This window comes from Musa acuminata, chromosome BXJ2-7 (assembly GCF_036884655.1).
Source record: "Musa acuminata AAA Group cultivar baxijiao chromosome BXJ2-7, Cavendish_Baxijiao_AAA, whole genome shotgun sequence".
Lineage (NCBI taxonomy): Eukaryota > Viridiplantae > Streptophyta > Magnoliopsida > Zingiberales > Musaceae > Musa > Musa acuminata.
Window position 1 is genome coordinate 2,722,951 of NC_088344.1, and position 242,680 is coordinate 2,965,630.

Genomic DNA, 242,680 nt, shown 5'->3' on the forward strand with positions numbered 1-242,680 from the left:
TCAATTTTTTTCTCACTGTCATAAATTTATCTTCCATTATCTGTCTGATATTAGGCACTTATTGATACATATGTTTTGTTATTGGGTTACTAATGTGTTCAGAATGCTTTAGAGAGACAAATGCAACAATCCAAAAAGCCAAAGGCTACAAATACAACTCAAAGGTAGAAGAACTCTTGAGTCTTGGAACTACAAAAACATGGGCACTGAAGTACTTCTTTGGTGCTGCGAACTCTTTTATCTGTTTCTATCATCAGATCTCTCTGTGGTCACATGAAAAGAAACAACCTTGTCCCTTACTGAGACAGTGACTGTCATTTGAAGGTTCTGCTGGCATCTGCTGTCACACCAGTGTTTCTTTGTGGGAACTTTCTCTTTTGGTGTGTTCAGCTGGACTGGCTGGTGTGCACAACAATCTGTCAATCTGGAAACTATTTGCAGTGAAAGCAACCAAATGGATTTCACATGGCAAGTTCATTTTGTGTGAAAGATTAAATTATTGTCTTCTTCTGACACATGATCATGCACCTGAAACAGGAATGCTGTACTGGTCAAAGCTATTCTTGTGCATGGCAGTGAAGAAATCATCAAAGCACCACAAAGTATGCTTCTTCTTTTGCCCTTTGTCTCTTTGGCACCACCACAAGACATCATCAAATCACCACAAGGTAGGCCTCTTCTCCCCTGCTTTTCTCTTTGGTACCACCACAAGACATTGTTTGGTGGAATCATTATGTAGTACATGTGATGTTTGACTGCAAAGTAAGAATAGTGGGCATGCATGCATCTCAATAACTTTTGGACTATTATTTATTATTATTATTATTATTATTATTATTATTATTATTATTATTATTATTATCAAAATTATAACTTTTTTTTTATTTTTTGATGATACTGACATGTGTATGGGCTGAAGCTTATTTTTATTTTTGTTGAAATAGTATGCTATATCATGAATGTCATAACTCATAAAAATCACATGAGTATCCAATTACTCAAGGATGAGATTTTTCTCTTTTTTTTTATTAATGGAGAGAATATTTAAGCAATAATGTTATTTTTTATTGGGTGGATGAGATATTTTCATATGTATATGTTTTGCCAAACATAAATACTTTCTATGTCAATTACGAATATCTCTGCCATTAATTCTTTTCATTGTGCATAAATAAAACTAAGCATTTTGAGTTGCTAAATATCATCATGGGAATATGAATAATTAAGAACTGATAGAAAAAAGCCACTATTACAAGATCAATATGCTTTGAATTTAGCACTAATGGTCCAAAATTTTGACAAGCTAGCTGAGATCTTTGCTATAATTGTAAGAAGAAGTCACATTTGACACATCAATTTTCTTATAATATTATGAAATTGTCATATATTGAACACAATATCGACTATAAATTACAAAAATACACCCCTTGAATTAAAATTTTTTGATGGCATATGCTTTCAATCAAATTATAATTTTCAATGAAACATCCCATTATCAAAAAGAGAGTTGCTGAGTATGATCATTTCCCCCCTAACTTTTTATGGCAGTAATGGATGAACCAGAAGAGTATAATCCATGGAAAATGAGCAAACTACCCTTTGCCAAAATTTTGTATAAATAATTATCTGTAATTGATTATATTTTCATTATGGAACAAGCATTAGCATCTCCAATGGAAGGTTTAATATAATGCAACTGTTTATTGGGTCGTATTCTTTAAATCTTTTTTGGCCAACTCTGTGAATCTTATTGAACATTTCAAACAAATCATAGTTCAAATGTTGACATAATATTGATGTGACTATGGCCTGTTTATATTTATATGTATCTGATAGAGAAATGACAGTGCCACCAAGCAGAAGTCATCTAATCGAAGAGAAGAGTAACTCCCACCAACCCTTTGTAGGTGCCGAACAGTTCGCTATCTCGTCTCCCAAAAAAAAAAGCCAACAAAACTCACTCCTCCTCTTTCGCCCATTAGCATCCCCAACCATGATTGAGGGAAGGCCGGCTTACATGCATTAAAGCATGATGGCACAGCTCGACTTCCCCAGCTCCTCCTTCAACGGCATAGAAGACCATCCGCTGCTTATTGACCGGGACAGGCTAAAAGCCCAGGAAAAATACGTGTTTATTAGCCACCATTAATGATTCTCATATATATGATAAAAAGTAGCATAACCCATCATCAGCTTCACGTCATGAACCACTCAAACATAAAAGTGATTGCGTCAGGACATCTCTATCTGTATTATTATAAGCTCTACTAAATCCTCTTTATTTTTTTCGTGTTATTATTTTAAACATAGAAGTGATTGGGTCAGGACATCTCACGATGTTTACCCTTGTATTGGACCTCGATACTACTAAAATATTTCTCGGGAGGACATAGAGTATCCTCTGATAGGGTCAAGGCACGTCTTTAGACAACATCATATCCTCTTCAATAGGCCAACAACACTTTGGGGATTTGCCTATCACTTCGGCTTCCCACTCGGGTCATCCTCCTGAGACCCGCATGGACTCTTTTGATGAACTTACACCTTTGAAATCAAACCAGATCGTGTTGATTCTCTGGTCAACACAATGCCAAGGTAATAACATTATCATACAAACATATCAAAGAAATATAATGCTCCAAATCAAGCTCCATTAATTCCCATGCTTGCTTGATGTATCTTTTACCTGCTTTATACCTTATTTACCTTTATACTGTTAGGATCGAGAGCACTAAGAGGGGGGGGTGAATTAGTGCAGCGGAAATCTTACAGCGATTAAAAACCAAAAGCTGCGTTCGTTCAATAAAAAACTATTATGATGCAAAAGCTAATTCTCAGTTTGTATCTAAGTGCAGTTTGCGTCTAAGCGCAGATTGCGTCTAAGCGCAGTTTGCGTCTAAACACAGTTTGCGTCTAAGCGCAATTTGCGTCTAAACACAGTTTGCGTCTAAGCGCAGTTTTACGTCTAAGCGCAGTTTACGTCTAAACTCAGATTTACGTCTAAACGCAGTTTTACGTCTAAACGCAGATTTACGTCTAAACGCAGTTTTACGTCTAAACGCAGATTTACGTCTAAACTCTGAAACTCGTTTGTATACTCGCAGAAGGCAGTATGCAGTTGAAATCAAGACGTAAACGTGAACTGAGAACTGATGATTGTGAGAGGAAAGCCGATTTACGTCTAAATGCAGTTTTACGTCTAAATGTTGAAACTCGTTCGTAAAATTGTAGAGGACAGTTTGCAGTTATCAATAGGATCAAAATGTAAGTGTAAACTGCAAGGAAACTCTTTCGTAAAAGCACGGAAGACAGTTCTGCAGAATCAAACGTAAACGTAAACTGTAATGTACGAAAATACGAATTTACGTCTGAATGCAGATTCGGAAGAACAGCACTTAGAACTTGTTCGTGAAAGCGCAGAGAGCAGTAGTAATGGAGGAGGTTTGCAGTAATGATAAAGTGCTAAAAAATAAATGCAAACCAGAGATTTAGAGTGGTTCGGTCAGCCTTGACCTACTCCACTTTTGGCTTCCTCCACCGACGAGGTTGCCGACGTCAACTAGGGGCCTTCCTTCAATGGGCGAAGGCCAAACTGCCCTTTTACAGTTTCTCTCCTTTTAACAGGCTCAGGAGACAACCTTTACAGACCTTTCTCTCCTCACTTTACAACTGAAAACTTGAAGAACAGAAGGAGGAGACTTAAAGGCTTTACAACACTTTTGAGCTCTTAGAATCACAGAAAAGATCAAGATTTCGGTGTGGGTCTGTATCTTTTCAGTGCTGAATGGGTGGGGTATTTATAGGCCCCAACCCAATTCAAATTTCGAGCTCAAAACGATCAAATCCCGGAATTCCGGGATCAGGCGGTTGCACCTCTTGACTGGAGAGGTGGCACCGCCTGGCAGAGCTCGAAGTCTGAGCTCAGGCGGTTGCACCTCTCGACTGGAGAGGTGGCACCGCCTGGCAGAGCTCGAAGACTGAGCTCGGACGGTTCCACCTTCTCTGTCAGGGGTGGTTGCACCTTCCTGCCAGAGCTCGAAGACCGAGCTCAGGCGGTGCATCTCCTGACCAGAGAAGTTTCTCTTCTCTGCCAGAGGTGATCGCCCCTTTCTGCCAGAGGTGGTTGCACCTCTCTGCCAGAGGTGGTTGCACCTCTCTGCCAGAGCTCGAAGACTGAGCTTAGGCTGTGCATCTCCTGGCCAGAGAGGTCGTACTTCTCTTCCAGAGCTCGAAGACTGAGCTCGGTGATTGCATCACCAGGCAGAGCTCGAAACTTGAGCTCAGGCGGTGCTACCGCTTGACAGAGGAGGTTGCACCGCCCAGTCTCGCTTGGAGACTGAGCCCTGGGCGGTTGCACCGCCTGGCTGGAGCGGTTGCACCTCCCAGTCTCGCTGGGAGACTTAGCCTGGGCGGTGGCACCTCCTTGCTTGGGCGGTTGCACCTCCCACAGCTTCTTGGGTTCGAATGGGTTGAACCATTCGACCCAACTTGAGTTCTTCAGGGGCCCAATTGCCCCAGGATTAAGCTAATGGGATCACCTCCCATTTCTAACTTAATCACCATGCTAACTACGATTAAATCTAAGACAATTTCTGCAGCTTTGCTTCGGTGCGTCAATCGCTTCTTCCGGCGAGTTTCCGGCGAACTTCCGTCGATCATCCGATGAACCCTCGGTGATGCTTCTGCGGACTTCCGGCAAACTCCTGGACTTTGCGACGATCCACTTGGCGAGTTCCAACGAGCTTCGCTTGGCAAGCTTCTGGACTTCTCGGATCTGTTCTCGCAGAACCTCCGACGACCGTCCGTACTTCCGTCGAACTCTCGAACTCCCAACGTGATCATGAACTTGACTCCGGCGCAACTCCTGCTGCTTGTCTATCTTTCATCGTAGTTAATCCTGCACACTTATCTCAACACATAGATTAGACAACAAATGACAATTGACTTCATCATCAAAATCCGAGATTCAACATATACCTTATTTACCAATTATCTTCGAGGTTATTTGTCCATGATCAGGAAGATGAGGTGTAATTGTGAATATGCTTTATTACAAGGTAAAAACATATTTGTTAAAGTTTGTGAACAACATATTTGTCATTGCAAGCTTTATGTAGCATATTTATTCCCTTAAGTGTTAAAAAATCTGACACATATGCCATTGTCGTTAACATTCATTTAGAAAATTCATGTTGAAATTTTCTAACTACGGTGCAATATATATATATATATATATATATGTCTCATTGTTCATCTTTGGCTTCAACATTACACCCTCTTCTAGTGTGTCATAAAATATTCATAATTGTTGAAATCTAGTTAATCATGCAGCAAAATGCAATTTTCATGACTCATCAACATGAAATCAAAGCTCACACAATAAAATTGTAATGTCAACAAAAGAAAAGGTCAATTTGAACTCTTGATCCTATTGTTCTCTTGTGCTATTCATCGACAAAGTTTAAGTTCGAAGGCTTTATTTTAATCATTTTATTTAGAAAGATATTTTTGTCACGATACATTGACACAGCATTTAACATCCAAATACTTGGATGTAATCCCCAGCTTCAGACAATAAATTAGGTCAAAATCTTGGATGCATCTGAGCATGGATTTGATGAAGAAGATGTGACCAAACAAGAAGAGCCATCAACTCATTCTAATTGATATGTTAGGCATTTCTATGTGACTTGGTTGACATCAAAATGTAGGAATATCTTGAAGTCTTGATTTTGTTCAAATCTATACATCATATGTACCAAACAACAAGACATTCCCAAGAAACTTGTTACAGTGGTCATTGCATAAATGAAACTTATATCAACAGATAGATAACATTACAAAGTTATTTCCATATCTTTCAGCAACTTATTTCCTTGACAAATAATGTGGTTTGGGAACACACACAGAGAGAGAGAGAGAGAGAGAGATCCATTGATTGTGCATCTTCACCTATCTGGCCTCATAAGTGGTAGTTTATTGTCCAACAATTCTCTACTAAATAATATTTTTTTGGTTGGAAGAGAGAGAGAGAGAGAGAGAGAGAGAAGAAGATCCATTGATTGTGCATCTTCACCTATCTGGTCTCATAGGTGGTAGTTCATTGCCCAACAATTCTCTACTAAATAATATTTTTTTGGTTGGAAGAGAGAGAGAGAGAGAGATCTCCATTGATTGTGCATCTTCACCTATCTGGTCTCATAAGTGGTAGTTCATTGTCCAACAATTCTCTACTAAATAATATTTTTTTGGTTGGAAGAGAGAGAGAGAGAGAGAGAGAGAGAGAGAGAGAGAGAGATAAAAAGATTCATTGATTGTGCATCTTCACCTATCTGGTCTCATAGGTGGTAGTTCATTGTCCAACAATTCTCTACTAAATAATATTTTTTTGATTGGAAGATATATATGTGTAGCAGCAAGAGTGATGTTCTCATTAAGAGAAAATTTAAGGCAGCTTTGAAATGGATTATAAGGAACTAAACTTATAATCTAATGCACAATATATCCAAACTATTCCAACTAATTGCATAAGTGTAAGTCTTTTTCTCTCTTGATGATGTAAACTCACATACACTTCCATTACTTGATGGTATTTTTCCTTGGTGAGATTTGGCAACTCATAACTTGCTCATCCATCATATTTCAGCTACTTGATTCTTGGCATTCAGGTAGACATAAATTCTTCATGATCTAAAAGGCTCTCAATGAACATAAAAGTAAAAGAAAATAAAAGAAGAGGCTTGTGCTGATGCAAGGCTTTATCCTTTTGCTACCTATATGTGTCACGCATGACACCACGGAGCACCAAAAAGAAGGAAAGAGAGGATTAAAGCATGTCATTCATGGAGACAGTCAGTCATCCATCGTTAAGCTTTAGCTTTTCATGAGTGCCTTAAGAATGATTGACCATTGTTGCAGTAAGCTTTAGTTTTTCTTGGATCTTATGCCTAAATCTTGAGAGTTTGAACCTTTATAGTTAATGATAATGAGGAATGAGTAGAGTCAAATTATCACCTATTTATTGTAATTTTTAGTTGATGATAGGTTGGATTTTCTAAAACTTAAGATTACTCAGACTCGTTTAAGTCATATTAGGATGTTTGTAAATTGGATTTGGTATTTATATGACCCAAAAAAACTATAAATTCCAATAGGATCATTCTTCATTTATAGTTAGAAAGATATATTAAATCAAAATGTTACTTTCCCTCTCCACCATTTAAACATGCAAAAAGTGTATGAGACACACCATGTTGGGATGCCTCTTTTGTAGTGCCGACATAAGGTACAAGAACCTTCCATCCCCATCAACAATTAATCATGATAAATAATTATTATTCTAATGATTTCAATATGTTAATTAGAGGAAACTTCTTTCAAGAATATGTTAAATGTTATAATAATTATTATTAAGCATGATGGATCTTGTCAAATCAAATCCATTGTCTTGAATTTTTATGATAGTATAGTCTGATGAGATCTATCATTAATATAAACACTTTCATCTATTCAGAATTATTTGGATGGTTTACATATTAGTTTATCTTTATCGAGTTTTATTATTTAACAATAGAACTAAAAAAATACTTTTCAATGATCATTGAACCAATTTTATGATTTAATTATGAAGAAGATCTCAAACACCTCTCTTAATTTTGGATTTCATTTATTTATTATAAGATAATAGAGTCTTTTATTTCTCTCTTTTAATTTCTTTAATTATGATGAGGAGATCATGCATGTGGGTGACTTAAGAATAATGTATTTTATTATTTGATGATTTGACTAATAAATAATTTGTTATTATCTTTTCTTATCATGATGAATACTTCATTGATAAGATACAATAATTACCCATCATTACATAATTGAACACTTTATAAGGATTTTCTAATCACAATGCTACTTTCTCACATGAAGCCACCAACCAAACAAAAGAATGCATACCTATCTATCCATCTAGCCCTACATGGGGTATCCCAAATCAAGGCATAATAAAATTGATAAATATGTAATAAATTAATAAAAAAAATTTCTTACTTGGATTCCTTATTTTTTTCGATCTAAAATAAATAATCATGAATCATGATCTATCTAGAGGAAATTACTATGTTAATTTTACGATATCAAAACTTTTAAACTCAAGTTAATAATAATATGCATGCCTACTTTCATATATTATCATAACCATCCTTTCACTTTCAAAATCATATGTGTACAAAATTGAAATAGATCTATGACTAGATAATAGTATCAATCCCATCATATCATTGTACAAAAGGCTTCATATAAGAAAAATACATGGACTTTCTCTATTGAGCAGCTAAATGAAATGGATTGACAATTTGTTTGTTAGGGGAACTCCCCATCCAATGGCTTGGGATGTCCACATCTAATGTATCTAATCAATTAAACCTAATTTTTTGGCCAACCAAGTGGTTGGCTAGTCAATTTTGATGAAGGATCTTAAAAATTGTAGTACTATTTTCTACATTTTTAGTTGGTTCTTTTATTTTCCCCTCCACTTGTTTTGTAGGACCAATCTAAATAAAATTTTCTTCTCTATAATGAAGATGCATGACAAGCCTTGTATGATTCTATTAGGAGGCTAATAATTAGGTCTAACCTAAGCACACATTAGATGATTTCTTCAAGGAGAATATTAACTTAGAGAAAACGAAAAAATAGGGGGAAATTATATATTAGTTCATGAAATGCAAAAATTTTCATGATTAATAATAACACAAGCTTTGACATTTCTCCTATCTCAAAATAAATTCAGTTTATATACTAATCTACTCAGATCTTATATAATAAATTTTTTCGTTGAATCAAGATTCGGCATATGAAACTTAGTCAATCGAAAGATTCTAATATACTAATTGTATACATTAGGTTAGTAGGCAACAAACGATGATCATAGAACCAACATTATGTAACGTAATCTCTAAATATATTTTCATTCTTAACTCAATTAAATCTTAATATTGGAACTTCTAATGAATCTTTTTTGACCGTAACATAATAATAAAAAGGGTCTTTGTTAGTTTACATAATTTTTTATAAGAATCGACTAGAACAAATTACGTGATGCGTGATATTATAAAGACTTTTTATTTTCCAGAGACGTTCTCCCTTAACTAGTTATAATTTTATGTTACATCCTTTCAAGAAAATAAATATCAAAATTATTTATGATTTCAATAGAATATGTATAAATATTTGAAAAGGTGATCTACCATTATATATTAATAGTAATAATAAGAATTAATATATTTCATCTTAAACCCATAACAAATTCAATTTAAGGATTTATTTTCTTACCATGCATCTATATCTCAATCAACAAGCATTCGGATCCAATGTAAGCTAGTTTGTTGCCATACCCAAAGATGCTTTAGTTGTTGATGAAAACCCACTTATTTAATATATAAAAGTTAAAAGAAAGTTGTCGTGAGCTTTAATTCCTAAAATTATAATGCCTTATGTCATGACAAATAATTCAAAATATTTGTTTCACATCATTGCAATATTATATATAATGTGATGATGTACTGATTGAGGTTTGATAACGACAATTATTTTTCTTTATGTCATCAGAATAATTAAAATGATAGATTCTGATGCTTGAAATCCATTTAATTCTCTTCCTATCAAAATTAGTCTGTCATTTGATCCTCCCATCATCATTACCAGTGAAACAAATTGTACTATAAAAAAGATTTTTAGTCTCAATCCTTTTGTAAAAGACTACAGATATTTTATTTATTTCTTTCTTTTTTTACTTCCACACTATCCAACATGATCACCAAAGCATGCAACATTTATTATTATTTTAAATAACACCTGTTATTTAAAATAATAATTAAGAAGAATACTAGTTGATACATCTTTTATTTAAAATGATAATAAAAAAAATATAAGCTCATTAATTAGTCTATAATTCCGTTTGGTCCAAACTATTGACGTAAATACTTAAGATAAAATTATTATAATACACTCATCAAAGTAATTTTAATTTTTGTCCACTTTTGATGTGAGATTAATTGGGTGTTACAATCTCCCACACTCAAATGGCTTTACGTCTTTTTCAAGACTCTGCATATAAGGTGTAACCCACCGATGGCTTTACATCGTGATAAGTTTTTTGACTCTATCCACGAGTAGTCCTTTCATACTCAAGCCTTTTAACAATGCTCAAATACTAGATCGATTTGATTTTTAAGATATAATATATTTAAATATTAAGATTTTTCACTAGTATCTCTTGTATTAATCATCATATAATAAGTTAAAAAATATTTATATTATTTAGGATTTCAATTACTAGTTAAATAAAGAGAGAGGTATATATATATATATATATATATATATATATATATATATATATATATATATATATATATATATATATATATATATATATATATATATATATATATATATATATATATATATATATATAGTGAAAAGCCTAAAATGAGAAAAAAAATTCAAAAATTCATCCAATAATTTTACCTTTAAAATAAATAATCGTTGAGATAAACTGCCAACCAAAACAAGAAAAAAAAAATAATAACAATAAATATGAAATATTCAATCAACAACGGTTAACAGCTACTACTACTATTACTCCCTTTGTCAGTTTGCTTCCCTTTCAATTCAATTACCTAAGCCTTCCACAGAACTACTCACTCCTCCTGACTTCAAGTCACTCGGAGACGACACCAAATAAGAAGGGGAAAAGAACGGGAGGCGACTGCCGCAAACCCCTCTCTCTCTCTCTCGCTCTCGCTCTCGCTCTCCCGAACCCCAACCCGCATTGCCCTCTTCGATCCTCGATCGCTGCCTGGCTTCCCTTTCGGAGGCCGTCCGATCCTCTCCCTGGAGTCCGAGATCGCCGTTGGTAACCGGAGCTTCGGATGGTGCGGGGTGCAGTAGGCGGTGCGTTGATGGGATGTCGAGACGTCGAATCGCGCCCCTAGCTCCTGCTGGTTTCGTTTCGGGAAGCGTAGGAGGATCGTCTCGTCATGTCACTGGGACAGCGGAATGACGCAGATGAGGATTGATCGATCTGAATCTGCTCGTCTTTAGCTTCTTCAAAGGTGAATCTGAGGCCGAGCGCTTCGGGTTTTGTTTTGGTCGTAGTTGCTGGATCTAGACGTAGTGAAATGTAGATTGCGGGCATGGAGCAAGCACCTCTGTCAGAGGACCGAGAGAGGGAGTTGAATATTTTTTAGGTGGTTCGATTGATTCAAGAAAGTGGAGTGTTCTAGATCGAGTTTATGGAGTCTCGAATGGATCAGTACGAGATCCTGGAGCAGATTGGGCGAGGAGCCTTTGGTGCCGCAATTCTGGTAAACCACAAGGTGGAGAAGAAAAAGTAGGTTCAAGCCAACTCCTCACTGCTTAGTTGCTAATCACCGTTATATTATCTATCATCTTTTAGTTGCTTATGGGTTTTGGACGTCAGGTATGTTATGAAGAAAATCCGTCTTGCTAGGCAAACAGAGCGGTGCCGGAGGTCTGCTCATCAAGAGGTCTGTGAATCAGATGAGTTAATTATCTAGCTTGTGTATGTCGTGAACAATTTTCTCAACACCGTGGAAATTTGAGTGTAGATGGCTCTGATTGCACGACTTCAACACCCTTTTACTGTTGAGTTCAAGGAAGCTTGGGTGGAGAAGGTAAGGAAACAAGTTGCTTGAAGTCATATGTACTTCGACTTCGGTAATTCATGTATACTTAATCCATCCTAATGCAGGGCTGTTATGTTTGCATCGTCACGGGTTATTGTGAAGGTGGAGACATGTAAGTCACTAGCTGTTACGTCTTTATGTTCCATTTTCCATCTTGGATGGCATCATGGTATTTGTGTTTATCTTGGAGCTGTGGTGTGTCTTATAGGGCTGAGTTGATGAAGAGATCAAACGGAGCATACTTTCCAGAGGAGGTAATGCCATGTTTCTTCATAAGTCTGTAATTATGTTTGGAAACCATGTGGCTGTTGACATAGTAATTCTTTTTCACCAGAAATTGCTGAAATGGTTTACTCAACTGCTAGTAGCTGTTGAGTATTTGCATTCCAACTTCGTTTTGCATCGAGACATCAAGGTTTGTGAGAAGAAGATGCTTTCTTTTCTCTCTACAAATTGGTATATTGTTTGACTGATTTTATGCTGGTATGTTCTTGCACTTTCTTGGCAGTGCTCAAATATATTTTTGACCAAGGATCAGGATGTTCGCCTTGGTTAGTTTCTCTTGATGTAACTACATAATTAGGATTGTCTTTCTTCTGTATTATGCCTTAATATTTATCCTGTGTGTTTCATGCTCAGGGGACTTTGGACTTGCTAAAACTTTAAAAGCAGATGATTTGGCTTCTTCTGTATGTACTACTTCACTTTAATTTTGAGTACCTCAAAAGAGTTTTTTTCACAGCAAAGCATAAGCCCATCATGTGATGTACAGAAATTCAGAAACAATACCTTAGTTCATTAATGACTGGGAGAAAATATAAAGAAGAGACCTACTATTATTAAAACCCCTTCTAAAAATACAATTAATTGAGGTAGGTGAATGAATCTCTAGTCCTCCACATACCTAAACCAGTTGGTGGGAGTTACAGGTTGCCAGGTTGTTTTAATTATATGTTACAATAACATGAGTCAATCTTCTTTGTCTTCAATAAAGTTTTATGATTGGGTTTATTTTCTTCTGTAGGTTGTTGGAACCCCCAATTATATGTGCCCGGAGCTTCTTGCAGATATTCCTTATGGGTTTAAGTCAGACATTTGGTCTTTAGGTATGATGTATTTGTTGTATATTTGTCATACAAAATGCATCGAATAAGCTAGATCATTGATTTAAGAAAATTGGTTGGACAGGGTGCTGTATGTATGAGATGGCTGCTCATCGACCTGCTTTTAAAGCTTTTGTAAGTTTCTAGCATATTCAACCATCTACACTATTTTGTGGACTGTTGTAAAAGTAATATTGATGTGATATTTAAATTTTGGGGAATTTGTTTCTGTACCCTGTAAAATAGTCAAATTTCATGTTTACCACGTCAAAGTTGCAATTATCCCTTTATGATCCCTTCAACTGTTCTAAATTATCATAGGTACCCTCATGGTTATACTCCCAGTGAATTGTTAGAATGTTAAAGCCTGCAAAGATTATTTGCCCTTTATTTAAAATTCTCCTGCCAGCATTTAAATTGTCTAAAGCTTTAGTTTTAGGTATTTTTGTGGCACCATTTATTAATTCATTGGTAATGATGTGGTTCAATTCACTGATGTATTAATTCTATGACCTCATGATGAATCCTCGGCTGTGCTGAACTGTGAATGCTCGAAACTGCAGATGCTGAATTTTATCCTCTCCCTAGTTTCTTCATGGCTGGAACTACTTCAATTAATGGTTGTCAATTTGCCTCTTCTCTACAATGAGAAATCACATCTTCCACAATCTTCTTTAAAGATTTATCGGGTTCAGATAAACCATCATATTTACCATTACCATTGTATATGTACTTCCTAAAGTTTAGGCATCCAGATTCGGCAAGACATGCCCAAAAATTTAGGGTGCTGTTTAAGAAATTAAAATTGTACTTTACTATTAAGAATCTCAGAGCCTAGTCACTATTCTTATTCCGTCCTTATCATTTTTTATGGCAGGATCCATTTATGTTATACAGATAGTGTCGTGATCCATCTTTAGATCTGGTTTATCCACCTAAACATATGCTGTTTCACTTTTGGCATCTTAAGGATTTTCAAACAAAGTTAATTAAAAGTGTGACCAAGGCTTTCAACAAGAGCAAACAATCTGAAGGCTTCTTTTAGTTCTTCTTAACATGATTGAAGGAACTATTCATTTCCTACTGTCAACCAAAGACATACAGTTGTAGGTGATAGAACCTGTTTTCTCTTTGACCCACACAAATAGTAAGTCCATCTGGTATCAGATTAAACAAATTTCTTTTTCAGGCTCCTTGGTTTCATTTAATATTATTGGCTCTCAGAGGTTTTAACTCAACCTGATTTATATCTCGCATATTTGTGAAAATTATAAGTATTAAAGTAATAGTTCTTGAAAGTATTATTGCAGGATATGGCTGGACTGATTACTAAGATTAACCGGTCATCTATTGGTCCTTTACCTGCATGTTATTCTTCTTCCTTGTAAGTATTCCTTTTCACTAACATCATCACAGCAACTGTTCATCATAAATTAACTTTACCAAAGGATTTACTATATCATTCCATTAGTGTGGTTCTCCCTCCATGCATGTAATAATTCTGGTTCTTTGAATCCACTTTCTAAAGTATCTGATGCAGTTTTGGAATGTTAAAAACTGAATCAATTGAACCCTTTAACACTAGTTTGCTAGTTCCTACTGTTTAACTATGTCATTATCTAGGATTAAGTATTTAATTGTTATGCATTAGTTCTTTATCAATTATTAACTTAGTGCTTATTATGTTTTTGGGTGACCTAACCTTGAGTAAATTATTTAGAGCAAACTTCAATCTCAACATCATTAGCAGTTTGCATTTAAGTAATAATACTTTTAGTTAAATGTATCTACTTAGTTCGTTTTTTGAATTTTGCTAATATTTATTGTCCTAGATTATGAATTGTACTTGGTGGGCTTGCATGGGTTGTTTAGGTATGGGCTTGGCTGGTTACATGGACTGTTCAATTATGAAATCCTTGTCTGTGTGTATATGGACTGCAGGTGCTTTTGATGGCTGCTTAATAAGTTCACCCCTCTCCCAGATTCACCAATGATAATGGTAGAAAATTTTGTACTAGAGATAGATGATGCTATTTTAGATGATGTGGTAGATACTTTATGTGCAATAATTCTGATAAAAACAGGTTCTGCTATATTATATTCTACTGCTGTTGATGCAAAATTGTCCACAATTTTATGGCGGATATTCGGAGCTTTAGGTTCTTCATAAATATAAGTAGAATGTTTGAGACAAACTGACTAGGAAAACTGATGTTTCCGTTGTTATTGCAGGAAAACTCTTATCAAAACCATGTTGAGAAAGAACCCAGAGAATCGGCCAAGTGTAAGCCATTTAAGTTACTTTTACAGATAATAAGCAAGCTATCATTTCTTTTGCGTTTGCCTAACAAAGTGTATCTAGTGTTGTTCCACAACATCATCTAATTATTTTATGATTGAATCCAATCAGGCATCTGAAATTTTGCGTCATCCATGTTTGCAACCATATGTCAGTCAACAACGTCCATGCCCTGATCCTTCAAATGTGTCACAATCACTAGAAAAGCCCATCTCAATTTTGCAAGGTCAGAGTAATATGTCCGAAAGCCAAAGTAGCAGTATTTCAGGCAGTGATAAGGAGAGTTCGCAGTCGAGCAACAAATATACATCAGAACTGTCAATGAAGGGGGACCAAAAGCCAATTGAACCAGACACTGCTTCAACTGATGATGGGGTAGCTTCTGATTATAACAGTAATTCCCCTTTTTATGCTAGGGGTGGTACTGAAATCTCTGAAATTGTTAAAGAGAGACAAGATTCATCAAAAGTTTTACAAGTTGATGAGCAACAAAATATTGAGTCCAGGCAACCAAGAATTTCCAAAAATATGCTGACCGCTTTTAAAGAGGGTGTTAAAGCTAGAGAAAGCAGTTCTCCTGTGAGAGCAAGTCGAATAAAAGTAGTTGCTGCATCCAACCATAGGAGTAGTACAGAGCAATCACCTAAGGTGTCCAAGCCCACTGGTGCCAGTTTTTCGAAGCCAAAGCCTAATGCAGAAGCGCCACCTGATGAACCAATCAAGAACATTTGTGATTCTGAAAAACAAGTGCAAGGGTTGCAGAGCTTTAAGCACCTGGTAAGATAATCTTCCCAGTAGTCATTTGACAAATTTCTTTGTTTCTCTCCATTTATCATTCAAATTTTCATGTTGCAGTCACCTGTATCTGAATCCTCTCCCAAAACTAAAGCCAGATATGATGAGGCTTCACGGACTGATCCTGTTAAGCATATTCTGGAAGACAATGTTCCTCCTAAGAGGAGGCAAAGGATATTACCACCCAGCCTCACCAGAAGGCCAACACTCCCTGCTCCAAACGCTGCTGGAGTTGACAATCCAAGTCCTGTGGATAACGGGAACAAGAGTCCTTCGAACAAATTAACTCAGGAGCCAGGTGTTAGTCCAAACAAAAAAATCTACAGCCCCAGGCAAGTCATCAGCCTGATGGAAGATTCAGAGATGATTCCTATTAGTCCTTCTAAAGGAATGCAGATTAATAAAGATAATTTAGAGGTGCCACCTGTTCATACTGAAGATTATCTGATGGCAAGGGTTAAGGAGCAGAGCAAATTGTACTCAAACTGCACGGATGATTGTGCTGATGAATCTTCACCTGCTAAAATTTCAGAATCCAGTCCGACAAAATGTTCCTCTTGCACACATTCAAGGCTTGATTATTCATTTGCAGATAGTCAAGAGCATGACAGTGGACCTTTTCCAAACTTAGAGATCAATACATTGGACTTACAGCAGAGCACTATAAATGTTAAAATTACCTCCAGTTCAGTTTTAGATCTGTCCTTATCCGGAACGGAACAAGAGTTTGTTTTCAAAGATGATATTTCTATGAGCAAGTCTAACCAAAATCCAATTGTGAAACAAGTTGGTGATGACAAGTTTATAGTCAGAGAGCTTCTTTCATCCATAAAAGACATTGCACCTTTTGTTCCAGCATCATCAAAGAACATACCTGCGGAGAAGGCGCCAATCACAAATCAGATCTTGGAAAGGCCAGAAGCACCTCATATAACCCCAGCTTTTGAAGATGTCATTCATGTTATAAGGCATAGCAGCTTCCGCGTTGGCAGTGACCAGCCTGTGCCAGAGAGCATGGATAAAGGCATCCAAAACATGGATCCTGGGAGACTCTTAAATGTGGTGGAAGAGGTGGATATGAGAAACATCTCACAGAACCTAGAACCACCAAGATTTGTTGATTCTGTGCGTATTAAATCGAATGTTTCAGAAAGCAGCATCATCAAGGAGAAACCAAACAGCTCAGAATCTGTTAGATCAACGTCTACAAACGTTGGATCTGTTTCGTCGGAGTCATTGCTTAGGTCAAAGGAAGAAGGAGGTTTCGCTAAAGAAACATTAGATGTAAAATCTTTTAGGCAGAGAGCAGAGGCACTCGAAGGTTTGTTAGAGCTCTCGGCAGATCTTCTGCAGCACAATAGGTTGGAGGAACTTGCTGTAGTTCTAAGGCCATTCGGGAAGTATAAGGTGTCTCCTAGAGAAACTGCAATCTGGTTAGCAAAGAGCTTCAAGGAGATGATGAGTGAGGACACCAACTGCAAATAATGAGGATTCACATCATTCTTTTTTGGATTACTTTTTTCTTCTCTCTCGTTGCTTGGTAGCTCGCCGACTTGGTCATTCTGTTATTTTTGTTCAATTTGCACAGTTTTTTTTCTTCTGGTATTTATTGGTGAAGAAATAATGTATACTAAGATCTATGAACTAAAATATACTTTGTTGAATAGCACGTAAGATTATTCTAACAATACTCTGTTTTATGCTATCGTAAACAACTAGCTTTTACACACTAAGATATTTCAGTCAATTTCTGGAGCCAGAAGGAAATATTGGTGCATGTTACAAGGTGTGAAGAATTGCGTGCTTGTTAATGTTGTGCATGCTATGTTTTCCCACCAGAGATGTAATCCAAGCAGTAGACCAATAGAACTACAATTCAAAGGCAGCATTCTTTTTTTGTTACTTGTACACTGTACTAAGTTGAGCTTGTATGGTCTATTTATGGAACTCTCTTTTTCTTGGTTATTATTTGTAACTCATATGGATTAATCTATGCCAAACAGATGAATGATAGTATTTATTTGTTTAGATGCTTGAATACATGATAATCACTGGTAGATTCTGGTGGTGATATTGTGACTAGAAAGTAATTAATACCTGCTCAACTACAAATATTCTTTCATAGATAATTTCTCATTTACTTGTAGCCACTTGAAAGAATAATGTGTAAGAAGTAGGACTACTCTGTCGGCAATTTGGCTGCTCATTGATGAATAGATTGATTGCATAGCTTGCTGTGGAGAAATTTTGCAACCATTACCTTGACCTACCATTCTGACTTGTTTATGTTACTCTTCCATGTGATTAAGGTGGATTGGACCATGTCAAGCCACCGATGGAGTACCAATCATCTCAACTTCATGTGGTGGGGAGTCCAGCTGCTACCAATCCCCAATCATCTCAACTTCATGTGGTGAGGAGTCCCAGCTGCCACCAGCAAAAGTTTTTTGACCTTCTGAAGTCAAGCTAAAGGTATCGACAGGATTGCTCACCTGAATGATACACACTGAATTATCTTGGGCAGCAATGCATGGAAGAAACATTTGCAAGAATTTGGCCCTTCCAAGATTTTCCTGCAGGTAAGAGATTTCTTGAGTTTTTCTTGAATTTGAAAAGATGCTGTTCCACGATAAATCACTTCTACACTTTTTTTTTTGGATATACAGGTATATCGATCCATACTACTGCTCAGTATCATTGAAACAAATAATAATGTAAATATAAATACACTATATCTGTCCTAGTATCAAGTTATAGATTTTGATATTGGTGCTTGGTTGGACTGACAAATATCTAATTGCTTGTGATTGATGTATCTTCAGGTAATCAGAGTTCCCAAAGTGAAAGTAATTGAAAGTTGAATTGCTAGGTGCTTTCCTTTCCTCGATTCATATTTCAAGCTACAGTTGGGATGGTTATACTGTGGTTTTATCTAATTAGATAAGATATGTTATAGATTTAATTAGATTTTGATGATAATTATCAATCAATAAAAATTTTTTAATTATGATAAGATTTCTTAGGAAATAAGAGAGATTCTTCTAATTATTTATTCTAGATCTTCTGCTCTCATCTATAAATAGATATGAAATTTTTTTCTAATTTAGTTCTCTTTGCATATCGATATTATTACGATATTTGAATTCATAGATGGATGCCCTTATAGATCAAATATAGATTTTTTAAGATGATATTAAAAAATAAGTATTATAAATTTGATCTATTGTTATTTGATTTCAATCATGACATCGGTGTCTGCCATACCGAATCGTATCGTCCGGTACGAGCGGTACGTACCGGTCCAACAGGCCAACGGTACGCGGACCACTCGGTATTGGTCCGCACTTGTAGCAGTGCTACAGTGCTCGGTACACCTGGGTGTACTGCTCGGTACACCTGGGTGTATCGCTCGGTACATCGAAATATCAGTACGGTACGATATTGCGAATCATGACATTAAAATTTCTTCATGTAACAGTAACATATTATGATTTTTTATGTTTACATGATTGATGTACTGCATGCTACTCAAAACGTGGTCTATTATTTGAGACAAATAGACTAATAGAGTAATCCTCGGGGTTTAATATCACGTAAACAATAGTTGTGTTGAACCGGCCGGCATGCGACTGCATCACTGTCATGAACCTATCAATCGATCCAAATCACGCCATCAAGCCAACTTAGTTCTGCATCCCCCCTTCAACCTTCACCGAACCTTCTTTGGCTGGCCATAGACGAACTTTGACTTCGTCAAAGGAAACTCTGATACATCACACTCCGTTGAATCTTCTACGTGAAAGACTGGAATAGACAATTAAACACCAACTATGATAGATAGTGGATGTGTGTGTGGGTGGGTGTCAGCTAACTGCTTCCATGGATTAGTCTTTTATCTTAATGTCTCCGATTAGGGATTCACAGTTGGTGGTGGAGGAATTGACTCAACTCGAGGGCGATTGAATGGATTTATATTCCCATAGTCGAAGGAAGTCTTAATCATTACGTCAAACACATCCGACCAAATGAATCTTCCATCACTTTGTTTTGTTCACCAACCACCATGTGGCCATGACTTTGACTTGTTTTTTGGCTGGTCTTGAAGAACAAATTGCTTCCGGTACATGTCTCTGAGCTCCTTTGGAATGCCATGCACGCAATTGACCTATGGAGTCAAGGCTTCTTCTTTTTTGTTTTTAATTTTCTGTAGTTCTATTTTTCTTTAAAAAAAAAAATAACAGAATGAGATTTTTATCTGTACAAATTATGAAAATAACGTTTTTGTTCTTACAAATTTTAATATACATTTTCCTCTAAATATTATATTTCACACACTTCCTTGAAAAAAAAAACTCAAAAAGTTTTTTCTTTAAATTATAGTCATGATAGATGTTTTGAATTTAAAATACATAAAAATTAACATTTCTGAAATATTTCTTACCATCATAATAAACAATAAAAATTAATGGGTCTTAGTCATGCTAATTATGTATATGATTAATATTAGTGGTATGAGAGTATATCAAAGAAAAGATCTAAAATAATTTAATAAAACTACAAATAAATATTTAAATATTTTAAATTTAATTAAATATATATATTTTTTATGAATCTCAATGGTTAAAAAAATTCCATATAATCTAATCCAAAATAATTGAGATTAAGTATATATATATATATATATATATATATATATATCATCCCATGATGGATGCTGAAGCTATAAAGAAGAACCATTAGCGGACAGCATCCGCAACCCTTCACCACCACCACCACCACCACTCCTCTGTTCCTCTCCTCTTCGCCAATTTGATCTCCTTCTCTTCCTCTTTGACTACATATCATGTCGGCGAAGGGCTGCAGCCACCACCACGGGCACTCGTACTGGCACTGGAAAAAGCGGTACCGCTACATCTTCTTCGGCGCGCTCTCCTTCATCATCCTCGTCCTCTTGGCCATCTTCATCATCTGGCTCGTCCTCCGCCCCTCTAAACCCAGCTTCTACCTCCAGGACGCCTCCATCGCCCAGTTCAACTTCACCGCCGGCACCAACCTCCTCACCGCCATCATGCAGGTCACCGTCTCCACGCGCAACCCCAACGACCGCATCGGCATCTACTACGACAAGCTCGACGCCTTCGCCGTGTACCAGGAACAACGGGTCACCACCTCCACGGAGCTCCCCACCGGATACCAGGGCCACAACGACGTCGTGGTGTGGTCGCCCTACCTGTACGGCGCCGCCGTCCCGGTGACGCCCTACCTCTCCGTCGCCCTGGACCAGGCCAACGCCGCCGGCCTCCTCCTGGTCAACATCAACGTGGAGGGGCGGCTCCGGTGGAAGGTCGGCACGTGGACCTCCGGCCACTACCACATCCATGTCTCCTGCCCCGCCTTCATGGGGATCGATCACGGTAGCGGCAGCAACGGCGATGCACCGTCGTTCCACTTCCAGCACGCCACTTGGTGTAGCGTCGAGGTCTGAGCCTCGTCCTGTAAGCCACTGACGCCGCTCATCACGAGTTTGGGTACTATACGATTGGGAGGAATGCCACTAGGAGTGATCAACTTGTGGGTTACATGAATTAGCTATAGGTTTTCGAGATTGCAAGAAGAAATGGATTGGATTCATTCCAGAAAAGTTGGGAATATTATCGAATCTATCACATACATACCGATCCTAAAGTTTCACCAGCTAAATTAAAAATATATTGGATGAGATAATAATATTTCTGACTATTTATTATAAAAATATGAAGTAGATTATTGTGTGATTTTATTCACAAGATATATTTTCTTTTAATGAAAACAGGGTCAGATCTTGAGAAGGGAGAGGCTCTAAGAAAAGTAATGTTGCTGATTTAGAGTTTATCCTCAGACCCCCTATAAATAGACAGGTTTATGAGATACACTTACAGAGGACTCTTTAGTAACAACATCTACTGTGACTCAACAGAGACGCTATTTAGTAACACTAGGAAACACTTCCATCAGTTGCAAGAAATTGATAAATTGTTTTATAGACATTCTATTGTTTCAGAAGATATTCTATTGTCAGGCAATAAGAACAATAGGACTAAGATTATTATATCAGCATGGTTTTGTTGCTCTACAGACGACGTAATAAAAAGATCAAACACATACATGAAAGATATGATAACAGGAGATTTAAAGAGAGCTTACTTCTAGCTTAAGCTCCGTAAATGGCTCTTGTCGAAAGCTTGATTATGCTCCATAAATTTGTCCGGCCGCATGTTTATGCGGATCAAAAGCATCTGGGCTACTCCTACTCCAGGAGCTGCAAATGTTCCGCGACTGGACTATCAACATGGGCATTTTCACCGATGCCGACGCCTGAACAAGCATGGTGCAGAAGTTGCTCACTTAATCACAAGTCTCGGGGGTCTCATGTGAAGTCCAACTGGGAGGGAAAGTTCTCTGCAATGCTTCTGTAAGTTCACCTCCGGTTCTCTCGATCTTGCGCAAACACTTGGACCAGTGAATAGCAGTGTCTAGATCGACTGTGAGATCATTTTCTACCATTTCTTTACAAACACGCAAAATTCCCGAGAATAAGTAGTCTTCAGCAACAGTTGCCCTTGACAGCAGAGAAGTTACAAGGCAATGGTATGCTGCCCTGTCAGGCTTTACACCTGCCAATTTCATCTCTTCAAAGCATTCTATGGCTTTTTCAGGAAGTGAAGCCCGTGCCCAACCCCTGATCAGTGTGGTGTATGTTTTAATATTAGGCCTCACTCCAGCAGCCGCCATCTCTTCAATCACTTTTGATGCTCTCTGCACAGAAAAAATCTAACTGAAAGCAAAGCCAGATTTAAATATGCCATCTAGAGAGAAGCTCTGGTGCTGATGTAAAGAAATCGAGTCACTACCATGACACAGTGAAAGCAAAGATTGAGACAAATCAACACCATCACACATGTAAATAGGGTTAGCTTAGCAGACAGCTTTTGCCAGTTGGTATGGAGCCCATGTCATCTGACACATATGCCAACACATTAAAAGGCAAACGCCAAGTTGCTACAAAAATGAAAAACTTTTGCAGTGTAGAATGGTTACAAAAGTGGTTAAAAGTACAAAGTCCAAGAGATCATCCAATGACAGCATATAGAATGATCAAATACTCAATCCGTTGATAGGCATTACATATCTTGTCCTCAAAGAGTAAACTATAAGCATTTTAGGCTTCTAGCTAATGGCTTTCTCCGAGAAAAATAACACCACTAATGTCGGTCCCAAACCCGGATGAAAAAGGTGGAGGGTTACGTTAGGTCACTAACAGCTAACATAAAAATATATATGTTAGATTTCATGAACATGGATTTTAATCGATTTCAATATAGAGTTGGGTCGTCGCCCGAAAGTGACACGAGGAACCTTCACCACCTAGGTATCCCGAATTGGAAACAATGGATTAGTAGGTTGCTCGGAAGTGACCCAACTCGAAACTTAATTAAACATATAGCTTTTAAAATATCTCAACGACGGCAAAGGATCAGACACATCTTTGTTGTTGTTGTTGTTGCTCCTTTGAGAACAATGGAACGCTTATATAGTTCTTCCATGGAAGACTATTACCATGATATCTTCATTATCATGGAAAGGTTTCCAAAGCATTTGTCCAAGACCTTGTAGTTCACTTCTAGCAGAGAGACTACATATTTCTTATTTAAGTGTCAAATGAAATTTCCTTTTTTTTTTTCTAAATTTATGAATCACAACACCAATTTTCTTTTACAAAAATGTCAACCTAAACTAATTAGACAGTTGTCTTACACAAGATGAGCCATACATGACTCACCTAGAGCCTCAATGGCCTGCCTAATGATCAATAATTAAGCAAATTCCTAAGCAGGTGGGCAATAACAAAGCAATACGTTCCCCGACTAATCATAAACTTAACTGATTTTACCTAAGTCGTGAGACACCCTTGCGTGTTCGTCGACAAAGGGTCAGCCTCCTCGAAATCTCTTATAGTATCTTAAGAACTTATAAAACAGAAGACGGATTAGAGAAAGCGTTTAACTCGAGATCCATAAACAACTATTTTAGTAAATACTTGATATGTAATGCAAATTACAAACATAGACTTTGCAAGTTCTGAACAGTCACACGACAAAAGGTCCAAGGTGATCCGTCATGGCCAAAAGTCCCCACATAGTACTGCTACAGAACAAGACAGTAAATCAGCCTTAGATACTACTCCAAAGGCCCATCCAGCCACGTGCCACTCTGGTAGCTCCTTGGTGTTGTGTTAGCTAACACTATACTACTTTGCGAAGCTAGAAAACCCCTCAAAATGGTTACCTGGATGACTTGTTTCTGGGCAATTTTGCCTCTACACGACGACTGCACACAACTTGCATTTACAAACTTGAAACGATCACAAAAGCCAACTAAAATGGGGCTACCAAATCTACTGCAAGCCCTCTACATGTTGTGCAAAGCATGAACAAAATTGAAAGACACGGACATACACAAGTATTACATCGAACACTCTGCTTACAGCTATGTCCATGGCATTCTCCCCCACTTATTCCTTCGATGCTCTCGTTGAAGCCTTTGCGGATGTTGCATCTCCTCGCCTTTGCTAAATCTTCAATCTTTTGCTCCAATTGCAATGTGCCTCTTGGCTCCCAGCTACACTCTGTCGCTGTTGTGAAGTAGTCGAACTTTGATCCGTCATATTGCTTCAACTCACAAATGACTCTAACTATGGTGTGAGGTCGGTCGAGTTGTGCTGATCCTAGTTGGTTGTCGATCCTTTAAATGAAGGAAAAGACATTCCTTGTTATGTGCCAGTCTCTCAAATGTGTCATGCTGCTTAAACTTGCTGGATGTTTGTTGGAGCTTTAACGAGGATCATCTTGCAAACTTTAAAGTTTTTGGGATCTTTCCTCTGCAAAAGTTATCCATCGATTCCTCTTCTACTTAGTTATCGCATCCAAGTAAGTTCGCATCACTTCCGCTTTCGATTGACATTCTGTTGGGAAATGAAGCGGACAATCTACTCTTAATAGCACTGATTACCACTGGTAAGGATTTGATAACTGTTGTCTTTCACTAAGTTTCTTCGAAGGATCTTTGAACTTATGCAAAGCTCCTCTGTTGGATAAATAAGAGAACTGGGGTACTCGATTTTACCGATTCTTTTAAGAGTTGAGAACACAAAGGTTACTCGACTTCGCTCACCTTTGCTAGTTACTAGTCTTCGTCTACTCTTTGCTCACACTTCTAAAACACTCGAAGTGTTTGTACTGTTTGCATTGACTTAGTTACTACGATTTGCCTTCTCATTGCCATTGTACTTCTGAAATGCAATAAGTTTTATCCGAAAAGAGCAAAATTTTGCCCCGACTTGGAGCAAGTCTTCATTAGTTTTGGTCGCCTCTGGGATTGTACCGTCTTCTTAATAATCTTTACCGCCTACTTCTCTAAGTAGAAAAGGTATAGCACCACATACTATCTACTTCGTTCTTTAGTCGAGCACTCCTAAATCGACCCGAATTCCTCCACTTTCAGCTATTTTGATGAGAAGCCCGTTGACACCGATCTTACGAAGTTCTCTAGCCTCTGCCCTTCAGCCTTGTCTCAGTACTTGGAGTTTGCCTCTGCATTCTCCACCTCCTCGGTCCCTTTCATGACCAAGCGCTCTCCCTCAATGAGAGCAAGGAATCGATGACTCCATGGAAGTCCCGCTTCTTCGGTACCATGACATTGTCATGCTCCTTTCGACCTCTGTGTTCTCCGAGCAATTCCCTTCAATATCTCTGTGTTCTCCGACCACCTGCTTTAATACCTCTGTGTTCTCCGAGCAATTCCCTTCAATACCGCTGTGTTCTTCGACCACCTGCTTCAATACATCTGTGTTCTCCGAGCAATTCCCTTTGGTCAATGAAAAGACAGACTGCAACGCTTATGCATGGCCTCCGCCATCATGTTGTAGGGCTCACGCCAATTGTGTTCTCCTTTGCTTCCTTAGTAGTAACATTCGCTTACTTGGCTTTATCCTTTGACTTGTCGGGCTCCCTTAAGTGAATATGAGCTCTAGAGCAGTCCACTCTCTAACCGCTTCGATCATACCTCTGCATGATCGAGCCTCCCCATGGGGACTCATTGATACTAGCACTCAGAATTCTCCCTCGGTGGTACACAGCCCCCATATACTGATGACCAAGGCTTTCATCCAATGCAAAATTCGATGCACGCACGGAAGACCCACCTCTACGATACCATGGCATTCACTTCTTGAGTCCATAACCCTTCTTACCGTCATGTTGTTCACCGAAGTGGAGCTCTTAGTAACTCCCAATCATACCTCTGTATGATCTAGTACCTTGTAGGACCTCTCCCACGTGTGTCGCATTGCCTCAAGCTGTTCCACCACGATCCACTACCCTATGTCATATCCTGGTAACATCTCCAGTGCATTCTGATATTTGTGGGATGAACTCAAAGTGCGATCTCTCTATGAATAGCCTTTGCTAGCACATCGTAGGGCCTTCGCCACCTCCGATTGTGTTCGCTCTTTTGGTAATATAGCTTCATCCACCTGCTCTCGGGTCACACCTGGATGAAGCACGACTCTAGGATAGTCCGTCGCCTAGCAACCGGTGGACTTCGCTAAAAGTTGGTGCGCCATTGTCTGACTCTTGGGCCTCTGCCCCCCAGTACAATATCCGCAGTGCATCACTTCCTTTGCGACAACCCGAATGACAGCATTACGATACATTCTTCAAAAGTACCCGTCTTTGCGTCCTCTTGTCCCGTGCTAAGGCCTTTTGACCCCAACTTCACCTCTGCAAGTTGAGTTGTCTTAGTTCCTCTATCAAATATTTCGCCGAGATAAGGTGCATATGCCTCGAAGCACCCTTTAACTTTGACACCATGCAGGTTGAGTCCACTCCAGAATGAGAGACCCATGGAACGACATGATCTCGCTCTTGCCTTTGTAAGAGTTCATATCCTTGACCTCTAAGGAAATATTCGTGTCTCCACTCCATGTTCCGTCTTCTATGTCGACTCCCTTTATGCGGCTTGGGCACCTCACTAAGTTCCACATAAGTTACTCCGCTCCTCGATTTGCATTTAGTTGATGGTGGCCCACGTGCCCACCATTCCACGGGTTAGCCCTCTATTGAGTCTAATTTTCACATCGACTCTAAGTGTGCCTTCTTTTGGTGTTGCTTTGAGTTGACTTGATCTCATAATGCATCCACCAAAGCATTACTTCATGCAAGATCATGCGATGACTCCTCGTCGCTCGCTCGGTTCGTTGAGTTTTATGGAATTGTTGTCTTAAGGTACCCTCTCCTCAACATGTACGGTTCATTGCACATGATTCTCTCTTTGGAGAACCGGGACCTATCCCTCCTAGATATCTGTCCCATTAGAACAACTTCTCTCTTTACATCCTTCCCTCAACAAGACTACTTCGTCTTGCTCCATGACATCGAGTTTCGGTTATCTTGGGATGGTCATGGACAGTCCATTGTCCGCATACAAGCTCTTGCATGAGTATTGAATTCTTTAAGTTAGCAATTACCCTTACCTCTGTGAGCTTTGCACAACTCTTTTGGTTGCTAAGTAACCAATCCCACCTTATACGGTCTCATCCTTTACTAAGTTCCCTGCTTGCCTTGAGCACCATCAAGTTTGGTTACCAACATCGAGCCTTAGCTCGAACTCAGTCATCCCAACCTTTATGCACTACATGTTCTTCCCAGCTCACTTATCCTCGTGGTGCCTCTCACGCGAAGGGTTGGCTATTTCTCCAAATATTAATCTCGGATGCCCGCTCCTCTGAGCGAATCCTTTCCTATATCTCAACGCTCGTTTCCCCCAAACAATCACGTGTGCTGGCTGCCCTCAATGCAGCCCTGTTAGGTCCCCCACGTTTACATGCCAAGTGATTCTAAACGTACTAGTCCCACTCTGATACTATTTATCACGAACTTAGCTGGTCTTGCCTAAGTCGTGCAACACCCTTACATGTTTTTCCGCAAAGAATCAGTTTTCTTAAAATCTCTTATGGTCCCTTAAGGACCTACAAAAGAGAAAACGGGTTAGAGAAAACGTTTAACTCGAGATCCACAAGCAGTCATTTCAACAAACACTTGATAGGTGATGCAAATTACAAACATAAACTTCGCAAGTTCTAAATAGTCATGCGACAATGGTCCAAGGTGGTCTGTCGCGACCAAAAGTCCTCATAAGTGCCCATATGATATTACTGCGGAACAAGACAACGAACCAACCCTAAACATTGCCCCAAAGGCTCATTCAACCATGTGTCACCTGAGTAGCTCTTGAGTGTTGTGTTGGTTAACACTCTACACCACTTTGCGGAACTAAAAAAATCCCAAAATAGCTATCTGAATAGCCTGTTTCCGAGTTGTTTTGTCTCTATGCGACGACTGCATACAACCTACGTTTACAAGCCTGAAATGACCATAAAAGTCAATCAAAATGGGATTGTCAAACCTACTGTAAACCCTCTATATGTTATGCAAAGCATGAACAAAACTGAAAGATACGAGCATACACAAGTATTACATCGAACACCCTGTTTACAACTATATCCGTGATAAACTATTAAATCATATAGTGGAACACGTTCTCCAATAGCCCCTTAATGATACTCTCTACATAAATAACTCATCTATATTATCTCTCACTTCTCATGATTTTCTATTTCAACAAAGTGTTAAGAGACAGAAAAGTATTAAGATGCATTAATTGGAGAGCAAAGAATAGACATCCGTGGAAAACAACTAAAAAATAAAAGGGTATGGCTTTCCTTTCTCCACCCTTTTCTCATATCTTTTATTGATCAATTGGAAGCATCTTGGCTATCTGTTTACCTACTTAAGTCTCCTAAAAAATGGACTGGACTAATAGTTGCATGACATAACTTTTATTTTTCCATCGTACTCTCTAACTTCACTCTCATTCAGCTTGCAAATGAAGTCTTTTATCCTTCTACACCAACGAAATCAATAAGTTCTTCACGCAGCATGTGATATAACACTAAAATTTTATAACAATGGCAATGCTTGAAGGGAATATGTCCTAGTGTAATGAGTAAAGCACTTCTGGTTACCGGCATATGACCAGCCTTGCAGCATGCATTTATTAAGGAAGTGTATGTATGAATGTCAGGAGGAACTCCGTCTTGTTTCATCTGTTGCAACAGATCATCAGCCTCCCAAACATCCCCTCTTCGGGCCCATCTGCATAATGTGATAACTGGTTAGTCACTTTAATAAAAAGAATAACTGAAATAAGGACTACGGACCAAGAGATATACAATCTTCAGCAGAAAAAATAAATATATCTGAAATATAATGGCTGCTACAGTAAAATTCTAACAGATTTATCCTTCAGATATTATATAATTCATTGTTTGGTTCATGTCTGCTAGTTTGTGAATATCTGTCTTTCCTAGATGATCTATTGAGTAGATTGGGTGATATCAATTCTATTTGTGCATTGACACTCACGATACGCTATAGCAGATGCCAACCACACACCACGCTGTCCAAAACACTTCACATTTTAAAAAGCAAACAGAGAACCCCATTCGAAATCTACTGACTAGATTTGGTGATATCAATTCTATGTGTGCATTGACACTCACGATATGCTATAGCAGATGCCAACCACACACCACCCTGTCCAAAACACTTTCACATTTTAAAAAGCAAACAGAGAACCCCATTTGAAGTAGTATTCATAAGAAGTTTTTTTTTTTTTAATTCCACACTACATATGCCACCATCTCCAAATGAAAGAATGTGTATTATAAGTTATGAATTGTCTTCATGTACAATCAATTGCCATGTTAAAAAGAAAAAGATGTGAATACAGCAATGAAAATTAAGACATTTCAAAAAACAGTGTAGAGCAAGAAATTAGTATTTGGGTTGACAATATTACCCATCAATTAATATATTGTAGACAAATGTGTTCCTCGCTATCTTTTGAGCACTCATTTCTCTTGTGACTGCAAGAGCACTCTGCATTCTTCCGGATTTGCAGCATGCCTTGAGAAGTGCTTCATAAATGAAAACATCTAGCTCTAAACCTGCTTCTTTGATTTTGGTAAAATACTCGAAAGCTTTACCAATATCACCATCGGTAGCATAACCTTGCATGATTGTCGTGTAGGTATGCTTACTTGGCTTTATGCCAGCTAAAGACATCTTATCGATAACTTCAACAGCTTTCTCCATCTACAACAAAATATAGAGAAGCATCCATATGTAAATGATCAATGTGAAAAACGCATAAACTACTAACCATGTCAACTACCTTATGCTTCTGAACAAGGCCATGAATAAGAACATTGTAAACTTCTACAGTTGGCACACAACCACTTCGCCTCATTAACTCAAAAATTTCCAAAGCTCTTTTCATTTCACCAGCTGCTGCAAAGGCATCTATGATAGGCAAAAATGTGCGAGTGGAAGGCCGATGCTTTCCTTTCTGCATTTCATGAACAATCTGAATGGCTCGGTCAGTATTACCCATCTTACTGAATGCACATACAATGTTATTATAGAGAACGACATCAGGTTTCAGCCCCAATTTTAGCATTTCCTCAAAAATGCCGAAAGCATTAGCAAAGTCATTCAATCGGATGAAGCCATTGATCAACATTGAGTAGGTCTTGTGGTTATGCTTTATTCCACTTAGCTCCATTGTTCTGCTAACTTCAAGGGCCTTGGAAACTTTTCCAATCTGAAATTGAGCCCTTAATTAGCGGTTGTTTAAAGCAGATAGTCACAGGGAACGATGATACAACTCTTAACATTTTCAATGTCAGGAAAAAATACATTTCAAAATATGAACTAAATGATAGCAAACTTTCTTTACCTTAATGTACAGGTTAACAAGGCATCCATAACTGATGACCGAAGGTGCAAATCCACATTCCTGCAGAACACACAAACAGAAGCAAAGTTCAACTAATAAGACAGTTCAGACTACAAAATATCAGCACTAAATTTTAATTACTCTACTCCCCATTAGTTTGATTATAACTGTTTCATGCTTCTCTGACCAGTTTACATTTCAACTTAATCAAGCTACAGATACTGATATAAGATATGCATCAATGATGTATATCTAATTCAAATTCCATATAAATATCTGAAAGATTAGGTATCATAAGCGTAAAATGCTATACACTTTGGAACCACATAAGAGCCACGAAATGCTGTGGACGAACCATGTTCTAAGTTACAAGACATACCCAATTATATCAGGATGCTGATAAGCCTTTACTGTTACAAAAATACTACTTGTGAAATGTTGTCTAATAGTTTTCCAAATGATTATAATACTTTTTTCAACATTATAGTACATATTTGACAACTTCCTTTGGAGATATCTAAAACAGGAGAGAATAGCCCACAATAGAGATGTATCATTTAACAGAAGAGATCTGTTACTACTGCTGGATATGCAATCACAATTATATACTACCATATATTTTGCATTCTTTTTCTAAAGTAAATATTTTTTGGCAACTTTTATTTCATTTGTGATAGGTAGCATTCAGAGAGGCTATAAATATATGCATGATAATCAGGTTTTTTTCATCATAACTCTCTGGCAGCTAGCTCTACTCTCCTAAAGGAACTCAGATAACAAAACAGAGATAAGGGAGAAAAAAGGAAGCAATTCTTTCAAGAAATACATGAAGATACAAGATATGAAGACAAGTACAGTTTACCATAAAATAACAAGGAGAATAAATGCCAAATGCAAAATATCTCCATGAGCAAGTAGAAGACACCAAAATGATCAGAATTATAAGATAAACTAAATGACAATCTTAGTCTACCTTAAGCCTTTCAAATACAATCAAACATTTTTTCTCATCCCGAATAGTGGTATAACCATCCATCATAGTGTGGTATATGTTAATAGGTGCATCAATTCCTTGTTCTTCCATTTCTCGAACCAAAACTTCAGCTCGAGCCATATTGCCATTTTGACTGCATGAGGAAATATTCAGCAAAAAACAAGAGTTCTGAAAATTAGTAACCAAACCATATATGTTGATTTAATCTAAAATTTGCCTAAAATATAAGAATGTAAGAAAAGATGCCTCTGTGTGCATTAGAAATTGATGGGTGTTTGCTATTGAAAATATAACTTAATAATATTTCTACTACTTCTGTGACTAAGGGTCCTTGCTATAATACTACCCAACTTCCAAAGATGCATGCCAAAAAATCAAGCAGGTAAATTACAGGATTCACCACAACAAATTTCTGGTTAGTGTTAGTGAAGGTTTATTACATGACTTTATAAAGCGGATATTCCAACATGCATTACAAAGATTCAGTTAATTACCACTCTAATTTTGAGGAATCATGAATGTTGGACAGCAGCATGTGCCCAAATGAAAAATGCATATCTGGCAACATGTAGTAAAACATAACTGGAGTACTATCTTACAAATGTCAGTGCATAATATCAAATAGCACAACAAAATGGTCATTAGTGTTACTATGAAAATACTAACCAATGAGCATAAATAATGTTGCTGTATATGATGGCATTCAGGGACGCAAGTTTCTGCTTTGCCTCTATAAAGAAGTTATCTGCAGATCTTCCAAAGTAAGAAATAGCATTAGCGAGTATCAAAGCTAATATATATCTCATCACTAACTCTTGATTAAGATAGAAAAGTATTTGATATCAGAAAAATAAAATAAAACAATATTTGAATTTTTATATAAAAAACACAATCTGCCTTATCGGATCATGCATCTCTCAGCTGACTAAACCAGGTTCATGATATTTTTTACCAAACTCTACTTATTGTGACTATAAGAATTTTCAACATAAAAGGCATGATCAACATGTATCTATGTAAAGTTTTCCATTTGACAAAATAACATTTATTATGTCTTAACACCAGATCAGTTAATGTGAATAGGGATCAAGATATTCATTGGCATTATAGGCTACACAAATTAAATGAAACAGGATCACAACAAACTATGAAGAACAAATGCTGATACTCACTCAGCAGCGTTGACTTTGGCAAAACCAGCTATAAGGATACTGTATGTTGCCACAGTCAACTCAATGCCCTCAGTCTTCATTTCACCCACGCAAGATAATGCCCCTTGCATATCTCTGGCAACTGCATAAGCGTGAACAAGGCTGCATGAAATGAATTATCTTCAATGAAGGAAAATGGATAACAAAATCAGTTAATCTAAGGTCCCTTTGGATTAAGAAGGAAAAGATTCAGCATGAAAATCCAAAGCCATGAGAAAATATTAGCAAAATATTTGATATTAAAAATTTTGCTTGGGTTGGTTTGGTCTGATATGGGTTATACCCTCTGGTAAGCTCAGCAGTAAGCATACTAGGTTTACTAAGTTGTAAACAGCCTAGTACCTGTATCAGGACAGTACATCATCCTATACGTTGTATGTCAATCCATAATGGAACTATATTGGACAAATCCATAGGGCAGTCACCTGCGGTTTTTGTATATGGTGCTATCATAGATGAAAAAAGAGATATCTACAAGAATGTGAGAAATTCTTACAAGTCATATCTTGATTCTGTTGATCACTACTTGTGGAGGCCACAAGCAGGGTTTATCAAAGGATGATGATAAAGTCTATCTACACAATGTTTTTAACTGTAAAATCTTAAATTTGCAATTAGTTTGTGAATTACAATATCTTATATAATAGCACACTGGTGATCAACCTATTAAGCATGGGACACATTTTCATCAATGGCTATAAATTCTTAGTTTGATATGTAATTCAACAGCGTGTGAGAGTAATAGGAGTGCACATGAAGGGGCAAATTTGTTTGTTAAGTTTAGAAGTTTTAAATTTTATCTTGTGTAAGGTTATTGTTTACAAGTTGATGTTTACATGATGACTTGCAGACTCATACAAACAAAAAAAAAAAAGAATAAGCTTGAGCTTAAAAGGTGAGTAATTTTGTTTATGTGCAATTCAAGGCAAGGCTAAATTAAACAAAATATGCAGTAAAGAGACCCTTTAGTCACATGGGGCCTAGTTGTAGAAGCTTCAAGCATCAATAAGGAAAAAGCAACACAGAAGAAGCCAGAGAATTGATCACGGTGCCACTGCTTCAGCTTCATGCCTTCAATTTTGATGGAATTGAGGGCTAGGATCATTGTCTTATTTTATAGGTGTAAAAAGCAATTTTCTTGGAAGATACTGAAAGTCAAGGTTTTCTTACTCAAGGGGGCAGAAGAGGATGTGCTATGGATAGACAGAAACAAAATTACAGCAGAATTAAAAGGTAATGAAGTGGTATCTACAAACTTGAACAGAACAGGACAGAGGGCTTTTTCTATGAATTACTATCTCTTAGTGAATTGTTGAAACTATTTCAGAATGAAGAAACTTCCTTCTAAACTAATATAATATCATGATAAACATTATAAATATCATACTGTTTGATAATAAGCATTACAGGAACAAGGAATTAAAGCAACTAAAGACTAAAATAAAAGGCACGAACATCAAAATTAGAATTTAAAAATAAACCAAAAAATATGCTTAAAAAGTTCCACTTCAGGCTTCATTAAGTTTATCATCGAACACAAAATTTTACCTATTTCAATAAAAAAGATTCGTTGACTTGAATTTAAGCAGTTTGTGAAAAGATTCAGATTTTAAAATCATTTTCTCCCTCTTATGTTATGTTTTAACACGAGAAAATTCTATGGCATCCATTGTTTAACAGTGAACCTGCAAATATTTGATCAGTTCTAGCTGTTCTGATGTCATATGTGCCTTTTTAAGTTCTGTAATATATTTTTGCAAAAAACATACAAATGCACCTTAAATACATGCATACGATGAGACCATTTAATCAAAATTTCTTCGTTTTCTCTGGTCTAAGTTAAACTACAACACAAATAACAAACTCTATCCATCTCTGTTTACAAACAAAGTGCATTTGTTGCAATAGCCAAGTCTAATAAATAATAACAATGTTCATACCTTGTAAAGATGCGTTCATCTGGTTCAATTCCTCTGGCTCTCATGCTCTCAAAAGTTGCTCGTGCATGATGCTTATCACCCCTTCTTGCATAATACTTCACCATCAAACGGTAATCTCCTAAAGAGGGCTGAATCATAAAGTACATCCTCAACAAACTTATATGAAGTCAAATATAGATTAGTTATGTTGGAAAATATACTGTCAAGTTTCCAGCACATTTAATCAGGTGACAAACAGTAAGCCCCACTTAAAACAGAGCACTGATCTTTATTTCATACTTTTATTTCAGTGTTGGTTATTAGTTTAGTGTTCAATACCTAAGTACATACAGTCATAAATTCTAGAGTACCCCTGCTCCTTATTTTTATTTGCTTTGGTTTCAATAACAATTTAAGTTGAGCACTGGATCATCAATCTATAGGATCACAAATTTCTACCTAGTAATGGGGATATCTCCAAATCTGACATATTCCAATCTAAGATTCTGAATCAACAACAAAGTATTTTTTATTATTTTTACCTTTTTTGAGTCATTAATTGCTGTCTAGATATTTAAAACATGAGAAACTATCTATTGTCATAACGTACTGCAAGCTCCAAATTTGTTTTTTAGCGTGGTTCAAAACCAAAATTGAATCAGATCACTGACTTATGGATTTATATTTGTTTACCACAGCAAGTATTCTTTTAAAATTTCTGTTGAACATAACCAGATCTGACAATAAATTAGGTAAAAATATTTCCTCAGCAAATATTTGAATGCGCCCCAAATTTTGAAGGCCATGTTTCCAGGAAGCACCTTTTTATTCTCCAACCATTCTTCAAAAATATAGTGTTAAATCTCTCTTTGATAAACTTTCCTACATCACTTTTTTCTCCAATAGTATTGTGTTCACTAATGTAGTTTTAAGAAAAATATCATGATATGAAGATTACTACATGCCAAGTTTTCTGAAAAATCTATGAAAAATTCATGCAAAGATGCAAACTTTGTGCTGACATGTCATTATGCAAGTAATTTGTTCCCTCAAAAAAAGAACTACACTTTTTCACTCAAGTGTTTTTTTCTTACTTCTGCGGTTTCACTGAAATAATTATACAAACGATAGAACATCCAAATGAGAGTACTAGAGCAACAGTAGATTACCTTTGGTATTTTATCGAATGCCAACACCACTGCCTGCCAATCCTCTGGCTTAGTGTCCAAAACCTTCATAAACCTAACGCTAGCATTCCCCCTCTCCTCATGCCACTTTGACCTGTACTCCCTTCCGTTGGTCCCTGCCACCCACCTCGCCTTCTCCTCCTTCCTTGCCCTCACTTGACCGCCATCATCCAACCTTACCGTCAAGACTCTTCCATGGAACTCCACTCCGTCGAACTCCACCGCCCTGGCCGCCGAGTCCTCCGCGGTGGGGCCGCCATATAACAGGAAGCAATACCCAACATTGCGCTCGGGGTCATCGTGGTCCCTAATCAGCTCGACTTTCTTCAATGGTCCGAATTGCCGGAAGAACTCAGCGATCTCATTCTTCCTGATCCACTTTGGAATATTTCCAACAAAGATCTTACCTTTCACTCGGAATTCAGAGGCCTCGGCCGTGGAACCAGGATCAGAAGCAACTGAGGGAGGATCTTCGACATTGGATTCGGGTGCATAGGCTTCCACCGGAGAGGGAGGCAGTGGAGGTGGAGGCGGTGGGGGGGAAAGCTTACTGGAGAGCCAGAGTTTGGGGGATAGGGGGTTGACAGCGGAGGGTTTAGAGGGGTTAAGGGGGGCAGGGGGAGGGACTGCGGGGATCGAGGGGGTCGGTGCGGTGGGGGGTGGTTGACGCGAGGGGTCGAGGGGGCGGCGGACGGCGGGGGAGGGCAGCCGGGTGGCGGCGGATTCCGGCGGGAGCTTATGGGATGCGCGAGGGACGAGGAGGCAGGGCTTCGCGGCGAGATTCGTACGAGAGAAGGAAGCAGGAAGGAAGAGCAAATCCATCAGCTGTTTGATCGGTGCACCGGGGTCTGTTCATGGCAAGACGAAAGGCTCGAAGGGCGTGGAGCGAGGCTTGGGGGATAACGAAGCTGATGACGGGGGGGGGCGGGGATCATGTGGCCCGCGGGTTTATAACGCCATCGTTTTGTTTCCTCTATATGGAGATTATAACATCTCGTTTGAGGAAGGTTTATAACGGAGCTGATATATTCGGCCCTCGGATACTTTTCTGGGTTTTGAGGTGCAAATTAAAGACCCTTTGGCATGATCGAAAACCCCCCAAACCCCCTAAACGTCGCCGGTGACGGCGGAGAATTCCGCGAGCAGCACCGCACCCTATCCACCACAGCGCAGAGGATCGCCATGGAAGCTGCATCCTTCTCTCCCTCCTGCGATCGCCCTCCGGTGAGTTTGGGTTCCTTGAATTGAAGATTCGCCCAAGGAGGGAGGCTTCGAAGCCGATGCTCCAAGACAGCTGCATCCCTGATACAGGAAACATCTTTTTTTATCCCAATCAGTTTCTCCCACGTAAATGGGTTCGGTTCCGTGGGTTGTCGACGGAACACGATGCCAACCCGATAATGTATCATGAGGAACATAATCTAAAATAAAACAATTAAAGTACTTTACATGTTTCCGTAAGGGTAATTTCGTAATAATGGCACTATAAACGGAATGGTCGGACCGTTTCGCCCTGTGGAGACGAGTCCGCGAGGGAGCGGTGGGATTTCTGTGAAAACCCTAACTGGGAAGAGAGCTCAGTCTGCCATGTTCTAAGCTCCACAAGGAGAAGCAGCTCTTCGAACAACCCCCGCTCCGCTTTGTTACCCGGTCAACGAGAAGCCGATTGTTTCGGTCTTCCGTTTTCTAAGCCGTGGCCGACGGTCTCTCTCCTCTTCTCCTCCTCCCTCGCCTTAAATTATAGTACTAGTGGCAGAAAGGAGAGGATAGCGACCTCACAGGTAACGCGTACCTGGAGAGAGAGAGAGAGAGAGAGAGAAGCTGTTCGAAGCAATGGCGGGAGACGATCCGACCTTCCCTGCAGCGAACGCCGACGAAGAGTTGAACCTCCGCAAGCCTGACGAGTTCCCGGTGGATTCCGTCTCATCCGACCTTGCCACCACCAAAGAGCTCAAGGTAATATATAGACATGTAGAATCGAATGAGGAGTTCAGATAAAAATCATATGGAATGAGAAAACGTAAAGGCGAGAGAATGCGATGATTGATGTGACTATAGTATGTGTATTTTTATACGCATCTGTATGTAAATTATGTTGCAAGGCGGAGGGCGAGACGAGGACGAGAAGTGGCGGAGCGGACAAGGCGGAGAAGAGCGACCTCGGTGGCAGCCTGATGTCCGTTCTGGTGATCTCCGGCGTGGTCGCCGCGGCTGTTGGTGTGGCATTTGTCGTGACCAAAAAGCTAAAAGAAGCATAGGGGCATCAGGAAGAAATTTACCGATGGGATCTAATCGTTGCTTTGATCACGTTGAACTCTTACACATCTTTAAGATATACGCTGCTGTTTTATTTTTTCTAGTATTTTTACTGGAAGACAAATTATGTCCGAAGATCTTCCCTTTTTAACATTCCTGTTTAAATAATAGAGTTTATAAGTTGATGTTATAAAATGCATAGCTTGTTAGTCAAGGTTCGTCGTACCGTATCGTATTGATGTTTCAATCCGATGTACCGAATTGTACATCAAGACATATCGAGCGATACACCTTGATGTATCGAATAATTTTTTTTTTTTTTTTTCATACTATAATAGTGCTACAGTATAACACTATAGCACTATAACGATATCGTACCGATAACCTGTCAGACTAGTACATACCGTCCGATACGGACGATACACTTCGATATGACAAACCTTGTTATATACTATCCCATATATTAAAATTACAATAGTTAATAATATTTAATCTCGATATATGTATATGTATGAATAATACAAAAATAATAGCAAAAAAATAATTTTAACGATAATGAAAGATTATAAGTGACTGTTATGATGATGATTGATAAAAATAACACAATGATCAAACTTATCGTGTCGATCCAAATATTGATGATGAAAAATAAAAAAAGATAAAGCAAAAGAGCAAAAAACATCTACATAAATGAGACATCATCGCTCCGCCTCATCTTCCTCCTCCCTCCTCGCGAATGTCTCATCTACCTTAGAAAGGAAAGAAGAAGCAAAATGACAAAACTCATCTACCTTAGAAAGGAAAGAAGAAGCAAAATGACAAAACATTTACACAAATATCTCATCGCTCTTCCTCCTCTTTCTTCACATCATCAACGTTTTGATCGATAACGACAACACCATCCACCATGCCATTCTTATTAACCATTATCACAACAACTATTCTCGACACCATCGTATATCACCATTATTAAAATTATTTTTTGCTTATCAATTTTGTATCATTCATGCAAATGCTATAGCTTACTCACAATCACTTCTACTTGTTTTTGGCATACACATTTACAGACTAGGCAGACAATCTCTCTCGCTCTTTGTTCTCTTAAAAATGTATTGACCAACCCAATCAAGGTATTCCTTTGGGAGGCCATAATATAGTAACTCTCAGCAACTCCAGCTGCAGCACAGAAAGTAAATCTTAACCATCCAAATTTAATGACATAAGAGAGTTCAATGTGACACAAAATCTCAACATCCAAAATTAAGAAAAGGATTGATGTGCTTTAACAAAATAACTTGATTTTTTGGAGTTGAGAATGAAAGCAATGGTAAACTAAACAGCCCAAGCAGAAGAAACTAATCAATCATATTTGGGAGTTTGGTCTAAATGAAAACCATCTAGGTGTTGGTGGCTCTGGTGTAGATCTGCTGGCTAGCATGTGCAGACACCATCCTGATGGCACCCCTTGCCATCAGATCTTTGATTGCTCTTCGTGCAAGTGACCCATTGATCTGAATACAAGACATTTACATCATTTACAATGCTGGCATAATGCTTGATATACAAGAGAATCAGATACATCAAAAAACAGAACCGACCAAAAACAATTGTTTAGCATGCAATGAGAGATATTGATGTGCTATAATGGCTCTGGAAATCTACGGACAAATTCTACCGACACCTCACCTTACAACCACAGTATATAAGCAATGGATAGGAGAGGAAAAAAACTAAATTATTTGTGCTACCACGTGTCTAATGCAAGGTTATTTGTCACATACATAACAATTTCTTCTTGACATATGAATTGAAAAGTAAGGTACAATAGAGTTTTTCAAATTCATACATATCATTTGCTGTTAGCCATATCAGAATATCTTAACGTGAACAATCTAAGAGACCTTGCAAGTACATGGGTAGCTATCCAAATATTTACCCTTCTTTAGAGCTAACGGCAAACCAAAAGAGAAATGTTATCATGGGTAGCTGCTATCCAGGCACATAGGTGCTTAAGCTACCTCCACAGCTTAAATGCCAGGTGCCTAGCATGCGCCTGGATGAGCCCAAGCACAAAACTTGCTTTTGCTGTTAGCCTGTGTCCCTTATTTGTCAGCCACCAAAGACACTACAGCTCATTCTTTCCTAAGTAACCACCTTGATGCTACAAGTCATACGCTCAAAAAGGGATTAAAAAAAGCAAGGTTACTTAACATTGATGCATGTGACATGTTGCACAAAAAAAGTGTTCCACATACTTGCATATGTGAACGATCAAAATATAAATATATCGCTTTGTTAATCCATACTTATTGTGCATGTTCCTTCCGTGATGCATGACATTATATCCTAACCTTTAGGATTTGGTACTTGGACTTTTAGATTAGCCTCTTCTTTTATTTATCAGCAACTTAAGGAGGGATTTCCAACACGGAAGGAACTTTGATGTATGACATTATATCCTAACCTTTAGGATTTGGTACTTGGACTTTTCGATTAGCCTCTTCTTTTATTTCCAACAACTTAAGTAGACGGCCTAGGCCTTTTATGGCAATATTCTAGATTCCTATCTATGATCCTAGGCCTTCAAAGTAGGCCATCTAATGGGTTGCTGCCCAAACACTTTGACAATTTTGCAAACAAGTCAGAGGAATATGATGTTATCATACAGAACACATCAACAAAAAATTAAAAATATAACAATGATTAACAGATCCAAACCATTCATGAGTTTGATTTCTACTGACTACCTTATTGCATACAGGTTGAAAACATGTATGCTTGAAAGTAGAGTTAGGCTTGAGTTTAGTTTGGATCATGTCTCATTTTTCTATTTTCTGGATATTTTTAGATTTCGTTAGTAGAGCACAAGGAGGTTAAAAATAGTTAAAAGTTTAATCATGTTGATTATGAGTTGTTAGGTCTACATAATATTTATCGCATGGATTTAGTTGTGTTCTAAGTCTAATTTGTATTCTAGTTCAGTGGGATTATGCTACCGGGTAGTTCAGTTCGGACGAGTTGGATATGAATCAATATATATTAATAGGTCCACAATTAAACCTAGAAAAAAAAAAACAAGGAAAAAGATTAGCTAAAAGATTAGCTACACATCACACCCTTCTACTAGTCAGGAGAGCAGATGTTAGACATATCCTACATTTAACAAATAGAGAACTGTTCTCTTGGGCTGCTGTTGAATGGCAGGGACAAGTTAACTACTGATCTCATACTGCTGTAACTGCTGACAAACCACATGGTTGTGACCAACAGCATAACATATTCATTGCACAAGAATGACTAATTTCTCCAGAAAAGCATAAAATGATTCTCTACCTAAAGTTGACTCAGAATCAACAAGTGGTTTGGTCAAAAGAACAACAAAACCCATGATATAGAACAAGCATCACAAATTGCTTTACAAATACTTGTTGGGTTATCCTATCAAAAGAATGTCTAATTGATTTCCTTGAGATCAGTTAACAAAAGTGATGAAACAAAATACTCAACAAACCACTTCACTTAGGTCCACACTCCATTCCATGATTATTATTATTGAAGGTGCATACTGCTCTCTTAGCTCAAGGATGCATCCCTAACCATTCAACAGTTCCATGTAAAACTATCCTAAGGATCCACCAACACAATGGCTCTTCGTATTCATACCGATCTTGATACAAGCACAGAAAGCAATCAACAATGAAATATGTTTGATTAATCAGTCATCAACCTCATCATAGAACAAGAATTCATCCCTGCAGCTGTCCATATAAATAAACTACCCCAAACTACACAAGTAACCGGTACAAGATGATCCCAACCAAACCACTAGAAGCCAGAGGACATCTGCTTTTGCAGAGTTACTATACCCTAAGCAATATGCATATTTCACCTAATTCATCAGAAATATCAATATATGACAATTCACACAAATTATAGCCACAAGAAACTAAAACAATGAAGCAGAAAAGCTTGAAGAAAATGGTATCCATACCCTCAATCTCTCGGACAGCACCGAGGGAGTAATCTGCTTATATTTGGGGACCTCGGAGAGCATCTTATCATAGTTCGCCTGGTCAAAGAGAATGGCATTATTCACCTTCTCCTTCTGCTTTCCCTTGCTCCATTTCTGCATCCAAAACCCTAATCATATTAATTTCACGCTCAAAAAATCAGCAAAGAACTCTTATTTTCAGGAAAGAAACCCATCAAAAAAGGTGGACATCGAACTGAACCCTAATATAATCCTAATCTCCTAAGGTCACCTTCTTCTTCTGCTTTCCACCGCCGGATTTCGCGGGCTTCGAAGATGGTGGCGGAGCCTTGTCCTTCTTCGGCGCCTGCAGAAGAGAGAAACAGATCGAGCTGAGAGAGATCAAAGAGAAAGAAGACCACCGATCGAAGAATAGAGATCGGATTACCATATCGCTGCAGACGTCTAGGTATTCTTTCGATCGAATAAGGGAGAACAACGCCGCCGCCGCCGCCGCTGCCGAGCCGTGGAGTCGCGTATAAACCCCTTCGAGGGGAATAAATAAGGGCTTGGAAGACGGAGTAGGGCTAGGCTGGGGTTCCGCTATCGTGCGCCGGGACGTCGAATAAGAGATCCGGACCGTTGATTGAATGGACACCTCTCGGCTCGATGGGAAGATCGCAGCGGTTCGTTCCTTCAAGATCCTACGGCCACGAGAAAAGGTAAGGGGGTGGCACCTCAGGCATTTCGAGCCGTAAACGTGGGCTTTTTCGGTACATTGGGCAAAAATAATCAATTAATGAAAGGAGATTATTATTTGTAACCTTTTTATTACTATATCAAAACCTTATTTTAAAATATTTTATTATTTCTAAAGTAAGTGAATATAAATATCCTCTTTTCTTCCTCATTCTCCTCTCAACCTTCTCCTCTTCTTCTTCTTCCTCTTACTATTTTTTCTCCTCATTCTTTTTCTTACTGCTAATTCAACTGAGGAACTTAGGAATTCAAATTACCCCAAACCAGTGTAATCAGACTTAATTTCCCTTGTTAGCATGGTAGTAAGTCTCACAAATTAACTCCTTGAATACTTCCAAAGGAATTAACACAAACCGGGGTGATCTTTCCATGTGCTAATTATTAAGCCTGCCAACCCTCTCTGAGACTAACTTCCCCATGTTTGCACAGCCAAATATATTAGCACATCAGCAACTTGTTCATCACCATGTCATTTAGAGATATGCCAACTGTACCTTACAATACATGAAACTGGGAGCAGAGCAATGTCCCCCACAAAGATCACTGGGTGCAGACATGATATGCCATGGAGAATGTTGTACTCCAGCCAACCAATAGATGCCACCAAGTTTTGGTGTCATGATGATGGCACAAACAGTCTGCTTCAATGGAGAAACATCATAGTGTTTTCTTGCAACTACTCCAAATTTCAACCAATGGATTTAGTGTTCAGTGGATGCACATGATATTACAGCTTTGTAATGAATGCATGATTGTGAGAGCTCATCAGATAGAATTACCTACAGGAAATGCTAGGCTTAGTGTCTGAGTGCAGATATGTAGATCACACAGCCATCATCAACCCTCTTGTTAGCCATGCCAAGATGTCATACAAACAGCATCAATCAAATCATGGTTGTCTTTAAATCTTACCCTGCAAAAAATGAATGATATAACCTAATGCTACAACAGCAATAACCATGGTAATCACCATTTCCGATGTAGCAATAGCTCATTATTCCAGTTATCCACTCCCAAGCATGACATTCACCCAGCAACCAGCTACCAAGTTTGATAGTAGTTTCAAGACAAATATGAATTTACTCAAAACCTTAGCCAGAAACATAGTATGTCAGCTGGCACCATTATGCTATTATAACATATACCTAAGATGACAGGAAAAAAAAGGTGGCCCAGTGCGCAAGGCTCCCACAAAGGTGAGGGTCTGCGAGGACCTATATCCATGAGAAAAGTATAAAAAGAAAAAACTTTACAGACGACAAATATCAAGCTCTTGGGTAATGTGAACGTCCTTTTTTCCGGAGGAACTCAGGAATCTCGATCATGCTACCTTCAGTAAGAGGAGACGAAGTGTGTCGGTTTTTTCCAAGGTTATCTCCACCAATTTGTGCCCCCTAGAATCTTACAGTTGTTAGTAAACGATGCACATTAATAAATAAAGATACCTTTGAGACATTCACAAAACAATCTACCTGCAATGGTCGACTTCCACTCTCATCCTGGCGTCTGAAACCAGTAGCAATCAGTGTTATGCTCACCTGAATAGGAACAAGAGTGTTTGTTATCACATTGATGTTTAAGCTTGTTTTCCCCATGATCATTTAAATCAACACTTATATGTGACACAAAGCAGCCTTGCATTCTGCTCTGGATCCAATTTCTTAGAACACGAAAGGACTTGTACACTAGGCAGATTAGAAAACCAAACAACTTTTACGTTTGTCAAAGAAAAATAAAATTGTTGAAAATGACCAGTCTATGCATACCAGAAATGAAGTCCTACAGTAAATTTTTTACAAATGAAACAGTCCACCGAAATAAATTGCAAAACATATGTGGACTTAAAAAACTTACTTGACCACAAAGTGACTGGTCAATAACTGCTCCAAATATCAAATTTGCACCTGGATCAACAAGGTCATATATGACTTCTGCTGCAGCATTGACCTGAAGAGAAGAGCACAAATCCAAACTACTCAGTAACCATTCTGTCATGAAACCATGTATATTCTAGTGAAAGAGCTTGTCCTCTACACAACATACACATTTTGCCATTAAAACAATGGTGGAAAAGTAACTATTGCAAGAGAACTCCTGGATTAAGTGTTGCATTATATAAGTAAGAAAAACCCAGAGGAAAATGTTACCCACACCATTTATGGTGATGAGAGTCCTTAAATACACAAGTAACGATAGGAATATCTAATAGTCCCCCAGAACAAAAAATGTAGATGGTGCATATGAATTGGTAAAGATGTATACTCTACAGAGAAAAATCAAAATAAAGAAGATGATATCAGCCATTTTGATAATAACCTGTGTGCCATCTGTATCTTGTCCTTACTCTTTGCATGCCAGCTTACAATTTAATTCAATCTTTAGTTTTTTGAAGTGTAGAACCATCTTAATCCATTTGATCGGAACATTCAAAAAAGCACGAAAACTATGTTACACTCTTAAGTATTTTAACAAAGTAATCTCTCCAGAACACTGGAACCAACATCTTATGGAGTTGCATGCATCAATAATACATATCAATATAACTCGATGTGATAGATGTCATGTAACATGTCTTGAAATATTAGTCTTACAGATGATAAAAAAGTGTTTCCACTTGCACTACTTGAATCGAAGCAGCAGAGGAAACACTACCTCGTATAATGTAAGATCATTTCCTCCAGTAATATTCCAAACGATTCCTGTAGCCCTTTCAATACCAATATCAAGTAATGGTGACTGAATTGCATTTAGAGCAGCATCTCTTGCCCTTGTTTTCCCTGCAAAATGAGGTCAGACGACCGAAATGATATCTCAAAACAATGCAAAATTACTCTGTTCCAGACTAATCAGAAAAGATTTGTTAGATTCAGAGAACTTTTCAAATAGTAAAAAGTGTCCCTTAATATAAGAATACAGAATATAGTCGGTAGTAAATAGAATCTAATGCAATTTTATCTCCAAAAGATATCAATAAACAACTAAATGTTCTTTTGAACTCTTATAAGTACAAATGTATAAGGGCCTTGCAATTGGCTGAAGAAAATTGGCTCCATTGATGCATGCTCATGTCAAGCTCAAACATGCAATAAAAAATAAATCATATAATACATATCCAAACACAACTCCTCATTATCTAAACTACATCTATTTGCCTGCCCAAGTTCTTTCGAATTAGCATGTCCTTCAGAATTTTGGTAAAATTGCAAATAAGATTCAACTACTTAATTCTTTTGTTCAATTTTATTTCCTTTCAGTGTTCAGTTGGGAAGATGTATTAAACTATCAATTGTGAAAACAGTAACAACAATTGGAATAAAGATATAAACCTTCGACAAGAAATGCATATTCAACTGATGAAGAGATAACAAATTTAAGTGGTTGTAATCTTTAAAACATTGGAAAACGTATATACAAGAAAACTATCCAAGTATGTATGTATTCTTCATGTGCTTAAACAGAAACAAGGATGACAAATAAATTTGAGACATAAAAGCCCCATTTTCTGTACAACTGTTCCCTATATAATAATTTATGGTTGCTGGCAATTTGAAAGGCAGAAAACAAATCTACTAATGCAGAAGTTGGGTCCTTATAGACTAATGTCTTGAAAGGGAAAAACATATATAAGTCAAGCCGTCAAGGAGATTGCTTGCCAATAAAATAAGATACTAAACACCAAGCCATCAAGGAGATAAACTTCCATTAGAAGTTTAGAACAACATACTAAACCATAAATATTTCACAAAGCCTGCTAGGTAGTTTTTCTCAGGAGCTACCAAGGTGTGAAGTGTTAACAAATCTGATTTAACTCAGTAGTTTAAAGGTCAGTTCCAAAATATGGTTATCAAGATTCTCGATTCCATACAGAAATCAGTTCCTGTTTAATTACCTGTAGCAGTGCCTATACCCATTAGAGATGAACCTGCATTTGCCATAATTGCACGTACATCAGCAAAATCAACATTAACCAAACCTGGAACCTGTAATTGAAAAAAGTGATCATGTCAGAAATTGGCATGTGCAACCCAATATAATGTGTTGTTGGATGAATGCAATCCATGACAAATGCAGTTTCGGTCATGCATCTGATAGTGTGATAAAAGAACCATATATTAGGACCGCAAGTTATTATAACAGAGCATCAGGAAAGACAGTTAAAATTATTTGCATTTCAGGTAGCATAATAAAAGGCAGGAAGACTGAGAATAGAGGTTCAAAAACAAAATAGTGAAACCTACACTCCTAAGGTGAGGAGCAATGATTAAAGATGTCACCCAATTTAGGTTAGAACAAGATGACATGAAGCAAATATTTATTCCACAAATTCAACGGATTGTTTTGGTCCATCAAGTCAACCAAACAATAAGCTAAACTAAATGAAAGCCAAAGTTACTGACCACAGTGCAGTTAACAGATACACATCCAGAGAAACATCAGCCAGAAAATCTTTCAGGGTGCGACCAATAACATTGGTGATAAAAAAATGTGCTTGATGTGCATGAGGCAGATAGAGATAACACAATGTGAAGGCCTAATCGAGGACATTCTATAACATTTTTCATATTCTTTCTCTGAAATTCACATCCGATATAAACCATTGAATTTCTAATACAAACAGGTGTCATTCTATCACATCTGTAGATATTTGTAGTAAACAATTGTAAAGTAGTAATTGAAAGCAATGTATTGTGTTGCTGCAGAATGATATTAGGCTCATATTTCTTTTTAAATTAATTCTTTTATAGTAAATGAGCAAGAGATTTAATAAAATTAACAAGGATCCTGAACTGATAATCTTCTAATCAACAAAATAAGTGATTGGTCTTTGTTAAAACTTAAAACAACATATCTGACATGACATCATTAGAGCTCATTTAACGAAGTCATAGTTGTCTGTCATCATGTTAATCATCACATAGCTAAATTCTAATCCAATTAATCAACAACACACTGTTTCTTTAAACAAAATAAACACATTATACCAATAACAAAAGAGCATATATGTAACAGATTATGTAGAACATATTCCTAGAAAAGAAATAATATATGCAGCACGTAGAGATAATGATGATCACTTTTCATTTCATTTACCGAAAAAAGATCCTACAAACTAGTTGCTGACATCGTACTACCAGGACATGAAACACTCCCTTCATTAGCAGTATTGATGTACTTGTAACAAGGAGAAAATGGTTACAAAAAAAGAATATGGTAATTTAGCATATATCTCATGAATTTCATAATATATTATACTTGATGAAACTAAGTGAATGCTCCAGTAAGAAAAAGGAAGGAAGACGTCCACAAAAACTGGTTCAAGATATCTACGCGGAGTAAACATTATGAATTAGTACTCGTGATGCAAAGAAGTTAAGCAAATTTCATGCCAGTCAAATTAAGGGTAATGTATCTATCATCTAACCATAAGCTTTTCAGGGATTTCTACCGTGATTATATCAGAGATGCCACGAACACCTTGTCGAAGAATATCATCAGCCAAGTTAAATGCTTCTGCCACAGGAGTATTTGGAGAAACTGCAGTCAATAATTTGTCATTCGGTATTACAATAAGGGTGTCAACATTGTTTCTCAGAGCTGCAATTCCTTCCTGTGCCTGAACTGTGCGCTTTCGTCCTTCAAATGAAAATGGGGTTGTAACAATACCGACAGTCAAGATGCCCATTGATTTAGCAATTCCTGCAATTACAGGAGCACCACCAGTTCCAGTTCCACCACCCATTCCAGCCTGCACATGATATTTTACTGATTAATAAATAATTTCTCTACTTAAAAAGTCACTAGAATCATACAACAATATGTAGTGAGCATATATCTTTCTTGCACAGGTGTCTTTTCATATTTGGACATTGCCATTATGCTAGCAGAATCACTGAAACTAAAACATGTTGAAAAACAAAACAGTTCATATATGACAGAGTAAATAAGAGAAAGTGGAGGGGATATGCTAAACTAGATCAGGAGATAGAAGTAGATGAGCATTATTGATGAAAAAAAACTAGAATAACTATCCAGCTAAGGTTCAGCTGACAATTATAATGAAAACTAGATCAGGAGGTAGAAGTAGATCAGCATTAATAAAGTGTCAAACGATTGTATTATAGAACTTTTACCTGTCGGAAAGAGAGAGGAAATATGTTAAATGTCAAATATAAAAAGATGACACTTACTACAACAGCCCTCAGCCCATTCCTGACAAAATAAAACAGATGAACTAAAAATAGATTACTTGCAGATGATCAACAAGTCCGTTTCTTAATCATTAATCCTATCCAAAGAAAATTTAAGAACTTAACACATATATACACACATATTGGATGATGCCCAAGCACAAGTGTATTTTCCAAGATCAAGTAACACGTAAATTATATTAAAGGTGTAGCTATAGTAGTCGGTGGTGTCAGTGCCTTCTTATCCATGGGAAGTAAATTAACATTGTGCAGAAAAAGTAAGTAAAACGATTAGGATGAACTTAAGTTTTAAGATGTTCCAAAGTAGCCTGCTCTGTGTTCTGATTAGGTAGTCATCATGGCAGTACCATTTCTCAAAGAAAATCAAATATAAATTGGCGCACTACTATTTGCTTGCTGTGAACATCACCATTAGATCCTGCTTCTGTAATTATCCCATGAGAACATGACCAATGACAGAAAAAATGTACCAGCAATCCTATCAAATATGAGAATAACCAAAGTCCCTAAGGCACAAAAAATACAATAAGATATAATAATAAATGGCATCAAAGAGAAATATAAGTTTGCACTAGAGTCATGGATCAACAAAGTGAACTAGTAGGTATGCCTGGCACAGACTGGTCCTCTCGTGAACCAGAACATGGACCGTCTAGTTTCGGGCGGTCCACTTGTGAAACAGAGCTTATTGTCCGCTAAGTCTTGTGAATGGAGTTTATTGTCTGATTCTGATTTTAGATAAGCCTAGACGCCACTATATCCAGTTTCTATTGACCTATTTTTCTCTGTTGCCTCTTCCCCTCTTCTTCTCCATCATTGCCTTATCTTGTTCTCTAGTTCGTCCTCCTCCTCCTCCTCCCTCCTCCTTTCCCCCTTCTTTGTACTGTGGTCCACTTCAGTGTATCATATCTCGGTATGCCAGAACGGGTTGGACCTGTACCTGCCATGAACTGGTATGGATCCGATGTCTGCAATTGAAAACCTCGTGTAGTGTTGTACTGCAGGAGAATATAAGAAACCAGAAGACAGGGCAACTTACATGCTAACTAGATAGATTAAATGAAAATATTCATTCTGTCATAACACCGACGAGATAAGTGTGAACCAAAATCAAACAGTAATATTTTACTTCCTACTACGTCACAAAAAACATATCTAGGAACCCAAAAACACTAATAAATGCTAAGCAACAGTAAGGGAGTAGGATGAATTTACTGTGACGAAAACCATGTCAGCACTAGCAAGCGCCATCTCAATGGACTCTTTGCTTTCATTGGCGGCATTCATACCAATATCTGGGTTCCCACCAGCTCCAAGTCCCCTGGTTAACTCCCGACCAATTTGCAAACGGTTCTCGGGAAAGACAGGAGACATCCGCATCGCTTGGACATCCGTGTTGACGATCCAAAACTCCACACCTTTCATTGAACTCTCAATCATTCTATTGATGGCATTGGAGCCTCCACCGCCGACACCAATAACCTTGATCTTGGCCTCATTATAATTGTCCTGAGCAGCGGAGTCCCTCAAGTTCTCGACAATGCTGGCACCTGACTTGTCGTTCCTCGCGTCACTAACTGCGTCTTTTCTCTCTCCTCGGAGCAACGAAACTTCGGGATGGAGATGCAAGAACGGGTCCTTGTCGTGGTACGAGCCGAAGCTGTTTTGATTCGCTGAACATCTAAGACGCGAACTCGACACATCCTTTGGGTCGAAGCGCAGGAAGATGCCGGATATGCTGCTTGGGCGTCCCTCCAAGAGGGGTCTTCCCACGTGAACCGCGGAAACACCAACAGAGCATCGACCATGTAGGGGCGAAATGCACGCCCGGGGCGTCGCCATCAAGACGGAAGCACGAAATCTCAGAAGGGTTCGAGGAAACAACGGTGTCTCCTAAAGCATTTGCAGTGGCATCGATTAATTGGTCTCCGAAACCTACTTCTCGAGGCAAAAAGGATCCAAAATGCAACAAAGAAAAGAAAGAATCGATCAGGCCGCTAGCAATGCCAATGCGCTTAGGAACACTAACAAACGAACGGCGAATCGATCTGAGGACTCGATTCGGAGAACATGGGACGAAAATAAAGCGGAGAAGCAAGCAAGAAGAGGGCAAACCAAAGATTAATCGGAAGCCACCTGCAAGGAGTTGAGCTGTTCTCGGGGGCGTCTCTGAGAGAGGGAGAGAGAGAGAGAGAGGCGAAAGGGGGCGAGGTGACATTTGGCGTAACAGGCGATTAATTGGGTCGTAAAAGTTGAGATGTTTAGACACATCGATCCTTGAAAGAAGCCAAGAAATAACGAATATGCCATACATATTCTTTTGTTAACATCCAAAAACTCAAATTAATTGCTTCTAACTTTAATTTAAACTACGTAATGTTGAATTTTTATTTTCGAAAAGCACCTCTCATTTTTAGAATTTCCAAACAATACCTCAAATATCTCTTTTGCTATCTTTTTCCTTTTTTCCTTATGAATCGGTCTATAAGATGAATTAGTCTAATTATAATATTTTTTAAATTAGGTTATAGTATTTTTAATAATATAAAAAAATACTATAACTTAGTAAACGGTATAATAAAAATATTATTAATAAAAATAAAAATATGATGTTACAATCTTTTTATATTGCATTATAATATTTTTCTGGTATTATTGAAAACATTATAACGTTATAATAATATAAAAATACTATAGACACGATATTTTTATAAAATTTATATAAAAATGTTATGTTATAATATTTTTATACCATGTAATAACATATTTTTATAGTATTGCTAAAAACATTATAACATATCATAAAAACATTATAATTGGACCGATTTAAGCTGATTCAAGAAAAAAAAGAGAGAAAATTATTGTAGATATTCTGCAAGTACACTCTGACAGATTAATAGAAGACGAATTAATCTGACAAATTATGCTCATAATATAATACTTGGATGCAAACTTCTTAATTGAATATTTTCAAAGCTCATGGTGTGTGCAAGTAAAAAGGCAGAATTACTGCGACCAATCTAAAAATCCAAGAAAGTTCTTCGTCTTCATTTTTCCAAACATCAAGATGAAGCTGAAAACCCTAACTGGTTTCCTCCAACAACTCAAATGATTGGCAGAAGGCTCACAAACTGCACTATAAGATGAGAAGATACAGTGGAAGAAGGAAAGGATTTGACTATGGCTTTTATGTAGCACATAAGTTGCCAATTGCTACATGATGGTTAGAACTAGTAGGCGAATTAAGACAAAATCAGTAGTGTCCCTCATCATCCTACACGATCCACAAAAACAGTCGACTGATTCTGTGCTGCCATGGTAAATGATGCTTCCAAATGCAAAAAACTTCATGAGTTGGCATCATTTGTTGGTAGGACAACGTCCATATGATCTGCATTAGTTTCACTAGTTTCATACTCGGAAAGAAGATCCATGAACTCGTTTAGCAACCGTTGGACCTTCCTGTTAGATGCCATGGCTGGAAGTATATCTTCCCTGAGGAGTTTGTGCTTTTTCATTCCCTGCAATAAAATCCGAGTCAAAAGTATCAGCCATTAGGAAAGTATATAGTAAAAGGAACAAAATTAACGAATCAGATTGGCTCAGCAGGCCGAGATACAGTAGAAAATCTTTGCTACTGAAATCACATCAATGTAACTCCTTGTCATTTATAATGCTTTCATCAATTACATTGGCATCGATAGATACATTGTCTCAGAAGCGAAGCTGGCAACCAACGAAACCTAGATGCTTGAGAGGAGTGCAATCTTGACTAGGTTCTTGGCTTCAATAAGCTATACTCTGAAGTGAGTGAGCCAATATTGAACAGTAAAATAGCAATAAAGAATATCTCATCTAATAGTATCCTGCATCAACCAATCTTTTAAGGCCAATCATTTCACATACTGTGTTTTAACATTGCAGGATTTTACCTAGGACTGAGACCTAAAGTTCAAAAATAGAGAAGGATCTCCTTGAATCCCTATAACACACCAAATCCTTTATTGGATCTGTGATTTCAATTTCAAATGATGAGCATAGCATAAAGTGCTTCTGTTAAATGTGTAAGTGATAGTAAACCACCTTAAATAGTGAGGATATTCATGTTCATGAACTCAAGCCCAACACAAGCCTGACATAAGATCAATTAGGCATGAATTGAAACTGATGGGAATTAACTGAACATAAGATTTCAAATGACAAATATTCCAAGCACAATGTGAAATCAAATAAGTAATCATTTTCTGCTGTAAGTTAAACCACAAATAAGAATGAAGATGATCATGAATTAAAAGAAATCTCACAAGCACATTAGGATCCCATTCTGGGTTCTCTGAATCCACAACTGTAACTTCAGCCATTCCGGTAGGAGGCCCAAGAAAACTCTCACAAACTTCACGCAGCCGAGACTCATCAGCTTCTCTGCAAGACAAGACAATGTTCATCTCACTACTCATTCTGTAAACTGTGCCTAGATATTGCCAAGAATGCTACATTAAGCGAACACAGTCTGTGAAAAGCAACCAACACCCTAAATGGAAGATGAAAACCAGTACATATGGTTCGATAGACATGTGGATAAAGAGACCTATCCTAAGATGAACTTGATCAGTGAAAAAAAAACTTATCCAAATTGAGAATGTGATAAGAAAACTTATGACCAGGATAAGATAGATACTGCAGGTTTGCACCACTATATACAAATATTACTATGAGTTTCATCCAAGTTTAAATTATTGTCACATATATGCTATTGTCGATCAAGAATTCATGGGATGACATATGTACACATTTGGCAACCAATTTCTCTAAGTGGGTGAAGATTCGATGCTTAGTATAAGATTATCATGGTCAATGTATTTGGGTACCAAAATAATGGTAATCAGATTTGTAGTGATCATGAGAAAACATAAACGAAATGCACTGACATATCATACAATCAATTCTATATGGCCACATATCTCACATATATGGTTATGCACATATGAAGACACGGCCTTATGCAAAGGTTGTGTAACCCATCCATATACAGTTGCATAGACTGCATTTGGATCACCGCTTCTGTCTGCTCAAACATCCTGCTGTGAACTAGCATCATCATTTTTTATATATAGCCTACTACAAAAGAGCCTAGACATTAACTTTTTCCATGGGCAGAACCTATAAATTTGTAGATGGGGAACCTGGATATAGTAAAAGATGTGATTGGTATTGATATTGGCAGTGTCACTAGACTAGGTGATCATCATCAGGTGTCTCTTGTTAATGAATGTTCCAGAAATTCTCCACATGCCTCTTTCATGATCCCTTACAGGTCCCACTCAAAAGTCTAGCTCCTTTGTACTATTTTTTTCATTTTTTTTTGGTTCTACATCACATGTCCCACTCATAGCTACCAATACTGTTTGGTCATCATCCCAACTAAGCTTTGGTTCGCTAGGTCATCAGTTAGACCAGTTCATCAACAGGATAAATTGCATACTTAATAAAAGATATTAAAATTATATTATTTAATCTTTTTTTCTATTTTCTACTCTGTTGTTCTCTGTTTCTTTTTCAGTTCATTTTTTTGTTCTTTTTTCTTCTCTCTCTTCCTCTTTCCCCTTTTCCTTACCACTGCTCGTCTTTAGCCTCCTCTAAAAAAGTGGTCAGGTTGGCTGGTTTGCTCCCATTTTTTGGCTTCTCTAATCTTTGAACAGAACAATACCAGTAGACATTTCATGAGTTATTAGATCCAACAGGCTGGTTGGGTTCTGATAGCCATGGTCTTGCCGTGCTAGGAGACAATACACATTTTTCCACCAATAAAAAGCTCTGAGGATCATTTAACAAAATCACGTGGTTATCAGTCTCACCAAGATTACCATAATGCCATGATGCAAATAACAGCTTGGCATGCAACAGTAGAGCAAAAGAAAATTCATAAAATGTTTTAAGAAAATAGCGGGTGGAGTTGTCATCTTTTGTTAAGATTGAAAAATAATATATCAGTAGAAGAGAATGTTGCTAAGATAAATGGCCAACGGGGTAACTCAGAGGCACTGATCACTGAAATAGCTGACCCAGAACCTCTAATCTCATCGGTAAATGACAATTATGCATCTAGGATTGTATTTTACATATGAAACTCGATAATGGCATTGAGATAAATTTAATAAAACTTGGGTGTGTTTTTTAACCTTTTTTTTATTCATTGGACCCTAGGTAGTGGAACCTAAGACATGACAATACTCTAAAGAATAATATGGTATCAGAGTCTCAATTTTTCCTTTTTATTTTTTCCAGAGGACTTTTTGGCTGGTCTTATAGACAGATTTAATTAATATTTTATTATATGCTGGCCAATGGAAATTCACTTTGAAGTTTGAATTATTTTACATATTAATACACCAAATCCTCAGGATACCTATAGGGTCTGACACTAGTTCAGCCACCACTAGGTATACGGCAAATCACCACTGTGGTGATTTTTTGTTAACTTGTACAAGTTCAGCAGCCATTAGTTGAGTGATATATTTTACCTATTTGGAAAAAAGAATATATGGGGTCTGACCCTTATATAACATTTTGTGAACATAAATTGTTTGTTTTTTTTTTTTTGTCATGTCCTTTCCTTTGAGTTCTTTTGCTGGCCACTAAACTGAATAAATATTTACTAATATCAATTTGACTGATGGGAATCCACCTTGGGATTCCTTACATATTGATCATAAAAAAATATACATTAAATATTAAATTATTTTATAATTTAAACACTAAATCCTATTAATACATGTTTTGTACTCACAGAAAAACTAGGTAAACATATGGCTGTAGACAATACTAAGTTGAATCCATCTGTTATCAGATATTGCATAACATTCATGCATTAGGAACTAAGTATGACCATAGGTATATTAGGCATTTACAGTTTATCTAAATTCTTTTTATCAAATTGAAAAGTTAGAATATATTTAAATGCTAGTATGCCACTTTCAAGTTTTCACAATGTCCTCATAAAGGACAAAAATCAAGTTATCCATATCACTGGAAACTCAATTACATTGTAAAAAACAGTAAACTATGAAGACAAAAAAAACACATGACCACTTAATAAGAGCATCATCATAGCAGAACTTAAAATTTGATAATACAGTAATAATGAACTAACCTTGCAAGAAACCGTATGTAAGAGAGAAGGCACTGACGATACTCATTAGGTGATTTTAAGGCAAGCGATGATGCCAACTGTGTTTCCAAATGTGCACGTGTCTGTGTCCCATCATCCGTCACCCTGTAAGTGCATCGAAAAAATTCCCTAGCAGGTTGGTAGCTAAATAAAATATGACAAACTTGAAAGACAACACACTTACAAATGCACAAAATTAATGATGCTTTCTTGTTGTTATAAATGCACATGGACATTTCATTAAAAAAAATGCAGATAGATATTGATGCATGTACATGCAGCATACCTTGTCCAACTTGGCTTTCTTGCCATGAACTTGCCAACATCAACCTGCAATTTACCCAGTTCACCACTCTGAATGGAACTTAAGTTAAAGGAACTCGCAAAGTTCGAAGCTGGAAAACAATCATCAGCAATCCTTAACCAGCACATCAGGCTCATGTCGAACAGAAAGGCATGGCGTGTGGCAAGAACAACAAGGGGAGAACCAGCTCTTGAGAATCTTGCGGATATAACTCTTATGGTACCTGACTCATGAGAAAGCACATATCAAGATATCAACTTAAATCAGGCAAAATTGAAGAGCATCATTGACTGCCTGGACTATTTCCATTTTTTCAAATCAAAATTATGTAGTTGAAACTCTATAGACTATACCAGCATCTTTTGTTGAAGAATCCTCCCTCGAAGTAACTAGAGAAGCTAAAGACTCATGCAAAATGCAAGTCCTCTTAAAAAGGTCCCAGACATACAGCAAACCTCTTCTTGTAACAAGGAGTAAATTCCAAGACTCATTACAGTCTACAAAAACTGCAGCAGAGCCCATCATCATGGCCGGCATAGCTCGTCTTCCACATCTAGTATATACCTTGCAAAAGAAAATGTAAAACCATTATTTATAAGTTAAACAAGAGGGAAAAAAAGAAAGGTGTATGCACGAAACTACCACCACTGTGGGGTGGAGTAAATGTACACACCCTTGCCTTTAAATATTTATTAAGTAAATATTTAAAGAGGCTGTTTAAAAAAGACTAAACAGCTATAGGAAATAAATGTTCATCAAGACTTACAACTAGCAATAACCTAATGTAAGATAAAACAAGAACAATAAGCACCACCTTTAGGGAATTTATCTAAGATAAATGGGATATTCTCAATGATTGAAACATGGATGCAAGAAGATGTTGGATTGTTCAATGCAGTTAATTTCCAGAATAGTGAAGATAAATCAGCTCCTTATCAGGGATTTAAATACCAGTCCGGTACCAATTCAGTAACCTATTAGACAGGTACAAATTGGTACACTGTGCGATATACTGATCTAAACCATCTATTACATTGAATAAAATAATAAAAATAAAAAATTATATATACAGGTACTGAACTATATATTTCGCAGGTATATACAAGTTGGTATATACCAATAAATATCAGTTGGTATATACCAGTCTAGCTGGTATTTGAAACATTGCACTTTGTTATGGTGATACTAACTTTGCCAGGTCTACATCTGAATGGAATGATTATTAAGTTCAGCATGGTACCAATAAAGGCAATGCTTGCCATTTCTATATATCTTAAAATTAGACATTCAGTTAGTACAAAGGATAGTCGGCTGCGATCAATACATGACACAGTTGGTAAAGCAGGTCAAATCCGAAAGAAAAAAATTATAAAAGATCTCAACAAAATAGAAGGAAAAAAATTGATCTGCAGTAATCATCTGAAAACAGCCAATCAAGCAATGTAAAGTTTATAAAGTTAGTTACTTCTTTGAAAAAATGACTCATGAAAAGTTCCGTCAAAGGCAATGCCACTTAGGAGTCAACCAGAACAGCTTTATGCAATCCAGATTAATCAATTCTATCCTACAATAAATTCCACCTGACTCTAACCAATTTCCAATGGCAAAGCCAAAATTTTGTCTGAGACTGTTCAACTTTCACCTAATTTATTAGACCTTGCTTCATAAATAAAAAAACGACAAAATTATCTTGTATCAATAGGCAAATGTCACCAAAGTTAACAAAACCTATTTCTAAATGGTTAAACAATTGTAATTCAAAAATAAATAAATAAATGATGATATGAGAAAGACCATAGGGGTTCAGATGACATCGTAATTCTATAATTTTGGCAAAAATTCACAAATAGAAAACAAAATTTAATTCCTTAGCTCTAGAGAGAGAACTAGGAAAGAGGTTTTGTAAATTATAGCTAATTTAGAGAGAGACCAAACAAGGAAAGGATTGGTAAGTAAACAAGTTAGGATATATTTATTTCCATTCCGAGGTACAAACTAATTAGAGTGGAAGCAATAAGTGGGCATTATAACATGTTTGTCAAATAAAGAAAGAAAATCACTGTGTGGATATGGCTCAAAACAATAAGCTTCTTTCTGAAAACAAATTTAAGCTTAAAATATGTTGATTACCTTAACTCTGAAATTAATGTTCAGTAGTTGGTAAGCACTAAATGAAACAGATATCTTACTAAAATGCCTTGCAGTCACTAAACAAGACAGATTTATTGCTAAAATGCCTTCAAGTCACAAAAGAAACAAACTATTAACCCGAGTAAGATCTTATAATAAAAAAAATGCTACCTTTATAAGCATTGTCACTTAAATTTGTTCTACTTTTTAGAAAAGGATTTAGTAGGATGACATGGCTTTCTTTTCTTCCTGTTTTACTTTTATTATTTCTACAATTAGCTTATGGCATAAAACATTGACCATGACAACAGTTGAGTAGGTGACATTATTATTGCAACAGCTTAAAATACTTATAAGATACAGATAAAAGTTTTAATTCGAATTATCAACAATCATAATTTTGAAGGCAAACCTTCCTGCAATGGTAGTGTTGGTCCATTGAAATAAGTAATATATTTGACCCTTCCCAAATCCTGCCGTGACAAGGGCCTTGAGCAGTGTGCTTTCCTTTTTCAAACTTGTAATTTTCCACATCTAGACAATTAGCAAAATCGCCTAACCAAAAGGGTATTATATATTCTAAGCAAATCTAAAACTCCATAAGCATTCACATTTATTTGGCTTTCAAATGTGTCTCCAAAAAAATAGAAAATGCATGTATTATGAATAATAGCCATTTAAGAAAAGCTTGCACATGTAGTTCAAGTATTAAGAATAACATTCCGTATAGACATCTTTATAACATGCTATAATGACCTCATCATGAATTATTCCAACCAAGAATTCAATTTTCAATCCAATACGGGCTTCCGCAAGTGGTACCAGTATACTAAACTGATACCACCCAGTATCACCACAAATTAATTACCAGTTGGTAGCAACTTTATAGTTCAGTAGCAATCCTTGGTCAGGTCAGTTTTTATTGATCTATATGTACTTGTTTGAGCATATCTGAATCCTTGATTCCAGTTGATCCAAGTTTCTAATCCAACAAGAAAAAATCCAACATCTGGAGACCGAAATGATACTGCTTGTCATAATTCATACTTACTCTTGTTCAAACCATATCAAAGCTACAAACTCCTATTCAATTAAAAAGACTACCCAAAAGCCAAAATGAAATAATATGAGATGAGAACCTCATTTTTACCCAAAGGCACCATTTGATTGCAGAAATAAATGTTTTACAATCCAAAGTTCTAAATCATGCTCCTTTATGATTTATGATAGACCAACACCAAAATTTTGAGTCACGGAAACAACCCCCTACTAGCAAAGGCAAGGTTGCATAGATTGACTTTCCTTAGACCCCGCGTTGGCAGAAGCCCCTTGAATTAGGCCATCCTTTTCTATACTAACTATATATTTTGTGTTTTTAACTCAAAATAAAACAAATTCGAAGAGTTGGAAAAACATCAAACTAGTGCTTTATAGGTTCTCACTGAACTATGACTAATAAAATAACAAGTTTCAATATCTCAGCAAGCTTTTAAGTTGTGTAACAATTATTGGAGTACCTGTAGGCAGCCATCTTCACAACCAACAGCCCAAAAGTTGGCATTTCCAGCTAAAACAGTTACTTTTCCAGATATACGATCAGACCAAAGGGTTTCAGATCCTTTTGTGCATCTTATTTCAGTTTCTTTTGTAAAAAATGCATTACCAACACCGATTACATCATGTACAGATTGTTCTATGGGCTTAGCCTCCAGGCAAATTGGTAAACTATCTTCACAGTCTTTCTTGTTGAATACCCGAATAGAAAGAGCATTACATGATGTCAACGAACTTGGCATGCCTATAGAGCCCATATGTTCTACATTTGTCCTCGCATCAATGTTTGACACAGTCGGTGCTTTCTCAATGATGAGGCTTTCATTAATATTAGCCCTTGCAGTGATTCCAGAACGCTCCTTAGATCCACAGTTGTTACACTTGTCAGGATAGCTATATGCATCATAACTTCCACTGAATGGTCTCTTCAGGGAAGTTTCTTTAACTCCATCAGCAACAGCATTACGATCACCCTTTGCTTGATCCAAGGCCAAGGAAGAGAATTCCACTAGTTGAGCCTGGGCTGCAGAGAGATTTTCCTTATGTGCAGGTACTCCAACTGCTTCAGGAATTATTCTTTTTCGCCCATCAGGACGACGATATTCTCTTTGTTTTGGTGGACTTGATAACCGAACAGATGAAATTTTATTTAAATCATCCACACTGCCCTCTCCATTTTTCTTGCTATCTCTAACTTGGGGTTCAGTAGCCTTGTGAATTGACTGACTGTTAATTGCATTCACTGGCTCGATGGAAGCCTTTCCTGATATTTGATTTTGCTCAACATTGGATGTTCCCTTTCTGTTTGCCGATTGCTTGGCACATACTGCTTCAAGCAACAATTGTGCAGGGCTTTCAGCTACATTCGCTTGCCTTCCTCTGACATCCCCATATCTGCTTCTCTTTATCTCATCCAGCTCAGCATCAGTTAATCGGTGCCCTAGCTCCTTCACTTCAAAATGGAAAGTGGCCACTGTCCCATCCAAAGAGCAAGCAAAAAGTGCATAGCCATCTGGACTCCTGTTACAGCAAATGTGTGGCTTACGTTGGAAACCATGAACTACACATCAAGAGAAATTAAAAGCTTAAATCCTTAACAACTAATGTATTACCATGATAAATCAACAACGCTTTGTGTAAAGAAGTGTTTAGCAACAAATAGAGGGCGAGCACTCGCCGTTGTCCATACAGTTATAGTACGATCCTGACTTCCAATTGCAATTACATTATATGGTTGGCATTCTTTTGCTGTAGTCCTGGATGCTCCATTAGCCCATCCAACAGGTGCAGCATTTGCCTCTTGGCTATTAGAAAATTGCTTCCAGAACATAGAGTGGTTAAACTTTACCACAATAATGGGGGCATTATGGCCTAGAAAGTCAAAGGTAGCAGACCATTCACCTCTTTCCAGAACAGGGGCTGAATGTCTAGGTTTTTGAAAGCCATGAGTAGTAGTAATGAAATGGCCACAAGGCGACCACCCAAGTCGCCTGAAAAATGTAGAGCCAAGCTGAAAAAAAGCAAAATTCCTAAGAAACAGACCAATAAAAATTAATGTCTTTTAAAATACATAGAAGTATAGAGAGTAGAAGAATAAAGAGTATATAACATACCGATTTGGACCAGTGGCCTTCAGTCCTATGTGCCAAACTCCAGTCGTTGGTTCTCCATATGATGACAGTCTTGTCATCCGACTGGCTTGCTATAAAAGAACCAATAGGATCCCAAGTAACCCCTTTGACTAAACTGGAATGCCCTCTCAGTACAGCAGTGCAAATGCCATTAGTGATGTTCCAGATGTGAATAGTGTTATCCAAACTACCACTAGCCAATGTTAAGTCATCCGGAGACCAATTAAGATCCACCTACTTCAAGCATAAAAAAAGTTCCTCCTTTAGATATGTATCATTTAGTGTGATAGAGTTAATTATGTATTGAAGCATGCCAAGTCTGAAAGAGAGATATATAAAAAATGGATGACTTAATTACCACATCTGCAGTATGACCCCTTAATGTCATAGTAACTTTCCAGTTTTCTACGTCCGGAGGCTCACCACTGCCAAACTCAGTTGTACCTGACCCAGGTTTTCTCTCATGAATAAGGATAACCTGATCATCTGATCCAGAGGCAACAAATCTACCATGCTTAGCCCACCTAACACAATTTACTGATCCAAAGTGATCACGCAATGTGGCCAGCAATCTTGAGGTTGAAGCATCATTTTCAGAGTCCCTCCCTACTGATTTCATATTCCATATCCGAACCTATGTTGAAACAGAAGAAGTTTAGAATCTATCAAGTGTCCAAAACACACTCGTGGTACTATCACTAGATGCAAATTTCCTGTCACTTCAAGACTTAACTTTTCATTAAAAATATAAACAAATGATCGATCTAGAGAGTAGAGACTATAAATCATTGAACTGCTAGCTATAATTTCATTTAGTATAACAATAACTTTTACCACCAATCAATGAATCACACATTCAAAACAAAGAATACATGCCTCCGATGCACATCTACCAAACACAAACATGGATGCTAGATCAATTTGCTCCTTGCAACCATCAAGCTGTCTCAAATGAGAATCTTGAAGTGGTTTTTTTTCACATGTTAATGGAGTACAAAATTATACACCATAATTATTACAATTCCGAATATTTCAAACATGAAACTACTTAATCATATTACCTTCGTTCGAAATGTACTTATAAATCAACCTCCAAACTTATATTCTTAAAGAAGATCAATTATCAAGAGTGATCATTCAAACAGACAAACAGATATCATTTTGCCCCTGAAACTAGTTAGCGTCAGAAGAACGAGAAGAAGAAAAAGAAAAACGAACAATTATATCTACTCCCAAGCCCTTTAATAAGGTGGCAAAAGAGAGACATCAGCTTCGAAGTGATCACATAAAATTCCAACAGACGAACAGACATCATTTACTGCAAAACGACTCAGAAACATCCACGACGACGAACAGAGAGCAATTAGATCTACTTCAAAGCCCTTAGTAAAGTGGCACAAGCAAAAGCCAGCTTAGAAGCGACGACATGAACTTGACACGAAAAAAAGTGCAATCTGACTAAATTCATGAAAAATAAAGAAGAAAAAAGCGTAAAGCCACCTTGTGATCTCCTCCGCCAGTCGCAAACCTGAGCCCTCCGGCTTGGATGTCAATGGAGAAGATCTGCATCCCCTCATGCCGAACCCAACCGGGCTTCTCCGTAATCATCCTCCCCTCCTGCTTCCACTGCTCCCGTCAATTCCTTACCTCTACGACCCCGCCCTCCCCAGTCCAGGGCTCAAGGCCAAAACCCTAATGCGAGCTCAAAAGACGACCGAGCTACCAGAAATCGGGAGAAGAAACCGAAGGGGAAGAACAGCAATCGACATCCAGATCGACAGATGAAAGGAGTTAAAGCGTTTCCGACAGCGACTACGAATCGAATTCTTCTCTCGCCTGTCCAAAGGAAGAAGAGACAGATTTGGGAGAAAGCAAAGAGAATTAAGGATCATAACAAGGCGTTCCGTTGAGAAGGATTCGATGCTTAAACTTATCTGTGCCGTTGGATCTTACGAGCGAAGCAATTCTGACCGTAAGATCATGAGATTGATATTTAAAATGAGCGCACTATCTGACAAACACCTCAACGACTTGTCTGTGTTTTCTTTTCTTCATGCAAACATATATATATATATATATATATATAAATATATATATATATATATAAAAGATTTTATTTATAAATTTTAATTAAAAAATCTGAAAAATATGACTGAGTATATGAACTATCCACCACTAATTATTATACTATATATGAGTGATAATATTTAGACATAAGGTGGAAATGAAAAATGTGGATGAAAGGTAAGACATAAGGTCTTCACACCTAAATTTGCTTGTTTGATTAATGGAGAATCATCTAGGTTTATTAAGAGAGGAAACAGATATTGATTAATTAACTTGCCCTTTTTAATTTAATATTTAGAACAAGCATAAGCTTACTCATATGATGCATATCGATGGTATTTTTCTTTGCTTTAAAGCTAATAAAAAGTCAGATCATTGATGCTTTTGATACCTATGAATGTTTTGCCAATCAAAAAATAAATCTTAAAAAATCTAAAATTTTCTTTTCAGATCACGGTAATAGATAAATTCCCTTATAAGTAGTACCTAGGAACTATGATTTTTGATATTTTTCAACATAAGTTGGATTTAAAGTTTGGATTGTTTGGGCAATGTGATTTGGCTCGGAGAAGAGATTGTTTATCTGGTGCAGGTTATTGTAACATATGACTGATTTGGAAGTTTACCCTTAATGATAGCATTATTTAATGGCAAGAAAGCAACTCCTAATTCTATAAACCTAATGCAACTGATTAGCATCAAATTTTGATGCCAAAAGATTGATCTTGATCTATGTACTACTGAAATTTCCTGATCAAAGGGTGTGGATTTGCATATAATTGGTAGTGGAAATAACCTAAAACAGTTTATTATTTTTTTAAAAAGGAATATCTAGTAGAACTGTTAACCTAATCACAGATTAATTAAAAAAATGAATATTTAGTAGAACTGTTAACCTAATCACAGATTAATAATAAAAAAATGAATATTTAGTAGAACTGTTAACCTAATCACAGATTAATAATAAAAAAAAAATGACTATTGGTAGGTGCTTGTGATTATGATATGCAGTGACATGATGTCCACATCCATCCTGTTCTCAAACTGTTTTTCTCTTTCTATATATCTGCTGACTACATAACAAGTTCCTTTCTCATAAATGTTCTATTTGTGCACACACACACACACAGGATGGTCTTCCCACAATGCTATCAAACATGTAATTTGCTAACTCAATAAGCCAGTACTGATTCTTTAACCTAAAAGAACTTTTCTTCAAATACCCCAAGCATTTAGAAAAATAAAGAGTTTATCAATGCCATCTTACACATAATGACGTGCTAACAAGGAATAAATGGTAAATCACAATCTGCACTCTTTCAAAACAGCAACAAAATTCTCAAATGTTGCAACTATGATACATAAACAAGTGCATCAATATGGATTGGCAACATTGTTTAAAAAACATCCTCGTTAGTAACTTGCAGGACATGGAAAGTCATGGGTGGAGAACTCTTACAAATATAGATGGATATGAGGCCACAAAGTATCATTCTCATGTCTATATTTACACCCTTTATGACATCCAACATTAGCTAAATCATTGAAGAAAATTAAGCCCTGCATTCAATGGACAATCTTGAACAACATGCAGCTCCACAATAGCATTAAACAAGTACAGAACCTGATGGGGGCTTTCATCTGCACAGAACAGTCAATAAAACCTGATAAACAACCTGCAGCTTCCAAATATAACATCCACGAGGTAGCAATTGACAACAGCATAAGGCCACAGAATAATGATCTGTAAGTAAACAGCCAATTGTCATGGTCACAGAATCCAGATTCTCAAACTACTTGACAAAAGGTCTGCTAATTAATTACTTGAGAAGCAAATGATTTACTTAATCACGCTACAAATTATGTTGTATAACTAGAAGGATAATCTTCAGCTGCACTTGGCTAAACTAGTCGTGTTATGAAGAAAATCTCCCTTTTTCTATGACATTTTCACAGAGAGAAATGAATTGAAAAATCACTGGTTTTAATCACTGCAGATGCTTGCATGTTAAATCTAGGTTCATTGTGGTATAGGAGCACATGGTTCACTTAAAATTTAACCACAAGGAGTTATAATAGCTTTAAGAATGATGGAGCAGGATGCATGATATGTTTCTGCAATTTCATATAAATGTCAACATATTTCAAACATAATGCATAAATGTCATTTCAAACACAATGCACAAGTAGTGTCAATTAAAATAAAGTGGAACATGTATATTTGCAAGCACTGACATCTTCAACTGATGAGGTACAAGTACGTAACTTATCTTTGATCTAGATCACCAAAGAACTGCTCCAAACTTGTCGAAATGAACACATTAGAAGCAGTATTTTGTGGTCTGTCCGGTGTAACATGAAGTAGATACTTAATGAACCTCTGCACCCATAAAGACAAAACATGTCAATTGACCTTCAGAACTGCATTTTGAACAGACTAGACTCATTTTATATTGTTGTAAACAACGAGTCTTACAAAATGTAGTCCATCCATATCGGTAGACAGAAATTTAGAGAGCAGAACAGCAAAAGACTTGCACAGTGCAAGATGCAAATAGAGAGATCTCTTTTAAAAATTGGCATCACTAAAAAGATTGAGAATAATGATGGAGAAATAACTCTAAATTATAATAGAAATTGAATAGTTCCATAACTTGCAGACACTTATCTGGTGAAAATAATAACTGATTTGGCTCAACTAAGAGAGCGACCAAATATGATCTTTGATTCAAAATAAAATCAGACTTGTATATGGCTTCAGCTAACATTCAATTTAATACAATGTAATGCATACATTGTATAAGGCACATACATTATCCTAGAGGGATGTATAATATATTTTATGACTTGCATTATCTAAGAGGGTGTTAAATATATTTTATGAAACTACAAGCTAAAGATGCTCAAAGCAGATAGTCTACTCAAGATACTGTCAGACACAAGTCCATGAAGCTTGAAAGCTTGGATTAAGCACAAGCACATACAAGTCACATGAAAGTCTGCTGACTTGAGAGAATAGACACCTTTTGTGGGAATCAGGAATGGGAGGATCTAGGATTTGGATTGCCACCAGCTGGTCAATAAATTAAAAATATATATATCATCGCAACCCAAAAGCTTAAGTTTATAGGTGGTGATGGTTTAAAAATCTGTCATATACAGAGAATAAATGTGGACTTGAATACTTAGAGAACATCACTATTATATTTGAATTATCCAACGATAATGTGAATAGTTATAATTAAATCATGAGAATTACCATACTACTTTAACTTACAGTTAATTGGTGTATAATTTCAGCATTTGTATCAACATGCCAATCAGGTTCCAATTGCCGAACAAAAGATATGCGCCCATTCTCAGTGCCACAGAAAAGAACCTACAAATTGGACAAAAAATAAGGATCGGAGAAATGTACCATCAAAATACCAGAATATCATATGCAATTTGATCAATATTACCAATGGAGCAAAAAATTCTATTTGATTACAGTAGCTCCTCAACATTATGATAAAGTTGACTCAACAAATGAACCATTAGGTTTATCAACACATACTAAATGTCAATCTGAAAATAAGGTTTGATATCTCCATCAAAAATAAACTCTTTTCTATTTCAACTTCCTTGAGATAATCTACACAGTGAATGTCTTCCCTCTCATAGCATTTTTTAATGTCTAACCTTTTTTCCTTAATATCAATGTGTAAGTTAATAGAAAAAAATGATTTGAAACTCAAGTTATCTCTTGAACTTTAACAGAAATAACTTGCAGTGGCTTCCATCCCTATTCTCCTAGTTTACTTTAATTTCTTCTATAGATAATAAAGTAAATGCAGCAAAAAGCAGCAGCATCTGGACTGCTTAAAGAGCAGCAGTAGAAATATTACAGCAAGATCTCCGACTAGGACCTGTAATATAGCCTCTAACAAATGGCACATAGAATCAAGTCCCTACACTTCATAATCTGCTTACATAATTCTGGGCACACTAGTTTATGTGGTTAAAATGAACCATCAAAATTACAATAAACTTTGACTAGCCTGCTTTATTAGTTTTTATATTAGTTTAGAAGAAGCATGTGTAATAGAGCATCTACTTAATACATGGATCCAGGTCTGGAATTTTAAAATTTTTTTGCTTAAGTTAGTAATTTGTTACCCATGCCAACTAAAAAGATATATATATATATATATATATATATATATATATATATATATAAACTGCCAGGTTAGCAAACACATTAACAACAGAATATTTTAACTTCATGCATAATGTTACTGAAACAATTCTGTTATTGTCTATCATGTTAGGTATTTGAAGGAAACAACTGCACAATGTGTATATAATATTTGCTCGTTAACAGGCATAATAACTGTTAGTCACCAAATGAAATACATTGCAACCTACATATTTCTACCCACTAAAGATACCCAAATTGAACAAATTGAATCCTGGAGGATAATTTAATCAGCATATCTATCTCCCATAGTATGCAGCAAGGTACAATATCACAGCAAGCATCCTACCTTATCTCTTATCAAACCACCAGCTGTGAAGACCCCAGAATCATCTAGTGCTGAAAGAACCCTTTCCTGCATCACATACCATGTCACAAACTATACGATTTTACCATAACAACAGAGATCAAAGTTATTTCCAAGCCCTTAGATATGCCTACATGATTATGAGAGACCATTCTATTTGTCAAACAAAAATCAAGAGATGATGCAACATAATGCTGAAAGTATCCCAGAAGACTCAAATTTGCCAAATGATTACAATATAATTGAATGACATGAAAACTAATATTTTACATAGATAAAAGGGTAATAAAAATGCACATAGTTTAGGATATCTGTATGCCTGTGGCAATGGCAATCTGCTTTTTCCTTCTAAAGGTAAGCCTCGCATGTATGAGATGAGATACCAACATAGCAGATGTGTAACCAAAAAATGGGTTGCCTGATGCACAGGACAAAGGTAATTTTTTTATGAAGATGGAGGACATATAAAGAATTTTTCTTTGGGGTTGGAGGGGTGGGGTAGCTGGTGGGGTTGAGTTATGCATGCTAAAATTACCTAATTCAAGAATAAACTACAAAGAAAATGTGAATCATGCATTCAAATTATAGTAGAGGATATAATGTTAGTTCAAGACATAATTCACTGTTTAAGAAGTTGCAGCCTGCATCATAAATATGAGGCCCCCAACCAAATACACTGAAGATGATGAAGACATGACCAATCAAATAAAGACTAGTAACTTCAGATTCAGGCACACTAACCCCACTTTCATCATCAAGAACTCTTTCCATGAGATAAACATCACAAAATTTTGCGATCTGCAAAAGCACTTCCAGCACGGATGACCTTACTGTTGCTTGTTTCTGCCAGAAAACACTAGGGAATGTTGGTCCATTTAGTTGTTGGACATCTCAAAGACAAGATGAAGCAGCATGTTCGCTAACCTGGAGCTCCTCTGGAGTTGTTTCATCAAGAACTACACCGAGTAACCGGCATGTTACCTAGAACATGACAAGATTATAAGCATGATTTCCAAATTAACCAGACAAAAAAGTAACTGAATTAATCACTAAATTTGTACCATCCATATGGCATATTTTACAGCACAGCTAGCACGATACAGCAACTCAATTGATCATGGAAAGTTTTAATATTCATCATGCATAAAGAATCGCATATGCTACAACAGAAGATGTCAATCATCTAACACAGTTGATAACCTAAAAAGATCCAATGAGATTAATGTAATCATGCAGTTGAATTTCAGTCTGAAATAATTATCACCTAGTGAAACATATAATTAGTTGGATAAGTGTACTTCCTATGAGGAAAGAAAATGACAAATGAAAATTTCAAAGCCTGATTTTGCACTTGAGGCTACTTATAAGATATTTGACATCAGGTTCCTATTAAAATTCTTTAGTATTTTCGAGAACTAAGTACTCCAATATCTGTTACAGTCTTACAGGTGCCGGTTAGCAAACATCAATTGTCCATGGAGGTCCACACAAGCCTTCATCCATTCGATAATGCAACTTTAGTAGCTAAAGTGGCATTGATCAAGAAAGAAATTTCAGCTATCCAATACTTTTAAGTAGCTGAATGACAACATCTTTGTATGATACTCAGTTTTTAGGAGTAAAATTCACACGTATAATCTCTGTTCTACATGAATAAAAGCTTAAATTTTGATCCAGATCCTTTCACATTAGTTTAGATGAGGAAAGTTATATTTCTACAAATTTGTTAGTCAGGCTGCACTAGAACTGAAATGTCCATATTTGTTTAACATATTCTAATTCATTGATTGTTTGTGTAGTATTGGCTGCTGATGTAAAATATACAATGGTCTTGGGGTATACAATTTTCCACAAACTCTTATATTGTTGGCCTCAGCAGACCTTGGTCCTTAAATTTTGATAGCAAATGCCTCTGTTATAACACTTGACATATGACAATCTACCAAAGTGCCAAAAGAAAACCATATAGAATAGATTCAAAGCAAGAATTTGACGCTTGCTAATCACCTTTCGTCCCTCATTCAACTTACGCCTCACAAGCTGCTCCAGAGCTAGCTGCACCAGAGAAAAAATATCATGAAACCATCATTTTTAGACTCAGCCAAGAATTATGAAGCGTATTATGCACCAGAGAAAAAAAAACCAAAAATACCTCTAGTGGCTGGAAGAACTCATTCACTGCACATTGTGCTCTTGAATCTCCAGACGAAGAGCAAACTTCAGAGGATCGCAGGCTTGTATCAGAATGTAAGTTGTTAATAGAAAGATTAGGTGATGAGGAGGGTCGTCTGCGTTGCCTTCGTTGTTGCTCTGGGGGTGTTCTCAAAAGCTTCCATGCAAAAGCTAGTGTAATAGCAAGAGCAGCGAGTGTTGTGATAGAACAAAGTTTCTGAAGCCAATCAAAAGAATAAAGGTCGCATCACTATGAAAGAAAATCCTCCACTAGTACATTATATAAAAGGTTCAATGAAAGAAAAGTGTGAATGCATTCATCAAAAATAGACAAGATGGTGTTCTTAAGAATTTGAGAACAATAAATGCATGTTTTTATTAGCACAGGTATGCAGAAATGTAAAAATATGACATATGACCACGGTAAAGTTAGATGACAACTAACCCCCCATCCTCCAACCCCGACGCACACAATTACCTAACACCTTTTACATACAATCCCGATTTATGTAAAAATGATGATGTTGACATTATTTGGCATAAATCAGTCCCTCATAATGCATGTAATTTGACTTTCTTGGTGCTTTTCAATCATATCAAAAGAATAAGATAATTGTTGGAATTCAAGCTAACAAGGGCATGTACAAAGACCATTTGGTCATTTAATAAGGGCTGGCTCCAATGTTCATTATGACCCATAGCATATACTTAATCTGAACACATGCAATTGTGTACTCCTAGCAGTCATTAGTGACATTTTCAACGTCAGATATAGCTAGGTTGTTCAATAGATACTTTTACAGTGAGATAATGACCTTTGAGTGCCAACTGGGCAGGTACGTAGCTGCCTCTCTCACAAACTGACATGAGGGACTCACACATCAGGTGAAGCTGGGACATTACACATCATTCTATTCTAATATAGTATAAATGCCTATCACATGTACAGAACCTTGTATTAGTAGATGAACAAAACACAACAACTAGCACTCATGCCCAAGAATGACAACTATGTATAGTAGCCTTTGTCACCCTAAGGGATGATCCCACCATTGAGTCATGCAGCATATATCTCCTCAGAAAAATAAGACGTGCTTCTCTTTGAAAATTTGCCACTACATCATGCGTATGGCAGTTGCCACGGTCTAGTGTGTATATATAAGTACATGTGTATATAAATGTATATCTACATATACATATCTATTAGATAACATAATTGTAAATATTATCTACAAGTATGATTCAAGTGTCATAGTTCCAGTAGAAAGTTGCAGATATACAGTTCTTAGAATACACATGGATCTTTTTTTCTTATACTATAATAGCAATGACAAAACTATAAGTCACAACTATTTGAAGTCAGCTACATAGATTTTTTGCTATCATTGAGATCTATCAAAGGTCATATGTTTAGTTAAGTTTAGAATATTTAAATCTTCATTTATAGTTATCAGTTAAGTTTAGAGTATTTAAATTTTCTAACTACTGCATTCATAAGTCTCCTAAGCACATGTCCATATCATCTTAGACGATTCCCTCTTATTTTATCCTCTGTCAACACAATACCTAATTCTCCATAAATAAAAATATTTTTTTCCTATTTTTCCTAGTGACTCCACACATTCATCTCAAGTCTCAACATTCTCATCTTAGCAACACAAACTTTTTCTATATGTTGTTTCTTAACTGCACAACACATAGAACTATAAAACAATATTGGCTTTACAACTGTCTTATAAATTTTTTTTTGTAATCTCAAAGTTATCCGATGATCACACAAGGCTTCTCCTTATGTACATGTGAAATAAGCTCACTATTTTTCTTTTTGGTATTTCGCTTCAATAAGTACACTGAAATTAAAGTGCCGAAATCTCTAGACACGAGTGATATGAGAAATCTAAATTGCATGATTTGATGGTCAGAGCACCCAACAGCTTCTCATGTCTCACACCTAGGACCTTATTTGGTGCAAACCAAGGAGAATGAATACATAACCATTCACCCTTTAGCAACTCATTTGATTTTTCCTCTCATAACGATTACTCTTCCACAAAACCATTTCCTTGAATAGCTCGCACTCATGCTTAGCAACCCACGCAAATCTCATATTCAGGCAACGAATCTGTTAAACTATCTTTTCTTACAACTGGAAGCATAGTAGATTCGCTAGACGAAAACTCCACGTCAAAATCTTCCAAGAGAAGATGTCAGTTTCAAGTCAAATTCAGCAAGTAGAATTTCCAAAAATGGGAAAGCTGCGATTACCGAGACTTTCCATTGTATGTAACACCAACATCTAGTATTCTTCCCTCTTTTATTTTTCCCTTCTTAATTCCCGATTGAGATCCTTGACGAAGCTAGCTTCATCGTACCACCAAAAACAAACGTAAGATCCGACGAAAATACAAGCAAATGAACAGACGAGCCAAATCGAATCAGGCACAGCTCCTAATCATGCAGAACAAGGTGCAAATATGAAGTAAAAAAGGATAGTAAGAGGACGAAAATCCGGAACCTGGAGATCGACATCAAAGGGGAGGCGCCGGGAGAACTCCGCGAGCGACGCCATGAACCGCTGCACCAGATCCCGGAGCTCCTCCCCCTTCGCCGGGTCCGAGGACTGGGAGGTCGATTCCGCCATGGATTGAGGTCTCGCCTCCGACTCCTTGAACTCAGATGAACCCTAGAGTCCTCGAATCGGCCATTACCGGCCCCGATCTGCCTCAAGCAAGTCCTATAGATCGGAAGGTTCCTTGGACGGAGGGGTAGTCTAGTCTTTTTAAGTCAGGCGAGTAAACGGGTAGGGTTGGTCGAAGAAAATTAAGCGGTCGGGTTCGACTCTCGCGAGGATTTGGACCAAACTCTTCACATTTAGCAAGTGATGGCATATATTCCGGTCCAACGACGTGCGACGGAGGCTCCCGATCAACTCGAATTTGAACCCGTGTCTGACTCGAGTTCAGTTAAAATTAGAGATCACACATTAAAATCCATACGAGATTTGATCCGATTCGGTCGTATTCACCTCGATAGATAAGAGTCATCGTCTCCGAATTCATCAGTGCAGAATGAACTCGTAGCGACGAGGATAAGTTTAGATTACTTCCTACCCGTTCCCCGTTTACCCAACTGCCTACCCCTTTCGTAATTGGTGCCATCGCAATTGACATACGTGGACGAGTAGCTGAAAGGGTTGCAAAAAGCATGTCTCGAGGTGTGGGCCCTGGAGAGATCACTTGGCACGGGGTCCCCACGCCCACCCCCGGACGGGCCGTCGGCGGAGGAGGCGAGTCCATGCCGTGCGGGCGATCGAAGCTGCGAAAGGTGGCCACAAGCGCCGGATGTAATCCGGGCGGCGCGATCAGGCTGCTGCAGCTATGGATAATAGACGAACGTCACGGTGCATAACGTGCCACGTCACAATTGACGCGTAACTTATGCGGTCAACAATTCTGACTTTTTGGCACAATATGACAAAACGGCCTGTTCATTCTATTTTTATTACTAAAAATAAAAATACGACAAGTTTCTCAATAACGCGCTAAATGCGTGTTCTTGATGACCGTGGCAGCGGGCCTCAATGAGGTAACCGCAGTGGTTTGCGGTCGGTGTCGGAGGACTGGGACCCACAACTCGCCACCATTAGATGGGGACTTTATTGGACGTAAACACTGTAGCGGGAAATGCTTCTCCAACCGTTTTGCTTCACCGACGTGGGCCCCGCAAGAAGGCGAGGCCCGCGTAGACCGCCGGCCGACAGTGACGTTGTGGTCGCTTTAGACGGGAAACAAATGGGTACGTTATGGTGGGCCCAGAAAGCGGGACCCACGAGCATATCCTTACGGGCGACAGAGCCGGTAGCTGAGCGGGTGGACGGAAACCGGTCATTTTTCGTATCGTTGGAACATCCGGGCGACGCGACTTCACGCGTCGGGTTTGACCCGACGTGCTCCTCGGGGAAGGCCGACGGCCCGTGCGGCGGCCACGGCGACGGCGCGGACGCGGTCGAGGCGTTCGGGGGGGCCGTCGGCGACCCACACCCTCACGAACAACATGGCCACGCCGACGAGGAAGAGCACGAAGGTATCGAACTGGAGGCCCACGGACGGGAAGCCGTCGGCCTCTGCGCCCTCGCCCTCCGCGGGACCCGTCGGTTTGAGCGACAGGAAGACGGCGACGGCGCCGACGGAGACAAGGAAGAAAGCCAGCATGGGTCGGGGGCTCTTCGATCGCCGCCGCGCTCGGATCGGAAAGGGCGCTCTCGGAAAGATGTCGTCGTGTAATTATCAATAAATAATACAGAGGAATGGTGATCGTTTATACACATGACGACACGATATAATGAGCTCGAGGCAATGTTTAATTATCGTGTCCGACCGACCGGAAGGTTCCTGTATCCTTCATTGTGTCGACATGTCCAGGGACCCACCTTCGGATCTCCAGATGACAATGACCGCAAGTTTGATCATCAAGCGCCAATTAGGAAGTGCCACGTTTGTGCTGCGGTGATGCCAACCGTCGGCCACGTATTTGGGAGATAAGTGACGTCGGCTAGAATTATAACCCGCAATTCACCGATTAAGAGATATATATATATAGATATATGAAAGCTAAAGTACAGACATGGTAACCTAATCTAGCCAAGACAGTTGGCTGTTAAGGAATTAGTTAGGTTCCCTAAATACAATTATTTGATATGTTAAGATATTTAGGATGTTCTTGTTTTTCTATAACTATCAAAAAAATATGTAATTTAATTTTAATAGAGACATGACATATAGGTTCTCGTCAACGTGTCACATCTACTCGTTGACACATCAAATGAAATCTCAACCTCAAAAGATCGATAACGTGGTGTCAATAAGAATGTCGACTTGACCCCACTAGATTATTTACATGACTTATAATTTTAATATTATGTAATCATAATTTTAACGATTCGTTCTTGACGTTTATTGAACTCAACGATCACCCATGGTGCTTCGAAAAGGACCAACTATATGTGATTGAGTAAATTCATTAAATTTAATATTCGATCAAATCATCCAAGTTCAATGATCACGGCACATAATTTTTGACTTTCTAACACCTTAATTTAAAACGGACTCAAAAGTGGATCACCATCAGCTGTGGACCCCCGACCCACGTGTTAGATAATCATAGTATATTAGAACATATTTGATTAAAAACTATATTTTTGTCAATCACGTATTTATTTTCAGTTTAAAAAGGAAAGTAAGTTATGCATATGATGTCATGCTTTTGAATAATTTGAATATCATGTTTGAATTTATGTCAACGGTATGCTATTAATTTATGATTTATAAATTGATCAGCATGACAATTTCTTCATTAGCTAAAATATATTTTTTTTTTTCAATCTAACTAAACCATGCGTATGATGTAGCATCATGTTGAATATTTTTATTGATGTTTGATAAGAAAAATAATAGCATCACCAACTCGCTCGGGCCGAGAAAGACATCTAAACAAATATATGATTAAGATCGGGATGTTCCCGTTGTTGACCATTTATGTAGGGCCCAAGTATATCTAAGGTGTCTTATGACAATGCTAAGTGCTTCCAGAAGACTAAGGCACACCTCATCACGATTCCGACTTTCCTCCAACAGATAAGCTACTCCCCGAGATTATCATGGATCAGTTGTCGAGAGCTTGTAACACATCGTGTGTCCACCTACCACGTCTCTCTCGACACGAGCCCTTAGGAATGGTTCTATGTCTTTCGAAATCGAATCGGATCATGTTGACTTTTCGATCAACTACCCGGAAGGCAATATGATGATAGTTTATTCATTTATATAGTAGATTATTTTGAATAAGTGATTCATCATGAATTTTATTAACTAGAGATTCGCGGCTGGATTAGCTGGTCTAGCCTAGTTGACAATTTCCCAAGTGTTTATTGTACTCCAGTCTAACTCAACCCACAGTACTATATTTATTAGTCTTGTTTTGAGTCATGTTTGATATAAATTCTGGGTTGACTCATATTTGACTTCGATTTTTAAAGGTTATTAGTAAATATCACATAGTCACATCGGCCATGATGCATCATTTAATTTGGAACTATCTTTTGAGGATATTTATCATAATACTTGATATTTATGATTTATTTTATGGTAAGTGAATGAAAAATAAATCAATGTAATTAATATATGATCGATAATATTCCAACATGGTTGGATAGACCCGAGCTCGCTAAGATTCGGGCTCGGATAGGCGATGTGCATCCCGAATCCCCCACCTGACCAGCATGCAATATGTCGTTTTGATATGCTTATTAACGGTCCACCAAATCCACATTAGATACGATAGAAATTTGAAGTATTACATCGTTAGATGTTACGGATGCAATAAGAAAGAAGCCACCATTTTTTGTGTGGGAGAAGGAAACGGTGGCGAGAAATAAGTGGGCTGCGAATCGCGATTCGTTAGGATCAAACTTTGGGCGCCTATAAAGACCAAGCGACCGCCTCCTGTCGTGCAGCAGCTCATCCATGGATGTCTTCTTCGAGACCTCCAATGGGAAGCACTTCTCCATCGAGATCGGCTTCTTCGATACCGTCCTCGAGATCAAGGAGAAGATCCACAAGTACGAGGGCTTTCCCGTCTCCACCCAGAAGCTCGTGTTCAACGGGCAAGAGCTGGAGGATGACCGCAACACCGAGCACTACGATATCCTTCAGAACTCCCGCATCCATCTCGCCCTCTCAGACCAGGACTCCGCCCCGCCGCCCGCGAAGCTCGACGCCCACCCCCGCGTCAACGTCGTCGTGAACGTGACCGTGTCCAAGCGACAGTTGACGCTGGACGCCGACGCTACCGACACCGTGGGGCAGCTCAAGGCGAGGATTCACGACCTCGAAGGCATTCCCACCAGCAGGTTCATGCTTTTCCACGGCGGTGCCGAGCTGCAGGACCACCAGACGCTGGCCGACTGCGGGGTCGCCGACGACCCCGAGGTGAGCCTCGTGGTGAGGCCCTTCCCGCCGTCGCCGCCCTCGTCGTCGGCGCCGCTCCAGGGCTCCAAGAAGCTGCGGCTGATGGTGCTGCCCAAGTGCGGCACCAAGAAGGTTCCGGTGGACGTGAACGCGTCGGACAACGTGAGCGAGCTGAGGAAGGAGCTGCAGAGGTTGTACGGCGTCTTCAACTTCCATCTGCCCACCGACGGCTACTTCTTCATCTACAAGCAGAACGTGATGGACGAGGACAAGTCCTTCAGGTGGCACGACGTGAAGCAGGGCGACACCATCGAAATCTTCAACGGAAGCGTCACGGGCGGATCGTAATCCATGCGATTCCATCTCAAAGAAGGTATCGTTTGCCTCTTCCTGTGGCTTTCGGAATTTGTTGCAAGAGCATTTGACCCCCTGAGCGAGTAAGAATCCAAGCCTCTAGCATCACACCATCAATGGTTTTTCCTTGATGAAATGGACGGTAGGTAATGAATGTGCATATAGAGTTGCATGCGGAAATATGTCCGAGTTCGATTAGAAGTCACTTCCTCTGTATTGTAGCAATAGTACCTCGATTTCTTCTTCCAGTTTTGCCGATCAAAAGATCGAAAGTATCGATTTTTCTCACGAGTTCGGAAGCCTAATCTCTAGGTTAGTAGTTACGAGCGGCCTCTTCTTCGAACGAGCTTTTGCTCGTTCCATGGTTTCATGTTTGTTTCTGTTGAGCTTTTCTTGTATTAAATGTTGCTTCTAGAAAGGCGCATGGAGTTTGCCATAAGCGAAAAAGGAGAGTTTTTTTTTTTTTTTTTTTGTGTATGGTTGATATGTTCAATCGTTCATGGATTTTGATTTTGAGACTTGTGATCGATTTGTTTTAGTTGTGTTATGGTCCGTTTTATGCCTTCAAGAAACATAGCGGGAAAATAAAAATAGAAAACTAGGGTTTTATGCTGGTTTTTGTTGAGGCTTTTATTGAATCTGGGGGCTTGGATTAGTTTACGATTTTTTCTTGAAATATGCGAGTGTTTCGTTGGTGGTTCATGCTGTGGGATCATCTGTAGATTAGGTATATTGTGATTATATATTCTGCTTATCTGTGCTTCTTGAAAGACATATAGAGTTTGCCTTGAGCGAAAAAGGAGAGTTCTTTGTTGTTGGTTGATTTTGTCAACCTACTATTGCTGATGTTGCACTTTGTCGTGCCTGAGTCGTCCATGGATTTTGGTTTTGGGAGTTGGGATCGGCTCTTTTTAGTTCCTGTGTTGTTTGGCATAGTTATCCCTTCAAGAAATATAGCGGGGAATTGTACTTATGCCTGTATATCCCTGTATCGTAATACTGATAGCGGAAACCACACATTTATGTGTAAATAGAGAGTAAAATGAAAGAAGAAATTGTTCCTTCATTAAAAATTAGAGAGACAAGGCTTGAGGTAATGAGATGGCCCAGTTTTAATTACTTTTTTTTTTTTTTTTTTTCCAGAAAGCAGATTATATTAATTAAACTTGTAGGTCAGAGCACAAAAGGCATGCCAACTGAGAGGGCCACTCCCCTCTCCAAAAAGATGAAGCCTTAGTTAGCCTAGCCTTAATTACTTCAAATTGTAGTACGAGCTTATTTTTGTACTTCAATGAGGATTCTGAATTGTATTCATAATCAACCAAAATCAGTGTGTGGCCTCTGGATTGGTACATCAAGAAATGGTCTGGATATTTTTTCTTGACTAGGGATAAAATAGGTTTAGCTTTGTAATTTGGCCTTTGTTAATTGTTCTGCATAAGTTTGTGTTTCCTTCTCTTTGTTCCTTTTTTAAGTTAGTTAGTTATCTAATTTTGATTTTTTTTAGAATTAATTGAATTATGTTTAGGATTAGGTCAACAGTCGACCTCGTTATACATGCAAAAAAATAAGGTGTGAGGTTGGAAGAAAGAGGGCGGTAGGAGGCCATACAACAGGCTCAACATACCATGTTATGTATGTCCAATTTAGAAGAAAAGCCTCGAGTAATGATTGAGCTTCAGGCTTGGAATAAGCTGTCAGTTGTGAAATGTTATTTTATGACATGGCCACCAATTCAAGTTTCTTCCAGTGCCTTAATCCTGGATCCTTCTAGCCTCACTGGAGTGATTCTTAACTATAGATTCTTGCTGACCTAGTTCCCATAAATTTGTTTGTGTTAATTCCTTTGAAATCCTTACTGTTCTACGCACATTCATATAACCTTTTAGGTGTGATGTATGAGGCATGCAAACATTTATCAGGAGTGCTAGAAGTGCAAAAGTTCTTATATAATGAATTCTTTGGTGTGCACAATACAATTTATGAATTTCCTTGTTTTCTCTTTTATGTTAGCTCAATTGTTGCAGTCTTTTTTCCCAGTTTGTTATCCACGGACATCCCATACCCCATTTCGTTACAGGGTGTGCATAGAAAACATACAATACACCAAACCAACCTGGATGATAACTGATAGGCAACTCTAAAATCATCAATGTGCTGGGAAGCTCAGAGCACAGATTAATGTGACTATGGATGAGAAAATTCAAAATCATTTGCTGATAAGGAAAAGTCAATATGACCACTATAACCATAAATATGGTTTTATATCTAGACAACTAAAAGGTAATGTTGTAATGACAATAGGCTTGCTCCACCATGTTATATTCGAGTATGTGGTTTCATATAAACCTTGATTTTAGTTCCTTCACAGTTGGGACGTGGTTTGAGTGACAGTTTGTGCTGGTATCCGAGTCTGTCTTACCTCACACTTAGAATAAAGATTAAATTGCAAGAGTTGCAGATTGCAATGGGTGTGTGGTTGGCAAATGTACAGTTAGCATCAGAGATTGAAGAGAAGCGAGTTATGAATTACACTTTTAAATGCCAAACTGGTGAAGCCATTGAATTAGAAGATATAGATCGACAAGTAAGCTTCACATAACCATTTGCAAATGCCAAAAAGCTTGTGGATCATGGTGCCCTATGCTTTTTGGGTGGCACTGTATTGGGGTTTGTTTTACTGAATTTTGTTGCATGAAAGATCTCTGCCATGAAGCCAACTTTTCTTGGGTGGGTCAGGCTTTTCGTCACTGATGCTCAAGAGTTTTTTTTGTTTTAGGTGTGAATGCTGCTAAGATGTTCATTTGAAGCACTTGCTTTCTTTGGGATGGACTAGGCTACATAATGTGATGTTTATTGTGCCCTTTGCTTCAGAGTTAGCTGAAGCTATCCTATTTAAGTCATAAAGTTCATTCTACGAAGCAATCATGAGAACTGAATTTGTTTCTTTTTTTGAGAATATTTAGCTCAATAAAAATGAAGGTTATTAGATACATTCCATCTAGCTATTATGTGGCACTTGATCTTTTGGCACCTCATCAACTAATGACTTGTTACTTGAAAAGGAGGAAAATGAACATCAATTTTGTTGCTTTTCATTTGATTTGCACATTCAATTTCTTGCAAATTGTGATTAACAATGTTTTGGCTTTAACCTTCTTCAGCTTTGAACTGATAAGAAAAGCACATCTCACTTGATGTCTTCAGTTCTCAAGAGTTCATGTCGGATCTAAACATTCAGCTCCCTAGTGCTTTTGGTAAGTTGACTATACGATTTTTTCTGATTGAGAAATGGCTTGCCAATAAGATGTAAGCCTGAGCTCTTAATGTATTGCTTGCAGATCCTTTGCTGAAGCAATTGTTGACGACTCAGGTGTTGGTTCAAAGGAGTATGTGCGTGTTTGAGTGTAGCGAATGGAAATGTCTAACTACTTTGCAGGGTTTATAGAAAGAGTTCAGCTACAACAAGATCTTGAAGGACCTAAAGAAAGAGCTCTATCGTAATGGTTATGTTGTCCAGGATCCAGAGTTAGGCCAGGTACTTGTGTTCTTCTCTATAGTTTCTGCTTTTGATTCAGTTTTTTAATGAACATTTGATTAATTGCAGATTTGACATTTTTGTCAATTTTTTGTTGTGTATCTTATGCATTTGTATCGCATATTGTTTTGTAGGTTATTCAGCTCCAAGCTGATCAGCAGAAGAGTGTTTCTTCTTTCCTAGTATAGTATATTGCATCTTCATTTCCGGACAATGATCATGTTTTTTTCTCAGTTTGGTGATATTTTTTCTCTTTCTGTTTCTCTTGTTTAATCCTTTTCTTCTCTCTTTTCTCTTTTTCTCATGTTAAGCCCAAAGACTGTATGCCATTGGGCAAATTCCTTGTTGCTCGATGGACATTAGTTGCAAACGACAATCATGCCCACGACCACCATGGTTTTCTTAACTGGCTGGTTCGGTATGATTTGATTGGTATTTGCTCGTCCAATTGTCAACCGGTACATGGACCATCCCAAATCAAGCAGTCCAATCTGGTTGAAATATAAATAATATATTTTTTGGATGTTTTATTCTGAAAACATCCAAAATTGAGCAGCCTCCTCCTTCCTCCACTGACCCTGATCTCCTTCTCTACCTTCGCCACACATGTCTCTTCCTCTCCTCCAATGTCTTCTCTACCTTGGTGAAGCAGATGGATGATGAAGAATGGAGGAGGCCATAGGTGGGTCCCGATGGTGATGGTGGTAAAGAAGAGGGAGAAGTGAGTGCAGGATGAATTGGTTCGGTTCATTTATATTGGTAGTTTAGTCAATTGATTTGGGGTTTTTTGGGTATTTGAGCAGATTTGTTTGCCCTTAAGTAAATTATGAAAAGCGGGGTGTTTCTAGGTAAGAACCTATAAAGTGAGGCTTTTCCGGAGAAATCACCATTTGTTTTCTTTTACCCAGGGTTCGACTGAACTGTTGTGAGGAGTCGGGAAGCTGAGGAGTCACAAGGAGGAGGACCAGCTCAAAAACTGAGGAGCTGTTTGCATGATCGTGGCCTGCCAGTGCCCATGTGTCTTTCACCTGCTCCAGTATGCCTTTGCCTCCTCCACTGCCTTCTTTTCCTCCTGTTTTTCCTTCTTTCTTCTTCCCCTTCTTCCTCCTCTTCTTCCTCTTCCTTTTTATTCCTCATTCCTGTTCCTTCTTCCTCTTCCTCCTGCCTGTTGCTCATTTTCTTGACCTTCACTCTATTAATCATACAGAGAAATTCAACTTGAAGCAAGGACTGCTAAAATTTTGAGGTACATATAATTTATGTAACTTTTATGTCACCTAAGTTGCTTGCTTGTTGCTTGGTCATGCAGATTTACCTGGACTATTAATATGGTAGTACAAGCATGGGTTCTGAGTGCCACCACTGGAAAACTGCTGCTTTATGGTTTTCTGATGACTACTATATGTCAGTGTGAAGTCATATGTTGTGAAGTTCGAGTCCATTGAGACATTGTCAAGATACCTATATACCAATAAGAAGTCCACTTCCTATTGATACTGATGTTATTAGTGTCAAATGTAAGGAATGGGTGCTCATGCTTAGCTACAGTTGCTGGCCATGCACTTCACATGGCTGAGAAGTTTAGGAACTCTCTCAGTTTAACTGTCAAGCATATACTATGTGACACTCTTTCAGTCCTAGAGTTAGTGGGAAGATAATTATGTGTATGGCAATTTCAATGAATGGTTTATCAAATTTTTACTCATTAGAATTGCTCATTTTGTCGGAGTTAACTTACAAAATGATAAGACAAAAATCTACCGAGTATTCTGCTCTTGCAATTCTACAGGAACGATGATCAATTTTAGCATGAAATGTTATAAGATAATTCATACTTTCTCTCATCAATCTTAGAATTACTTGTTTGATTTTTGATACCAGTTTTAAACATTATATTAGTTGACTAAGAAAGATTTAAATTCAAACTGTATTATGTTTTAGATTTCAATATTAGCAAATCAATCAACTAAGATTTGGATAGATGTCTTATATACTTTGCTTTTGTTGAGATTTAAATGCACATAGTTGTCTAAAATTCCACATTTTCTAAGAAGTTTTTTTTTCATATTTTGAATATTTTAGAGGGTTTCCTTGAATTTATAGGCTGTGCAATCCATTTAGTAATTAGTATAGTGTGTGTATATATACTGAAAATAATAAGTTTAATAAAAATATTATTACTAGATCATACCGTATATTTATTCATAAATATAGAACAGTAGCATTCCTTCTTTTAGGTTAGGGTCAACTGTTATGCCTCTAAAAATGGAGTGTCAAAGATTGAACTTGTCACTGGCCAAGCAGCAACCTCCAAGACATGGCTCCAACCATCAGACAACTCCCTAGACAAAACAATGCATTGCCTCAAGCTGTGACAACAACAAAGACATTTGTGGAATATAAAAATAAAACAATACAGATGTCTCTTAGTTGTTGCACCAAAACAATATTGTAATTTCTGCAACATGTTGATCTCTTGTTGGAACAACATGGGTGCAGATGATTTGCCAGTATGATATCAGAAGCATGGGGAGCTTCCATTGGCACATGACCCAGTGAATCAGAAAGGCATGTCAAGCACATGTGAGATGAAGCCAAATCAAATCAGAAGAATTGTTTATGTTCCTCTGTTGTTCTGATGCTGATAGGCTTCCTACAAGATCTACAGATCCATATGTCAGTGAATAACAGATGAATTGGCATCCATTTAGTATGGGGGATGTGCAGCCATGCCTGTCCAAAAAATTGCATTAAACTTACCTGCACAATTTTATGTATGTTACTATTGGCAACCTAGATAATTATCTCCCATGACTTGTGGGTGCTCGAGACTTCACCTACTGAAAGTGCTCAATAGAGTGTTTCACCTGTCAAACAATCTTCAAAGTTCATTGAAACATACTTTGGGGTAGGACAGAGGACAGTACTCTTTAATGGGGAAAAGAAAAATATCCAGAAAGTGGTTTGGAACTTTGGTTTTTATTGATTTTTTGCTACCTAGTGATGCAAGTTGATATTGATTAACCTGAAATCACTTCAATAGTCTATATTAAATGTCTCTATGCAGAGCTTTTGTCAGCTGTAAATTTGAAGTCATACTTTATTTCAATACCATGACTATAAAAGCAAACTCAAGTCTGAGTCAGAATTGTACAATAACTCTCCTGTTGTCGTCCTCTGTCAGACCAGCCTCAGCACATTATCCATGAGGCTTGAATTTTCTTTGTGATAAACTTTTGAACTAGTCTAGTGTAATTAAGAAAACATTTCTCCTCTCTCTCTTTTTTAAGTGGTTGAATGCCACTTATATTGATATGAGGGCCAACAGACTGATCCATCAATTTGCCATATATTGATGATGTCCACTAACTGCACTACCGATACTTTCAAATTCCAGAACTATTAGCTGGTTTTTGTGCAGATATGCAATATGTGATTATAAAACCAGAGAAAGAATTAGATAATGTGAGTTAATAATATCTTCTATTCAAAATTATTTTCTTTCTAATGATGACTTGGTTATTGAAAGCTTTCCTTATGAGTATACTAGTCTCTAACCAGTGATATGCATTCTGCTAAAGCATGTTGGAATAAGTAAACTGTTTATTTTTTTTCTCTTCTACTAGTTTGTCTCTGAGAGTTATTAATAATCTTCTGATCCTTGAAATAAAGTATACATTTTATTTACCTACTTCTATTCTTTACTTCAATGCAGTTGTGTGTTAGATGTAAGATCTTTCTTGCCAAGCTTTTTCAGAAGGAAGCCCAAAGATTATGTATCTGATAATATGCTTCTGTAGGTATTTTTTAATCATGGTGGATGTTGCTCACATGAGAATGATGTGGACTTCAAGGAGAGGTTTGAATCCCCAGAAATGGTGGAGGCAGAAATATATCAGACAAATTTAATAGACAAGAGATATCCTCCACAGATATGGTTCAGATGCAACTGGATATTAAACAGAGCACCTTTCTTGCACATAAACATTCCTACACCAGCTATAGATAGATACAAAGCTACAGCTATTTGTACAATTTAAATGAGGAAAATTATAATGATCTTCAACAGATACCATAAGAAAAATCTCCTTAATCTAAGATTAGTCCTATGCATGGACAAGAATATATAAAAATTCTCCATCTAATATGATAAAAGGTCTGTAGCATTTCGTGTTCTTGAAATAATGTCATCAATCTCCAATGCATTTCTCATTTTTTGTATATAGCCATTTAGATATTTAAAATTTGCTGCACCAGTATAACCCATTTACAGGGACAAATTGAAGCAAATCAAGGTAACCTGCTTTGCATCTTGTATTACTCAACCTGAAATAGTTAGAAATATCATTTTTGCTAATAAGACAATTCTTCCTTGGGTGAGATCCTTTTCTTGAATATTAGATCAGAAAAATCTTGATGAAGGAAAATATCATTTTAATCAGCTCAAAAGAAAATCATTTTTTGTTTGTTTGTATGCTTTTGGTGTGGGGCAGTATAGGAGCAGACCGCCTTATTTTTCAGTGGGATTTTTTGTTGCAGGTTACCCGAAGCAGGATGACATCTCCACCATTTAGATATTCCAACAAAGATTAATTCAATGGCAAGTTAAAGGCTTCCTCCTTTTGGAAGGACCACCAACCTGCCATAACTATATAGGCATTGGGACATCAAGAGCTCTCCTTTTGATCCCCTACTCCAACTGTAAATTATCATCATTGTTGCTGTCCTCCCCCCCTTCCTCTCTCTCTCTCTCTCTCTCTCTCTCTCTCTCTAAAAGCCAAAACCAATTCTTTTTTGTTCCTTCGTTTTTCTTGGGTACTTTGAAGTTTGAAACCCCATCATCTTTGGAAACTTTAGCGAGAAAGATGGATGGGAATATAGCTTTTGGCTTTGTAGCCATAAATTAAAGGTATGCTTCCTTGGCTTTCCCTGCCAGTCTACATTGGCAATGAACTGCATGATTAATCTTGTTTGCTTTCAGATTCTTATTGTCAAGTGCATGTTCTGTAAAGCCTCAGTGCAATGGCAATCAAGATGAAGGGGCTTCTCAAGGGAATCAAATACATCTCTCATATATTTGGTACTGCTTTTATTGACTCCTTTAATTTTCTTTGTTCTATTTCTATCTCCATAACAGATGATCACAGTTAAGACCAGGTGTTTTCTTATTGGAGTACTTTCTGTGATGATTCTCTTGCAGTGCACAAGGAGCAGGATATGGAAATAGGGTATCCAACAGATGTAAAGCATGTTGCACATGTTGGCTTCGACAACCTGTATGGGAGTTCTCCCTCTTGGGTAATGGTCTAATGCTAAAAAGCTTATGCTTATGTCTCTGTGTGATCTCTTTAAAACCTTTGAGGAGATCTTGTAAACCAAAACAAGGAGGTTGATTTGTGCTGATAGTTCTGCATGACTTTGTGGTGCAGATGAATGATTACAAGACATCACCTGATTTCTCATCAGGTTCCCTTAGCAACTTCGGATCGAGAGAACCCTCGTGGGCTTCACAAGGTTTGTTCTTTGCATCTCTTACCATTTGTGATCACTTCTTTGAAACATTTGTCTCATTTGGTGATCTACGTAGTATTAGATCACTATTTTGATATTTTTTGTTATTAGAAGATGGATAATGTAATTTGGTACTTTATAATTACTAAGGATGCAAATATTGACTAGGATTTAAACGGAATGCAAAGATGATATTTCCAGAAAGCAGTAGTAAGATTTAGGAACCCAACAATGATGTCACTCAAGGTATGCAACACCGTACCGTATCGATGTTTCGAGGTTGGTTCGGTATGGTACGGTACCGGTGTACCGAGCGATACACCTTGGTATACCGAACAATTTTATATATTTTCTTCATTATTGTAGCACTGTAGAACTGTTATAGTATAGTACTGTAACATTGCTACAATGTAATACTGTAGCACTGTAGCGGTACCGGACGGTTCGTGTACCGGTATGTCGTCGGACCGGTACGTACTGCCCGTACCAGGTGGTACCATTCGGTACTGCATACCATGATGCCACTAAAGGAGTTAGGTTTCTTGTTGAGATTTCTGCAACTCTACTTTGCAGTATACTAAGATATTTGAAGTAATGTACTTCTGTAGTTCTTTTTCTTTTTATTGAAATATAGCCCTACATAGTTCTCAAGTTCACAAGATGATCTTTTTTGAAAGCTCAATAACTTGAAGTTTTAAGGTTAACTAACTAAATCATAATTGTTTGTTAACATGTTGGCTTTTCACAAAATCATAACGTTACACATATGATGACCTACAGTACAAGATAATAAACCAACACTAACCTAAATGAGGACCATAAAAGAAAACACAACTCATGACTGTGGTAGACGACATCATCAGCGACTTAATTTTATTGGCATCTGCTGATGACTACAGATTAGTCTTGTGCAATAAAACAAGTATCCATCTCTCTACCAACATTAAGCTATCATTATGTTAAACAATACAATTTCAGAGGAAGTTCTCTTCTATGTATCAAATTCTGCTACAGTCATGACTCATTTAATAAATATATTTTGCAACAAGTTGAAAGAATTTACTTTAGCCAAATGGCAAGCTAGCATAACCTATGTTCAAAACAGCAGTAAGCTGTTACTGATATGAAGATCCGAAAAGGAGAGATATTTGAGCTTAGTCATTATCATTTGATTGTGATCACTTTGTATTCTTCATTGAGTACATTCCACTAAGGCTTCTATACTCCAACTTATTGTGATAAAAATTACCTTTTTTCCTTTATCCCCACCTTCCACAAGATTATTCAGGTATGCCATTAAATGTTTCTTCAAAACTTTCTGTGTTTTTAAGATTGAGAATATAACTTTTGTTGCAGTTAACTACTGTCAATTACCAGAACATTATGTTGAATCGATGGTCACATTGTCCTGGAAATATTGTATTCCAACCTAAGATAGAAATGTCAACTCTCATTCTTTTGGCATGGAACTGCATATTTAGGTTGGTAGGCACACCATGATAATTTATTGTGGTGAAGGATTCCTAGGAACATTATTATTCATGAAACTAAGAATTCTATACTGTTCATTAGCCAGAAACAACTCTTTTTTAATTACAACTTGGATTGCACTTGACATGTCTCAACAAGTTAGCTTTCATGGTCTGCACATATAATATGTTCTACCAGTATGGATGAGTTGGAGCTTACATTATTTAGCCCGACATGAACCACGATTACATGCATGTGAGGAGCATAGTAATGTGGAACAAGCTTTTAACGTACCTTCCTAGCACTAGCAAAAATAAACTGAGTAGCATGTTTTGCAAGCATGAAAGAAGAATTCCAAGGAATGCATTGTTACTGCATAGCACTAAGTATGGATGAGTCATTGCATGCTACATGTGATTGCTATTCACATGTGCAATCTCATTATTAGCTTGATTTGTTTCCTGTAAAAGCAATTAACTGCAAAGCAGTCATTTGATTTGTCATTGTTCTTGTTCTCTGAATTATTCTACTTTTATCTTACTAACTATTGCCGCAACAGATTTTGATCAGCAAAGAGAGCTACAACCACCACCTGAGATTTTCACAGACCATCCTTGCCCAGACTTACCAAAAGCCCCTAAGAAGAGAAAACCAAAGAAGGCTAAGGCCAAATCCCCATCACCAGCGAGATCGTCGAGATCATCAGCATCGAGAGATTCATACTCCACTGCATTTGAAGATTTCGGTGAGACGCGAAGGGAATTCCGATTGGTCTAGGGTTATCTTTTACATGTAAAGGATTGGATATTCTCATCTGCCTTTCTTTCAAAAAAATATTTGTTCAATCTTTTCCAGTTTTAAAGTTGTTCAGTAGACCAGAATGTCACACTTTCTTTCCCACTGAACACCTAGAATCCATGTCTGCAATTTGAATGATACCCTATCCAAATTTGATGATATGGAGGCTGGGTGTGCTCTTTCACTAATCACTTGTCAAGCTCAGCTGACTCTGTCTTCTTTTATTGCAAGTTTAGAAGAACAGTCTGAGACACATGATGGAGATACTGAATTAAGTTACACAGGGATATGTAGTCACACACCCTTTTGGTACTCTATATTAGATAGCCATGAACCCTAACATCAACTATATATGTTACAGAGGTAAAATATTGTCATCTATCACTCCCTTTTGTGGATTTCCATTCCCTTCACTCTCAATTGCCAATATTTACTCAAAGTTTATGTATGCAACTGAAGGTGCCTTTTTATCATGCTCTCAAGAAATAATTTTTTCTTTGAAGACGATAATGCTCCGAAAACGAATCGGATCATCATTAAATTTATTTTTCTAAGAAATCTCGATTCATTTAAACCGGATTCAGATACCATAAAATTGGTGATTAATAATCAGATCATCAAATTGGTGATTAATAATCAGATCATCAAATTATTTGCTCTCTGAATAAGTTAAATCGGATTCTATCGTAATTAAATTGTCATTTCGCCTAAAAATAACGCAGAAGAACAAAAGGATGAGACATCTTAGATTTGGGTTCCATCTTTTAGTATCATAGATCATTCAGTCATGGGTGACCTCCCACGGTGGCAAAGGGTCATGGTCCACGTCGCCCATGAAAAGCCACCCTGGAATTTCATGGGAATATTCCTCGCCGCAAACCTAAAACCTACCTCGCTCGACCGCCCATTCTGCCACAACTTACGTCGCGGCTTCGCTCAACGCCGTTGCGGTTTGCGTGGAGATGGAGATGGCAGTTACGACATGGACACCTCCTCGCGAATGGCTCCCTTGAACCTCGTCTCTCCCGGCTCTTTCTCCGGCACACCTAGTTTTCCACTTTTCCGGGGTCTTTATATGAGGGCGGACCTCCATCTTCGATCCCACGTCGCTTGCCCTTGAGATCTCTCCTTCTATAGATCGGAAATTGGAGAGAGGAGGGAACATTCTTGGGTTTCTCGAGTGTCTCGGGATCGAGAGGGAGGAAAGGTGCAAGCTTTATTAGATTGATTGAATCGCTACCCCGGCCTCTCTAAGCCCTAGAAATCGGCTTTTTTCGATACTTCAATATGATCTACGCTGTGAAGCAATCCGCTTTAGCGTTGGGCGCCGCGGATCTTGTCCGGCCCAAATCTCTGCTCGCTGCACCTCGAATCAGCATCCTTCCGTCCATATGTGCTGCCAAAAACTCTAATTTCCAGCTTTCTACTCGGAAGCCCCTGTCTCTCCCCTCCCTGGAGGGACTTGGTTTCCCGTCGGTCGTGAAGCCTCGGGGTCTCGGGTTCAAGCGCGAGGCCTTCGAAGCCGATAGGTCGGAGAACATCGAGATCTCGCACCAGGAAGCTCGGTCGGCCGCGGGTCAGAAGCTAAGGATCGGGATCTACTTCGCCACCTGGTGGGCTCTCAACGTGGTGTTCAACATCTACAACAAGAAGGTCCTCAACGCATTTCCGTATCCCTGGCTCACCTCCACTCTCTCCCTCGCCACGGGTTCGCTGATGATGCTCGTCTCCTGGGCCACCGGGATAGCCGAGGCCCCCGAGACCGACTTTGAGTTCTGGAAGGCGCTTGCACCGGTGAGAAAAATGAGATCTTTTGGTCAAACGCAAGGGATTTTCGTGATTGGTTCGGTTTCTCAGGTGGATTTTCTTTGATCAGGTTGCGGTCGCTCATACCATCGGCCATGTGGCGGCGACGGTGAGCATGTCGAAGGTGGCGGTGTCATTTACCCACATAATAAAGAGTGGAGAGCCTGCATTCAGTGTATTGGTGTCGAGGTTGCTGTTGGGTGAAACTTTCCCTCTGCCGGTGTATTTGTCACTGGTCCCCATCATCGGCGGTTGTGCCCTGGCGGCGGTGACCGAGCTCAACTTCAACATGACCGGTAAGAAGAGATACAATAATGCTTGACTCATGAAGTTGACCTCTGTGGATCTTTGTTCATATGTAATAGCAATTTTGAGCTATTTTAACTAAACCAGAAATTAGTGAATTTTCTGATCAAACTTCTTGGTCAATGACAAGCAAATTACTGCAGTATGAAGTTATTGCTCGCAAGCATTCCAGTATTTTATTCAGGTTATATCCCTTGCTTTCTATGCTATCTCAACATTTCCTAATTTAGATGCCGCTGTTGCTGAATTAGTTTGTTGATGCTTGCTTCCTAGTTACATGAGCATGCTGCAACTGCTAAGAATTTTTTATTAATCAGTATTACTGTTACATATGTGAGCCGTGTCTATGAAAATGACTCGGAAAGTAATCTCACTGAATTATGTTGGTCAAGGGAACCAAAGCATTCTAATACTGGAAGGCTGTCTTGGAATTATAATTTTTATGATTTTAGATGTAATCCTCTATGAACTTATTGGTGAGAGTATTAGCTGTGATTTTTTTTCCTATTTCAGGTTTTGTGGGCGCAATGATATCGAATCTTGCATTTGTGTTTCGGAACATATTTTCTAAGAAGGGGATGAAAGGGAAGTCAGTTGGTGGGATGAACTATTATGCTTGCCTGTCGATTCTATCCCTGTTGATACTCACACCTTTTGCTATTGCAATTGAGGGCCCGCAGATGTGGACTGCTGGCTGGCAGAAGGCACTTTCACAGATTGGTCCACATTTCGTCTGGTATGCCATAACCTTTTCATTGGTGTGTCTCATTTATGAATTTTGTTTTTATTCATGCAGTAGCTTAAACACCCATTGTTCCTATTTGCCTGTCAAAAATTAACTCTTGCTAGTTGCAGGACCTTAGCATTGTGTACTCCCAGTGGCTTGTGTTGGAAAGTTGTTATTAAAATGGCCCGATCTGCATTCAGCAAACCAAGCATCCATTGTGTTCAAATTTTTGCTAGGAAACTATTTAGTCTGTTTGTAATATTGAGCTTTTCATGGTATGGTTATATTAAAATTTAAAATGTGATCCTCGCCTTATGTTCGCATGTTTCTTTTCCGTCACTCGATTGGCGTTCAAAAGTTAGAACTAGTGTATTTAAAAGATCAGAAATCGAGCTTTAGTTGTTTCAGAACCTTGACTTTTTCTGATTTTACTCCAAGTTTATACTCATCTTCACGCTAAACATGTCTAATGCTACCACTATTTTAGATAATTATATTCTTTTAGAGGTTAACTTTTGACTTCTGTGCTAGATACCATGTCGTTTGTGTAACCTCATAATTTTTAGCTACTCTATTAAATTTATGTGGCTATGAAACTGCAAACTGTTAGGTGGGTGGCTGCCCAGAGTGTCTTCTACCATTTGTACAACCAGGTTTCATACATGTCCTTGGATGAAATCTCTCCTTTGACGTTTAGTATTGGGAACACCATGAAGCGTATTTCTGTCATTGTCTCATCCATCATAATCTTCCACACGCCTGTTCAACCTGTCAATGCGCTTGGAGCTGCCATTGCTATCCTTGGAACTTTCCTCTATTCCCAGGTAAATTTTTATCATTACTTTTTGTGGAGACTAGGATTTTAGATGGTCCATTTAAGATGCCTGAAAAGCCACAAGCAGATTGCATGAAATATCACTTGTATATTTGCTTAAAAGGAAATGTGAAGTTCTTATATACATTGTCCAGATAATAAAGATTTTATATTGTTTTTAGTTGCATATTGTCGATGTGTAACCCGGAAATCCACAATGGGTTTGCTGTTTTTTGTTTTTAATGGAAAGGAGACATGGAGAGAAAAGATGATGGAGGGAAGTGTTTCATTGACTCAGTCACATTTTATTAGTAGTATATTTGTCTGATATCTTTTTCCTTATCTCTTTCCACTTAGGACTCAGCCAATATAGTTCTCTATAAGCTTAACAATTTTTATTTCTTTAAATTAGAATAAAAAGATGCACTTAATCTATGCCGGTGTCAATGATGGATGCTGCCCATTGCCTGTGAGAATCACTGATCGGCCTATTAAAAATGGTTTATTGTTGCTCTTGTCATGACCATCCACTTGATCTGAATGGCACAAGAGAAAGATAGATAGATGTACACAAAAATGAACAGGCAATATGACCTTTGAGTTAGTTGGCCATGCATATTATGATAAGCTGGATGTCAATGTTTTGGTGTCTGAATTTTTAATATTTATGATCATTATTATTGTCAAGACAATGTTTTACAAAGAGATTCTGATTCATGTGTTACAATTTGACATCACAATGTATATATTACTTGTCTTGAGAATCAAGTCTGTATTTTCGATAGCTGTAATGCTCTTAAAAATCAATGGTGAAAGAAGCTGACATTCTTGGTGACTATTATGCAGGCAAAACAGTGAACCTAAACAAGATTCGGAAGGTCCTGTAACGAGAGCAGAGCAGGTTTACGCACTCGCACGAGGCGCTTGAAGCAACAGTGTAATCAGGCTGATATTTACAGGGTCGAGAGCCAATTTTTTTTGCGTAGATAGAGATGCATCTAAATATGTAGATCACTAAAATAAAAGAGAGAGAGAGAGAGAGAGAGAGAGAGAGAACTTTTGTTTACTTTTTTGAGTGGGCTCACAAACCTCCTCCTCCTGTGCTTGTGAGCTGCAGTAGATATAGTCTGAAATAAAGGTCTTAAGGTCATTCTTCTTCCTTGTCGAGTTTATGTTGGATTCTTTTTCTTTGGGCAGAGAACCCTTCTTCTCTTGGAGCTTTGTCTATACTTTTGTCGAAGTGACGATGGCAAATTGTCTTGTCTTGGTGAAGTCTGCATGGGTAGGGGTCCGTTCAACTTGGGACGGTTGGCGATGCAGAGTTCAGCAAGGGAAGGAAACGAGTCGCGGCCTGACTGGATCGCCGACCAATCCCTCCACTCGAACATTTCGTCGAAGCTGAGCTCCTCCGGCGACGCCGTAGAACTCCACCCCGAGATGTTCTATGGTAGCAACGCGACAGCTGGATGCGCTCCAGACTTGACGCCCATGATGTCTCCGGCCAACTCGGAGACTCGAAACCCATATATCGTGGAATCTGCAGCTCTATCGGATTCTGCTGATGCGGTCCGAGTGCTTCCAAGATCTCTTCGGGATTCCGGGCTTCTATATCCCTTCCGCTCGTGCACCCCCAGCTTGAAGTCCACTCGATTCATCATCGATCGCGAACCCCTCGGCCGCCTTTTTCACATGAAACTCCCCCAGGAAAGTTCCTGAAGAGAAGATAGTTGCGCCCCCATCCTTGGTACTGCAGCAACTGATGCTGGATGTGCTTTCAGATGCCGCAGGTTGATCAGATTACTTACTTGCACCTTCCGGAAGTGGCATAGGATCAGAAAGCAGCACGTCGGTCGTCTCAAGGCTTCCGGAAGCGGCATCCTCACTCTCTTCCTGCGTTGGATTTCCATGTATCGCAGGTGCACCAAATCACCAGTAGCTTCCGGGACACTCTCCTAATGGAAATCGTCCGTGGTTTTGGTCATGGATCATTTTTTTTAATTTAAATAAAAAAATTTAATTTTTATCATGGACCAAAGTTATTATGATTTTTTATATCTAAAATAATTTTTATATTTTTAAAAATATAGTATATAAGTTTGAGTTGACAGATATTCGAATCTGCTTACGTGACATATTAACTCACAATAAATCATTAATATAATAATATATATAATTTAAGTTAAAAAAAAATTTATCTTGTCGAGGAAGAGGAAACGATAGAGGCTATAGCGGTGGACGAAGGAGAGAGGCAAAAGTATAAGAGGTCGGAGGTAAAGGTGAGAGAGAGCTATGTTGAATCTCGTATTTTGATGGTGAAACCACTTGTTATGTGTTTATGTTTTAATCTGCGTTTTTTGTGACGCAGGATGCTTCGATCAGGATGAGACAATTAAAGCAGGAAAAATCATATTGTGTCGGAGGAACATGTCAGAAGATTGGACATCGGGCCGGTGGATCGGTCGACGTATCGACAGAAGGCTTCGGGCCGTGGACTCGGGCATCAGGCTAAGAAAAGCGGGTATTGTGCCAAGGATATCGGAGTTGCGGAGTCAACTGGTCGATTGAGCAATAGGCCGCAGGAGAGGACGATGCGCCGAATAATCGGACGAAGCGTCTAGGGACCAATGACATACCGGACAACTTGGTTAATTGCTTCGGATTAATTTTCTCGATCGAAGTTTTGTTTTACATGTGCAGGATTAACTACGATGGAAGTAAGACATACAGTAGGAGTTACGCCGGAGTCAAGACTATGATCACGTTGAGGGTTCGAGAGTTCGACGGAAGTCCGGACGGTCGTCGGAGGTTCTGCGAGAACAAATCCAAGAAGTCCAGGAGCTTGCCAAAGAAGCTCATCGGAACTCGCCAAGTGGATCGTCGCAAGTCCAAGAGTTTGCCGGAAGTCCGCCGGAGCATCGCCGAAGGTTCGTCAGATGTTCGTCGGAAGTTCGCCGGAAGAAGCGATTGACGCACCGGAGCAAGTTACAGTAAATGTCTTAAGAAATATCGTAGTTAGCATATAGATTAAGTTAGGAATGGGAGGTGACCCCATTAACTTAATCTAGGGGCAATTGGGCCCTTGACAGACCCAAATTGGGCCGAATGAATCAACCCATTCGGACCAGAAATCCTGCCAGGCGGTGGCATCGCTAGGGTCGGCAATGGCATCGCCAGGGTCGGCGGTGGCACCGCCCAGGAGATGGTCCCCCAGTCAGGTGGTGGCACCGCCTGGGCTCAGTCTCCGAGCTGCCAAGCGATTGTACCGCCCTAGTCAGGAGGTAGTATTGCCAAGACCCCGGAAATCCAGGAAAAGATATTTTTGAGCTCCAAATTCAAACCAGTTTGGGGCCTATATATACCCCACCCTTTCCTGCATGAAAGGGGACCAAAAATCCAATCTTACTCTGTGATTTTTAGCGTTCAAAAGTGTTGTAAAGGCTAGAAGTTCTCCTCCCTCTTTTCTTCCAAGTTTTGATCTTTCAAGAGAGGAGAGAAATTTCTGTAAGGGTTGTCTCCTAAGCCCGTCAAAAGGAGTGAAACTGTAAAAGGGTGATTGGCCTTCGCCTATTGAATGAAGGCCCATAGTAGATGCCGGTGACCTCGTCGGAGGAGGAAGCCGAAAGTGGATGTAGGTCACGTTTGACCGAACCACTCTAAAATCTGGTTTGCATTTCTTTTGTGCTATTTATCTTAACTGCAAACTACCTTCCTTACTTTACTTCAAATACGTTTCCGTAAGCTTTCAAAGTTATTATCTGCACGAAACGACTTTTACGTCGAAATCGGATTTCAACGTACGAACGCAGCTTTAATCGTCGAAAGTTTTCCGCTGCACTAATTCAACCCCCCCCCTCTTAGTGCTCTTGATCCTAATAAGCTAGACCACCATATCATAGACGCGATAGGTGGGGGCGTAAGAGAGGATGAAATGGGAGGTGGTGGGGATGAGGAAACCCAAGAGAAGGAAGAGGGATCAGGAGATTATTGTATGCCTAGCGTTGAACTAGTCGACGCACATCCACCTGAGGTAAGATCATAAGCTCCTAAGCTTATCGTCAGCACGAGAGAGGATGCATGCGTACGATGCCTTACTGGTAGCAATGACTGGTGTTGCTACTAGTGGTCGCTTTCACGATAATGTCTCCTCCCGCCATTGATGACGGTCTTAATTTTTTTAATTTAAATTATAAATATTATTATATTAATATTTTATTATGAGTCAATATACTACGTAAACAAATTCTAATATCTTTTAACTCAAACTAGACAGGAGAAGTTTATACGCTATGTTTTTTAAAATGTAGGGGTTATTTTAGACACGAGCAAAACCATAAAGGCTTATATGATCCATGACCAAAATTATAATATTAAAATAAAATTTTTAAAATTTAAATTATATATGTCATTATATTAATAGTTTATTATGAATCAGCATAGCACGTGACTTAACGAGAGAGGCTTACATGCTATATTTTTAAAAATATAAAGATTATTTTAGACACGAGTAAATCATAAGAATTTAAGTGATCCATAATCAAAATTATATTTTAAGTTTATTCGATTGATTTAATATTTTTACAAATAACAATATTAGGTTATAAATTGGAAAGATGATATTCTAGGCTTTTGTATAGTAGTGACGGATTATGAGATATAAAAATATGATTAGTAATTGAGGAATTATTCTTAGTAAAATTATATTTTATTATTTTTTAATGATTGTATGGAGTAAAAGGATTGCAAATAACCCTTAACAAAGAAAGGGCAATAGAAATCTCCAAAAATAAATACAAATACAATTAAAACTTGTAAGACAAGTAGGTAGTAACACTGAGACGACTTCTACCTACGGTTTGCACCTTCCGCAGTGGCAGCGGCGGCGGCGGCGGCGGCGGCGGCAGCGGCAGCGGCAGCGGCAGCGTTGGCGGTGTCATATGATGCATGCAGCCCCAAAAAGAAATAGTAGACGAGCAGCAGCGCCGTCCATATGCTAAACCTCATATACGACAGCCCGTCGATCGAGCCTAGCAGGAAGATATTGATGGCGATGGACGCCGACGGTAACCACGGCACCATCGGCACCCCCCACAGCTTCGGCTTCTTCGCCTGTGGCACCCCCAGCCACAGGAACCCCGTCGAGAGAAACCATACGGGTATCGCCACCACGTACCCCACCCACCCGTCGACACCCGCCGCCCAGTACCCGGCAGCCCCCACCGAGGAGCCCAGGATGAGCACGATGCAAACTATCAGCTTGTTCCGCTCGGCCGCGGAGGTTTCGCCGCTGACGTAGTATCGCCGGACGAGGAGAGCCACCGCCACCAGCATGAAGATGAAGAGCGTCGAGATGGAGAGGAGATTGGAGAGGATGCTGAGCTCGGTAAAGAGGGCGATGGTCGCTGTGGCTACGAGCATGGCGACGGTGGCGTTGATGGGAGTGCCGGTGGTGGCGTGGACTTGAGCGAACCATGGCGGCACCATGTGCGTGCGAGCGATGTGGGTGAGGTACCGAGCTTGGCCGACGGCCGACACCAGCAGGACGGTCGTCATGCCTTTGAGTGCGCCGAAGGCGACGATGTACTTGGCCCAGTCCATACCGACGGCCTCGAACGCGACCGAGAAGGGCGCGTTGGGGTCGATCTGCGAGTACGGCTGCATGAGGCAAAGGGTGAACGCCAGGAGGCAGTAGCAGAGGGTGGTGATGCACATCGCACCGACGAGGCCGAGCGGGATGTCCTTGGCGGGGTTCTTGGTCTCTTCCGCCATGGTGGACACCGCGTCGAAGCCGACGTAGGCGAAGAAGAGCACGGCGGAGGCCGAGAAGAGCCCACGAGCGCCGAAGGGCATGAAGTCGGAGAGGTTCTTGGGGTCGGCCCTGGAGAGGCCGGCGGCGATGATGAAGACGATGATGGCCAGGTGGATGATGGAGGACACGTAGTTGAACCGAGAGGTGGCCTTGGTAGAGAAGACCGCGGCGAGGCAGATGGCGACGATAACGGCGACGGCGATGGGGTCGAGGCGGCTGTAGTCGGGGGAGAGCGAGGCGATGTGGATGCGGAAGTCGTCGGGTTGGTGGTTGAGGAGGGTGGCGAAGTAGGACGTCCAGGAGCGGGCGACCGCGGCGCAGCTGACCACGTACTCGAGGAGGATGTTGCCGGCAGCGATGAAGGCCACGAAGTCGCCCAGCTCGACGCGTAGGTAGGCGAAGGAGCCACCTGAGACAGCCATGCATGGACGCAACCGTCAGCTCAAGCAACAAGCGACCAAGACACACAAACACAGCCCGGACCTGCGACAGGGATCTCCACCGCGAACTCGGTGTAGCAGAAGACAGACAGCATGGAGGAGACGCCGGAGACGACGAAGGAGAGGATCACCGCAGGGCCCGCGGCGTTGCGGGCCTCCTGGCCGGTGAGGACGAAGATACCGGCGCCGATGACAGCACCGATGCCGAACCAGATGAGATCCCACCAGGAGAGGTTCCGCTTCATCTCGTATCCGCTCCTAGCTCGAACCTCGTTGATCTCTGTGTCGTCCATGGACCGGGCGGCGATCCGATTCTTGAGCCGCATTCCGGTCTCTCTCAGAGCCTTCATGTAGTTGGCCCAGCTCTGGAATGATTCATCGGGGAGGAACTCATCTTTGGTGCAGCAGCAGCCCGCCCTCCTCTGTTTCGCTCCTCCTCCTCCTCCTCCTCTGCTTTCAGTGGCAATAGTCCCCATTCCAATGTGGTCTTCGCTTCAAGCACTGTCAAACACTACAATGCGGGTCTCAGTTTGGGTGCAGTCATAGCGGAACACATCACGAGACATGTTGTGAGGCATTCGAAGATCCATTAATGATCTTGTTCTTGAATTCCAATTACCAGATCATGGGAGTTCGTCATCGGTAGGATTCGAAGAAGAAGGAACTTCTCAATCTATTTTATTTTTCTTTCTCATGCTTTAAGATTGTTCCAATTAAGCAATAATCAAAGGCCACAAAGAACAACGGTAGAAATTAATCATGAAGAAAGAATTCCATGTCGCATTGTGACAGTTTTAGATCAAACATTCAATCCAAGAACGCATCAAATTATGCATAGTAAACAGAAGAAGAAGAACAGAGAGAAAAAGACAGGACGCGATCACAGTTGTATGAGGAGGAGATAGATGGATGTCGCCATTGTTACCTGTGGAATATGCAGAGCCGGAACGAAGGAGATGACCGGAGGAGGGAGGGAGAGTGCCGGAGATTCTAACACTCACATGTAAATATCTTTAGAGAGAGAGAGAGAGAGAGTCCAAAGGCACAGGTAATTGGAGAGATAGAAGCTGCCGACGTGGAACCCATCCGTTCAAAAGGCAGGTATCGATGGGTAGGCAACAGCTCGATATTTATGGGCGGCTTTGACCGAAACAGCCGGTGACTGCCCAGATTGCGACGCCACGTACCGACACGCGTCGCTCAGATTACCTTTCAGATTCCCCGATTCCATGGATCGCATCGGTGGACGGGCACCGTCCGATCCCGCTAATCTGCGAGATGATTTCCCAATTAGAAATGGCAAATTAAGTGTTCAGGTTCCTTTTCTGCAAATAAATCACAGCATAATCCGGTGTGGGTAAGGAATAGAAGAAGAAGAAGAAGAAGAAGAAGAAGAAGAAGGATTTTATTTTTCTTTTTGATAATTATGAAGCAGACTAACTCGAACAGGTCCCACGTCTCTATCCGTCATATCAAAACAAAATAAAATATGGCTATGGTTATTGTCAGGAGGATTTGGATTGAGAGAGAGAGAGAGAGAGAGAGAGAGAGAGGATGCATATCAAAACAAAATAAAATATCAAAACATTTAGGAAGGAGGAGAATCTGTGCCTCAATGATTTTTCCCTTTTACATAAAATAAAATAAAATAAATTTTGGTTGACCTCACCCACCCACCAGCAACAAAGGATGCATTTGTTATTTTTGAGGTTTTAAGAGGGATGTGCATATAGTCAAAACAATTTGAGGAATACAAAACCTCTGTCTGACATACATATGCATGAAAGATTTGCCAACAAGGATGCTGCAATCTATCCTGTCAAATTTTTTATACTTCGGAAGCACACACAAACAGATTTGCAGGAGGCTAACTGCATTGGCCTTTTATAGTTGTTAATGTAAATGCATATTGTTGTCTGATTTATAACTCATCCCCTTGTCAAAAGAAGCACACTAACTAACATCTTTGTTCTTGAAGACTACTTGACACCTCATACAAAAGCAGATCAGTGTTTTGAACAATCAAATCACCTGCTTACCGAGGGAGCAATTCTTGGTTATGCATCTGCACTAAATGCACCATTGAATCCTCCCAAACTCCGGCGATCATCAAGGGAAGATGACTGCATTTGCTACATCACCACTTGGTCCCAATCGATTGAATTGTCTTCAAATTCGGAACCAGGCTGGAGACGGTTCCGTGCCAGTTTACTCATAATTGCAAGACCTGAAAGTGATAAATAATATATATAAGCCGCCGATCTTCTAATACATGGTTTTCTTGTCACATTCTACCATCAAAAGAAAGAGTACCGATGATGTTTTGCTTGAATAGACATGCACTTTTTAAATCATATAACCCCTAAATTTAATTTTTGGTTCCCAATTTTTTTGAACTGTTGCCAGGTGGCTCCTGTAGTTGTCTTGTCGAGTCCTACACATACCTGACAAAACTCCTAACTAGCCGAGTGCAGTGCTGAAACTCATGCAATTAACAAATGTGTTTTCATCATGCAATGAACTTTAGCACTTTAAAAGTAAAATCAACACTACAGACCATAGCAATCTCTGTTCAAGCAGACATTTTACGAGTAAAGCATGTGCCAAAAATTTACCTTCAACCACTTTATAGAGTGATGACCACCATCTACTGCTAGGGACATTGTGCTGTTCAAGCTTTTCTTCGATTTCAGTGTCATGCTTCCCTTCCAAAATGCTCTGCAATGTGATCACGGCATCCTTTGTTCTATTAAGGATGTTGTTTTCATCATCAATCTCCAGCTGATGGAGGTCATTCTGTGAGGATGTCAGGCTGACAGCAAGTGCAAATTGGGCAGCAGCTACCCAGCGTGAAGACGCCAGCCATCTCCGTTCACCTTCTTGTCTCTTGATCTCCTCCCTTCTGGACCTGTTCTCCCCCGCTCCAAAGACCAGACCCTGTGGTTTTCTCCCCCAAAGACCAAAAGTGCAGAATTAAAATTCTAAAAAAGAGGCAGATAAGCAACATAAATGTAGCCCCAGAAGACCTAAATACTCAATAATGCCAAAGGTTCACAAGATAACAACAATTACTAGTAACAATTTTCAAATGCTGGTGCAATTAGGAACAAAGCGTTGACTTCATCTCACCTTAGTTTTTATTCAGTTGAATTGATTGTTGAAACTTATTTAACTCCGTCCCCCGAAGAATAGGAAAACAGAGTGTCACTTAGGACCTGCATGATAAGATATTACAGGCCTTCACGGGATCCATTCCCATAAGATACAATGAGTTACCCTCTCAACATTGAGGAGTTACACTGATTAGACCTATTTCTGCTAACATGGTCTTTGTATAGTTTACTTGACTATTTTCATTAAATCTCCATTCGTGCTGACATTATGAGTTTGGATCTGTACCATCAAAACACCATCTGATAGCACTGAGCAGGAAGAGCCCTCAAAGTGGTTAACTGATTTCACACTGCATTTACCAGGATACCCATTTTGACTAGTGGTCTAAAAAAAAAAGAGAATATTTGATAATCGTGCATACTCAAGTCTATAACTGTTTACAACAGGATGATGAATATCACATTTTGATTTTAACTGATTGAACTGGTGAATTAGCAATTTGCTTAATATCCTATCAACAAGTAAAAATAATAGCAAACCTGGAAGAGATGAGGATGTTGACAAAGAAGTCTCGAAAAGCAAGATTGTCATATCATTTCTTACTAAATCTTTATTAATTATGTTGTTCAAAGAGGAAAGATAAACCAAGACAAACTTAATCCAGATCAGGAAGTCAATACATATATAGCCTTTTCAGATTAATTAGAGAAGATGTTTTTGCATATTATAGTCCTGCAAATGAATCCAGAAATATCATTACAATCTCAGAATGTCTGTGGTAAGTATAATCTCGACAAACAGCCAACATTCATATTCAGAACTCAGAATCAGGAGCTAATCCTGACTGTTCCATGAATGGAATTATTTCCGCTTTGTCTATAAATTTTGGGTTGGTCATAAACTTTAAAGTTCTATGCAACAATTTTAGCCCAACTCTAATTCTTGCACAGCAGTTTTTTTTGTGTGTGATTTAGATCATAAATGCAAAAGCTGATCATGAACAAACTTTGAAGTTCTTCAATATGACACTGGCATATGTTTCAGATGTTTAGTTAGGTAAGTAGTCCAAGTCAAAAATTTTAAATTCGTGGTAATCAGATTCATGTCACCTTTGTTGTTCAACGTAGATGCTTCAACCGAAAATTGGAACAAACAATTTCCTCGACAAGCCATGATTCTAATGTAATTGGAGTTGCAGAACAAATTTAGATCTTAATAGAGGGTGTTCCTAAGTGAGTATTTATTGTTTTGGTAATAAAGCTAAATTTACAATATACAACCTGAGATTTCAATACTATGTCAAGTTTAATTATAAAGCATTAAAATTTATCCTTCCTCCAAAGATCTGTGGTTAAAATGGATTAATTAAGATACTAAAGAGTGACAAAATCATAATAGAAAACAAATTTATATAAACAAGTAATCAAGTACTAGTACCTAAGGTTCACCATTTCACAGTATACTGCTCGATACGGGCAATACATACCAGTCCGATAGGGGACCGATACAAGCCGTACATTGGCATGCCCCCATGTACTGTGTCGATATACTTAGTATAGCTCGGAACATACCGTATTGACAACTGGACGGTATATTGGTACAGATCGATAAGATGAACCATGCTAGTACCTGATATCTATGCCATAATCCTCGTGGAATAATACAGTACACAGCTGAAAGAATATTTAAAAAATTATTTGCAATGATTTTTATCAGTAATGTTGGTGCACGAACATAATGATATCCTGTAGGGCCGGTATGCATCAATTGCCAAGATCAATATGGACCAGTACCAAACCTTGTCATACAAGCCTAATAAAGTTCTTTGGAGGTTTAGGGTTAAAAAATGCAGTCAGTACTCAGTAGTCTACTAAGATACTTCTAAAATTTGCATCTCATGAAACATGAACACAAAAAAGGAAAGACCAAATGTCTGGATTAAAGTGATAACATATGAGAATATATTATTTACAAACACTATTAGACAAGAAAATAAAGGAGAGAAAAAGAACAGGGCATGTGCTTATACCCGTAAATACTGGGCATTGGCAGCACCAGTACTCTGAACCATTTTGTAGAAAGCACTTTCTTCATTTGATAGAAGGGTCTCTGGAGTGTCAAACTCCAAAACCTGCCAATAAAGTCAGGTGCAGCTGATATGCATCAGTGAAATCTAATGAATATAGTCCTCATAGATATTAGTAAAGCACTAAACAGGATTTAACTGGAAGGTGAGCACCATACATGTTCAGATGCAAGTATCTAGAAGCAGACAGATAAAGAAGCCTGGAAGTATCAATTTATACATGTTTTCACTAATATACGAATGTACTCATCAAACATAAGACCAGAAAGGTAAGCAATCAATTTACTTTAACTAACTTTTTTCTTTAACTTACTTGCAATTAAAAACATACATAGACTGAAGAAAGGTTTTGTACTCTATTTATGTATTTTTTTTTTGAAAAAGTGGCTCCTAACTTCTTAATACCCTTGTACATTTCAGTTTGATGGATTTACAATTCCAAATATTACATGTTATAGTTCCAAATATTAGGAATCATTATTACTGCAAAGTTTTGAAATCTGAACAAAGATACTTGAGTGTGGGTAACTTAGGACATAAGCCAGATTCCTGCTACTAAGGTTCAGATTATTGAGAGTACAGTTCTGCATGCACACTTAACCAATTAAGTTAAATAATAATAATCTTAAATAAAAAATTTCATTAATAATAATAATCTGAATTAGGAGGTCTCTGTTGAGACATCCGAATTGGTTTGTGCATGATTGTACAAGTAATAAGTCTCAGGATCGAGTCCATGTGTGAGAGTCATGTATGCCTTTGATGTAACAAAAAAAATTTAATTAAAAAAAACCTAGTGGAAGGACCACAACAACGATGAGTGCCTTTTAGCAAGGTTTACATAAAATTCTCAGCTACTCTAAAAGAAACCTGGTCAAGTCTAATAATAATCATTATTGTCTTATGATAGAGATCAACATGCTTTGGTAGTTTTCACAACTCAGTATAAGAATTAAGAATGTTGTTAATAATAAAGATTAAAGACAAAGCTTTATAGTGCAAGATGGCTGCATTGAACTTGATGTTGATCATGCTTGTATATTTTCTGTCAATATTATCATGATAATGAAAATGCTTGAACACAAATTAATGTTTCGGCAGATATTTCACAAGAAATGAGAATGAAAATTTTAGGATGTAGTAGATTACTACTAAAACAAGAAAAATAACTTCAAATTGTGATCCAAGTCTCATCTCAGTATTGGTCCTGTGATGGACCAATAAGAACCCAACACGCTGAACAACTTGTTTTTCCTTTCTTCTCTTCTCATTGTTCTGACTCTCTTCTTCCTCTTCAGCATCATTGTCTACTTTCTCTTCCTTTTACTAGTTTGTTGTGGTCTGGTATGAACAGCCAATACCAATAGGTATATTGTGAAGAGTTTAATCCTTTTGGCAGTCACCAGGTAAATAAACTGCCATTCTTACCTGACACTTATACGCAACAAAGATACGAGGCACCAACACGGAAAGTGCACTTACACTGTTGAGGGAAAAATGGCAGATTCTTACTGATCTATTACAAAACCATAAACCTGAAATCATGTCTGTCTTGTTGACTTTGGCTAGAAATTACCCTTTAATTTGAACAAATACGAAAGACCTTATATGGCAAAAGAAATAATAGATATTATCGTCAAAGAATTGGGGTATATTTGTCCTATACTCATCCCACATCCAGATCCTCTCTCTCTCCTCTCACCTGTGCCCCACAACCTCTTTTTTACTTTAACCTGATGGGCATCCACAGATTTATCCTTGCAGACACAAACACAACATAAACATTGACACAACTTGGCTGGACCAAGCAAGGTTTGAATTTAACTATTTACACGATGGTTTTCACGTCAGTATGTCAATCTGTTATGATTACTTAAAAAAGAAAAGAAAAATCCTCAACATGCTAATGGCTGACCACAGCATCCAAAGATCATAAATAAATAAAAAACCAAAAAGAAATCCTTTTTTACATTAAAGAATATTTATAATAGAACATTAGGAATTGGAGTGGACAATTGGTTTTAAATTGCATTAAGTTACCTAGCTAAAATCAAAACAAGATAATCATACTATCCTGATCAGGGAAAGAAAGTTCTGGATGTCATATTATTTATCCTGGTAGGCTTGTGATGTAAAAACTAAAGTCTCACGGGATACCTGTCCGGCACTGAGGAGAAGAATTCGATCACAGTCGATGATGGTATTCAGACGATGAGCTATAATGAGCATTGTGCATGATTTGAACTCTTCTCTTATTGTTTTCTGAATAAGAGAATCAGTCCTAACATCCACCGCTGCTGTTGCTTCATCCAGAACAAGAATCTTTGATCTCCTTAACAATGCTCGAGCAAGACTCAGAAGTTGTCTTTGTCCAACACTGAAATTCTCACCTGCTTCTGAAACCTAATGAATAATGACATTGAGAGGTAATATTTTCAGCCAAAAATGTGCAAAATCATCACAAAGAACAAAGGAAAATTTGCAGTCAACATGCTTATTACCCTGATTTACATTACTTAAAATTTGAACTTCTAGAAACGTACTTGCATCTGCTTATTATTGACATCACTGACGCTATATCAGTATTAACAAAAGCCCAGGAAAAGACAAAACCAAAGAGAGATGCTCTCACAAGTTTAGACATATAAGAAACATCATATACTGTTCTATGTGACAATTTTTATCATAATAAGATAATTTTTTATTTAATGGCAATCAAAGATATAAAACAATAGCTTTGAATTTTCAATTCCAGGCATAATTATAACATATGGAAGAAACAAACATAAGTCATGTTAAGAAATTATTTGAGATTGCTAGAGCAGTCATGCTTTATATTCCAACTAATAAACATTCAAGTAGAATTAACTATTATTAGGAAGAAACAGAGAATCATCTAGCATCAGTTCTTTCAATGTTAAGCATCCCTTGCCATAAGTCACAAGAAGACAACAATAGAATCATTATAATGCATACAATAAAATAGATGCATAATACATAGAACAAAATGTAGAATACCTCTGCATCAAGTCCCAATGAATTCCTCCGAATGACATCTTTTAAATGTGCCCTCTCTAAAGCCTCCCAAAGATCTGCATCATTGTGCTCACTGAAGGGATCCAGATTAAATCGGACAGTTCCTGCAATATTTTTTGTTCCAGACAGTCACAAACACACACATAGATAGGAAAAGAAACATTGGTCTACAGATGAAGTCATATATTTCCTAAACAGGCTAAAGCGAAACAATGGCAGAACTTGAACTGCTAGATTTTTGAGATAATACAGGAGCCAACAACCCAAAACTGCAACAATTTCAAATTATTAGAATTTTTACAATAAACAACTTGATGTAGTGCATAACTAGAAGTATTGAAGAATGAGATTGCAGCAACATGAATTAATAATCTCAAGTTTCAAGCTATTAAGTCTCAAAATATATAGTTTCAACTTTCAAGGCAAAGTCATCAAGCTGCAAATCAAATTATCAAGTTTCTAGACAACAAAGTCCCGAGGCACCAAATGTTGTTCTGTAATTTGTGGTCCATTAATGCGCTTTTGTTACTTGTGATAATTAATAGGGGTTGGTGAGAGTAAAAGTAATTGATTAGGGTAGGTGATAATTAAGATATATAATGCGCAAGTCATTTACAAAAGGAGAGGGGAAAGGAGTTTGAGGAACAACTTTGAATTAATCTATGAATCCTTGTATTGGAGCTCTTAACTCTTAGCTATCATAAGAAAAAGAAGAGTCTCTTTTTCCCCTGTATCATATTCTCTCTTAGGTCATAGTTATCACAAGCAAAGAAAGAGTTCACTTTTCCCTTGTATAATATTCTCTCTTCTGCTTAGGCAATATATAACAAAACTAATAAACCACAAAAGCATTTCATCAATCTCCAAAATGTAAAATCATAGCAACATTCTTGTGAGTTGTGAAAATCATCTCTATTTTAACATTATGATAAATAAATTTGATATATCTTGTAATATATCCAGCCAATTTTATGAAAATAAGGTCCATGAAAAACTTGCCAACCCCATTGTTAATTTTTGCCACTACCAAAATATTTTGTAGTAATAGTTCTATTCAACTCACACGTAACTGATTATAGAAACCTAGAGCATAATTGATTCATTAAAAAAAAGTGATGTAACTGGTAAACAACAAAACCTTAAATCTTTGAGAATATCCTGACTGTGGTCAACAAAGCATATGGACACAGCATTGCTACTGAAATTGTCAAATGCCTATTTAAAAGACTCGAGTAGAGCGATTAATGGAAGACTATCATGCAGGAGTTCTCATTATACAAAAAAAAGTATAAATTTAGCTTTAAACAAAACTTGCATAAATAGTATCATTTCTAATTCAAGTAGCCCATAGTGATGGAAGTAAACATGGTACCTGAAAATAGAACTGGTGATTGTGGAATAATTCCAAGCACTTTTCGCAAATCCCAAAGGCCAAACTTAGAAACATCACAATCATCAATAAATATTCTTCCTCTTTCCATCTCCACTATGCGGAACAAAGCATTGAGCATGCTAGATTTACCAGCCCCAGTCCTACCAACTATTCCAACCTTTTCACTTGCTTCAATTGTAAATGATATGCCATGAAGAACAGGGGGAAGTTCTGGCCTGTAACGAAGAACAACATCTTGAAATTTGATAGTCCCAGATGATGGCCAAGCTGGAGGTGGTCTATTGTTTTCAATAACAGCAGGAGCTTCAGAAGGCAACTCTATGTATGTTCCAACTCGCTCAACAGCATTTAAACTATTTTCAGCAAGACTTGCAAGTCTTAGAACAGCTGTAAGTAGGTTGGTAATGTTCAAAGCATAAGTAAGAAGTAGACCCATAGTTGATGCAAATGCTTTCTGATTTTCTGCACGTTGGTTTTGCATGACAGCAAAAGTAGCTGTGAACCATATCATGATGCCTCCCAATGTTTCCAACCGAATGCCAAGCCACCGATTAGCACCCATATTAACAAGTGTAAATCTTATATTATTATCCATTGATTTACCATTGATACTAGCCATTCTATCATATGCTTTGTATGCTCGGATTGTTGATAAACCATTCAATGCTTCTGCAAATTGTGCATAAACGGGTGATCTAGTAATGGAATCCAAACGCTTCACTTCACGTGCTGTACTCTGGAGAATATAATTTTAAGATAAGAAAGAAACTGATGTAACCAACATTAACTAGATGAAATAAGTAAATTGCAACCAGTAACAGTTAAGTAAACTCATTATTGTTAAACAACTCACGTCATTTAATGGTATGCTACTGAACCATCTTCTGGTTTACAGCAAGACAAACAGGTCTGTTTATTTGTTATCCCAAAACATACACCAGAGTCAATAAAACAATCATCGACTAAGAGACCACAGGTCACGTGTGGATATTGAATGGTCATGCAACAATGGTGTGGCACATGTTGTCCAACTAAACAAATCCAGAGATGCACAGGTCCCAAGAGGCCAGGAGACAAAATGACATGTATTTGGCACACTAGATACAAATATGCGGGATTCATATGGCATATAAGACCTCAATCACTAAAATATATGATATGACAGCATATATGACATGACTAACTGGGTAACAATCAAGGACTCCAGGTTGGTGATATCTCTGAACAATACTCAACCACACTGTTGCATATAAGTTTATTGCAGAATTTCAATGGTTCAAAGCTAAAAATTTGTCTTAAAATGTATAAAGCTGACTTGAAAAGAAAGACCCTCAAGTTGACCAAGAAATTTGAACCACTAGAATTAAGTTTCATTCATTGAGTTAACTAACAAAAACATTTTGGAGAATGAAGGCAAATAGTATGTAAACGATGTTTCATTAAGAAAGCCAAGTTGAACAGGAAAAGCATAGTTACATGTAGGTTTATTAAAAAAAGGGTGACAGTGCTAGGTGAAGGTATGGCCAACAAGTGACTGAAATAGAGAGGGCAAAACTTTGCAAAGTTAGTACAAGTCTGAAAATATATAATCATAAAAAGATCTGATGCATTATAGTGAAACTTTTGCCACAGATGTAAGGCTGCCTATTATTCCTATTATGAAGAAATTAACAAGGATTAGTGAAGGTGAAAACCACACCTTTCTTTACAAATATTTGTTGCACCTTCTATATTAAACAAACCTGTGTTTCTAGATCAACATAATGCACAAGAAAGTCAAAGAAGCATTACCTTAATTTTACTCTCCTATTATGTTTTTCTTTACTGGATAGAACAAGCTATTGCACTATAACTCATGATATCTTAGGCAGTCAAAAACAATGCTTTTGCATGATATATAATCACCGACATAACTTGCTAACTCGTATGAATGTAGAAGAGAACCAGTTCTACATGAAGAAAACAAAATATCACACTACACTAAACCAAAGTGAAAAATATGTTTAAACTTGATTAAAAATCTTGTACCTGATAATATAAATAGGCTGCATAGAACAAAATCAGAAGTGGCATTATTGCCCACAGAGAAGTAGTGCTCACGATGCCAATTAAAACAAAAGTTGAGAGAAGTTGCGAGATTTGTCCAAGGAACATATTAACAAAGACTGCAACACTGCGATCAATATCACCAAGATCTTTCGCAAACCTATTAATTATGCGTCCAAGTGGATTGGTATGAAAGAACACCATTGGGGCTCTTAATATAGAGTGAAGCATGGCATCGTGCAACCTCTTGGCTGCATAAAGGCTTGAAGTAATGAGCCAATAAGAGTTTGTCAGAGTCACAAGTACCTAGATAAACATTAAAACATTAAAGATCAGACTCCAGAGAAGCATTTGTTAAGCAGATATTCTACCAATCTTGAGGCTGCTGGCAAATGTAAAGCCTGAGCAACTAAGTATGAAGTTAATTATGAACATTATGATTTTGAAAATTTTCATGGTAGAGGTAGTACCTGACCAAAAGAAAGAGATGCATAAATCAAATTGTAAAATCCAGGCCCATGGCTCTTTAGAGAGCTCTGATCTGTCCAAACACTTAACCATGTGCTACTTGAAACCCGTAGAATTTCAGTCAAGGTATAACAAGAGAAAAGTATAAGAACAACCCACATTCCACCCAACGCATTCTTATACCTGCAAAAACATGAAATTATTGAAATCTTGTAAAAGTTAGAATCTTAACCTCATACAAGAAGTTGGGCCAATAAAGATGAACATGACATAAACCATGGGCTATCATATGCATCTATTCTAATTCTAGTACATAGGAACTTCCAGATTATAATTGATCCACAGAATAAAGTATTTACTTCTGCGAGAAACTAAGGGGCAAGATTTCCAAAAGAAAATATTAGAACTAGAAAAGCATTTACCATCACCATATAACTTGGTATTGAAGAAAAATGTCTTCGTGTGCAATCAAACAAAAACAAGAGAATTTGAGAACTCATAGGGGGTGAGATTCCATAATCATACAAAATAAGCTAAAAGCATTGAAAAGAATAGAACATGCAGAACTTCAATCTGATATACCAAAGCTAGAACACCAACATATCATAACAGACAAGAGGCATGAATAGGCCGAGGCCAAAGGTATTAGAAAAACTTTGTACAATCAGTGGATCAATCAAGAAAAGGTTGAAACAAGGGTAATGCACCTAAGACAAATTGTAGCAATCTTAAATACGGAAGTAGTTCAGTAGAAAGTTAACAACACTCTGAATTGAAGTTAGAACATAAAGATGAAAAGCTTTCTTCAGTGTTCAGTCTTAAGATGAAAAAACTAACTAAAAGTCAAATATTGCAATTCAAAGATATGAAATCTGATTAAATTAGTGGGTCAAAATCTACCTCGCCAGAACCTTCAAACTAACAACACCTGTTTCACGTTCCTCTTGTTTGATAAGCACAGTTTTTCCTTCTTTCCCTTTATTCGGTTTCTCTTCCTTCTTTGATAAAACATTCACCATCTTTGTGACCTCTCCATTTTCAGAAGATTTTGCATTCTCTTCAGCACTTTCACCTTGTATTTCTTCTTCATGCTCTTCCATTTTCCCAGCATTTTCCATTAATTTTTGAAATAGTATTCCACTAGAACAAAGTTCTTCAAATGTACCTTCTTCTTTCACCATTCCTTCATGAACCAGGATAATTTTGTCCACATTTGGTAGAAAATGTAACTGATTTGTTACCAAGACTCGAGTTTTATTTCTCAGTTGATCCTTGATGCATTTATCGAAAACCTGGATGCAATAGAGAGCCAAATCAGAATGTTATAAAGAAAACGCTAATCATTCACACTCAATTAGAGAATTTAAAAGCGAAGAAAAGCTGAATGTTTCTGTCAACTATTTCTCTTAAATTTCCAGCACAAAAAGGGATGAACTAGATCCTCAAGTTGAGTGCTTAAGGGAAGGCTACTATACTTGAAACAGACAGATAAAATTAGAAACTATACAGTCAGCATTTCATTTGAGTAGGCATCATTTTTTTTCCCTTTTTCCCCTTATTGTCTGGCCCCCCACCACCGCCACGCACCCACCCACACAACCCCAACAAAAAAAGAAGAAAAAAAACCAAAAGAAAACAAACATCCTTTTTTTCCTTCTTCTTCCACATGGTTCTTTCAATACATAGTTGCATCTGATGCAATCAAAAGAGCGAATTTAAATAAACAGTGAATAAATTAGTCATATTATTAAAAGACCAGAAGTTCATGCTAAAAAAGGCAAGGCTGAATTATCCAACTTTGTGTTACTTTTGACAATGTAAATGTTAGGCAAGGTGTTTACTAAACATGATGGGTCACCAAATACAGCAATAACAGTGTTTATGATAAGATAATTTTCCTAATGTTTAATGACCAGTATTACCTGTCGACCAACATGAGCATCCAGTGCACTCAAAGGATCATCGAATATATATACATCTGAATCTGAATATACTGCCCTTGCCATGGAAACTCTTTGCTTTTGCCCACCACTGATATTGACTCCTCTTTCACCAATCTCCGTATGATCACCACCCTGGAGCAAAGGAAATTATAAAGACATGTTTCACACATATAGCAGAACTGGAATGATGGAAGATTCTAGATAATTTCACTAAGCACACGGGTTATATATGTGTAAATGAGGATTCCTACTTATTTGATGGCTGAGGCATACATGTTCTGATATTTTTGAAATCTCTGGACCAGGAATATATGTCAACATCGTACCATGTGCATGAAAGTGTTTTTCATATAATTAGCTGCAAGCATGCCAAAGTGAATGTTTCTGTGTGCGTCGTGAGTGAGAGTGAGAGGGCAGGGAGTTGCACGAGTCAGAAACACAAACACGCGTCTCTTATCTGCACTTACCGGGAGCAAATCAAGGTCGTGTTGTAATGCAGTAACTTCAACTGCCTTCTCATAGCGTGATAGTTGAAAAGGAGATCCAAACAATATGTTGTCACGTACCTGTATTGGACAAGAAAAAGTTACAGTAACTATCTATTTGATAGTTCAATAAAAGTAAAGACACATGAATTATGACTGACAGTAGCATTGAATATCCATGAAACTTGTGGAACATAAGCAACAGTTCCTCGTATGACCGCTGATGTCTCAGTTCCAGCCACCGGTGGTAGTTCTCCTAGCATTGCTGATATTAAAGATGTTTTTCCTTCTCCGGTACTTCCAACTATTGCAACCAAGCTACCAACAGGTATGTCCACATTCACATTGAATAGTGTAGGCCTCTCTGCCTGAAACAGTTTGACAGATTAAATTATTGACACTAAGAAGAGATTCAGAATGTACATTAGGGCTTTTTCTCACCAGGAACTACATCACACTATGGAAGCAACAAGTTGGAAATCATAACAATGTGGAGCTATCAGCCAGTAAAAGGTTTTCATCTAGCTAGTACTCATTAGTTATAACATGTGGACAACTCAATCACATTAGCTTGAGATTGGCACCTAGCAAAAGTCAACAACGTTTTTAAAGCTACATGGAGCACAAACTTACACAGAACACGGATTATAACTGTCATCATCAGAAACAGGCTGATGATTTTACTATGAGTCAGATGTGGGCCTGGACAAGAAACAAGCTCCTCAAAGAGTTTGGCAGTTGTTGTGTTAGTAATGGTGCGAATTGCAGCACTGTAGGAGACTAGTTGTGCATTTAAGTAAAACCAAGCAAAAATATATGTTATATATGATGAAAAACATTATAATGATGATGATAAGAAGTGGCCATTGCTTTATACAAAAGATTCTAGTGACAGATAAATCTTATAAGCCACAAGGCAGTGATGACTATCATAAGTATATAATTATTAAATTGTTTTGCATGTCCTTGTTAGATTATTAAAAAATGTGGTAAGTATCCCTAAAAATGACATTTCATTCCTAAATCAGGCCCTATGGATTTATAATACACCAAGCAATGTTTTAAATACCAGAACAAAAATACAATATAGTAGGCCTAAGTAGACTTATAAAGGTACTAAAAATTGTTTGATGTGTCAGTGCACTAGTATAGTCAATATAACACAGTAATTAAAATCATGCTACCAAGTGAAATGTTTAGCTATTGAAGAAAGTTGGGCCTGTCATGCAGGGTCCATAGAGGAAGAATGTGCAGTTAACTCTAGGCCTAGCACCTATTTGGAAGGAAGAGTCTCTCTATAAGAGTAAAAAAATAAGACCACACATGTTTTGATCCTTCCCAAACCCCACATTAGCAGGAGCCTTGTGCATTGAATGCCTTCTTTTCACATGATTGGATGGAAGACTACAGAAAATGACCTCAATTTTAAGATACAACAGCAAAAAGTTATCACCAATTCGCACATAATATCTGTTTCTTTCCTATTTGCTTATTTCATTAGTCTCAAGCAGTTCCAACGCAAGAGGAGATATGCCTGACCAAGGTTCAAAAACAGTGTTCTTTTACATCTCAGTTGCACTAAAGAATATGTTGTACAGAAACTTAGGATAATGAATAACATAGAAATCCAAGCATTTCAATCATGGAAAAAAAAACAAGCTGGCCAAAATTTACAACGAGTGCAATTCTTGTGCTCTTTGGTTTACATTATATTTCTATACATCATGTTTATGGATTATTTGAGTCTTTGGTTTTTGTAATTTGGGTAATTCAAAACAAATAACCAAACTAGTGTAATTTATTACCAATGTAAAAATCAAGATTTACATTTTTCTATTCAAATTAAGTTAATGGATTATTTGACTTTTTTAACGTATATGTGTTTCCTCTATGAGGATTTATATATAATATCCTTGCATTTCTTTAGACCCAAAGATTATGATGCTTCCAAAACTTCTTGAAGATTTAAATTTCAAGTCCCTATTCTTAATTCGAAAGAAGAAAAGAAAAGTGATATATATGAATAGTAGATAGTTATAAACAAAAAGAAAACACAGAAGAAATTTGAGGCTCCAGCCTCCAGGCTTAAAATCAAAAGTCATGTGATACTGTAGTACTGAAAAAGAATTAGAAAGAATAATTTAGAATTGACTTTTCTTAATTGCAAATGCTCCATGAATCAGCTACAAGGACACTTGATATTGGAAAGCATGACTAGCTTCAGTCAGGTAGGGAATGGTTGTCATGCACAACAGTTATATATTTAAGTGTCTCGACAAAAGAAAAAAATAAAACAAGTCAAATCAATGTAAATGGGTGTATTATTTTAGTATATACCATGAAGACTATGGCCAAGAGAAAAGCATCACTAAACGTGGTAATAAATAATGAGAAAGTGGTCCTCTCCCTCCAGTTTACTAGAACTCTGACATAATACCAAATCAACTAAGGAAGATTAAATAATTTTAAGAGACCTTTGAATCCCAAGAGAAGTATCCATTCTTGATTGAGATTGCTGGAAGCTGTGGTTCAAGAGGTGGATTCGGCAAAAGAATTCTCTCTTCAGCTAGGAGAAGCTCCTCTAGACGTTTAAGTGAGACATTGCAATTGACAACCTGCCAAAAACAAATAACTATCAAGCATTATAAGAGCATTGTGTGCCTGTTCGGTATTAAGTTCTTCGTGTGATTCTATTTTCAGATATTCTTAAAAGATTTTGCCACACAATGGGAAGAATGAATGGTCACAAAAATTTGAGATTATAATCAACTATCCAAGTTCAGGAACTTAATTAAATTAAATGTCATCCTAAAAGAACTTAGAAGTTAGAACCACATTTCTTCAGAGAAACTAGCCAAAAAGAATACAATTCCCATTTTTCTGGCTCTCCACATTGAGAATATGCTGATTCTTCTGGACAAGAAGCTTGCAGAGCTTTGCATCAAAAAAAATGACTGGCAAGTTACCAACATGACGATCAAAAGCTATGCTATACATATCATTCCACAAGAAGAAGGTAGATATTTTTTAAATCAGAACATCTTCAATGAAAAAGGATATTATCAATTAAACGGAAGAGAAGGTAGGGACATTTTACCAAGAAGTTGGCATGCATAATCCAGTCTTGGTTTAGAAAAGTGGGATCCTCATCAATTATATATTCAAAGATAAAAGTAGGAAGCATTATATATATTATATATTCTTTGCTCAATGTTTTCGTCTCACACTTCATCTTTCCCCTGCTTTATGCTGACAGTACAACACATCACTGCATCAAAGCTGTATAAATCTAAAATCAGCTGCAGAGATAACTACTTCTCACTAACTGGGTTACAATGATATCAGAAGTTTGCAACAAGCATTGTATTTTCCATATTAGCTCATCAAACAGGAATCAGCTGAGTGGTACCCCTTGTTCTCTTGAAGAAACTGTTTGGAACCTAAGATTTTGGCAAGATGATTTATCTCGATGGTCTCTTCTACAGTGAAATTCAGAAAAGATTCTAGAAAAAATTCAGGAAAACAAAGAAAGAAGAAAAAATAATAACAAAATTAACTTTCTGTAGCAGAATAACAAAGCTGTATAAATCTAAAAATCAAATTCATAGATAGGACAAATAACTACTCGCTAATTTGGTCAAAATGAGATTATCACTGATATCAGCAGTGTGCAACAATCTAGTTACAAACCCAACCTGCAGCAAGGTAAATTTAATATCTTTATATATATACAAGGATTGGTACTTCAATTTATCTACAATTCAAGGTATGCAGAACAGTTTGCAGTACCTTATCATCACATGGAAAAGCAAGACTTTTGTAAGAAAGTTATAAAATTCTGGGGAAGTATCACACCTGAGTTATTAGATTCGGAAGCATGAACAAAGGAAATCTTAACACTGAAAACAATGAAAGTGATGTAAATGCCTTTGCAGGCGTTAAATCCCCTCCAAGAAGAGAATACACCCCAAAAGAGGCCACTGTAACCAAAACTGGAATGCTGTTCAGAATGAAACTATTGAACTGCACAACACAGTAGTAACTAGTAAGTCAGAAGAATGTATAACTTTCTAAGAGAAAAATGAAAAAAAGGAATAAAATTGACATTTTCACCAGTGAAAATATGTTATTTGATTAGGAAATTTAAGAAATGTTTTCTTTGGACCTTACCGCTGCTAGCAGCTGAGCCTTGCGGAACCATGAAAGCTCATCGTTACGAATGCTCTGAACTTTTGACTGGAAGCTTTTCTCCCACGCATAACATCTGCCACACCAGATGAGTAGATATGATCAACCAAAATTATATTTATTAAAAGGATTCCATTTGATGAAAAACATACTTCACTGTGTCCATAGCAGCCAATATTTCATTCATAAGACTAATTCTCTTGTCAGTATGTTGCAAACCTGCCTTTGAAAGTTTCTGCATTTTGCTTATCACAAATGTCTGATTCCACATGAAACCAGAAAAAAGTAAGAATGGTGGGAAAAATATAAGGCTAGCTGTTACTGAGCTCAAAAGAACTAGTAGTACTAGCCTTCCCATGAAAATTATTCTTTAGCTTGATAAATATGCCAATAAAAAAGAATATGGGAAATCGTAATCATGTTGGTCAAGTGGAAAAAGATGGCACCATGTATAAATTCAAATGACAAACTCCAAGCACTACTTTGAATGTAAACAACCCATAAACATGGATTCTGGTTAGCTGCTCTAGCAAGCTAACACGGAACATGTTTTGCCCAGGGATGTGTTTTTCTAATTAAGTAAATCACTCACACACAAGATTAGCATAAGAAAGGAAGACATGTATAATACTGAGAAGAACCGTGGAATTTCTCAGAAAAGTATAGTATAAAGAGAACTGCAAGGTCCAAAACAATGCTCTCATTTATATTAAAAAAATAAAGATGTTTTAATAGCATCTCCTTTGATAAAAGAGAACCTGAAGAATTCTTTGCCAACAAAAATCTGATTTTGGAGCTGAAAATGTGTTTCAGACATGAAATTCCAGTCTCAACTGGACATGAATTTTAGAAGAAAAAATAAAAAAACAAAAATGCACAAAAAATAGGATCTGGAAGGACTAGCTTCTGAATAACAAGTTCCAGGAGATACAAAAAGTTACTACTTATAAGAATCACTGTAAAAATCTCTAATCTTCTATTCTCTGTCAAATTTCAAGGTAGAGGCAGGTCAGACATATTCTGAAGTTATACAACCTAAAAAGATTTGCTTCTGTGAACTACAAAAGGTAGCACTACTTTGTATATGCATTAAGTTTGGACTTAAACACTAGTGACTCACCTAATATCTTCAATGATGACCATGCTTTACCACTGTAATTGCATATTCCATCTAATTTAATTCAATAAGCAAAGCGAAGATCTACAAACACAAACTTAGGAAAGGGAAGTTCCCACAAAACACAATGTCACAAGAGATTACCTGTATAGGAATTAGAAGAACCAACACAAATGCACCAACAAGAGATGCAATTCCCAGCTGCTGGTAAAGAAGAATAACTGAAATGGTAATCCGAAAAGGAGCTGACCATATACTATGGAGCTGTTGGCACACTTGCTGTACAAAAAAAATGGCAAGATGCAACAATTTATATTTAGTTATGCCAAATAACCTTAATGAACCTAATAGAATAAAATTTGACAACTCAGTCATCCAGTTGATTTAACTTGTTAGTCATAAGACACTATGTTTATCCTTTAAATAGCTATCAAGCATGAGGAAATATATTATAGTTAACCCCTATTAACATATAGAACCAGGGTACATGAGGTATTCCCTGATTCAGGTAAGAGAACACAAGTATTATTTCAATAATATCTTCAACCAAGCTATGCAATACGATACCGTACCGATGTTTCGAGGTTGGCTCGGTACGGTACGGTATCGGTGTACCGAGCGGTATACCTTGGTGTACCGAACAATTTTATATATTTTTTTATACTGTAGCACTGTAGCACTGCTACACTATAGCACTGTAGCGGTACTGGGCGGTCCGCGTATCGGTATGCCGTCGGACCAGTACCATTCGGTATTGTTTACCAAGGTCTGCTATACTGAAGCGTACCGCCTGTACCGGTCCGACGGGTTATCGGTACGCGGACCGCCCGGTACCGCTACAATGCTACAGTATTATACTGTAGCACTGTTACAGTGCTACAGTACTATACCGTAGCACTGCTATAATATAAAAAATATATAAAATTATTTGGTACACCAGGGTGTACCGCTCGGTACGCCCTGATGTACCGCCCGATACACCGGTACCGTACCATACCGAGCCCGGGTCAAAACGCCGGTACGGTACGGTACGACGAACCTTGCTGCATACCATATCTTCAATAACAAACATTTTGAGGAAACTTTCTTGATAAAGTTCAGTAAATTGAAGTAACTTTTTCTTTGACATCATCTTTTTATGCACACACATCTCAAAGTATAGCAAAAGAATATGCCTGAAGTGACTCTGCATCAGTTGTCATCAAGTTGGTAATCTTTCCCGATAAAAATTTAGTGCGACTCTCATGGGTTAATCGTAATGATTTCCTAAACACAGCTGCAACCTGTAATGAGAAAAAAAAAGCAAGTCAGTTCCCTTAGAAGAATGCAGGCATGGAATGAAACTAATCATAGAAATCAAAGCAACAAACGTAGTCCCAATACGATAGCAGTCTCAAAATTTTGAAGGCAAATAAATCAAATTGTCATACTAGAACAATAATATTCCAAAATGAAACAGAGTAAATATGTGAAGTGAATACAAAATGAAACTCATTAAGCATACCATAATGACATATATATTCTCAGCCAAAGCACTTACTTTAGAAGCAAATGGTGCAATAATTCAGAAAACTATTTAGTATAAGAATTAAGAAAAGGTGTTTTCCTTTTTTGTTTCACCAATTGACTCTGGAAAACAACATGATACATATGGAAAAAACTTTCAAGGAAAATCCAATAACTAAATTAATAATCCAAATTTGGACTTCAATAATGTCTAATGTTTGAAATTTAAACAAAGACAATATTAATACAACATCAATTTTGATGACTGATTAATTTAGGAATGTGGCAAAAGAGCCTCTTGAAGAATCTAAAGGTAAAGATGCAACGTCACGCGAGAGTTGGCGATAATGTGAGAAAGTTAAAAAAAACACTACAAAAACACAATGATTTCAATATTGACAAATCTATAAAAATGAGAAGAATTTTAAAAGATATATAGTAGCTAAAAATGAGACAAAAGAAGTTGTAAGCTTTGCATTTGGCAAAATACAAGGCATATCCTAGTTTATAAAATAAGGATTTTTATTGGATACCTAAATTTTAATATCGTTAGATTATAGGATGAAAATCAAAAGGCACTTGTTAACTATATGAAGGGTAGATGAAGAAATTATTTCTATAAACTATTCAACATTCTATTAATAACTTAGCCTTAGAAATAGACAATAGATGGAAGTGACATTTCAAATTCCATGTCTACCACCCAGTACACCCGGTACATATCGACAAAAGACTAGCACATGGACCAGCCAATCTCAGCTGGTCTGATTTGAAACGGGGGTACCAAGCGGTACACTTACTTTCCCATGTTGACTGATCGAAATACGACCAGTACACATACAAACCGGATGGTAAGCCGACCACCCAGTTTTCAGATCAATTTGGTTTTAAAAAGGGAACATATACATACAAACCTTAGTTTTGGATGGACACAAACCTTAGAAACTAAAGATTATAAATTAGTTAGATTTAAGTCCTGTGTATACAAAAGAAATGAGGGCATAGTTAAGATGGATGGACACAAGGCTCCTCTAAGTTCAAGCTTTAGAATGTCTTGGTCCTCTTGGATCTATTATTCATCATGAAGAAGACATTGTAAATACACTATTCATATTGTAAAATTTGGGTGTTTAAAATGGAGAAGGGTCCAAGGGATTTTGATGCATCTATTATGTTTCCCTAAGAGGCTAAGACAACTGAAAAGCCAACCATGCATTATGAATCAAAGTGTTATGCAACTAAAAAACAATATGCACAAAGAGCTCATGCAGCTGAAATAAAAAGAGAGAATAAGAATTGTTTTCATTTTAGAGCAAGAAATGTCGTATAAAACTGTGGTACCACCTGATATGGTATAAAATGGGCGGAATGTACAGGTCTGAGAGCTAGCTGAGATGTGGACCAACCTGTTTTGATCGTACCCAGGAAGCATACCAAAACCATGACATAATTCCAAGTAACTTATGGTAAGAAAGAAATACGTAGGTCATAGTTACGAAGAGCATGTAGATGGCATCAAGGAACTAAATCTCGTATTCCATATACTCAAAAATAAATTCAAAAAAAATAGTAGAAGATTCAGGATACTTGACATGGTACACTACAGTCAGTATATTACATAAAAGTAAGGGGTCAGAACAGAAAAATACAGCTGGTGTACTGCAATACTTCAATGCATGGATCCATATCATCTATGCAAGAAAATCTATTACCATTGTATTGAACTCAAAAAATGCTAGCACAATGATGATAAGTGATAACATCAAAATATGTACAATATTTTGATCATAGAGTTTAATAACAGCAAAAGATGTGCAATATGAATAACATACCAAGGTAGCTCTCAATCTAAAGCCAACACGCATGACATTCTGAAAGTATTGTGCTTCACATAAGACTCCCAATGACTGAAAGCAAAAAATACTCGTCAGCAAGCAAATAACTAGTGCTTTAATCTTTCTCATATTTGTATGCACTATGTTGAAGCTTCAAAAGAGAAAAGAGAGGTATAACATACTATTCACTGAAGAGAGAAACTGCTATCAACAATAGTTTAAAAGACAATTCTCATAGTTTGGCCATTTGCATTTGATGAACATGGCTATATTTGAAAATAGTGGCATATGGTCTACAATTATATTCAATTGTTGCACCTTAGAGGGTCAATTATACTCTCTATTAGTATGTGGTCTTCACTCTATTTTTGTGACAGTTTTTTTTTGCTGTTATATATTCTTTATCACATGTGTTCATTAATGTATGAAGAAGAGCAAATAAGGCCAACATTCAAGTCACTCCTAACCACATGAATCTCCTTGCTTCAGTGTAGCCTTTCCTTTTCAGAAGCATACTTCTATTAGTCCATGCATATGTCCATACAGGACAACTTTTATGGTGCAGATGATCCTAGATATTGCTCCTAGCTTTGGTCTTCATAAATAAATCTAGATGTATGCATACCGGCATAATGAACCTGTTTTTTACTGTTGTTGCCATGCAGGAAACAAAGCCATGGACCTGGGATTATTGCCAGCTTATAGTTGGGTCATATGCTTTCCAACTTATGCCAACAGTTCTTTGTGATGAATGTGGGGTTTCATTGAAGCAGACACTAGTAGCAACCACTGCTATAACCAGCAGAGATTGCCATAAGATGCACTATAATACCACAATACATCTCCCGAAAAATATTTTTCCCATCCAAATAAGAGAAACTTTCAACCTCCTAATGAACCACCAAATATATGCTAAGTGCTTTTACTTATAGGTTATCAGGGAGTACATAGGTTTAAACACAAATAATGTTTAATCTTCAACAAAGAGGAAAGAATTTCTATATCAACAAATGCATGAACATGCACAAAAACGTGCATCCTTTTCTACACAGCATGTGGACTAACACAGCACAGACCATTATTCAATCACATTTATCAACATTATGCAGTAAAAGTACTTGGGCTAAGAACAATAGACCTGCACAAGATAGAACACATACCACTCCAGCAAAAATTGAGAAAGCATAAATGTATCCATGCCATGCCGGTTCCCCTTGTTGCATGGACTGCAAATCATGCCAGTGTTCTCTTAGATTTATCTTAAGAATAATTAAAATCAGATACAAAGTAAAAGAATTTATCAATTGTGAATAGTTGCATAACAACACCAAAACCAAAGAGTAAGTAAACACAATCGATATTAGAAGAAAACCAAAAAAATCGAAAGCATGATTTGGAGCTGAAATGAACAGAAGGATGGACAATGCATGGGACTTCCATCAGTGCAGTCAATGTGATCAATGCACACAATCTTACCCCTTTACCCCTACAAGCTAAGTGGTTGTTTCTATAATTTGAAACTTGATCGGTTAGATAACAAAGGACCAACCTTACCATGGAACCAAAGCTTACAGTTTTAAACAGGGAAAAGCAAACCAGACAATAGGGGTAATCAAACCATCCATGTTGTTTTGCTACAAAGTTTTCACCGAATTCCATCTAACACTTACTTATAGTCTTAAAGATATGTGTATGTGTTAATATACCTAGGTATATATACAAATGAATATAGAGGATAGGCCTTAGTATCATGACCAAGGTTCAAAATTTCATATCGTACCAGTGTACCAAGCTTTCTTGGTACGGTATGATACGGCGTACCGAGCGGTACACTTATATATATAGATCTAAAAATATAAAAATCAATATATAAAAATATAAAAACAATATACAAAAATATAAAAATATTAAAAAAAGGCGTACGCAGCCTTGGCGACGTCGCCTCCTCCTCTTCTCGTTGCCTTGTCTACGTCATTCAGCGAAGAAGGTGACGAAGACATCGAAGACTGCAGACGTCTCTGGCCTTCGGCGAAGAACGCGATGAAGGCTGCAAACGTCTCCGACCTTCGGCGAAGAACACAGCGAAGAAGAAGGCCGCAGAGTCATAGACGAGGCAATGAAAGAGACCACCTCTTCCGCTGCTCTAGTCACTGCCTCTCCTGATCCCCGCGCCTCTAGATCCTCCTCTTTATGAATCTCCTCGTCGTTACCTCCTAGATCGAGATTGTTGAGGGAGGGCGACACCGAATCGAGATCGAGAAAGGGCATGGAAACAAGTTAACGTCGAGGTTCTCCCAATTCTCCCTCTTCTTCGAACGCCCTTTCCTTCTTCCTTCTTCAATGCTTCTCCCTTAGCCTCGCCGCAGCCAGGCTGATACCGCCCGAAATAACCCCGTATCGGACTCGAGCAGACCCCCATGGTGGGCGGTTCGCATACCGATTCATGGGCGGACCGGTACGTACCGCCCGATACGGGCAGTACGATTTGAAATCGCAAACCTTGATCATAATAAGCTTGCTCCTTTGAGATCTAACTAACCAAGGTTTAAGTCAACCTTTTTACTTGTAGGAATAAGACTGCATATATTGATCCTTTCAAGACCTGCATTATTAGTAGTCATGCATTAGACAACCCATTTATGTTTATACTTCTATATATATCAGATATGTATATATATTCTTACACATATGATATATTTGTAAGAATATATATACATATATGACATATATAAAGCTTTTTCAATGCATTAGACAACCTTACCACAGAGTGACTGAAGCTTTTTCAACTCATTCCTCCTAGTCAAGAAAGGGGAGGGTTGATCAAGCCCACCTCGCCAATGCCAAGTAGTAATAAATTTTTATTTTTCTATTATTGTCGTTCTGTCATTATTTTTAGTTGATGATTTAGGAAGTTTTTATAGTCTTTTCTAAGCCCACTTGGTGTTCTAAAGCCCCATTATACTCTAGTATAAAACAAAAAATTTTAATTTTGAGATTCACATTTCGGAAGAGTAAAGATTACTTTTGGTAAGATTTTGCAGGATAACAAGACTAACTTCCCTCCCACAAAGTCGTAGTAAACATAAGTGCTTGTCAAGCCTAAAGCTCATGCTTGGATGTTCTTTTCTATAAAAAATTGTTATCTTGATAGCTATATTTTCTAATTGACAACTTGGAAGGCATATTCGCCTGAAATTGGAAAAATGCTTGACAGCAGAATCACGTCTAAGATATGTGTATGTGTGCCTACATACATAATGGGAGAATTAAGGATGTGATGTCATGGTGCAACCTAGATAATGTCTAATGTTCATCTCAACTGTCCATGCTTGGGGAGAGGTCAAAAAGCATTCAAGATTCACTCATACAGATATCCTTTTCCTAATAGTGTACAGTTAGGACAATTTAAGTTCCAATGGAACATAAGTTTTTAACTCAAATGCACATACAAGAAACAAGTATATGAATGTTATAATCATAGTTACAAAATCACTGTTACATGAGACTTATTTACTTCTTTCTACAATCCCAAAGTCTTGTTAGAGATGTGCTCTTCTGCAACAGTAGCCCCAAGGTCCATAATCACCATGATTCCCTATAAACACCACTCGATATCTTAGGTGCCTCCTCCATTTCAAATTCTCAATCACCCTCATTCTGTTGTTGGTGCCTATGCTGTGGTCTTCTCACCTCTCCGGTCTCCAAGGTCACTGCACATGTACAAGCAAGCTCTACTATGACGACAGAACAGGAATCATCTCACACCACCACCACTGGCTATGTTATGCTTCACCATTATGGTGCCCTTTTTCTAACAAGTATAACTCAACTTGAATAACTGGGAAACCAAGGAACCAAATTGGTCCACAAATTCACTGAGACAGTAATAGTTCTTAGTTTCGCTCAAGGGAAAACTCAACCTGGTTCAGACTCCAGTAAAACTTGGTAGCAACCAGTTGACTAGACCTTGAACACCCTTAGTTAATACAAAAAGAGGGGTTTATAGAACATGACAGTGTTCTGAAAAATTTTCAGCCATAACAAAAAACGATCAATAAATTCAATCATGAAAGACTAGCAACTTCAAGAATTTGCTAGTTTAGACTTTAGACAACAAATAAATATTTGACCAGTATACAGGCACAAAAAAGAGGGAATGTCAAAAGCTTCATAAATTAAGAGACAGCACAGCACTTGCATGCTTATTGTAAAAAATGAACTTACCAGCAAAAGACGGTTCAAAATTAATGGACCAACAAATTGAGATGCATCATTACCAATCTGAGCCAAGTAGAAGAAAAATAGTTATCCAAGAAGAATCATGAAATATATAAAGACTGCCATACAAAGAGTCGGAAATTTGCAAAATGTGGTTTCCATTTTATTCTCCATCAACTTGGTTCACTGCTACTTTATGAATCGATCACTAGATGAACGTAATTGGACTACCGCCATAAATCAACAATTATCATATATCAAAAATGTTTCTTGTCCCTGAATAAATTCATACCTAATCAAAATTAAGTTCATTTATTAGACACAATCCAGCTAAATAGATTTCTAATTATTGACCCTAGGTAAGGGGAAAGATGCATCTGGGCTACTTTTAACAATGAATGCTCACTGCTGAATACTGATCACATGGCCAACTCATGCATCAAGTCAAACTCACATTAGCATAAGTATTGTTTGCAATAGGGAAAATGTATACTAGAATCGAGTTTCTACATATTGAAGCAGTAACCTTAAAGGAGCTTCATCTTATAATTTTTAACTGAATTCTAACTCAAACAAGCATCAATCTTATTATTGTAGCCCTACTGATAGTATGCAAGTATATGTCTGGCAACAAATTGGCAATTTCTTTCTAATTTACAAGATATCTTCAGGTAATACAGTTAGTAGCACTGCAGGAGAGAAGCTGATGTAGCGAAAAAAAAATTTACTCTTGGAAAACTAATATATAGCTTTCATCAGAAAACTCCACAGGAAAGAGGAAGCACGGCAATTAAATTACCAAGATACTCTGACCACAAGTCAAGACTTATCTAAATAGAATCCTTTTCTTTCTGTCATTTTCTGTATTGCTGAGAGGAAATTAATTATGATCAAATAGAGATATGAACCATCTCATCTGGATAAAACTTTAAACAGACCTAAAATTCATATAATGTTCAAGGCTACAAGCATTATCGAATAATCCGTCATGTCACCTAAGCTTATTATTTGACATCTCTAAATGCAGGGATCCTTTTCTTTCCCATTATTAAAAAAAAGCGAATAATCTGTGCTTGAAAATTTAAAGCAAAGGTTTTGCAGCATAAGTGCCATGAATTGTTGGAATTGCCGGAAACATTAAACAAAATATTTATTATTATCTGATAACAGGAACTTTCACATAAAAGATAACAAAAAGCTTTGTTGTTACCAAGTAAATTGCAATGTTCTTATTTCTATTTTAAATTCAAATGAAAGAGAAGAACTCAATCAAAAGAGACACCACAGAACGATAACAAAAACTTTCATTTATTACCTTGAAAAAGCCACCAAGCCAAAATCTGTAGAGAAAGTAAAAAAGTGACTGAAGTGTTTGAAAAATAGAACAAAAAGGTCATCTACAGGGTATAAAATCAAAAAACGGATGTCTCCAAGAAATATGAAAATTCAACCAGTTAGTAGTTTATACCTTCCCCCAAGGCTGCGATGCAATGCTCTCAACAGCCAAGGTTTGGGTTTCCTAGATTCCTCAGCCCAACATTGCTGAAACCTGAAACAAGAGAGCATTACAAGGATACGAAAAGAGAGACATTATGAGAAACTAGCCACAGAGACTGGGGATGCAAACCTGCTATTCAGTGTTTCTGTCTGGTCCCATGAATCTAATTTCCAAATATCTTTCTCAGTGATGGGCCTCTTAAAGCCTTGTTGCATGAGAGGAGTCATCCATGAAAACAATATTCCTAGGGTAAAAGCAGTAAGTGAGCATCCAAGAGCGTCCAAGATACCACTATCAAGATTCAAGACATTACATAAAGAATCAGCTTTCTATAGATACTCACTGGAAAGTATGTTGGCCTTCCTCTCAGGACAAATCTGCTCCCCTCCAGGAAGTGGTTCATAGTCCATGTCATCAATCAATGCCTCAGTTCTAATTGGAGTATATCCAGGATAAGGATCCAAACTAGGAACATAGACCAGCAAAAGGATACCAAACAAAAACTGCATCGCAAAAAAAAGAATGTCCTAAGTAAAATTCATGTCCTTGAACACAAAAATAGATCTATTTAAAGCTCAGTTCCACCATGCCAATAGATGCACTGAAGAGCTGACATTGTGAACAAAGGATTATCAAGTGTTATTATCATGTGCCCTAAACACTTAAAAGATGAGATGTCATCCTTCAAAGACCATTATCGAGTGTAAGCATCGCATGCATTAAAACACTTCTAAGATGATATTTCATCCTTCAAAGATAATTTTAACTAATTTAAAACAGAATTTATATGACATATTAGTAAGATAAATGAAGAAAAATATAAATACCTGGGACACGATCTCACTGGTGTACAGGTAAAAGATCGATCTGCAGATAATAAAAATAACATAAATGATTCTCTAGTTCTAAAATGTAAAGTATTATAGTCAGATAATGCAAGTCATGCATAGAAATTGTAAACCAATGAGGATCAACTTCCACATGTACTAGACATTGTAAAACCATTTGAAAGGACCAAAGCTATAATTGGTTTTGAGTAGGATCAATATACTCTCAGGATTTAAAAGCTTTAGATGTCTATAACAATTGGTTCCCTTTACATGCTTGCATACAGCAACAAAGAAAATAATCAATCAGTTAAAAAGTAACAAAAATGAATATTCAAGCAACTTACTTGTCATAGTATCGTCTCACAGAGAGAACAAGTTTGTACATAGAAATTTCACCAACCAGTACATAGACAACTATGAAACGGATATACCAACGAAACTCGTGAATATAAATCTTCGTCTCCAGTACTATCATCACAAACATGCAGCACCAAGCAACAGCCTCGATGAGCAGTGACAGTACCTGCAAGAAGTTCATAAATTATAATTAACTTGTAAATTCAGATACCTCATGCTGCAAAATCAAAATCAGTAAAAAATGGATCATAAGAGGAAACGTCCAGAACCAACTGGTGAAGAAGCTCCTCTAGATAGTGACACTTCAAATGACATGAATGCAGAGGCTTCTGAAAGATTAAAAGAGGATGCTCATGAAGTAAGATGCATGCTAACACTTATGGAGGAAATTATTTGTCTATATATATATATATATATATATATATATATATATATATATATATATATATATATATATATATATATATATATATATATATATATATATATATATATATATATATATATATATATATATATATATATATATATATATATATATAATCTTAAAGAGTATCTTCTAGCATCCCAATTTAAAGCTGTTCAGCGACATGCTGCAAGCAAAATTACAACCACTGAAACCATATAGATTAAGTGCATATGATGAAGTTTGTCACACTGATCAGGGAGAAAATCACTCCAACAAAATCCGTAAGCCCATTTTAGCATCCAAGGCACAGTATTATAGGTAATGAGTTGTTATAAAACAAGACTAATTACGAGACTGCGTAAGCACTCACCTCAAAGGGAGCCTGACCTGTGTGTCCATCCAAGTTTGTGATCGAAAAGCCCATTACCATCCTAAACAACGGCTCCGCTGTGCAGTACGCAGCAACCAGGCCTAACAAATAATTATAATATGGAGACCTCAGACAGTATCGCCGGACGGTGAGATCCCTCTTGGTCCTCCATATTCGATAGAAACAGACACCAAAAAGGGCCAAATGAGAGATGCAAACGACCAAGCTCTCCATGCCACAGGGTGTGTACGCACCAAATGCGTTTTCAACCACCTTCGCCCAAGCTCCATTCTTCTCCGGCTGGCAGTACCAGACCAGCGGCTTGAAACCCATGGCTTCCAAGAACCTCAAACCGCAACTCCTTCACTGAGTAGACCTCAAATAGCAACTCCAAGAATCAATCAACTGAATGCACAAAATAGGCCCATAAGAGTCGCGTCAACGAACCAAACTCTCTGAAAAAGCGGGCTTAAGGAAAGGAAAATCTCTCTCTCTCTCTCTCAGATATACAAGAAAAACTCAGATTCTTGAAAAGAAAACCGTTATTGCACTAAAAAGCGGACACAAGAACTGGGAAAAAAGAAATCATCTTGCCTGCAAAGATATACAAGAAGAATATCAACTTCTTGAGATGGCCCCAACTTTTTTCACACTAAAAAGCGGACACACCAAAAGGATAAAAGAATCCATCTTGGCCTCAAAGACATACACGAAAAAGTCAAATTGGTGAAAAGCTTATCCAGGAGAACCTGACCGGAGCCACACAAACTCCGGAAACAGAATCTGCCAAACGCAAAAAAGGATTGTTTCCTCGTCTCTTTCAAGAAACAAAAACGAAAAAAAAGAAGAACAGCGTAGAAACAAGAGCAATAAGTGGAACTGAAGCGACCAGATCTCGCACAACTTTCGAGACGGAGATTGTGCACCAACTCAAAAAAGAAGAATCGGCAGGACAAAATCCAGAGTCCGGGGTGGAAGACGACTCAATACCTACTGGGGAAGGTAGGCAGGATGGACGGCCGGCCGGTGGTGGGCATCAATCCCGTGTTGCTTTGGTGGGGATCCTCCTCACCTTCTTTATCATTACACCGGGTGCGGTGAAACAGAGGTTCCCTGCTTCCGAAATCCTTTTAATGGTTCTCTTTCCCTGGAGGCGGCAGCGATCGACGATGGCGGGCACCCGGCGGAGGTAAGCGCTTACGAGTTTCGAGAGAGGAGACGGCGACGTCGTCGACCGCTTGTCGCTTCCCTTACGCTCTCATGAGGCAACGATGAATGATGAACGATAACTGATCATGATCATGGTGATGATGATGATGATGACATGGCCAGATCAAACAGCAGCATCGAACGAATTATTGGTTACAACGTTGACTCGATTATCGATCCACCCGTATTCGTACCCGGTGGGGCCAGCGTTATCTACAATAACAAGCCGAGTGGCGGCAAGTTAGTAGTATTATACGGACTACATTTGTGTACTATCTTTCAATGTCTACATTTTTGTTCATATGTATTATTTCATATGCTAGCATTGTCATTACTTGCATGACAGCAAACCTTCCAAATGTGCCTCAGAAACATGTCCCCCAGTGACCTAAGCTAAGCCTAGAAAGAGATTTCAACGAGTCATAAGGGTTAGATAGCCAAAAAAGAAAAAAAAAATCAACCAAATGTGGAAAATCCAATAATTGACGATTTTGATTCATTTATTATATTTGTTATGCTATTAAATTAGAGAAAATACTATAATGATATTTTTAAAACAGTTTTAATAATTTTTTTATAATTTATATAAATTATATATTATTGTATTTATTGACATGATATGAAGTGGAATGAATGAGTGAATGAATGACAAGAATTATAATTGGCCACCAATTTGGCTTTCAAGTACAAGTTGCATCGCTTCAGTACTCACCTGTGCTTGGTGGCCTTGCACAGTGAGCCCAGCATCGGACCACAGGAGGTTTGATTCCTGCAACCGCCTCTTCTCCAATAAGAAGGCTTCCTTGTGCTTCCGCCATTATCCTTTCTTTCACTACTGTGGTTGGCATTTCATCGAACACCGAGTGGGCTGAACATGACAACAAAACGCAGCAGGAATCCCCACATTTGACGGCCTCCGAGACGTGGGGACTTCCGATGCTTTTGCCCTCTGCCGATCTATCTCTGTGGCTGGTCACCAGAGAAAATATAGCCAAAGCTGTAGGATATTATGTATCCGTCTAAGTTAGTGATTTTTGAGTCTAATGTAGATGCTGTTGTGGTTATTCTCAATTAGTGGATCATTAGCATAATGATGTTGAAATTATAAATGATATTGATATTTTCAAAAAATAGTTATATAAATTAGTAATATGTAATATTTATTTAATCCTTTTAAATTTAAGACTAGTGAAAGTATTAAAGCGTATTTTAGATATTTTAAAATTAATATGATTAATAGAAGGAGATTACTATTATTTACAATCCTTTTATTGTTGTTTAAAATCCCATGTTAAGAACTTTTGAATAATTCTAAGTTATCCCTTCATAAATAAACACATATATATCCTCAATTTATAACTTAATTTTAATACAATATTTTTACCTTTTACCTACCATCATTTTCTTTATATTTTTCCCCTTCTCTTCCTCCACATTTTTTTTAACCATCGATAAATGATGAAATGAGACGAACTAAAGATCAAAGAAGTAAAAAATAATTTTTGATATTTATTATAATAATTTATTATTTTTAGTATTATATATATTTTATAATAATCCAGAAGACATAATCTTCTAGGTCAGTTATATTAACCCAAAAAATGTTAAATTCTAGACCTTTGTAAATTATGTTAGATGCATCGACTCCAATGATACAAAACTTGGTGATAATAAAAAGATGTAAATAGTAAAAATAGGACTGTAAATAGTTATATATATAAATATATATACATACATATATATCAAATTTTGGATGAACAAAATATGTTATGAATAAGTCTTTTCCTAAATAGACAAACAAATATTCAATAGATATTTTACTTTACTATTTATTATCACCAAGTTTTGTATCATTGGAGATAGCACATTGAATTGGCAGAAGGTTGAGCCGATCTAAGCAACATGAGGTAACATTAATTTTGAGCTAACTTGCATTGCAATATTTTATGTTTTGAGGGTCTTAAATAATGTGACCATCAGAGATACCTGCTTTCTAGTCTGATCACCCATTTGATTGATTTGATCCGTCTACCAATGATTATTATTAAAGATTTTAATATGCTGATGCTAGACAACATTGAGTCATACAAATGAGTCCAAAGTAAAGTTATAGCTGGCAAAATAAGACAGACTAGACAAAAAAAAGGTGTCTTCTCACAATGTGTGTTTTCATGTTTGGCCTAAGGAAGATATATTTCACATTTAACCTAAGAGAGAACATCTTCGAAAATGTTTTCATACTTAAGCACGTTTCAAACATATTTTCATATTTGGCCTAAGGAAGATATTTTAGACACATTTTTATACTTAACTGAGAGAGACATCTCGGATGCATTTTTAAAAACCTAACCTGAGAAAAATATCTTGGGCTAAGCATAAAAAATGAGTATATTTTTACGCTTGGCCTGAGGAAGAAGAGTTTACTTAATAAAAAAGTTTGCCATCTCAATGGATCAGACACATCAGGCGGAAACCTTCTGATGTGGCTGCTGTAGGCATTTTCTCTCTCCGAAAGAAAAACAGCCAGGAAATGGCAAACAAAGAGGCAATTGTTATTGAGCTGATCAATGTATGAAAACACTTCAATTTGTTTACTGCATACCTGGTGAACACTTGAACAATACACCAAAAGAATGAGAGGAGGAGGAGAAAGAGTATAATCACTCGAAATACTCCCATTGTGTTGTTGTTGGTGGATCAAATGTCTCCCACTTTGTTGTCACAACCACTGGCTTCAATTTGGTGTTGGAAACTTTCAGCACATCCAGTGTTTCAACACATTTTTGTACTCTTTTAACCTGGAGAATAACACACAACATTAGTGTGGTTCAATATAGAATTGAAAACTATATTCAAAAGAATTAATCTGGAAAGACAAATATCAAACTTGTATAATAACATGAGAAAGTCCATTAAGTTATCAAGAACCGGCAAACCGCCTTTTCTTTTAGCTCAAAGTGATTAAAGAAGAACAGCACCAAACTTCAGTTTTCATGAACCACAGCCCTACTGATGTCTTTCATATCTCATCAAAGAAAAAATGACAAACTGACAGCACCAGAGATTGCATCGACTGTTTTGTTTTTTAGAAGAATAAGTTTTGACAGATCAAAACTGGTTCTGACTATTTCTAACAACGGATGTTGTGAACAATAAACTACAATATATAGATAGTATAGCACAGAATTTACTATGTCATAAAGTTTATTCTATTTTAAAAATAACTCTACTTCCAGTTGGAAGCTCCATTAATCTGCGTAGATTCATATCTCATCTAACACTAACTCTTTCTTCCATTCAAATGCATATTCACTGACTAAATAATGCAGAAAATTTCTAATCAGAATTTGAATAGTCCATAATGAACACAAGGATAATATGATATCTGAAAATTCTTATTCCACAAGCATGCTGGCTTTCGACCTGCTATCAGCGTATGACATGGGTTTACTCAGATAACATGATTCCTGGGTTTATACTATATTTTTTTGTGGAAAGGGTTTATAATATATACCAAGCACAGGCAAGCAACATGAGATCAGAGAACTGATTGAACTATTTATATATATATATATATATATATATATAACAACATGAAATCAAAGAAGATACAGATTGGACAAATTCTATATATACAAGACATTACACCTCTTACTATATTGATATTTGAAATTTTGAACTACACAGAAATAAAATAAGAAATAATTCCGTATACCCAAACCTGCAGATTTCTTTGGGAAGAAGCATCTCCCTCAGCGGAAATGCTATCCAGTCTAATAGCTTGTCTCATGAGCAACTCTATTAATGTTGTGATCTGTACTTCAGCAACTTTATTTCCATTTCTAATATATTTCTCCATGGTAGTAACCTAGCACAAAAGTTTTAAGAAAAATAGAAGCATGTAAGTCAAAGACAATACTGTTGAAAAAAACGATCAAACTATTTGAAATTTGTAGCAGCAGTAATAAATAACTAAAACAAATCTATTCTTTTACATACACATTAATGTTCTGTGGAGGCAATTAAAAGGTCACTTCTACAGTTGCATAGTCAAGCAATCAATGGATAATGACCATTTTGAAATTATCATTTTACACACAAAAAAAAAAAAGGTGGGCGCGAGTTATGTTCTATACATACATTTTCTATTATTATCAGCTCATGGAAAATCATTTAGGTTGCTGTAGGACACTGCAAAAGATGCATCTTTAGCAGATGAGTTCTATACATAATACACTTCAGAATTTCACCTAACTTCAATTATAAGATTTCTGCAGCAACATTATAATAATATCAAGTAGAAGATTACTCTTGCATGTCCTAGTACATAACACAAAGTTCCAAGGGATGAGATTGTTGCACCTGATCTGCCAATTTGTCAACATCTAGTGAAATGGTGGAGACGGCTCGGTGGGCCCTTTGCATCCTTGCATTCTTGCGCATCTCAGTATATCTTCTCTCCAAGCTTGTCGAGTCCTCAACCAACACAATCTTAGACCGGTTCTTCACACCACATGCATCAAGGTACTCGCTGTCGCCTCTCTGCTTCCCTTTGTAAAGCAGCCTCTGCTCGGCAGGCTGCAACCCTGAATTGGCCGTCAGAAGCTTCTTCAATTCTCCTACAGTAGAAGAGATCAGATAGTTAGAGAATTACTAAGAAGACTCACAATTTAGTACTTTACTACCACAATCAACTGTCACCTTTATATTAAATTAAGTGGGGCATAGGCAAACTGTCGGTGGACTGCACCATTGGTCAATAAATTTTGGATGCTGGATCAACAGAATCCAATAATTTCAATGGCTCACGCAACAAAGAAATTGCTGCCCATTTGAAAATTGCTGGTTTGGGAATCTAGTTACATAATTAATTCCCAAGTTGACTACTGGATTGAATATTAAAGTGACAAAGCAATCTCAAGTTCCAGCTGTGTAGAATCCCAACGAAAGATGGGAACCTGTGACCTCCAACCATTATTTCTAAGAGTTTGTTGAACTTATCGAGTAACAAGCGAACAATGTTTTCGATTCTTGGAAGAACTATGCCGTTTGTACTGTGAAAGAGGAGATTGAAAACGACAAATTTAAAGGAACTAGGAGAAATAAGCTGCAACGGACAAGAAGGGAAAAAAAAAAAGACTATAACTTTAATCCCTTCTATAGCCTTTCCAGCTAATTGATCGACCAATTTTGATCGCTTCACACAATTACTGACCCCGAATTGGAAATGATTAGAAGCGAGAACGAAATCAAACGACAAGACAAGCACCAAAGAAGAAGCTAGCTTCACATCAGGATTCACTCGCGAACAGCGTTGACAGCGATAAGGAACTAATTAGTACAGCAAATCGAAGTAGAAAAGAGGAGGAAACTTACCGAAGGTGGCGACGGAGGAGACGGAGACCTCGTATCTGGCAGCGCCATACGAGATTCGGACACGCACCTGCGGCGGCGGCGGTCTCCCGGGGACCGGAGCCCGCTGTTGGACCAGCAAACCTCCCGGCCTCATCTCCCACCCCGCCGCCTCCCCCCACATTTCCTCTGCCGACCCCCCACTCGACCCCCCTTCCGAGCCCGAACGCCGCATCATCTCCGCCGCCCGCGTCTCCCTCCCTCTTCCGGCTCGGCGAGACTTAGCTACCGACAATTTAGAGGCGGTCGGAGGTCTTTTATACCTGCCGGAATCGGAAGCGCAGGATCCAGCGCACCCACCCTATGGAGAAGCGGCACGTGTCCATACAGCTCACACTGGCCCACCGACAGCCGTCTGGGTGCAGTGTCGGCTGTTTTCTTCGAGGAATATGTTTATCTACCCGCTGAATCCTACCCTAATATTTACCTGTTATTCGATTGCTATATACACGGGGCCTTTTCTATTAACCAGTAAGGAATCGCGGATATTTTGAAGTAGGAATAGATGGGTAAATGGTTCGTAAAAATTGCAGTTTTTGAATTCCAGGGACTGTTATCATTTAATGAATTAATTATTTTTAGGCGCATATTAAAACCATAATAAAATTGTAGTAATTGTTTGAAACTTGCCAAATGCATTCATTACATTCGGGAAAGGGTTTTGAGTCAGATTTTAAAGTTCCTAAAACCCTAATTTAGGTTAATTTGAGTCCATATCAATGTGTATAGATATCTCCTCGAGAGGCTGGCTACCTTCATCACAAGCATAGTCAAAGTTCTGACCACAGTTCGTTCCACACAGTCAAAGGAAATGCCATGCTGGGACAGATACTACAGGGAGAGAGGTAACACAAGAAGGCTGATGTGATGGGGTTTCACCATGCGGCCTCAGCCAAAGCCTTCAGTTCTTTGCATCGGTCGATCAGATTGGGCAAACCTACAACACAAAGATGATAGGTTGTTTTAGATGATGACCGTACAACTCGAGGAAGAAACAGCTTGTGTTACCCTACCTCTCTTCGTCACTGCTTTGGCTCAGGCTTTTGTTGTACTCTGTCTTCAGGTGGGCGGCAATGGAGGAGGCAGCGGCACGCGTCGCTTGGGCTTCCCTGTCTCACGTCTTTTGACCGACATGCACAGGGATCAGAGAGGCTGTGTGACACAGGAGAAGTCTGGGGTTCAGCAGTCTTACCCGAGAATGCCGAGCTCCAGCGTCGCTTTGTATTGGATGGGGATCTCCATGAGAGCAGCGAGGGCAAAGGCTGCTTCCTTCTCCGCTGCGTTTGCATTGCTCCCCATGATATCAGTGAAGTTAACGAACTGCATCGTACGTGCGACAGAAGCTGAAGACCAGTACAGCATGTTGAGTCTTGGAATAGCTGCAAGAAGAAGAAGAAGAATACCTGGAAATTGTCGAAATCACGCGCTGGGATCCTGTCGTCAAACTTCCTCATGTCATCCCATGGTCCGTCGCCAACTCCAACAAGCACAATCGATAATGGATAAGCACTGTCAGCTTCAGAGACGAGCTTTCATGAACTGCAGCAGCGTGCAACTTCGATCATGAAATATGGACACACATACCTTGCCCTCACGATTGACTCGATTGTTTCCGGTTCTTTGTTGGGGTCTTTGGAGACCTTCACGGCAGAGGGAGGCACGTGTTCAAAGCTCGATCGAGAAACAAGGGACGGAAAGCAGGGGAGAGCAGAACCTGGCCGTCTGCAATGATGACCAGCACATGATATTGCCCGCCACTGCTCTCGGCAATGTCGACAGCGGTCCCCACGATCGGTGCAAAGGAAGTAGGCCCTTCACGAACCAGATCGTATGTGCAGATTACCCTATTCCCACAACACGAACAGCAAGCGGAGAATTTATGAGGCATACCTGATAATTTTAAGTGTGGCACAATCTCCCTGTAGCGATGCAAGACTTCGTCGAATCCATGGCAGGGCGAATGATCACTGCGGAAGCTGAACACCCCTTGATCCTTGGTGGTCGCTGGAAGAAGAAGAAGAAGAAGTAGGGAAACATCACATCCAAACCAAGCGACAGCAGCAGAGGAGGAGGAGGAGGAGGAGGCCATACAATCGCCGAATCCGAAGCAAGGAATCAGGTCGTCTTCATCGAACGAGGCCAAAACCTTCCCGATAATGGAGATCGCTTGCTGGTAAGGATTCAACCGGTGGTTGCTGATGTTGTGCAAGCTCAGGTCGTGGAAGGAACGTTTGCCTTGGAAGAAATGAGCAGCGTCGTTAGCGAGATCGAACAGGCAGAACACCATGTTTCCGGGCTGCGTCACACAAACCTGTCCACTCGTTGCTTCTGGTGAAATCAATCCCCAGTATGAGGTTCGATGACTCCAGACCTGCGTCTCTCAAGGCATCGGCGACCTGAGCAATCAACGCCCGTGGAAGAACAGATCAAATCCGCCGTGTTGACAGTAACAGGAGCGCAAGCAAGGACCAAGGAGATCCTGCAAGATCTACATCATGACACCCAACCTGTTCGATTGAGGTGTAGTTGTCAGGGATGTAGGCGTATTTCTGCCTCCGTCGACTCCTCTTGGAAGCTTCATCTTCGGTCGTCGGCTGCTCGTCCTCGTCCAGGAAGCTGGGCCGGCATCCTAGAAACCGAGCCACCACGTTGCCCATGTCACTGTTACACAGAAGATATAGGGAGGAAGAAAGAGAGAGATGGGGTTTCTAATACTAAGACTCCAAGCTGGTGGAGTGTACTCGTTAGGGTTGGATAAACTGATGGAGATTGCTTGATCTGTAGGACTGGTATAATAGATTAGAGATCTCAAAGAAGAGAGAGGAGGAAGAGAGAAAAAGTTTGATTCCATTCTTCTCATACAATCTATGGATGAACTACAGTTACATTACATTTTCATTGTTTTCATATACAACCTCACCAATTGAGTCTTTCATTCAATCTATGAAAAGTGTAATATATGTGTGTCCCATATAAGTTTTCTAACCATTGCTATAGCTAATTTATTATCATAAAATATTTCTTGCTGTTCTTCAATATTTTTTGAGAATTTTACTTAGATTATATGAGAAGTAGTCATACATGCTGAAATATACCTAACTTTTGCAAAAATATTGTGCTACAAGAAAATAATACTTGCAAAAAATATATAAATATAATAAAAAATACTCTTTACTGTAAAAAAAAAAAAGCAAAAGTAATCTTTTGTCATCAATTTTGCTTCTTTTTATTTTTTTTCGTCGAACCATATGCATTATAATCACTTTATAGAACCATTTGAAATCAATAATCACTATATACACTACTTCAACCCACAAGATGTTAGGTGGATCTTATTATTTTCATTAATGCTTGATTTTTTTTTTTATGTTGAGGTCTATTGAAAAATCTAAATTATCTTTTAATCTATTCATTTTCACAAAACTTACTGTTATAATCTCTAACAATCTATATCGATCAATATGCTTTTCGACAAGATATTTAAACTTTCACCTCATGAAACAAACCTAATTTTTATCTTTTCCGCGGAAATGATTGATGTTTTGAATGCTCATAATCATTTTTTTTTTTTATGAGAGAAAGTTGATTTATATTCTTCTAGTAATGTCTTTTGTGTATCCGAGGAAAAATGGATAGCTTGTATTCACTATTTAATTAGCATTAAAATACATCATTTATTCGTATTGTTGTAGATGATAGGTAGATGCTCATCTTTGTAGAGGAAACTTCTTGTGTTCTTCTCGTAGTGCTCTCACCTTTATTTATGCGGAGAATAAATCTCTTTCCACAAGCAGTGGCCTGTTAGAACATGGAGGTCATCACGCAGCTCTGGGAGAGATGTACGTGGACTTGGAATGACATGGGAGCTTCAGCGAGCAGCTTCTCGGTTGCATATATTCTTCCACTTTAAAGCTTTGCCAAAGAGTCTTCAAAAGCGATGAGCATTCTCTGTACCATCGATTGCACTGCTCTCTCTCTCTCTTGTTCCAGTCGGTGATGATGACAACTGCAACCATAGTTATCCGAACTGAATCGGGAAGCAATTCGATTAATTATATATTATTTATGTAATTAATTATCTTTAGTATATCGATCTTTATACTTTCAAAAATTACATCATAAGAATGAAATATTTAACGACGAAAATACCATATTTGTTGTTACGTACAAAAAATAACGTTAAAACAAGGTTTAAAAGGTAATTTCACAATGCTATTATCATCGATATTAATTTTTTTTTTACTTATGTGAAAACATTTTTCTTTTTCGATTTCATACTCTCCTCCATTTTCGACGAATAAGAAAGAGATAGTGAACTAAAGGCCTCTTTCTCTCTCTCTCACACTCACTCTCCTCTCTCTTTTCTCTTCTCCAACACAAACGCAACGTTGGTATCATCCATTCCAACCCTCTCTCTCTCTCTCTCTCTCTCTCTCTCTGCGCGTTACGGGGTAAAACAACACAGAAAAAGCTTTAAGTGCAGTGCTCACGGATCAGATCTCCCGTTGACGGACCCAATCGGTGTCGGCAACCACCACCACCGCCACGTCCACCGTACATGAGATCACGTCAATTCAACGTGATCTCATGTACGAAGATTCTACCAAAGAAATAGACACATTGTTCAAAATAAATTAAATTATAAAAACTCCAACATAATCTTTAAAAATCGAGATAAGGCGATGAAAGATTGGATCGTACAGTCTTAAGTCCAAATCATATCTTTGTTATTTACCCTTTATAAAATTAAACAAGTCAACTAAGATCTTTTATTTTATTACAATAACCCATAATAAAAATATTAGTTCTTATCGAAGAAGAAGAAGAAGAAGAAGAAGAAGAAGAAGAAGAAGTGCCCAAAAATATTATAAAATTACATGAGATAATATTACCTAATCTTTAGGTTGAATTGAAAATTCAGCAGAAACTTCAGATGCAAGCATAAGAGAGATAAGAAGACGAACTCGAAAGCCTATTCTATGCGAAGAACATCCTCAACGTGTAAGATTTTATCCATCAATGGACGCAATTGACGCTTTCTCCGAGTCATCAAAGGCAATGAACATGGAGTTCCCAAGTAGGTTGCCAACTTGCATGGTGTGTAGGACACGCATATGACCATGTCTTCTAAATGGCATATACCAATCCTAGATTGCTCACCACTAAAGAACATAACTCTTTGACCTTTTGGTCCGTGTAAGGTATGTCTGCAAGCAATCGCATTACTCTTGTGGAAGAGTCAAGTTTGTCTAGCTGTGGATACTTTTGCTCTGCCTCCTTCTTCCTCGAGGAGACATGGTATATGTTCGATGCTGATCTGCAACTACACGAGCTGGTAATTCAATGCAAAGAGTATGACATATTCCACACGGATCAAAGTTAAGATAGACATCAACAATATGCACAGTATTCTGTGTGATGTGTTTCATAGGCTCTTTTCCAACCATCATGCGGAAGTACTGCTGCTTATAAAGACTTCCACTGGCCTCTAATGTAATGTCCTATTTTGATAAGAATAGTCAAAGTTATGCTCCACCTGCCTCCTTGATAGCATAAAAGCTAATTATCATTTGTGATCTTTAGATCTCATCGTGTTTGATTTCCAATTAAGTTTAGCATGGTGGAGGATTAAAAACAACTCGTGATAAGACAACAAGCCCTGAAATCACAAAACCTTCTTTCATGGCAGCAACCTCATCGATGCATCTCTGAACGAGGTGCATTGAGACACCCAACAATTCAAGAGATGTACAGCTTCATCCCATGGGAGGTATGATGTGGTAACATGTCCCACTCCTCTGGTAGATCAGTAGCCATGTAGCAGCAAACATGCATCGACTGATAGTGGCATGTGAACTAACTAGGCTGAAGTAGCGACATTAAGATGAGAACAAAGCAGTTGAGGACCTTAGGTTGGATCAAAAAGGACATCAACTTTATCTTATGGAGGTTATTATCTCATGAACAATGCAAATAGCGTTGAAGAAACTGATACTGATTGGACAATATTGGCTTTATCCTATACGAGTTATGATCTGGTGCCAAGTCAGAGAACATGGTTTCAAGGAATCAACAGCAAGTTGACCAAGCTTCACTATTGGATGAACTGAATATTATCTGAATCCAGCTCAAGTTTCAACAACCAAATCTTTGGTTGATGAAAGTGAGTGCGATGAGAAAGTGTTACTTTATGTCACTAGATGACATGGATGTTTCGATATCAATCCTTGCAACTTCGATCTGTTCTTAGTCTCCAAAAAATGTTCTTAGATAATTAGAGCTCAGATTGAGTGTCTCTTAGCAAAGAACAACTTGAAGACTGTGTTTGGTTGGAGGATGCTTCCAAACCCCAATTCACATTGAAGATTCAGATAAGCCATTTGAGCTCCAGTATCAATCTTAATTGGTGGGATGAATCCTATCATTTTGATACATGTAAAAGGATTCAACTTTATCTTTGTGATGACATTTATCCAGTCATTTTCAGCTGACTGAATAGGATGTTAGGTAAAGCAACAAAGATAGAGAAAAGAGAACAGGAGAGAGAAGAAACGTGCAATATATTCCAACACACACACGCACACAAACCAGAGGACGGAAACAAGTCTAGCCATCGAAATTAGAGCACAAGAAAAGTCCACATCTTCATAGTTGTCAATGCATTTAATGATACTTCAATTTCATTGCTTTAACAAAAACTCACCTAATCGCATGATATAAAGAAAAAACAAAATCACTATTCATGCCGGTAGATAACATCCTCTCATTCATTATTCCTTAGTTCACAAGAACTACTACTTTCACAGGAACCATCCCATTCATGAAGTCCTGTCTCTATCCACATCAAGAGTCCTTCCCCAATAGGAGCTGCTGGTCTCGTGGGAACTCTTTCCTTCATCGTCGTCAAGTCAGACACAGCATTTAGACTTTTCTTTGCCTACATTTCCCTTCCTTCTAGTTAATGCACTTCAACGTTTGTTCCCATTGTGCTTCCTGACAAATCTTGTTAACATTCATATATATATATATATATATATATATATATATATATATATATATATATATATATATATAATGGTGTGGATTAATCTCTTAAGATGGATCATCTTCTAAGAAGTTGGGTTCTAACACCAACCTAGCAAACTGGCACAATAATGACAAGAGAACTCCAGCACGTAATTAAACCTCGATGTTAACTTGCCCCATTTAGTCACACGTTGCTCTCCAAATTCATGTGTAGGACCGAACTGCACGTAACCAAAAAGTCATGCAAATGACAGCATACTGTGCGCATGCAGGCTCCCCGTCCCTCTCCCACTATAAGTAGGTCACGTCCCTCCCAGTCCCACATCGATTACCAGTCCAAAGCGACGACCATGGCCGGCCTTCCTTATTCGGCTCCTCACCCTGCCACCATCTCCGCTTCCTCCAACTCCTTTGCATGCCCCTTCCGCAGCAAGGGGCTTGTCCTCCCCTACCCAACCAGAAGAGCACTCCATGTTCGTCCCAACATCGCATGCAAGGCAGGCGAGGAGCACGAGATCGCTGCTAAGGTCGACCGACGCGACGTGCTTGTGGGCCTCGGTGGGCTCTGCGGAGCCGCCGCTGGCCTTGGCGGGTTCGATAAAGCCGCCCTCGCTAACCCCATTCAGGCCCCTGATCTCTCCAAGTGCGGCCCTGCCGACCTCCCCACCGGCGTGCCAATCGTCAACTGCTGCCCGCCCTACCGTCCCGGCGCGAAGATTGTGGATTTCAAGCGGCCGTCGCCGTCCTCCCCCCTCCGCGTCCGCCCCGCCGCCCAGTTGGTTGACCCCGAGTACCTGGCCAAGTACAAGAAGGCCATCGAGCTCATGAAGGCGCTCCCGGCCGACGACCCTCGCAACTTCATGCAGCAGGCCGACGTCCACTGCGCCTACTGCGACGGCGCTTACGACCAGATCGGCTTCCCCGACCTTGAGATCCAAGTCCACAACAGCTGGCTCTTCTTCCCCTGGCACCGCTTGTACCTCTACTTCAACGAGAGGATCCTCGGCAAGCTCATCGGCGACGACACCTTCTCGCTCCCTTTCTGGAACTGGGACGCACCCGGCGGAATGATGCTGCCTTCGATCTACGCCGATCCTTCGTCACCCCTCTACGACAAACTTCGCGACGCCAAGCACCAACCTCCTGTCCTTGTCGACCTCGACTACAATGGAACCGACCCAACCTTCCCCGACGCCCAGCAAATCGATCACAACCTCAAGATCATGTACCGCCAAGTCTTCTCCAACGGCAAGACGCCGTTGCTGTTCTTAGGCTCAGCTTACCGTGCCGGTGACCAGCCTAACCCCGGCGCGGGATCCATCGAGAACATGCCGCACAACAACGTGCACTTGTGGACCGGCGACCGCACCCAGCCCAACTTCGAGAACATGGGCACCTTCTACGCGGCGGCGCGCGACCCCATCTTCTTCGCCCACCACGCCAACATCGACCGCATGTGGTACCTGTGGAAGAAGCTCAGCAGGAAGCACCAGGACTTCAATGACTCGGACTGGCTCAAAGCTTCCTTCCTCTTCTACGACGAGAACGCCGACTTAGTTCGGGTCACGGTCAAGGACTGCTTGGAGACCGAGTGGCTGCGCTACACGTACCAAGACGTGAAGATCCCATGGGCGAACGCCCGACCGACTCCCAAGCTCGCCAAGGCGAGGAAAGCCGCCAGCAGATCGCTGAAAGCCACCGCGGAGGTGCAGTTCCCTGTGACGCTGGAATCCCCGGTCAAAGCGACGGTGAAGAGGCCCAAGGTGGGGAGGAGCGGCAAGGAAAAGGAAGATGAGGAGGAGATACTCATAGTGGAGGGGATCGAGTTCGACCGCGACTACTTCATCAAGTTCGACGTCTTCGTGAACGCGACGGAGGGCGACGGCATCACGGCCGGGGCCAGCGAGTTCGCCGGCAGCTTCGTGAACGTCCCGCACAAGCACAAGCACCGCAAGAATGAGAATAAGCTGAAGACGAGGCTGTGTCTGGGAATCACCGACCTGCTCGAGGACATCGGCGCGGAGGACGACGACAGCGTGCTCGTCACCATCGTGCCGAAGGCAGGCAAAGGAAAGGTGTCCGTCGGCGGTCTTCGGATTGACTTTTCCAAGTGAGGAAATAAAAGAATTCACGTGTCGTGCTTGCTTTCTATGTACGAATAAAATAAGAGTGCATCATCACCGACCATGGTTCTACTTTAAACTTCGTGTTGTACATTTGATGTCAGTAGTCTCTCATTGTTGTTGTTTACAGTTTCTATGGACATGCATTTGCAGTATCAGTCTTCGTATGTTTCCCGAAGTTAAATAGGTTGCATTTCCAGTAGTATTTTTGAAGCTATTAAGAAATATCAAAAAGAAAAAGAAAAAGGAGAAATATTTCCATGGTCAAAGTCAAAATCTTGGTGGCCAATCTTCGTCACACAGGAAAGAGGCTCCCGACATGCGCCGACTCTGACGTCGGGCCCACATCGCTACTTTCTTCGGCCGTCATATCGCGAATCTTAATGCGGCGACTCTCCGATCCAACGGCTGGTCGCCACGCGGTGGAGGTCACGACGCCAAGCGCCCCGTTGTCTCCTTGGCCGAAACAAGCGACGAAAGGTTCCCGCTGTTATCGTATTCGGGTTGTGAGAAAATCGAGCCCCTTATTCGTACCCGTACGTGATTGGAGAATCTCCACAAGACTTTATAGGGTCCCGCAGGTCAGTGATTATGGTATAACATGAGGGAAACTAGAACTTTTAGATTCGGTAGAATGATGGAAAAGAATACTAATAATGCATATATATATATATATATATATATATATATATATATATATATATATATATATATATATATATATATATATATATATATATATATATATATATATATATATATATATATATATATAAACCAGTCGTCTTGAGAGCAGAAAAGGCGTCGCTCCTCGTGCTCAATCCCCCCACCTCTTTCCTCCTTCCCTCCGATCTCTCGGGCTTCCTACCGTCCGATCTAGTCGATCATGTCTTCGGTAAGCGATCCTATCCTCCTATGGACTTCCTGTGCGACTTGTGATCCCTTTTCGGTCGAGTTAGCCCACGGGTGGCGTTCTTCTTGCAATCGGTAGGTGCTTTAGTGTTCGTCTTTCTTCTTTCTTCGACATCGATGAATCGGATGTTGATTATGCAAGCAAGTGTGATACTTTCCTCGGAGTTTCCTAATCGAGGGAAATGAGTGAGTTTGTTTAGGTCCGCCTACTGTTTCCTGTCCCGTTTGGGGATGGGCAGAATGTTGCGGGAGAGTGACTGTGGTGTATCGATTTGATAGGTTATGGAACTTGATTGTTCTTACATATATGTAGAAATCGACGATTTTAGGTTTATTTCTGTAAAACCCAGTTTTTTAATGATGTGTCGTCTTTCATCTTTTGTGCTTTTTGTTGAATTAGTACTTCTGATGCATTTTCATGTTCTAAGTGCAAGACGTAAAGTAATTCAGGTCATTGGCTTTATGTTAGGAGTTTGAAATCTAGACATGCATTACCTGTTTGTGTAAGATAATTTTCTGTTAACCCAAGACTTCAAATTGGAGTGTCTGAATAGATTGTTTGACCTAGAGTGCTGACTACAAGTTCTTATACAGACTTCAACTTGAAAAGGTTTACAGGTCCGCGAAATGTCTGTTGATATGTAATTTAGTTATATTTGGATAAGCAGCTACCTAGAATTAGGTATATCATTCTTCTCACTTTCTTGAGCTTAGCGCCTACTGTCAAGCTTCACATTGAATGTAAGAGGATGGTGTTGATTTGTTTCCATACACTCCTTGTCCTTTCTTCTCCAAGCGGGAATTAAATAAATTAAATTTGGCATGATGTTTCTTATCAAACATGTCTCTTATTTTTGGGAAATTCCAAGGGTGATGTGGACCTAATTTGTTAAAGCATATCCAAAATGGAACAATGATGAACTAACATAATAAGCTGCAGAAGATACTGGAATGTTGGTTCAATTAGGTTTTTTTACCACATCCACTGAAGGAACAATGAGTTTCTTTATTATTGAAGCAATAGTGAACTTGTTTTTTGCCAGTTGAGTTGCCAGCTAAAGCATAATTCTGGGAGAAATAAATAAATAAACCAATGCCTGATCTTACAGCTTTCATCTTACATGCCGATTTGTTAGGTTTTTTTATAGTTTACGTATGTTGCCTTCTCAATCTTCTACGTTGTTGTACTTTCATGTAAGAAGAATTATGGGTTTGAATGAAGTGTTTCTTTTCAAAGTTTTACTTTGTTAAACTTATGAGAAGGATTATTGTGCTTTCAAGTACTTGAGTGAACCTTTGCTTTTCAAACTCTTGCTTATGGGAGTACTCAACTGAATTAAAAATTATTTAAGAAGATAATTGAAGTTTATTCAAGGAATAAAGACTCCAAAAACTTGTGATAATCTTCTGTGTTGAGAACTAGGAATAACTATAACAAAGAGACATGTGGTTATAGACAAGCTAACATAGCTTAACTGCAGTGTGCTCATAAGCTGTTTTTTTTTTTTAACTTGTGTAGTTCCTAAGGTTGTTCGATTTTTTTTTTAATAGTGAGAAGTTGAAGAAGATTGCCTGTTGATTGCTACTCTGCTATGAGATGATCCTTACTCTTTGTTCTAATAATTGTAATTTTAGATGCTAATACATTCAATTTTCAAGCTACAATCCTCTCACTGACATCCGGTGGGTCAGTAATTCAACAGAATGGATGTTCTGTTGGGAAAATTGAGAAATGTGTTTCTTTCTTCGTTTAAAGCGTGTATACCTATGTTAGATGAGGTGGAAGATATTATACAAAAAGTTAGGTTGTTGAGAGGATGTTCAGATACGTAAATGTATGGGTTTGTAATAATGATGGAACAGAAAATTTATACATTTATGAACCATTAAGAATAGTTCTAATGAGGATATTATACAAAAAGTTAGGTTGTTGAGAGGATGTTCAGATACGTAAATGTATGGGTTTGTAATAATGATCGAACAGAAAATTTATACATTTATGAACCATTAAGAATAGTTCTAACGAGGATAAAAATGAGAGAAGACCTATAGTAAAGGAAGATCTTAAAAATATTTTTTTAGAAAGAATAGATATGATGGTCCTTGGTTTGACTGGTTAACCGATGACTACAGGTTCTTCACTGTCATTTAAAATTAACTAGCAATTGTTTGCTTGATTAATGTTGCTACTTCAAGCTTCTTCCTCACCTATTTACAGTTTCGGTTTTCATTCAGTCTTTTATCTTTCGAGTGCATCAGGAGAAGGGTCAACCACTGCCCAAGTTTGGAGAGTGGGATGTCAACAATCCTGCCTCAGCTGAGGGGTTCACTGTTATATTCAACAAAGCTCGGGATGAAAAGAAGACAGGTGCTAACTCCGGGGCAACAGCAACACCACCAAGAAATGATGCAGGTGGTTTCCAACAAGATGATACCTATCAGTATCGAAGAAAAAGTGTATGATCCTAACTTATGCTTTTCTGTTCCTTAATCATTACTGAACTTTGGATCTAATGATAGGAAAGAAAAAGATCGAAAACCCATATTTATATTATTTTTGCACTCCTATCCATGATGATATTGATTTCAAACTCAAACTAGCTTGAAACTGTCATTTGCTGCTTTCTGTCGTCACAAGCACAGTGCTCTGTTCTTCTTCTTTTAACTAACCACTATATTTTGATTTGGTTCAGCGGAAGTGGTTTTGCTGTGGTTGAATGCCTGCTGTTTGGAGCCAATAGGTACTTGTTCATCGTAGTTTGGGGTCGCAAGCATAAAGAATGTTTGTTTTATTGTAACAGATGCTGTTTATGAATAATTATCATATCTGGTTTGTGTGAATCGATATTATTTGTAGACAAAAAAAGAGGGCAGATCGATGGAAGATGGTTTATATCTTGTTCAATTTTGCTGTATGATTGCCGAGAGTAATTAGAAGATAGTTGTGTGTAGATTTGCTATAGATGTTGGTTTATTAAACGTAAACTTAAAGAGGCAAAGTACAGTAATTACTTTGGAGTATGATGAAGATGTATATATATGCAATTTTGGGTTTATCGAATTATATTTGCTCTTCCCAACTCAGTATCCATTTCCTTTTTCAATACTTTAAATTATAATCCATATTATGCATGTTTTTCCCAAGTCATTATCATATCAATTGCAGGTCCAAAATGTGTCATCTTCCCATGCATTTTTCATATTAATTGCAACTCCAAAGTGTAAATATAAGAAAAAAAAGGGGGCAAACCAAAGTCACCTCAGCCAACAACACCTCACATGCCTCATTTCTGCTACAGCCATTAATAAAGATAAGGCCCCAAGGAATCTTTCCAATAGTTCAACCTCTGCCATGATTGGTTGTCCTAAATCTTATGAAACACTCTCAAGATTCTTCAAATCTCCACATCATTTCTCTATGTCATAATAATGCAGAAATTTCTAGGGCCTATGATTGTTACTGAAGGTCTGAATCTGGGAGCAATTCCCATGACAGAGACATAGCCCGGAGGCAAAATAGTTTTCTCTGTTCTTGGCTGGCATTTCCAGCCACCGAGCAACATGGAAAACCACATTCCACACGAATCATGGCATGATGTTGTGCCAGAGCACACGGTCCCCAGTCGTTCAAGTTCCATGCAAATGTGTTGTGCTTCTTACTGCGTGTTGGGAAAATGATATGAAGCTCCCATCCATTGATAGATCAAGAGGTGCACTGTTTTGTAAGGATCGAAGCAGCGGACATGTTTAGCATGGATGCATGTTTGTGACAGACTCCGGATGGAGTCGAGTAAGGTTGTGATGGATCAAGAAATTGGATGTTCAGTGACGAAGAGATTGGATGGGGCAAAACCTTGTGAGCGAGGGTGATTCACATAACAGGGATGGATATATGTAGCTGAGTTATGACGAAGAAGAAAAGCCAAAGAGAGATAAGTCTGTCGACAGTGGTTGTGATGATCCACCCGCAGACAGCAGCAACAGCATGTGCCCCATCACCCTCAGTGTGGATTCTCCCTCACTTGGGTGATGTCAGCACCCACATCCCCTGTCACAGCTGCAGCAGAGAGAGAGAGAGAGTAAAGCCAAAGTGATGCCTGGAGCTCAAGTTTTGAGCCTCCCGCAAGCAAATGCTGCAGCTGGGAAGACCCACTGAGCCCTGGACACTCCTGTCATAAAGGAGGAGATCCATCTGCGGTACGCCGAGCATCTACTCTCTGGGTGGGCTTCTCGTCGTCGCAAGGTACGCAGGGACGAGAAAGTTCCTGCCTTTATCGCAAAGATCGCTTCTTTTCGCCGGTCTTTGCTGGGTTCTCAGTTTGTTCTTGGTCGGAGGACCGTTTCGCATCAGATCTGTAAGCTATTTTGCTCGGATGAATAGAAAAGCTGGTGTATCAGACGCAACAGGAGGGAGATCTGTACGGATCGGTTGATCGTGTCAAGGATTTCATCGTCTGAGATCTTGCCTCGTTCACGTCAATTCCTCGGATTTCTGGGTTTTGGGAGCATCTCAAAAGGAAAACTCTCGTTTTTCTGTCTCTTTGCTGTTCTAATTTTTACGTTCTTAAGCGTTGCTGGTAGATCTTCTTGAAGGATGCTTGGTAGCAGATAAAGATTTGGATTGGATCAAAGAATGAAGTTTCTTGGGCTTCTTTTTCTGGGTCTTGCATCATTTTCTTTTGGAACTGGAAATGCTCAAGCGAACAGCTTTCTCGTCGATTGTGGTTCTAATTATAGCACCACTGATGCTAATGGTAGGAAATGGGTTGGAGATTCTTCCGGTGATGGTTTTTCCCTGAGCTATCCTGGAACTACTGCATCGACTTCCACAGTGGAAGAAAACTCCGTTTACCAGTCCTTATATAAGACTGCTAGAATATTTGATACTCCATCTCACTATGGCTTCAATGTGTCTTCTGGGAGTTACTGCTTGAGGCTTCATTTCTACCCCTTCTCGTTTGTAAATTTGAATGTCAATGATTCAGTGTTTGATGTAACCGCGAACGAGCTCAAGTTGGTTTCTAAGTTCAATGTGCCGGCAGAAATCTCATGTCGGAGTACCACAAACAACTCGGTCATTACTTCCCTGGTGAAAGAGTACTTCCTTTACATCAGTTCAAGTGAACTGCAAATTCGGTTTGTACCGAACTCAGGGTCATTTGCATTTGTCAATGCCATCGAGGTTTTTGAAATACACAACAACTTGTTTGTTGACTCTGTCAACAGAGTAGGCAGCAAGGAGAAGGTTCCTTTGAGTCTGAATGACCTTGGAATTGAGACGATGTACCGGTTAAATGTTGGAGGGCGGGCACTTGAGCCAAGCAAAGATCGAGATCTATGGAGAACATGGGAGCCGGATGATGGATTTATGTTTTCTGTGAATGCTGCTACTGCAATTAGTAATACATCCAAGATAAGCTATTCATCAGTTAATGACTCTTCGACTGCACCTTTATTGGTTTATGAGACAGCCAGAATAATGTCTGATAACGAAGTTGTTGAGAAGAGATTCAATGTCTCATGGAGGTTTGACATAGATCCCAACTTTGACTACTTGGTCCGGTTGCACTTCTGTGAGTTGATCTATGACAAGCAAAACCAGAGAATTTTCAGAATCTACATCAATAATAAAACTGCGGCAGAAGAATACGATGTGTTTATGCGAGCAGGAGGGATGAACAAAGCCTACCATGAAGACTATGTTGATATTGTACCACAGCAGATAGACACCCTTTGGCTTCAGCTAGGGCCTGATTCATCGATAGGTGCTTTGGGTATTGATGCGATCCTCAACGGTGTGGAGATCTTCAAGCTCAGCAGGAATGGAAATTTAGCTCATGTTTCAGAGAGGATTGGTAACGGTGGGGAAGGATTTGGTACAAAGAGGACAAAAAGTAAAGTTCTTTGGGCAGCCACCGGTGGTATTATTTCTGTGGTTACCATTTCCATGGCATGTGTTTTTTATTGCCACCGAATTCAGAAAAGGAAAGCAGATGGTGTTAAGGAGAATCCTCCTGGTTGGCATCCGCTTTTCCTTCATGAGACAATTGCAAGCACCACAAATGCTGGCACATCCAAACTGCCTTTGATCAATGATGGTTTAGCAGCTTCTTATAGGCTTGGTAGAAGATTCACTTTAGCAGAAATTAAAGCTGCGACAAGCAACTTTGACGATTCCTTGGTCATCGGTACTGGAGGCTTTGGCAAGGTCTACAAAGGTGAGATTGATGACGGGATACCGGTTGCTGTGAAGCGAGGAAATCCACAGTCGCAGCAGGGCCTAGCAGAATTTGAAACAGAGATCGAAATGCTGTCAAAGCTTCGGCATCGGCATCTTGTTGCGATGATTGGTTACTGTGAGGAACAAAGAGAGATGATTTTGGTTTATGAGTACATGGCAAATGGGACACTTCGAAGCCATCTCTATGGCACTGCTCTTCCAGCTTTATCATGGAAACAGCGGGTTGATGCATGCATTGGTGCAGCACGTGGACTACACTATCTTCACACTGGTGCAGACAGGGGTATTATCCACCGAGATGTCAAGACAACAAACATTTTGTTAGACGAGAACTTTGTCGCAAAGATGGCCGACTTTGGATTGTCAAGAGCTGGTCCCTCTTTGGATCAGACCCATGTGAGTACTGCAGTGAAAGGGAGTTTTGGTTACCTTGATCCTGAATATTTTCGGAGGCAGCAGTTAACCCAAAAATCAGATGTGTATTCCTTTGGAGTTGTGCTCTTTGAAGTTGTTTGTGCTCGTCCAGTGATAAACCCAAGTTTGCCGAAGGATCAAATAAACCTGGCTGAATGGGCACTGCGATGGCAAAGGCAACGGTCACTTGAGTCGATTGTGGATTCCAGATTGGCAGGAGATTACTCTCTGGAGTCTCTGAAGAAGTTTGGAGAGATTGCAGAGAAATGTCTGGCAGACGAGGGAAAGAACAGACCTACAATGGGGGAGGTACTTTGGCACTTGGAATATGTCTTGCACCTGCACGAGGCATACAGGAAGAGCGGAGATGGGGATTCTTTTGGGAGCGGTGAGTTGGGATTTGCAGATATGTCTTTCTCACTCCCATTTGTCCGAGAAGGAGATGAGGAACCTTTTCCGTAGCCATCAAGATTCAAAGATTTCCTCGAGAGCCAAAAGGCCTTGGACATTGTTTGCTGTAGACAGTTGCTGGTGTTGGTATTCCAAAGCTATTTTACCATCAGAAAAGGCAAGTGGTTGTATCACTTTCCCAGTACTAAAGCTTTTATGTTTGATCTCTTGTGACTGTAACTCCTTGGTACAAAATCTTAAGAAGTTTGTCATGTTAGTGATCCTTCCCTTGTAAAAAGGAAATAGTTTCTCGGAATCATGGAAGAATTCTAATTCTTTTGAGAGATTTAGCTAATTGTTTGTGATTTAATCATTCTGAAAAGCCAATGTATGTCAGGATTTTGCCAAGGCTGCTAAATAGCAACATTCATTGCTTTTTTAAACTTCAGATCGTGTAGTGATTACCGGTTTTCACTTCAAGTTATTGTCTATTGATTCAGAATACTTGTTGTCGATCTTTAAGTCTTTTAACATAAGTTATTTTGCTTGTGCTTATTTAGCTGTTCTTGCTAGCTTAAACAAGTGTTGGTATCAACTGGTAAACTTAATTCAATCCAGTATTCTGCTCAAATGTTGCCAGAATCAAAAGTACGAAAACCAAAGACGACTTTTTTAATTAAAACTCCATAATTCATTTTGCTGAAAATTGCCAATGAGAGATGTCTCCAGAAGTGCAACAAGAGGATTTTTATTTGATTATTGACTCTTCATGGCAGCACTATTTATACGCAAAATCTGTAATCGATATTACCTAACCTATCGATGTCTTTTGCCTCCTTTTTACCAGGAAAAACTGTTCTAGAGCTAGCCGAGCCGCCAAATGACACTTTAAAATGTGTTTCCTATGAAGGTATCTTCCCACATGAGCTAGCCTTTTACATCTGGGCACCAGATTGACATGAGATTTATGAAGACCATTTTACTGTGTGTTAAAAACAGCAACAATTGCAGAATGCTTTTTTTTGTGCTTGGCTGTGGGGGGGCAATTATATGGTAGAGTTTTATGAACACAAAACAAACTGCTGCTATCTGATTTGCTGAGAGTCATACTCTCCATGTTAAGCAGACTTCTATGTAATCAAGGATTGCATTTTGTAGTCATATCCACAGAAGTGCAAATAGGAGGCGTTTCTCTTTTTTGTTGCTTACCAGTCTTAATGTTTCATGTTTTGTATCATATTCATCATGGAGATTTTATGTTACCGAAGGACGACAGTGTGCCAACAGTTCTGTGAGCACAACACAATCTATATAATGAACATCTCTGCCCAGCGTGAAGCTCCATTTTCAAGAAATGTAGTTGGTTGATCAACAATGTTACCTCCTATTCACATTCACTTGATATTTCCTGTTCATTTTATTTTGTAAGATAGCTTTGGATAGAAAATGTTTAACTCGAGATTTCACAAGCAAACATATTAATAATACTTAAAAAATAAAATATGTTACAAACATAAACTTTACTAGTTCTAAATAAACGTATGACAAAAGATCCGAGGTGATCTATCACGATCAAAAGTCTTCAACATAACATCATTACAGGACAAGATAACAAATTAGCCTTAGAGGCTTACACTTTGTATTACTCAGCGGAGCTAAAAGACTCCCAATATAATCGTGGTTAGATAATATGTTCTTGAAAATTTTATCTTTACTTAACGATGACACATAATTTGTATTTACAAAAGTAAGATGGTCTGATAGTCCTCTACATGCCATGTAAAGAATGAACAAAATCGAAAGACACAAATATACACAAATATTATATCGAACATATTGTGCTCATGATATTTTCTCGTACTTATTCCTTTAACGTTTCCATCTTTAAGGATATTATATCTTCTAATCATTTTTGAACCTTCAATTTTCTGCTTTAATTACAATGCGTTCTTGGCCTAGTTACTTTTTATTATTGTTGTTATTAAGTAGTCAAACTTCGATACCGTAATACCTATAATTGATGCATTTGGCTATGAATATAGAACATGATTCTTCAAATATTCAGAGAGTTAACTAAGATAGGCCTGCCAACACACATTGATCGAAACCAACTACCAAATCACAAATGCTTCTTACAGATACTAACAAGTCAAATTGCCGAAGAGGTCATCATCACAGAGATGGAATGGATGACCAAATCCATCGGAAAGATGCAGCCTTCCATTTCCATTGTGGATCATAGTACTAGTTTGTGATCTCACTGTTGTCAATAGCCATATATGAACTGTTCTACTTCCTAAATCCGCAACCTCTTCTGTGAACTCTTGTGAAGTATTTCTGCATACCTTCTTTTTTGAGTCCGTATGATCCATCTTCCTCAACTTAATGTTGGCTGGTGATCCCTTAATATGATCCCAATTCTCTGTGTAGAAGTGGAGATGGCACTCCAATCAAATGCTTAGCTTCTTGTTTGATGGCTGAGAATTATGAGATGGTTTTGACTGTGATAACCTTCTTGCTTTGGATGAATGCCATGCATCTAAGCTTGACAGTGAGAACTGTTGCAGAGGACACTTCTGCAACAAAAGATCTACAGCAATGCCTAAGTAGGAAAACATACACAGACATCTGAACCAATCTAGAGAGAGAATAGTACTACTGCATGAAAGGAGCAAAGCAGTAGTGCTGTGAAACCTCTGCCTACATGCATGCATACAAAAATAAGTCAATTATTTGGATGATTATTGTTAATATTTTGAGAAATTATTACTTTATATTAAATTTATGGGGCTCAATATGCTAATCCCAAATTTATTATGTTATATTGGTCATTTGCTGACGGTTGGGTTTTGGCCCAATTTGGCCCAAATATCTGATAACTGTCGGCCCATTAACCCAATTTAGCAGGATGACATGGTGTTCTTTCATCGGACGTTTTCCTTCCTCACATTAGCTAAATTAGGTTAGCTTCCTTCTCTGCAATAAATAGGAGCGAGCGGTGGTGGGTTTGAACCCCATGCCGCTTTCGGATCGATTGGAGCAGCGACGTCGAGCGTTTGGGAGTTCCCAAGAGATGCGGGCGAAGGTAAATATTTGATCTTTCCCTCTGTTCATTCTGCTTTAATCGTTCTTTCGCTTACGAGTGTGTTGTTTCTGAAGGCATATTAGCTTCTTATTTTCATTATAGCAATTCAAATCATAATAGAGTAGAATCGTTTGGCGATCTGATAGCAGGCTGCCGAGAGTTCCCTTTGATCTTTTAGGGTTTGGGATTGCGACGACATTCTATACAAAGATTGGTTTCCCCTTGTTCTCTCTTTTCCTCGTTTTGTTAAACGCATCATTGTTTACGCGGGCAGATCTTGTATTTCTATTGCTAACAAAACTCCACGTACCGTATGATGAAGAGACTCATCCCTTGTCCATCTCATGTCTAGAAGTTGAGCCGGCATAGAATCATGAAATCCGTACCGAACACACGCAAAGTTGTTGTCTTTGTGCGTATATGTCGGTTAGGTTGTACTTGAACCTAAACGTTATTTAGCGGGACTATGACATCCAATCTGAATGTTTTTCTTTTAATAGGATCATATATTTATCCATTCAACCAGGATGGGTCTGCCCATCTTACGATTTGCAAATTTCTGCTTGTCAAAATGACTAAAATACTATTAGGGTTTGCTTTCTTCTCAGGTGATAAATAGGAGTGCATAAGCCTGCTTTCACATTACCTGGACTCAAAGCCGCTCCAGGTGAATAGAGGGAGGGGGATCAGGAGTTCTGAAGAGATTAGGGCGATGGTAAAGAACGATCTTGTCCTTGGTCATTTGCCTTCTGATTGTCCTTGGTGATTTTGTTGTTTTGGGGTTTAGATCAAGTTTTTTTTTTCTTTTGTTGTGGATCAAGGGAGAAAAGAACTTTTATATCTTGAAAAATTTGAGTCATGTAGATTGTTTTTGAAGGGCATACTTTAGATATTTTCATGTTTACCTTGAATGAATCACACCTCTATTCCCAAGATGATGGCCTTGGTGTGTGTGTGGGTTTTTGTGAGATATGTCAAGATGCTTATAATTTTTTGAGGCATCAAAAAAATATGAAGATTTTTAGTTCAAGTGCTCTGCTGCAGCAGATATTAATTTGTTAGAGTAGATCATTTTGGTGCTTCTTTGTAGTTTTCTTCTAATTGGCCATCCTAGTTGATGATGAATCTCTTGTTATATTTTCATGCTCGAAAAGTGAAATATATTATTCTAATCCATTTAGTTTGTATTTTAAGAACCATTTTGTGTGCACACTACATCTAGCAGACATTGTTGCCAGAGTGGAACTCTTTTGTGTTTGCCATCCTGGTTAAAGGTCTTCTTGTTATTTCTGATCGGAGTGGAACACTTGTAGAGTGGAAACCATTTTGCGAGAGTGGAACACTTTTGTGTTTGCCATCCTGGTTAAAGATCCTCGTGTTATTTCTGACATGCAGTGAAAGATGAAATACTTGATTCTCATCTATTTAGTTTGTATTTAAAGAATGGTTGAGTTATTCAGACTATTCTGCTATATTGATGAAAACTCTACCTAATTCAATTATGTTCTACACTTTTGTGTTGTACCCGTGGAAATGTTATTAGACTGGTGATTCAAGTCATATTCATATCATAAATATCTGTATTTGACCATGCCTGTCTACAGCAAAATTGAGACAAAGGAGACAAATATAGCAATGAGTTGCATGAGGTTTTCAAGGGGAATCAGCATCACTAACAAGGCTGCTCGATTGGTGGGTGTGAGAGGGTTCGCAATAGCTAGTGGCAAGGGAAAGAAGGGCCCGAAAGGTAGCGCTAATGATGCGTCTAAAGCTTCACTTATGAGCCATGAAGTAAAAGGAGCACAACAGTCGTTGGAGCCAATATCCTCCAGGATGGTACTGATCCGAAGATAGTGCCCGATTCTGAGTACCCAGACTGGCTGTGGTGCTTGCTCGACAAACGCCCAACACTGAGTGAACTGCGGTGGAAGGACTCGGAATCTCTCCCATTTGAAGACCTTAAACGCTTCGTGAAGCTGGATAACCGTGCCCGAATCGAGGGAAACAATGCTGCCAGAGCTAAAAATTGAAGTTTATACTAGAATGTTGCCATTGTTGGTTGTTCTCTGCAGTGTAATCCCGTTATGTTTAGAAATGTCATTTTGTAATGATTTCTCATGACATTGTCATGATGCTGAGAGTTCATGAGTTTCGGTGACAATGCCCAATAATTTGTATGTTTCTATCGGAGACTTCTAAAGTATTTTCTTGCTTTTTCTAACCTTTTGATCTAAACCCTTTTCAAATTTCTTTTAGCTCGGGCTATATGTATATGGATTTTCTCTTTAACTTGGAAATTAATATTTACTTGGTTGATTGGCATTGAACTAATAATTGAAAGTTCAATTGACATAAATACCCTTTAATGATATTTTAGTAAATGTGATAATTATATATAATGTATGCTTTTATATTTTTTTAAATTCAAACAAAAATGTTATTGGATGGATGTTTTGTAAATATTTTGAGAAATTATTACGTTATATTAAATTTATAGGGGTTAATATGCTAATCCCAAATTTTTTATATTGCTAATCCCAACTCATTTGCTGAGAGTTAGATTTGGGCCCAATTTGGCCCAATTTTCTGATAACTGTAGGCCCATTAACCCTATTAAGCATGATTACACGGTGTACTCACATTAGCTAAATTAGGTTAGCTTCCTTCGCTGCAATAAGTAGGGGCGAGCGGTGGGTTTGAACCCCTCGCCGCTTTCGAAGCCGCTTCCGGATCGATTGGGGCAGCGGCGACGTCGAGCGTTTGGGAGTTCCCAGGAGATGAGGGCGAAGGTAAATATTTGATCTTTCCCTCATTCTGCTTTAATCATTCTTTCGCTTGCGATTGTGTTCAAATATTAGCTTCTTATTTTCTTTATAGCGGTTCAAATCGTAATAGAGTAGCATCGTTTGACGATATGATAGCAGGCTGCCGAGAGTTCCCTTTGATCTTTTAGGGTTTGGGATTGCGACGACATTCTATACAAAGATTGGTTTCCCCTTGTCGGTTAGGTTGTACTTGAAAATACCATCGGTGTTCGAAGTCGAGGTAGGGTGTGAGAGGGTTCGCAATAGCTAGTGGCAAGAGAAAGAAGGGCCCGAAAGGTGACGCTAATGATGCGCCTAAAGCTTCACTTATGAGCCATGAAGTAAAAGGAGCACAACAGTCGTTGGAGCCAATATCCTCTAGGATGGTACTGATCCGAAGATAGTGCCCGATTCTGAGTACCCAGACTGGCTGTGGTGCTTGCTCGACAAACGCCCAACACTGAGTGAACTGCGGTGGAAGGACTCGGAATCTCTCCCATTTGAAGACCTTAAACGCTTCGTGAAGCTGGATAACCGTGCCCGAATCGAGGGAAACAATGCTGCCAGAGCTAAAAATTGAAGTTTATACTAGAATGTTGCCATTGTTGGTTGTTCTCTGCAGTGTAATCCCGTTATGTTTAGAAATGTCATTTTGTAATGATTTCTCATGACATTGTCATGATGCTGAGAGTTCATGAGTTTCGGTGACAATGCCCAATAATTTGTATGTTTCTATCGGAGACTTCTAAAGTATTTTCTTGCTTTTTCTAACCTTTTGATCTAAACCCTTTTCAAATTTCTTTTAGCTCGGGCTATATGTATATGGATTTTCTCTTTAACTTGGAAATTAATATTTACTAGGTTGATTGGCATTGAACTAATAATTGAAAGTTCAATTGACATAAATACCCTTTAATGATATTTTAGTAAATATGATAATTATATATAATGTATGCTTTTATATTTTTTTAAATTCAAACAATAATGTTATTGGATGGATGTTTTGTAAATATTTTGAGAAATTATTACGTTATATTAAATTTATAGGGGTTAATATGCTAATCCCAAATTTGTTATATTGCTAATCCCAACTCATTTGTTGAGAGTTGGATTTGGGCCCAATTTGGCCCAATTTTCTGATAACTGTAGGCCCATTAACCCTATTAAGCATGATTACACGGTGTACTCACATTAGCTAAATTAGGTTAGCTTCCTTCGCTGCAATAAGTAGGGGCGAGCGGTGGGTTTGAACCCCTCGCCGCTTTCAAAGCCGCTTCCGGATCGATTGGGGCAGCGGCGACGTCGAGCGTTTGGGAGTTCCCAGGAGATGAGGGCGAAGGTAAATATTTGATCTTTCCCTCATTCTGCTTTAATCATTCTTTCGCTTGCGATTGTGTTCAAATATTAGATTCTTATTTTCTTTATAGCGGTTCAAATCGTAATAGAGTAGCATCGTTTGACGATATGATAGCAGGCTGCCGAGAGTTCCCTTTGATCTTTTAGGGTTTGGGATTGCGACGACATTCTATACAAAGATTGGTTTCCCCTTGTCGGTTAGGTTGTACTTGAAAATACCATCGGTGTTCGAAGTCGATGTAGGGTGTGAGAGGGTTCGCAATAGCTAGTGGCAAGGGAAAGAAGGGCCCGAAAGGTGGCGCTAATGATGCGCCTAAAGCTTCACTTATGAGCCATGAAGTAAAAGGAGCACAACAGTCGTTGGAGCCAATATCCTCCAGGATGGTACTGATCCGAAGATAGTGCCCGATTCTGAGTACCCAGACTGGCTGTGGTGCTTGCTCGACAAACGCCCAACACTGAGTGAACTGCGGTGGAAGGACTCGGAATCTCTCCCATTTGAAGACCTTAAACGCTTCGTGAAGCTGGATAACCGTGCCCGAATCGAGGGAAACAATGCTGCCAGAGCTAAAAATTGAAGTTTATACTAGAATGTTGCTATTGTTGGTTGTTCTCTGCAGTGTAATCCCGTTATGTTTAGAAATGTCATTTTGTAATGATTTCTCATGACATTGTCATGATGCTGAGAGTTCATGAGTTTCGGTGACAATGCCCAATAATTTATATGTTTCTATCGGAGACTTCTAAAGTATTTTCTTGCTTTTTCTAACCTTTTGATCTAAACCCTTTTCAAATTTCTTTTAGCTCGGGCTATATGTATATGGATTTTCTCTTTAACTTGGAAATTAATATTTACTTGGTTGATTGGCATTGAACTAATAATTGAAAGTTCAATTGACATAAATACCCTTTAATGATATTTTAGTAAATGTGATAATTATATATAATGTATGCTTTTATATTTTTTTAAATTCAAACAAAAATGTTATTGGATGGATGTTTTGTAAATATTTTGAGAAATTATTACGTTATATTAAATTTATAGGGGTTAATATGCTAATCCCAAATTTGTTATATTGCTAATCCCAACTCATTTGTTGAGAGTTGGATTTGGGCCCAATTTGGCCCAATTTTCTGATAACTGTAGGCCCATTAACCCTATTAAGCATGATTACACGGTGTACTCACATTAGCTAAATTAGGTTAGCTTCCTTCGCTGCAATAAGTAGGGGCGAGCGGTGGGTTTGAACCCCTCGCCGCTTTCAAAGCCGCTTCCGGATCGATTGGGGCAGCGGCGACGTCGAGCGTTTGGGAGTTCCCAGGAGATGAGGGCGAAGGTAAATATTTGATCTTTCCCTCATTCTGCTTTAACCATTCTTTCGCTTGCGATTGTGTTCAAATATTAGATTCTTATTTTCTTTATAGCGGTTCAAATCGTAATAGAGTAGCATCGTTTGACGATATGATAGCAGGCTGCCGAGAGTTCCCTTTGATCTTTTAGGGTTTGGGATTGCGACGACATTCTATACAAAGATTGGTTTCCCCTTGTCGGTTAGGTTGTACTTGAAAATACCATCGGTGTTCGAAGTCGATGTAGGGTGTGAGAGGGTTCGCAATAGCTAGTGGCAAGGGAAAGAAGGGCCCGAAAGGTGGCGCTAATGATGCGCCTAAAGCTTCACTTATGAGCCATGAAGTAAAAGGAGCACAACAGTCGTTGGAGCCAATATCCTCCAGGATGGTACTGATCCGAAGATAGTGCCCGATTCTGAGTACCCAGACTGGCTGTGGTGCTTGCTCGACAAACGCCCAACACTGAGTGAACTGCGGTGGAAGGACTCGGAATCTCTCCCATTTGAAGACCTTAAACGCTTCGTGAAGCTGGATAACCGTGCCCGAATCGAGGGAAACAATGCTGCCAGAGCTAAAAATTGAAGTTTATACTAGAATGTTGCTATTGTTGGTTGTTCTCTGCAGTGTAATCCCGTTATGTTTAGAAATGTCATTTTGTAATGATTTCTCATGACATTGTCATGATGCTGAGAGTTCATGAGTTTCGGTGACAATGCCCAATAATTTATATGTTTCTATCGGAGACTTCTAAAGTATTTTCTTGCTTTTTCTAACCTTTTGATCTAAACCCTTTTCAAATTTCTTTTAGCTCGGGCTATATGTATATGGATTTTCTCTTTAACTTGGAAATTAATATTTACTTGGTTGATTGGCATTGAACTAATAATTGAAAGTTCAATTGACATAAATACCCTTTAATGATATTTTAGTAAATGTGATAATTATATATAATGTATGCTTTTATATTTTTTTAAATTCAAACAAAAATGTTATTGGATGGATGTTTTGTAAATATTTTGAGAAATTATTACGTTATATTAAATTTATAGGGGTTAATATGCTAATCCCAAATTTTTTATATTGCTAATCCCAACTCATTTGCTGAGAGTTGGATTTGGGCCCAATTTGGCCCAATTTTCTGATAACTGTAGGCCCATTAACCCTATTAAGCATGATTACACGGTGTACTCACATTAGCTAAATTAGGTTAGCTTCCTTCGCTGCAATAAGTAGGGGCGAGCGGTGGGTTTGAACCCCTCGCCGCTTTCGAAGCCGCTTCCGGATCGATTGGGGCAGCGGCGACGTCGAGCGTTTGGGAGTTCCCAGGAGATGAGGGCGAAGGTAAATATTTGATCTTTCCCTCATTCTGCTTTAATCATTCTTTCGCTTGCGATTGTGTTCAAATATTAGCTTCTTATTTTCTTTATAGCGGTTCAAATCGTAATAGAGTAGCATCGTTTGACGATATGATAGCAGGCTGCCGAGAGTTCCCTTTGATCTTTTAGGGTTTGGGATTGCGACGACATTCTATACAAAGATTGGTTTCCCCTTGTCGGTTAGGTTGTACTTGAAAATACCATCGGTGTTCGAAGTCGAGGTAGGGTGTGAGAGGGTTCGCAATAGCTAGTGGCAAGGGAAAGAAGGGCCCGAAAGGTGGCGCTAATGATGCGCCTAAAGCTTCAATTATGAGCCATGAAGTAAAAGGAGCACAACAGTCGTTGGAGCCAATATCCTCTAGGATGGTACTGATCCGAAGATAGTGCCCGATTCTGAGTACCCAGACTGGCTGTGGTGCTTGCTCGACAAACGCCCAACACTGAGTGAACTGCGGTGGAAGGACTCGGAATCTCTCCCATTTGAAGACCTTAAACGCTTCGTGAAGCTGGATAACCGTGCCCGAATCGAGGGAAACAATGCTGCCAGAGCTAAAAATTGAAGTTTATACTAGAATGTTGCCATTGTTGGTTGTTCTCTGCAGTGTAATCCCGTTATGTTTAGAAATGTCATTTTGTAATGATTTCTCATGACATTGTCATGATGCTGAGAGTTCATGAGTTTCGGTGACAATGCCCAATAATTTGTATGTTTCTATCGGAGACTTCTAAAGTATTTTCTTGCTTTTTCTAACCTTTTGATCTAAACCCTTTTCAAATTTCTTTTAGCTCGGGCTATATGTATATAGATTTTCTCTTTAACTTGGAAATTAATATTTACTTGGTTGATTGGCATTGAACTAATAATTGAAAGTTCAATTGACATAAATACCCTTTAATGATATTTTAGTAAATGTGATAATTATATATAATGTATGCTTTTATATTTTTTTAAATTCAAACAATAATGTTATTGGATGGATGTTTTGTAAATATTTTGAGAAATTATTACGTTATATTAAATTTATAGGGGTTAATATGCTAATCCCAAATTTTTTATATTGCTAATCCCAACTCATTTGCTGAGAGTTGGATTTGGGCCCAATTTGGCCCAATTTTCTGATAACTGTAGGCCCATTAACCCTATTAAGCATGATTACACGGTGTACTCACATTAGCTAAATTAGGTTAGCTTCCTTCGCTGCAATAAGTAGGGGCGAGCGGTGGGTTTGAACCCCTCGCCGCTTTCGAAGCCGCTTCCGGATCGATTGTGGCAGCGGCGACGTCGAGCGTTTGGGAGTTCCCAGGAGATGAGGGCGAAGGTAAATATTTGATCTTTCCCTCATTCTGCTTTAATCATTCTTTCGCTTGCGATTGTGTTCAAATATTAGCTTCTTATTTTCTTTATAGCGGTTCAAATCGTAATAGAGTAGCATCGTTTGACGATATGATAGTAGGCTGCCGAGAGTTCCCTTTGATCTTTTAGGGTTTGGGATTGCGACGACATTCTATACAAAGATTGGTTTCCCCTTGTCGGTTAGGTTGTACTTGAAAATACCATCGGTGTTCGAAGTCAAGGTAGGGTGTGAGAGGGTTCGCAATAGCTAGTGGCAAGGGAAAGAAGGGCCCGAAAGGTGGCGCTAATGATGCGCCGAAAGCTTCACTTATGAGCCATGAAGTAAAAGGAGCACAACAGTCGTTGGAGCCAATATCCTCCAGGATGGTACTGATCCGAAGATAGTGCCCGATTCTGAGTACCCAGACTGGCTGTGGTGCTTGCTCGACAAACGCCCAACACTGAGTGAACTGCGGTGGAAGGACTCGGAATCTCTCCCATTTGAAGACCTTAAACGCTTCGTGAAGCTGGATAACCGTGCCCGAATCGAGGGAAACAATGCTGCCAGAGCTAAAAATTGAAGTTTATACTAGAATGTTGCCATTGTTGGTTGTTCTCTGCAGTGTAATCCCGTTATGTTTAGAAATGTCATTTTGTAATGATTTCTCATGACATTGTCATGATGCTGAGAGTTCATGAGTTTCGGTGACAATGCCCAATAATTTGTATGTTTCTATCGGAGACTTCTAAAGTATTTTCTTGCTTTTTCTAACCTTTTGATCTAAACCCTTTTCAAATTTCTTTTAGCTCGGGCTATATGTATATGGATTTTCTCTTTAACTTGGAAATTAATATTTACTTGGTTGATTGGCATTGAACTAATAATTGAAAGTTCAATTGACATAAATACCCTTTAATGATATTTTAGTAAATGTGATAATTATATATAATGTATGCTTTTATATTTTTTTTAAATTCAAACAATAATGTTATTGGATGGATGTTTTGTAAATATTTTGAGAAATTATTACGTTATATTAAATTTATAGGGGTTAATATGCTAATCCCAAATTTGTTATATTGCTAATCCCAACTCATTTGCTGAGAGTTGGATTTGGGCCAAATTTGGCCCAATTTTCTGATAACTGTAGGCCCATTAACCCTATTAAGCATGATTACACGGTGTACTCACATTAGCTAAATTAGGTTAGCTTCCTTCGCTGCAATAAGTAGGGGCGAGCGGTGGGTTTGAACCCCTCGCCGCTTTCGAAGCCGCTTCCGGATCGATTGGGGCAGCGACGTCGAGCGTTTGGGAGTTCCCAGGAGATGAGGGCGAAGGTAAATATTTGATCTTTCCCTCATTCTGCTTTAATCATTCTTTCGCTTGCGATTGTGTTCAAATATTAGCTTCTTATTTTCTTTATAGCGGTTCAAATCGTAATAGAGTAGCATCGTTTGACGATATGATAGCAGGCTGCCGAGAGTTCCCTTTGATCTTTTAGGGTTTGGGATTGCGACGACATTCTATACAAAGATTGGTTTCCCCTTGTCGTTTAGGTTGTACTTGAAAATACCATCGGTGTTCGAAGTCGAGGTAGGGTGTGAGAGGGTTCGCAATAGCTAGTGGCAAGGGAAAGAAGGGCCCGAAAGGTAGCGCTAATGATGCGCCTAAAGCTTCACTTATGAGCCATGAATTAAAAGGAGCACAACAGTCGTTGGAGCCAATATCCTCCAGGATGGTACTGATCCGAAGATAGTGCCCGATTCTGAGTACCCAGACTGGCTGTGGTGCTTGCTCGACAAACGCCCAACACTGAGTGAACTGCGATGGAAGGACTCGGAATCTCTCCCATTTGAAGACCTTAAACGCTTCGTGAAGCTGGATAACCGTGCCCGAATCGAGGGAAACAATACTGCCAGAGCTAAAAATTGAAGTTTATACTAGAATGTTGCCATTGTTGGTTGTTCTCTGCAGTGTAATCCCGTTATGTTTAGAAATGTCATTTTGTAATGATTTCTCATGACATTGTCATGATGCTGAGAGTTCATGAGTTTCGGTGACAATGCCCAATAATTTGTATGTTTCTATCGGAGACTTCTAAAGTATTTTCTTGCTTTTTCTAACCTTTTGATCTAAACCCTTTTCAAATTTCTTTTAGCTCGGGCTATATGTATATGGATTTTCTCTTTAACTTGGAAATTAATATTTACTTGGTTGATTGGCATTGAACTAATAATTGAAAGTTCAATTGACATAAATACCCTTTAATGATATTTTAGTAAATGTGATAATTTTATATAATGTATGCTTTTATATTTTTTTAAATTCAAACAATAATGTTATTGGATGGATGTTTTGTAAATATTTTGAGAAATTATTACGTTATATTAAATTTATAGGGGTTAATATGCTAATCCCAAATTTGTTATATTGCTAATCCCAACTCATTTGCTGAGAGTTGGATTTGGGCCAAATTTGGCCCAATTTTCTGATAACTGTAGGCCCATTAACCCTATTAAGCATGATTACACGGTGTACTCACATTAGCTAAATTAGGTTAGCTTCCTTCGCTGCAATAAGTAGGGGCGAGCGGTGGGTTTGAACCCCTCGCCGCTTTCAAAGCCGCTTCCGGATCTATTGGGGCAGCGACGTCGAGCGTTTGGGAGTTCCCAAGAGATGAGGGCGAAGGTAAATATTTGATCTTTCCCTCATTCTGCTTTAATCATTCTTTCGCTTGCGATTGTGTTCAAATATTAGCTTCTTATTTTCTTTATAGCGGTTCAAATCGTAATAGAGTAGCATCGTTTGACGATATGATAGCAGGCTGCCGAGAGTTCCCTTTGATCTTTTAGGGTTTGGGATTGCGACGACATTCTATACAAAGATTGGTTTCCCCTTGTCGGTTAGGTTGTACTTGAAAATACCATCGGTGTTCGAAGTCGAGGTAGGGTGTGAGAGGGTTCGCAATAGCTAGTGGCAAGAGAAAGAAGGGCCCGAAAGGTGGCGCTAATGATGCGCCTAAAGCTTCACTTATGAGCCATGAAGTAAAAGGAGCACAACAGTCGTTGGAGCCAATATCCTCCAGGATGGTACTGATCCGAAGATAGTGCCCGATTCTGAGTACCTAGACTGGCTGTGGTGCTTGCTCGACAAACGCCCAACACTGAGTGAACTGCGGTGGAAGGACTCGGAATCTCTCCCATTTGAAGACCTTAAACGCTTCGTGAAGTTGGATAACCATGCTCGAATCAAGGAAATCAATGCTGTTAGAGCTAAAAATTGAAGTTTATACTAGGATGTTGCCATTGTTGGCTGTTCTCCGCCGTGTAATCCTGTTATGTTTAGTAATGTCACTTGTTAACCTTCACTTTGTGGTATAGTCGAGTTTGTAGTGGTTTCTCATGACATTGTCATGATGCAACTAAATTATCTCACTGATGCTGAGAGTTCATGAGTTTTGGTGACAATGCCCAATAATATGTATGTTTCTATCGGAGACTTCTAAAGTATTTCCTTGGTTTTTCTAATCATTTGATCCAAACCCTTTTCACATTCGTTTTAGCTGTATGTGTATGTATATGTGTATGTATATATATAATATAATATATATATATATACATATATATACATATGTGGAATTACTAATTAACTTGGAAATTGGTATTTACTTGGTTGCTTGGCATGGAACTAATAATTGAAAGTTTAATTGATATAAATACCCTTTAATGATATTTTAGAAAATGAGATAATTATATATAATGTATGTTTTTATATATTTTTAAATTCAAACAAACTAACGTCAATCGCAATACAAAATGTGAATAATAACGTTATTGGATGGATATTTTGCTAATATTTTGAGAAATTATTACGTTATAGTAAATTTATAGGGGTTAATATGCTAATCCCAAATTTATTATGTTATATCGGTCGTTTAATGAGGGTTGGGTTTCGGCTCAATTCGGCCCAATTATCTTAGAACTGTTGGCCCTTTAACCCAATCTAATAGGATGGCATGCGGTTCGTCCATCCTACGTTTTCCTTCTCTGCTTACAAATAGGAGCGGGCGAAGGGGTTGAATCCTTACCGGCTATCGAAGCCGCTTCCGGAGAGGAGAAAGTCGATTGGAGCAGCGACAGAGATTTGGGAGTTCCCAAGAGATGAGGGCGAAGGTAAATATTTGATATTTCCCTCTGTTCATTCTGCTTTAATCGTTCCTTTGCTTGCGATTGTTTTGTTTCTGAAGGCATATTAGCTTCTTATTTTCTTTTTAACGGTTCAAATCGTAATAGAGTAGCATCGTTTGGCGATTTGATAGCAGGCTGTCGAGAGTTCCCTTTGATCTTTTAGTGTTTGGGATTGCGACGAGATTCTATACAATGATTGGTTTCCCCTTGTTCTCTCTTTTCCTCATTGGTTAAACGCATCGTTGTTTACGTGGTCAGATCTTGTGTTTCTATTGCTAACAAAACTCCATGTACCGTATGATGAAGAGACTCATCCCTTGTCCATCTCATGTCTAAGTTGAGCCAGCATAAGAATCATCAAATCCGTACCGAACACACGCAAAGTTGTTGTCTTTGTGCGTATTTGTCGGTTAGGTTGTACCTAAACCTAAACGTTATTTAGCGGGACCTTTTCTTATGACTTCCAATCTGAATGTTTTTCTTTTAATAGGATCATATATTTATCCATTTTATCATCGTTTTGTATCAGCATAACTAATCTAACTAAGCCAATGTAAGCTAGGTAGATGCACTTTGTGCTGATAAGATTTGTTCTTGAATATATACTTTAGGTTTTGCTGTGGTTTTGTTAATTTAGTTGATACTTAATAGCTTGGAATTTGATTGTATTTTGTGTTGAACTAAATTGCGGATGCCACGCAAAGTTTCACCTCTATCTTTAACCTCTCTCACTACATGTCTTTGTCGCTTTAGTGTAATATTTATTTGTATTAGTTTATAATATTGTCTTGTCAGGTTAGGAGGAGTAGGAGAACGAGGGGAGTGATCGAAGTGATGAACCTTCTTGACTTTTTTTTATATGGATGAAAATTTGTATGGATCAGATCAGTGATTTCAATAGGCGCTCGGGCGCTCGCCTAGGCGCTCGGGCGCTCGCCTAGGCGCTCGGGCGAGGCGAGGCGAGGCCTGAGCGCCTCGCTTCATGTTCAGGCGTCTCACTTCAAAGAGGTGCCGCCTAGGCGCTCGCCCGAGCCCAGGCGTCGGGCGAGCGCCTGGGTTAAACCAGGCGACCGAACCAGATTTTTAGGTCTGGTTCGGTCCTGGTTCGGTTGTTAGTTGGTTCAATCGAACCAACTAAACCAATATACCCCCAACCCTAACCCTTACCCAACCCTAACTTGCTGCCGCTGCTGATCCCGATCCCGATCGCGATCTCGCTGCTCGTCGCTCCTGCTCCCGCTGCCGTTGCTCGCCGCTGTCGCTGCTCGTCGCTCCTGCTCCCGCTGCCGTTGCTCGCCGCTGTCGCTGCTCGCGCCTCCCGCGAGCCCTCTCGTTGCTCGCGCCTCCCGCGAGCCTTCCCGTTGCTCGTGCCTCCCGCGAGCCTTCCCGTTGCTCGCGCCTCCCTTGAGCCCTCTCGCTGCTCGCGCCTCCCGCGAGCCCTCCCGCTGCTCGTGCCTCCCGCGAGCCCTGTCGCTGCTCGCGCCTCCTGCGATCCCTCCCGCGAGCCTTCCCGCTGCTCGCGCCTCCCTCGAGCCCTCCCGCTGCTCGCGCCTCCCGCGAGCCCTCCCGCTGCTCATGCCTTGCGCTTCCTTTCCCTTTCCCGCTGCCGCTCGTCGCTGCTGTTGCCACCGCTCGCCGCTGCTGTTGTCGCCGCTCGCCGCTGTTGCTGTCGCCGCTCGCCGCTGCTTCCTCGATGATTAATTTTCTGTTAATAGATTAATAATATATTATTTTAATTTTAATATTATTAATTTTTATTTATTTAAAATTATTAATTATATTATATATTTTTATATTTTAGCGTCTCGCTTCACTCGGGCGAGCGCCTAGCGCCTCGGGCGTTTGTGGACCTTGGCGCCTTTTGGCGCCTAGCGCTTTTTAAATCACTGGATCAGATAACTTTTCATTTTTCCTGGTATTTAATTCTTCCTGCTAAACCTTATTTTTGGGTTTCTCTGTTTTCGATAGAGGTACAAGGTTATTGGTTATAAGCGGCATGGCATTGGCCATGACCGGTTAATTGGTGTAAGAGCTTCTACAGGAACATATATGTTCTATATAAATTTATAGGGATAAATATACTAATCCCAATTGCAAGATAGATATTTAAGGATTTTGGGACCAAACCAACCCAATTATCTGAGACAACCCTCAGCCCATTGGCCCATTCTAACAAGATGGCATCGTGTCCGTCCATCCATCCATCCATCCTACGAGTAATTTCCACATTGACTAGATTATCCTTAGGGTTGGCTTCCTTGGCGAGTCACCCCGTTTTCGCTTCAGGTGAGAGGAGCACCGACGGAGATCGTCGAGGGTTCGCGAGGAGTTCCGAAGAGATGAGGGCGTAGGTAAAGATTTGATCTTGTCTTTCGATCATTCCGCTTTCATTGTTCTTTCGCTTGCGATTTGTAGTCTCGGAAGGCAGATTTGGGTTTTATTTTCTTTATTGCGGTTCCAATCGTAATGAAGTAGGCAGGCTATCGAGATCTTTGTCTTTGAGTTTTAGGGTTAGAATCGTGATTATTGGTTTTCCTTTCTCGGTTAAACACATTGTTGTTTATTGAAGCTTTTCCTTTTCACCGAGAACCCCATCCTTGAATCTGCTTTGCGATATTGAGGTGTGAGATATGCTGATTTCTTTCTTCTTCTATTATTCCCATCGCTTCTAAGCTTTTCTTTAATATCTAACTTGACACCATCTTATCTTATTATATCTCAAGCGATCTTTGTAACTGTTTACTGCATTTATCGGTTGCTTTGGTTATGATGGACTTGTTAATTAAACAATATGGATGTAACAGAACAATGCTAAACCTTCTTTTGGGGTTCTCTGTTTTCGATAGATGTTTTCGCAAGGTTATAGGTTATAAGCGGCATGGCATTGGCCATGGTCGGCTAATTGGGGTAAGAGTTTCAGTTTTTTCCCTTTTATTATTTTCTCCAAACAACGGAGGAAGATAAAATAGCAATTGAGGATTTTGTAAGAAACATAACAGAAGAGGGGAGTGGTTAGGTATGTGGATCTCATGGTTGTCAACATAACCTTTCATGAGTTTGTCAAAGCTTGATGAGGCTCTTTCTTTTTTTCTTGGCCCTTCCTGTTCCTACTCCTATTTCTTTTTGTCAACCCACTTAGACATCGGAGTCAATATTTTGTTGCAGTTGGATAGTTAATTGTTGCCTTGCAGGTTAGTGAGACAGTATGTGTTAATATGTTCTATATAAATTTATAAAGGAACACATATGTTCTGAACGAATTTTGTAATAATAGATGTGTAAATTGACTTATTGATAGGGTTATCAATTATAATTGAGAATATAACAATCAAAGGCATTTTGCCCATTGTTGGTGTGTAGAGATTAGGAATCTGTCTCGATCCTGCCTAATTTTATGAGTCGATACCTGGCTTACAGGCCTCTTCAACCAGGATGGGTCTGCCCATCTTACGATTTGCAAATTTTTGCTTATTAAAATAACTAAAATACAATTAGGGTTTGCTTTCTTCTCAGGTGATAAATAGGAGTGCATAAGCTTGCTTTCACATTATTTGGACTCAAAGCTGCTCTAGGTGAATAGAGGGAGGGGGGTTAGGAGTTCTGAAGAGATTAGGGCGAAGGTAAAGAACGATCATGTTCTTGGTCATTTGACTTCTAATTGTCCTTGGGTGATTTTGTTGTTTTGGGGTTTAGATCAGGTTTTTTTTTTCTTTTGTTGTGGATCAAGGGAGAAAAGAACTTTTATGTCTTGAAAATTTTGAGTCTTGTAGATTGTTTTTGAAGGGCATACTTTAGATATTTTCATGTTTACCTTGAATGGATCACACCTCTATTCCCTAGATGATGGCCTTTGTGTGTGTGTGTGTGGGTTTTTGTGAGACCTGTCAAGATGCTTATAATTTTTTTAAGGCATCAAAAAAATATGAAGATTTTCAGTTCAAGTGCTCTGCTGCAGCAGATATTAATTTGTTAGAGTAATCATTTTGGTGCTTCTTTGTGGTTTTCTTCTAATTGGCCATCCTAGTTGATGATGAATCTCTTGTTATATTTTCATGCTCGAAAAGTGAAATATATTATTCTAATCCATTTAGTTTGTATTTTAAGAACCATTTCGTGTGCACATTGCTTCTAGCAGACATTGTTGCCAGAGTGGAACTCTTTTGTGTTTGTCATCTTGGTTAAAGATCCTCCTGTTATTTCTGATCGGAGTGGAACACTTACAGACTGGAAACCATTTTACGAGAGTGGAATATTTTTGTGTTTGCCATCCTAGTTAATATCCTCTTGTTATTTTTGACATACAGTGAAAGATGAAATACTTGATTCTTATCTATTTAGTTTGTATTTAAAGAATGGTTGAGTTATTCATACTATTCTGCTATATTGATGAAAACTCTACCTAATTCAATTATGTTCCACACCTTTGTGTTATACCCGTGGAAATGTTATTTGATTGGTGATTCAAGTCAGATTCATATCATAAATATCTGTATTTGACCATGCCTGTCTGCAGCAAAATTGACACAAAGTAGACAAATATAGCAATGAGTTGCATGAGGTTTTCAAGGCGAATCAGCATCACTAACAGGGCTGCTCAATTGGTGGGTGTGAGAGGGTTCGCAATAGCTAGTGGCAAGGGAAAGAAGGGCCCGAAAGGTGGCTCTAATGATGCGCCTAAAGCTTCACTTATGAGCCATGAAGTAAAGAGCACAACAGTCGTTGGAGCCAATATCCTCAAGGATGGTACTGATCTGAAGATAATGCCCGATTCTGAGTACCCAGACTGGCTGTGGCGCTCGCTCGACAAACGCCCAACGCTGAGTGAACTGCGGCGGAAGGACTCGGAATCTCTCCCATTTGAAGACCTTAAACGCTTCGTGAAGCTGGATAACCGTGCCCGAATCGAGGGAAACAATGCTGCCAGAGCTAAAAATTGAAGTTTATACTAAGACAAGGTAATATTATAAACTAATACAAATGAATATTACATTAAAAGCGACAAAGACATATAGTGAGAGAGGTTAATGATAGAGGTGAAACTTTGCGTGGCATATGCAATTTAGTTCAACACAAAATACAATCAAATTCCAAGCTATTAAGTATCAACTAAATTAACACTCAATTAACAAAACCTAAAGTATCTATTCAAGAACAAATCTTATCAGCACAAAGTGCATCTGCCTAGCTTACATTGGCTTAGTTAGATTAGTTATGTTGATACAAAACGATGATAAAATGGATAAATATATGATCCTATTAAAAGAAAAACATTCAGATTAGAAGTTATAAGAAAAGGTCCTTCTAAATAACGTTTAGGTTCAAGTACAACCTAACCGACATATGCGTACAAAGACAACAACTTTGCGTGTGTTCGGTATGGATTTGATGATTCTTATGCCGGCTCAACTTCTAGACATGAGATGGACAAGGGATGAGTCTCTTCATCATACGGTACGTGGAGTTTTATTAGCAATAGAAACACAAGATCTGCCCGCATAAACAATGATGCGTTTAACCAAATGAGAAAAAGAGAGACCAAGGGGAAACCAATCATTGTATAGAATCTCGTCGTAATCTGAAACACTAAAAGATCAAAGAGAACTCTCGACAGCCTGCTATCAGATCGCCAAACGATGCTACTCTATTACGATTTGAACCGCTATAAAGAAAATAAGAAGCTAATATGCCTTCAGAAACAAAACAATCGCAAGTGAAAGAACGATTAAAGCAGAATGAACAGAGGGAAACATCAAATATTTACCTTCGCCCTCATCTCTTGGGAACTCCCAAACGCTCGACGTCGCTGCTCCAATCGATCCGGAAGCGGCTTTGAAAGCGGCGAGGGGTTCAAACCCACCGCTCGCTCCTATTTATTGCAGAGAAGGAAGTTAACCTAATTTAGCTAATGTGAGAAAGGACAACGTCCGATGGAAGAACACCGTGTCATCCTGCTAAATTGGCTTAATGGGTCGATAGTTATCAGATAATTGGGCCAAAACCCAACCCTCAGCAAATGACCGATATAACATAATAGAATAATATATTATGCTTTTAAATATAAAGTTGAATATTACAGAATGCATTATGGAAATTGAAACGTTGAGCTTTTATTGTTATCTTAATAGAATGTGTAATACAATTAAGATTTAAATCGAATTTTTGTCTTAAAAAATGTAAGATTGGATAGCAATAATTAGTGTATCCATGCCCAACTCATGGGATCTCAGTTTAGGATCAACCATTCGATCGTATACTTCAAGGTCGATAAGGATCATTGTTCATTAAATCTGAATTTTATTTTTTATTATTTTTAGAGATTTAATTTTTTGTTTTGACAATAAATCTGGGATTATGCATGTCGTCTATCTTGACTTGACTCTTGATCAATTTTTTATTAGAATTTTTTATGAGCCAACTATTTAATCTTCATAGTTGAGTCTTGTCCTTGGTCATTTGCCTTCTGATTGTCCTTGGTGATTTTGTTGTTTTGGGGTTTAGATCAGGTTCTTTTTCTTTTGTTATGGATGAAGGGAGAAAAGAGCTTTTATATCTTGAAAAAGTTGAGTCTTGTAGATTGTTTTTGAAGGGCATACTTTGTATATTTTCATGTTTACCTTGAATGAATCACACCTCTATTCCCTAGATGATGGCCTTGGTGTGTGTGTGGGTTTTTGTGAGACCTGTCAAGATGCTAATAATTTTGTGAGGAATAAAAAAAATATGAAGATTTTCAGTTCAAGTGTTCTGCTGCAGTAGATATTAATTTGTTAGAGTAGATCATTTTGGTGCTTCTTTGTGGTTTTCTTCTAATTGGCCATCCTAGTTGATGATGAATCTCTTGTTATATTTTCATGCTCGAAAAGTGAAATATATTATTCTAATTCATTTAGTTTGTATTTTAAGAACCATTTCGTGTGCACATTGCTTCTAGCAGACATTGTTACCAGAGTGGAACTCTTTTGTGTTTGCCATCTTGGTTAAAGATCCTCCTGTTATTTCTGACCGGAGTGGAACACTTACAGACTGGAAACCATTTTGCGAGATTGGAACATTTTTGTGTTTGCCATCCTGGTTAAATATCCTCCTGTTATTTTTGACATACAGTGAAAGATGAAATACTTGATTCTTATCTATTTAGTTTGTATTTAAAGAATGGTTGAGTTATTCATACTATTCTGCTATATTGATGAAAACTCTACCTAATTCAATTATGTTCCACACCTTTGTGTTATACCTGTGGAAATGTTATTTGATTGGTGATTCAAGTCAGATTCATATCATAAATATCTGTATTTGACCATGCCTGTCTGCAGCAAAATTGACACAAAGTAGACAATTATAGCAATGAGTTGCATTTGGTTTTCAAGGCGAATCAGCATCACTAACAGGGCTGCTCAATTGGTGGGTGTGAGAGGGTTCGCAATAGCTAGTGGCAAGGGAAAGAAGGGCCCAAAAGGTGGCGCTAATGATGCGCCTAAAGCTTCACTTATGAGCCATGAAGTAAAGAGCACAACAGTCGTTGGAGCCAATATCCTCAAGGATGGTACTGATCCGAAGATAATGCCCGATTCTGAGCACCCAGACTGGCTGTGGCGCTTGCTAGACAAACGCCCAACGCTGAGTGAACTGCGGCGGAAGGACTCGGAATCTCTCCCATTTGAAGACCTTAAACGCTTCGTGAAGCTGGATAACCGTGCCCGAATCGAGGGAAACAATGCTGCCAGAGCTAAAAAATGAAGTTTATACTAGGATGTTGCCATTGTTGGCTGTTTTCTGCAGTGTAATCCCGTTATGTTTAGAAATGTCATTTGTTAAGCTTCACTCTGCGGTATAATCCAGTTTGTAGTGGTTTCTCATGACATTGTCATGATGCAACTAAATTATTTTCCATGGAATTTATACTATGAGAAGGCAGAATCACTTGTATTGTGTGTGTGTGTGTTAGGTTCCAAAGGGGCCATAAATATTCAGCAACTGTTTTGGAATGAGTTCAGGGCAACAAATTGAGTTTGGAATTGTATGGTTATGATGATGTGTTTTAACTCAGCAGATTGAAGAATTTGGTGAAGAGCAAAGCTTGTAAACAGTTCTACACTAAATGCTTGCATGGGCAAAAAAAAATAATTAGTGATTCTTGTAGGAGAACTTTTCAAATGGTCTATTAGCATCATATTAGTATCGGTAATGATTAGTCTATAACCGATTTATATTTGTAAAGATTTATCAATGATTTATTTTTTATCTTTGTTGTCACAACCCGATGATTTATTTAATTTCGTTTGATCTAAATCACTGATCAAAATACTTAAGTTGAAATTTATAATAGTAAACTCATCAGACCCTTATAAGTCAATCTTAATCCTGCTCACTTTCGACGTGAGACTAATTAGGGATGTTATATTTGTTTACTTCAGTTTCGATCTGTTGAAAATAGGCTTTGATATGAACACATTATATATGTTATACATGTTGAATATATGTGCTTGTGACAATAGCAATGAACACATTATTTATGTTATACATGTTGAATATATGTGCTTGTGACAATAGCAATGAACACATTATTTATGTTATACATGTTGAATATATGTGCTTGTGACAATAGCAACAGAATCTTATCGATGCTAATCGACAAACATATTGTGTTGATTATAATCTACATGTCATATTCACATTATCATCATCTTATATAAATTAATTTATATATTTATTTTAATTATATAACTTCACTTTTTTTTCCCTGCTTAATTAGAGATTAGGTACCCATTTAATATTACTCAATGATGATATTACTCAAATACCCATTTTATAACTCGATTTTATTTAGAAAATAAAGATTTACCTGTAATTAGCATATATATATATATACATATATACATATAAATATATATACATATACATATATATATATATACATCTATGTATATATATATACATATACATATATATATACATATAAATATATATACATATACATACATATAAATATATACATATATATATATATACATATATATATATATATATATATATTTATTTATAGAATCTGATTCTGATAACTACGCCCATCTAGTCAACTACTCGAAATAGTTGGCCAAAATAAAATTATTATTATTTACTCCTTGGCATGTTGTCATGGAATCAAGCAGCATTTATTTGCGACACATGATAACATGAACACCGCTACATAATTAACTGTTCATTTAATCTCATCACCACGAGTTACTTTGAAGCTTGACGTCTATAAATACGTAGGTGGCCTCGCCACAGTTACCGCCTCTCTATGACTTACCTCTCCTCTCCCCTCTCTTTTGCGCTGTTCGCTGCAGGACTCGCAGAGAAAATAGACGTGGGGATGGCTGCGGAGGTGAGCTCCTTGGCGACAACCCTCGGGGCATACGAGGAGGAAGCGGATGGAGAGAGCGAGCTCGTCACCCGGGACTTGCTTGGCGGCGGCGGCGGCGGCGGAGCCGGCGACGTGGATCTACAGCTCCATGTCCCCGCCGGCTGGCCGACCCGCATCGACCTCCCGGTATGTGTCGCTGCTCGTAGCTCAATTCACTGTTCGTCGCGTCGCTTGTTGGAATTCCAATCTGATCTGGCCTTCATTGATTCCAAGATTTAGGTTCTCCTTTTTTCCCCTCTTTGGATCGTTTCGTTGAATCGATTGTCGTCGGTGCGGATTGCTGTGGTCCTTCGAGTCCGAAGCACCAAGGATTCTCTTGCTTTTGATCCCAAACGAACGATTCTGTGGATCGTACATCCGCATCCATTTTATCTCGTACTGGATCTCCTATTCCCCGCCGATTCCGCGCCCTAATTATTTAGTTGTCGCTCGCGCTTTCGATGCATATTTAATTGTAATAAAAGGTTCTGTTTTTGGTCTTTCGATCCGTCAAAGAAGCTGTTTCGATGAGAAAGAATCCTTTTTTTCCCCATGAACTCATGTCGAAGTCGCCGATTTGAGTCGTCCTAGTTCATTCTTGCTTTGATTCGACTAAGAGCATCTCGATTCCCATGGTTGCAGTCCGGGAAGGCGAGTCTCGAACGGCGGGACCCCGATCCCGCTCCCCGCCATCTGCACGACCTTAACCTGTCGCCGCCGTCGCCGTCGCCGTCCGTCGCCTCTCTCGCCCTCGAGCTGGCGTCACCCTCCGCCGAGTACCAGAGCGTCTGCACCCTGGAGAAGGTCAAGTCGGCGCTGGAGCGGGAGTCGCGCCTCGTCGCCACCACCGACCCCGCGTCCCCGCCCCCCTCTTCCACCACCACCTCCTCCTCCTCCTCCTCCTCCGCCGCCTCGACCAAGCGTCGGGCGCCGACCTCGCCGGACGAGGTCGGCGCCGCGGGAAGCACCATGGCGGTGGCCACCTGCCCGGTGTGCCTCCTCTACGTGCTCGTCTCCAAGGCGGAGCCCAGGTGCCCCAGGTGCGCGGCGCATGTGCCGGTGAACGACCTCAAGAAGAAGCCGCGCATCGACCTCAACTCCTCCCTCCCATCCCACTGAAACCTGCACAGAAGCGAGAACAAGACCCAAATCTTCGATTCCCGAGCGTAGAAGACGATTACTACTACAAGGGTCAAAAAAAGGAAGAAAGGCCTCTCCATTTTTGGCGACTGTAAGAATTTGTTCTCGGTTCATGGTGTTCCACCGTGAGATGAGATCATCGTGCAGCAGTTTGTTCTGCCCTTTCTCTGGGCATTAAACCTGCCATTAAATTTTGGGGGTTCAAATCTCACTTGTCACAGGATGCAACCTTCTTCTTGATGCAACCCTTCACCGGTGATTTGCTTGGTTGGTGGTGTTTGCACATAGCCATGCGGGTGCGGAGACTGTACAGCGGAAGCCTTAATGGAGGCCTCCAAAAGGACGCGTAACAATCACAAGGAATGGGACAGACTACTGTAACCAACTAAATAATTGAATGGGACTTTCCCTGCAATCATTTTAATGCAGTAAATATATATCTTAAAAATAAATTAATATTTGAAAATAATTATTTATATTAATATTTTTCTTGCTTTTTTTAATTGGTGAAAAGGGATGTCGTCGTCTGCCGTCAGCTCAACTTAAAAAGACTGTTGCATACTCTGTCTGTAATAAATGACGGATGTCCCTATCCGACATTTAATGCAGGAAGAAGGGCGCCTGATCGTGACACGTGGCGAGTCAATTAATGCAGCCATTTGTTCTCTTCCCGCGCGTGAGTAGCTGACGCCACGAAAACGAATCGGGCCCCACCCGCCATCAATAAAGAACGGTCAAAACCAAACCAAGCGGGCCCACTAAAATGACAGTTGGGTGTGTCATAAGATTATATATTAGTTTTCCTTGGGATGTACCTCTCTCTTTCTCTCTCTCTCTCTCTCTCTCTCTCTTTCTGTGTGCCAAAAATAAAATATTTTATTAAAAGCAACAACGTGCCACAATGTATCTAAGACCATGGAAATATTTTATTAAAATTAATATATATAATTTCAGACAAATTCTCAAATTTTTAATAAAATATAAAGATAAATAAAGAATATGAGATACAACCAAGTTTTATTTCTTATCATATATATAATATCTCTATTTTTTTAAAATTTCAACATCATCTCTTTACATTTTTAGCTATTTTTTCTGAATTTTTTTGTTTTTTCAAAAGTACCATATTTTTAATTTTTTTTCAAATGGTATCTCTATTTTGAGTAAAACTAAAAATATCCCTTACTAGCCCTAAGATATTAATTATTCCATCTAATTTTGGTTCAAGTGAATGTTATAATTTGTTTCGCGTATTTTGACTATCTAATAAAAATACTAAAAAATATATTTAAAATATTATAAATAATCCAATTGGACTATTGATCTTCCCAAACTGACTATAAACTTAAAGATACAATATAAAATCACTTACATGTTTCTTAGTAGTTTTATAGTATTTTCAATATCTTTGCACCCTAATGATATTTTTGATATTATTTAAAATAGAAGCATCATTTGAGGGGAAAAAAAAAAGAAAAGAGGACATCTTTCGGAAAAAAAATGATAATAAAAATAATAAGGGCACTATTGAGTTTCTTTTGAATTTTATGTTGATATATATTCAGCAACAATAACAATCAAATAGTAAATCTTAATTATTTAAGATGGAGAATCTTTTATCACTATTAAATATATTGATATATATATTCTAAATATAAATATCAAACATTCAAAGTAAACCCACATCTACACCCTTAGGATGTGTGGATATGTACAGATCCAAAGCACCTAACATTCATTAAAACCTGACCCCTCCTTGAAACGGCCCAACCCAACCTTAGAGAGACGAGAGAAAGAGAGCGATCGATTGAGCGAGAGATTTCGATAGGACTCGCATAAACTGATCAAAATGCAATTATTGTTTTTAGGGCTACAACAAATTTACAAGTGTCTACGAACATCTAAACAATCTTTCTTAGATCCTTCGGGTCGTCCGAAGCGGATTCAAGAAAACATTGTTGATCTGCTCGTCTTCTGCTAACTTGTATGGTTGACGACAAGCATCGTGTCAGGAACAGGCAGGTGATGAGATGGTCAGCTCCAAGTTTACGTGCTTCTTTGCTGCACTTGATCCCCGGTCGCCCGTGTCTGCCAAGCTTCTCTGATTCCGGTAGGCAAAAGACGATAAGCTCGGCTCGCAGTTGGTCTCCTTCGGCGGCGATCGCTGAGAATAACCGAGCTGGAGTAGCTGCAACGACGAAGGAACAGTGGGATCGACCGCTTGTGATCAGGACAATGAATGTGATGATGAGGGTGTCAAACCTGGCTGTTGTCTTCGGTCAACGTGTCTCTTGGAAAGATGGAGGCCATGTTCTTTGCTGCCCAGTCTCTCAGCAGCTCCTCAAACGTCGGCCTGCAATCCAGAGTCGACGCTTTAGAGGTAGAAGAAGATGTCTGCTGCAAGAAAGACACTGAGAGAGAAAGAGAGAAGTGAAGGACCCGGACACCCACGTACGATTGAATTGAACGGGTGAGACGGAGGTGTGCGTCCGCTCTCTGCTTCGGCAGACTGTAATCCATGAGGACGTCGTGCCGCGGTGCTTCCCGTTGCGTGCTTCGGTTCTTCTCGCAGTGGGTGCTCGTGCTTCTGTACATCTGCTACCAGAAGAAGAAGCAAGAGAGGCATCAGAAGGCATGTGTGAATCCGAAACATGCAGCCTTGACTTTGAGATATGACTCACATTTCTCTTTCACCATTCACACACCCAACTTGTATCTTACCTTTGGAATTGATATGGAACATTAAAAAAGCTGTGACCAAACATTTGTTTCTTCCGATCATTTGACTGTTCTATTACTGATGGATATATGTGACAGATGTTGTAAGATGAAGATTAGAAGAATTGGAGTGTGCAGAAGAAGTAAACAATCATTACTGTTTTCTCATGGAAAAGGATTGGAACAAATTACCTGCAGATGGCTTTTGACATGAGATATGCTTATTCCTTTTACGCCCATTAACTCTAGAATTCTCTTTGGAGTTGCTTCTGCAGGAATGTATGTATGCAAACAAGAAAGGTTTAGTCTGTTTGCACATTTTGAAGAAGAAGAAGAAGTAAGGAAAACAGAGTCTTCCGATGGCAGTGTATGGTTCTCTTATGTGCTCTTGAGAGAAAGCAGTCATTGGCGACTTACCCGTTTCTCCTCCGAGGCAATCGACTGCTTCGACAAAGCACCGATGCAGCTCCTCCGTCCATCGCATGCGAGGAGCGTCGGTTCTGTTGTACTGCCTCACCCTTCTTCCCAAGAATCTCATGCCTTGACCCGTACTCCCCCTTCCCGAGGTATATTGATATCTTGGCCGAGCCGATGAAGTTGTTTATGTAGGAGGGAGGCTTCTGATCTTTACGACAGGACTCGGTCAAACATTCCCACAGCCCTCCAAAGTGGTAGAACGAAGGCCCTGCGGTTCGAGAAAAGAACAGCAACGCCAGTACAATACCATGTCCTTTTGAATATGGAGAAGAAGCTTAGCATTGCTGTCAGGACTCAAAGAGCCACCAGCCATGTAAGAGAAACTGTCAATGGTTGAATGATTCCACAGACCTCGTTCCCACAAATGCGTTGAATGGCATCGCTCCCTCCCTATTCATGGATGCGTAAAGCATCGGTTTCCACATGAAGCACTGTAGCACAGGGCAGATGGATCGCGGAAGTCCAAGAATACTTTTTTCTCTTCCCTCTTCTGGATCATGTTTCCGTACAGAAACAGTTCTTTTGGTACGGTGGGACGACTAGGAATGGTGCGTCTTCGTCGTGCTTGTTTCATGGCTCGAAGCTGATGGATTACTTTATGCAGCTTGTGGTTGACATGAAAGCCTTGCGGGAGTGAAATGCTGACAAAGGATGCCGCCTTTGGCTCACTTGTCCACAACAACAGAGGGAAGGTTTGTGAGAGAAGCAAACAGCACGGCGGCGTCGTCAACGATAGCCATCTCAATCGAGAACGACTTAGAGATCATTCTCAGGCACCTAACCCAGCAAGATGAGGATCCAATCAACATGGTCAGAGCCTAATCTCAATCACCCGTCATAACCAAAGATCTTCTCTCTCCTCTCTCTTTCCTACTTTTTATCTAGAAAAATTCTTTCATTTAGACATCGAAAGGATCGAGTTGAATACACTTAGATCTTCTCTTATGAGGTTAAAATTTTCCGAAATGCATAGCTCACCTTTTCGGATCTTATCAACCGTCTTTTCTTCCTCCACCACTAATCGAAATATGTGTCGAGGATAATTGTTGCCATCTAAAACTAGATCGAATTATCTCCGTAATTCACATGACTTTCGTATATCGTTAAGAGGTCATGGATATGTATAAATAACAATTGAAAACTGAGATAGAACAAAGGAAATCACTACTGAACTCTATTGAATGAATTGGAGTAGAGATAGACTTCCGTTAAAAGAGGTTCTTCTTCACGCTTCACCGATCTCTAAATAGTGTTCAACCACCTTTTTGTTGGCTTATGATTTGACTCACATAACAATTATGATGGGAGAAATCCAAAGCCGAAAAGCTTACTCATCAACCTCAAGATATGACTTTTACACATTAATTCCTCCGATCTATCCAATGAGTTCATTCCATGTAATCCAAAGACGGTGCCTACTTTTGAACTTGTTTCATTTGCTTGCTTGCCGTGTCCAAACCAATCAACTTGTCATTAAGCGAAGGAGAATTAGTAGGACATCAAACCAACACATTCTTCGCACCACCAAAATGGCAAGAAGAAAAGCAGCACAGCTGCTTCCTGAGCTTTTGGGTCAACAATGTGAGTTAGAAGGATACGAATTAGTTCGATTCAAATAATCCAATAAAAAAAAGGTCAGAAAATTCAACTCCTATTTGTCCCAAAGATTGGAAGGTTGAATAATCCTTTTTATAGCCACAACCACAGGATATGAGACTTCAAAGAAAAAGAACAAAAAGATCTAATTGCATCAGAACTTTCAGTACTATCTAACATGTAAAGACTATAAATCATCATAACGTATGAATAGACTCGACATTTATCAGTTTAAGCTTTAAGCTTTTGTCTGAGATAAAAATGGTTGTGTGTGATGTATCTTCAGAAGAAACAGTGCTAAGAAAATGCTGAAATAGAATGTGGTAAGAGAATATTTGTAGAACGTCGTGAGGCTTCGAATTGGTCACTCGATATCAACTTAATTAAAAGGAAAAGGAAAGAGAATTATAATTAGTCGATGAGAGTGGATCATCTTCGATCAGGCATTGTCCAAGAGACTGCAGCGAATGACCTTAGAAGCTTGGCTTTAGCTTTGTGTCGACTTCATTGTACTGTCGAGTTGCTTCCTTCCTCTGTTTGACTTCAGAGGAAGGATCTCTTGAAACTGAATGAATCAAGAAGGATTGTCAGAACTTTATTCAGAGAATTATCTTATAGATTTTGTACTTCTTCGTACTCGACTGGATTGACTTGTGCTCTAAAAACTTGTTCTTGTTGTTATATACTGTCACTACTTGTATTTTTTGGTCTTTTCTCTCTTTTTTTCTTTGTATAAACTCTCCTTCTACAAATGAATATTTCTCATCTTTTATGTCAAGAACAAAAACATCATGATTTTGGTTGAAATGTAGGAGAATAGAAAGACAGCTGAAGCCCAACTCTTTTCTCTTTGGTAAGTAAGAGTCTCGAAAGCAATGATCAGAGACAGCAATCTAGTGCAAATGTGGAGACTTACATGCTATCTTTTATGACCCAACTACTCCAGGAAAATGGTGTAAATGTGGTTGACTTTTGGTTGCAAAACATACAAGTAGATAATTTGACTTTTGCTAATGAAAATATCTTGGAACACTGCTCACCATTGCAACCTAAACCTGGATTACATGCATACAATTCTGTGAAACTAATCCTCTATAAAAAAAATTATAATCAACCATCTTAAATGTGTTTCTAGAAATCTTTGTTGATCAAAATTTTATTTTATATTCTGAAAGATCACGAACAAACGCTTTCAAATTAGTCAAAAATTAAATAGTTGACTCATAAAAATATTTTAATAAAAAATTGATCAAGAGTCAAGTCAAGATAGATGGCATAATCACGGATTCATTGTCAAAATAAAAATTTAAATATCTGAAAAGAATTAAAAATAAAATTCAGATTTAATGAACAATGATTTATCGACCTTCAAGTATACGAGACAATTCTGATTGTGACAAAATTAATTAATTATTTTATCGAATGGTTGATTCTAAATTAAGATCCCATGAGTTGGGCATGGATACACTAATTATTGTTATCCAATCTTACCTTTTTTAAGACAAAAATTCAATTTAAATCTTAATTGTATTACACATTCTATTAAGATAACATTAAAAGCTTAACGTTTTAATTTTCATAATACGTTCTGTAATATTCAACTTTATATTTAAAAGCATAATATGTATATATATATATATAATGATAAAAATATTAGCAAATAGGGGCACGTAACAAAATATATTAATCTAACTCTCCTGAATGAAGAGAATGCCGTGGTGGACCGGTTGATTAGACCGGTCCAGATTTGGAAGCAAATCGGTCCGGTTTTCTCTCTCAATTTTCCCGTTTCCCTCTTAGAAGACCGATTTAAATTTCGAAATCCACTCCCATTCTTCCTCAAATTCCCGTTTCCGGTCGAAACGAAAGCCCTCGACGACGGACGAGAAGAAAGAAGGCGATTGCGAACTCTGATCGCGCAGGGTTTCCGAGGAGTCTCCCGTCATCTCCCTCGATTGCTCCACCCCATGAAGCGCTCCAAGTTCCGCGTCATCGAACAGGTCCTGGGGTTCTTCGAATCGGTGCTGATGAGTTGCTTCTTCGGTTGCTTTCGGATCAAAGATGATGCTCGGAGGAAGACCGATTCATGCGCCAATTCGATCTCCTCCGAGGACAGGGTATGAGATGCTTGTCCGCTCTTTGTTTGTTCGAATCATGTGTCTTTCACTGGTATTTATGGGGTGTTATTATGTGATCTATTAGGTTTCTTTGGTATCAACAAAGGAGCTTGCGTCTGATTCCTTGTTTCGAGGTAAATGTCTGATCCTTGAAAGGAAAGATAGTTAGTTATTTTGAATGGTTTGTGGCTTGAATCTCGACTTTAACTTCTCTAACAAATCCTGAACTTTCTCGGTCAGAGCCAGAAGCATATTCGTGTGTCGTGGAGAATATTGAAGAAAGTAGCTTTCAGAAGGATCTTGAGATTCAGGTGTGCAACTGCGATGCCGTCTGTTCTTGAATAGGATTTGTTGCATCGAATCTGCTCACTTTAGACTGATATTGCCATCATGGATTGCATGTGTGGATGAAGCAGCAAGTCTTGTTTACCATGTCACTAGGCATCAATTTTGCTAGTTTAGTTCAATCACGTACTGATATGAACGCCTCGTGCATGCTTTGGATAGTTGAATTTATTAATTGATTACAATATTATGATTACTTTTACGTATAATTCATGTAAACCAACTACTCTACTTGAACTCTGTTCTTATTAAGAAATGTATTTCATGGCCTTCATGTCGGATTTATTATTGAGGATAATGTTACAAAGCCCTGGGTTTCCTTGCATTTGAGTCTTTAACTTGTTATGTTATGTTAACCCTATCATATGCATTTGGGTCTTAACTTGTTTTGCTTGATAATTGGCTAAATATCATATTCTTATTGTTTTGATTTATACAACAATCATTTAGTTTTTCAAGTTAACTGAAGAATGACACTATATTTTTTTGATGAATTATTGCCAGGCTAAATTTCTAAAGAATTGTGGTGCACTATCAAAAATTCCTGAAGAAATACTGAGAACGCCAAACAAAATATTTTCTCAGGCATCTAAGGATGACTCGTCACTTAATTTCCCCTTGCGACTTCCTGGATTATACGGAATGGATGATAATTTGGACGAACAGAGTGATCCAAGAGCGCACAGCGTCGAGAAACTGGACGATAGTTTTGGACTGTCAGAAAATGAATTTGAAGGGTAAAAATTTTTCTTCCCTTCTTATAGGTTTAAATATCTACAAGTTCTATTATTTATTTAATTTTAACCTTTAGTGCTGATGATTATACTTTTGAATGTTATGTAGCTCTATCTTAGAGGAACAAGAGACAGTAAGGAAGGTTCTGCAATTTGATGTGAATAAGCATCTATCTCAAGTAGATCCTGCGCCGGATCTTGTTAATTTGGATATTTCTCCTTCTCGTGGTGATAGCAAGCCTCAAACGGTTGATTCTAGTGATTCACCTTATCCTACTCCATTGAATTTAACCAATGAAATGCAGACCCCTGGAACAGTTTATCCAGTGAATCTGGATAGTCTTAGAACCGGAAAGCACACCAGGATCCGCACACAATATGTATATCCTGTTTTGAAGCCCGTGGAGAATTTACCTCAGTGGGATGCACTGAGACGAGGCTCTTGCCAACATGTTCAGTCGGATGATTCCTTTGAGCAGCAGTTGAGTTCCAGAACAGATAGTGTAGAGAGAAGAAACAAGGTTTTCCTGACTCCAGCTCGTCAGGATTCACAGTTTATCAATTCATGGTTGCTATCTTCCTGTGGAAAGAAAAATCAAGTTGGAGACAAAATCTTTACAGAGAAATCTGTTGACAAGATAATGCCACCTGACTTGACACTAATTTCAAGTGGCAGAGATCGAGTAGATGTTGAACCAGATACTCCAGAGCTCATAATCTCAAGCTTATCTCGGTGGCTGAAGCCTAAGCCTCTTAAAAATAGGAATTTTGATGTTACTGCCTTCATTTCTAATGAACAGTCTTGTCCTGTGATGAATTTTGATGCTGAGAGGCCTATAATTGGAACTGTTGCTGCACATTGGACTGACGACGATGCCTGTTCTAATTCCCACGGGCATTGGAATGGTAATGGAATTCCAAATTCAACAACCAAGTATAAGGAGGTATTTATTCTTTTGTTTTGTTTTACAACAAGTGCTTCGTTGTTACGAAGGTTTAAAATAAATTCTGTTCTCATTAATAGGATCAGCGAGTTAGTTGGCATGCGACGCCTTTCGAAGAAAGATTAGATAAGGTTTTATCTGATGAGAAGCTTTTGCCTCAAAGGTATATTACACCATATGTAATTCAAGCCATCTGTTTGTTTTATTTAGTTTTTCTAATCACATGCTTATGGTTTTCAGGAAGCTTCTATATAGGGAACCAATAGAGTCAGAGGACTAGTACTGTGGCAACCTAAGAAGATTGAGCATGCTATAGGAGTTTTGAAGAGTCCAATTGTCTTGCAAATTGATAACAGATTGTGGAATTGGGATAGCATATTCTTGCACTCATTCAGCACAACTGCTTGTTCAATCGAGTCTGGATTTACTTTTGTTGTATATTGACATCCTTCAAAAGCTTACTGGTCAGTCAACAAATGTTTACATCTTGGTATCAGGTTAACCTTATTGCTGTTATACTTGACTGCAGTACATCATAAATTGATGCTGAAGATCTGTATAAACTTGGGCCAAGTTTTATTTATTTATAATGTTACCAAAATATTTCTGAATTAGGCTTTTTCTAATGTTTCTTGATTTCTCAAGTTAATTTTAAATTCAGATTCTGAGGTTTTGAGTGCAAATATGGACAGATTCACTCCATATTGATTCGATTACTTGTGTGTGGTTTTCCATTCGTCTTCAGTACAATATGGAATTATGCTGTTGGAAGGATTCTGATGGCTTAGGTGTATCAAATCTTTGTTCCTGTAGTTATACCTAAGTAGATTGCAAGTTGCTCATACTATACACAAGCTTCTAGTCTTTTTTTAATTTTAAATCAGCTTGATCATTCATCAGGCAATCCAATCTAAAATTGTTTTAATGTATCCATAGCTTTTGATGATGATATTAGCAAGTTTTGCATGAAACAGTGTGCCGTAACTGCTCAGGCATGCTTTGTTTCTTCATGATTAATTAGCTTTTAGGCTAATTGAAGTTGGATGATTACACATCAAATAATGGATTAAGAAAAATGGTTGACATTTTTTCAATGCCAAATAATAAATTCATATAGGATACTCTAAATATACTTGAATGAGATTTTTGCTTCGGTGAAGCTATGAGAATTATTGAGATAATTGTCCTACCCAATTGATATCGATGCTTGTATGAAGGTAAAGTTTGTTGTTTGACATGTTGTTAGCTGTAGGGAAACATGAACAGGCCTTGCTAGGTACCACATCTTAAAAATCTGCAGTCTGTGCAGATATGTTGGTTCATGAATGAAGATTCTTTTCTTTTTTTCATTTCTTTCTTCTCTTGCTTTATGTGCTATGAAGGGTTGTAAATTTGGAATTGGATTCATTTTTAAACTTAATCATGTAACAAGGTCATGAACCAGCACTTGATGTATACCAGACCTAAATCTGCAGTTTGTGCAAATGGCTTGAATTCTGGTTGAATATTTTCTTTTTGTTTCTCTTGCTCAACATGTTCTGTTTCAAGATGTAGCCTCAGAGAATGCAAATTCTGAATTGTTCAGATAGCTACTCTCTTGTCATTCTTTCACTTGCTGTGGTTTTCAATATCTTAGCAGGAACAGAAGCATTACCTGCATGCTTGAAATTGGATAGCACTCACCATGTATCATGGCACCAGAAGGATTTTTGCCTCTCAGCACAGATCTTGCCATTGAAGCACATACTGTAATAGTTAGACATATATTTATATTACTGTGAAGATAGTACAAAATGAGACTCTTGTCAAGCCACAAAATGCCCATTGTAATGCAATTATGTGACCAGGTTACAAAGTTTCTGCATTGATAAATTACCTTTTAGTGATCAGATCAATGAAACTAAATGTCAAAATTTTATTTTCCAGCATGTGGTGAGATATACAGAAATGAAACTATGACAAATATCATGCAAGGGGACTTTGAAATATGAGCATCACATGGTCAAACATTGGCCTTGATGAAGTAAGCTTTGCCAGCTAGAGATAACAAGGATGAGAATCCAATGAACTCTCACCACTCCAAATCCAACAAAACCTCAAACATGGTGGAACACAACATATCCTATAAGCCTTAGGTTAGCAAAGGGGTTGGAAGAGGTGAAGTCCCCAAGTCCTTGTCCACAAAACTCAGCCATAGGAAGGATTCATTTGGCTACAGTACAAAGGGCAGCCATGTGCCTCTCTCTCTCTATTGATCATATGCAGAGGCATGTGGTCCCTCTTTTGAGGGCTTTGCCCATGTCTCTAATGGCTGTCATCTGCATGACACTGGAACCACCCTTGGGAAAAGACAAGCCTACATTAATCCATGCACAAGACACTAAGCTAATTGGCATTTGGAGCTTAGATGCTGTCACTGACATTGTTATCTCAATGTCTTTAGGGGGTTCCTGTTAGAAGAAATCTTTCTTTTTGGACATTGGACATGCACAGATGGACTGTTGTCCATAGGAGCTGCTCAAGATAGATGACAAGCTGAACAGAGTATGTTTCAAGAGGGTTTGCATCCATAGATCAATAACAAGCACGACAAGAGCACAAACTAGTACACTATACCATATTTGCTGCTCTACTACTGTTGCTTCTGTCCAGCCAGTATACAAAGCCTTGATGATCATCTTCGATCGTGAGGTCCTCATGTTGTAATCATTCGATGTTTGCCTGCGTAGGGGGGAGATGGAAGAACTTGTTTCGTTTCTCTTTTACTGCAAGCATTTAATGAAGTGAACATTACACAAGCCAAACAAGGACAATTTGCTTACATCAAATGAGAGATGTACTCAGACAGCCAAAGAGGTCCCTCACATCTTTGCTCACGTAACTTTGTTTTGCATGATGTCCTCCCCGTCGATGTTGTTCTGTAGTTGCTGCTGCTGATGTAACCAACAAAACCATTCCATCAGCAAATGGCTACTATTGCTGTAATTTCTAAAACAAGTTTTGTTGTATCATCTCGAGGGAAGAACTTTTGTCTGTGTTATTCGGTTTTTGTCTCGAGTTCGGGTAACGCAGGATCGCGTTAGATCAATGACGACCAGCGTAAAACTATGTCGGATTGAATATAAGAGGAGTGAGTGTCTGTCGATATCGTTGTTTTGTCGAGAGACCAGAGTCACTGTCACTAGCTGTAGGAAGGGACCGAAAGGCCACCGATAGATAGATACACTGAAGTAATATATTGCGAGTAGAGGGGGATTCTTGGTGACGAGGTGCATTTGTATGAGGATATAGAAGAGTCCTCTGGGCTGCAACAACCATGCATGGCTTGCGATGGAGCAGACTCTCTCATCTGCTTCCTACCTCTACCACCCTGTGGTGGTGGCATGTCAAAGCCCACACTTCTCTTTTTCCCCTCATCAATCTTCTCATTTTTGGTTCTCACACCCTCTTCTCCCCCCCCAGTTCTTGCCTTATAATTCTCTTTGTTGGTGTGAGAGGTTGAAGCTGCCAGCATGATCTGGTCCAGAGTTGTTGTTTCATGGTTTAGACTTTGGAGCTCCCATAAGCATTAGCTGTAGGAAGATTACTCAGCCTGATCATGGTGATGGGATCAAAACCAGTAGATGCTAGATTAGCTTCCATTCCACCATGAGAGAGTGAGGAAGAAAGAGAAAGATGACCAGTTGGTTGGACTCCATCAGATCATCTGGCAGTTTCAATCACTCACTCACCAACAGAAGGTTTCACTTTCTGGTTCTCTTCATGACAGGCTGAATGCTTGCTCATAATTTGCAGAGAAAGCTCACAAAAGGTACAAACTATCTGCAAAAGTATTCTCAATCTTCTTCTTCTTTTGATTTCTTTTTACATACATAAAATCAAGCTGTTGATTTTTCCATCCTCACCATTCTCTGTCAGCAATGAATCATAATTGAAGTTAATATACAGTCAAGATTCATGCATGTATACACATTAGCAACAGATCCACCAAATCACATCTCTGATACAGACAGACTATAGGGTTGGATGAAAACTCTGTGCTCTGTTCCATGGTTTAGAGAATAGAAAAGGATGAGACAGAAGGCATATTAGTACACAGGTAAATTTTGGTGGTGTCCACTCATGCCCACATATGACAGAATGTAATGACATGTATAAAAAATAACACCATTCCATATTGTTGAAATCTCATCAATGGTGTTTCAGAATTCTAGTCAGACACTATCATCACCATATCCATCAGTCTGCCCCCATCAGATTTTGACACCACATATATGTAGCTGTGAATTCATTACAATTTTATCCGGGGGGACGATATAAGAATGATCCATAAGACCTAAAGGTATTTTAGTAGTATCAAGTGAACATTCATGTTTTAGTAGATCACACTAGTTTTACTCATTGTTAGAATGCAGATGAGTCTCTGCATACATGTAAATTATACTAAACAATCTTACAGATCCAATTTGGTGGTGAGAGAAGCTACTTTCATTGTTGTCAGCAAACTAAAATGCTATTGGACTCCATGACCATCAGCACTATCACACAGTGGTTGGAGCAGCACAAAGGGAGTAAGTGAACTACTACTCACTTCAGTAATCATACACAGTTTTCTTGGCAATTGTTTTTGTGTTCAGCTTCTGAACCTGAAGAACAAGCAGAAGATTAATTCAGAATGTCTTGCCTAATAGTCCAAAATTGTGACTGTTATCCTAGCTGGCCTTCTAACCCCATTGTCTTCTCAATAAGATCTATGAACTTTTGGTACCCAAAAGATTTGACATGGTTGACCTCCCTGCTGACCCTGGCTTCTCAATGTATCAGCATAACAATCTGTAAGACACACTCCTGATCCTTGTTTCTTTTCTCTTGGGGAGTTCCAAGGACTTGGATTAGTGAGTAATCTCTCCTAGCATTCTCCAGGAAGAAAAGACAAATTGAAGGTCCTGATAGTGAACCAAATCCTTGTGTATCATGGTGTCTAAATATTTCGAAGAAATGCGGAAAAATATTGTTCTCCCAATGCAGCCAGTTTCAGTTTTTCAGTCTAGTTTGAGTCAGGTGAGGTAAGGATCTGAGGTGATTAGGAGTGAGTTGGACTGGTTTGTGAAACTAATGTGTTCTTATAATTTTGCAGCGATCTTTAAATGAAGGAAATGGATAATTAATCCAATACAAAATGGTTCATCCGAAGAAAGATTAGGCGATGCAGATGAAAATGAAGCAGAAGACACATACATAATTAAAGCATGAGACAACAACCTTTTTCCTGGATACACAAAGATCTGCTGTTTGTTGTGTATGCTGCATATGCAGCAGCATTCTGCAAGAAAATATTAATGCTTATATTCCATTGGCAGACATTGCTGCATCAACTGTGGCAGTTCTACTGTTCCTCATAATGCTAGCAATTCATGTGTTTCTCAAAAGAAAAACAATCCATGTGCCTTTGTTTGCTGCTTCAGTTCCTTCCACAATGCCATGGTTTCCCTGCTGAAATCACACAGGTGGATTTATTCTGCACATTTTTTTCTAGTTATGGATAGTAAATAGGAAACCACAAAACCTAGAGAACAACATACTGCAAGGACATCCTGCTCGTCAACCCCATCCCTACCAGATGAACTGATGAGCTTCCTCCACATCCACAACAATAAGCCAACTCAGAAGAACATCATTCTATTGCTCAAAAGAAAGCTCTGATTTATTTTGCTACATTGGCAATTCACTGTGACTTAGTTATGATGATACTCGATCACACTTTAACTTGGAATTATGTGTGTTAAGTGAAGGAAGAAAGAGAACAAAAATATAGAAGAAGACCAATAGATCTCAGTTTCTCATCCATGTTTTAAGCTTCTCATTGGGAACATGAGATCAATCTTGCAGAAGGGTCGGATGAACAAGAAAACACAACTCTTTAACACCAACCAGAACAAGTTTCAGAATATTAGGAAGAAGGATGGTGAGGACACATGAATTCAGCTAAAAATTCAGGCCTGAATGAAATGTCAGCATCATGATGTCTCAAGAATGTCGTGTTCTTCTCCTTGGATACATGTTGGCAAAGAGCATGAAGGGACATGTGTGTGGTAGGAGTTGGTGCAACAGGTCTTGATAACACCACCAATTAACCCTAAGCAAGCATGTGCTTTGCCCCTCCTTTGCCTCACAAAGCCACTGCAACCCACAGACTCCTTTCGCTACCAAAAGATGTTGGTGTTTCATCTCAGAAACAAAAGCGTCTTCGTTTTTCTACTCACTCATCACTGATTGTTGCGGTTTGGTTTGGTTTCCATCACCATAGCCTAAATGATTCGGACAGTCGCAATATGTTGCCAGTGGCTGCACATCTCCACCTTATCTTCGTCGTCTCCCACCCACCCATCCATCAATCTACCATCGGATGGCAGCTGCCCGTCTTCCCTTTTCCTTCCTTCCTCCTTCATCCTCTTCCTCTTCCTCTTCATTCTAATCGATACTGGTCTGGTCTTGCTTACCATCATTACTGCAGCGTTCATCAGCTTCGGGTACCAACCTGCAGGATCTTGGCAAGCAAGATACAGAGATTACAGTGAGCATCACGCTGACACCAACCTGTGCATTTCTAGATGCAGATAATTGTAGCCATTATCGAATGGTTCTTGTGATAAGCATCTGTCACAAGAACACACATACTGTAGAGGATGATCACCAAGAGGCAAAGCATATTCAATGGCTCTGACAGGTGATAGAAAGAGTTTTCAGGATCATCCTATTGAATTGATGATGACGAGGAACTGAAGTGTTGAATGAAAAGAAGAAGTCTTCCTTCTTCTTTCTTCTGCTTGATTAACAAAATCTTCAAAGATGGTCAACTCCAGATTACTTCACCTGTCGTGGGCTAATTCTTCCTTCCTTGTGTGTTCTTACTGGGCTACTACTATGTTCCCACTGCATCAACCAATCACAGTGCTTTTGATCTTAATCATTTTGATGTAAAATGTAACATGTATAGAGCATATATATATATATATATGTAAAATGTAATCATAAAATGTAAGATATATATATATATATATATATATCTTTGGAAAAAGTTGACCTTTTTATTTGGGATTTGGAAGAATAATATTCAGATTTTTTTTGACATTTTTTGTGATTAATTAAACAAAGAAAAAGAACAGAAAAAAAAGGAAGCCTTACGAAGCACAAACGAACAAAAGAAACGAGAATGCTTCCGCATTCAGATATCGTTGGAGACATTCTCGATCGTTCGTCTCTTATCACACGCTCTCTCGCTCTCGCTCTCTCTCTCTCTCCCTCCTCGGTATCACCTTCGCACATATAGATATGGGAACGTGCAATTGATTCTTGCTTCTTTGGCTCCCTTCACAAGCTCGCATCATCCATGTAAGTCGCTTCTCCTCCATGATTCTTCACATTCTTTTGCTCGCTTTGAAGTTGGATTACGCGTATCGCGCGCCTGAAGTGGAGCGGGTGAGAAAAATGTCGCCTTTTTGCGCTTTAATCTTTTCTTTCATTGTTGATGTTGCTTCCACTGATGAGCGTCGCACCGATACGTCACTGTGTGGCCGGCGACGCTGCGGTTTTCTTCTGATGAAGCTGTTACGACGAGTCTGTCGAGCATTTTGGGATTAGTTTATGTTTAGTGTCATGCACGATCTGTCTGCGCGGAATGTGTTCTCGAGGTGGAATCTTTGTCGTGAAAACAACACAAAAAGGGCTATTTTGCCCTCTTTTATTGGGTAAATAAGCCATCAGCTTGCGTTGGGAACGGCTACCTTAATAATAGCTGTAAGGTGATCGATCCCTTAGCTCTGAAATTATGGGGGGTCAAGACATGATTAAGAGGTTGAAGAACCCTTGTTGATGATTTGCTTGGGCCTTGCAAATGAGAACCGGACCCTTTTTGCTTTAGATTTTATGCTCTTTCGAACATAGAAAGCAGGAACATTTGTCTTTTGTCTTCTTGTAAAGATTTGTAATTCTTTAGTTGAGACTGTGGGAAGCAGAGTTCGGGCTAGAAAACAGAGAACATTAGCTCTCCGTGCTGCAGTATAGGATCATGGCCCTGTGGCCTGGTGCTGCATACTGGTTCAGAAATCATGGTATCTTATATCTAGTTAACAGAAGATATGATGATATTGGTAATATGGTTTCTTAAGTCTAAGATCTTCAAATTGTTGATATCTAGTTTACCAACTTTCTGTAATGCCCTATTATGGAAATGGGTTATCCACTAGAAAGCTTATTTCATGGACTATCAAAGTATTTGGAGTCAGTCTGTTTAATTATGATTTGTTTTCTTGGTACCCTTTCTTGTAGGTTTACCATTGAGGCTGTCTTGTATGGTCCATTTCCAAGATCAAGATTCAGCCTAAGTGGCTCCGAAAGGACTTTAAGACAAAGAGGCAAGGATCCCAGCATCACTCTTGGGGAAGAGAGAAAACAGAATATTTTTCTTGACAAACGCGGGAAATGGAGAATCTCTAATCCCAAAAAGTTGTCCAGGAAAAAGGGTATGACAATATATTTTCTGCAACCGAGAGAACAATCACTGTAAAACTGTTATATCTTAATTTTGCTACCTTGCATACCACAAAGCTCCTTTCGTTTGTACAACTATATAGTTTTCTAGTTTAGTGTACCTCAGAAACACCTAATTCTGATATTATTTTGGGGCAAGATGTTGGTGAATTGCCCAATGCAGTGGCATCAAATTAATTGGTACATGATAACTTTCGAAGTCACGGCAGTTTAACCTGATTGATAGAAGCTACTTGGAGTAGCCAATAAAATTTCACTGGACTTTTGGATAAAACTTCTCACATGTACATTAATTTATATTTATGTGCCTTTTTGGTAATAGTTAAATTTGATTTCATTGTGTTCTTGACAAGCTTAGTTTAAGTTCACATCACAAACATTTTCGTAACAATTAGCACTACATTAATCTTTTTTCTTATTAGGTGGTTCGCTAAGGGGACGGGGATGGAAATATGGATCTGGATTTGTAGATGGAGTTTTCCCTGTCCTGAGTCCCATGGCTCAGCAGATTCTAAAGTTTGTACAGAGGGAATCCGATGCTGCCAAAATTTGGGCTTCGCTTGACACTCTCCCTCCTACTCATAATTTGTGGGATGATCTTATTAGTATATCTGTTCAGCTTCGTCTCAACAAACATTGGGATCCTATTATCTCCGTAAGGATCATCTTCCATTTTGTTATTGAAACTCTTGTTTTCACTCATTTCACCTGTGAATTAATGATGCGTTAGAGACATATTTGTTCATGTTATCCAAACCTCCTCCTTTCTTTTTCATAGTTATTCAGTATTTTTTCTGATTTGGTTGGTCACCTGGTCACTGTTTAATTGACATTCTACTTTCGAGGACAGTGTCAGCTCCTGGTACATATTCTGATGTATACTCTGGATCAAAAATTCGTAGTCCCAGAAGGGCTGCTGGATTGGATTCCAATTTTGAATCAATTAGCCCATGTACACGAGCGAGTAGTTCTTTTGTTAGTCTGAAACAATGCCCTGTGTATTTAATATATGCCGAATGTATCTAAATTCTTATTCTTTTAATCACACATCACAAAGGTCTTTACATATTTGCTTTTCTTTTCTGTTCATGTCTGAAGGTTTAACTTCTTGGAATTGTCATATCTAGGTCTGTGAGTGGATACTGTACAAGAGTTCCTTCCATCCTGATGTACTGTGCTACAACTTGCTTATAGATGCATATGGCCAGAAGTTGCAACACAAGAAGGCAGAGTCAGTTTACTTGCAGCTTCTTGAAGCTCACTGCATCCCAACTGAGGATACTTATGCTCTTCTCTTGAGGGCTTACTGCACATGTGGATTGCTTGAGAAGTGTGAGGCTGTCCTTACTGAGATGCGAAAGAATGGCACTCCTCCGGGTACATCCCTTCTTCGATGATATCCTTTTGGCACTGAATTATAACACTTGGTTGCTCTAGATAGTTTTCGGAGGTATTTACGTATTGCTCAATTTGTATTTGTTCTGTAAAGATCTTCTGAAAGCTATGAAGTCACGAGTTTATGCAGAAAGAGCATCAATTTTGGTCAGGTGCGGTTGTATATAATGCATACATGGATGGGTTGATAAAGGGAAGGAACATTGTAAAGGCTGTGGAGATCTTTCGGAGGATGAAGAGTGATCAGTGCCGGCCATCTACAGACACATATACAATGATGATTAACCTGTATGGGAAGGTAATGTTTCGGTGCGTCAATTTGTTTATCCGTTGCATGCAAATCCATCCCTTTCTTGTATATTTTTGATGGATTTATTCTTGCAATGGCAGGCTAATCAATCAGCTACCGCCTTAAAGGTTTTTGATGAAATGAAAACTGAGAAGTGCAAGCCAAATATATGTACATATACTGCTTTGGTCAATGCATTTGCAAGAGATGGACTTTGTGAGAAGGCAGAAGAAATATTTGAGGAGCTACAAGAAGCTGGACATGAGCCTGATGTTTATGCATATAATGCCCTCATGGAAGCATACAGGTAAAATTGATGAACTTAAGATGATCCTCTGTAATTAGAGTCAATGATCATGCAGTTAGTGAGCCTATGAGTTTCCGATACAAAAGCCGTGCAGGTTTTCCATTTGGTTCCTATGAGATCTTCACTCTGATGCAACACATGGGATGTGAACCAGACACAGCTTCATACAACATTATGGTTGATGCATTTGGAAGGGCTGGTCTTCATGAGGGTAAGAGCATTTTTCTTGATAGTGGCATATGTTGAGTTCTTCCTTTATTTTGTTGTGGTGTCTAACAACATAGATTATGCTTACACAATTACATATATACGACGAACGATAAATTGTTTCGGATGGAATAATTTACTTGTGGTCTCCATGCTGGATAGTAGCTGCAATTGGGAACTAATTTTGTTCATTAATAATCATTTGTTTCATTTCCTAATTCTAATATACATCTGCAATCAACAAGCTTCTTGGTCATTGTTATCACTCTGCGCTCCAACATTCCTTGATGCATTGAAGTAATGGAAAATAATCAACTTACTTTATTACTTGGAAGAACTAAACGAATTTACTATGCATCTATAGGCTTTTAAGCTTTTAGATGGATTGGTGGTGACGGAAATTTTATAATTGTCACAACTTTCTGCAGAAGCCGAGGCTGTGTTTGAAGAACTGAAGCAACAAGGCATGACACCAACCATGAAGTCTCACATGCTGCTCCTTTCAGCCTACTCAAAGGCAGGAAACATCCCCAAATGCGAGTTCATCATGAACCAGATGCACAAATCTGGTCTCAAGCCCGACACCTTCGCGCTGAACTCGATGCTGAATGCCTACGGCAGGGTCGGTCGCTTTGAGAAGATGGAAGAAGTGCTGACCGCAATGGAGAACAGTCGGTTAGAAGGGGACATCAGCACCTACAACATCTTGATCAACATCTACGGTCGGGCGGGATTCCTCAGCAGAATGGAGGAGCTCTTTCGGTCCCTCGTGAGCAGGGGACTGAAAGCTGATGTGGTGACATGGACTTCGAAGATGAGCGCATATGCGCGGAAGAAGCAGTACAAGAGATGCTTGGAGATCTTCGAAGAGATGATTGATGCGGGCTGCTATCCCGATGGAGGGACCGCCAAAGTGCTGCTCGCATCTTGTACCACGGACGAGCAGATCGAGCAAGTTACTACTGTAATTAGATCAATTCACAAGGAGGCAAAGAATGTGTTTGATATATGACAGTTTAAACCAGTAATCCATGAGATATATGCACACTGTAATGACACTACAGACAGTTTCTCCTCTTGTTCACGAACTCAAATCAAATTTGAGTTGGATCCATTTAAACATAGATTGCTTTGTGGGGGTAAGACTAGGTATTTTGATCCTTTTCCAGATACCGTATTGACGACAACATAGATAGCTTCTGACAGTGTTGGCAAGAACAATATCCATTTCCTAAGCTCTGCATGGAGACATGTTTCAACAAGAGAGAAGGCATCATCCATTCAACAATTCTATGGAGAGAAAACTAGAAAAGGCAAGCATACACTTCCACGGCAAACAGGTTCGCATCACTGTAGATCATTTTGCAAAGGTTCACTAAGTAAACATGAAGAACAACTTATTATGGGTATTAACATTTTGATAGTCTCCAGCCATTGGACTGAACAGAGCATGGCTTTAGCAATAACATACTGATATCTCATGATACCAACCATGAAGAACATAAAATCGGAAGACAAGTTTAGAAGAAGATAATGAGCAAGGAAGCATCTATAGCAGCAGTGGAGTTATCCAGGAGGCCATTTCAACTGCCTTCCACCAAGTACATGCAAATGTAGATGATAGACTGATTGACCTGAAAGCAGAATGACATAAAATGATGCTGCGGACAAGCCATAGATATAAAAAATCTGTAAAGAAAGATTGGAGAGACTTACATGCTTCAGGACCGTTGTTGATAACAACACGGAAACCATCTACTATACCTTCCTTCTCAGCCACTAGTTTTGCAGCAAATAGAAGATGACCTAATACCTCAGCATGCCTTGGTTCAGCCTGAACAAGTTCGTGAACATGTTTAAACATGCAGCCGGGATAGAAGCTTATCGAGACAATACATAGATAAAAATTAAAAAAGACAATCACATGTTTAAAAAATTCTGCTTCAGCACCTCAGAGAATAAAAAATCAATCTTGTAATAAATTAGTTCGACAACATATACTCAACACATGATACAAGAAATTGCTATCCATCCTTCATTGTGATTCATTGCTTTTATATACTTAAGTATCAAAACTGTTCAACAAAATAAAAGGTAAAGAAATAGGTCAAGCAGTTAAGTAAGCAGTCAGTCAGGTTGTTACTAATTTCTAAAGAAGTGGTGACCGATAAAATGAAAGGCAACATGATGATGTCCACCTATGTTAATTTATTAAATGCAGATTATCTGTCTAGTCCTTGTTCAGTTAGATGTTTCATGGTCTGATGTCTGCAAGTGTATGCCCTTTAACCTTCTAACAATCAAGAGTAGCATGGCACCAAGCATCTCACAACGAGAACCCAATTGCTTTGATGTAGAAACTAGAAAGTAATAATTTTAGTTAATTGTGGCACATATAAACTCAAAAAAGTGGTCATTGATTGGCTAGTAATATACACCTTTTTACCTTCATTTGAAGCAATAAATCTTATAAAATACAATATGATACAACATGGACACAGTAATTATTGTAACTTTATACTTCTTACATTGTAGCAATCTCTGATCGATCATACTGTATAAAACTCAAAAGAAGCATCACTACCATTTGTGTAACTAACAAATTCAGCAAGTGGTAACTTAAAAGTTATCAATTACCTACAGATCGCCAATTCCCCATATATGCTAAAGCTTTATGTATATGATGCAAGTGTCCAAGCTACATGCGATATATTAAATGTGTATGGTACAATAGTCGTAATATGTTTGAACTTTCAAACATGTGCTGAAGACTGTCTGATAAACATCATTGCAGACACAAACATTTGAAATTGTTACGCACCCTGCAGATGCTAAAGCTTTATGTATATGATTTAAGTATCCAACCTATGTGTGATATGTTAAACGTGTATGGTACAATAGTCGTAATATGTTGAACTTTCAAACATGTGTCAAATACTGTCTGATAAATGAAATTGGCAGACAGACACAAAAATTTGAAATTGTTATGCCTCGTAGGTGCAGTATGTGGGCCAGCGACTAAGGAAGGCATTTATGATTTCATAACAAGTCAAAAAACCTAGCTCAAAGAAAAGTATCAGATGAGCATAGAAATATGTTTCTAAACAAACTTGAACTGCAAAAACTGACATAAAAAAATTGACAAGTCAAGGAAAATAGTTTTTTCTATCTTTAAGTTATGCACAAAATTCAAGAGCCTATAAAAGAGTCATAACAAAAAATATATTGAACAACATGCTAATTTATAAACTTAGAGAATAACAACACAACATGGGCTAAAATTCAACGGTACAGTATTATGATTTTGTCATCCGCAATTTAATGGTGCAGGAAACTATACTGTGTGGATAAAGGAGTTGTAGATGCAGAATGCCAAGCTCCCAGTTATAAAAAATATATCAGGAGGTTAATGTCCCAGTGTATTAGTATTCTATTCTCATAAATAATTGTGGAAACAAGTAATTCACAATGATCTTAGGGGTTTAACAAAGAAGATGGGATGACATGTTACCAAAAACCATTGAAGCAGGATATTTGTTCCTTGCATGAGAAATGAAGCAACAGATTTGTTTACAGGATTCATTGGAAAACCTCTCAAAAGATTATTGATTATAGCTATTCCCTGTTCATGCTGTCTTGAAATCTATCATCTAGTTTGACAGTAGCTTTATCAGAGATTTATTCCAAACCTTCTAGTTAAGTTGCTCCCGTATTCTTGTATCTAGATCATCTCAATGAGCTCTTATGACTACTTACAGCTGTTATTACAGCAAAGTGTATGGAAAAATTCGGATTGAGGTCTCTAAATTTTCATTAGTAAAGATCTAAACCAAGGCAATGGTTAACTAAATCAGAGGCGCTCGGTTTATTTTGTTTTCCGTTTCATCTGTCTATGTGAGTACTAATATTGTTTTTTCTAACTGCAGAATTTACTATTAGAACATATTAAGCAATAATAGAGTATTTATATAGCCGACTAAGAAAGCATTTTACTGTTTCCGGTACCACAGAAGTAAGTTCGTGTTCACTTCTTCCGCCAGTATCTCAAATTAAGCACTGTTTTTCCGGATCTCATAGTAGACCATCTTCAGAAAACTTCTGTTGCCAAGATAGAGTATAAAGGCTTTTAAGAAACATCAAGAGTTCTCCATTTTCTTATATGCTTAACATAAGTGATAAACGAAATATATGCATAAGTGGGAAAATTTTGTATACTGTTGTCCTGGCAAGTAGCAAGTCAGTAAATGTTTGTAATAGGTCAAGAGCATTACTTTCTTTATCTTATAAATTAACAGAATAAAAATCAGGACGGGCGATCAAAGGCACCTTTCCAAGTTGGGTCAATCCATCCCTTATCTTTGGAATCACCAGAATGTGAACTGGAGCTTGAGGGTTAACATCTCGAAACGCCAATACCTTGTCATCTTCGTAAACAATTGTGGACGGAATCTCCTTTGCTATTATCTTATCAAATCTAAACAAGAAAAAAGAAAGATAGATACATTAATTATCTAATGTTAAATCAGTCAACTATGTAAAAAGAGTAGGACATCAAGCCTCTGCAAGATGTAATTTTTATCCAGCAAGGAACAGTATCCATCTTATACATGGTTGGAGCGCCAGTATCCGCAATCTCGGCAGCTGCTTTGGCAGCAGCCTCTTCATTGCCCGAGGCAGCATTACGGCACATAAACCTGACTCGTTGTACCAAACAAAAAGGGTAATAAATTTTCACACGCACCAGAGAATTTCTCGATCGTCATCGCACAACACGTAAATGTGTGCCAAGTTTGCACTTTTGAGTAGCATACAGCCAAATCCGGCAATGAGAAATGAAAGGAAAGATTGCAAGAGATCTCGAACCTGCGAAGGCGAAGAAGGACGGGCGGAGGCCGGGCGAGGTTGATGGATGATGGATTTGGTAGGGGTTTTGGGAACACATGGCCTCGTAGCGCACGAGAACGCCTGCCAACATCGATGTGAGAGAAAGAAGAAGAACGAGAGAGAGGGAGAGAGAGAGAGAGAGTACCGAAGAAGAGAGGATGTTGTCAAAGCTGCGGTGGAGGCCATGGCAGCGAGCAAGAACACTTCCTCGCTCTAACGAAGGCTTGGATCGGATCACCCAATTCGTGTAGCGGAAATGTCTATACTACCCTTTAGATTGAAGATTACTCTTTTGCAACTCTTTTTGTTATTTATAGTCTCATAAGAAGAAGTCGACGATTCCTAATGTTATTCTTTTATAAATAAATAGACGTATATATCCTTAATTTTATTTTTTATTTGTTATATATATATATATATATAATTTTGATTTAAAGTTCTTTTCTATTAATGCTATGTTGCATATTTTATTTTGATTTTTGTTTTTTCCCCCTACAAACGAAAGGTCTTATGCACGAATTGGTGGCAGAGAAAACAGAGAAATTTTATTCCCCATCATATCAGAATTTTATCAACAAGAAGATTTTTTCCAGAAAAGAAATTTGCTCTGCAATATTTAGCTTAGTATTGTCATAGAACAACATCTTCCGCATCATTCCCGACCATATTTTTTCTCAACTAAAATACAATAGTTTTTCTTAATTTTTATCCAGTTATGAATTGAATTGCTGTATCATTGTAGTTTGAGCTTTTCATTTCCTTAATTGCCACCACAGTTTAAGCAATCAAGTTCAGCCACACTCCAAAGTTTAATGTTCCTTCTTCTGAACATTAAGAAGTAGATGCTTGCACTATCCAAATTGAATCAGGGAATAAACTTATTAATTGAGAAATGAAGAGAAAAATGTGTACATCAGAACAGCATTGTTTTCAGAGAAATTTACAACTGGTGACTACCTAGAGAAAGTGTCTGATGACAAGAAAAAACACCAATGAACACCGATACCGACGAAGTTACGACAAACATGAGGATCAGGCGATCGCTCTCGATAAGTTTCGTGCTATCGAACAAGTTATGTCATCGCTCTGTTGTCAGGTGGATTAGCTTCTAGGATGGCACGCTGATGCATTATTACCTCAGAATCCCAGAGAGCATTTCGATGTAGCTACTTGGAAGTTCCAACGACGATGAAGCCACAGACGAGGAGAAGGGATCACCTGGGGTTAGATGGAAGGTTTCTCTGGAAAGTTCCGGGAGCAAACACTGGGAATGAGTCCACTGCTTGTGCCCTTTCCCTTGTGTCGCGACTCGTACTTGGTGTGCTCTCAGATTCCGGTGGTCTTGTTACGGTGCTGCCATCGCTTCTCTTGGTATCTTTAAGAGGGGCATTTAGAAGAGGCCCGCCAAAGAAAATAGACTGCCCAGTGTAGGTTAAACTCTCTTGTTGCTGTAGAGGAGGCGTCACTGATGTAGAAACATTAGGTTGAGAAGCCTTCCTCCCATAAGCACCAGTTTCCGCAGAAGAAATAGGCAAGGGAATCCAAAAAGCCTTAACTGGGGCTTCTGCACTATTCTCAGTTCTAGCAGTTGCTGGTACCGAGACATATCGACCAGCTTCTTGATCCCAAACAACAGAAGCCCTTCTATTCTCCCTGGCCATTGCCGTGGCAGATTGGAACATTGTGTTGGCGAGCTGGGTGGCAGGAGGAGGTCCTGCTGGAATATATGGCGGAGGTCGATCAGGAAGCGAATGCTGCACAAGAAGTGAGCTCGGGGCAATCAATTCATGAGTATGAGCCGGACTGCTCAGGCTGCTTGTGCTTTGTGTTCCAGTCTCATAATCATCCTTGCTAGCAACACTTTGCGGATAAGAGTTTCCTAGGGGAGATAATTTTAGTTCCCCTCTTGATCCTTTAGTAGCATTGTACTCTATGCTTAAACTACTCCTGCTGCTTGCATTTACACTGGAACTTAGATCAGGAACAAGCACACGATGAGCATCCATGGGCCGAAGAACTGAAGAAGATGCCCTGGCTTTGGCTGCCGCTTTCATGGCCTCACTAGGGTCCAATTTGGCAAGCTTCCAAGGATTTCTCTTAACAGCCTTTTTGGACTTGGCAGCCTTTTCCACATACCCAGCTGCATCTGGATCTACAGTTGATGGTACCATTCCAGGTTCCAAGTGTGGGATAATCTCATCCTGTAGCAGAAATTTAGGAATGAAGTATACACGGATTAAGAACAACCAAGATCATGGACAGCTGAGAAATATTAGCCTGTTTTGGAGTTTATTCATAGACACGAGCAGGCATATGTCACAAAGTACGATGAAAAGTAACCTTGACAAATTGATTTTCTATGACTAACTCATGCAAAACTTTTAATAATTATAGCAGGAATATGAGTATCTAATGAAGGCTTACCTGCTGATCAACAAATATCCTTGGAGGGGTGCACCATACACCTTTGTACTGGAAACCAAGGGAACTTCCAGCACTTAAGCCAGTTGTTGCAGAATTAGTTGGAGAATAGACAGGGTTTGGTGCTTCTTCATCAACAGATGCTGGAGGTGCCTCGCTCATCGCTCTCATAGCCACAACATACTCATAGGTCGTAATTCCCTGGTAAAGGGAGGGAATGGTATAAAAATTTGCTGCACGAAGAATCTGGATAGGTTTGAGCTTTGTTTGACAAACCTTTTTAATCAGAATCATGTGGAAAAAGAAAAGTTCTCCCAAAGGTACACATGCGACTACTGAAACTGCAGTGCAAACAGCCTACAAAACCAAGTTTTAGCAAGAACATGCCATGATTAAAGCTGTTATCTTCATACTGGATTCACTGAGCAAACATATTCTAGAACCAATTCATTTTGTTTGTTAAACTAAAAATAACCGAAAAGGACATTCAAAGAGGAAAATATTACAACAGTTGAGTGGGTACATAGGTACTAAAATCTTGCTATTGAATTTCCAATTTCAATTAAGAATACAAAATACCTACCCACCCATCACAAAGAGAAGATTATCCATTTAGCAAGCAAATTGGACATTTCAACGAGCAACATAACCTTTTTTTTTTTGGGTTGAATGGAATATTTGTACCCAACCTACCTTCAAAATAACATTCTTGGGTCCTTCTAATGATATATATATATATATATATATATATATATATATATATATATATATATATATATATATATATATATATATATATATATATATATATAATTTTTTATTAAATATATTGTAGTTATTATTAATCAATTAAAACTTCACCATTTTTATCTTTTATAAAAATCTTGTCTTTGATATTTTAAATATTGTATGAAAGAATCGTTTTACCATATTATATTTATTAAATTTTAAATAATTTATTACTATTATGTTCTTTGTATTCACATTTAAAATTATTTTCTCAATTGATGTCATTCTTGTTCATTGAATCTAATCAATTATGCAGATTATGATTATATCATTTCTAATATTTTTCGATCCCAATACCAATTTTGTGAACTATGTGCAAAACAAACAACAGTTGTGTCTAGGGGGCCTTAAATTATGGACATCTTTTAGGGAAAAAAGGTGTCCATAAGAAAAAAGAAATCATACCAATAAAACAATATCAACTTTGATCTGCTGAACTTACCACAACAGTTGCAAATGGAGCACGAGAAAAACCATTTCCAAGCTTTTGCTCCATATCGTTCTCCATTCTGTTCTTATCGACAAAGCAAAGTACAAAAACTGCAATACCAACTCCACATTCCAGTGCAAGCTGGTAAATGGCAGTGAAAAAGAAAAAGAAGGGGAAAATGTTATAGTTGGACAAGCTCTATGCATATTGATTCACAAGTCAAAATGGTAACATCTTCCACATACCCAGATGAGACTGGTGGCCATAAGAGCCATAAAGGTGACATAATTTTTTCTCCCCACACAATTATTAAGCCACTGTAAGCAAATGAGAATATAAATGATAAAAATTTTTAGTATTCAACAGAGAACAAGGAAAATAATTCAAGACAAAATTACCCGACAATGGTGATCAAACCCATCCACGCATTTATCACAGCTTCTACAGTGTTTACTATATCTGTGCACCTGCAAAATAAAAAGATTCAACAAATGATGATGTTAAGTAGAAGTCCAAACTGAAATGACCGTGTATCACAAAGTTAAAAAAAAAAAGAACATTCTGCAACATTATGATTAGATGCTTAACAATAGTAACCACAAACAGACAAGAGAAACCAGTGGTAATACTTCATCACCCAGGATAATCTGTCTAATTTTCATCTAGTGGCTACTTAGGAAATAAGATGCTAGAGATGCAAGTTTTAGTCACTATTATTTAGTATGTAATTCTAATCTAAAGCATTATATTCAAATGCAGAGATTTTAATAAGTAACAAACTAGTAGTAAATAAGAAACAACAAAAGAACCTGATGTAGGCAAGACTGTGAAGTTATGAAATACAATTATGTCTTAAATTACCAATGTATACACAAGATTTTAACTATGGATAAAGTGAGTGAAAGATTCATACCTCTTAAAGTCTATTCTACAGAAAATTAACTTTATGAAAGAAGAAAGACTCAAACATTTGCCTCGTACCTCAGTAGGTATGATGCTCCTCCAAAGCAATAAAAAGTAAAAGAATCAGAAAGGGAATTAAAAATTTTGTTTTATCTGATTAGTGAGAAATGATCTGTTAAGTTTTTGCCATATATGGAGAGAAGTGGAAGAGTAGAAGGCTCTCCCTTTACTTTTTCTTTATTATAGCAACCACAACAAGTCCAATCCAATAAAACCTATAGTATTCAATGGAGGGAGAAGCTTGTTTTGTCATCTTTATGAATCATACTAAGTTGAAAAGACACAATCAGAAAGATATGAAGATCCATGGATTCATTGTAACACTTTTTTTTGACCTACTATTCAAGAACAACACTTGCTAAAGGTTAGCCAATGCATGACCAAGTTATTATAAAAGTGATGCTTTGACAATAGAAAATCACAACTCAAATATCAAATCTACCATGAAGGATAGGTTCTACTGTAGTGAGCCCAAAGCATCAAACTTTCATATACAGTATCACATAAATATGACTAGACAAAGTCCAACATAAGCATATTGTATCATTTTTTCACCAAATGACCAATTCAGCAATTGCCTTATCTGCATTAAATGTGAACTTACTGCTGAGCAACTGATTCCATGGCTTCATTAAGAACTTAACTTGAGCTCTTTCATTACACTGAATGGTGATTAAACAATAGCCTTATATTACATACCCAAGAACTATTTTTAATGTCCACCAAGTACTCTGAATACAACACTCACAGGGATCAAGATATCTAGATGGAGAACATGCAACAAAGAGCAGCAGATAAACGAGCAATAAAAGAACTAAAAGGCAAGAAGATGAATGAGCTGTACAATTTGCCACAGCTGTAAAAAATATGGTAAACAAAAGTGCTAACAAAGCAATCTTAGCAAGATCTATCTATGCTCAGAGAATCTAAGTGCATTGCTCAAGTTCACATATATATTAATGCTTGCTTGGTAGTCAGGTGTATAGATAGATATATATAGAGATATATATATGGCAATATCTATCTATGCTCAGAGAATCTGAGTGCGTTGCTTGAATATATGTTCACATATTTATTAATGTTTGCTTGGTAGTCAGTAAATGATTATATATATATATATATATATATATATATATATATATATATATATATATATATATATATATATATATATATTCAGAGAATCTAAGTGCCTTGCTTGAAAATATCAAATTTACATATTTATTAATGCTTGCTTGGTAGTCATGAAATTATATATATATTATCATTTAGAGACAAGAATGTTAAGATGGATGCATGGGCTATTAAAAAAAAGAAAAAGATATATTTGCATGAATGGACAATTATTGGGAGAGGTCTAAAATATCTAAAATTCCAAAGGAGTCACCGGTTAAATAATGTCTGATATTACCCTGGACAGACTTCAGTAGATGGAGAAGATCGACGCAAGTGACTCAAATAGTCAGGATTCTGCATATATTGCAAATTAAAGTTCCAAGAGAACAAACAAATTTTGAGAAAAGCAAATATTCATTCATTTCCACACTCCTCTGCGCCACTCAAAGAAAAACCCATACTAATGTCCTACCCTAAAAATCTTGTTTTACAAGGATCAAATATAACAGGTCCTAATATTTCATCAGTAATGAACTAATAAAAGATTAGGTAATAAGAGCTTGTATAAGAAATTAGACAGATCTGAGCTACAACATTTTGATCCTTTTTAGCCATTGTCATGTTCAAACAAGTTCACATAAAATTACAACTTATAATTGAACTCTTTATTATATGATGATTTATACAATCATACAGTTACAACTAGTAAAACATATAATATTATTTCACTTCATGAAAGTAAGCCAATCATACTTATTTTATCAAAGCAGAAAAGAATGGATTGGATGATTTAAAAGCAATAATCCACATTATATCATCTAGAAGATATACCTCAGCATTGCACAAAGTACAAAATAAAGCATCTTCGCCGCCAGCTTGTTGGTCAGTTTCTTCAAGTTTCCGGCAATCTTCTTTAATAAACAATGCACACATAAATCCTCCAAAGCTGCAGCAAGATGAACTTTGCTTTCCTACACTTATTGAGATATTTGTATTCACATCTCCGACAGCTGAAGATTTTCTATTAGTAGAACCATCTAAAGAACTTCTGGAAGCTGATGCTGGAGAAGAATGTGCTTCAGTTGCATTATTATCAACTTCACAAGATAAAGGCCCACCTGGCAATCCAGTTTGATCACTTTGTTGATTTTTGGAATTGTTACCAAACTTTGACATGATTCCTGGATCAGCAGGGTTAATGCGTGTACAACGCACATAAAGTATAAAAACTGCAACTGCCTGAAACAAAGTGATAAGAGATGAGGAATCCACATGACCATAGTCAGAATTGACATTTATACAAGATAAACACATGCTGTGTTAGTGTTATCATGGGATAAGAAGAGCTCACTCACCACAGGAGTATAAATGGCAATTGCAACATATTCAAAGATGTGTTTACCAAGAAACGGTGCAAAGAAGGCATAGAATGCAACAACCAGGAGGAAGAACACTGTTATAGCAACAACCTGCAAAAGAAGGTAAAAGAAAAAACCATTGCTAGTTGCACAAATGAGTAAAAACTAGAACTGCTAGTTAATGCTAGTTATTTAGGCTAATTTCAATTAGACTAAAGTGATATAGAAAAAACTGGGAATACATAAATGCATTATGACAAAAGGTGTTATAACAACTCCCCTAGAATGATACAATCTCACTTGAAGTTATAACTCCATCATGAGAATAGCAATAAGATATATTCACAAAACACTCCATGATAAATGTTCTTTCGGGAGTTTTCCTACCTGATATTACAAAATAGGAATATATTGATGGGCCCACTGAAGAATGTTTAACATTTTCATTCTGGACCGACTACCGTTTAAGGCATACATTTATAAACAACAAGGAAGAGAAATACATAGGTTGACCCTCCCTAGACTCTCATTGGCAGGAGCCTGATTCATTTAATTTGTCACTATTTAAGCCAAAGAAATGCATTTACCCACAAAGAACTTATCAGGCTAGAAATTGTAGGTTTATATGGATTTGGAAGGTCCTAGCTCACGAGTGCACTCAAATACTCTAATAACATGGAACCATATACCATGTGCAATATTTCCTTTCTGCCAAGGCACTATCTCCCAACTATAAGTGAGACATTTGCGTGGACAAACAATAAATTCTGTTCCATATCATGGTTGATTTTCGTTATGCAAGGTCTATGTGTGATCTAGGGACTTAGTAATCTACAATGTAACCAGAGCTCTTTTAAAGCATTCTTACCGGTCCACTTGAAAGTTTTCGTTAATTTAACATGTTAGTAAAGATGAAGTTACGAGCTTGCCTGATGACATCAAGTAATCAATTGATGTAGTTAGTTTCTCAATTTCCAATAAGAACATTGCTGAACTATTAAACGAAACTAATGCCAAGCTTCCACAAGAAAAAAAAAATTAAACAATGGCATCTCAGCAATGAAACGGCCCAATTTCAAACAAAGACAAAGTAAAGCTCAGACATGAAATCAGTATAGATTTGCTACAAAAATCAAAGTGAGCAGACATCGCACGCTCCCCGGTTTCATAAGCTGGGGAGAAAGAATCATCCAAGACACCAACTTGGACTGTGTAAGAGCACGATCGATGTGTAAGGAGAAGAAGAAAGAAAACCTAGAAATAAGATCAATGCACCTTGAACCAAGAAGGCTTTTTGAAACAATTAAACCCTTCGGAAGCCACATCTTCCGAGAAATCCAAAGGGCAAAACCAAAAGGGAAAGAAGGAATTGTCGGAACAGGGGAGGAGGTACCTGGAAGGTGTGAGCAGGAAGCTGCCATCCATGGCGCCTTACCATGGTTGCAGAGAACAAGTGCTCCTCAGGCACAAACCTCCTCCGATCACGCGGACATAGAAGGAGAAAACCCACGGGCCAAAGGAACGAACGGATTGCCCCCCCTTTTGAAGGAAGTGGAAGTGGATCGGGTGGCAAGGAGACAGACGAAAAGAAAAGACAAGGAACCTCCTCCTGAAGACTCACAGTGGGGGCAAAAGAAAAGGGTTTGGTCCTCGAAGCTGAAACCTTTGGAGCCTTCCTCCTCGGGACTCACATGGGGTGGGGGCAAAGGAATAGGGTTTGGGCCTCAAAGCTGAAATCTTTGGCGCATAAACTGTACATGGATGCTGGGAAAAAAGTGAAAGACGCGATCTTTTTCCTCGGAATGCAATTTCTTCCCTTCCCAGCAAGTCAACATCTGCTCAAATTAGCACCCTCTGTTTATGGATGAGCTACGGAAGCTAAAGGCGAAAGACTTGTCATCCAGTGTTCTCCAAGAAGACAAGAGAAAGAGAGCAGAGCAAGATTTGCCTGTGAAACATGGCAGAGATCGGCAATCCAAATGAAAACAACATCTCAATATTTGCCGACCGCAAGCCGCCGAAACGTCTCGTGTTGCCATTCGGCGTCCGACCACCAGTGGCAGGTCATGTGAAGCATATATATTCTCTGTGGTCATATACAAGTCATTCTTCACCTCTCTGTCTTTATATAATCTAATTTTCTAGTTTATACTATTCTGTTAAGACAAATTAAGATTATTATTTCAGCTGACAGAGAATTGCAGACTGCGTGTTTTCTTTGACATGGAGTTTGGAACATATTAGGCTACCAAATTCTTCTAACCAAATCCACCAAGCAAGCATGGAATCTACCAACCAACATCCAATAAATTTAATAACTACTTCATCACCTAATACTTATGGCTCATCTTGGAGATGTGGATCTGCAAACAAGCATATTGAAACAGTGCCATGGAGATTAAGAAGTTTACAGTAATCTTGGTTGCACCAATGACGATGCTTCTTTTCTTGAGGTAAATTTATCTCAAAGCAGAGGTATGGTGACTTGTTTCTCATTCTCTTTGTTCTTCCAGGATCTTCACTTGCAAGGGAAATCTTGGAGCAGCTTTGTTAGGTAGCATAAGAGACAACAGGAGATCTTTACGTCAGTGAGCTGCTATCTTAGATTCTGTCGCAAGATTCTGTCCTGCTAGTAGAGCAGCATTTGGCACCAAATCAAGTCTTTGGTGTTTGTCCTCAGGCTGGAAGCTGCTGTAAGTTCCAAAGCTAACACCAAGTCACATAACTTTGGTAGATATCTAAGAAAAGGGCATAAATAACAGAGAACTGAACTCTATGAACAAAATTTGAACTCTAACGTTAACGAGGAGGAAGAAGAAGAGATCTCGGGTAGTAAACATATCTATGTCCCCGCCAAAGATTTTACCAATGAACCTCGTGACGAAGTCAAAGAGAGTTTTATTTTCTCTCTGTCTCAGCTCAAGCAGCATTGTCGTAGACGGCATCAAACATATATTCTCGTAGAAGTGGAGCTCGAATTCTTTCATGAATGAAGTGAAGGAAGAGACCAATAGTGGCTTAAGATAATTGTACCACTTTCATGTCGAGACCGTCAGTGTTGTTGGGACCGTTCAGCACATTAGAGCGTTTGATATATCGTATAAAAACTTTTGAGCTCGGAAAGCGATGGTTTGCTCTGTTGGGTCAAAGTTGTCGTCAAAGATTTCTAATGATGGGAGACAAAAGTTTACATACATCAGCTCCTCCTAGAGGCTTTGGATGAAAAGGGAGCGGCCCAAGGTGGGGTCATCTGCATCTTCCCTTTTGGACTACTAGAACTCTTGATGCATCTTGTCCAGGTATTGGTCCATCTATCGTAGTTGGGCTCTCAAGGAGTCGTTCATTGAATCTGTCAATTAGGTCTGCGATTCAAGTAATGTTGAGCCCTGGTGCAATGCCACACTGAACTCCACTATTAGGGAGGAGGATGCTCTTATCAGTAGTTCAGTTGGTCGAGTGTAGTCCTGGGTTGCCAGTACTGGATCAGTCGGGGGAACCCTGGTGGGCGCTAGTGCTAATAGTGGTTGAGACACCGATCGTGGTTGTAATGGCACCATAGTATATTGAGCTAGCTGGGCAGAAGTTGGGCGATAGCCTACATCATCCCCATGAGCATTTGCATTTGGTGAGTGAGGTTCAATAATATACCAATGAGGACAATTAGGTGCCTTGCATTCATCCCTAGAGGTGAGAGTTTGAGGTTGTTGAATAGGCGCCAGTAATGCCCCGGTGTTTGAGTGGAGGTGGATGCATTCACCTGAGGAATGGAGGGCAATTGCCCGTCTTGTGTGAAAGTAATATGGGTTGGGATAAGGCCTCATCGCTGGAGTACTCGTTAAGAGAGTTCGTGGGCAAATATTCCTGCAACATTCAGGGCCCTTCTTCTAACGCCAAAATATTATAGGGAGAGTACCGTCGATTGTGAGTCAACACGGCTTGGTTTTGACTCGAAGGTATAGGGTCATCCGAGGAATCCTCGTGGTCGTCTGATGAAGCGGTTGATGGGGCACCAAGGCATCGAGGTGGTCTTCGGGTAGAATATGAATGTCCAAGGCGGTCTTAAGGGAAGGTTGAGGTGGAGTTCGACTCCTTGATGGGTTTCTGAATAAAGGTTAGTGTTAGGAAGAGTTTCCTGAATTGACCCTCCGATGCTCAAGTTAGCATTAGAGTGGTATATAGTGTATGAGACTATTTGCAGAGATATTCGACTCTTGGATCAGCTTTTATATCTGACTGGTCGAGAGAATCATTTGTAACAACTATAATGCCCTCTCGTTTGTCCATGGAGGCCAACCAATGGGGAGGGGGGGGGGGGGGTGGGGGCAGGCCTGAACAATCTCTCGTGGATTACTATCCACGGAGGCCAACAGGGCTAGTTCGAATGGTCTCTCATTAACTGTTATCCATGAGGGCTAATAAGCTATAACTATCTTCATGTCACTGCCTCACCTCAGGTGACTCGGCCTTCAACTTCCTTGTCAGCATATCTATCATTATAAAAAGATATATATTTGTGTCCCAGTCGACTTTGTCGAAACTCTCATAGCTTAGCTTGCTGGTGTTGTCTACCTAAACAAAACATATGTATTTGCAGAAAGTAATAATGAAAACAAATTTATTCTTTTACTCCATTTCTGATACTAAAGTTTAGACAGGATGAGGAACCCAAATTTCTGAGCAAGTGCAAGAATTCTCAATATTGAAAAGAAGAGGAGGAGGATTACTACCTGAAGCAAATAGGAAGAAGAACGGCAACACCAAAGTGATGGCCACACCCCTTGTGTCCATTCTTGAAGACCACCTTCTACCTGCAAGAAATCCCTAGTGTGCTCACTAGATTTCTGGTATTGTCAGCAGGAGTTAGGGTGTGTTGTTATTTATAATGTGCATCGATCGACCATATATAGCAGGAAAGATTCTCATGAATGCATAGATAGCAGTAGATTCAAGGCACCTAATCGCAGGATATGTCAGATGCTACCATGCAGTTACCGTAGTCAAAATTTAGCATGTTCATGCACGTAGAAGGAGCATAAATGGAAGATCAAGGGTATTTGGCAAGGAATAATGCTATTGTAACCTTAAATACTTCATGATGGCATGGCATATACGAAGGATTCCACATGTCAAGTATCGATTAGCTGAAAATAATGATTATATCATTGTTTCCAATTGTGCTTTGAAGTAAGGACTTATTCATTTTTGGAGTTTAATATGTTAGATTTGATGACATCGACCACTAATACATGCATTAGTAAATGATTAAGTTATGTTTTAGTTGTTTTCTTGTCATGGGAAAACGCATTGCTTACATAGCAACGTTTTGGACTTGCTTGATTGTGTCGACGCACTAGATGTTTTGCAGCTTGAGCGGATACATCATATGCAAAACAAGGGTCATTTTGGACACATTATCTACAAATAAAATACTTTAGGATTGATATATTAGTGGAGGAGGCATGGCCGACACCTTAACATCATGTGATCGATACTTTAGCATTGACATCTTAACATCGTATCATCGATACCTTAGCACAACATGAGACACCTCATCATCGCATGACCAACACATAGTCAGCATGAGATTGACAATTGGATGATAATGAAAAGATTGGGTTTTGGATGAACATGCAATCCCTTGTGATCAACATTGATCACAAGAATACCAGTCCATAGAACCCACTATAAAAGAGCTCTCCAAGTGTGTTCCCTATATACATTTAAACATCGCTTTTAAGCTTGGTTCGAATCCTTCCAACCCTTGAAATGAGATTGAAATGAGACAAATGAGGAGGAAGGTCTCGGTTAGCTCCGAATCGGCATCCCTCGATGATGATGCAACCTCGGCTCAAAAGCATCTCTTGATAGTTGTGTAAGCTGAATTGACCTAGAAGCGTCTCTCAGTAACAATGTAGGCTAAATTGGCTTAGAAGCGTCTCTCGACAATAGTGTGGTCGAATCATTCCAAAGCGCTCAATTCGATGATAGCATAATCAAAATGACCCAAAGCATTTTGTCCAACGATAGTGCAACCAAAACAACATAAAACATTCTCATCAATGATAACATAGTTGAAATGGCTTGTAGTGCTCCATTTGAGGATGCTGAACAAAATGGTCTAAAGTGCTTAATTCAATGACAATGCAGCCAAAAGAACCCAAAAGTACTTCCTTTAACGATAGCATAACTAAAACAACCCAAAGTGCTCACTTCGATAACAATGTAATTAAAATGTTCCAAAGAAATGACTCAAAATGTTCCCTATGATGATAGTGCAATATATACAACCTAAAGCGCTCTTTTTGGTGATAAGATCATAAACCATTTTTTTTAGTTTGGTAGTTAAGTAGGAGTTATATCCCTGACTCCACTGCACTCATCGAGGCATACTATGGGAATAATGATATAAGGACGATCGATACCTCAATGTCATATCATTGATATCTTAGCACCATATGACTAACACTTAACACCACATGATGGGCACCTCACAACCACGTGGTTGACACCCATCACCACATGGCCAACATATCACCACTACATGGCATATATCTTAACATTGCGTGACTAACACATTATAACCACGTATTCAACACCTCACAGCTATGTGGTCGACATCTCACCGCTACATGGCCGACAACTTGACATTAGATGGGTGATGAGGCGATTGACTCGACCTTACGAAAATTTGATTCAACCATGTTCGTCGGTTTCATCGCTTCATGATCACATGTGGTTGGAGAAAATGCATAATCATTCCAATCATTAATTATGACCTCAAGCCATACCATATTATAAAATGCTTCCAAGTATGTTCTCACGGGGGCTCTCCCCTCTACATTGAATTACACTTTTCTTATTTGACATTTGACCAAATTCTTCGAACCCCTTGATTTAAGTATCATAAGAGCTTTGTTGGTATACCTTTAACGTAGTTTTTTTTTTTTTTTTTTTCAGGATTCTTTGCCGAACCCACTCATTGCCCGATATCAAATTTTTGATAGACTTGGACATCAACAAAGGTTGCCTCCAAAATTCTCCCCATGTATTGGACAACCAAATTACATTTTAATACCTTCCAAGTTGTGATTTTGGAGAATAATAATTTAATATCTTCTCACATATCCAATTTTGTATGAAAAATAAACTTAATTTAGTAACTTTTATTTTATTTGAAAACACGAATTAGCAAAAACAAATCTGCACTGAAAATTTCTCAATAGTCAAACCTCTTGATTTGCTTCAAAACATAGAAATTATCAATTATTTTGTGTTGGATACGAAGAATAATATTCTTAGTAATAAGATTCTTTAATCTTAAACTTGATCAATTATTGAATATATATATATGTATACATATATATATATATATATGTATACATATATATATATATGTATACATATATATATATATATATGTATACATATATATATGTATACATATATATGTATATGTATACATATATATATGTATACATATATATATATATATGTATATATATATGTTTGAATGTTCATGGTTTTGATAGATCTGTTGTTCTTTACTTGAACAAAACATACCCTAAGTCCTCGTTTCAATACCAAGAAGATAGTGAGCACACTAAAGATTGCTTGTAGGTTGAATGTGATGGTGGTTTTCAAGATTGGACAGAAGGGATGCAGCCATCACTTTGATCTTCCTATTTTGTTTACTGTATAAAAATTATTATTATTTTCCTATACATGAGTTTCATAATGAATTGGTATGCTTTCATTTCACGTTAAATTATTGATATTTGTATATATTTTATGAATATTAAATATTATTTTTATAATTTTTTAAAAAGTACTATCAACATGTGTGGTTGTTGATGCTTCTTTATCATATATTTATTTTTAGAGTAGTTTACTACTTTTCAGAAACACTATAAAAAAGGCATGATTTTTTTAGTTAAAAAAAGTTACTATTATAAAGATAGAGATTTGAATTCAAAGATAAAAAAAGAGAGTGTCTTCTATAACTTATGAATAATAAAATAATAGTTTATTTTTTTTATAAATCTAGGATGTGATAAGGTTGATTTGGTCTATACCACTATTGGGAGATGCTTTTGAATCAATAAGGTTGCATTATGGTTGAAGGATGCTTTATGACTAAATTTAGTTGCATTATGCTTCTTGGTCAAGTTTAGTTATGTTGTCATCAAGGAATGGTTTATGATCAAGTTCAGTCACGTTATTATATAAGGATGCTTCTTTATTAATTCGATCATGTTGTTGTAGAGGGTTGATTTTGGCCGGGTTTGGTCACGTAGTTATTAAGAATTGTCTCTTCAAGTGGTTCGATCATGTTAATGTTAGGAGTCACCTCTTCAAAAAGTTTAGTCATGTTGGGAGCTACTTCTTTTGGTCATGTTGGTGTTATAAGCTATCTCTTTAAGCAGTTCAACTATATTGGGATAAGGAACCACCTCTTTCAAGGCTCGAATAGTATGGTGTGGAGAGTCACTTTTTTAGGTGGTTCGACCATATTAATATAAGGAACCACTTCTTTGGGGATTCTATCATTATAGTGAAGAGAGCTACCTCAATTATGTTGTGTTGCTCAATTATGTCGAACTACCATTTTATCCTATTAGAGGGTGGTATAATGCAACTACAGTCCTCAATTATGTTACTTAATATAGAATTTGATCATTCGATAAATGAAGAAATTTCGGAGCCACAAATCCGAATTTGTCACAAACTAGACATAGTGAATTTGGAAAGAGATCCTATAAAAAAGAATTATGTTGGAGGCATACTCGATAAGGCCCCTCCGATGCTTAACACAATAAAGAGTTCTAAATTCACTACAAGAGATCCCCCTTAAAGAACCTCCTCCGGGCCTTTTTGTAGTGTGGTATTTGGCTACTAGGTTGATGTCATGGTTAATAATCAAAATGGTTTTACGCTTCTTCCAGCCACATATGTGATTGTATAGTGCCGAATCCGAGTAGGAAACAAAGAGTTGCTGCTGGTGTGTGATAATGTCGCAGCTGTGTAAAGTAGAGAACAACAAGCAGTCTCAATGTATCCCAAATCGTCCCATTTGCATACACCGAGAGGATCAAAGCATCTCAATGCATACACCAAGAAAAGAAAACATCATTTGTATCTCATTTGTATGTTATACGGTTTCCTAAGAAACAAAATATTTGAAATGTTCAACACGTTCTAAAGAATTATCTAAAGCATTTGATGCATTCTTGTTAAGCCAAAAATTGATTGTCGGAATTAAATATTGATTTGAAGCTAACTGAGGCCTTCTTCTACCTTTATCTGAGTTCAATCTCAACTTAAGGTACGTTCGTCCGACTTTGAAGTGATGAGCCTGACAAATACTCTTTCAATACTTGAGTTAGTCATGGGTTTGAAATATTCGGACAAAGCTTAAGAGTAATGTTCAAATATGTTTATAGGAAACACACCTAGCGTGCCTTTTATAGTGGGCTCTATGAATCATTTTTCTTATGATTGATGTTGATCATGAGGGGATTGTGCATTTATCTTGGACCTAATCATTCTCATCCCGTGGCGGGATGTAATGAAACCTTGAAGATTGACTTGATCTTGTCATTGTCATCTAATTGTTGGTCTTGTGTCGATCGCGTGTCAGTCATGTGGTGCCGAGGTGTTTCTCCATATCATGAATGATCGTTGCGCACCCGTAACATCTTTGTTAATGAACCGTTTGTCACTTTTGTGCACTTGTATAGATGCTTGACAGTATGTTTTGTATTAGTTTTGTATATTTTTACTTGAAAATTATGAGCAAGAATAGATTGAAATATTACAAAGCGATTGCTCACCATGATGGGCAAAACTTCCACAAAATAGATTCGTTTTTGTGTGTCATAGCTTGTTTTTTTCAAGCTATGATGCGATGCAAAACATCAGCTATATTGGTATCCTGGAACCCCTTAAGTGGCACCTGGCTCGATAAGGATTTGTTGTTGTGTTGGGCGTCAAATAGATTTCACAAGTTCGTATGTTAAGTCTACGAGAACTTGTCATCGTGCTCGACATCCTATGGGCAATCATTTAAGGACTTGTAATTGCTCAGTTGCCTTCTAAAGTCCTTATTTTCACCATTCTCTCTTGCATATCGAGTGTTTGATAAATTACTTGTAAAGCTGTCCTCTTCGTAAGATGTTAAGACTTGTTCGTCGTTCTCTTTCGAACTAATCAATTTGCTCTTTTATAGGTCCTATGAGACCTAAGCAAGGTTGTAGCTAGGCTTATCATTTGCGGACAGATAATGCAAGGAAGTTTCATAACTTAGACAATCCTATTTAAGTCTATGATATTAGCGTAAGGGTGTTTCATAAATTAGACAACTCTAGTTAAATCAATAATACTAACGTAATTATGCCTCATGACTTGGGTAGTTTCAACTAAGTCTGTGATATATATTACTGTAAGAGGAGTTTAAAAAATGTTGACGATAACGTGATGTTGAGATATCAATCACATAATATTGAGGTGTCAGCCATGCTATGCTAAAGTATCAATCCTCGTAGCATTAATGTGTCGACTCCACAAGTGTCAACCATGCCTCCACTCGTATATCAATTCTTAAGTATCTCTTTGCGTCTAAAATCGAAAAACATTGGAAGTGTCTGATGCGACCAAGCAAATCCAAAATGTCCCCTTTTACATATGATGTGTCCGCAGAAGATTGAAAACGTAAAGCATCGACATGTGGAATCCTTGGTATATGTTACATGAGCAGGTTATAATAGCATTAATCCTTGCCAGATACCCTTAATCTTCCATTTATGTTCCTACGTGCATGAACACTGTAACTCCATGGTGGCATCAGATATATCTTTCACTTGGATACCTTGTATCTACTACTAACCATCTTTGCATTCATGAGAATTTCTACTGCTACATATGGTCGATCGATGCAAATTATAAATAACAACATACCCTAACTCCTGGTGACAATACCAGAAATCTAGTGAGCACACTAAGGATTTCTTGCAGGTAGAAGGTGGTCTTCAAGTATGGACACAAGGGGTGTGGCCATCACTTTGGTGTTGCTGTTCTTCTTCCTATTTGCTTCAGGCAGTAATCCTCCTCCTCCTCCTCTTCTTTTCAATATCGAGAATTCTTGCACTTGCTCAGAAATTAGGGTTCCTCATCCTGTCTAAACTTTAGTATCAGAAATGGAGAAAAGGAATAAATTTGTTTTCATTATTACTTTATATAAATCTATAACAACAGATCTATATGAACATTCAAAACAAACAAACACACACACACACACACACACAGGAGCACTGATGGTCTTCTTCAACAGAGGCACTGACAAAGGTTGATGCAAGTTTCTGCGACCCCAAGAACAACAATGAGTGTATAAACTTAGGATCCCAAGGAGGCGAGTGCGCCGCCAACTGCTGCCTGCCCATCCCTCCCGGTGCGAAGATTGTGGATTTCAAGCGGCCATCGCGGTCCACCCCCCTCCGCGTCCGCCCCGCCGCCCACTTGGTCGACCCCGAGTACCTGGCCAAGTACAAGAAGGCCATCGAGCTCATGAAGGCGCTCCCGGCCGACGACCCTCGCAACTTCATCCAGCAGTCCAACGTCCACTGCGTTCACTGCGACAGCATCCCCGACCATGACATCCAAGTCCACCAGAACTGGTTCTTCTACCCCTGGCACCGCTGGTACCTCTACTTCAACGAGAGGATCCTCGGCAAGCTCATCGGCGACGACAACTTCACGCTCCCTTTCTGGAACTGGGACTCGCTCGGCGGAATGATGCTGCCGTCGATCTACGCCGACCCTTCGTCGCCCCTCTACGACAACCTTCGCGACGCCAAGCACCAACCTCCTTTCCTTGTCGACTTCGACTTCAATGGAACCGACCCAGGCTTCACCGACGCCCAGCAAATCGATCACAACCTCAAGATCATGTACCGCCAATTCTTCTCCAACGGCAAGAAGCCGTTGCTGTTCTTAGGCTCAGCTTACCGCGGGGGCGACAAGCCTAACCCCGGCGGGGGCTCCGTCGAGAACGCGCCGCACAACAACGTGCACACGTGGACCGGCGACCGTACTCGTCCCAACTTCGAGGACATGGGCACCTTCTACTCGGCGGGGCGCGACCCCATCTTCTTCGCCCACCACGCCAACGTCGATCGCATGTGGTCCCTGTGGAAGAAGCTCAGCCGTAAGCACCGGGACTTCAATGACTCGGACTGGCTGAAAACTTCCTTCCTCTTCTACGACGAGAACGCCGACTTAGTTCGGGTCAAGGTCAAGGACTGCTTGAAGACCCGGTGGCTGCGCTACAAGTACCAAGACGTGGAGATCCCATGGGTGAAAGCCCGACCGACTCCCAAGCTCACCAAGGCGAGGAAAGCCGCCAGCGGATCGCTGAAACCCACCGCGGAGGCGCAGTTCCCTGTGACGCTGGAATCCCCGGTCAGCGCGACGCTGAAGAGGCCCAAGGTGGGGAGGAGCCGCAAGGAGAAGGAAGAGGAGGAGGAAGTACTCATAGTGGAGGGGATCGAGTTCGACCGCGACCAGTTCATCAAGTTCGACGTCATCGTGAACGCGACGGAGGGCGATGGCATCACGCCCGCGGACAGCGAGTTCGCCGGCAGCTTCGTGAACGCCCCGCACAGGCACAGGCACCTCAAGGAGGAGAACAAGGGGACGACGAGGCTGTGTCTGGGGATCACCGACCTGCTCGAGGACATCGGCGGGGAGGCCGACGACGGCGTGCTCGTCACCATCGTGCCCAAGGCAGGCAAGGGCAAGGTTTCCGTCGGCGGTCTTCGGATTGACTTCACCAAGTGAGGCAATAAAAGCGTTCACATACCGTGCTTGCTTTCTGTATCCGATTAAAATAACAGTGCAGCACCGATCATAGTTCAACTTTAAACTTCGTGTTGTGCGTTTGATGTCAGTGGTCTCTCATTGTTGTCGTCAACAGTTACTATGGACATGCATTTGCAGTAACTGTCTTTGGATATCATCAGTAGACTGCTTGTTCTGCAGTTTCATTAATCATCCGTATGTTTCGCCAAGTGATTGGTCGCATTTCCATTAAACATTTTTGTGGCTATCAAGAAATATCGTAAAGAAAAAGAAAAAGGAGAAATATACCCATGGTCAAAGTCAAAATCTTGGTGCCCAATCTTCGAATACACAGCAAAAAGGCTCCTATCGTGCGCCAACTCTGACGTCGGGCCCACATCGCGACCTTCATCGGTAGTAAGACCGAATCTTAAAGCGGGGACTCTCTGATCCAACGGCTAGTCGACATCCGTTGGAGCTCGCGACGGCAAGCACACCGTTCTCTCCGCGGCCGAAACAAGCGACGAAAGGTTCCCGCAGTTTCTCGTTTTTAGATAATGGAACCCCTTATTCTTACCCGTACGTGATTGAAGAATCATTTCGGACCCCGCAGGTCAGTGACCTAGAACATTTCATTTGGGTAGAACGACGGAGCTGAATACTAATAACGACATATAAATAAATAAATATATATATATACATATGTATATATACAGTCGTCTTCAGACGAGAAGGCGTCGCTCTCGTTCTCAATCCTCTGCAACGGCACCCCCCCCGCTCTCTTTCCACTTCGCCTCCGATCTCTCGGGCTTCCTAGCGTCCGATCTCGTCGATCATGTCTTCGGTAAGCGATCCTATCCTCCTACGGAGTTCCTGTGCGACTTGTGATCCCTTTTCGGTCGAGTTAGCCCACGGGTTGCATTCTTCTTGCAATCGATAGGTGCTATAATGTTCGTTTTTCTTCTTTCTTCGACATCGATGAATCGGATGTTGATTATGCAAACAAGTGTGATACTTTCCTCGGAGTTTCCTAATCGAGGGAAATTTGGGAAATGAGTGGTTTGTTTAGGTCCGCCTACTGGTTCCTGCCCCGTTTGGTGATGAGCAGAATGTTGCGGGAGAATGACTGTGGTGTATCGATTTGATAGGTTATGGAACTTGATTGTTCTTACATATATGTAGAAATTGACGATTTTAGGTTTATTTCTGTAAAACCCAGTTTTTTTATGATGTGTCGTCTTTCATTGTCTTTTGTGCTTTTTGTTTAATTAGTATTTCTGATGCATTTTCATGTTCTAAGTGCATGACGTCAAGTAATTCGGGTCATAGGCTTTATGATAGGAGTTTGAAATCCAGACATGCATTACCAGTTTGTGTAAGATAATTTTCTGTTAACCCGAGACTTCAATTTGGAGTGTCTGAAGAGATTGTTTGACCTAGAGTGCTTATACAGATCATATTAACTTGAAAATATTTACAGGTTTTAGAAATGTCTGTTGATACTTGATTTAGTTACAGCTGGACAAGCAGCTACCTAGAATTAGGTATATCATTCTTCTCACTTTTTTCAGCTTAGCGCCTACTGTCAAGCTTCACACTGAATGTAAGAGGTTGACACAGTCCTTTCTTCTCCAAGTGGGAATTAAATAAATAAATAAATTTGGCATGATGTTTCTTATCAAACATGTCTCTTATTTTTGGGAAATTCTTAGGGACATTTGGCCTTAATTTGTTAAAGCGTATTAAACATGAAACAATGAAGTATTAACATAATAAGCTGCAGAAGATACTGGAATGTTGGTTCGATTAGGTTTTTTTACTACATCCACTGAAAGAACAATGAGTTTCTTTATTATTGAAGCAATGGTGAAATTGTTTGATAGCTAAAGATAAACATAACTTTTTACTTCTATTTTGTGATCCACATGCAAATTACAACAACCATAAAAACAGCAATCCGTCTTATAAATTCTAGTACCACCAGTCTTTAAAAACTCATTAACCATAAGAACCAATATAGGAGCTTCACTAAAACTTGACCAACATAAGGGATCTGCAAAATATTTGCATCAATTTGATCCTCTTCCTCTCTCTCTTTCTTCCACCCCCACCTCCTTCCTCCCTTCCTCTTTCTTTGTTTGCTCCTCCATTCCACTTTATTCCTCCTGGACTTATAGTGAAGATCAGTTACTAGAAAGTCCAACATTTCTTATTCCTAGCTGCAATTGGCTGCCATATTACATTGTTCTCTGCATTTCTTTAAACCTTATATAATTGTTAAGACAGCTAAAACCTAATAATCTCTTCTTATGCAACATGCTCTTCTCATGAGCATCTACCGATTTAGCTTCTTGTTGCAGACACAAACTTTACTAATCACTCTGCATATTCTTTGGACTAACCATGTATGTGTACTTTGCTTTGATATAATTCATCTTGTCTCAACTCTTATTGACAACACAAATAATCCTGCTTTCTTTTCACATTTAACATAATAGGATCTCTTCAATAATTAGTCTTGGGTTCATTTGAGGCTCCTAGGAGTGTCTTCTACTCTGTCATTTGAGGCTCCTGGGAGTGTTTTCTATTCTAAGTTCGGTGGGTTGAAGAGAATCATGGATTAATATAAGAGGATACTCTCTTTTGGTTGTAATGCTAACTGAGGATAATTAGATTAGTCTTAAGCCAAATCAGTAGGTCCATTTTTTTTGCAAATTCTGTAAAAATTAACTCTATCTCAAATTTAGCCATGAATTTTTTGGTTAGGTTATTATGGTATCCTTTGCTCTTCATAACTATAACTATAAATTCTCTACATGTATTTTTCCACACTGTAGCAAAGATGATTTTGAAGCCCCATTGATAATACTAGCTTTACCTGTATCTGGTAAGCTCCTTGTTCATCTCCAACTTCACCATTTGTTATATGCATAGTACATACAATTGCCCGATGAGTTGCCAGATAAAACATAATTCTGGGAGAAATAAATAAATCAATCAATGCCTGATCTTACAGATTTCATCTCACATGTCGATTTGTTAGGTTTTTTTATATTTTATGTGTGTTGCCTTCGCAATCTTCTACGATGTTGTATTTTCATGTCAGACAAATTATGTGTTTGAATGAAGTGTTTCTTTTCAAAGTTTTACTTTGTTATACTTGTGAGAAGGATTATTGTGCTTTCAAGTCCTTGAGTGAACCTTCACTTTTCGAACTCTTGCTTATGGGAGTACTCAAGTGAATTAAAATTTATTTAAGGAGATAATTATACATTTATGAACCATTAAGAATAGTTCTAATGAGGATAAAACTGAGAGAAGACCTATAGATGCATTGGTTTGGAGAAGTAAAGGAAGATCTTAAAAGTAATTTTCAGAAAGAATAGATATGATGGTCCTTAGTTTGACTGGTTAACCAATGACTACAGGTTCTTCACTGTCATTTAAAATTAACTAGCAATTGCTTGCTTGATTATTGCTGCTACTTCAAGCTTCTTCCTCACCTATTTATAGTTTCGGTTTTCGTTCAGTCTTTTATCTTTTGAGTGCATCAGGAGAAGGGTCAACCACTGCCCAAGTTTGGAGAGTGGGATGTCAACAATCCTGCCTCAGCTGAGGGGTTCACTGTTATATTCAACAAAGCTCGAGATGAAAAGAAGACAGGTGCCAACTCCGGGGCAACAGCAACACCACCAAGAAATGATGCAGGTGGTTTCCAACAAGATGATACCTATCAGCATCCAAGAAAAAGTGTATGATCCTAACTTATGCTTTTCTGTTCCTTAATCATTGCTGAAATTTGGATCTAATGATTAGGAAAGAAAAAGATTGAAAACCCCATCTTTGGGATTTGATTATGCAGTCGTAAGAGACCCCCTGCACTCCTATCCATGATGATATTGATTTCAAAGTCAAACTAGTTTGAAACCGTCTTTTGCTGCTTTCTGTCGTCACAAGCACAGTGCTCCAACTAACCATGATATTTTGATTTGGTTCAGCGGAAGTGGTTTTGCTGTGGTTGAATGCCTGCTGTTTGGAGCCAATAGGTACTTGTTCATCTTAGTTTGGGGTTGCAAGCATAAAGAATGTTTGTTTTATTGGAACAGATGCTGTTTATGAATAATTATCATATCTGGTTCGTGTGAATCGGTATTATTTGTAGACAAAAAAAGAGGGCAGATCGATGGAAGATGGTTTATATCTTGTTCAATTTTGCTGCATGATTGCCGAGTGTAATTAGAAGATAGTTATCTGTAGATTTGCAAACAAACACACGCATTCCTTGCATAGTTCTATAGAATTGTGCGCTCCAACACCAGCCAGCCTTAAGAGTCTTCGTCCATGATCTTCTTCCTCCTTTACGGCCATTGTATCTCGTCAACCTAACCATTGTATCTCATGTTTTATCATATTATTCCATTCAAAATTCATTATACTTGGTCTTAATGTAGATGAATGAATGACTTCCATTCTATCGGGAAATATGCTGAGAGAGAGAGAGAGAGAGAGAGAGAGAGAGAGAGAGAGAGAGTAAAGCCAAGTGATGCCTGGAGCTCAAGTTTTGAGCCTCCCGCAAGCAAATGCTGCAGCTGGGAAGATCCACTGAGCCCTGGACGCTCATGCCATAAAGAGGAAATCCATCTGCGGTGCACCGAGCATCGACTCTCTGGGTGGGCTTCTCGTCGTCGAAGGTACACGCAAGGACGAGAAAGTGCCGGTCTTTATCTTACTTCTGTAGCAGGATTCTGTCCTGCTTAAACTTCTAGTAGAGCAGCATTTGGCACCAAAACAAGTGTTTGGTGTTTGTACTCATGCTGGAAGCTGCTGTAAGTTCCAAAGTTAACACCAAGTCACGTAACTTTGGTAGATATCTAAGAAAAAAGGCATAAATAACTGAGAATTCAACATGAACTCTGTGAACAAAATTTTAACTTAAACATTAACCCTGGAAGAGGAAGAAGAAGTGATCTCTTGTGCTAAACATATCTATGTTTCTGATAAGTGAGAGATCTAACTAGGAATTATCATTTTCTGATAAGTGAGAGATCTAACTTGTGCTATATATATATATATATATATATATATATAAAATCCTCATTTTCTGTAGGATTTTTTTTAAATATTTCAATGTTTCCATTAATTATATTTTTGTTTGATTTTTTATATGATCCGCCACCTCGTTTCATGTGCAGTGCTGTGATTAGTCATTTAACAATGTTTGATTTTTTTGTTTTGTGAATATATATTAATAATATATTATTATAATGATGGACGTTTGTCATGTTTGAGTTTGGTCGACGACGAAGTTATACCCGCTTCCTGGGTCCCGCATATGTTGCTTTCAGCGGCGGTAGGGTCCACATTGGTTGGTAAAGGTGGTGTTGATGGTGTGACTCCGCCAGTCTGATTCGAGTCTTCACGTTTCGCTCGTGCCGTGATCTTTAATCGGTACACTGAGCCGCTAGAGCAAGGTAATAGGAGGCATCTCGAGAGTTATTAGCCGTTCGATCGATGGTCGTGATTACGGATTCGTCGGCAAAGATAGCGGAGACGATCATGACTCGGTTCCTCGCGGAGGCACCGGACCTGTCTCTAAACGGATCGTGCTCCCTTATGGGTTATTTGCGGGTCCGTGGATCTCTTGCTTTTGACCCAGATTAGGATCCGATTCATTGCATTGAAGGCTTAAAACACTCGAAGAGGAAGTCGTCGACAACCTCGCTTCTCTTTTGCTTCCCGTTTTCGTCGTTCTATTCATTCTGCGATTTCTTCGAGGGAGAGACGAGAAGACGAGGGACAGGAGGGGAGAGACTCTTCGATGGCGTTCTCCACTCTCGTCAGATCCGCGGCTCCGGCTCTCGGTGGATCTCGCGATGGCTTCCCCTCCGATTCCGGAGCTCCGATTCCGCCATCCTTCAAGGTTCGATCCTGGGCTCCTACCCTCGTGTCTACCGTCGTGTTCTTCTCTCTTGCTTTGGTTGATGAGCTTAGTCCCCAACTCGATCTGACGTTGTTTGGGTATTGTGTGCTGATATTTAGACAAAACTGGCCTCTTTTTTTTACTCTTTTCTGGTAAAGAAATTGCAAGTTACCATTTTCTCATTATACAAATGATTTGTTGACAGACTTGATCTCTTTAGTTTAGTTGTATTACAATGTTCAATTCTTGAGCCATAATTTTTTTCTGTTGATCTTGTTCGAGCTCAGATATCTTGCATTCGGAGTCCTCGATCAGCTGGGAATCGTTCAAGCATTTTCGGCTCTTCATTCCCCTCCGTGGAAGCCTACTCGTCGCAGTAGGTTCTAACGTCTAGTTCTATTGCTTCTACTGGTAGTTATACTGCTGTTATCTTCTTTTTAGGAGCAGGCTAACGAGGACTTTCTAATGTTCTCAGGAGATCTGGTGCAAGAAACAATCAGCCTATCAAGGCCACAGCAACCGAGGCTCCTCCTTTTGTGAAAAGTAAGCTGCTTTGGTAGTTTTGACTTATACGGTCACTGTCGTGATAATGATTTCTTCATTGTGCTCTATTTATAGGTTCTCCAAGTGGTGGCAGGACGAAAGTTGGAATTAATGGTAAATTCAGTTGTAGCCTGTAGCTTTAATCTGTATTTAACACAGTCATGCTATCCATGTCATCATCATGTTTCGCTATATAGTTATATGTCTCAATTTAGCTGCTAAAATTTGTGGACATGAACTTTGGTAGGACTAATGGTTCTTAATGTTCTGTTCTTCCTCTTTGTGACTCCATTCAGATTTGGATTTTAACAGAATTATTCTATTATATATAGATGTATATATACAGCATAACTCACCTTCATTATCAAATATTAACATTAAAATTAGTAAGCCAAATTTCTTTGTACATCCAACACATGATAACTTCTGATATTTCAACTACCAAGAATATAAAAAAGAAGCACATGTGGTCTCATTGCTTACAAAGATATGCTCCTTTCGCTTAACCTTTGACCTTCTGTGGACTTAAATGTGATTGCTTAATCTTCCAATGCTTAGATCTGTCACGACCTGAGCTTGATGGGCTAATTGGCCTATCAACTTTGTTTGCTCTAAACCACTGACCAAAATGTTTAAACTCAAATTGATAGTAGTACACTTATCAGATGTGAGTCAATCTTAATCTTGTCCACTTCTGATGTGAGACTAATTGGGGGTGTTACAAGATCAGTATTGATTGAGACATCCCACTAGGAATGAGTACAGAGACCAATTTAACTATCTTCCATATTCTTATAGACGTCTATGGCTTTATGGAAAAGGTTTGTCTCAGGCATTGAACCTGATCTGCATTTTGCAGGTATTCTCATCATCTCGTGCACCAATTCATGTTGTTACCTGTTGTAGTATTCATTGTTCACTGTGTATTTTGAAGCATCAGTTTCTTATATAATCAACTAGTGAGGTCAACTTTTTATATTCATGGGAAGTATGGGGTGGCTATGTTGTCATTCTCCTAGAAAAATTGTGAATTTTTTTCAAATGAGAATTTTAAGTGCTTAGCTAATTGAGTGATAGGTAAAAAATCTTAGATAAAAGCCTTGTTATATTATATGAAATGTACATTTTCCTATAGTCAAAAGAGTTTAATTGGCTTTACCATAGATGTTCTAGTGGTGTCAGTGCATTCAAGAGCTTTTATGTGAATAAGTGAGAGCCAGGAGCTAACAAATGCGAAATGCCAAAGCAACATGTTCTGTGCCTAATTGTGTTTGTGTATTAACTTCTAGAATATTTGTTTGATCAGATATATATCTTAATAATGAATTGGCGTTCTATAATGGAATAATTTAAAGAAGTAAAAAAAATATTTGATATATTCAGAATATTTAGTTTCATATTCTATAATCATGAAGGCTTTCTTTTGTCTTAAATATTGAAAATTTTTGCTGCTACTTTTTTGCATAGTTCTGGTTAGTTTGAGTTGTATTTTCATACAGGTTTTGGGCGTATTGGAAGACTTGTCTTGCGCATTGCCACCACAAGAGATGATATCAAAGTAGTAGCAGTAAATGACCCCTTCATTGATGCTAAGTACATGGTGAGGAAGCTTGTTCTTATTTTGGTCATTTTGTTGGTTCTGTGGGATTGTATTGGTACTAAAAGCAGTGAATTGTGTATGTTGCATTTGAGATAGAAAATTAGTGGGCTAAGCATCTTTGAAGTAATGGCCACTATGCTTGAGTTGTTATGCAATCTATTTTTAAGTTTCCTTCATAGTTTTAGCTCTTTGGTCTGTAATTTGTATCTCGATTTGTTGTTTGTTTTATGCTTTTTTTTACTTAGTTTCTGGTTGGTAAAGCTATATGGTATATTGACCATATTATTGCTGAAAACACTTGACATATATATATTATTTGGTGATCTGTGAATCTTCCTATTAGATAAGATTTCTAGTAAAAGCCATTTCTAGAGGATCACACTTCTAGAGGGATAAAAAAAACATCAGACACACTATCAGTAGCCTTTACCATCTTGCTGAAAGTTTGGGACCCGAGAGGATAGTGAAATAATTGCTTGGTTAGATTAATAAGATATATCCCATCAATCAGCATTCTGACCAAAGTTGAATTCACAAATTGTTTAGTACTTTTAGCTTGTGAATTTTACATTTTTGTCTCCCAGCACAATCAAACTTTGTAATGGTATCACCGGAACAGAAAATTTTGATGGGTCCACTCAAATGGGCATAATTTGTATGTGTTATAATTGAACGGATTCCAGAAAGAGTTAAGGTATGCACGTAAATGGGTTTTGCTGAATTCAATTAGGTAAGCACTGATTTAAATGCTTGATAATTCTCAAGCATTTAAATCAGTGGTGGACTGGTGGTACTGCACGTATCGCTGAGATACTAAATCAGCCTTCATCATTTGTTAGCTGTAACATGTTTCTTAATTTATATGGATTGGGCAATATGTATGAGTTATTAAAATAATAGTAACGTTTTTTTTTCAGGCATATATGTTTAAGTACGACTCAACACATGGCATATTCAAGGGAACGATTAAGGTTGTGGATGGGTCCACCTTAGAAATCAATGGGAAAAGGATTGCAGTTACAAGCAAAAGGTATTTCACATATGTTTTCAAGATTGGTCTGATGTAACTTCTGGTTCTTTCGTGTATAATTTTTAAATTTATTTTCATTATTCCTTTTTCCTCCTATCAAGGGGTTCTAGGAGCCAAGTATTCATATACAAAAATAGGCTCCGTTAAGAAACTTAATGTGTCAGTGGAAGAAAGCAACCCAATATCTTGTAGCATTACTGACACAAGTTGGACACACGCGTTGTGGTTAACTGAAACATGAATAACATATAAATTTGACAAGATAATAAACAATAGGAAGGTAATGACATATAGGAGACTAGAAAGGTGCCAAGGAAGATATATTTAGGTAGAAGCATGAAAACATTCAAAAATTAAGAGAGGAAAAAAAAGGTCCTTTCTTCAATGAAATATTAAACTAAAAAGTTTTATGTACATTATGGATTTTTCTTAGTCCAACAGTCTTCTAATATTTTGACTTCATAGACTGACTTTGTAGTTAAATTTGGATTCTTAAGGCAGTTGAATTTCATAATCGAAGACTTTTATTTATTTAATACCTAAGTTTACAAAGTCTCAATTTCTCATAGAACTCTCTAATCTTATATCCTACTTAATAAATAATTTTCTTGATCTAGAATATTTTGAAATAAGACTCATAAGTATCAATACAACTTAAACTAGGATTCAAATATATTATAAGTAAATATTCAAGAATCAGAAAGCCCGATTTGGTCTTAGTTTTGACTGGACTAGTGTATAACTAGGATCTAACTTAAACCTAATTGACTACTGATTGCATTAGTTACTCCACAAGGTAATAAAACTCTTTTAGGTCTTTTATTCAACATAAATGGCAATCATTTATCATGTTCTTCATTTCCTTTCATTCTAGGACTCTGAAGTAGTTGTAGAAGATTTTGATGTCTTAATTATTATCAGCTCATGGATATAAGAGAGATTATGTGGACAGTTGATAGCTTATGAGTCATTGATAGGAACTACATGAATATTTCCAGATCAAAATAAACTGAATATTCTTCTTCCCAGAGATCCTGCTGTCATTCCTTGGGGTGATTTTGGTGCTGAATTTGTTGTTGAATCTTCTGGTGTGTTTACAACAATGGATAAGGCATCAGCACATTTGAAGGTATGCAGATTCTATTTTGCATGCTAAACTTCTTTATATTATTTTTGGTGCTAAAATTTGTTTTTATAGTAACAAAAAGGATCTAAAGGATGTTCCTCTCTCTGATTTCCCCACAGGGTGGTGCCAAAAAAGTAGTAATATCAGCTCCATCTGTGGATGCTCCAATGTTTGTTGTTGGAGTAAATGAGAAGAACTATAAGCCAAACATGAATGTTGTTTCTAATGCTAGCTGCACAACAAACTGTCTTGCTCCTCTTGCCAAGGTATGTTAATTCTAGATCAGAGAGCCTCTCTTTTAAAAGATCCCTTTAATTTGCAATAATCTCTGATAATTATTATAAATTTATAATTATCAGGCATCTTGTAAGGCTTGATAAACTTCTATAATTGTATTTGGTGTTTTTAGGGATTTTTTTCTTTTCCTTTTTTGTCATTATATGCACATTTGTCATGCCTGTTTGGGACCTGAGTTTCTTGCAACATGAAGCATAACTTTGTAAAGTGTAGTGCTTAATAACAATTGTCGCATTTTATAGGTGGTACACGAGGAGTTTGGCATTGTTGAAGGCCTTATGACAACTGTTCATGCAACCACAGGTGTCTTTGTCTTGCACTCATAGACAGATCAGAGCTGCCAGAATGTGCTTTGCAACCTTTAGGGCCTTCTTTTCTGACATCATGATGCTTATATATGGCTGTCCTTGCTCTTTCACAGCTACACAGAAGACTGTCGATGGTCCTTCAATGAAAGACTGGCGAGGGGGCCGTGGTGCTGGCCAAAACATCATCCCTAGCTCAACTGGTGCAGCAAAGGTGAAATTGAAAATTTGAAATGGTTTGTAATGCAACTATTACTTCAAATAACTTTCATCTTGTCTTTGCAGGCGGTTGGAAAAGTGCTTCCAGAGTTAAATGGGAAGTTGACCGGTATGGCTTTCAGAGTTCCTACGCCCAATGTTTCTGTCGTGGATTTAACTTGTCGACTTGAGAAAAGTGCCTCGTATGATGACGTTAAGGCATCGATTAAGTATGTAACCATGCTTGACTAAGATATTTTGCAGATCATCATCTTTGACTGCATTACTTGAATGCCTGATTATATTAAAATATTCTCTGTCAGTTTGTCTGAATTAGCATTAATATGAGGCATTTTGTTTTTTTGTTAGTCATTTGATTTTATTTGGTTGGCTTTACTGACACCACTAAAATTGATTTAGTTTTTGTCAGTACTGTTTTCCTCAATGGTATTACAGTATTTTTCAATAATATCAATCCCATACTTTGTCTTTGGCTCCATTTAATAAATTTATTTTTCGATCACAGTTTATAGAATGCAAGCTGGGCGCCTAAGCTTCGTAGTCATACGTTTTTCTTTAATGCATATCAGTGTTTTTATGTTAAATGCTTAAGCTTGAAAGACCACTATGGAGACATGGGACACTATTTGTGCCCTTATTTACTGATTTTTTTCTTTGGCTATTGGAGACATCGACATTTGATTTAACTTTCTTTTCAAGGTGGCAGGTGTTTTTGATATTAATTGTAAACGTATACCTAAGTACTCCTGTCTTAAGGAAAGTTGCCCCTGTGTCCGAGATACAGATGTATGCATATGGGATCTTAATGGAATTAAAATGTTTTACTGGTAGTTGATGAAAAATGACATACACATATACAATTTAGTGGAAAAGGAGCCCTTTTTAAGTAGTAATTAACAAACTATGAGACTTTAAGCATTGCCATTATAAAAAGATATGCATGAAATTTTAGGAGTTAATACAGTAGTAATTTATGTCAGTTTGTATCCCAGTGGACTTTGTCGAAACTCTCATATTGAGCATGCATTCATACAGGGATATAAGTTGCTTTCTATTTTTTATTCATCTGTTTACCTGCAAGCATTGTTTTCTTTCTTCCATTCCTCTCCCCTCCCCCCCCCCCCCCCCCCCCCAAATTTATCTCATGACATGTGCATGTAATTTTTTGAGAATCTTTCAGGTATGCATCAGAAGGTCCTCTGAAAGGCATACTTGGATACACCGATGAGGATGTTGTTTCTAATGACTTTGTTGGTGACTCGAGGTAAAACTTGGTTCAACTCTTCTATACTCCCTGGACTTGTTGCATAGGTTCTAAACTACACCCATTCTATTTTTCCAGGTCAAGTATCTTTGATGCTAAGGCTGGCATTGGACTAAGTGCATCGTTTATGAAACTTGTGACATGGTACGACAATGAGTGGGGCTACAGGTTAGGACATTGCTAACTATTTGTTTATGATCTTCCATCTTTGCAACGTCAACCTAAACCTTAACACTATTTTTTTCAGCAACCGAGTGCTAGACCTGATTGAGCATATGGTGCTGGTGAACGCAAAACATTGAGATATGATTTGGCTTGCTCAAATGGACTATATCTAAGCTACAATTTTGATGAGGGGCTTTAGTTGTTTTTTGTTTCCACATTATGAAATAAAATGTTATTCTGGATTCGATCAACATTTTTACGATTTAGTTTGAGTTTGAAGGACATCTATCATGATTGTATTGCAACAGACTATTCTTCCTCTCGGTAGTAATGCAACATTTATACAACAGACTACTGTAATGCAAAGATAAAAGAAGCAATCTCGTGTGCACTCCTGCTGATACTGCTCAGCCTGGTATCTTCTCTCCATTTCGTGTTGTCCTCTTTCCTTTAGCTTCACCATAGTCTCTTTGTCATTTCTTATACCTGATTCAATTGCTGTTGCAGGGTTGCCAGCAGCCGCTGTCTCTGCCAGAAACCTTGCTCCGGTGATGGAGTCTCCCAAGTGTTGGTTGAGGTACTCTCGCTTGTGGCAACTCCATGTTGGTGTTTAGGTTGAGAGGAAGAGTTGGTGTTTGATTTGGGAGTTTCTCTTTCCAAAAACATGCTTGAAATGGATGATTTCGTAATCTTTATATCTCTAAAGGTTGCAATTGCTGGCTATGATCTAAATCGTACGTCTAGAACACTTGGTGCAGTGTCTCAGAAACCTCCCATGCCAAGATAGGGCTCCCATTTGAGGATTCGATGAGACAAGGATGATTCTAATGCTCAAATTAGATGGAGAATCTATTTGTAGGATTTCCTTTTACAGACGAGAGTAGATAGTTGTTGATTTGGATTCTTTGGAAAGGACAATGATGGTTATAGGACAAAAAGGTATTCAAAGTATTTCTTGTGTGGTATCTCACAAAAAGATATATCCAAAATATTAAAGAAAAATCTGAATCACATGACAGGATCCTCCTCTTCCTCTTCCCAATACTGAGAGAGTTCTTGAACTTGCTCAGAAATTAGGGTTCCTCATCCTGTCTAAAGTTTAGTCTCAGAAAAGGAATGCATTTCTTTTCATTTTTACTTTCAGCAAATTTATATGTTTTATGCAAGTTGACAACACAACAGAGGTATCACAAAACTATGAACATTCAAAGCATGCATCCATGGATAGATTTTCTCTGATCCTTCTCCCCTGCCTTTCCATGGTCTTCTTCATCGGAGGCACGAACAAAGGTTGATGCAGGTTTTTGCTTCCCCAAGAGGAGGAGGAAGATATGACAGATTTGCGTTCAGAAGGTCTGCAACATCGAGTGTGAAGACTTAGAATTCAAATGATCCTCGATTTTTCACGCAACGCTGGCTCTTCATAATATAAGGAAATCATAGATTAAGTATACTTCTTTCATGTGGATGTCATAGCAATGTTTCAATAATCGATCAAGATTAAGAATCTTATTGCTAAGAATATTATTCTTCGTATCCAACACAAAATCCTTCATAATTTCTATTTTTGAAGTGAATTAATAAGATATTTGGCTTTTGAGAAAATTTTCAGCGTAGATTTGTTTTTACTGATTCGTGTTTTCAAATAAAAGAAAAGATACTTTAGTTTATTTTTCAGACAAAATTGGATATGTGAGAAGACATTAAATTACTATTCTCCAAAATCCCAACTTGGAAGGTATTAAAGCATAATTTGGTTCTTTGATCTCTTAAATTATAAAGGGATTCAAATGATTCGATTAAGTGCCAAATATAAAGTGTAATTCAATAGAGAGAGAAGAGTCCCCTTGAAAACATATTTGGAGGTCTTTTATAGTATGATATTTGACTATTATGTTGAGATCATGATCAATGTTTAGAATGATTATATATTTTTTGGGGCCACATATGCGATGCTGAAGCATCAAATCCACGGAACATGGTTGAATCATATTCTGTGTACCAATTTTCGTAGGGCTAAGATAATTGCCACACACTTGAACGGTGATGATGCATCGCGTATATGATGTCAAGATGTCAGCCATGTGGTGATGAGATATCAACCACATGGTCATGAGTTATCGATAACATGGTGGTGAAGTGTCGACCACATGGTTATGAGGTGTCAATCACATGATGAAAAAGTGTAGGTTATATAGTTGTGATGTGTCGACCATATGGTTGCGAGGTGTCCAGCACGTGGTATTAGGTGTCAGTCATGTAGTACTAAGATATAAGTGATATGACATTATGGTGTCGTCCATCCTTCTTATGTCATTATTCCTATATCATATCTCGATAAATGCAATAATTTCAGGGCATGATATGACTTCTATTTAACTATTGATCCTAGAAAAATGGTTTAATAATCTTATCATCAAAAGGAGCGCTTTAGGTTGTATCGATCAGACTGTCATCGTAGGAAGACCTTTGGGTCATTTTGATCATGCTATTTTAAAAGATAATACTTTAGGTCATTTCAATTATTTTATCATCAAAGGGAGCACTTTGGGTTGTTTTAGTTATCTTATCATCAAATGAAGCATTTCAGGTCGTTTCAGTCATATTGTTGTCAAATGAAACGCTTCAAACCATTTTGACTATGCTATCATTAAAAATAATATTTTTGGGTTCTTTTTGCTGCATTGTCATCGAAGTGAGCCCTTTATATCATTTCGTTCATAGTGTCATCAAATGAAGCACTACAAGTCATTTCAACTATGTTGTTGAAGGGAGTGCTTTAAGCCGTTTTGTTTGCACTATCGTCAAAGTGAGAGCTTTGGGTCATCTCAATCGTGCTATCATCTAATGAAGCACTTTAGACTTATTTAATCACACTATTATCAAGAAATATTTTTGAGCCAATTTAGCCTATGTTGTTATTGAGAGAAGCTTGATGGTCAATTTGGCCTGCACCACTATTAAGAGATATTTTTGAACTGAGAAGGTTGCATCATCGTCGAGGGATGTTTTATGATTGAATTCCATCACATTATTATAGAAGAATGCTTTTTTGTGGATGTGTTGTTGTTAAGGGATGATTTATGGCCATGTTCAATCACATCATGATAAAAGAATGCACATCATTGTGGAGGGATGATTTATGACTGAGTTTGGTCATATTATTATTTGGAGTTGCCTTGAATGATTTAATCATGTTGATATTAGGAGCCATCTCTTTGAGTAGTTCGACTATATTGGGATAGGGAACCACCTCTTCAGAAGATCAATTATTATGGTGTGGGGAGTCACCTCTTTTAAGTGGTTCAATCATGTTGATGTCAGGAGCCATCTTTTCGAGCAGTTCAATTATGTTGTTGTTAGGAGCCACTTTTTTGGTTGTTTGATATTAGTGTCATAAGTCATCTTTTCGAGCAATTCAACTATGTTGGGATAGGGAACCACCTTTTCATATGGTCGACTATTATGGTGTGGGCAGTCACCTCTTTGGATGGTTCAACCATATTAGTATCTGAAATCACCTCTTTGATGATTCAACCATTATAGTATATGAAGCTGTCTTGTTGAGGCGTTTGGTCATGTTGGTGTTAGGAATAACCTTTTTCGAGGATTCACATATTTCTCAATTATGTCAAACTATAAAGGGTGATATAATGCAACTACAAGGGTAGCTCTTGCACTCAGATATGTCATGAACTTGATGTCAAGAGATGAGTTGGAGTTGATTCTACAAAAGATGGTGTAAAAAAGAATTATTATATTGGAGACATACCTAATAAAACCATCCAATGCTTGAGGTATTAAGGAGTTTGAAGCATTCAGTCATATACTGAATATAAATGGAATAATTTACTAAAAATGAGCCCCCTTAAGAACTTCATGGGTATTTTATAGTATGATATTTGAGCATTGGATTAATGTCATTGTTAATAATCAGAATGGTTATGTGCTTCTTTCGGCCACGTATGCGATTGTGTGTAGTGTCGAATCTGAGCAGGAAAGATAGAGATGTTTCTTGCATGTGATAACGATGCCACAGCTACGTAGAGTAGAGAATAACATGCAGTGGCTCTCACCCATGGCGTGCATGCTGCATGTAGGCGACTCTGAAGTTGATATCGAAGGGTATACGAGTGTCATTGTGGAGTGCCACGTGTTAATCTGTGCCCGTGTGGATAGTCACATGCAGGGATATACAATATCAACTCCATCAATATTAGGGTTGAGTTTAAAAGCTCGATGCGATCAAGTTACTCACTTATCATTTTTATTTATTCAATATTATTAATTTTTATATTTTATATTTTATATTTTTTTCAATAGTCCCATATTATTAGTTAACTAGTTTTGATGGCTTAGAACTAGTATAAATAAAGGTCTCCTCTAAGTTTATGAAATAAAAAAATAATATATTTAAGTATTGCGAAGGTTTTTTCACTATAAGGAGTTATCTTTTCCTCATCAGGTTAGTTGTTATTTTTGTTTTCGTCTTACGTTAGTTGGTATCGTAGCTTTGCTCTTGATGTTAACATAAAAGGTTTGTGGTTAGGAAATTAAGGAGTATACTCTATACTCGCCACGTATAGTGGATTTTGCATATCAAAAACTTAATTTGTTAAGTATAGTCCTATGACCCATCAAGATAAGGTCTAGTGGTAATAATGGCAACAACGGCAATGACATTATCGATGATGGCAGTGGCAAGTTTAATGGTGACATCCTTCATGATGGAGGCAATGACAACAACCCTAATAGTAATGATCAGAGAGTGCCAGCCTTACGGGCAGCGTTCAAAGCATAAGAATTGAGGAGGACCCAAGAACTTCGACAGATTTATGACATGCTCACTAACTTGGGTTTGGGCACTAATAGAGTTCGTGATTATGGTAGGATCAATCATGCTAGAGTTGATGCTTAAGGCCAGCATATATAAGCCTACAATCCAACATATGCAATCAGCCTATGAAGATGTGTATCAAACGAAGAAGATAAAATTATGGACTATCACAGAACTAAACAAAGAAGAGGTGTAGATGCAACTCAACCTCAACACTTTCACCCACATGGTACTATCCACCCACACCAACCAATAGTATATGATGATGACTTAAAAATGACAATGAAAGGTACAGAAGACATCAAGCACCACCTAGACGAAATAGGTTATTTGAATATTATTGCCATAAAGCAGACATCCCCAATTTTAATGGCCACCTCAGCATTAAAACTTTTCTTAATTAGTGTTATGAATTAGAGAACTTCTTCGAGGTGATGGATGCTCTTGATCACAAATAAGTCAAGTTTGTTGTATACAAGTTGAAAGGAGATGTAACAGCTTGGTGGGATACATTACAAAATAACAAAAGTAGATAGGAAAAATACGAGCATAGACATGACGAAAGATAAAGCAACATTTCAAAAGAAGATTCCTACACCCAAACCATGAACAATTATTGTTTTAACAATACTAAAACTGTATCTAAGGCACTCGATCTATAACCGAGTATACTGATAAATTCTTACATCTTTCAACTAGATGTAACTTATAAGAGTCAAAAGACTAGCAAATAATAAGGTACGTCAACGAACTGAAATTTATAATTAAAGATAGAATGCATTTAACTCTGATATGGATAGTAGATGAAGCACATAATATAGCATTAAAGGCTGAAATGTTGTTGACTCGACCTCCAATT

At 38.4% G+C, this 242,680-nt stretch overlaps 25 protein-coding genes, 2 long non-coding RNA genes and 2 pseudogenes across 47 annotated transcripts; 17 read left to right on the forward strand and 12 right to left on the reverse strand.

Moving 5' to 3' along the window:
• Nucleotides 1-10,677: 10,677 nt before the first annotated feature.
• On the forward strand, nucleotides 10,678-18,688 carry LOC135581617 (serine/threonine-protein kinase Nek5-like). 4 transcript variants are annotated; one of them, XR_010488418.1, is made up of 16 exons: nucleotides 10,678-11,383; nucleotides 11,474-11,540; nucleotides 11,622-11,687; nucleotides 11,765-11,811; nucleotides 11,908-11,953; nucleotides 12,034-12,114; nucleotides 12,208-12,250; nucleotides 12,339-12,388; nucleotides 12,724-12,805; nucleotides 12,888-12,937; nucleotides 14,113-14,186; nucleotides 15,035-15,086; nucleotides 15,213-15,878; nucleotides 15,957-17,358; nucleotides 18,206-18,475; nucleotides 18,563-18,688. XR_010488418.1 is itself a non-coding variant. In XM_065115988.1 (15 exons), the coding sequence occupies exons 1-15, from the start codon at nucleotides 11,286-11,288 to the stop codon at nucleotides 18,364-18,366; spliced, it is 2,985 nt and encodes a 994-aa protein (XP_064972060.1). In that variant the 5' UTR covers nucleotides 10,678-11,285; the 3' UTR covers nucleotides 18,367-18,481. The 4 variants fall into 4 exon arrangements, 2 of the variants coding, with proteins under 2 accessions (XP_064972060.1, XP_064972061.1); XM_065115988.1 differs by lacking the exon at nucleotides 18,563-18,688 and having other exon boundaries at nucleotides 18,206-18,481; XM_065115989.1 differs by lacking the exons at nucleotides 18,206-18,475; nucleotides 18,563-18,688 and having other exon boundaries at nucleotides 10,679-11,383; nucleotides 15,957-17,584.
• Nucleotides 18,689-20,618: 1,930 nt separating this feature from the next.
• On the forward strand, nucleotides 20,619-21,566 carry LOC135616621 (NDR1/HIN1-like protein 1). Its single transcript, XM_065115991.1, has one exon. It carries the CDS (start codon nucleotides 20,740-20,742, stop codon nucleotides 21,379-21,381), a length of 642 nt encoding a protein of 213 aa, XP_064972063.1. The 5' UTR covers nucleotides 20,619-20,739; the 3' UTR covers nucleotides 21,382-21,566.
• Nucleotides 21,567-21,900: 334 nt separating this feature from the next.
• LOC135616620 (pentatricopeptide repeat-containing protein At5g04810, chloroplastic-like) lies at nucleotides 21,901-37,261 on the reverse strand. The gene is made up of 10 exons (XM_065115990.1): nucleotides 36,085-37,261; nucleotides 34,937-35,064; nucleotides 32,958-33,098; nucleotides 32,452-32,538; nucleotides 31,765-31,918; nucleotides 30,792-30,851; nucleotides 30,228-30,656; nucleotides 29,853-30,148; nucleotides 29,017-29,146; nucleotides 21,901-22,691 (listed from the first exon to the last, which is right to left on the reverse strand). Exons 1-10 carry the CDS (start codon nucleotides 36,922-36,924, stop codon nucleotides 22,281-22,283), a joined length of 2,676 nt encoding a protein of 891 aa, XP_064972062.1. The 5' UTR covers nucleotides 36,925-37,261; the 3' UTR covers nucleotides 21,901-22,280.
• A 2,288-nt stretch (nucleotides 37,262-39,549) lies between these two features.
• LOC135616622 (small ribosomal subunit protein eS25) lies at nucleotides 39,550-42,989 on the reverse strand. Its single transcript, XM_065115992.1, has 4 exons — nucleotides 42,777-42,989; nucleotides 42,621-42,695; nucleotides 42,350-42,484; nucleotides 39,550-39,869 (listed from the first exon to the last, which is right to left on the reverse strand). Exons 1-4 carry the CDS (start codon nucleotides 42,777-42,779, stop codon nucleotides 39,756-39,758), a joined length of 327 nt encoding a protein of 108 aa, XP_064972064.1. The 5' UTR covers nucleotides 42,780-42,989; the 3' UTR covers nucleotides 39,550-39,755.
• Nucleotides 42,990-44,112: 1,123 nt separating this feature from the next.
• LOC103990751 (cell division protein FtsZ homolog 2-1, chloroplastic) lies at nucleotides 44,113-51,529 on the reverse strand. 4 transcript variants are annotated; one of them, XM_009410001.3, is made up of 8 exons: nucleotides 51,412-51,529; nucleotides 50,512-51,231; nucleotides 48,534-48,833; nucleotides 46,977-47,067; nucleotides 45,740-45,864; nucleotides 44,942-45,034; nucleotides 44,560-44,625; nucleotides 44,113-44,481 (listed from the first exon to the last, which is right to left on the reverse strand). In XM_009410001.3, exons 2-8 carry the CDS (start codon nucleotides 51,136-51,138, stop codon nucleotides 44,353-44,355), a joined length of 1,431 nt encoding a protein of 476 aa, XP_009408276.2. In that variant the 5' UTR covers nucleotides 51,139-51,231; nucleotides 51,412-51,529; the 3' UTR covers nucleotides 44,113-44,352. The 4 variants fall into 4 exon arrangements, with proteins under 4 accessions (XP_009408276.2, XP_009408280.2, XP_009408277.2 ...); XM_009410005.3 differs by having other exon boundaries at nucleotides 51,433-51,528; XM_009410002.3 differs by having other exon boundaries at nucleotides 50,512-51,234; nucleotides 51,412-51,513.
• A 788-nt stretch (nucleotides 51,530-52,317) lies between these two features.
• LOC135616623 (protein HIRA-like) lies at nucleotides 52,318-63,955 on the reverse strand. The gene is made up of 10 exons (XM_065115993.1): nucleotides 63,584-63,955; nucleotides 62,442-62,717; nucleotides 62,066-62,317; nucleotides 61,565-61,962; nucleotides 60,416-61,472; nucleotides 57,122-57,332; nucleotides 56,751-56,991; nucleotides 56,447-56,569; nucleotides 53,601-53,718; nucleotides 52,318-52,817 (listed from the first exon to the last, which is right to left on the reverse strand). The coding sequence occupies exons 1-10, from the start codon at nucleotides 63,689-63,691 to the stop codon at nucleotides 52,644-52,646; spliced, it is 2,958 nt and encodes a 985-aa protein (XP_064972065.1). The 5' UTR covers nucleotides 63,692-63,955; the 3' UTR covers nucleotides 52,318-52,643.
• Nucleotides 63,956-65,486: 1,531 nt separating this feature from the next.
• LOC103990749 (peroxisome biogenesis protein 22) lies at nucleotides 65,487-73,665 on the reverse strand. Of its 2 annotated transcripts, none has more exons than XM_009409998.3 (9): nucleotides 73,382-73,665; nucleotides 70,847-71,083; nucleotides 70,702-70,749; nucleotides 69,619-69,675; nucleotides 69,436-69,537; nucleotides 68,677-68,742; nucleotides 67,428-67,529; nucleotides 66,416-66,530; nucleotides 65,487-65,791 (listed from the first exon to the last, which is right to left on the reverse strand). In XM_009409998.3, the coding sequence occupies exons 1-8, from the start codon at nucleotides 73,505-73,507 to the stop codon at nucleotides 66,417-66,419; spliced, it is 852 nt and encodes a 283-aa protein (XP_009408273.2). In that variant the 5' UTR covers nucleotides 73,508-73,665; the 3' UTR covers nucleotides 65,487-65,791; nucleotide 66,416. The 2 variants fall into 2 exon arrangements, with proteins under 2 accessions (XP_009408273.2, XP_064972066.1); XM_065115994.1 differs by having other exon boundaries at nucleotides 65,487-65,894.
• Nucleotides 73,666-77,387: 3,722 nt separating this feature from the next.
• Nucleotides 77,388-78,179, forward strand: LOC135616624 (ubiquitin-NEDD8-like protein RUB2). The gene has a single exon (XM_065115995.1). The coding sequence runs from the start codon at nucleotides 77,388-77,390 to the stop codon at nucleotides 78,177-78,179; it is 792 nt and encodes a 263-aa protein (XP_064972067.1).
• A 207-nt stretch (nucleotides 78,180-78,386) lies between these two features.
• LOC135616625 (CRIB domain-containing protein RIC10-like) lies at nucleotides 78,387-89,609 on the forward strand. 4 transcript variants are annotated; one of them, XM_065115998.1, is made up of 11 exons: nucleotides 78,387-78,497; nucleotides 81,350-81,442; nucleotides 81,527-81,723; nucleotides 81,858-82,759; nucleotides 82,931-82,969; nucleotides 85,524-85,582; nucleotides 86,263-86,632; nucleotides 86,705-86,803; nucleotides 86,924-87,021; nucleotides 87,153-87,237; nucleotides 89,264-89,609. In XM_065115998.1, exons 8-11 carry the CDS (start codon nucleotides 86,746-86,748, stop codon nucleotides 89,479-89,481), a joined length of 459 nt encoding a protein of 152 aa, XP_064972070.1. In that variant the 5' UTR covers nucleotides 78,387-78,497; nucleotides 81,350-81,442; nucleotides 81,527-81,723; nucleotides 81,858-82,759; nucleotides 82,931-82,969; nucleotides 85,524-85,582; nucleotides 86,263-86,632; nucleotides 86,705-86,745; the 3' UTR covers nucleotides 89,482-89,609. The 4 variants fall into 4 exon arrangements, with proteins under 4 accessions (XP_064972070.1, XP_064972068.1, XP_064972071.1 ...); XM_065115996.1 differs by having other exon boundaries at nucleotides 85,524-86,632; XM_065115999.1 differs by lacking the exon at nucleotides 85,524-85,582.
• An 803-nt stretch (nucleotides 89,610-90,412) lies between these two features.
• LOC103990746 (glucose-6-phosphate/phosphate translocator 2, chloroplastic) lies at nucleotides 90,413-94,322 on the forward strand. Of its 2 annotated transcripts, XM_065116000.1 has the most exons (6): nucleotides 90,413-91,296; nucleotides 91,379-91,604; nucleotides 91,745-91,798; nucleotides 92,128-92,350; nucleotides 92,952-93,165; nucleotides 94,002-94,322. In XM_065116000.1, exons 1-6 carry the CDS (start codon nucleotides 90,790-90,792, stop codon nucleotides 94,011-94,013), a joined length of 1,236 nt encoding a protein of 411 aa, XP_064972072.1. In that variant the 5' UTR covers nucleotides 90,413-90,789; the 3' UTR covers nucleotides 94,014-94,322. The 2 variants fall into 2 exon arrangements, with proteins under 2 accessions (XP_064972072.1, XP_009408271.1); XM_009409996.3 differs by lacking the exon at nucleotides 91,745-91,798 and having other exon boundaries at nucleotides 90,415-91,296.
• A 3,603-nt stretch (nucleotides 94,323-97,925) lies between these two features.
• On the reverse strand, nucleotides 97,926-100,667 carry LOC135616066 (cationic amino acid transporter 1-like). 2 transcript variants are annotated; one of them, XM_065115233.1, is made up of 3 exons: nucleotides 100,327-100,667; nucleotides 99,445-99,902; nucleotides 97,926-99,370 (listed from the first exon to the last, which is right to left on the reverse strand). In XM_065115233.1, exons 2-3 carry the CDS (start codon nucleotides 99,875-99,877, stop codon nucleotides 97,998-98,000), a joined length of 1,806 nt encoding a protein of 601 aa, XP_064971305.1. In that variant the 5' UTR covers nucleotides 99,878-99,902; nucleotides 100,327-100,667; the 3' UTR covers nucleotides 97,926-97,997. The 2 variants fall into 2 exon arrangements, with proteins under 2 accessions (XP_064971305.1, XP_064971304.1); XM_065115232.1 differs by having other exon boundaries at nucleotides 99,445-99,912.
• A 590-nt stretch (nucleotides 100,668-101,257) lies between these two features.
• Nucleotides 101,258-131,587, reverse strand: LOC135581656 (ABC transporter C family member 2-like). 3 transcript variants are annotated; one of them, XM_065116004.1, is made up of 29 exons: nucleotides 131,295-131,587; nucleotides 130,301-130,705; nucleotides 129,509-129,687; nucleotides 129,162-129,201; nucleotides 128,678-128,837; nucleotides 128,464-128,578; nucleotides 128,305-128,385; nucleotides 128,152-128,176; nucleotides 126,843-126,899; nucleotides 123,779-123,844; nucleotides 122,616-122,690; nucleotides 120,453-120,560; nucleotides 119,422-119,556; nucleotides 118,313-118,419; nucleotides 118,143-118,236; nucleotides 117,828-117,995; nucleotides 116,447-116,587; nucleotides 114,134-114,340; nucleotides 113,955-114,053; nucleotides 113,467-113,619; nucleotides 112,445-112,836; nucleotides 111,547-111,727; nucleotides 111,059-111,382; nucleotides 109,010-109,766; nucleotides 107,620-107,741; nucleotides 106,759-107,004; nucleotides 104,545-104,646; nucleotides 102,017-102,338; nucleotides 101,258-101,628 (listed from the first exon to the last, which is right to left on the reverse strand). In XM_065116004.1, exons 2-29 carry the CDS (start codon nucleotides 130,631-130,633, stop codon nucleotides 101,534-101,536), a joined length of 4,884 nt encoding a protein of 1,627 aa, XP_064972076.1. In that variant the 5' UTR covers nucleotides 130,634-130,705; nucleotides 131,295-131,587; the 3' UTR covers nucleotides 101,258-101,533. The 3 variants fall into 3 exon arrangements, with proteins under 3 accessions (XP_064972076.1, XP_064972073.1, XP_064972075.1); XM_065116001.1 differs by having other exon boundaries at nucleotides 131,291-131,587; XM_065116003.1 differs by lacking the exon at nucleotides 131,295-131,587 and adding an exon at nucleotides 130,895-131,036.
• A 2,453-nt stretch (nucleotides 131,588-134,040) lies between these two features.
• Nucleotides 134,041-137,265, reverse strand: LOC135616627 (BAG family molecular chaperone regulator 1-like). Its single transcript, XM_065116006.1, has 4 exons — nucleotides 136,886-137,265; nucleotides 135,872-136,128; nucleotides 135,231-135,377; nucleotides 134,041-134,307 (listed from the first exon to the last, which is right to left on the reverse strand). The coding sequence occupies exons 1-4, from the start codon at nucleotides 137,097-137,099 to the stop codon at nucleotides 134,170-134,172; spliced, it is 756 nt and encodes a 251-aa protein (XP_064972078.1). The 5' UTR covers nucleotides 137,100-137,265; the 3' UTR covers nucleotides 134,041-134,169.
• Nucleotides 137,266-137,552: 287 nt separating this feature from the next.
• Nucleotides 137,553-139,757, reverse strand: LOC135616626 (E3 ubiquitin-protein ligase RGLG4-like). Its single transcript, XM_065116005.1, has 10 exons — nucleotides 139,429-139,757; nucleotides 139,233-139,317; nucleotides 139,013-139,156; nucleotides 138,812-138,925; nucleotides 138,636-138,733; nucleotides 138,506-138,561; nucleotides 138,325-138,430; nucleotides 138,114-138,241; nucleotides 137,935-138,041; nucleotides 137,553-137,858 (listed from the first exon to the last, which is right to left on the reverse strand). Exons 1-9 carry the CDS (start codon nucleotides 139,576-139,578, stop codon nucleotides 137,981-137,983), a joined length of 942 nt encoding a protein of 313 aa, XP_064972077.1. The 5' UTR covers nucleotides 139,579-139,757; the 3' UTR covers nucleotides 137,553-137,858; nucleotides 137,935-137,980.
• Nucleotides 139,758-144,257: 4,500 nt separating this feature from the next.
• LOC135616628 (polyphenol oxidase, chloroplastic-like) lies at nucleotides 144,258-146,228 on the forward strand. Its single transcript, XM_065116007.1, has one exon. The coding sequence runs from the start codon at nucleotides 144,298-144,300 to the stop codon at nucleotides 146,059-146,061; it is 1,764 nt and encodes a 587-aa protein (XP_064972079.1). The 5' UTR covers nucleotides 144,258-144,297; the 3' UTR covers nucleotides 146,062-146,228.
• Nucleotides 146,229-146,841: 613 nt separating this feature from the next.
• On the forward strand, nucleotides 146,842-154,204 carry LOC135616633 (probable receptor-like protein kinase At1g30570). Of its 4 annotated transcripts, none has more exons than XM_065116016.1 (3): nucleotides 146,842-146,965; nucleotides 149,242-149,439; nucleotides 149,676-154,204. In XM_065116016.1, the coding sequence occupies exon 3, from the start codon at nucleotides 151,616-151,618 to the stop codon at nucleotides 154,097-154,099; it is 2,484 nt and encodes an 827-aa protein (XP_064972088.1). In that variant the 5' UTR covers nucleotides 146,842-146,965; nucleotides 149,242-149,439; nucleotides 149,676-151,615; the 3' UTR covers nucleotides 154,100-154,204. The 4 variants fall into 4 exon arrangements, with proteins under 4 accessions (XP_064972088.1, XP_064972091.1, XP_064972090.1 ...); XM_065116019.1 differs by having other exon boundaries at nucleotides 146,856-146,965; nucleotides 149,218-149,439; XM_065116018.1 differs by having other exon boundaries at nucleotides 146,899-147,057.
• Nucleotides 154,205-157,045: 2,841 nt separating this feature from the next.
• Nucleotides 157,046-159,311, forward strand: LOC135616298 (large ribosomal subunit protein mL54-like; annotated as a pseudogene).
• Nucleotides 159,312-171,735: 12,424 nt separating this feature from the next.
• LOC135616629 (large ribosomal subunit protein mL54-like) lies at nucleotides 171,736-176,826 on the forward strand. Of its 2 annotated transcripts, XM_065116010.1 has the most exons (3): nucleotides 171,794-171,870; nucleotides 173,033-173,139; nucleotides 174,033-176,826. In XM_065116010.1, exon 3 carries the CDS (start codon nucleotides 174,064-174,066, stop codon nucleotides 174,454-174,456), a length of 393 nt encoding a protein of 130 aa, XP_064972082.1. In that variant the 5' UTR covers nucleotides 171,794-171,870; nucleotides 173,033-173,139; nucleotides 174,033-174,063; the 3' UTR covers nucleotides 174,457-176,826. The 2 variants fall into 2 exon arrangements, with proteins under 2 accessions (XP_064972081.1, XP_064972082.1); XM_065116009.1 differs by lacking the exon at nucleotides 173,033-173,139 and having other exon boundaries at nucleotides 171,736-171,870.
• Nucleotides 171,755-177,448, forward strand: LOC103990734 (large ribosomal subunit protein mL54). The gene is made up of 2 exons (XM_065116008.1): nucleotides 171,755-171,870; nucleotides 176,833-177,448. The coding sequence occupies exon 2, from the start codon at nucleotides 176,864-176,866 to the stop codon at nucleotides 177,254-177,256; it is 393 nt and encodes a 130-aa protein (XP_064972080.1). The 5' UTR covers nucleotides 171,755-171,870; nucleotides 176,833-176,863; the 3' UTR covers nucleotides 177,257-177,448.
• A 1,321-nt stretch (nucleotides 177,449-178,769) lies between these two features.
• LOC135616630 (uncharacterized) lies at nucleotides 178,770-180,255 on the forward strand. Its single transcript, XM_065116012.1, has 2 exons — nucleotides 178,770-179,051; nucleotides 179,547-180,255. The coding sequence occupies exons 1-2, from the start codon at nucleotides 178,803-178,805 to the stop codon at nucleotides 180,021-180,023; spliced, it is 726 nt and encodes a 241-aa protein (XP_064972084.1). The 5' UTR covers nucleotides 178,770-178,802; the 3' UTR covers nucleotides 180,024-180,255.
• Nucleotides 180,256-181,885: 1,630 nt separating this feature from the next.
• Nucleotides 181,886-183,501, reverse strand: LOC103990736 (myb family transcription factor MPH1). Its single transcript, XM_009409982.3, has 5 exons — nucleotides 183,180-183,501; nucleotides 182,955-183,031; nucleotides 182,500-182,639; nucleotides 182,307-182,397; nucleotides 181,886-182,232 (listed from the first exon to the last, which is right to left on the reverse strand). Exons 1-5 carry the CDS (start codon nucleotides 183,298-183,300, stop codon nucleotides 182,053-182,055), a joined length of 609 nt encoding a protein of 202 aa, XP_009408257.2. The 5' UTR covers nucleotides 183,301-183,501; the 3' UTR covers nucleotides 181,886-182,052.
• A 3,195-nt stretch (nucleotides 183,502-186,696) lies between these two features.
• LOC135616067 (protein JASON-like) lies at nucleotides 186,697-189,541 on the forward strand. Its single transcript, XM_065115235.1, has 7 exons — nucleotides 186,697-186,952; nucleotides 187,038-187,086; nucleotides 187,193-187,263; nucleotides 187,802-188,034; nucleotides 188,141-188,975; nucleotides 189,056-189,138; nucleotides 189,216-189,541. Exons 1-7 carry the CDS (start codon nucleotides 186,803-186,805, stop codon nucleotides 189,253-189,255), a joined length of 1,461 nt encoding a protein of 486 aa, XP_064971307.1. The 5' UTR covers nucleotides 186,697-186,802; the 3' UTR covers nucleotides 189,256-189,541.
• Nucleotides 189,542-192,250: 2,709 nt separating this feature from the next.
• On the forward strand, nucleotides 192,251-194,439 carry LOC108953359 (uncharacterized). Its single transcript, XR_010488265.1, has 2 exons — nucleotides 192,251-192,786; nucleotides 193,435-194,439. It is a non-coding gene; the product is annotated as an uncharacterized LOC108953359 (long non-coding RNA).
• A 1,772-nt stretch (nucleotides 194,440-196,211) lies between these two features.
• LOC135616631 (pentatricopeptide repeat-containing protein At2g35130-like) lies at nucleotides 196,212-200,847 on the forward strand. Of its 2 annotated transcripts, none has more exons than XM_065116013.1 (8): nucleotides 196,212-196,367; nucleotides 197,304-197,497; nucleotides 197,948-198,180; nucleotides 198,653-198,902; nucleotides 199,073-199,218; nucleotides 199,311-199,516; nucleotides 199,603-199,727; nucleotides 200,152-200,847. In XM_065116013.1, coding segments are annotated over exons 1-8 (1,740 nt in total). In that variant the 5' UTR covers nucleotides 196,212-196,365; the 3' UTR covers nucleotides 200,736-200,847. The 2 variants fall into 2 exon arrangements, with proteins under 2 accessions (XP_064972085.1, XP_064972086.1); XM_065116014.1 differs by having other exon boundaries at nucleotides 196,232-196,454.
• A 225-nt stretch (nucleotides 200,848-201,072) lies between these two features.
• Nucleotides 201,073-204,906, reverse strand: LOC135616632 (14 kDa zinc-binding protein-like). Its single transcript, XM_065116015.1, has 6 exons — nucleotides 204,753-204,906; nucleotides 204,587-204,688; nucleotides 204,331-204,417; nucleotides 204,050-204,197; nucleotides 201,440-201,557; nucleotides 201,073-201,357 (listed from the first exon to the last, which is right to left on the reverse strand). Exons 1-6 carry the CDS (start codon nucleotides 204,791-204,793, stop codon nucleotides 201,290-201,292), a joined length of 564 nt encoding a protein of 187 aa, XP_064972087.1. The 5' UTR covers nucleotides 204,794-204,906; the 3' UTR covers nucleotides 201,073-201,289.
• A 561-nt stretch (nucleotides 204,907-205,467) lies between these two features.
• Nucleotides 205,468-213,715, reverse strand: LOC103990740 (probable protein S-acyltransferase 19). 2 transcript variants are annotated; one of them, XM_009409986.3, is made up of 10 exons: nucleotides 213,078-213,715; nucleotides 211,682-211,795; nucleotides 211,445-211,565; nucleotides 211,158-211,297; nucleotides 208,646-208,714; nucleotides 208,493-208,564; nucleotides 208,260-208,388; nucleotides 207,305-207,385; nucleotides 207,032-207,229; nucleotides 205,468-206,808 (listed from the first exon to the last, which is right to left on the reverse strand). In XM_009409986.3, the coding sequence occupies exons 1-10, from the start codon at nucleotides 213,120-213,122 to the stop codon at nucleotides 205,822-205,824; spliced, it is 1,956 nt and encodes a 651-aa protein (XP_009408261.2). In that variant the 5' UTR covers nucleotides 213,123-213,715; the 3' UTR covers nucleotides 205,468-205,821. The 2 variants fall into 2 exon arrangements, with proteins under 2 accessions (XP_009408261.2, XP_009408260.2); XM_009409985.3 differs by having other exon boundaries at nucleotides 211,158-211,565.
• On the forward strand, nucleotides 213,642-224,515 carry LOC103991111 (polyphenol oxidase, chloroplastic-like; annotated as a pseudogene).
• A 728-nt stretch (nucleotides 224,516-225,243) lies between these two features.
• LOC135616634 (uncharacterized) lies at nucleotides 225,244-228,725 on the forward strand. Its single transcript, XR_010488420.1, has 3 exons — nucleotides 225,244-225,359; nucleotides 228,070-228,267; nucleotides 228,514-228,725. It is a non-coding gene; the product is annotated as an uncharacterized LOC135616634 (long non-coding RNA).
• Nucleotides 228,726-230,222: 1,497 nt separating this feature from the next.
• Nucleotides 230,223-237,707, forward strand: LOC135616635 (glyceraldehyde-3-phosphate dehydrogenase GAPCP2, chloroplastic-like). Its single transcript, XM_065116021.1, has 15 exons — nucleotides 230,223-230,435; nucleotides 230,723-230,811; nucleotides 230,911-230,978; nucleotides 231,054-231,092; nucleotides 232,478-232,578; nucleotides 233,496-233,608; nucleotides 234,638-234,737; nucleotides 234,854-235,000; nucleotides 235,274-235,334; nucleotides 235,453-235,550; nucleotides 235,622-235,764; nucleotides 236,736-236,819; nucleotides 236,898-236,987; nucleotides 237,067-237,399; nucleotides 237,492-237,707. The coding sequence occupies exons 1-14, from the start codon at nucleotides 230,334-230,336 to the stop codon at nucleotides 237,119-237,121; spliced, it is 1,290 nt and encodes a 429-aa protein (XP_064972093.1). The 5' UTR covers nucleotides 230,223-230,333; the 3' UTR covers nucleotides 237,122-237,399; nucleotides 237,492-237,707.
• The last annotated feature ends 4,973 nt before the right edge of the window (nucleotides 237,708-242,680 follow it).

Coding starts and splice junctions, on each gene's coding strand:
- LOC135616067 (XM_065115235.1), top strand. CDS start 186,803: ATGAAGCGCTCCAAGTTCCGCGTCATCGAACAGGTCCTGGGGTTCTTC. Junction 187,087..187,192: donor GTCTGATTCCTTGTTTCGAG/GTAAATGTCTGA, acceptor TTTCTCGGTCAG/AGCCAGAAGCATATTCGTGT. Junction 187,264..187,801: donor AGAAGGATCTTGAGATTCAG/GTGTGCAACTGC, acceptor AATTATTGCCAG/GCTAAATTTCTAAAGAATTG.
- LOC103990749 (XM_009409998.3), bottom strand. CDS start 73,507: ATGGCGGAATCGACCTCCCAGTCCTCGGACCCGGCGAAGGGGGAGGAG. Junction 71,084..73,381: donor CCTTTGATGTCGATCTCCAG/GTTCCGGATTTT, acceptor GATTGGCTTCAG/AAACTTTGTTCTATCACAAC. Junction 70,750..70,846: donor AGTTCTTCCAGCCACTAGAG/GTATTTTTGGTT, acceptor TCTCTGGTGCAG/CTAGCTCTGGAGCAGCTTGT.
- LOC135581656 (XM_065116004.1), bottom strand. CDS start 130,633: ATGGGTTTCAAGCCGCTGGTCTGGTACTGCCAGCCGGAGAAGAATGGA. Junction 128,838..129,161: donor CCAGTGAGATCGTGTCCCAG/GTATTTATATTT, acceptor TTTGCGATGCAG/TTTTTGTTTGGTATCCTTTT. Junction 119,557..120,452: donor CTGATGCAGAGTCACTTCAG/GCATATTCTTTT, acceptor TTTTTTGTACAG/CAAGTGTGCCAACAGCTCCA.
- LOC103990746 (XM_065116000.1), top strand. CDS start 90,790: ATGATCTACGCTGTGAAGCAATCCGCTTTAGCGTTGGGCGCCGCGGAT. Junction 91,799..92,127: donor CATTCCAGTATTTTATTCAG/GTTATATCCCTT, acceptor TTCCTATTTCAG/GTTTTGTGGGCGCAATGATA. Junction 92,351..92,951: donor ATTGGTCCACATTTCGTCTG/GTATGCCATAAC, acceptor GCAAACTGTTAG/GTGGGTGGCTGCCCAGAGTG.
- LOC135616621 (XM_065115991.1), top strand. CDS start 20,740: ATGTCGGCGAAGGGCTGCAGCCACCACCACGGGCACTCGTACTGGCAC.
- LOC135616635 (XM_065116021.1), top strand. CDS start 230,334: ATGGCGTTCTCCACTCTCGTCAGATCCGCGGCTCCGGCTCTCGGTGGA. Junction 231,093..232,477: donor GACGAAAGTTGGAATTAATG/GTAAATTCAGTT, acceptor ATTTTCATACAG/GTTTTGGGCGTATTGGAAGA. Junction 234,738..234,853: donor AGGCATCAGCACATTTGAAG/GTATGCAGATTC, acceptor ATTTCCCCACAG/GGTGGTGCCAAAAAAGTAGT.
- LOC135616625 (XM_065115997.1), top strand. CDS start 86,746: ATGGCAATCAAGATGAAGGGGCTTCTCAAGGGAATCAAATACATCTCT. Junction 86,804..86,923: donor ATACATCTCTCATATATTTG/GTACTGCTTTTA, acceptor ATTCTCTTGCAG/TGCACAAGGAGCAGGATATG. Junction 87,238..89,263: donor ACCCTCGTGGGCTTCACAAG/GTTTGTTCTTTG, acceptor TTGCCGCAACAG/ATTTTGATCAGCAAAGAGAG.
- LOC135616633 (XM_065116016.1), top strand. CDS start 151,616: ATGAAGTTTCTTGGGCTTCTTTTTCTGGGTCTTGCATCATTTTCTTTT.
- LOC135616631 (XM_065116013.1), top strand. Junction 197,498..197,947: donor AAAGTTGTCCAGGAAAAAGG/GTATGACAATAT, acceptor TTTTCTTATTAG/GTGGTTCGCTAAGGGGACGG. Junction 198,181..198,652: donor ATTGGGATCCTATTATCTCC/GTAAGGATCATC, acceptor TGTCATATCTAG/GTCTGTGAGTGGATACTGTA.
- LOC135581617 (XM_065115988.1), top strand. CDS start 11,286: ATGGAGTCTCGAATGGATCAGTACGAGATCCTGGAGCAGATTGGGCGA. Junction 11,688..11,764: donor AGGAAGCTTGGGTGGAGAAG/GTAAGGAAACAA, acceptor ATCCTAATGCAG/GGCTGTTATGTTTGCATCGT. Junction 11,812..11,907: donor TATTGTGAAGGTGGAGACAT/GTAAGTCACTAG, acceptor TGTGTCTTATAG/GGCTGAGTTGATGAAGAGAT.
- LOC135616622 (XM_065115992.1), bottom strand. Junction 42,485..42,620: donor GTGGAAAGCAGAAGAAGAAG/GTGACCTTAGGA, acceptor TTTTGGATGCAG/AAATGGAGCAAGGGAAAGCA. Junction 39,870..42,349: donor TGCTGTCCGAGAGATTGAGG/GTATGGATACCA, acceptor TCTTGTATTCAG/ATCAATGGGTCACTTGCACG.
- LOC135616626 (XM_065116005.1), bottom strand. CDS start 139,578: ATGGGCAACGTGGTGGCTCGGTTTCTAGGATGCCGGCCCAGCTTCCTG. Junction 139,157..139,232: donor CAGAAGCAACGAGTGGACAG/GTTTGTGTGACG, acceptor ATTTCTTCCAAG/GCAAACGTTCCTTCCACGAC. Junction 138,562..138,635: donor TCATCATTGCAGACGGCCAG/GTTCTGCTCTCC, acceptor TCTGCCGTGAAG/GTCTCCAAAGACCCCAACAA.
- LOC103990734 (XM_065116008.1), top strand. CDS start 176,864: ATGAGTTGCATTTGGTTTTCAAGGCGAATCAGCATCACTAACAGGGCT.
- LOC135616630 (XM_065116012.1), top strand. CDS start 178,803: ATGACTTACCTCTCCTCTCCCCTCTCTTTTGCGCTGTTCGCTGCAGGA. Junction 179,052..179,546: donor CGACCCGCATCGACCTCCCG/GTATGTGTCGCT, acceptor CCATGGTTGCAG/TCCGGGAAGGCGAGTCTCGA.
- LOC135616628 (XM_065116007.1), top strand. CDS start 144,298: ATGGCCGGCCTTCCTTATTCGGCTCCTCACCCTGCCACCATCTCCGCT.
- LOC103990751 (XM_009410001.3), bottom strand. CDS start 51,138: ATGGCGACGCCCCGGGCGTGCATTTCGCCCCTACATGGTCGATGCTCT. Junction 47,068..48,533: donor GCATCTCTGATATAATCACG/GTAGAAATCCCT, acceptor TTTCAATTACAG/GTTCCAGGTTTGGTTAATGT. Junction 44,626..44,941: donor ACCAGTCACTTTGTGGTCAA/GTAAGTTTTTTA, acceptor GTTCCTATTCAG/GTGAGCATAACACTGATTGC.
- LOC135616623 (XM_065115993.1), bottom strand. CDS start 63,691: ATGATTACGGAGAAGCCCGGTTGGGTTCGGCATGAGGGGATGCAGATC. Junction 62,718..63,583: donor CTGGCGGAGGAGATCACAAG/GTGGCTTTACGC, acceptor GTTTCAACATAG/GTTCGGATATGGAATATGAA. Junction 57,333..60,415: donor GTGAAGATGGCTGCCTACAG/GTACTCCAATAA, acceptor TTCTTTTGCAAG/GTATATACTAGATGTGGAAG.
- LOC135616620 (XM_065115990.1), bottom strand. CDS start 36,924: ATGGATTTGCTCTTCCTTCCTGCTTCCTTCTCTCGTACGAATCTCGCC. Junction 32,539..32,957: donor GCCAAAGTCAACGCTGCTGA/GTGAGTATCAGC, acceptor TTACTTTGGAAG/ATCTGCAGATAACTTCTTTA. Junction 30,149..30,227: donor GCCTTGTTCAGAAGCATAAG/GTAGTTGACATG, acceptor ATTTTGTTGTAG/ATGGAGAAAGCTGTTGAAGT.
- LOC135616632 (XM_065116015.1), bottom strand. CDS start 204,793: ATGGCCTCCACCGCAGCTTTGACAACATCCTCTCTTCTTCG. Junction 204,689..204,752: donor ACAACATCCTCTCTTCTTCG/GTACTCTCTCTC, acceptor CGATGTTGGCAG/GCGTTCTCGTGCGCTACGAG. Junction 204,418..204,586: donor GTCCTTCTTCGCCTTCGCAG/GTTCGAGATCTC, acceptor ACAACGAGTCAG/GTTTATGTGCCGTAATGCTG.
- LOC135616627 (XM_065116006.1), bottom strand. CDS start 137,099: ATGATGCGGCGTTCGGGCTCGGAAGGGGGGTCGAGTGGGGGGTCGGCA. Junction 135,378..135,871: donor TTGACAAATTGGCAGATCAG/GTGCAACAATCT, acceptor CTTTTGTGCTAG/GTTACTACCATGGAGAAATA. Junction 134,308..135,230: donor CTTCCCAAAGAAATCTGCAG/GTTTGGGTATAC, acceptor GTTATTCTCCAG/GTTAAAAGAGTACAAAAATG.
- LOC103990740 (XM_009409985.3), bottom strand. CDS start 213,122: ATGGTAAGGCGCCATGGATGGCAGCTTCCTGCTCACACCTTCCAG. Junction 208,565..208,645: donor GGTTTGATCACCATTGTCGG/GTAATTTTGTCT, acceptor ATTTGCTTACAG/TGGCTTAATAATTGTGTGGG. Junction 208,389..208,492: donor TGGCCACCAGTCTCATCTGG/GTATGTGGAAGA, acceptor GCCATTTACCAG/CTTGCACTGGAATGTGGAGT.
- LOC135616066 (XM_065115233.1), bottom strand. CDS start 99,877: ATGGGGACTATTGCCACTGAAAGCAGAGGAGGAGGAGGAGGAGGAGCG. Junction 99,371..99,444: donor GGTGGAGATCCCTGTCGCAG/GTCCGGGCTGTG, acceptor TGGCTGTCTCAG/GTGGCTCCTTCGCCTACCTA.
- LOC135616624 (XM_065115995.1), top strand. CDS start 77,388: ATGGATGTCTTCTTCGAGACCTCCAATGGGAAGCACTTCTCCATCGAG.
- LOC103990736 (XM_009409982.3), bottom strand. CDS start 183,300: ATGAGATTCTTGGGAAGAAGGGTGAGGCAGTACAACAGAACCGACGCT. Junction 182,398..182,499: donor CTCACCCGTTCAATTCAATC/GTACGTGGGTGT, acceptor TCTGGATTGCAG/GCCGACGTTTGAGGAGCTGC. Junction 182,233..182,306: donor TGACCGAAGACAACAGCCAG/GTTTGACACCCT, acceptor TCGTCGTTGCAG/CTACTCCAGCTCGGTTATTC.
- LOC135616629 (XM_065116009.1), top strand. CDS start 174,064: ATGAGTTGCATGAGGTTTTCAAGGCGAATCAGCATCACTAACAGGGCT.